The 288,358-nt window shown below is 39.3% G+C and overlaps 2 protein-coding genes across 5 annotated transcripts in view; both read left to right on the forward strand.

Annotated features, from left to right (window-relative positions):
- Nucleotides 1-44,548: 44,548 nt before the first annotated feature.
- Nucleotides 44,549-168,459, forward strand: LOC311607891 (sodium channel protein type 2 subunit alpha). 3 transcript variants are annotated; one of them, XM_084800063.1, is made up of 27 exons: nucleotides 44,549-44,779; nucleotides 82,487-82,805; nucleotides 83,707-83,824; nucleotides 93,729-93,819; nucleotides 94,754-94,882; nucleotides 95,459-95,550; nucleotides 96,480-96,752; nucleotides 99,616-99,679; nucleotides 101,188-101,329; nucleotides 101,477-101,683; nucleotides 102,972-103,259; nucleotides 116,317-116,664; nucleotides 120,943-121,075; nucleotides 125,651-125,889; nucleotides 128,505-128,678; nucleotides 130,610-130,966; nucleotides 132,297-132,776; nucleotides 141,903-142,023; nucleotides 144,958-145,112; nucleotides 146,975-147,148; nucleotides 150,416-150,538; nucleotides 152,665-152,946; nucleotides 153,884-153,937; nucleotides 157,586-157,723; nucleotides 158,065-158,169; nucleotides 161,487-161,757; nucleotides 164,702-168,459. In XM_084800063.1, exons 2-27 carry the CDS (start codon nucleotides 82,539-82,541, stop codon nucleotides 165,895-165,897), a joined length of 6,021 nt encoding a protein of 2,006 aa, XP_084656189.1. In that variant the 5' UTR covers nucleotides 44,549-44,779; nucleotides 82,487-82,538; the 3' UTR covers nucleotides 165,898-168,459. The 3 variants fall into 3 exon arrangements, with proteins under 3 accessions (XP_084656189.1, XP_084656191.1, XP_084656190.1); XM_084800065.1 differs by having other exon boundaries at nucleotides 44,629-44,779; nucleotides 82,595-82,805; XM_084800064.1 differs by lacking the exon at nucleotides 44,549-44,779 and adding an exon at nucleotides 80,607-80,714.
- A 65,233-nt stretch (nucleotides 168,460-233,692) lies between these two features.
- Nucleotides 233,693-288,358, forward strand: part of CSRNP3 (cysteine and serine rich nuclear protein 3) — a 198,815-nt gene continuing 144,149 nt past the window's right edge. Inside the window, exons 1-3 of one of the 2 annotated variants that reach the window (XM_084797670.1) lie at nucleotides 233,694-233,832; nucleotides 248,229-248,390; nucleotides 271,654-271,739. In XM_084797670.1, coding sequence (XP_084653796.1) covers nucleotides 271,727-271,739 — 13 coding nt within the window. In that variant the 5' untranslated portion in view covers nucleotides 233,694-233,832; nucleotides 248,229-248,390; nucleotides 271,654-271,726. Of the gene's footprint in view, nucleotides 233,833-248,228; nucleotides 248,391-271,653; nucleotides 271,740-288,358 lie in introns of both variants that reach the window. The other variant, XM_084797671.1, reaches the window with a different exon arrangement.

A 288,358-nucleotide genomic window follows, 5' to 3' on the forward strand; every position in this document is an offset into this window, starting at 1 on the left:
AATGAGTTTTTTTTTCCTCCAAGGTGGAAAATCTGGCTTCTTAGAGAATAGTGTAACATATATGCAGATATAATCTTTCTACAGTTTTCTTCTTATTTGTTTGTTTGGCTTTGTTTTTATTTTGGTAAAACACAAGAAGTAATATCTGAGTGTAAAAAGAATCTATATCTCAATGAAGTTAGGTAAATTAGACCATTGAATTTTTGTGTGTGTTAAGGACATCTGTGTCAAAAGCTGAGGTGGGCGTAGATCATAGAAGCCCCCTAACTTCAACTGACACACACCCCCTTTCAGGAGTACATGAACACCCCTAACACTAACACACACACACACACACACACACACACACACACACACACACACACACACATGAAATAAATAAAAATGAAGATGATATTGAAATCAGTGGTTATCCATTTGAATTCACATTAAGGGAGTCCTTAAACTGCTGGTTTTCATTTGATTTTTCACATTTAAAGAATGCTCATCTCACTGCACCTGGGATTTGACTCAGCCAGGTCACTTGAGTACAGAGTTCAACTGTACCTCCCCTACTCCACTGCTGGGGTTAAGAGCACCAGCTGTGTGCCAGGCCTTTTCTTGGGTGCTGGGGATTTCTTTTTAACATTTTATTGATTCTTTGTGAGTTTCATGTCACGAACCCCAATCTCACTCTTCTCCCCATCCCTTCATATCTGCACTCTGCCCTTGCAACCAACCACCAAAACAAACCAACAGCAAACAAACAAACAAACAAACAAAAATAAATGGAAAGGAAGCTGTGGTGTCCCGTGGTATAGCCTTTTGTCCACATTTCTTTGCTTGCAAATATTCATAACAATGAGTCATCGGTCTGGTTTGAGGCTACACCATCAATACATGATCCTCACGGGGGCCTCCTCTCAGATATCCTGGTGTCGCCCCTGTCATAGAGACCCTGCCGCTTTGGATCTGCAGGGCAGTCCAGTCACATGCTCCAGCAGTTTATAGATAGGGCAGATGTTGGGGTGAGCCAGATCAAAGCCCTGGATATGGGCGTGGGTGGTTGCTAAGTTGGTCAGCCCGATACCACTTCTGAACCCACGTCACCAAGGCTCACTCACCCACACACCCTCAGGACCAGCTCTCCCATGCTGCCCGGACAGGGGTTGGGACCCAGGGGCTGGGAATGCTATCGGAGGGCCTCATGTTTGCAAGGCTGGTACTTTACTGACTAGCTACCCCAGACAGCCTTGACCCACCTTCTTTAAGACTGATCTTAGCTATTCCTGGTGCCATCCATACACCCAAACAATCTTGTGGTCAAAATAAGCTAGCTTCTGTGAGAGTACATATTGATGTGACGATTGTACATCTACGTGCAACTCTGTGGATGCTGTGTCAGCTTTGAAGCCAAGGCTAGACCATGACTGCCTATCAAGAAGGAGTTTACTCATAACGAACACAGGAAAATATATTTCATACCAAATTTTTAACCCTGTGGTCAAGAAATGTTTGCTTTTAAAAAACATTTTAGCCCTATTTTTAAGAGAGAGAGAGAGAGAGAGAGAGAGAGAGAGAGAGAGAGAGAGAGAGAGAAAGAGAGAGAGTGTCTTAAACTGGTTAACATTTGTCTCTGAGACCTTTTCGGAAAGAGCCATTTCTTTATGTCCTATAGTCAGAGTTCTCCTGAAATTCACGAGGCCAGGGTTTTCCTCTGTGGCAGATACTATTCTGGGATGCTTTAAGGGGGTGTTCAGATCCAGGTTAAATGAGTCATTCAAGGCTTTTCTGTATGATTTCAAGTTTATGCTAAACAAGTGTATTGTATGGTTTTCTCAGACTTCTCTTTCTTATGGAGGGAGAAGCACCAAGAAACATGTGCATGTGGAGAAAGCAGGACAGAACATCGTCCTTGGCCATCCCTTTCTCATATAAGCAGGCTGCCGGACCTGTCTGCCGAAGTCAAACATTATCTCTGGCCCACAGACGTCACCTCTCCACACTTACCCATGGCCCCAATCACCTCTATTTTGCTTATCGAGGCAGCAGCCCGTGCTTATGACCTTTGTTTATCTAGTGTTTTGTCAGCTCTACCGACCAGGTCACATTTGTTTTCCTGTCCTTGGGAAGGGGGACTCGAAATAAGTATAGTCTTTCTTGCATCAGTCTGGACCACAATGGGCTGACATAAGCCAGCCTTTACCCCAAGGACCCATCTGTACCGTAGTGGTTTCAGCACACCTGAGGTCACGAATTCTGTGCTTATTACTAGCCCAGTGAGGCACAATACTGGCACACTAGACTGGTCTAGCTTTTGGTTCTTCATATGTTCAGATAACCCTGCATGGGTTAAGTACATACCAGTCCTTTTCAGAAAGTCCGCTTGTGTAGGCTCGCTTTCTTCCTCATAAACTTCCTCTCTAACCTCACAGACTCCTGCTTGGACCTCTCGCTATGCCACGGTTACCTCATCCATAAGTTTCCCTCTCAATCATTCTGCTTTACACCTGAATGATCCATTTCGAGGACACTATAGCAACATGTCAGGCGGCTTGGACTCCAGCTTTTAACTTGTAGATACCACAACTGAATATTGGGACTGTGAGGATTCTGGCAACCGCAATAGGTTGCTGAGTACACAGTGACAGAATATAAATTCAAGCCCAGTATATGACAGACCTCAGGCATTCCTGACAGGGCTCCTCCACGCTGCATCCTGAGACTTTACTGCAGTCTTGGTTCTGAGTGCACAGCATGTACGCGACCATGAGGCTGTGGTGCTAAGGAATCCTGCCTGCGGCACCTCAGCCCCAACATGAGAGAAATCTCTGCTATGAATTGCAGTGATTTTACTGTATATACAAAGTGATCTGCTTTTATAGGAGCACAGTAACCTAATTATGGGGGGAAAAGACTCTTAGTTTTTTCTCCTACTGTCATTCCTCAGCAGGTAACTATTTAGCACATCAGTGGATTGTTTTGTGCTCAAACATTCAATTTTTAAAACTGCGATATGAGTTGCTGATTTCAGCTTCATTAAAAAATCTTTAGGTGGATAGCCCTAATTAGGGGGATAGTCCTTGGGATTAAGACAGAATGTCCAAAATTTCTGAAATGTCTATAAAAACCCATCTACCAGTTTGACTGCAGATTTAAGTAAGCGGCAGTCTCAGCGTTGATGGCTATAAAGTGTAATCATACACCTACTCCATGAAACATGCAAGAATCTCAATGCCCTGCAGTATAAATCTTCAACTAACCCTCACATTTATATTGAAGCATATTAAAGCTGAACCACAAGTCATTTCCACTTAGGCTATATTTATCTGGGGGTTTTGATCAGAATTTGTGATGAATGTGAAAGAGCTGGGGACAGAGACTATATTCATAATAGAAAGACTAGTAAGAAAATGAATATTTATTGGCATTATATGCCAGACAATGTTCGAAAGGTTTTGCCTGTATTCATTTGATTCTTTTTTTTTTCACAGAAATGGCCTCATACACATTTTATAGACAAGCAATAAACTATAAGAGGAAAACAAAATTTGTCAGTCAGTTTTCCATATATCATTTTGAGCACACAGCCTTCAATGGAGTTGGGTATTTCTGATGCTATGGATGTTTGCCATGTGCTGCGAAATTCAAGTTGAAAACACGTGTTTGTAGATCTAAACCACGGCTGGTCACACTGTGGAGGCTCAAGTGAGACATTTTCACCAATGTATAACATGCTCGAACTCTTGGCCCCAGTTAGGAGGTGAAGTCTTGCTGGAACCCCATCTGTGGGGTCAGGTTTGGGGAGTGTACAGCCCCATCCAACTTCCAGTTGGCATTTTCTGCGTCCATTGTGTGGATGGAATTGTAATTTTGCAGCTTCCTCTACAGCTATTTGCTGCCAAGCCTCCTCTACCAGGTGTCTCACATTGGAGAAGCCAACAATCTGGGATTTGTTCAAGGCATGAGGCTGGATGTCTCAGCAGGCACCAAGCTGGTGCTGAAGGCCTGGAGGAATCCTAGAGAGCTTCAGATCTCCGGTCTGCATTGGCAATCTGAAGGAGATGGTTCTAATACAGTGGTTCTCAGCTTGTGGGATGTAGCCTCATTTGGAGGTCGAACAACCCTTTCACAGGAGTTGCCTGAGACCATCAGAAAACACAGATGTTTGCATTATGATTCTTAACGGTAGCAAAACTACAGTTAGGAAGTATCAACAAGAAATCATCTTATGGTTGTGGGTCACCACAACATGAGGAACTGCATTAAAGAGGTACAGCATTAGGAAGGTTGAGAACCACTGTTCTAATATCAGTGAGGAAATATCCAGCAACAGGATAGATGGACTTCCCAGCAATAGTGAAAGCAAGCAGCCAAAAACCAGTTTCTTTCTTCTGTCTCTCTATAATCCAGCCTGTCTGTCTCCCATCCTGGAATCTTGGCTCCTCAGTTAGGGTGGGTCCTCCTGTTTCAAATAATCTGATCAGGAAAATTCCCCATAGGAATCCTAACAGTATATTGTTTAGTTGATCCCAGAGCCAGAAAAGTGTATATCCAAGGTTAACCATCACACTTGGTAAATGTGTCTTGGGCAAATCAGGGAGATTCTGAGCAGAGTAGACCTGCAACCTCCAGCTACCTTCTTGGGATTCATCTCTGCATCCTTAAGCATCTGCATCCTTAAACATCTGCATCCTTTAGCATCTGCATCCTTAAGCATCTGTATCATCAAGGTCTACAAGAACAATGTGTAAGAGCACTGATTTTGTTTGACTCTGATTTTACAAGCTTCATACCCATATAATAGTTAGTTATAGTGTCTGTAGACTCTGAAAGTATTTTAGGATTTTGGGCCCATTTTGTATTTTCTAGAGCATTATGTCCCCTGAGCAATGTTCAGGAGGAGGCCACTGCTGTGCCAAAATATGATCTCCTGTTAATTATGCACTGGGATGGCTAAAATTCAAAAGGCTAATAGGCTTGTTTATAACTTTCCAGAGACATTGGTGGAAATGGAAATTAGTGCAACCGTTTTCTTTTAAAACAGTGTGGTATTAGCTTTAGCTGAACACAGAGTATACCTTAAGAGATGGCAAATATGTGGTGTAAATATGTGTGGATAAGAACGCTCATGACCTTATGACTACAAATTACACAAATGGGAAGCCACCTAAGGATTCACTAACAGGAGAATGGATGAAAGAGTGGTGGTATATGTCCTTGTCTTGTCATAGCACCATAGATGAAGTAAAGGAATCCAGGTTCCAAGATGGCTTTCCCAAATACACAGCTAAAGAGAAACAAAACAATGTGATTTTCTTATTAAATTTAGACACAGGCTAAATGAATTCTAATACCAGAGTAAAGAACAGTGGTTTGTCTCATGATAAGGCAGCCAAGCATGATCAAGAGGGGCCATTAGGCAGACTGTGTTTCCAAGTACACATAGTGTACACTGATGGTTTGATGGTTGTCACTTCTTGAGAGGGGAGGGGAAATGAAAGAGAGATAGATGGGATTTTCAGTATTTCCTCTTTATGTTTTAGTTAAAGTTCCACATTTATAATTTATTCACAAATAAGTTTCTAGAGCTGGAGTGCTGCTCTGTTATTCAGACTGGATGAAGCTCACAATCCTTTGCTTTAGCCTACCGAGGCATGTAATAGCACACTTCACCTATATCAGCTCCATTTAAAAATTAGATTTAACATGTCAAGATACACTGAAGATACACCTTCATATCCAGTCGACTTCTTTACCCCATGGTCATTAGTCTTTCTGTTAGATAGAAAATGATTCCTTCTGCTATTTTGAGTGTGCCTTGGAATTCTTCATTCAATTCCTCTGCTTCTGTATTGTTTCCTTGAGAACAAAGTTGCCTCCTATGTGTTTTCATTTGTGGGAAATAAACACATGCTAACTTATATCTTGCTGCTTGTGACTTTCCAGGTCTACGGTCAACTTTACATTGCAGGATTCTGATCATAAGTCAGAAGATAAATCTGAGAGTATCACAGTTTAGCTCAAAGCCTGATAGGTAAAATGTCATGATTAAAGGAGGAAATGGTACTCTTTGGGAAAGACAATAAAATATTATCTTACTTATTAACCCATAGGAGAGTACAATCGATTTTCACATCTTTCTGTTAGGAAAATTCATATGGCAAACAAATATTACATGATGGTAAAATTGGTTTAAAAATCTTGACAATTGTCAGTTTAAAATCTAATTACTAGGGGGACTGAGGAGATATCCATATGGTGAAGGGCTTGCAAACAAGCACAGGGCTTTGAGTTCAGACCCCAAAACCCACATAAGAAGCCAGGCATGATGCACTGACTTCTAACTAACTCCACTCTGTGGGTGTGGAAAGTCATGGGTGCCTGGAGCTCATGTGTTGACCATCCAGCCTAGTTAAATCAATGAGCCTTGAGTTCAAGAAAATATATGTATACGTCTTTAAAAAGTAAAATATAGAACATTAGGCAAAACACCCAACATCGACCTTTGGCCCCCGCATACATATGCACACATACCTGTATGCACTTGCGTATACACAGGCACTTATGAATGCTGAGTAAGTGTACAACACCCACCCAGTGCCCCGGAAACAAACAACAAGTAAATACAATTGACCCACTCCATGAAATGATTATCAAGGATTCAAATAGTCCAGATATAATTGCGATTTAGGTATAATATTTTAATTAGTTATATTTTATTCATCAACATTAATACATTTTAACTTTTATTCTAAAAGAGGAAATACAATAAAACATATTCAATCTCCATGTGGTTTCTAACGTAGATTGCCTTCTGCACCATGGCTGTACAGCTCCATGACTGCAGTGTTCTTTTGAATGACTTTCCTATGCAGTTCGGTTCCATCCATCTGAAACTACTTCCTTTTACTGCCATTATTATCACAACCTCCCTTTAATACCTGGGCAACTGCTAATTGCTCCAGAATACTCAGCTAGGGTAATGAACTTGATATCCTGTTGCTCTTCCCATAAATGACTTAGAAAATCTTCTCCTTATTCCCCAGAGCCCACTTTAGTAGCATTTTTTTTTCACTGAACTATAAATGTAGAGTTCCTTCCAGCTGTCATCGTCAACACTTTCCTTCACAAGACTATGGGTTCTTTGAGAATAAACACAGCAGCTTCTTATTTCCTTTTTAAATTGTTTCATGCGGTGCCTAGAACACGGCATGCGTCTAGTGTGCTAGGATAGCACCGTGATACCGCCTACATGTTATTGGGTTACGTGCCTCTCCAAGTTGGAGAAACTGTAACAGAGCTTTGCAACTTAGAACAAGAATGTTCTCGTTTTTCAGTTTGACAAGATAACCCCACCACCAGTCAGGCATGGCAACCTGTCCTTCTCTGTAAAACATCAACTTAACTGCTGCATTTCACGGAGCTGCACACATTAGATGTGGAAATGATTCGTCCACTCACACGGACTAAATATTCTCAGGCACCTGTGAGTGCCCATGACTTATGGTGGGGTTTTATGTGGGAGAGACAGGTGTGCTCCGGGCAGGTACCTGGAGCTGTGCACCTCCGCCGCTCTCTGGAAGGGCTGTTGGATAATCTGTTTACTCACATGCACACACTCTCCACTCTGGGGCTTTGTGGCTAAGCAACAGGGCTTTTCATTTTTCCTACACAAACTTTGTTAGTATGGCACTGTCAGACTGTCAGATCACCCAAGCTAAGGGAGAAGAAAGCCACTGTTGTTTTTTCCATGAGGCCTTAACATCTATTGCTAATAACAACAAGAAAATACATAATACATCATCTAATATTCACTGCGTATAAGTAACTATGTCCAATCTGCATATGATTAAGTCACTAGAAGTATTAAGATTTTAATTCTGTATGCTCTATGTTTTGTTTGCCTTATCACTGGAAGGTCCCTTTATGTTTTTACTGTTTGTTTCATAGTCATTGGATCTATAACAGACTGTAACTCAGCTCATGCTTGTATAAGGCTCCAGACTTGATGCCTATCCCTGACAACTAAGTCTAAAGCAAGAAAGATAGGAAACAACACTGAGATCACAGATCTTCTTAGCCCAGAGCATATACTGTTTTCAGAAGCTTTATTTTATGAAAGGTGTATTTTCTTTGCTTTTTATTTTTATTTTCAAAGATAAGTTTAACAGCTACAACATAAGGAAATTGCTTGGAGTTTTTAAAGCCCACTTTTTGAGTGAAGAGTGTAATTTGAAAAGAGAGAGGTGGGTGCTGGTAGTCTAACCCAGAAATGCGCTGAGTTTTTGTTTTTTTTTTATGTCTGACGCATGCTTTCTGAGTTTCCTTAACATCCTTTGTTTTGCTCTTGTTTTCTTTTGGTTAATGAAATCTGCATCAGGTATTTTTCTTTGACTTCCTTTCCTTAGAGGCCAGAAGAGTCAGTCCAGAGCCCAGGGAGGTTGCTACCTTGGGGTTAATATTGACTGTGGACATGAGCCTAAAGTTCAGCCTGCAACCTATTCATGCAAGAAAGAAGCATTCATTTTTATTACACAAACATGTTTTATTTAAATTTTGATGTCCTACCCCATATTCTCAAGGCTTATCTCCCCTCATTCTTGACTGCCAAAGGTATAAATAATTAATTTGTCATTTTCTTCAAACTACCTCATCTACCTAACTCTTTCTTCAATAATGAAATCTCAGTAGACACCAGTGGAAATGATTCAGTAGACAGCAGCATTCTAACCCTAAGTTTGGTCATGGGTGATCATGGACAAGTCATCTGACTTCTTGAAGATATAATTCTAGTATCATTAAAATAAAGCACTAAAATCTGCTCACATACTTGTGTGGATTAAATAATAACAAATGTATGTGACCTACTTAACATGTGACAGTCATTGTTCCAATAAATGCTAGCATTATATTTTTAGTCATATATGATTATTTTAATTATGGCAGAATAATCCTACAGCAGTGTGAAATGGGAAGACATCTTTGTTTCCTTGTTTGTTTATTTGGTTGGTTTTTCTTTTCTTTTCTTTTCTTTTCTTTCTTTCTTTCTTTGTCAATATCTCATTGCAGAAACCTTCTAGTCATCAGCTTACCATGACTTTCACCTCACTGAGGTCCTCATGCCCCTTCTTTAGAGATCCAGAAATTCTTTTCTGGGTGATGGCCCAGCCCAGATGAAGGCTACTATTGCCAAGGATGCTAGCTGGAATACCATTATCGTCATGCTATTCTGCTCATCAAAACCTTTAAGAAGTTTTCATCTCCCACTTTAATAAGTCATGTCAACCTGAAACCCCTAGGCCAAGACTCTGTGACTGGTAGCTGCTACTTGAGTTTAATCAACCAAATATAAAAAAGCTGTTTTCAACACAAAAAGGAAAATTTTAACATGGACACATTTTGGAGTAAATATAAAATGTTTTATTTTTCTCTGAGTAATTATAACATAGGGTTTTATGGAAAAACTACATATTTGAAATGGACATTCTTACTGACACAGGGAACTAATACCATAACAAACAATTTTGATTAAAAAAAAATCTTGGTAATGATTGTGTGTGGTGACAAAGGCACTAGACGACTTTCTCTGTTTTTGAGTTTTTAGTTTTTATAATAAAATAGGCAATAAAAGATGAATTTGAAAACCCACTGCCTGCCCTACATTTGACATTTTATTAAGAATACTCTTGCTTTTTACCATTGATTGTATGTACACATGATTATTAAATATGTCAAATCATTTTGAAAGCATATAAACACAAGAAAGTTTAAGTATCTTGGTGACCATTGTAATCACTATGTTTCTGAGTGACCACTTGTGTACACAGTACATGGTAAATGATTTTGGAAATGAATATAGCAATCTAGTGAAATCAGTGACAATCACCCAGGAGAGGATTGTTTGTTTCCTTATGAAAGAAGGAATGCTTGCTGTAATCCTGTAACATTTAAAAACCCAGTCCTAGTTAAGAAGAGTGGGTGGGGCAGGCATGAGATGAAATTATGAAACACTGTCAGCGAGTTCTAATTCAAGGAGGACTTAATGGCTGTGAGTAGAGACAATTACTTTTGAAATGGAGAATAAAGAGATTACCGATAATGGTTCTCACAATTTTCCCCCAGCGAAAGGGCAGCAGTCACAGAGCTGCTGAGGGAGCAGGAACCTACAGTGAAATAACGTGTTTTAGTTTGAGGACAGAAGGGACATAGAGGTGACTGTACACATACAAAATCTGGCTCTTTGGAGAATAACTAGCAATTTACCATAGATCTTTTCCACTTGGATAGGTCCAAATAATTCTTCTTTCGCCCTTGGTAATTGGTATCAAATGGATTTAAAAATATTTTAGGGCACAAGGGCATATTTATATTTTGTAGTAAGTGATATCTAGCAACACAAATGATTTTTTAAAAATATCTATTAAGTTTATCCAGGTCACATCTAGCTCAATTTCACCAAATCTTAAGTTGAAGTGTACGGTATCTTTAGCAATAGGGATTACCTTCAAATTCCGGGAGCCAATGGAGGACGATGGTCACGGCCTACAGTGGTTTGTTTGTTTGGGGTTTTGCAGGAGGGTGTCTCTTGGCCTCTCTGAACAAAAACTCAAAAGGAGGAAGTTCCTTATGTCAGAAATGGGGGTTTTGATAAAAGTCCATGGCTCTTGGTCGCACTGTCAATCAAAGCCGTGTTACTGTATATATGTGTGTGGAGGGGTTGTATGTATGTAATGTAAGCTTAGGTTAACAATAATATATTTTCTATGACTTCTTCAAACATCTTTGGTGTTATTTATCTCTGTCCACCCTTACCAACCAATCCCTGCCTTTCTCCACTCCCCCCCCCCTTATCATACCTATATTTGTACCATAACCCTACCCTCCACCCCTGGTCCTATGCCATGGTCCCCTTTCACTATTCTAGTTTCCATGGTTACTCCATGTGATATACACACATCTAAGAAGTTGGAACTAGGAACTGCGGATGAGAAAAAAACATGTGGTGTGTGTCTTTCTGGGTCTAGGTTACCTCACTCACTAGATCCATCCATGTGCATGAAATGCCATGATTTTATTTCCTTATAGTTGAGTGGATCTCCATCACATATGTAGCACACTTTGATTATATATTCATCACTTGGAAGACATTAAATTGCTTCCGTATCCTAGCCATCGCGAATAAAGCAGCAATGAAGATGAGTGAGCAAGTATCTGTGGAGTAGGATGTCAAGACTTTTAGTCATATGCCAAAGAGTGATATTAATGGGTTATGAGGAAGATCTCTTTTTAGCTTTTTTATTCTCCACATTGATGTCTTTCAGAGTGTCTGCTCCATTTTGCAACTCCACCAACAGTAAATAAGGCTTTCCTTTTCCCACATCCTCACAAACATGTATTGTCAGTTGTTTCTAATCTTAGACATTCTGATGAAGTAAGCCTTAAGTTTAGTTTGCCTAGCTGTGGTCCACAGGCTATTTTTAATTGGGTCATTTTTCTTTTGTGTTTCTTTTTGAGTCCTTTGCATATTCTAGATATTATTTCCCTATCAGATGTATATCTGGTGAAGAGTCTCTGCTCCCTCCCTGAGGATGAGGACCTTATAGTCCTGGAAGGTGCTGTGCAAACTGCCGAGGTAGAAAAGCAATAGTTCTAACCTAGCTGTGATGCTTATGAACGGCAACAATAACCATAAATGTAAGATATCCCTAGTGTTGCAGTAATGCCATTTATATCCTCAGGATAACAAACAGTCATCTATAAGGCCTACTTCATGGGAGGGAATTCATGACTATATCGTAAATCCAGACATCTATCCTATACCAGTATAATTTTTGACTGCACTGTGCACATGTATCCTTATGCTCATAACTAGTGTGGATCTCTATCCTCATCCAAGAAGCTCTGTTTTGTAGCAAAGACAGTTACAGAAATCCACACCTGGTGAAAATATAGAGAACCATTAACCCTGGTATGCCAAACCCTAACTGATACATCTACAATACAATTTCTACACCCCAGGCTCAGAAAACAAAGAGAGGAAGACAGAGAAGAAAACTTGTAAGATCCAGAGGCCCAAGACATCTGCTCTAAGATTGTGTCTTCTGTATATGACATGAAAGCTGCACTCATGAGATCTCAACAGTGTACTTGCCTAAACAAGACCTGAACAATGACACCACCCGTTGGCATGCCAGTGTAGATGAGGGACATCTTACAAGGCTCTGCCCCAGATGAAACACTACATGCAATTAATGAGTGCAGTGAGAGGGAAGATCAGTCTACCCTCCTAATTAAGCATCAACACCAAGTGGTCAGCTGTAATATTTTTCTAAGGGCAGCACTAAACAAAACCAGCACGTTGTGTATGTGTGTGTGTGTATGTGTGTGTGCATATGTGTGCATGTGTGCATATGTACATGTAACCATAATCAACAAAAAGAGGCCATGAAGTTGAGAGCACAAGTGGGATTCAGGACACTGGCACTGGAGTATTTGAAGGGAGGAGATGAAGAAAGGGAATAATATAAATACAATACTCACATATGAAATTCTCAGAAACAAATTTTTAAATCTATTTGGAAAAAAACAAACAGTGCCTTTATCTTTCCTTCCCCAAGCTATGGACAGATTCACACCAAATTGGCAATGTTTTGCCTTCTAGAAAAAAATCTTTCCCTCTGTCACCTAAGAAGACAGGTGGCCTGGCTTTGGTCCTTGTGAGTCTGTGTCTCTGCACACCTGGTCTCAATTGTTGAGCCTCAGGTGGGGTGAGTGGGAGGAGACTGATCTGTCATGCAGGAACTAAATGGACTCTGAGCTGTGGTTTGCTCCAGTCCCAGGCAGTCTGACTGAGTGGGTGGGCGGGCAAAGACTAAAGGAGGCTCAGGAGGGAGCCAAACAGAAGCACAGAGCATACAAACACAGACTTTGATTCTAGAATAATTCCTGAATTAAGACCTGGTAGTTAAATGCTGGTTAGCATCAAGGCAGGTGCTCCATCTTGGCTGGACAATTGTAAGGCACTTGGATAAACATTGGTTGTTCATTTATTCTCCCTGTTTTTACAGTGTCAGTTCCAGCCTTCATGTAGAGTTCACTAATTTACTCTGTCCAGCCCCTTATGTATTCATTCATTCATTCATTCCTTCACTCATTCATTTGTAAGATTATGGCTGAGAAAGTAGCCGCCAAGATTAAAGGAAGATTTTTTGGTTCACATTACTTGTGTATAGCTGGAAACACCAGTAAAGGGGTAGCCTGATCAGCTCCATATCTTAGGTAGGGGAAATGAGAAGAATTGACATTCATCTCTGAGGTTTGATTATTGAGAGAAGTCGAAAAGGTACTTCTAGTTTGTTTTGTTTGCAAACATGATCATATATAAAATCAACGGGAAAGGATATATACCAAGTCAAAAAGTTTCTTAAATGCCAGAAGATAATTTCCAACAATGATGTGGATGCGTTGAAAATAATTTTGAGGTGTTCAGTCACTCAAACAAATATTGAATAAAGTGCTCCAGTCATTGTGCAAGGTGATGGCATATGAGGGAGAGAAGAATGCTCCCTGGCCACCGGGAGCTTGTAGCACATGGAAGGCGGTTGTCAACACAGCCAGCCAGCCTTTCAACATGCTGTGTGTGGGAAGGTGACGGTATGCACAGGTGCTTTGGGGCCCCAGATTGGGACTGCTCCCATTTGGGTGCTACAGAGACAGCCTCAAAAATGGGATGGCAGACTTAGAAAATGTAAATGTCCTGAAGTCAGAGACACTGCGCAGAACGGTGTCTGTAAATCATAACACTGTGCACATCTAAAAGCAATGTAAAGAAGATTCATAAAGATATTTTAGTATCAGTTGTATTTGGTGGCTTTGTGGGCTGTAACTGGCTGAACCTCAGTTCAACTGGAATAAAAACAAAGAGGTTTTAAAGAGCTTGTATAATTTAAAAAGGCCGGAACTAGATGTGCTTTGGACACATCCATGTCTAAATCCTCAATTGCTGACATCAAGAGTTCACAGTGGCACATGCCTTTAACCTCAGATCTTGGAAGGCACACACTAGTGAATCTTTATAAGTTCAAGGCAAGCCTGGTCTACTTGTCTACAAAATAAGTTCCAGACCCTGTTACAAAAACATATATTCATTTCTCTCCATGTCTGTCTCCATTTTCTCCCTTCCTTCCTTCCTTCCTTCCTTCCTTCCTTCCTTCCTTCCTTCTTTCCTTCCTTACTTAGATAGGATTTCTGTCCATGGACTACTCTGAAAATCATGGCTGACATCCAGCAATAATGAAAATGAGAACGAACGCACCTTACTTACTCCATGTGCCAATTAAAATCTCAGCAAACACTGCAACTGAAGAGTCAGGCCCAGAGGCTGATATAATGTGAGGCTGCCTTTAGATGGCCAGACCTGGGTCACATGGCCATTTCAGAGAAGGGAACAGGATCTGCCCACCCAAACAAGTGACCTGCATGCAGGTAGAAGGAACTGGGGCACTCTTCTTATGTGAGGGTATTTATTGGATATTGCCCTATGTGTTTATCTTAAACAACACCTTTTATTTGAGATTGTTATATACCAATATGACTATTTTAAATGTCAAATCCTTTTCTCTGATTTCTAAGAAAAAGAAACGTCAAACTTCCTCAGCTTCTGTTAGAAACTATTGATTTAGTGATTTGCTAGAAGAGATTTGCAATGCATATTTGAAGTCAACTTCTCTGTGTGAGAGCACAGAGAAATTTTACCTGCATCAGGGACAGACAGACATACAGACAGATAGAGAGAGAAGAAAATAGATCAAAAGGTACAAAAATAGATGGGTGGGAGAACATATTATATACTTATTATCAGGAACTGGCTTGAGCAGTTATGGAGACTGAGGCTCCAAAGAGACAGCAGTCAACAACCTGGAAACTCAGAAAGCCCAGAACTACATCTAGTCCAGAAACAGGAAAAGAACACCATACCTTTACTCAGTGATGAAATATTCAAGCAGGGATGGAATCTTTCTTTCCCAGTTTCTCTTATGCTTGGTCCTTAATAAGAGGATGCCCATCCACAAAGGACAGAAAAGTCTGCTTTATTCTCCTGGTTCAAATGTTAATGTCACTTAGAGCCATCCTCACAGACACACTCATAAATAATGTTCATGCTGACACTGGCACATCCTGTGCCCCATCAGGTGAACCTGTGTGCTTAGCCAAACAGATCCTGGGGTTCAATACTAGAGTTGCTATTAAACCCTAAATGTGAAGGGAAAACATGGTGTGCAGAACACATATTTCTACAATGTCTCTCTCATACATTAAAGGCATTGCAATTAGGTACCACATTATACTCCCAGAATGCTTTCATGCCTTTGTAAATATACAAAACAATTTCAAATAGAATTGAAGACATTTTCCTAAAAGCCCAGCTCATCTGATATGGTGTGTCCTATGCATTAGCAGAAACAAAGCCCCATGTGGATTTAAAAAAAATGAGACGTGATTAATAAGCTTTATTTGTAATTAAAAAGAATCTCAAGTGCTAAGATTAAAACTGCTTTCTAACTGTTATCAATTATCTGCTACTGTTTTCCTGAGCACTTGGCAAATAAAAGGTTTGTGTGTGTGTGTGTGTGTCTGCGTTTAATATTGCACTGTTGGATTTATATGGTTTCCTCAAAGTCTGATCAATTTCATTAATAATCAACATCATTTGGAAAGAAAAGACATTTGTTAAGCCAACCTCATCTTATGATTTATTAATATTACATGGCACTGTAGCTGCCTACCAAAAAGTTTGCTCAGTCTTTTTCTGGTTGCCAAGAAGCATATATCGTAGGAAGAATGATGTAGAATTAATTAGGATCCCATCTAGATCTTGGCATTTGGCTCCTGACATTGGCAAGCCAGGGCTATACTCTCTGTTCTCCTTCCTTTCTTTACTTACTGTTGATAGCACTCCTAGGCATGCTCTCCTCTCTGATTCAAGATGGCCTCCAGGAGCTCCACGTTCAAGTCTTTATAACCCTAGGCCAATGGGAAGGGAAGCACACCTATTTTGAGCTGTGCCAAATGATCTGCCTTTCCAATCCTTTGCCTTGTGTTGGGATTTATGTCCAATCTTGAACCAGTCTTGGTGACAAAGGAAAATAGATGCTGACCAAGGGGAAGCTGCACATTAGCTGCCTGAAACTAAGGGCAGTGCAAACATCACTCATGCTGTAGGAACTAAGAACCTGACAAAATTCTTTGAAGAAATACTACGGAATGGACATTAGAAGGCGAGGGGATGAGCACAGGGCTTCAAAGTTATCAAATGCCACTGGACAATTCCAGTAGGGGACAGTGGTAAAGGCAGCACGTCCTTTGATGGTATTCAAAGTCCTCAAAAAAAATTCCCTTTCTAGAAATGGCTTCCTTGAAGGACTATGCCTAAAATAAAAAATGCCCATGGAAGTTAAGCATGCAGGGAAGTGTAAATGCCTCTCTCTGTCCCAAATTCAGACAATGTTAATAAATGTGATGCCACAGTCTGTATTTCCCTGTATCTTCTACTACTTATGTTTACATTTTCAGTAAAAGCTTATAGAATCTATACTTTTAATTTTGTAGATTTTTTTTATTGCATGTGTGTTGTGGGTGGTGGTTGTACATACTATGGTGTGCATATGGAGGTCAGAGAACAGCTGTGGAGTCTGTTGTTTTCCAATGAAGAGGGATTTGGGGATCAAATTCAGGGCATTAGGCTCGGGAGCAAACCTTTTCACACTCTGAGGCATCTTGCCAGAACTTGTAGTTTTTGTGATGTTTTCTGTTTATTCTTCTATCTGGAATATTTCCCAAGAACTTTCATCTCATTAGCTAAAGGAAGTTCACTTTGCATGAACAGTGACCAATGAGGGAATGGTCTCTAAAAAGTATTTAGCTGAGATTTATTCTAACTGTCTCTGACTATATATTTTATTTTTTGCATACAATTTTAGAATACCTAATTCATTTTAATTTGAATATTACATTTTATATCCATAGCCAGAGACCTATGTCTAAACCATTGTGTTTATCTCTTAAATTTTTCAATATTTGACTCCCTTTTCCCCACGGACTGAAATATTTTGAAGTCTGATCTGTTATGAAAGCATCTCCTTTTAAGTCCATATCTCTCTCTACTGAATATTGAATGGTCTAGGGTTAAAGCAAAAACTCAAAGAATTCCTCATCCTTGGTCATATTCTCTGCCCAAAGGCCTCTGAAGCAAATATCTAGCCAGACTTTGAGGGACTAGATCCTATGAGTCTCCCATATGTTTCCTGCTTTTAATAGTTTCTATGAATGAGAAGAAGTGGGTATTATTTATAGCACACCTCTGTCTTTGAACTTCTGAAGTCATGGGGGAAATGTGTGTGAAGTAGCTCCTTTGTTGGCTGTATGCAGAGGCAACTCCCTGGACCATCTACCTAAATGATCTGCCTCCCATGAATCTCAAAATGCTATCAAGAAAGAAAATAAATGCCTTATTTTTTTTTGTCAATGCAGTGTTAAAAAGGCAAACATTCACAAACATTCCCTGAGATTGGTGAGGTGGCTCAGCATTTAAAACATTGCTATGAAAGTCTGACAGATTCAGTTCAACCCCCAGAAACCACATAAAGATGAAAGAAAAAACCAATTCTACAAAGTTACCCTCTGATCTACACACACACACACACACACACACACACACACACACACACGCATGCACACGCACACGCACACACACACACCCCATACACATGCAAAAATAATGAATACAAAAAGAAAAAAATCTCCAAGGCTCTTATGTTTCCACCAAAACTTTAAAAATTTTAACTAATTAAATTAGCATCCCAATCACAGGCTCCTCCCTCCTCTCCTCCCAGCTGCACTCCCTCCCTCTTCCTCATCTTTCCTCCCCTACCCCTCAGAAAAGGAGAGCCCCTGGCCACCAACCCATGCCAGTATATAAAGTCACATCAGGAATGAGCACATCCTCTTCCTCAGTGGCCTGGCAAGGCAACCCTGCCAGGGGGACATGACTGAAAAGCATTCAACAGAGTCCTTGTCAGAGACAGCCCCTGCTCTCCTACTAAGGGACTAACATGAATACCAAGCTGTCCATCAGTTATAAATGTGTAGGAGGCCTAGGTCCAGTTCATGCATGGTCCCTGGTTGGTGCTTCTGTCTTGTTCAACCCCCACTGTTCTCAGGTTAGTTGGCTCTGTTCCTCTTCTTGTGGAGTTTTTGTCCCCTTCCCTTTCCCAACTCTTCCACAAGGCTTCCCATATTCGACCCAATGTTTGTTTGTAAGTCTCAGCATTTGTTTCAGTCCATTGCTGGGAAGAGCCTCTCAGAGGACAGCCGATGCTAGACTCCCGTCTGCAAACATAGCAGAGTGTCATTAATAGTGTCAGTCCTGGCTCTCTCTTGGTGTGGGTTTCAGGTTAGACCAGGCATTGGTTGGATAGTCCCACAATTTCTGCTCTATCTTTATTTCTGCACATCTTGTAGGCAGTGTAAATTTGGGGGGTCGAAGGTTTTGTGGGTGGGTTGGTGTCCCCTCCTTCCACCAGGAGTCCTGTCTGGTTAGAGAATGTCCTCTTCCATCTCCATGACCCCCACTACTAGGGGTCTCAGCTAGAGTCACCCTCATATCCTCCTAGGAGTCTATCCTGTCACAGCTCTCCAAGTTCTCTCAGAGGTACCTCCACCCTGACGTGGTGGTTTCTCTTCTCTCTGCCCTCTGCCCTCCCACTCTTGCTGCCCCGACATCTGCTCGCCATCTTCATTCTCCTCAGCGCTCCCTCTCTTATCATGCTCCCTCTCTTCAACTACTTCCAATGTCTATTCTACTTTCTCTTCTAAGAGACATTTAAACATCCTGCCTTGCCCAGATCTAGCCAAGGGACAGAACATTCTCCACAGCTAAGTGGAGACTGGGGACTGACTTTCACAGGCTCTCTGGTGCCCCATATTTGGCCATGTCCCTTTGTGGGGGAGGCCCAATGGCACTCGGAGGAAGGATAGCGGACTACCAAGAAAAGACTTGATACCCTAGCACCATATTCAGGGGGAGGAGGTCCCCCACAGCCACAGTCATAGGGAAGGGGGATTGGGGTGAAAGTGGGAGGGAGGGAGGAATGGGAGGATGCATGGGATGGGATAGAAAATGAGATGTAATAGGAATTATTTTTAATTTTCAATAAAAATGTGAAAGAAAAAAAAAGAAATAACATAAAAAAAAGAAATTCTACAGAATTTAAAAATAAAATTATCACATGATCCTGTAATATTAATTCTAGTAGTTAACTTTGGGACTGTTGAGATAAACTAAAGCCCGCTTTCCCATGTTGTTTTAAATTAAAATTTACTACTATAAAAAAAAAAAAACATCCTGCCTTGGACCTTTCTTGTTACTTAGCTTCTTTGAGTCTGTGAATTGTAGTTTAGTTATGCTGTACTATATGGCTAATACCCGCTTATAAGTGAGTACATACTGTGTGTGTGTCTTTCCGGGTCTGGCTTGCCTCACTCAGAATGATCTCTTATATTTCCATCCCTTTGCCTACAAATTTTGTGATTTCCTTGTTTTTAATAGCTGAATAGTGTTCTATTTTGCAAATGTACCACAGTTTCTTTATTCATTTGTTGAAGAATGTGTGAGTTGTTTCCAGTTTCTGGCTATTACAAATAAAGCTGCTAAGAACATACTTAAGCAAATGTCTTGTTGTATGGTGGAGCATCTTTTAGGTATATGCCCAGGAGTGGTATAGCTGAGTCTTGAGGTAGAACTATTCCCAGTTTTCTGAGAAAACACCAAAGTAGTAGTTCAACTCTGCACCCCCAGCAATGGAGGAGTGTTCCTCTTTCTCCACATGCTTTCCAGTATGTGCCTTCACTTGAATTTTTAGTCTTAGCCATTCTGGCAGGTGTAAGATGGAACCTCAGAGTCATTTTGACTTGCATTTCTCTGATAACTAATGACATTGAACATTTCTTAAAGTGCTTTTCAGCCATTCAATATTCTTCTGTTGAGAATTCTCTGTTAGCTCTGTTCCCCATTTTTTTTCCAATGGATTATTTGGTTAGTTGGTGTTTAGTTACTTGAGTTCTTCATGTGTTTTGGATATTAGCCCTTAGTCAAGTATAGGGTTGGTGAAGATCTTTTCCCAATCGGTAGGCTGCCGTTTTGTTCTGCTGACAGTGTCCCTTGCTTTACAGAAGATTTTCAGTTTCATGAAGTCCTATTTAATAATTGTTGGTCTCTGAGGCTAAGCTGTTCATTTTATGTTCAGTAAGCTGACTCCCAGGATCGTGAATTCAATGTCCCACTTTCTCTTCTAATAGATTTAGTGTTTCTGGTTTTATGTTGAGGTCTTTGATCCACTTGGACTTTAGTTTTGGGCAGGGTTATAAATATGGATATATTTGCATTTTTCTACATGTAGACATCCAGTTAAACCAGAAACATTTGTTGAAGATGCTTTCTTTTTCTATTATATGGTTTTGGTTTCTTTGTCAAAAATCAAGTGTCTGTAGGTGTGTGGGTTTATCTCTGGATCTTTGATTTGATTCCATTGATCAGTGAATCTGTTTCTATGCCAATAACATGCTGTTTTTATAGTCTTGCTCTGTAGTACAGTTTGAAGTCAGTGATGTAGATACCTCCAGGAAATCTTTTATTTCATAGGGTTGTTTTAGCTATTCTGGTTTTTTCCCTATGAAGCTGTTCTTTCAAGGTCTGTAAAGAATTGTGATGGGTTCCAGGCTCTTCCCCACTTTTTCTTCTAACTGATTTAGTGTCTCTGGTTTTATGTTGAGGTCTTTGATTCACTTGGACTTGAGTTTTGAGTATGTTTTTAACAACAAAAATATTTAAAATCTTAATGAATTCTTAAGTAACAGTTTTGGTTATACCTCAAACAGTAAAAATAAAACTGCACACTATAAATGTACTTATGTTTACATTGCCCACAGTTGCATACATTTTCTTTTTTAAAAAATATGTTCATTCCATATAGTACAATAATAATGATTCTGTGCATGATAAAAAAAAAGAATTGTGATGGGAATTGCATTTATCTCTAGATTACTTTTGGTAAGATGGCCACTTTTACTACGTTAATCCTACCAATTCATGAGTATGGGAGAACTTTCCATCTTCTGATATCTTCTTCAATTTATTTTTTCAGAGACTTCAAGTTCTTCCCATACAGGGCATTCACTTGCCTAATTTAGAGTTACACCAAGATACTTTATATTATTTGTGGCTATTGTGAATGATGTTGTTTCCTTAACTTGCTTTCAGCCCATTTGTCATTTGTATAAAAGACGGCTACTTATTTATTTTTTTAAGTTAATTTTTTATTCAGCCACTTTGCTGAAGCTGTAGGGCTTCTCTGGTAGAATTTCTGTGATCACTTATCATCTGCAAATAGGGATAGTAAACTTACTCCTTTCTAATCTATATCCTCTTGATCTCCTTTATTTGTCTTATTCCTCCAGCTAGAACTTCAAGTACTATATGGAAGAGATATGGATAGAGTGGGCAACCTTATCTTGTCCCTGATTTTAGTGGAATTGTTTTCAGTTACTCTCCATTTAATTTGTGGTTGGTTATTGGCTATCTATAAACTGCCTTTGTTATACTTAGGTATGGGCCTTATATCCCTGATCTCTCCAAGACTTTTTATCATGAAGGGGTGTTGGATTTTGTCAAAGGCATTTTTGGTATCTAATGAGATGAAAACGTGATTTTTTTTTCTTTCAGTTTGTTTATATGGTGGATTACATTGATGAACTTTCCTATGTTGAACCACCCTTGCATGCCTGGTATGAAACCTACTTCATCATGATGGATGATGTAATTGATGTGTTCTTGGATTCAGTTTGCGAGTATTATATTGAGTATTTTTGCGTCAAGGCTCATGAGTGAAATTGATCTGAAATTCTCTTTCTTTGTTGAGTCTTTGTATAGTTTAGGTATCAGAGTAACAGTGACCTCCTAGAGTGAATTTGGCAATGTATCTTCTGTTTCTATTTTGTGGAATAATTTGAGGAGTATTAGTATTAATCCTTATTTGAAAGGTTGGTAGAATTATGTGCTAAAACCATCTGGCCCTGTTCCTTTTTTATTTGTTTGTTTGTTTGTTAGGTGACTTTTGATTTTCTTAGACGTTATAGGACTATTTAAACTGGTCTTGATTTAATTTTGGTAATTGAAATATATCAAGAAAACCACCCATTTCCTTTAGATTTTCCAATTTGTGTGAAATACAGGCTTTTGAAATAAGACGTAATGATTCTTTTTTGTTTGTTTGTTTGTTTTTGTTTTTTGAGACAGGGTCTCTCTGAGTTAGCCTTGGCTTCTCTGGACTCACTTTGTAGACTAGGCTGGCCTTGAACTCACAGAGATCCACCTGCCTCTGCTTTCCCAGTGCTGGGATTAAAGGCATGTGCTACAATGCCCAGCCCAACATAATGATTCTTTGGATTTCTTCAGTGTCTGCTGTTATGTCCGTCTTTTTATTTCTGATTTTGTCAATTTGGATACTATCTCTCTGCCTTTTAGTTAGGTTGTCTATCTTGTTGATTTTTTAATGAACTTGTTCTTGTTTTCATTGATTCCCTGTATTGTTCTCTTTGTTTCTAAGTTGTTTATTTCCACCCTGAGTTTGGTTATTTCCTGAAGTCTACTCCTCTTGGGTGTGTTTGCTTCTTTTCTCTAGAGCATTTAAGTGTGCTTTTAAATTGCTACTATGATAACTATCCAACTTCTGTATGAGTGTTCCTAGTGCTATGAACTTTCCCTTTAGCACTGCTTTCATTATGTCTCATAAATTTGGCTATGTTGTGCCTCCATTTTCAGTGAATTCTAGAAAGTCTCTTATTTCCTTCTTTATTTCTTCCCTGATCCAGTGGTCATTAAGTAGGGAGTTGTTCAGTTTCCATGAGTTTATAGGCTTTCTGAGTTGTTTCTGCTACTAAAGTCCAGCTTTAATCCATGTGGCCTGATAAGATACAAGGGTTTACTTCAAATTTTTTTAGTTTGTTGATGCTTGCTTTGTGACCAAGTATATAGTTAATTTTGGAGAACATTCTGTAATGTGCTGAGAGGAATCTATATTCTTTTGTGTTTGGGTGAAATGTTCTGTAGATATGTTAGGTCCATTTGATTGATGACATCTGCTGGTTTTATTATCTCTCTGTTTAGTTTCTGTTCTGATGATATGTTCATTGGTGAGAATGGGGTATTGAAGTTTCCCACTATTAATGTTGTTTGGGATTTGACATGTGATTTCAGGTTTTGTAATGTTTCTTTTATGAATGTGGGTGCTCTTGCATTTGGGGCATAGATATTTATAATTGAGATTTCATCTTGGTGGATTTTTTACTTTGATGAGTATGAAGTATCCTTCCCCATCTCTTTTTTTGTTTAATTTTTGTTGACAGTCTATCTTATTAGATACTAGAATGGCTACTCTGGCTTGCCTCTTTGGTCTGTTAGCTTGAACATCCTTTCTCCATCCCTTTACTCTGAGATAATGTCTATATTTGTTGCTGAGGTGTGTTTCTTGTATGTAGCAGAATGATGATTCCTATTTTCACATCCATTCTGTTGGCCTGTATCTTTCTATTGGGGGAATTGAGTCCATTGATGTTGAGAGATACTAATGACCAATGGTTGTTAATTCCTGTTATTTTGATGTTGTTGGTGGTAGAGTGTATGTGATATATGTGTGTGTGTGTGCATGTGTGTGTGTGCGTGCGTGTGTGCATGCGTGCGTGCGTGTGCATCCATTCTTTTGGTTTGCTGATGTGGGATTATGTATTTCCTGTGTTTTCCTAGGTGTAGTTGTCCTCTTTGGGTTAGAGTTTTCCTTCTAATATCTTCTGTAGGGATGGATTTGTAGATAGATATTGTTTATTTTTGTTATGGAATATCTTGTATTCTCCATCTATGGTGATTAAAAGTTTTTTTTTCTGGGTATAGTAGTCAGTTGTGACACTTGTGGTCTCTTTGTGTCTGTAAGATCTCTGCCCAGGCCTTTCTGGCTTTTAGAGTCTTCTGATAGATCTGCCTTTATATATGACTTGGCCTTTTCCCCTTGAAGCTTTTAATATTCTTTCTTTGTTCTATACATTTATTGCTTTGATTATTATGTGGCAGGAGGATTTTCTTTTCTGGTCCAATCTATTTTGTGTTCTGTAAGCTTCTTGTATATTTATAGGCATCTTTTTCTTTAGGTTGGGGAAGCTTCCTTCTATGATTTTGTTGAAAATATTTTCTGGGCCTTGGAGCTTAAAATCTTCTCCTTCTTATATCTGTATTATTCTTATGTTTGGTCTTTTCATAGTGTCTGAGAATCTTGGGTGTTTTCTGCCAAGAACTTTTTAGATTTAACATTTCCTTTGAATGATGTATCAATTTCTTCAATTGTATTTTCTACATCTCAGATTCTTTCTTTCATCTCTTATATTCTGTTGGTGATGCTTGCATCTATATTTCTTGTTCTAATCCCTAGGTTTTCTATCTGCAAGACTGCCTCAGTTTGTTTTTTGCTTTTATTTTTATTTCCATATCTTGGACAGTTTTATTCATGTAATTCACTTGTTTAATTGTATTTACCTGTATTTCATTAAGGAAATGATTTATTAATTTCATCACTTATTTGGTTGAATTTTCTTTTATTTATTTAAGGGATTTATTTTTCCTGAGGATGGCAGACCTCCTTCAAAGGGAAGGTTACAGAGCACTCCTATCAAACCTTTTAAGCAAATCTTGTTTGCTTCTTTTAGAAAATATTCATTTTTCTTCCTTTAAGACGTCTATCATCTTTATAAGGTTAGATTTCAGGTAACCTTCTTTTGCTTCAACTGTATCAGGGTGTCCAGGGCTTGTTGTAGTAAGATATTTGGTTTCTGGTGATGCCATATTGTCCTGGATCTTGTTTATTAGGTTCCTAAGCTGGCCTTTAGCCAGCTGGTTGTCCCTGGTGTTGGCTGGATAGTCCTGATGCTGACAGGACTCCTTGGGGAGGCAGGCAGAGCCTTGGGCCTGATTGTGGAGATCAGGGAATAGCAGACTGCTCACTTCTGCTAGCTGCATGTTCCTGGCAACCTGCAGGCCTAGATGTTTCTCTGCTGGCTAGGTCCTAGGCAGGCAGGAGAAAGGCTGGGTGGGCTCTAACATGGCTGTCCCTGGATATCTTACAGGCCTAGGTGATCCTGGGGCTAGCAGGCCTCCTCCAGAGGGAAGGTTATGGAGCTCTGCTGGCTGTGTCTCCTGACAGGCAGGAGAAAACCTGTGTGGCTTCTTACCTGGCCCTTCCTGGGGCTGGCAAACCTCCTCTAGAGAGAATGTTACAGAGTTCTCTCATCAAAACTTTTAAGCAAGACTTGTTGGCTTCTCTTATAAAATATAAATCTTAATTAAAGTATTGACTTTTCCTATTTTCAAAATTAACGAGTAACCTATAGTAGTTAGGTCAGTATGGAATCTGGAACAAGAAAAAAATGAACATGTCAATAGAATACAATTTTTATCCCAGAAATATACCCATATGTTTGAGGCCAATTGATTAACACAACACCTTCTTCCCTTTATTTCAAGTAAAACAAACAAAAAAATGAATAGCAATTATTGGATGTTTTATGGTCCATTGACAAATAAACAGGTCTATTTCCCATCGAAAGTATACATAATTGTGATACACAAAATCTATGTGTTTTCCTTACCAGAATTTGATAGTATTTAGTATAGTAACTCTCTTAGGTATAATGTTAAAACTGTAAAACATGGACCCATTTCACAGCCATGATATAAGATCATCCAATTTGAGAATGGTAAAATAGAAACTGGGTGCTAACACAGTAAAGAATCCTTTGAATTCCTGCTATTTGGGGACCATGTTGTAGCAGAAGAGGATAATACTATTAAGCTTAGGTAAGATGGGAAGAAAATTAAGTATTGTCCACATTCATAGGTGTGTTCAACCTGCAGCACAATGGTTGCACGTACTTCAGGATACATAAAAATGTGGTTCCACACAAAAATCAACTTTTAAAAAGACACCATGAGAAATTTTTTGCACTTTTTTGTAATTTTGAAAATATCTAGAACATGAATGTTGAATGTAATAAGGGCATGTCCCAATGTCAAAACATCAGACCTTTCAGACAGGTTGTCCTTTGCCTGTGTACATGCCTATATGAATTGTCAGAAAAGAAAAGCAAAAAGTCATTGATACATCTGTCACTCTATTCTTGATTATTGCAATTTAACTTCATCTCTTCTAGTCTCTCAAAACCAATTTCCCTCAGGCTACCAATGTGCTACAATTACCAAGCCCAAGGTCATATTATTACCTTTATGTTACATGATGTTTCTGTATTATTTTGTACCCTTGACTCACCTTTCTATGAAATTCTACTCCCTGATGACTGCAGTGACTCCATTCACTTTAATGACTGTGCTGGCTAGTTATGTCACCTTGACACGAGGTAGGATTATCCAATAGGAGAGAATTTCAATTAAGAAAATGCTTCCATAAGACTGGGCTCTAGGAAAACCTGTAGGGCATCTTATTAGTTATTGATGTGGAAAGCCAACACGTTTATAGTTAGTGCCACCTCTGGGCTAGTGAGCAGCACTCTTTCATTTCTTCTGCTTCAGTTCCTGATTCCAGGTACCTCAGCTGAAATCCTGCCATGGCTTCCGTCAGTGATGGAGAAGCATGGCAACAGGGAGAAATGGTGACTGGAGCAGGAATCTGGGAGCTGAAAGCTCACATCGGGAACCACCAACATGAAGCAGACAGATCAAATTGGGGATGGCAGGAAGCTTTGAAGCCTCAAACCTACTCTCCATGACACACTTCCTCTAGAAAAGTCATACTACCAAAGCCTCCCCAAACAGCATCACCAGCTAGGGCCCAAGTGTTCAAATGCTCTTGAATATGGAGGGTGCCTCACTCAAACACCCACATCTATTAATTAGTATCATACTCTTTTCTGCATTTAATGCCCACCATATATTTTCTTTAGAGAAATATATATTGCAACAGTTTAAATAGTTAGGTTATTTTAACTATACATATGTAAAACCTCTTTATATGTTCTATACACAAATCTGTCATCACTTCTTTGGTTTATGAAGGACTTTTTTGGATGACTTTCGTTTTTTGTTTAATTTGTGATTGCATTTGAAGGATAAAGGAACTGTTTGGGCGTGTTCCTTTAAGTAGGCATCTCATATACACAGCAGCCTCTCTTGAAAAGAATGCTGAAATTTTAGCAACTATTATCTCTAACTGTGCTTACATAGAGTGTGTTGCAACAGTAATGGTATGTATTATGTACATATCAGTTCCTGACACCTGAACACTGAAAGTCCAAGATTAAGGAGTGAGGAAAATCAATTTAGTGCAGGTCCACTTTCTAGTTCACAGATGGCCATCCTCTTGTCTAACTTTCCATGGCAGAAGTGGCATGTGAGCTCTCTGGGTTCTCTTTCATAAGGGTGTCAATGAATGCGTTGTCCTCAAAGATCCTGCATCCAGAATTAGAATTTCACAATAAAAATTGAGGCAGATAGGTAGAAACCATCTGTCTGCAGAACATTTACTCCAAAGTTTGCTTTTATGTTGGTGTGAGCCATACCTCCATGTGTTTCCTGCATGGTGCCTTGAAACTTCTTTTCGTGAAAAAGATGACCTTTTCCATAGATATTTAGAAGTTTTAAAGGCAATTCATTGCTTCCTCATAAATTAAATTCCTAGAAACCATTTTCTTGCTCTAGTATTTAGGAAGCAAATGCTGAGAACAGGACAGAGTAACTGAAATGTGGAAATCTAACGAATGCAGAGGTGCGTGCTAAATCCTAGCACTAGGGGGCAGAGGCCATAATATCAAGAGTCCAAGACTGACGTGTGTTACATGGAACCTTGCCTCAAAAATGCCAAGACTCTTAAATAAATACAAATTGGCACTAGAGAGGTCACTCAGTGACTGAGCACACTGGCTGCTCTTCCAGAGTAGCAGGGTTGACTCCCAGCACTCACATGGCGGTACCCACCCATTTGTAACTCCAGATCCAGGGGATCCAATACTCTTTTCTGACCTGCACAGGCATTAGAGTATCCATGGTACACAGAAAAACACGCATTCAAAACACAATAAAAATAAGTATTTTAAACAAAATAAGTGGATTTTTAAGTGGAAAGAGATTCTATGAAAGTATGGGAAACACTAAGGCATATGACAACTAAGACATGTTATGTAATATGAAGAATTCGGAGAATTTTGATTTGTTTGTACTTGGGAGGAATTCAAGCACTAACTTGTTTTTAAGAGACAAAATTTAATATTTTGATGATATTTCAGAAGGGCTTTAAGGGCTATATGGAAAACTACCTAAAATGAATTGATTATGAACCCCATCTATTTCTAAACACTCATTTCTTTCACTAGCCAAAAAGATACTGTGTAGGAATGAACTGTTTTCATAATGAAGGGTATCATTTGTAGACACCTCATGCCATGATTAATCAATGTCTGTCTGCTCTAGGCACTCTGCTTCATCCTTCACTTGCCTGTCACAAATGAGGATTATCACGTGTCCCTGAATCATCACCTGACACTAGTAATATTAATCAAAGCTTTCAGGGTAAAGAACTAATAAATATTTGGGCTCAGGTTTCACCTGCTCCAACTCCCACACTCTTCTAGTCTACAGGCATTTAAAAAAAAAGCTGACCTATTATGTATGTGTCAGAATCACGGCCAAAAAATGCATTGTTTAGCTAATAAAAGCAGTACACAGCAAGTTAGTCAAGAATAGGTAAGAGCAGAAAAAGGAGAGGACAAGACGTAAGCGAGAAAGAGGAGGCATCTTACCACGGAGACTCATGTGGCACAGGAATATAATCTCTAAGAATACTCAGCTGGGCCTACAAAGAAATTGCTTTTTTGCTTCATCTCTTTGGGACAAATGTTCCTGCCTGACTTGATAGAAATGGTATTTTCTCTGCAGATACCTCTGAGCCATACCCTGCGACGCAGAGATATTACTTGCTGGAACCAGCTCCATTGCTATGCTTGAATAAGCAGACTTATTCCTCTAAGCTATCTGAAATGGAGCTGACTTTCCAATAAGCAAGTCATAATGCACAAGAATGGAAAAGACAGACATTCACTCCCCCCAACTAGTGCTTACGTTAATCTAATTAATTAAAGCATGAATGAAAACTATTTACTTGTGCCTGTTGTGAAAGAGCAGCATTGGATTACTTCTTCACCCTGGGAGACATACTGTGATTCTTGGCTCTCTTTCTGCTTTTAGCCTCCTTGCTTTCTCAGGTTTCCCACTAGTTGAAGCTGGGCCAGTGCATACACACTCAAGAGGGCTGTGCAGTTTTGTTGGTGGCTGAGTTTAAAGAAAATCAGAGGTTTTAAGTCAAAATGAATCATAGTGCTTTTGCCAGAAAGGCTCATGAGGGTGTCCCCAAAACATGATCCAAAAGGAAACAAGACAATGAGAGTCATTTTTACTTTTTTGAGGACTTTTCTAGGTCTTAGTTCTCCACACAGTTTTGTCTTAGCTAAGTCAAGTTTTTTTCTAAAATGTGTTTGTAAGCAGCAAGTTTAGTTCCAATGTCCTATCTGCTCCTTCTCTATGAGGCTCCTTCTGTGTCCCAGGGGATGAGCTGCATCTGTTGAATCTGCTTCAAGAAAGGATGCGCCTGTGGCCAGTTGTGGTAGCACATGCTTATAACTCAAGCAATGGAGAGGACAGGCTTTCTCATAATGAGATCTTGCTTCATAAAAAGAAAAAAAAAAGAAAGATGAAGAGAAGAAGGAATAGATGGAAAGAGAGGAGGACGGAAGTTTTTAAAAAGTCGTTGAAATACAGGAACTTTATGGAATCTGGCCAAAATTATTTTATAAGTGGTTCTTTTATTGGTTTCAGGATGTCTTTAGAATCTACCTGTAACCTGGAAATGTGTATTCATAAAAGCCATGCTAAATATGGGAATGAGGCTTAAAGTCATCTCTTATCTTAATTTTAAAAATATTTATTTTTCAATTGACCGTAAAGAGTTATTAGGGACCAGAGGCGGTGGCGCACGCCTATAATTCCAGAACTCAGGGAGGCAGAGGCAGGTGGATCTCTGCAATTTCAAGGCCAGCCTGGTTTACAAAGGACATTCAGGATAGCCAGGACTACACAGAGAAACCCTGTCTCTGAAAGAAAAGAAAGTTTAAACACGGAAATGAAAATAATGGCATAGGAGGTAAATCCCAGTTAGAATAAATTTAACTCATAATTAATTATGTATGACACTGAATGCCATAGAATGGAAACTATTAGAGTTTCAAATTTCTTGGCAAGAAAAGCAATATGCAAACTCATACTTAAACATACCATCAAGGTTTATTTTCCTGAACATCAAACTTATTTAAGATTTAGGCAAGGGATTGAGAGATGGTTCAGCTATTAAAGGCACCCAACCAAAACATCAAGATTTAGACAAGACAAAAGGAAGGAAAGAAAAATATTAATTTAGTAACTTACGATATGTTGTTGCATCTTCCCAAAATTATAAGCTATTTAGTCAAGTGGTAAATTCCTCAAACATATGTGGGGAAGGAATCTATACCACAAGAAGTTTGCATTGAACATTTCTAAAGTTTTCTTCTTCTTCTTCTTAGGGAAGGTTCTGGTCTGTTCTTTTCTGGTAACCCTGGAAGCTTACTAGTCATGTCATGTGCCATGCATGCTCCCACATGTTGTGACTTACGTCCTATTTAGCTATTGGTTGTATTGCCTTCTCATCTACTCCAAGGTGCCTTGCCTCCCCCTCTCAGAGCCTACATAGAGCCCACTGCTGTGGAAAAGCTCGGGCACTTAATGAGACAGGAACAGTTAGAAAGGGTTTGCTTCTGTGACTTTGGGTTCACACACAAAAATACTGGAGAGGCAAAGTAAGAAAGAGAGAGTCTATAAGCTATATCTAGGGAGAAAATGTCGCTCTGATCTTTTGCTTCTGCCTGCAGTGTTAATAATATTTTGTTCAGCACTCACACTTGCACTCACATCCCAGCTGAGACTCCTCAGATTTGCAGTTTGCCTTTTGCTTTCACGGAGATTGAGTAAATGGAGGGGGTGCTGTGATGGCAGAATTAAATAAATAGTCATAACTCGATGTGACAGAGCCTTCCATCCATGCCAGAGGGAAAAATGGCAAGTGAGCTCTGTCCATGGACTCTGTTATCCGGCTCTAACTGGCAATAACTGCAACACAGTCTGACTGTAGTTGATGATTTCAGAAATATCCTCACAGGCGCACTTTTATGTGATGGATCTTTGTCGCAACCTTGTGCACTTAGGTAAGAGATCAACAATACTGCATGTTACGAGGCTTGGCCTTTAGGCGATTGGGGGACATCTTCAGAGTTTCAGTGTTCAACAACCAGTGGCTGGCCAGATGGATGATGGACAAGGGAAAAGAAAGAAGAGAAAAGTGTTTCCAAGAGACATGGTACTCTGAGAGAGAGAGAGAGAGAGAGAGAGAGAGAGAGAGAGAGAGAGAGAGAGACAGAGACAGAGACAGAGACAGAGAGACAGAGACAGAGACAGAGACAGAGACAGAGACAGAGACGTGGGAATCCTTATTTATAACTGAGTATTCACCAACCTTTAAGCCAAGGGAACGTCATGGAGATGAGGTAGTGGTCTCTCAGCAAAGAGCAAAAGACCAAGAATTGTATCACAAAGTACATTGCTAAGCCCATATCCTTGGGCATAACTGAGTCTTGTTGTGACTAGCTATGGCTAGTTCTTTGCTTAGTAAAAATTATTCAGAGGATTCTAGGACCCTCTGGATCCTTCTACTTTGCCATTCTTCCATGATTCTCTCATCTAGAGTCCCACTAGAATGTCCTCCCCTCTGTCTCAGTTTCCTGGTAAGTGAAGGCTTTCGTCGGACATGCCTCTTGGGCTAATATGCAGATATAAGTGAGTATATACCATTTGAGTCTTTCTGCTTCTGGGTTAACTCACTCATTATGATCATTTCTAGCTCAATCCATTTAGCCACAAATTTCGGGAATTCCTTGTTTTTAATAGCTGGTACATAGTGTATATGTACCACAGTTTCTTTATCCATTCTTCTATTGAGGGACACTTAGGCTGTTTTCATGTTCTGGCTATTTTGAATAAGGCTGCTATGAACATGGTTGAGCAAATTTTCTTGTTGTGTGCTGGAGCATCTTCTGGGTATATTCCAAGGAGTGGAATAGCTGGGTCTTGAGGAAGCCCAGTTCCCATTTTTCTGAGATAGCACCAGATAGATTTCCAAAGTGGTTGTACTAGTTTGCATTCCCACCAGCAATGAAGGAGTGTTCCTCTCTCCCCACATCCTCGCCAGCATGTGGTGTCACTTGAATTTTTGATCTTAGCCATTCTGATGGGTATAAGATGGAATCTCAGAGTTGTTTTGATTTGCATTTCCCTGATGATTAAGGAGGTTGAGCATTTCTTTAAGTGTTTCTCAGCCATTTGCTATTCCTCTGTTGAGAATTCTCTGTTTAGTTCCAAGCCCCATTTCTCAATTGGGTTATTTGGTTTGGTGGTGTTTAATTTCATGATAGGCAGATTTGGGCACAGGGGTCCCACTCAAACTAAGGCACCAGCTAAGGACAATACAGGGGGTATACCTTAAACCCCTACCCAGATCTAGACAATGGACAGAACACTCTCCACAGTAGAGTGGAGAGTAGGATATTACTTTCTCACATATTCTGGTGCCTCACCTTTGACCATGTCCCCTGGAGGGGGAGACCTGGTGGCACTCAGAGGAAGGACAGCAGGTTACCAAGAAGAGACTTGATACCCTATGAACATATACAGGGGGAGGTAATCCCCCTCAGGAACAGTCATAGGGGAGGGGAATAAGGGGAAAATGGGAGGGAGGGAAGAATGGGAGGATACAAGGGATGGGATAACCATTGAGATGTAACAAGAATAAATTAATAAAGGAGAAAAAAGTAAAAAAAAATCAGTTATGAAGTTGAAAAAAATTATTCAGAGGAATGGAGAGATGGCTCCAAAGTTAAGCACTGGCTGCTTTTCCAAGGACCCATGTTTGAGTCCCAGCACCTAATTGGTGGCCCTCACACCCAGGGGGTCTAACACCCTCTTCTGACCTCCAAAGGCACCTGGCATGCACACGGTACACAGGGATACATACAAGCAAAACACCCATATACAAATCAAATAAGATAAGGTAAAGTAAAATATCCTGAGTGTAGTTGGTAATGACTAGCACACCATACATGTTTCTGCTTCAAAATGAGTTGCTTGCAGTTGAGAACTGATTCCATCATCCTACCCAAAGTGTAGTTTCCAACTTGCCAAATGTAAATATTTCCCACCCACCCCCCCACCTCTTAAAAAAAAAAAAGCTACTCTGTAGGAAAGTGAGTGGGATTTGTGCTAGTATAGGAGAGATTTTTAAAATATGCTTTAAGCTATATTAAAGATGAGAGTGTGTTTAACTATTAGCCCGTTAGATGTATCCAAATTCAACATTGGCTTGAATTAAACATGATGTTCTTTACATTTAAGAGACCCATATCAGATGGAAAGAATGTGAGGAGGGAGGGAGAGCAGCAGTCAGAAAAGAGGAGCAGGAGGGCCTGGGCACAGGCACATGGCGGGGAAACCTGAGCTTTGTTGCTTTGAGCAGTACAATTGCCTTTCTGTTTGTCCCAGCGGCAGAACTCCCACTCGTATATTTTAAGCTCTCACTGCTGGTACTCTGTTCTAAACTTACAAGGCTAGATGACTCCTAACTAACAAGTGTTAAAAATACTGATCGTAGCTTGGGGATTTTTTTTTTTTAATGTGTGGGTGAAGAATTTTCCTTCTTCTCAAAGTTCAATTGAAGAAGGCTTTTTAATGTTTATTTTCAAACACACAAATTTGGAGGCGATGAGATCAGGTCTCTGAAGTTATATGGATTGCCTTTGCTTCCCCTTGGGAACCCGTGGATATAAACGCATGTGAGGTTGCACTTCACTAGGCATATTCTGACCACACTTGAAGAGATGATCACAGCCAGAGATCCCTCCATTCTTTTCAGGGCAGTGGGCTATATGTACCTCTCCCTTTATAACTAGACCAACAGGACTGACCAATGTTTCTGATAGTACATGCTATGGAACATTAGCCAAAGGGGTTGAACACTGGTTCAGAGGAGAAAAGTGGCTTCTTATAGAAGAGTCTTTGCTAAAGAATTATCATAGTTCATGGTCATCCTTTGAAGACCTGAAACATATTTCAGGAACAAACATATTTTCAGTTTATTACTTGATTCCCATAGGCAAGCATGTAGGAGTGAATGCCAGGTAACTCCAAACACAAGGAGGGGAAAGAGGTAGAAAACATGTACCTGACAACCTTGTGACACTGGGCCCACTTTCATGGCTTATTCTCTCCAGGGAAAGAAAGTATTTTATCCTTTTGAGCTTAGATGTTTTCCAGTTTCCATTGATATACTATGCTGTTTGCATACATTTGTTATACTCAATAATCTTTAGCTATTTTATTTTTTTTTCTCATTTTGATTGATATTTAATACTTATACTGATAAGTATAATGTGTTATGTCAAAACATGCATACAATGCACCAAATGCACAATGGTTAATCCATCACCTCATATTTATCTCTTTTTTTTTTTTTTGTGCTGGGAGCATTAAAAAAATCTCTTAGCTATTTGAAATATAAAGGTAAAGACTATTTATCAATCACGGTCACCTTACTGTGCTTTGAGTATTAGAAATAAAACATCCTGTTCAAATATACTCAGATGTTTTGTACTACGTTGCCTTCTAAGAAATATGTGTAGGACAACTCTGAGGCTGCCAAAAGATTCTTTGTTTCTGATTTACTGACTATAACCCGGGCCCTGAAGTGCCTCGTTCCATGCTTTGTTGAAGATAACTTGGGGTAGGGGCATCTGTGCTGGGAGGATGCTCTACTTTTTCTTAATGTTGGTAATCAGTCAGTTGCATGTTCCTGTAACCTGCCCCAGGAAGAGGGAACTGTATTCTCCTCATGTGTTGGGCAGAGGAATAGAAGGTTTGGTGAGCATAGAACATTATTTCTGCTACTCAAGAGCTTGGGCTGATGTTGTGGACTGCAATTCTTCCTACTTGCAATCTGTTTTGAAGACCATACTAAATACTCTCATGTGGAATTAGACCAAAAAAGTGCAGTCTTCACAGAGACCTGCTCGTTCTTTCCAGTCAGACATCGGCTGGTTTGGTGGTTCACTTGGAGAGCCTGTGGGCAGGTTGCTAGTTCTCTGTCTGGAAGTGATGCTCCTATCAAGTCATGGTTTTAGTCAAAGTTCTCCAGAGAGGCATAATCAGCAGGAGACAGAAAAGGAGTTAGGAAAGGGGGGATGAAGGGATGAAAGAGGAATAGATGATAGATGATAGATAATAGATAGCTATAGATTATAAATAGAGGCTGGCTTCATGATAAAGAGATGATAGATACAAGATAGATAATGAATAGCCTGGCTCATGAAATGATGGAAGCAGAGGAGGGCCTGAGCAAGCCATGTTCAAACTAGAACACCAAGGAAGGTGGTAGCAGTTAGAGCCATGAACTACGATTTATGGACTAGAGAAGGTAATGATGTAAGATCTTATCTTGAGGACTGATAACAAGGTAGAACACCAAACCAAGTCTGAAAGTCCAAAAGCCATGGAGTCTATAAAAAGAGACATCTAAGGGAAGAAAAAAGTGTATCTCAGCTTCTGGAAGAAGAGAAAATAATTTCCCTTCTGTGTTTTTGTTCTATATGGGTACCTACCATTTGGGTGGTACCCTCCCACACTGGGTAAATACAGATGTTCCTTACCCATTCTCTAGATTCAAATTCCAGTCTCTTCCAGAGACATCCTCAGAGACAACATTGTACTGGTACCGTTGTCCCTTAAAATAGTCACATTGAAACCTAAAACAATAACTACAGACATGTTTGCTGAGGAGCAGTTTCCTTATTTGTGAAACAAAAAAAATATTTATATCTTTATCTGAACACAGTATCTAGTTAGGTAAGAGCTAAAATGGATAGAGGAGCCATGTAGGTCTTATTTGGAAGTCATTTTAGCACGCCTCTGACTAGGATTTAAGTTCTTACAGATCCTGGGAGATTTCTGTCTTCCAAGGCAGCTATCCATTCACAAAATTATAAATGCACAGAAAGTAATAGTGACAATCGACCTTCATATTTGAGTCTTTCTTGATCCCCTAGAGCAGTGGTTCTCAACCTTTTAAATGTTGTGTGATTTAATACAGTTCCTCCTGTTGTGGTGATCCTGCAACCATAAAATTACTTCTCTTGCTATTTCATAACTGATTTTGCTACTCTTATGAATCATAATGTAAATTTATGTGTTCTCTAATAATCTTAGGTGATACTGTGAAAGGATTTTTGACCCCAACCCCCAAAGGAGATGCAACCTGTACATTGAGCACCACTGCCACAGAACCACTGTGAATCAGGAAGACCCTTTCTGTCTCTCTTACCTTCCCACTGTCTAAGTATATATCTGCGTAAGTGTTTATATATTACCCTTCATCATTTGGTATTTCCATACACATGTGTTTCTTGTGCGTGCCACTCCTCCAACACTCAATTTCATCATTAGAACTACGTTTCTCAGTGTGAGTTCAATTTGAATCTCAAAATTGGTATCTTATTCTTGAATCCCCACCCTCATATGCTTCATTTATATTTGATAAGGTGTGGGTTTGCTGACATCCTGTTGACTATGCCAGGAGAATCACTCCTAGGAACTGATATACTTAAGGTTTCATTATTATGTTCTTTAAAATCCTTTCCCTATTGTTTGGGTTAATCAGGTTGTAAGGGAGGTAGGCTTGCTTAATAAGTTCATAATAAAATATAATTGTTTAAAAAATTGAGCCTACAGCAACCTTATTCTTGGATTTGCTTTTGATTTCCCCTGTTCTGTGCTGGACTTTTGTCACCAGCCTTGGTACCTTGCAATTGTGCAATAAACAGTAGAGGTTATGTCTGATTTGTAGGACTCTGTCTCCTCTTTACAGTTCACATCTGCACATCATATCCATTGGTATAAGGACTTTGCCTACTGCAGCCCTTGGAGAACTAATCACCTGGGCCTTCATCTACTCACCCCATAGGAAGGATTCCAAATGTCTTTGTTGGGTAAGATCAATAAGAAACAGGATTGCTCTACCTTGTGTTCTCTAGGCCCCTGGGAGCTGGAATTGCCAGAAATCTAAAGTAGAGATTTACCTAAAGCAGTTGATCATGTGAACTCTTTTTAAAAAGCTGATAATGACTATTGTCAGCAATAACAAAGATGCTATGCTTAGAAAAAAACTAAACACTATACAATGTGACCACAAAATTATTGTCAGAGATAGACTTGGCAATCAGTTCTCTTCTGGCCAAAGGGATTTTTGTGAAGCTTTGTTGTGGGATAGGGGTCAGCGAATGTGAGTTTGTATAAGTGGTTCTTATATGCCAGATTTAGGGTTTTTTTTGCTCCGGGAGAAAACACACCTCCAAATTAGCAGTGTCAGGACAACCTAAACGTACTCACTTACCCACAGCAGGGAGCTGCCAGCCAGCAGAACTGTATTTCTGGAGCCACTGAACAGGAGCTGGAGATGATTAGGGCAACTGTAAAAAATCCCTGTTACAAGCTGGGTTCTGGAATGCCTCTCTTTTTTAAGGAAGTGAACGTCTGGAAAGGGAAGGAACTGGAGGGGAAGGTCTAAAGTATCAGTATCCCACTCGCCAGTATCTCACGAGTCTATAGTCTCTCTTTGCCCTCATTCCTTCTCTTCCTTTTTCTGTAAATCTTTTCATCATTGGCAAACCTGTTCTTAAAGCCCCTAGCAAAGAGAGATGCTCCTGCCTTCCTAAAACTTTTTATGGAATCTTGGTTCATTTCACATCATGCACCCCAATCTACTCACCTCCCTGCCCCCCACTTCCACCCTTTGCTTTTTGCATCCCCCCAAATAGAAAACAACACAAAACAGGACAAATCTCTCGGTGGAAGCTGCTTGTGTCACCCAAACAGCTTTTGCCCAAACAGCTTGCAAACATTCACTGAAGTGCTGAAGTGAGTTATTGGTCTGCTTTGAGGCCACTGTCTTCTGCTGCACTATCAGTAGTGGATCCTGACCTGGACTTCTCTAAGACATCCTGTTGTTGCCATATATCACGGAGAGTCTGAGGCCTTAGAGATGCAGAGCTTGCCCCTTCATGTGCTCCAACACAGACACGGGGTTGATGTTGAGGTGGCCCAATTCCAAGCCCTGGATCTGGGTCTTAGTGGTAGCTGTGATGGTCATTCCAGCAGCTCTCCTGTGCTCATGACATCTGGGCCAGCTCTCCAGCACCCACAGCACCAAGGCCAGCTCTACCATGCTGTCCAGGAGAGGTACAGAACCCACTCGCCCAATTCAGCCAAGCCAGGGGTGGGGCCAGCTTTCTCAGCTGCCAAAGAGAGCAGGGGTGGGAGGTGTTGGTGGTGGGGTGGGATGGGTGGTTGCGGGAGGGGAGTGCTGGGGGGAGGGGTCATATCCCTGGAGTTCATGCCACAGCAACAACCAAGGCTCCCGTCTCAGCTAATCCCTGACAATCTAGCATTGTCAGGTGACTGCACAAGTGTTGATGTCCTTGAGCCCTCTAAAGAACAGGGCTACTGTGCAGAGGTATGGCCATGGAGAGAGACCTTTCTATGCAAGTTGCTTCTCAGTAGTTTTAGCAAAAGTCTGGAGTTTCTGGGAGTGTTAATCCTGTCTGTTCATTGTCCAATAATAATAAAAGGCATTGGATTTGGGGGAGGGGTTCCCAAAGAGAAACTTCCATTCCCATCTCACCCTACTGACTCATAATACTAATGAATAACTTGGGTAGACAGCAAAAATACTAAAGGTCAGTGGAATTATTTCCTCAGTTCCCATCTCCTTTTCAAGTAGTTCCCAGAAAGAAAGTGCCAAGGACTAGAGTCTGAGTTAAGTTTAGCCTGTGACATTTTGTAAAAGTAACCTTTATCCGCATGATGTAATTGTCCTCTCTAAGGCTTACTGCCTCTGTCTGCTAAACTAGACCTAGTCCTGGAAGCTTCTAGCTTCCATACTATCTAATCTAGGCCTAGAATGTTTTCAGCCTCTGAGACTTACTGCTGAATAAGCTTACCCTTCCTAGTTCTTTTTGAACTCTTGCTGGCTGGTTTAACTCAGTTGTCTGGCTCAAAACTCCTCTCCAAGCTGACTGATTCAAACTGGTTTCTCTTCTGACTGAATTGTTCTGCTTGGTCTTATACTAACTTTGGCAATATGTCCTAACTTTCTGGCTCCTTCTCATTTTCTGGTTTGTTCTGCTTTCATCTGTGTTCTCTCTGCAACCTGTCTGTATCTCTCTCTCTCTCTCTCTCTCTCTCTCTCTCTCTCTCTCTCTCTCTCTCTCTCTCTCTCCTGCTGCTGCTGCTCTCTGAAGTAGCTTCTCTTTCCTTTCTATTCCTGTGAAAGTAGGATGCTAGACATCACTTTCAAACATGGCTACTTCCCTCTACAAATTAACTTTACCTTTATTGTTTGGGATTAAAGGGAAAAATGCAGACTAAGGGCATGTCTGCATTCCAGCCAGATCACACAGAGCTAGGCCTTTGGATAAGATCAGAGCAGGCATGATGCTGGATTAAAACTCCTCTGCTTCATTTTCTAGCTTATTTTTTCAATTTTTAAAAGAGAAATTAATCATAATAAAAATTATCTCACAGACCTCTTTGGAATTTAGAGAGATAATTTGTGCAAAGTGCTTACTTATTACACTGGCACGCCAAAAATATTCGATAAAGGTTGCATTTTAATATTCCCTCTTTCAAAGACTAGAAGACTTCTGCATGTAAAAATTTGTTTATGGGAATTAGAATATCTTGCCAGCACATCTTTTGCCACATTTTTTTCTTTCTTCATCTCTTCAAACATAATATGATGTGCTGGTTATGTTTTTTTTTTTTTAAGACAAACCTAAGTCACTTGGAAGGAGAGATTCTCAGATGGAGAATTGCCTCCATCAGAGTGGCCTGTGGACATGCCTGTGGGGTGTTTCCTTGACTGATGATTAATGAGAGAGGGGCAAGCACATTGTGGGCAGTGCCATCTCTAGGCCAGTGGTTCTGGGTTGTATGAGAACACAGGCTGAACAAGTCATAAGAGCAAGTAAGCAGTGTTTCCCTGTGGTCTCTACTTCTGTTCCCTTTTCCAGATTCCTGCTTTGTGTTCCTGCCCTGACTTCCCTTCATGATGGACTGTAAACTATAATATGAAATAAGCCCTTCCTCCCCAGGTTGCTTTTGGTCACAGCATCTTTCACAGAGATCGAGACTACACTAAGAGACTTATGTCAGTAACTTATGCTAATTGGAACTAGTGTGACAAGGTTATTTTCTCATCAATATTAGCAGACTTTGAACATAACATGAAAAGGTTCTCCTTAGGGCCTGGAAAAGTGGTTTAGAAGTTAAGAGCGCTTGGTACTTTTACAAAGAATCTATGTTTGGTTAATAGTAGCCACATTAGTCAGCTTCCAACCTCCTGTAATTACCACTCCATAGGATCAAATGCTCTTTTCTGACCAATCTGGGGACTCACATTCAATTGTACATAGATATTGAGGCACCTTCCCACACACTAAGTTCCGGCTTTACAGGCCAACTACAGTCCACAGGTGGGTTCGATTCCAGCATCTAGAAAGTGGGTTCAGGACCTTCGTGGGCTGTTGCTTGACCTGGGGCCAGGCCTGCCTGTGGTCTTCACTATGCAGGACCCCACTCACCTAGTGTCCTCTAGTTCTAGCACTCTGTGGCTCTAGTCAGGTCCGTTATCTCCACGCAGTAGATCAGATATAGTGCGTAATAGGTACCACCATCTTGGAATTCTCGTTAGTTAGCATGTGACTAAATCTGTACAAATTATATTATGGTTTGGAATTTTGCATTCATTTTTACTTTCTTGATGCATCATTTTACATATGAAAAAAGTAAACACTGTGGAATATAAACAAGACTTTGAGTTTCATTATTTCTTGAACCAGATGACTGGTACAATTAGGTGACGAGAAATGGCAAAAAAAAAAAAAAAAAAAGAAAGAAAGAAAGAAAGAAAGAAAGTCCTGACCAAGAATCAAAATTTACTTGAAGTAAAATAAAACTAATTTTCTTGCTAAAATGAAAATAACTTTAAATTAAAGATATTAAAGTGTTTGGCTTTCATAGTAAAATCAAAGCAAAATGAATCGCTAGATCAATCTGATTTAAGAAAAAAAGTGTTCTGTACATATGAATATGTGGATATATACACAGTTGTTCTGCATAAATATACAAAACCTAGAGCAGGAAATAATGTTGATATTTTATAAATTTTATTAAAGCAGATAAAATGTTCTAAATGAAAATAAAGATTTTTACATAAAAATAAATGTGTAACCATCACCTCAAAGTGTGCTTCCCCACCTCAGAAAGTACTGGCAGGAAGTAAGGGTTGCTTAATGCTAAGTTACCCAGATCTAGGCAGAAGGGCACTGAAAACAACTCAGGAATGTAGAGCTCCAGTTTCAAGACAGAAATTATTAAACCAGTAAATTTAACATATATAGTCTATGTATGTGTGAGGGGTGTGTCTAAGATTTAAACATGTTTTAGATAGCTTAATGAAAGTGCATGATATTCATTAATTTCACACTTTATGGCAGGCATATTAAGGAGAACATAGGAATTAAATGACAAAAATAAAAGCATCTGTGCAATGAAATTACAACAATGATGCTGAAAATTATTTTCTATCACATTCATTCATTCCTTGTTTCAGCATAATTCATGTCTCAGGTATGTGTCAAAGACCCAGTAACTAAATAGAAGTGAGTATAAAGAAATCAGAAGAGATAGAGTGAAGATAAAGCCAAACTCAGATAAAAGACAAGAGTATGGATAATATTCTGAGTATATGGATAGACTTCGCTTTTGATGTGGAGGCCATGACAAGCCGTTAGAATGTTTTCAAGAGCATGTATCATAAACCTCATAACTCACATAATATCATTGCTATAGAACAGGGATGTTGCCTTTTAGGAGCTTATGAAGTCATGTCTAAAGAAACACACAATTCCATGACAAGCTAGGCATGTAGCCTTAAAGAGTAAAATTTGCTCTAAAATATTAGGAAAACACTTACATGTTAAGAAAATATTTAAACAATTACTTAGATTATTGTCAAATTCTCATAAGGTTAAAAATTAACTGATATGTTTTAATGCTATTTTATGTTTATGGCAGCTCAGCATTTGATCATATCAGATAGAAGACAGTTTTGTGAGAAAAAAACTTAACTGATGACAGTATAAACTATGTAGTAGAACTGCAGCACATAGATAATTAAATATAAAGTCATTCATATTAGAGTCATTAACTATTATGCCTTCTTATTTACATGCATGCACATTGTATGAATAAAACCTGATACAGCTAATTGTGTATCAGATAATGTTACTAATTGTACTGAGATAGGACGTTTTTACTTTAGTTTATGAAGTGTGTGTGTGTGTGTGTGTGTGTGTGTGTGTGTGTGTAGTGTAGAAGAGCATGTCAGATCCTCCGGCAATTGTGAGTCACCTGACATGGGTGCTGGGAATCAAACTCAGGCCTCTGCAAGAGCAGTGAATGGTCCTCTTAGTGTCTGAGATATCGCCCTAGCTTTTGAAACTAAAGTATCTCTCACACTTCATCAAGATTTTATGGCAGCTAGCATAAAACCTAAGACTCAAGGAGAGCCTACACTTGGGTTTCAGCACCACGGATAGCACCAGACAGCAACTTGGTTCCTGACCCTGCTCCATGAAGTTGGTATTCAGAAAAAACAGACGACCTACTTTAAAATTTTTTTCAAGTCGTTTATGACTCAGGGTTTCATAAACAATTGTATAAAAATAAGTAAATAAACTAATATATTGAACAGATCATATACTCAGCAAAAATTTGCTTTTCTGACTTAATAAGTTAAAATTTTTACTTCTGCTTCTACTCTCTTAATGAGACCTAGATTCACTGCACTACCGTATAGCACAATTATCACATTTCTAATTGCCTATATACTTTGACTGTTTCAGAAAGTTTGAATTGACTGAGATTTTTGTGTTTGCATCACTTCATTATTTCTGTTAAGAAAACATACTTCGGGCTAGAGAGATGGCTCAGAGGTTAAGAGCACTGCTTGCTCTTCCAAAGGTCCTGAGTTCAATTCCCAGCAACCACATGGTGGCTCACAACCATCTATAATGTAATCTGATACCTTTCTTCTGGCCTGCAGGTATAAACATAGACAGAACACTGTATTTATAATAATAAATAAATAAATCTTTTAAAAAAAGAAAACATACTTCTCCACAAAGAGATACCAGTAATAAAATTAATTACAATTCTTTTCTTTTTTGTTTTTTATTAATTAAACATTTTTTATTTTTCACATATACATTTATGTTATTACACATATATACAATAGACTACCTAGAGCAAAAAGAACCATGACACAATCAGGAATTATATAAATGTTACATTCTTAGTGTTTTGGCTATTTGTGTTTGACAGCCTTGAAGATAACATCTTGGTGCTTCTAAAATTCTGAATGTAACTCAATCTCCATCACATCTTGTCATTATCAACTTAAAACATCTATCTAGACTTAAAAACATCTTAACTCCTAAACAACTAAGCTTCATTATAAAACTAAGCTACCTGGTCTTCAACTCAATCAGAGACTTGAGAAGGAATAAACTTGATTACCTGAGTGTGCTGGGAGTGTTAGTAGTTTTCAAAATGAGAAGATGACAGAGACATTTTGCTGCCTGAACAGTCACCCAAAACTCTATATAACGTTGAAGCATCTTCAACCTTCTGGCCCAATATATCTGACAGACATTTTTGTGAGGCAGGAACTATTCAGGACTTGCTTACCCTGCTTGACAGAGTTTGGCTGTCGACTCTGCCTGCATCCAAGCTTGCCCCTTTTTAGGCAGAAATCTGTCTGTGGTAGAAATCAGGACATTTTGCCCAGTGGCTTCGTTGCCACATTTGAAGCCATCTAATTATTTTCACATAGCAATTTTTAGTAAAGTTTTGAAAAAATAGATTTCATTTAAACATAACAAAAAACAAATCAAGCTTCAAAAGTTGTACTATAATTGTTTAAGTTCAAAGTATAATGATTTTAAAATGTTAATTCGTAACTAATTAAGGTAGTTGAATATGAATACGTTAGAGTTCTGAACTATACCCCATGTCATCTTATATTTTGAATGTTGCTTTGCTAAAGAAACTTGAATCTCAGTGATTCCATTTGTGGCCAGAAGATGGAGCTGTCATGCAAGATGCTCCCTTCTTATATTTATTTATTTATTTATTTTAATTTAGCATGCTGTTTTCTAACAGACAGTGGGTACCATCGAGCGAGTGAGTGTCAGAACAGAGAGCTAAGGCAGAAGCAGAGAGGATGCAGTGATTGCCCTGCCTTTTCTTTTCATTTTTCATAAGGATATCGCACTTGAGAGGTTTTACTTTGTGCTGTAGGCTGAATTCTAGAGCCCTGCCTTGGAGACTGTTATATGCAACACGCACATGGATTCTGTGCTATGATTACCGTTCCCTTTATTTCAGGTAAGCAAGCATGATTCTATTTTTGTCGCATCTGTGAATAGCTATTCTGCCAAATGATGGAATTTAAAATAAGATGTGTTTTGTAATGTTGTATTCAGACCCAAAAGGTTCAAAGACTCTAATCCTGTCTGTTCTGCATTTAAAAACCTTCCTATGCTAAAATGACCACTGGCTGTGCCATGTTGTATTTTAATGTTTCTTCGGCTTGTCAGCCTTTCACGCCTGTGCCTGTATCTGTTTAACTTTGAGAGATAAAGCTTTCAGAGTGAGAGATGGGCCTTCTTCTTCTCACAAGGGAAATATTGATGCCTAATGCGTTGAACAAATCGTAGAGATGTAATGAAGCAGATTAACATGGCAGTGGCTCTGACAGAGCCCACGGCTGAGCCTTCTCATCACAGCCTCAGAGGCACAACATCATCCTGAGGCCCAAGGCATTTTGAACAATTGCTGCTGCTATGATGTTGGGATTCTTTGTGTTTGATTTTAACCATTTAGAATGGTATGTATGTCACTTCTATCCCAGAAGTGAAGATTGATGTAATGTCTTTAATAGACTCCGAGTGACAGTATTGAACTCCCCCTTCCCTCTGTATGAGGACAACTACGAAAACTAATTAATTGCTGGGGAAAATAGATTATCTTTATTTGTGAAAAAAGGAGGGTGAGCATGTAGAATAGTTCATATTGTGGAAAGTGTTCACATTTTAAACGAATTTTAGGTCATGTGATGTTAGCTGTGCTAAAGAGTGGAATGACTCAGGAGGTGGAAATGCCATGCAAAAACCTTCTTTTTTTTTTTCTCCTGATTCTTACGATCTCCCATAAAGGTTCTTCTCGTGAGTGTCAGTATAATCAGAAAACAAAATATAGAAATGTCATATTAAAAAAAGTAATCATTAGTTATAATTTGGCTCAATGTTTGGCTTGATTTAAATAAATATTTAAAATATATAAAAATATTTTTGTAAGATTGTCAATTGCTTCACTCTCTCTTGAGGAAAAACGTGGTGTGTGTGTGTGTGTGTGTGTGTGTGTGTGTGTGTCAGTGGGGGTGCATGCGTTCGGGATGTTTCTATCTCAGTCATCATTCTCCTATAAAAAGGTAGTTGTGCTATGTCTGAGGTTGTGAGAGCTGTGGCTTTTCTTGGATGTTTAAGAATACTGAAAAAAATGAATATGTAGAATCTATGAAGAGTTTTCAGTTGCACATAGTTCAATACATAGGATGATTTTTAGAGCCACAGATTTTTGCTTGGCATGTATCCATCTTCCATTTAGAGAAGAGCAACAGTGACTGCGAGGTTACATGGGTTTTACATAAGGTGGGTTGTTTCCCTCAGAGTCTATGTCAAATTAAAAACAGCAGGTAAGACTACTTTCCAGTATCTCCTACAGTAATTACCTCCACTGTGAACATATTCAAGTGGCATATTCCAGGTGTGCTGATGTTGACTCTGGGGAATATTAACTTGGTAAATTCTGTACATAGTTCCTTACATTGTGCACTGCTCTGTGGATTGTCATACACGGGGCTAAATTTTCTCAGGGGTCTTTACAAAAAAAAGCCACAAGAAAACAGATAAAGTAAACAGTTATGGTAACTGGATGCCTGAATTTTGTGTTTTCACTTTAGATTAGGGATACTGTCTACCTTGTGCTCATGAATGACATGGGCAGCCTTATAGATGCTCGTTATTTGATTTCTTCTATCCTGTCAAATAGCCTGTAACTGTGAATAATTAGATGGTACTGGGTCCCGATTTTATACTACTTCTTTGGTATCTGGAGAAAAGAAGGGATCTAGCACGTGTTGTTTCTACATTAATATTTGTGGGATACCATGTCTTTACCCAAGAATGGCTTGTGGTATGGGTTGAAAAATCACTACAGGGACTGAGGAGATGTCTCAGTGGCTAACAGTGAGTACTGTTCTTGCAGAGGGACTTGTGTTCAGTTCTTAGCACCCACTCTGGGAGGCTAACAGTCTTCTACAACTGCAGCTCCAGAAGATCCAACACCCTCTTCAGACCCCACTGGATACTAAATTCACATGGCATACTCATACATGTAATTTAAAACTAAAACAAATCTTTGAAGAAAGAAAAGAAATTTGCTCCAGAGGATATGACACTTTCCCTCTGTGGGACACCCACCTACCCACCCACACATCATACCATCACACAAACCCTTACCCACACACTGATACACACATACACATAAAAAAGCTTAAAAATTATTAAGTGGAGATATAAATGTGCAGATACTGTCCTTGCTTAAAATATTATAAACAACAAAATATGGGAAAGCGGATGGGACTAGAATGCGATGGCCCATTTTATGCTAGGCACCATGTAACAGCTTGGATTCAGAGCTTATGATGACAGAAATCTCAGGAAAAAAATAAATTTAAAGGAGATATAAAAATTAGAAGTTTGAGAAAGAAGATGAATATAAATTAACAACAATATAGATTTGGTCATTTTAGGCACAGAGGTAAGGTAAGCATATGGAAGGGAATTAAATACTGATTTAACAGGAAAACAAACAATAATCCAATATGATTATAGCATTCTGTTTGCTTATTTATTTTTGCAGCCATTTTCCTCTGGGCTACTAACACTAAAGTGAGAAATTTGGTTTTCAGTGTTAAGCAGTCAACATACTTAAGCATGCTCACTTGATGTCTAGCCAATGATTACATGCTATGGCTGAACTTATGAGTCTGTGTGATGTCACACGGATCATGGAACTCTCACCTAAATGCAAATTCACAGGCAACAGAAATGCAGCTAACTAAATGGGTTGTGACCCTCAGGTTTGGAGAGTAAAGGAAATCCAGAAAGGGCATCATTATAGGGAGTGATGAGAGAGCTTAGACGATTATCAGTATGGTAAGGGTCAAAGTACATAAACTGTATTTCTGAACAAGAATCAGAAACAGCGGGGAACCCTGAGAGTAGCTGATTGGCAAGGCAGAAGTACGGACACAGTGGACTTGGTTCTGACTAGTAAGTCTTAGGTGGACTTTAGGACATTAGTAAACTGACAGTGACAAGTGGCTTGGTGCTCTGGGGTCTAACGGACGAATGGGACCCTTGAGAAGTCTGCTTAAGTATCAAGAAACTGACAAGGCAAACTTAAGGTGTTGTTCTACGGCATGCAGAGGAAGGTATCCTTGAGGAAATTTTCTTTTCAGTTAGGATCAGAGAAAGTCAAGTCTCTAAATCATTAGAGAAGAATTGGGGATAGAAACCACTATTATGGTGTTAGAAGAGACAGGAAGAGATAGGTTCAATATCTGTTTAGAACATGGGGCCAAAAGGCTAGAGAAACTGTTCAGCATTTAGGGGCATTGGCTGTTCTTCCCGAGGACCTAGGTTATACTCCCAGAACCCACATGGCAACTCAAAACAATCTCTAAGTCCAGTTCCAGGAGATCAACCACATTCTTCTGGTCTCGGTGGGCACTGAGCACACATGATGTTCAGACAAACATACAGGCAAAACTACTCATATACATAAAATAAAAAGAAACATTTTTTTTAAAAAACCTACAAAAGCAGAACAGATGGGAGACACTTCAAAAGGATGCTGTGCAAGTCATTGAGTAGCTTGTTCTTAGATACAAGTTGAGTCCTTGTACGTAAGATAAAATATGCGTTATCTTTAAATTTATTTAACTCCTTAGAAAGGACCATATGTAGCATATGGACTTTCTTGAAGGAGTAATTAATCCTCAGCAGCAAAACACTTCCCTGCAGAGCACAGTTTGGTCACATTAATCCTTTAATGAACGATTAATAACACTGCTTTAGAGCAAGCCCGTCACACACATTTCCATCATCATACTCTCAAAACAAACACCACATAAAACTTGCTTTTGATTGCTCCTTTACGTTAACATGTACACAGGTAGTGGTTTGAATTGGTTATCTGCCATAGGCTCAGAGGTTTGAACATGTGTTCCCCAGTTGGTGCTGTTACTTGTGGAAGTTTACGAGGTACAGCCTTGTTGGAGGAAATGTGTTCCTGGGGGCAGGCTTTAAGAATTTAAGACTCGCCTCTCCAGTTCACCCTCTCTTTTTCATATGTGCAGTTAAAGGTGTGAGCTTGTAGCTTTTGGCACTGCTGCCATGCTTACCTCTTGATGTCATGATTGACTCTTATCCCTTTAGAGCCATAAACCCAATAAAAATATTCCTTTTTATAAGTTTCTTTGGCCATGATGTTTTATCACAGCAAAAGAAAAGTTATCAACACAACGTATCAGCACTCTGGGATACTTTTCCAGCTTCTGAGTGGGTTGTTCAAGTTCTTTCTCTTTTTTTGTTGTTGTTGGTTTTTGTTTTTGTCTTGTTTTGTTTTTATTTAATTAATTTATTCAGATTACAACTCAGTTGTTATCCCTTCACTTTTATCCTCCCGTGTTCCTCCCTCCCTCCCACTTTCGCCCTATTCTCTTCCCCTAGATCTAAATGCTCTCATTTCATTGGCACTTTCACCAGGAGGTGTGTAAAGAGAAAAGAGAGTTTGCATATTCCCAAATTTCCTTTACTAACATCTATGAAGCTTCCTGTCAGAGCTCCTCTGTTCTTTCTGTTGGCATTGGCCAGAATTCTCTGTGCTCCTTCTTAGAGAGCTGATCTCATGTCAGTCACAGAATGGAAAAGTAATGCCTTGAAGATGTTGATAAAGAATTTCATCCTTCATATTGGAGCTGTTCTCCCAGTTCAGCCAAACTTGGTTTAATTTAGTACTGGATGGATAAAGTCATGGCATCTGGACACCAGATCTCACTGTATTCTTTGTGTTCCAAGCAAAGAGGTCAGAAGGTGGCAGGTATGATCAGTCTGGTAATTGATGGCTTTCCTTCCCTCAGGGCTCATCCTGGGCAGCACAGTAGAGGCAGAGGGTTCGTCAGTGTCTCATTGTTCTCTATTCTCCCTCTTGTCTTATTCTCCTGAGGATATCCTAGACATCTTCACAAGTACCTCACTTACATATACATATTTTTATATAACTCTTCCTACTAACAGTATCTTGATCTCTGTTACCTAGTTAATAAAAATAAGTATAATTCAAGTTGCGTATGTGGTTTCTAAACTATTTCTTAATAAATTTAGGCTTTTATAGCCGTCTACACAGTTTATATCCCTGTAATAATCTCAAGTTTGATAGGACTGACTGTCTTCTTACAAGAATAGCATGGGAAGTTTTGAATGCACGGATGGACACCTCACTGTTAGAAACAGACAGACTAACTGAGATTTTATCCCACTAACATCTGTCAAATACAGGTAGTTGATTATTTGAAATGCTTGTACCTGGAAGCTCTGACATAAGCATTAGTCACAGAGCCAACCTCAATGATCATTTCACAGCTTGATGGGCCTTTAAAGGGTCCAGTTGTTTGCTTTTGTTGTTATTCACCTGCGTCAAAATCTATTTTATAAACTTATAACTTTAAGATAGGTCATCTCAAAATAACAGTCTCCAACTTGTTCCAAGAAAACCTACTAAAAGTCATCTGCAGTTTGAGCGGGACCCTGGGCCCAAATCTGAGGACAATACAGGCGGTAAACTTTAAACCCCTACCCAGCTCTAGCCAATGGTCAGAACATTCTCCACAGTTGAGTGGAGAGTGGGATATGACTTTCTCACGTACTCTGGTGTCTCACATTTGACCATGTCCCCTGGAGGGGGAGACCTGGTGGCACTCAGAGGAAGGACAGCAGGTTACCAAGAAGAGACTTGATACCCTATGAGCATATACAGGGGGAAGTTATCCCCCTCAGGAATAGTCATAGGGGAGGGGAATAGGGGGAAAATGGGAGAGAGGGAAGAATGGGAGGATACAAGGGATGGGATAACCATTGAGATGTAACAAGAATAAATTAATTTTAAAAAAAAGGAAAGAAGTCATCTGCAATTAATCTAAAATTCCCATTGAAAACCCTCTGTAAAAAAGGCTTCAGCACCTTCTCTATCAACCGCTGACCATGTTCATATTCTACCAGCTGAAAATCAAAAGGCCTGTTACTTTTCCTGATGGTCATCACGTTGTTGCATCAATCATAAGTATTTTTTATTCGATGTGCTTTAAATATCAACAATACTTTCAGGTGAGTTTTTTCAAAGGAATGTACACACACACACACATATATATTTCAGAGGAAAGTAATTTTACATATATGTATTTGTATGTGTGTATATACATATTTCAAAGGAAAGCAATTGTGTATATGTGTATATATATACTCATTTATATATACATACACATATATATATACATATATGTATACCAACTCCCAAAAGTTTTATATACAGACCCTGTATTTAAATGCTGTCAATATAAATTTGCAAATGCCTTTTCCACATGCATGCCTATTATCTCTAAAATACATGTTTGTGTTTTCTTCTCCAAATTTTAATACAATAAAAGTAGAATTTATGAAAAAATATTTGCTGATTTTGGCCTAGTGATGAATCCTGATATTTAAGAATTCATAAATGAAAGTCACTCATAATGCCGATGAAGGAAAATTAAATCCTTAATAATGTAACTGCATATTATTTTGACCTCAGAATCTCAAAGTTTTATTTACATTTTGCGGATAAAACTGATTCTCATTGACAATAGAGTGGTGCTTACTGAAATATTGTTCTAATGTAGGAAAAGGTCACTTGAATTAAGAGCATCGGATAAAATATTATTAAGATGGAAAAGTAGATGCGTTTTCTTTGCTCTCTGTAACAGGAATACAACAATGTTATCCTTCCTTACAACTCAAAGGTGAAATATCTCAGTATAATTCTATTAATACTTTCATTAAGATCTTTGTTGTGAAGATAATATTATTATTGATTGCCAATAATATGGCAATTTGTAAATTTAATTTCTTAAACTTACAGAGAATTTAAGAGGCAAGGATATCTCTAATTTTTAAATCTTGTTTTGATTATTTTTGAAACAGAGCCAAATGTTTGGGGTCAAATTTAAGTACTCTGCCTTGTGCATTTTACTCTCCAACCTCAGAAAATTTAACACTTTCCATATAAACATATACTTCAAAGTGTCCATTGAATATATTTCTGTACCTTATAAACCTCAAAGTGTCCATGTGAAGTTTTTGTAACAGAAAGTATAAATAAACTAATCTCTTAATTATATGAAACTCAAACACAACTTTCTTTATAAGGTTCTCTGTTATGAGCAAAATAAGCATCCATCACCCTCACCTAACTCTGTACTTATTATAATATGGATTAGACATCTGCGCACCTGGGTTACCATCTCTCAAATGATCATTTGAACATTAGTGTGGCAGATAATGTGCTTCATGTTTCTAACTAACGTACCAAGAACCGAGACACACACCGCTGTGTCAGTTGGCATTCGGATGGCTGTGAAGAACACCTAACATAAACAACTTAAAAGCAGGAAAGAGTTCTTCCAACTTAGAGTGTCGAGGTTTCTGCCTATGGCAACAGGGGAGTTGTGGTAGAGCCATATCCAATCCATAGCCACCAGGGACCAGAGCAGTACAGGAGCATGCTAGCAGTGGGACAAGATCTAACTGCCAAAGACACTCCCCAGGGACACTCCCCAGGAAGCCGGGCCTTCCCTTTGAAAAGACTAGTCCTTTCAAATCTTTAATTCATCAGTGGATTAAATAACTCATTAGGTCAGACCCCCCCATTATCTGTTTGACTCTGGCAGCACTCTCACAGACACAGTGAGGTATGCTTCACTGGCCTCATAGGTATTGCTCAGTTAGGTCAAGATGACAATAAAGATTAACATCGCAGCTGACTTCCACGGGAGAGCATCTGTGTGTGGCTGTGGAGCTGCATCTTTAGGAGCCTCGGTCCAGATACCATTTGAAACGTCCTGTTTGTACAATGTAAATATGTCCTGCTTCTAGTAGCTTACCAAAATAAGTCATAGTTTCTTATAATGGATATGCTTTTAATAGTTTAATAGCCTTTCAATTTGATTTTATTTTCAGTTTATTTCTGTTCATTTGTACAGTGAAACAAGTATACTACATATAAAATAGTCAGAGGAAAAACTATTCTAATTTTCATATTCTATGTCTGTATCTTGAGTGTGCATATGCTTCCAGGAATTTTCTGAGTCCGTAACAGAGTGATTTTTATACTCAGTGTCTTAGTTCAGTTTCTATTGTTTTGAGTGATTAAAAAAAAGGCAATTATCAAAAGCAATTTGGGAAGAAAAGGGTTTGTTTGGCTTTACATATGCTGGGTTAGAGTCCACTGAGGGTAAAGTCCAGGCAGGAACTCAAAGGGGGAGCATGAGGACAAGAAGTAAAGTGGAAACCATGGAGGAATGCGGTTTACTGCCTCGCTCCCCATGCCTTGCTCAGCCTGCTTTTTTATACAATCCAGGATCATCTGCCCAAGCGTGTTACCACTCATGTGTGCTGTAACACATCAAACTTTAATCATAAAAATGCCTCATGGAGTTGCCTACATTCAGTCTGATGGAAAGATTTTCTCACTTGGGATTCCTTCTTAGTAAAGGTTCTAGTTTGTGTACAATTAAAAACAAACAAAACAAAACAAAAAACAAAGCAAGTGCATTAAGTAATAGAATTAACCACACACACACACACACACACACACACACACACGTACCATATACATATACTACCCATATCTTCTTCCATCAAAATAGCAACCTAAACTTCCATAGGAGGAATGAAATGTAGATTGCAATATTCTTTTGGCATATTGTCTGCAAAGACTGTGGATTTTGGCATTATTTTGAATCTTTAATTGCAGAGTTTAGACCACACCTCACTTATCTAGTCAGTGGCCTCTTCCACCACTCTGCTTTCTCTAATTTTTTTACATTTGATGGCTCTGTCAAAGATTTCCTCTCAGTGTTCAAAACCACAGAAAAAAAGTTGTAAAAGACACAAAACGTGCTTTTAAAACTAAACAAAATACATTGTACTATTATGACCATTCCATAACAAAATACATTGTATTACTATGACCATTCCATAACATATGAGTAGTTTATCAAGTTCTAGGACATGTTGTGTTAGTTTCAGTGACAATGTTTCTTGAAATCAGGGAAAATGTTCAGGACCCAGTGTTCTTTACAAGTGACAAATAGATTCTTGACCACTGAATGCAAAATCAAATGAAACAAACAGAAGCAATGCACTAGCTGCTAAGGTTTGAATCATAAATGATCTGTAAACAGGAGAATATTTGAAATATTCCAATATACTTGTGGTAAGAACCAATGGAACATGGTGGAGGATAGTGCATTTTGGTGAAGATCTCTTGTACCTTGAACAGGAAAGCTGTCCTTTCTAGAGCCAAACTAGGGCAACCCTCTCCCTGATCTCTGTCACTTGAGTGTGTCAGTGGAGCACAGAGTCCATAGTTCTGCCAAGTGGCAGGACTGGCTTCTTCTGGATTCTAGTAACTACTCCTTCCTCTTGTTCCTATGGTGGTAGCCAGGTTGCCCCGTACTTTACACATTGTCCTTTATGCTAGTACATGGCAAGCAAGAATCTTTTTTATCATTGCTTTAATCCTTTTGATTAAATTCTCCCTTTTAGACATGTCATATAGTTTCTGCCAGTAATTATATTGGTCAAATAGCTAACAGTTTATGAAGCATTTACTGATAGATAGTCCTGTATTTAAAACTCTGCAATTATTTGGTTGTCACAATGATCCTGGTAGTTAGGTATTACAACGGCCACAGTTAAGATTAAAAGATACAAAGAAATTAGAAGTTATATAACTGAGTAGTCTTTCAGATTAGAAAGACTGTTTTCTAGGCAAAACAGAGGAGAGAGAGAGAGAGAGAGAGAGAGAGAGAGAGAGAGAGAGAGAGAGAGAGAGAGAGAGAGAGACTGGGCTTAGACTTTGTTAGACTTTGTAGCAAATGAATCATCATTTTTCTAAAGATGAACACAAAGGAGTAACAAGAAAAGTACCATGGACCCAGCTACAGTTTTCCTGTGTCTATACCTGAAGTATCTAAGTCAGTAACCCACAGAGATTCTTACACATCCACGTTTATTTCAACACTATTCACAACATCTAAGATATGCTGGGGCTGGAGAGATGGCTGAGTGGTTAAGAACATTGACTGTGCTTCCAATGGATACAAGTTCAATTCCCAGCACCCAACGACAACTTACAACTGTGTATAATGGCAGTTCCAGGGGATCTGACACCCTCACACAGACATACATGGAGGCAAAACACTAATCAATCACAATAAAAAGGAACAACACGTAAGGTATGAAGTAGCCCAGAAGTCATCAAAAGATGAATGGCTAAAAAAAAAATGTGGCATCCTCCTATCCTAGAAATCATAAAAGGCATAACATTTCCTCTGAATCCTGACACTTGGAAATATAGCGCCAGCATTCAAAATGAGCAACAAAAAGAAAGAGCATTTACTCTACGTTTCAGACATGTCTGTCTTGGAGATTTACTTTTGCTTTCCTTTATCGTTCTCTCTGAAAAAGTGCAGTAGCAGTTCCTCCAAAATAAAACAAAAATATGGATTAAAAATTAATGAAACTATATCATTCACTGGGAAAAGGGTGAAACCTGGCTCATTATGATAGTTGGAACATGCTAGAGTCATAAAGACAAACAATGCACGTTTTATCTCTTATTTTATGCTCTATGATGCAAGAGAAGAAAAACTGAGAGTGTGGAGGAGAGAGGGAGTCTACAGAGGATAAAGAGGAGGAGGAAGAAGATGAATAGGAGAGGAAAGAAAGAATAAAAGGGCAAAAAGTGTGTCACAGTGGTGCCCAGTGTTTTGTATGCTACCAAAAAATTACTTTTAAAAGTCCTACCCCAGGAAGAATCGTGTTTTGATGCCTGTATAATCTCTGCAAACAAAATCTAAGGAAAAATTCTAAGTGATGAATAAAAGCAAGGCAAGGCCATGAAGCTCACAGAAAATAAAACACAAAAATCTTGATTTAGAAATAGTCTGTGCACAACTTCTGCATTACCTAGACACTTCAGGGTATTATTAAGTGTTGCGATAAATAGAAAGAGGCAGGATAGCATTTTCTTCAAAATGTAAACATTTAGTGATTTAAATATATCATAAATATTAGCTGAAAAGTGCATTTATTCTTTGTGATCATTTCCATTGGTCAAAATGTATGACATACTGAGGATCAAAAGCTATATATCATTTAAAAATTACAAATTGATTAAAGCTAATCAATTCATTTTATTCATCAATTATTTCCATGAAAATGCATACTGTTCTTATAGAATTTGATTTTTTAATCTTAAAAACCCATTAATTATGCAATTAAGATAAAATTACTGATGCCGGGCAGTGGTGGCGCACGCCTTTAATCCCAGCACTCGGGAGGTAGAGGTAGGCGGATCGCTGTGAGTTCGAGGCCAGCCTGGTCTACAAAGGGAGTCCAGGACAGCCAAGGATACACAGAGAAACCCTGTCTCGAAAAAACAAAAACAAAAACCAAAAAAAAAAAAAAAACCAAAGAAAAAAGATAAAATTACTGACAATTTTTGTATTTGAATGCTTTATTTTAGAATATTATTTTTAAATAGATTCTGATTACCATTTCCTCTTCCCCAACTCCTTCCAAAAATCCTCTCCAGACCCCCACTCACTCAAATCCTTTCATTAGAAAATAAACATGCACTTAAAAAAATAATAAGATAAAATAAAACGTACAAACCAAAATAGGACAAAGAAAACAGGAAAAAGGGAGCCAACAAAAAAGCAGAAGAAATGTACACAGATGCAAATGCAAACAGATTAATACACATAGAAAATTCATTAAACCAAAATCAGAAATCGTCATATATAAACAAAAGACCTGTAAGGTTAAAAAAAAAAAAAAAGGTCTAATCAAATCAGAGAAAGACTTGACAGAATGAGTCAAAGGTAGGATATGCCCACCTGTCTCAAGTACAGATAGGAAGAAAAGCTACTAAAGATCTGTGCAAGGCAAATTAGAGAGTAGAGCACACAGCAGGAGTACGTGGAGACAGTACAGTAGGGTTCGGGAGGAAAGTTCAGTTGATGGCAGTTGAGTTTGGTTCGGTCCAGTTCGTGCATTCAGTGCAGTTCAGCTCATGGAGTTCAGAAGCAGTTTTTCCAAGCACAGCAATTCAGTCAAAAGCTGAGAGAAGTCAGATTGAATCAGTCAGCTTGAAGAAGAGTTTGAGCCAAAATGGCTGAGTTGAACCAGCCAGCCAGAGTTTAGAAAGAGCTGGAACTCTGGTTCCCCATATTTGACCACGTCCCCTGGATGGGGAGGCCTGGTAGCACTCAGAGGAAGGATAGCAGGCTAGCAGGATAGCATATACAGGGGGGAGGAAATCCCCCTCAGGAACAGATAGATGAGGGGAGTAAGGGGGAAATGGGAGGGAAGGAGGAATGGGAGGATATAAGGGATGGGATAACCATTGAGATATAATATGAATAAATTAATAAAACATAAAAAATGGGAAAAATTTAAAAAAAAAGAAAGAGCTGGAAAGGAAGCATCTACAGGCATGCATACCTTTATCTCAGAAAATTTTTAAAAATCTTTTTAAAGAGAGGGGAAGAGATGTAATCTGTAGGTCTTGGATTTTTATTGTCTTGTTTTTTGTAACTGATCAGTTTGATAAATTAATTATAAAATAATGTTTACTGTATAGTACTGTTTGATTCATTCTCATGTAGTCATATCTCTAATACTTGCAGCCCGCTTGTAGAATGTATCTCTCAAAAACTGAAAAAGAGGAAGTCATACATCTTACAATTGTATATAATTTCTAGTAGTTTTGTATAATGAACTGCTGCTACTAATTTTGTGAATTTGTGGATACTTTTATCCAAATTTATCATTATGATATAAAATTATGCATACATGAAACTTTCTTATTCCTTGATACAGATTTTGTCTCAAATACTTTGAAAAACCTACATTTTTTGTTTATATTTGCCTGAAATAGTTTTGCTCTCATATTATTTTTAACTTTGGCAACTTGTTCCATGCTTCTTTTAAATAAACAGCATCTGTTCATCTCTTACATTATGATCTAATTTGGTGCTTTTTCTTAGTTAATGTGAATCAAACAATTCACAATTTATTATAACTGGTTGGTATATTTGGTTTCTTGTCTGGTAATTTTTTTATTGTTTCTACTTTTAGTCCTGATTTTTTTCTCATTTTTTGATTAGTCTTATGGCTTTTAATAACCACTCTTTTTCTTCCCTCTGTTTTTTTCCTAGTTATTTATAATGCATACACATACATTATTTTGTGCTTGTTATTTTATCTTTAAAAATTATGAGGACCATGAATAAAACAATATTTATTAGCTACCACTATGTAAGATAAAATAATAATTATTTACATACCCAACATTTTCTCAAATATATATATGTATATTAACATATATATATAAAACTGGAGGTGTATTTCAGTGTTTAGTTGGTATGCCCAAAGCCTTGTGTATGATGTCCTGCAGTGCAAACCGCAATGAATCGATTAATCAACGTACCTTTATTGTATACAAAGTTTGGAGAAACATTTTCCTGTTATTATTTAGTTACATTGGCAAAGATTTGGCTTTAGCCCTGTAGTTTAGCAGTCTCTTTGATAAATATATATTTGACCTTTTCCATTATGACTTAACTATTGAAAATAACACAATTTTGGTTTGGGGGGTTTTTTGTTTGTTTGGGGTTTTTTTTTTTTTTTTGAGATAGGGTTTCTCTGTGTACCCTTGACTGTCTGGACTCACTTTGTAGACCAGGCTGGCCTCGAACTCACATCAATCCACCTGCCTCTGCCTCCAGAGCGCTGGGATTAAAGGCGTGCGCCACAACACCCGGCTTGCAAATAACATATTTTAAATACATGGGTTTATTTTATTCTCTAAGAATTTCATTCACATTTGTGATTTATTTTGATCATATTCAGCCCCAGTCCAGGTCCTCTCCCCTATAGCCCCTCCTCAACTTCACATACATTCTTTATTTTTATAACCCTCTGAGTCTATTACCTCTCTTACTTCTCTCTCTCTCTCTCTGTCTCTCTCTCTCTCTGTCTCTCTCTCTGTCTCTTTCTCTCTCTCTCTCTCTCTCTCTCTCTCTCTCTCTTCTCTCCTCTCTCTCTCTCTCTCTCTCTCTCTCTCTCTCTGTCTCTCTCTCTCTCTCTGTCTCTCTCTCTGTCTCTCTCTCTCTCTCTGTCTCTCTGTCTCTCTCTCTCTCTCTCTCTCTCTCTCTCTCTCTCTCTCTCTCTCTCCATCCATTGAGGCATTGTCATCTTACTAGAGACGACACCTCCGAGGGACTGAACCTCCGCTAGCAATTGTCAACCATCCATAGTTCCTAAGCAAGGTGTAGGAGCTGGTGAACTTCTTCCACTCAAGGCTAAAGTGCTGAAGGCTCGACTTTGTGTAGTCAACCACAACTGCTGTGAATCCATGATTTATATGAGCATGTTCTGTACATGAATTCTGTCATGTGTAGTAGATGCTGCTCTAGCCCAGTCCTCCCAAACTTTTTTTTTTTGTCCCCTTTTCCATAATGTTTGTTGAGCCTTGATGGGAAGGTGTGAGACTTCTTTCTTTCTTGATACTATTTCTGTTTTGTTTTGTTTTGTGTGGGGTGTGTGGTCGTGTGTGTGTGTGTGTGTGTGTGTGTGTGTGTGTGTGTGTGTGTGTGTAAGAGAGAGAGCACACATTCAAACAGACTTACTAATTTTAAATGAAGAAATGTGTAATGAGGTGAGGAATGTCAGGGAAAGTTTCTGTTTTATTCAGTCCCCGAGCATAAGAATCTTGGAGTCATCTTCAGTTTCTTCAGCAACTTCCACAACAAACACTTTAGTTTTTATTCAAGAGTGCTATATACCATCTCTCCATAATCTCTATTGCTTCTGCCTGCATTTAGACCATTATTTCTGCCTATATTATGGCATGTGAAGCAAGAACAAGAACAACAACAACAACAACAACAACACACACACACACACACACACACACACACCACTGTATTTGAGTAATATCTAAATATAAGTTTTACTGTGCTGCTGGCTTGAATCATGCTCTGAAGAGTTGCATGCCTAGCAGAACATCTGTTCTATTTATTTATTTATTTATTTATTTATTTATTTATTTATGTTTTTGCACACAGGGTCTCTCTGTGTAGCCTTGGCTGTCCTGGACTCACTTTGTAGATCAGGCTGCCTTCAGACTCACAGAGATCCACTTGCCTCTGCCTCCTGAGTGCTGGAATTACAGGCATGTGCTACCACACCCAACCTTAACATTTGTTTTACTAAACTTCCCAGTGAGGCACCTCTACCCCAAGGACACACTACATCAGCAGTTCTACCTCAAGGACATACTATGTCAGCTTGATGGTCACTGGATAGAAAATCTAGGGAGGTGACAACAATTCATATTTGATTTGATATTCTACATGTAAAACAAAACATTTTAATTGGGAAAGAGGAGACAAGGTTTCCCATGTGTATAATTTCTACTCAGTACAGTACTAGGAGTCCTAGCCAAATTCATTGGACAAGAAAAAAATGGAAGTTATCAACTGTCTCTGTGAATTATACAATTTTATGTGTAGAAAATTCTTCAGATGACATTTACATAACAACTATAGAATTAATAATGAACAAATTAGAATATGAAAATAAGCAATTATTATGTATGAACAATGGTTTATCTGACAAAGATAAAATCACCTGACAACGATATTTTAAGATCACGTAAAATATTTAGGAACAAAGATGAAGAGGGAGATGAAATATTACTACCATGGAAATTATAAACATGGATAAGATATATTGAAGACACACATATGTAGGAAGATATGCCTGGTTCATAGATTTGAAAAATTAACATGTTTAAATATCCAACCTTCAAGAAGCAATATAAATATTCAGTGCAATCTATATTACTATTTCAATGATATTTTATATAAAAAAGTTTTAAATTTTAGAATTATATGGAATCACTAAACCAAAATAACCAAAGCAATCATGAACAGAAATAGCAAAGCTAGAACCATTATTGTATGAATATATTTCATATACTATATAAAATACAGTGTATGAAAAATATATTTTCAATAAAAGAAAAAATCAAATAAAGTATAAAACTGCAGTAACCAAAGCATCATGATACTGATATAAACTCAGATACATTGACTAATGGAACAGAACAGAGAGACCAGAAGTAAGTCCACATGTTTATTGTAACTAATTTTGGTAAAAGTGCCACAAAATAGAAAAGGACAATCCATTCAACAAACCACAGTTAAAAAACAGGTTATCTACATGCAGTGGGATGAAAGGGACCCTAAATATATTAAAACAGATTTACTTGAACAGTAAAATTACTAAAATACATCATACAGGAGAGCCTGCAAGGGACCTGACTGAGTAAGGATCCACTTGGCTATGATGGCTAAGCACAGCAGGAAAGAAGTTTAAAACAGATGAACAGGATTACAAATGACCAAAAAGCTTCTGCATGGTAAGGCCAATGGTCCACCGAGTGAAAAGACAACCTGTAGAAAAAGAAAGCCTTTGCCAACCAGGCATCCATAAGGGGTTAATTCTGCAAATATGTACAGAATTCAAACAATGTGACAGTAAGAAAATCAATGACCCAATGACACAATGAATAAAGATACAAACATGTATGAATAGCTACCTAAATTGATGTTTATTAAAATAATGCCCTATTTTTGAATTAACAGTATTATTGTTGTTGTTTCTTTTTTTGAAAAAAAATTATTATGTTTCTTTTATAACATATATATTTAATCTATTACACATAAGTAAAATAAACTGCATACAGCAGGAAGAACCATGAGACAATCAGGAATTATATAAGTGTTATATTCATAGTGATTTGGCCATTTTATATTTGGCAAACTTGAAGTAAACATCTTTCCTATCTTGTTGGGTCTAAATTTCTGAATGGAAATTAATATCTATCATATTTCATCTCTATTAAATTAAAACAGCTATCTTGATCTAAAAACATCTTAACCCCTAACCTACTAAGCTTAAACTATCTGGTCTTCAAGCCCATCAGAGACTTGAGAAGGGATAAAATTTAAATACCTGAGTGATCCCAGAGTGCCGGTTAGCAGCTTCCAAAATGAAAGAAAGGACTGAAGGAGTTTACTGCCCCAACACTCTCTATAAAGTTGGAGCATCATCTTCAGCCTTCTGGCCCAATATATCTGACAGACATATTTGTGAGGCAGGAACTATTGAGAAGTTGCTTACCCTGTCTTGACAGAGTTTGGCCGTTGACTCTGCCTGTATCTAAACTTGTCCATTTTTAGGCAGAGTTCTGTCTGTGGCAGAAACAAGGACATTTTTCCCAGTGGCTTGTTTGTCACGTTTGAAGCCAGTTCCATAAAGAGGTTCTTTGATGCTCATCATTTTGTTTGATGCAGGTTGGATGTTGCCAGGAGTTAACTTGTCTTGTTGTCAGACAATCTTTAGAATAACAAAACACATCTTTAAGTGTCATATTCTGTAGATCCTATGACTTTACTGAGCTAACTGGAGAGCTAGCTCAGCCATTAAAGGCACCCTCTTATCTTTCAAAGGACACAATTTCAGTTCTCAAGTGGCCTTTTTATTCTTTTCAGAATTTGTAATTCTATCTTGTTTCTTTTATCTTATTTATTCAGGGTCCTGCACATCACGTTATTGAAAAGGTCAGGATGCATGCAGATGCCATCTTTGTATTCACCTTCGGTCAGCCTCCTTTGACTTTTCAACCCCCTTGGCATTCCCCCTCATGCACAAAAGTTAGCCTTCTTGCTTTCTATGCTTAAGGATTGTCTTTTCTCTTGAGCTCGTTCAACCCTCCTTATTTTGACAAAAATTCCTCTTAAACACTTTTCTACATGGATTGTTTATTCTCATTAAGTCCTTGATTTCTGTCTTTAATAAAGCATGGCTCTCTTACACTGAGAAATGTGCACTTTGGCTGAGTTTTGCTTTCCATCCTTAGTGGAAAACCTTCTGAACACGTTTGTTTCACATTATCCCTTTACCACTTTGTAGCCCATTCACTACTTATCCATTTTTTATCATAATCATAAATACACTTTGATATTAATGTTATAATATTTCATGTGTTCTGTAGTTCATGCTTCTTATTATTTCATTTTCTAAAAGCTTCAGCAAATTGTCAGTAACCTTCCGTATCCTATTTGGCATCTTTCCACTATGCTATACTCTTTCCTGACTAAATCTACGATTTGCACCACTATCCCAATCCAATTAATATGCATCTTGTCTCCATATGCCTCCAGAGCCAGACTCTGCTGAAAGCTGTGTTTGCTTATAATTTTTCTTTCAATGTCAATGTTCTCTCACCTAGGCCAGCTTTGACAGCCCAGTATAAGTGCCAACTCAGCCAAGAAACCATGGGAATCCCTTTGTATTAATTTCCTTTCGTATTGGTGGGGGTAGGGGGTGGATATGACTAATGTAACTTAAAGAAAGGAGGATTTATTCTGGCTCATGATCTATCAGTGCAGGGTGGGCATGGCAACAGGACTTTGAAGCAGCTGGTCCCATTGCATCCATATTCAGGAGGCAAACATAACTGAGGATGCTTAGCTGCCCTCTGTCTCTTTGTTAAGTCTAGGACCTTAGCCTACGGGTAGTATCACCCTCATTTATTATCACTCTTCCCACGCAATTAACCCAACAGAAGCTCCCTCACAGCCATGCCCAGTGGTTTGTCTCCTAGTCCATCTAGATCCTATCAAGTTTGTGATCAACATAAATTATCACATCCCTCAGTGCCTGTAATCTTTTTTAAAGCAGAAAGCAATATAGCTATAAGTCTTTCGTGTTGTTGTGGAGAGGGACAAACTATAAGAGCTCGTCTTGCTGTGGCCATGACATGTTTGGCAAAAATATCAGGTTCTTAATCTAAAAAAAAAATGAGTTATATATCCCTCAGGACTAAAGTAAATGATAAATAAAATAGTGTATACAAAATCAGGCAGATACATAAAATAATTTACATATTGAAGATCTCAATTTTGTAAAAATTTTGAAAATTATTAAGCCTTATTGATTCTGTCACTAAAAAAATTGTAGGCGGCCTTGTTTTGTGTTTCTTTATGCCATCAATGGATTCGGTATTACTGTACATTTTATATGATTTTGCGGCTACCTAGTTCACTAGATGGGTTAGTATTTGGCTCTTTTTTTAACTTCTATTTTAACTAGGAGATCAAACGTAGGATCAGGCACATGTAAGGCAGGAATTCTACCACTGAGACACCCTAACGCTAATTATCTAGGTTTTGAGTTCTTTGGAGGCAGATGGTATGTTGGAGTCTATTTGAAAGCTAATTATTTTCAAGACACGACTGAGTGCTATTTCCTGTTGAAGTATGAATCTGTATCAGAGAAGCTTGCTGAATTCCTACTGGTCACATGGATACAGCAACCTGAAGGTACCTGAGAGGTGCCCTGTGCCAGTAGAAAGGGGACCAGCAGGAGACTGAAACAGATGGCCGTCTGCTCAACCACAGTACTGGGCTCTGACACTGACGCATATTTTTCCTGCTTAAAACCTTCACATGAATGGTACCATGACACACTCTTTTTTCTTGGTTTCTTTGCACTCAGTGTAATACTGTTTTAACTTTTTTTTTTCATATATAACTAGTTCATGACTTTTCATTATCAAGTAGTGCCAAACTTTTTTTTTTCACTTCCCTCCATCTACTTCGGATGTCTGTTTTATTTCCCCTTCTGCATGTGAGACCCAAGCATCCCTCCTTGGGCCCTCCTTGCTACTTAGCTTCTTTGGATAAGTGGATTGTAGCATGGTTATCCTGTATTTTGTGGCTAATATCCACTTATAAGTGAGTACTTAGTATGTGTGTCTTTCTGGGTCAGGGTTACTCTACTCAGGATGATATTTTCCAGTCCCATCCATTTGCCTGCAATTTCATGATGTCCTTGTTTTTAATAGCTGAGTAGTATGCCATTGTGTATATGTGTCACATTTTCTTTATCCATTTTTTGGCTGTGGGACATATAGATTTTTTTCCTGTTTCTGGCTATTACAAATAAAGCTGCTGTGATCAAAGTTGAGTAAGTGTCTTTGTGGTACGGTGGAACATCTTTTGTCAGCCTACAGAATGGCAAAAGGTCTTCACCAACCCTCCATTTTCACCAAACCTACATCTTCACCAACCCTACATCTGAGAAATATCCAATATCCAATATATATATATAAAGAACTCAAATTAAATGGCAACAAACCAATTAACCCAATTTTTAAAATGGGATACAGAGCTAAACAGAGAATTCTCAACAGAAGAATTTCTAACGGCTGAGAAGCACCTAAAGAAATGTTTAATGTCCTTAGTCATCAGCAATATGCAAATCAAAATGACTCTGAGATTCCATCCTACACGTGTCAGAATGTCTAAGATCAAAAGTTCAAGGGGCAATACGTGCTGGTGAGGATGTGGAATAAGGGGAACACTCTTCCACTGCTGGTGGGAGTGCAAACTTGTACAAGCACTGTGAAAATCAATCTGGAGCTTTCTCAGAAAATTGGGAATAGCTCTACCTCAAGACTCAGATATATACCACACCTGGGCATATACCCAGATGTCCCATTTTTTTAATAGCTATCAGTTATCATTAGTGGTGGGACTTCATGCCCATCTCCTCTCTCCATGCTGAGATTTGGTCTGGCTTAAGCATGTACAGGTCTTGTGTATGCTACCATAAATGCTTTGAATTCATAGATATAGCTGCCCTGATGTGTCCAAAAGATGCTGTTTCCTTGTAGTCACCCATTACAGATGGCTCTTACACTCTTTCCATTTCTCTTCAACAAAGATCACTGAGCCTTGGGAGGGGGAGTTGCAATGTAAATAGCTCATTTAGGGCTAAGCATTCTTCAGTGTCTTTTCTCTGCACTTTGTTCAGCTATGGGTCTCTATGTCAGTCAGTCACCACCTACTTCAAATTGCAGTTTTTCTATAAAAGACTGAGATGTATTAATTTATGGGTATAATGATAGGTCCTTAGGAGTCAGGGTAATACTATGTACCCTTAAAAATAATTTTTAGTACGTTTTTTGCTAGAAGGCCAAATGCTCTATCTAGCCATAGGTTCTAGGCCCAATAATGATCCTAGCTATGGATTCTGTCTGATGGGCTGTAACTTAAAACTAATCAGAAAATGGTTGGTTGTTCCAACAATGTTTATGCTATTTTAATTTTTATGTTTAGAAAATTTCATGCATGAATACTATATATAGCTTCCAGTCTTCTCCCTGCCTCTAATGTTTTCTGGGCCCTCCTAACACCTTCTCAAAATCATCACCTCTTTTTGTTTCATTGCTATTGCTAATATATGGTTTTATATGCATATATCTATATCTATATAGCCTACTGAGTCTACTTAGTGTACCTACATGTATATGTGTTTGGGATGACTATTTGGGATTGGATAACCTATTAGAGGACCTGAGCCTGGAGAAGACCAATTCTCTTTCCTCTCCCAGAAGCCATTAGTTGTCTGTAGCTCTTCATCTAGGAGTTGGGCTTTGTGAGAATTCCCCCAACAACACTGGCATGTCAACTGATGTTGTCATTAAGTATGTCTTGGTTAGACAAAACTTGGTTGAGATTTATTGGGTACAGCTTCTCCTTCTTATATTGGAGACACTAGACCATAGATCTTGGTCCTCTGGCTCTTGCAATCTTTCCATTCCTCTTTCTCAATGTTCCCTGAGCCTTAGCTGTTAGGGGTTGCATTGGGGATCTCTTGGGGTTAAGCTCCCATAATATTTGCTTTCTGTATTTTGATTTGTTGTAGGTTTCTGTAATGGTCTTCTACTACCAAAAGCAGTTTCTTTGATGAGGAGTGAGAGCCACACTTTCTGTGAAGAAAATGATAAACATACAGAATGCATTTAGGAATTACACAGGATTGGGGAAGTGGACTTAGTAAATTGAGTGACATCACAAGCCATCATTCATTGGCTCAGTTCCTGCAGTAGATTCCCTCCTTCCTGAGTGGGCATTGAGTCCAATTATGTGGCTATGATTATCCCAAATAAGCAAAGGCCACTGTTGTAACTTTGGAGATATCATATCATTGTTGGCCATTGTGTTTTATAGGCTTTATAACTTGGTAGGACAACTGATTGCTTTTTTTCCCCTTTTAGTAGCTTGCATATCACCAGATTGCATGAGAGCTAGTCCTTAGGCAGGAGGCTTTCAGGTCAGTTTCAGCTTGATTCCTCCAAGTTCTGTGCCCAAAGGGTGTTATGCCTTCAGTAATAGTGTCTTACTTTCAAATTCTAGGAAGCAACCAATGGCTACAGCCGTAACCTATTGGACTCCCTTGACCAACAAACAACTCAAAAGAAAAATTCTCATGGCTGATGCTGAGATTTTGCTAATCTAAGGCTCCTGCAGGGATAATTATCACCCTAAGTGAAGCAATGTCATCGTGTGTGTGTGTGTGTGTGTGTGTGTGTGTGTGTGTGTGTGTGAGATGTGTGTATGTGTATCTAAGAAAATATAAAATAGCATGTTTTCCTATAGCTTTTCCAAATATCCCTTATGTTATTTATTCCTCCTCTCTGATCCTCAGTATTGTCCTCCCTACCTCTTCCCTTCTCACTTAAACTCTCTTCGTCATTTTTTATACTTCTTCCTTCATAGCACCTGTGTCCTACTAACTGCTTCTCCAGAATTCTTCCTCCCTGCCTCACAACGATATCTTTTTACTTTCCTAGTTTCTATGGTTACTCCAGTTCATATACTCACATCTGAAGACTTGGAGCTAGGGTCCACAAATAAGAGAGAACATGTGGCATTTATTTTTCTAAATCTGAATTGCTTCTTGGAACCTAATATTTTCTATTTCCATCCATTTACCTGAAAATCACATTTTTTCCTTTGTAGAGCTGAATATGCTTCCACTGTGTATATGTACCACATATTCATTATCCATTCAAATTATTTTTAATAGAACCTTTACTACAGATCAAAACCTACCTATAAAATAAGTCTTGATCTATTTTAAAGATTATTTGACTACAATAGATTAAATTAGAGGCCAAGTACAAGAATATACATAGAAAAGGCTGGTTTTTAAAACTAACCAATACATGTTAAAAATAAACAATTGACAGATTAAATAAGAAATAGTAAAATTTAGAAAACATGCTGTACTGAATGAGAATTAAAACAGTTTGTTAAAAATCTATGTCGAAGCCTTTAGTCAACACTGTCTCAGAAAGCATTTAAACAAGTTTTATTCTCTTTAGAAGGTAATAGGAAAAGATAGGCATAAAAAGCTTACAGGATACTGAAAAATACAGGAGTGATGCCCACATCAGCTCATGTCTCCATCTTCTAGCACATATAATGAAGTCAGGAGGCCTTGACTAAACCAATAGATGAATGCAAGCAAACATGTTTTAAAAATAAAATATAGAGCAGGATTTCCCTGGAATTCCCCATAGCACAGTGCACAATGCCATCATTTTCATCTACTGAAGTGTTTGTGCTAATTATCTAATAAGTTTTAGTACTGACAGAGATCATGGTAAAAGAAAACGTGAGATGGTGATTACAGAGGTGAGTAGGAAGCCTAAGAGAACTCTGGGATCTGTTATGAGAGATGAGACAAAGCCATCTGCTTCTAGTTTAATCCGTAATGACCATGTGAAACCTGACTAAGTGATCTGATGGGGTCTCATCAAACGCAGCAACAGCAACAGGAAAGCCATTGTTTTCATTAGCTTTGACTGGTGCCAACAGAAGAAAAGCTGTGCAAGGTCATAAAGAGAGGCATGGCTCTAATTCCAAATCTGTTGTACATTCTAACTTACAAAGTCTTCCGTTTGAAAAAATATTTTCTTTATGGAACTCCATCCATTTCCCTCCCTGGCTCTCTTTTATGAGAAACCAGAAGGAAATTGGTTTGCAGTTTGTGATCATGACTTGAACTTTTCAAAAAAAGGTGTGAGTCATCCCTTGCTCTTTGATAATTTCCAAATGACAAGGCTTTGCTTTTATGGATCGGTTCTAGCTTTTAGTTATTTCAGTATATTTTGCTCGGATGGGAGTAGAAAAAATTAAAAAGGAAATGTCATTTATGAGTATGAGCCTGTTAAGAAATTTGGAGAAGGGCAAAGGTCACCTTTTGGGGACAGAACGATGTTTTTTTCTGAGGCTTAAGCCATTTTTTATTCTCCAACATGTTTTTTTTCCCTTTCTTCCTTTTAAAGATATCTGCTATACATTTAGATGGGACTCCCATAAATCTAACAAGGGCTTGCTGTATCTGTGAACCTAGGTAAAGATGGTATTCAAAAACTAGTAATTGTGTGAATTCTAACTATGTTTTAAGAATTGGTATATGTGGAATTGCATCTGAAAATTTTAAATATGGACTGCAGAAGATGACTTTTGTTTTTAGGTACCCACCCTCCATTCATTGCTATGGGCAAAAACCTGACTAATAATGTTAAAGGAAAAAGGAGAAAAAAATGAATTCTCAAATGCTTTGCTCTTCCAAAAAAAATTGTTCTTCTTCTAATAGTCTGAATTTACTCTGGCAGCAGCCTTATGGCACTAGCCAAGACCAATGTTAACTCTCTTTTTTTTATATAAATTTGTTCACTTTATATCCTGATTGTAGCCCCTCCCCCATTGCCTCTGATCCCATGCTTCCCTTCCCTTACACCTCCTTCCTTCCTCCCACACACTGATCACTTGTCCCTGGCAGGGGAGGCCTTGCCAGGCCACAGAAAAAGAGGATACAGGCAGTCCAATGTTAATTCTTATTAAAGGAGAAGCAGAAGAAACAAAATGTAACCATGGCAAGCATGACGAGCTATTCCTGTCATCCTATTTGAGGAGGTGAGGCAGGAGGATTACAATAAGTTTTAGGTCAACCTACCTTATGGAGTTGAATTCCAGGCTAGAGTGTGTAGCAGACCTTTGAAGAAAGGTGCCGGGTACCTGCCAGCACATAGAATAGTAGTCCCAACCATGTCCTGACATGGTCAACATTCTTTTTATTCCAGAAAGCAGGCAAAAAAAATTGTGTGTTAGTACCTGTTTTGCAGCTAGAGTTTTTGTTGCTTCTGTCATCTATTCTGAAAGCTGCATCATGGATAAAAATAATATCCCTTCTCCCTTTAAGATGTTGACAGTTTTAGGGAAAGACAACGCTTTGTCTGTGTTTCCAATGTGTGCTATTTCTAAGCTAAATTTGGCTGCTGTGTTTCCCATATCTGTAAAGCTGGTCCTGGATGCTGGCCCAGGCAGCCATACAGGTTTGATTTTTCCCCTGTAGTCCTGGGCAAGGATATCCTGCACCAGCATCTCCTGTGCTTAACTTGAAGCTGAGGCTTCTGAACGCCAGTGATTTTTCCTTTATTTCTGGCTTGATTGCTGGTTTTCAGGGTCTGGCTTGTGCTCTGATCTTGACATTTATGTCACAGGTGTCACTGGTGAAAGTGCTGTGAAACCAGATGGCGGGCCTTCCCGAGGTTGGCAGCATCTGCTATTGTCCTTGCTGTCACTGCTACCTGTTCTACTTTCTGCTTCCTGCTCTTGTGTTACTGCCTTGTGTTGTCATTCCATTTGTTCAGGGCTATTTTCCTTCCTTTAGGCCTTTCTAACCACGAAGAGTTTTTTTTTTTCAATAAGTTCACAGTACATTCACTCTGCCTAGAACGCTCTCATCCAGGAAGACTCCCAGCAAGGCTGGCTTCCTCACCTTTCTCCTTAAGACACAATTCTTCAGCAAGAAGCTTCCTGACTACCCTACTTAAAATTGGAACTTGTCCTCTTCATCTTCACTGTAAGATTGTTCTCTTATCCTACATTATTTTTTCTAAGGCAACTATCAATTGCTGCCTTCTATATTTAATTTATATATATGTTACCTATATATCTTAATTTAGTTATATAGGATATAAGCCCCACAAAGGCAGGATTTTGAGTGATTAGCTCAATGTTCAGTGCTGAGCCAAAGTAGGTGGGAGAATGATAATCCTGTGTAGATGGTTGAAATGTTTATTGCCTGGCTCACAGGAAACCTGTTTTTACAAATTGCCCTGACTTAACATTATGAGATAAGGAAACTCCAAAGATGCCATTTAGTTTATTTTGTGTTGGCTATCCACTGCTGGGTATGGTGCATACTCTTATGAGTGGTATGCTATATTTATTAAAAAATAAACCAAAAAAATAACACAATTTTAGGGTTTGTGCAAACATCAATTCTTCAATCAGATAACTTCTAAAGTAGAGGTGATTTGGGGACTTTGTAAGAGAGCTTGAGAGCAAATCCAAGGAAATATTTCTTCAAATGCAGCTGTTGGGCCATGATAGACAATCCATCTTACTTAATTGCAATGCTTGGTGCTTCTGATTGGTTACCAGTGGGCTTCATTTTCAACTAACAAAAGCAATTAGAAGGAAGGGTTGCAGTTGTACTTTGTGTTTTCAAATCAAGGTGGATACTATCACTTGTAAGAACCAATGGGCTTTGATCTATTTTAGGGTAATGAGTAATTTTTTTCCAGTCAATATTAAGCTTCCATCTGCCCACATAGTCACAACTGGCTGTTGCACCCAAAATCCCTTACAAAGTGTTGATAGCAGTGTTTCTGAGACCTCTTGCTATTTGATTATTCCTTTGAGTGTTCATTGTGTGCAAGCCATTGATTTATATACTAGAAGAGCTACAAGGCAGGCTATAGAAGGGGCTCCCTTCTCAGCTCTGTAACTTGAGTATGACTGAAGAGATATCAGGAATGGAAAGGAGAGCTAAGATGAATTTTAAAAAGAGAATAAAGTTGAGGTTTTAATTACACTTAAACATCCAAGTTATGTATTCTTTATTTTTTTTGTCTGGTTGTTGGTTTCTTTTGAGATAGACTCTGTAGCCCAAACTGGCCAGAGTCTCAGTGTGTAACCCAAACCAGCCTTGAGCGTGTGACGATCTTCCTACCTCAGCCTTCCAAGTACTGAGATGAAAAGCATAGGCCACCTCCCCCTGTGCATAGTCTTGTTTTAAAATAGATTCCACTAGAGCTGGATATAAAGTGGATGGAGGAGGAACAGACTGGTGGATGGTGACCAACTGTTTACTCTGCAGTACTGGTAACTGATATTATGTCTCTAAGCTTGGTGTTCCAAGGAAGAAGAGAGGAGATTGGTGGAGGCACGATGTCAGACATCCGGTTGACATAATGCAGTGGAGCAGTGCAAAGAGGTGGGAGATAGAGAATGTTGACACCATAAACCCAAACACAAGGGATGTTGCTTCTAAGAGAAATAGGAAAAATAATCTGCTTTGATGAAAATATACCTCTATGTCTGCTGAGCACTCAGAGTATTATAGAACCTGTACCCTGGAAGGTACCCATTACAGCTACTTATCTATGTACTTGGTTCCCACTAGGGGCTAAAGATGGTCATAAGACTATGTGATGTAGAAACAAAAGAAAATGAAAAACAGTCCTCTTCTCATTTTGACATCACATTGCTCTACTCAATTCAGGACCACCATGATCCTTTCTATTTCTTCTTTTGATCTCCTGCCTCTCTATGGGATACTGGTTTTTGTGAATGCCGTAGCTGTGTCTCTTTTTGGTGGACCGCCTTTTGATTATTTGAATTTCTGCTCTTACTCCATCGGGATGCTGAAAGTACCTGCGGGTTTCTATTTCTTACATAGTTAACAAATGGCTGGCTGTGACAGTTTCCTGAACGGTTCTAGCAGGGTTTGTAAGTCCCATGTTTGGTTGGCTTCCTCTTCATCCAGCTCTGCACCTCCATGTCATACCTTACTGTCTCATCTCTGGGAGACTTTCTTAACCTAGCTCAGTATCTGTTTCTGGTGTAATTGGCTGTTGATGTCAACTTTGCAATAGAATTGACAGATACAGATACTATAAGTAATTCAACTACATATTTAATAGTAACAGATGAAAGAATAGAAGAAAATAAGGAAGAAGATGCTGTCGTGGTATACATTTGAATGTTTACAGAAGGTTTGCAATTTTAGACAGTATGGTTGGAGAAAAATAACTCAAGGAAAATTTAAGCAAAGATTATGACATATGAGGAAAGCACGCAAGTGATTATGTGTGTGTGTATGTGTGTGTGTATGTGCGCGCGCGCGCGCATGTGCACACAGGCACACACAGGGAAAAAGAAAAGCAGCTTATGTGTATAAACTGAGGTCATGTCTTGAGTACTTGAGAGCAGTGACCATGTAGGACAGTACAGGGGAAGGGAAAAAAAAAGATCATAGAAGATGATAATGATAGTGAGCAGACTAGCACAGGTTCTATACCTACTTTGGTTTTCCCTAAGAAAATGGAACTTCACTTCAGAAATTTTAGCAAACAATGACTCCGTTTGTCTTGCATTTTAAAGTAAGCTGGCTTCTACACTGATGAGGCAAAGGGAGAAGAGTTGGCTGAGAGATCTATCAGGGCTGGATTGGCCGGGAGTCTTACAGATCTCCATGTCACAATCCATACCCCTGTCCCTGGTATCCCAAACTGCTCAGCCTCCTTGTTCCCAACTTCTTCCCGATGACTACTGTCACCCTCCATGAAGAACACCAAGTTGCAGATAGGATGAAATTTACATTCTGTCACTAACTTTGGTGGGACTCTAGGGAGGGGAGGTGCACAATGGTAGGGCAAGGTGTGCAAATTTAACTTTTATTCACCTGACTGTGATTGTTGTGTTGGAGGCTTAGTGACTCAGTTGGCTAACCAAGGTCTAGTCCTGAAAGCTTCTAGCCTCCCTACAATCTACTTTAGGTCTAGAATGCTTTCAGCCTCTGAGACTTACTGTCGAAGAAGTTCACCCTTTCTAACCTTTCTGAACTCTGGATGGCCTGTCTTTCCTCTCTGTTCTCCTGAAAGTTGGTCGTATCCTATTTTGTCAAATCTTTCTCTGATTGGTCACTCTGTCCACCTCTCAATTGGACATCCAACATGGGTACTTCCTTCTACAAACTAACTTTACCTTTATTGCTTAGGATTAAAGGTACGTACTAAGAGGTGTGTCTGTATTACAGCCGGAGGGATTAAAAGTGTGTGCTAAGGGCATGTCTGTATTCCAGCCAGAGTAGCCATGTTACTGGGTTAAAATCCCTGTACAAAGATGCAATCAGGAGGGCACTCCAATGGCAAGGCAAGCAAGACACATCAGGTGTGCTCAGATGTAGAGGCTGCAATCTACTAGACGGCCCATTCTACCACAACAGTAGTTAGAGGCCTCACAGGGAGAGTAAATTGAATTCTTTGAGAGACAAAAGATACAGAAGCCAATGTGAAACAGGATCCTGTGTAGCTCAATCCTTGCTCTGTATCTTCATCCTTTAATTACTTTAGCCTTAAACAGCAAATAAAAACGAGAAGATCAAGAGAGATCATGTGTGTGTGTGTGTGTGTGTGTGTGTGTGTGTGTGTGTTGTATGAGTATGTGTGTACACATGTAGGAGTTGCTATCACCTCTGTGTGCGTTTGTGGAAGTCAGGAATAAACTTTAGGCATCTTCCTCTATTGCCCTCTACTTTATTTTGGAGAGCAGGGTCTCTCAGTGAACCTGGATCATTGAATTTTTGCTGGATTGCCTCTCTTACACATCTTCTAAATACACTGATCTCAGCCTCCCAATGTTGGGTTTACAGAAGGTACCACAATGACCCACTTTTACGTGGGTTCTGAGAATCTGAACCGAGCACTTTACTCACTAATGTATCTCTCCAGCCTGGAATATCTCCCTTTATAATTTACTTTTTCAGGAAAATTGTGAATAAAGTGATATTTTTACAAATTGGCTTGTATTTCTCTGAATTCATCAGATAAACAACTGATAAATAGTTCTGTTAAGTAAAAACAAAATATATGCAAAATATAAAAATAATAAAAATGAATGCTTACCTTTAATAAAACACAGTCATGTAATGTGAACACAAAGAACTGAAAATGAATTTGTTTGATATCAGAATACATCTAGTATTAAGAAGAAAAAAATGACAATTTTTCTAGTGGTACATACTGTACTTTGGTTTTTCCTATTGTATTATACTCTCTTCCCAACCTAGCACAGAAAACATGAAAGTCTGCTTGTCCAGAACTTTCCCCTCCTGGGGGGAAATTGTTAGTTACAGCAATGGGCTGGATTAAGGCTGAATAAAGAGAAGGAAAACACAAAACCTCAGCAGGAAACCACTAAAAAGCACAGGACAGGCTCAAGCCTCATGACTGACTAAAGACCTTAAGGAAAAAAAAACTTCAAATAAGATTTAACAAATGTTATCTAAGTTTATGTATATATTATTCAAATATACTGAAGAAAGCTAAGTCACTGTTTTAAAACATGACTTAAAAGGCACTATGAGAAATCCATGTTTCTCAGACTTTCTTAACTTTCTTCACCCTGGCAAGCCAAAGTCTCTAGGATTGTAAGTTATCCCAAACTACTAATTATAAATTACTACATGATTACATCCTTATCTACAGAAAATAATAACAGTCATTTTCTTACTGTGTGTTTATCTTTACAGTACTTGTATTATATAAGTCAATCCTCATGCAGAGAAATTAATTTTGCAATAGTTATTACACAGCCTTGTTTTTTTATAATTGTTGGTTTATGTAAGTAATAAAGAATCATTTATATTTATATTATTATATATAACAACATAGCTTAATTTACATTTTATTGAATCATTGTTCTCTTGTATGTGTGTGTCTGTGTGTTTATATGCATATAGATAATGTTTGTGTGTGTGCAGATGCACGTTGTGTGCAGATTCATGTGCACTTGTGTGTGGAGAGAAGAGGACTTTGGCTGTTGAGCCCCAAGTGCCTTTCATTTTGTTTTCTTTCTGAGACCTGGTCTCTGAATGACCCGGAGCTTGATTAATAAGCTCTGCTGGCTTTCCAGGAAGCCCTGCCTTTACCTTCCCAGCAGGGAGATAGCAAGCAAGCAGTACTGTGCCTAGACCATCTCACCAGCCTTTCATGTCCTTCTTCTTCTTCTTTTTTCTTTTTCTCTTTTTTAAATAATTTAGAACCTCAAATAAAAGAAATCATTGAAAGAGAAGCAATATAGCATTGACACCAGAATTTAAAAATACAATGTCTAATGATTTTCTTCTTTCTCTAACTTCTTCATATATTATCTCTCCTGTTTTTATGAGCCTTTCAAAAATAATGTGTTGCCTTTAAAGTTATTATAAAGTCTTCTGCATGAACAATGATACAAATGAATATAGTTTTAAATCTTCAGGCAACTGAGTATATATTCTGATATTGATATTATGACTTGCTAAATATTCAGGCATTGAAATTTGACTGCTAATATACTAAAGTACATATTTATATTACTATAGCATTATCATACTAATCAAAATTCTGTTTTTTAAAGATTTGTTTTATCTTTATTTGTGTGTGTATGTGCATTGTTGCATTGTTGTTGTTGTTTCTTATTACACTGGAGTTTGTGAGGTTGGCAGTCTAGACTTTGTGTAAGACCTATCACAAAAAGAACCTCTAAAAGTTGCCACTCACTATGGAACTCAGAGCTAAAGGATACAGTGTAACTCTAAGCTGATGACATCAGTGGAGGTCCTGACTCATCCTACACTTAAAGTTAGCTTTAGAAAATAAACTACAAACCAACCAATTCCTTTCTTTTCTTTTTTAAATTTCCTTTTGCTACAACCAGTTTGAGTCACTTTCTCGGTGAGTAAAATACTGTTTCTGGCTAGCTTTTCCCCTTCTTCATTTCAAAACGTATAATCTCTACAAAAAACAAGACCAGAGATGCACCAATCTGTACCTTGGTAGATTAGCTGCTTCTCAATGAGGTTACACAATGCCTGGTTTAACAAGGAGCACCATCCATCAGAGTGGAGAAGGTGTGATGGCAGGAGCATGAGGCAACAGGGGACACGGTGACTGCAGTCAGAAAGCAGAAAAATCTGCTTCTTAACCGGCTTTCTCCTTTGTTTATTTGTTTGATTGATTGGTTGGTTGGTTTTTTTCCATTCTGTTCAATCTCGGACTCTACCCCATGGAACAGGACCTGCAGTATCCAAAATGCCTTCTCCTTGGTTTGAACCTCCCTGGAAACACCCTCCAAGAACATGCCCAAAAGTTTGTCTCCTCTGTGGTTCCAAATGCAGTCAATCAAGTTGCCAATAAGGACAAGCTTGTACCACTATCTAATCTTCCTTCCTTTCTTCCTCCTTTCTTTCTTTTCTTTCTTTCTTTCTTTCTTTCTTTCTTTCTTCATGATTTGTTCATTTAACACCCCAATTGCAACCCACTCCTTCCTTGCCTCCCAGTCCCACCCTCCCACCCACTTCCACTATACTCCACCCCCAGGTACCATCCCACCCTGGCACATCAAGTCCCATCAGGACTAAGTGCTTCCTCTTTCACTGAGGCAAGACAAGGCAGATCTGCTAGGGAAGTGAGATCCAAAGGGAGGCAACAGAGTCCAAGACAGAGACAGCCCCTGCTTCAATTGTTAGGGGACCCACTTAAGGACCAAGCAGCCCATCACTTCATTTGTGTTGGGGATGTAGGACCGGTCCATGCATGTTCTTTGGTTGGTAGTTCAGTCTCTGTGAGCCCCTCAGGGGCCTGGGATAGTTGGCTATGTAGGTTTTTCTTCTTGTGGTGTCCTTGACCCTTCCAGCTCCCTCAATCCTTCCCCCCAACACTTCCACAAGAACCTTGAGTTCTGCCTAGTTGTTTGGCTGTGAGCTTCTGCTCTGTTTCTATTTTCAGCTGGATGAAGCCTCTTAGATGACAGTTATGCTAGCTTCCTGTCTGCAGGATAGCAGAATATCATTAATAGTGTCAAGGGTTGGCCCTCTCCCGTGGGTTGGGTCTCGAATTTGGCCAGTCATTGGTAGGGCATTCCCTTGATCTGCACATCTTGTGGGCAGGGCAAATTTTGGGTTGAGGGTTTTGTGGATGGGTTGATGTTCCCCTACCTCCACCAGAGGTCCTGCCTGGATGTGGCCACTCCAGTCTCAGTATCTCTTGCTGCTTAGAGTCTCTGCTATGGTCACCCCCATCCCAGGTCTCCAGCTTGTCCCTGAGATGCCCCCAAACCAATATCCCTTCTCAACCCCAGCCCCGTCACTCCCCAGCCCTACACTCCCCATACCTGATCCCCTCATTGCTTTTCCACCTCTTTTCTCACCCAGCTGCCCTCCTCTCTCCACTTCTGATGTCTATTTTATTTCCCTTTCTTAGTGGGATTCAAATATCCCCCCTTGAATCCTTCTTGTTACTTAGCCTCTGTGGGTTGTTGCATGGTTATCCTGTACTTTATGGATAATAACTTCTTATAAGTGAGTATATACCATGTGTGTCTTTCTGGGTCTAGGTTACCTTATTCAGGACAATCTTTTCTAGTTCCATCCATTTGCTTACAAATTTCGTGATGTCCTTGTTTTTTAATAGCTGAGTAGTATTCCATTGTGTAAATGTACCACCGTTTCTTTATCCAGACATTGAAGGACATATGGGTTGTTTCCAGTTTCTGGCTCTGCTACCTGGGTCTTCAGAAGGCAGGAGATATCTGGGGGAGGGTCTAACCTCCCACTCCTTAATTTTAGCTAATGTTTACTTTTGGCTTATGTTTCATGAGTGTTTCTTTTCAGGACTATGTAAAGGTTTCAGATTTTTGTTGTCAGTCTTTGAGTCTGAATTGTGTTTATGTGACATCAGGTGACACTTTCCAATCTCAGTATGCCTACTCTCTTTTCAACAAGTCAGGAAAGGGTTATTTGATAGGGTTCTGGGGGAAAAGGATAGAACAGCATTCATGTATCCCAGTGACTGGCACACAGTTATTATGTTATTAGTGTTGAGAACAAGCAAAATAAACTTTTTCTAAGTACTGCCATTTTGTTTTCAGATTCCAGTTAATCATGCAGAAAATCTAAGTTCAAGGTTCTGAGCCCTAGAGGAGCTGGGGACTTCTCAATATCTGAACAGCTTCTGTTGTGAAGAAACAATTGTATGAGTTCAGACATCTCAAGGACAACTAGTAAGAAGTTAGTTATCTGAGTCCATCCACTTCAAGAACAATTTCTCTATCTTGCTGGCAGGGTCAACTAAGTTCATGTTTTCAGGTCCGGGAACATACTCCTATCCCAATTGATGGAAAGTCCCTTGCTCAACCTCTTACGTCAGAATATGATTGGAGAATGCCACAGCACAGCCCATTTCCTCTTGATTTATGCTTTCATCCTTTAAATACACTGTACAGCATCACTTCAAGGTTGCAGTTCAGCTCCCGAGTCTGTTCTGGAGCCCTAATAAATCAGTAGCAGTTTGATTAAATTTTTTCCCATCTGCATTGACCTGGCATTTGAGATATGTTGGATTTAAGCAGATCCCACAACAATTAGTTGAGAGTGCTAGCTACCGTCTAAATTGCCCATCAGAAATATTTCTTTTCTGGTAGCTTTTCTTTTCTCTATATATATTTTTTCTTTTGGGCTTGTGTATGTGTATAATACAGTGATTCTCAACCTGTGGCTTGTGACTCACTTGGGGGTCTTATATCTGATATTCTACATATCAGATATTTACATTGTGAGTCATAAGAGTAGCAAAATGATATTTATCAAGTAGCAATGAAATAATTTTATGATTAGGGGTTACTACAACATGAGGAACTGTATGAAAGGGATGAAAGGGTCACAGCGTTAGGAGGGTTGAGAACCACTGGTATAGAGTATTTCAGAGTGTGCGTGTGCGTGTGCATGTGTGTGTGTGTGTGTGTGTCTGTGCATGTGTGTGCATGCAAGCGTGTGTGTACATGTTTGTATGTTGGTGGAAAATGTATGTGGATGCATGTGCATGTGTGTAGAGGCTAGTGAATGATGCCTGGTGTCTTCCTTGACTGTTGTATGCTGTACTTATTTATCTGGGTCTCTCAGTTGGATCTGGAGGGAAGTATTTTGGCAAGTCTACCCAGCATGGCCTGGAGATTCACTATCTCTGCTTTTGTTAGCCCTGGGATTGAAGGTGGGCCATGACATCAGCCTGTCCTTTTTATGAGCTGCTATGGATCCAAACTGGAGTCCCCATTTCTGTGTGGCAAGTGGCTTATCACGAGTCATCTCTCCAGACCCTCCGTTTCTTTTTAATGACCTAGTCCGATTTAAAAAAAAGAAAGAAAGAAAGAAAGAAAGAGAAAAAAGCTTTCTCTTTAGGTTAAACATTCTTTTGTAGAAAGTTAACTTGCATTACTTACAACAGAGAGGAACGCTAAAGCTGCCTGTATCCATTAATGCAATTTCATTAATAGAATCAGTAATTTACTACAGAGGTTTAAATTTTTTAACCCTTGGCTATTTGCTTCTTTTTAACTTCTGAATTATTTATTTTGATTAAATGGCTTTCTGGCTTGGAAAATAAAAGGGATAAAAGGAAGCGTTGCCAGTCAGCAGAACGCGACGCTGCAGCCAAACGTCTGAGTTCCTGACAGCTTGCAGACCCTCCGGGCTCCACCCCTGAATGCTTAAGGGCGCCTGCTGCGTACTCAGTGTTTTTCTAGGAAGGTGTTTTTCTTCACAGTTCCCAGCCCTCTAGTGGCAGTTATAAAAATGTCACTTTGTAGTCCCCACACAGGAAATGCCCGTTCTTACTTCAGTTACCAGAATCCTCTTACAGGAAGTTAGGTGTGGTCTTTAAAGGAGAATTTGAAAAAAAAAAATTTTTTTTTTTAAAGCATGATGGAATTTTAGCTGCAGTCTTCTTGCTTCCAGCCTGTCAACTCAGAACTCTGAGTGTAAAAGCTTCTGCAGGGGTAATGTGTTCCTGTTCTTAACTATGCTTGCTCTCAATGAGGCTTCTCTACCTGTGCAGTAGAATCCTTGGGGGAAAGCTACAGGGGACCACTTTGATTTTGAAGCTGCTGGCTGCATGTTTTAGCATGTCTGTTCCCCTAGAACACCAGGCATGGGTATGGCAGTTTCCTCCCTTGAATTGTGAGGGCTATCTTGATGCCTGTGCCTACCGCTAGGCATGAGAGCCTCTGGGGAGGAGTGAGGAAGATGAGGGATGCTTTGGAGAGCCTGTGATGCTGACATGCTGACAGGGCATTCTGACAGCTGGTGCCTCAGAGGTTCTGGTCAACTGCATATATATATATATATATATATATATATATATATATATATATATATATATATATATATATATATACACATACACACAGCAGCTTATGTTGTTCAGCTTTGCTTGCATTTTTATCAGGTGTGGACTGCAGAAATGAATTGGTAGCTTGTTCTCCATATATCACAGTAGCAACTCATCTCTGTTGTGTACAGGTTAAAATGGATTTATTTATTTTTTCTAAGAAAAAAAAGGAAAAAATAGATTAAGTGATTTTTGAAGAGATGACTCTGGCGTCAACATTTTTGCTGTATTCTTTGAGTAGCACAGAAACTCCTGTAACTGGCTGAGGTCACATTTGCAGCCACAACTGTCAAGTTATCTACTTCAATAAAATATGGTTTGAACATCAGTTAAAGTCCACTTGTATGTCACCACAAAACACACATCATAGGGACTGGGCTTAATAGAGAAACTGTGCTAGATTTACAGTTTTTTCAAGTCCAAATTCTGCAATGGATGTTGGCACCACTCTGTTAGATTTTTGTGAGATGGAACTCTCACTTGGAAACATGGTATCTCTCTGTGATGTTTCTTCTGGTCCTGCAAATTTGTTAATTTAAGAAGCAATTATACTAGTTGGCAGCAGGTTGCTAAGCCAGGAGGCCCAATCTCCAGACCTCTGATGTGAGTGACTTCCTGCCTGTGCTGGCAGGTGCCTGGTCCCTTCCTGTGCAGCCTGCCAGCAGTTCCAAAGGCATCCTCAGCCGGGCACCTCCTGTTCCTTCTCACCCGCCTTGCTGCCTTGCTCATTACCTGTTTCCACAGCCTGGCCTTGCAGGAGGTCCTGAGCTCTTTCCCAGGTGATACGATTTTGAATAAACTCTTAAAGGTGCTAAATTTGGGCCAACGGAAAACTAGAAAAAGAAAATGGAGAGAGAAGGAGGGAGGGAAGAGAGAGAGAGAGAGAGAGAGAGAGAGAGAGAGAGAGAGAGAGAGAGAGAGAGAGAGAGAGAGAAGCAAGATTCCGGCATAGCCCCGCTTCAACAATTTTGTGTGATTTTTCCTTCTTCTGTTTTGAATGATATATTTTCAGAAAGAATGCAGGGCGAATAAAAATGGCTCCCAAAATATTCACACGAGTGAAACAGCAAGCATATAGCAATATACGCGGCATCTTTCTTTTGCAAGCTCTGACTAGGGTGTTTTCCCGCAAGTAGCACGATCCCTTAAAACATTTCAGGAGTGGGAGAACAGATTACCTCATACACACCTACTGGATGTGAGAGAAAGCTCTCCATGCAGGCAAATGAATGCGTGGAGGAGAGCTCACAGTACTGGATGCAGCTGCCTGTCTGAAGTTGTCTAGCTGTTTTTGCTTTATGCTCAGTGTCCTGTGATTGCCAGCCCTCACCTTTTATCTTAATGGTCATTGCTTTTTCCCCCTCCCTCCTGTTTCTTTAGCACTTTCTTATGCGAGGAGCTAAACAGTGATTAAAAGAAGCAGGATGAAAAGATGGCACAATCAGTGCTGGTACCGCCAGGACCTGACAGCTTCCGCTTCTTTACCAGGGAATCCCTTGCTGCTATTGAACAACGCATTGCAGAAGAGAAAGCTAAGAGACCCAAACAGGAACGCAAGGATGAAGATGATGAAAATGGCCCAAAGCCAAATAGTGACTTGGAAGCAGGAAAATCCCTTCCTTTTATCTATGGAGACATTCCTCCAGAGATGGTGTCAGAGCCTCTGGAGGATCTGGACCCCTACTATATCAATAAGAAAGTGAGTTTTTTAGTCCACTTGTTTTTATTTTCTGTATTTCCTTAGGATGATGAAGAATGTACCTCCTTCCATCAAATAAAATATCTCTAGGATGTTGGGTAAGCCTGGTCAAGCAATGGAGCTATTACTTTAGAAGTGTCTTGAAAGCACTTGGCTGAGCCTGTGTTCTTGGGACAGGCATATACTGAAGAGGCATCCTGCAAGAGGGCAAGGGAGTAAGACAAAGCCAAATTATTGTTCTGAATATTAATTATATCATAGATTGAATGCAGATTCACCTTGATGTTATAGCATTGTAATGAAGTGGAAAGTGGACAGTAGGAGCATATGGTTTTAAGAGCAGTATCTAAGATGCCCTTTTATTGTCTGGAACTTGATCTAAGGCTTTGGATCCTTAACCAGGCTTAATGATGCCTTTATACCACAGACTCATTTCGCTGGGCTTCCCCCACACACACCCCAGAAGGAATAACACTGGAGCACATGTAAGTGCCCAAAACAAAACTTCTAGTGAAGAACATATTTGGAAAAAATCCAAAGTTCTCATGAGAAAAGTTACCTAAATGAAGAAGTTATTGCAACCTCATTTTCATGCCACGTAAGAATTATAGATATAGCTAAAAATATGAGTAAAACCCTTGGCAAAGATGCCAAGGATTACTGTGAAAATAACCTCAAAATTGTCTTTGTATTCCATACTTCCTCAAGTCCCTTATCAATTTTTGAATTGTTTCCAAGGCTAAAAAAAAAAAAAAAAAAAAAAAAAAAAGGACTATGGTCCTGTCACTTGTTTGTTGGTAATTGTTACAACACTTGTTGTTTTAGAAGGCTCTCTTACTCTCTTAAAAATATCCTTGGTGCATTCTGTAAACTCTGTCTCACATGTTGTTTTCTTTTTCAGACCTTTATAGTACTGAATAAAGGGAAAGCAATCTCTCGGTTCAGTGCCACCTCCGCCCTGTACATTTTAACTCCCTTCAACCCCATTAGAAAATTAGCTATTAAGATTTTGGTACATTCATATCCTTTTAATAATGGTCATTTAAAATGGTAACTTCTTCTTTGGCTAAAGTGTAAAGCAGAACATACTCAAAATATGTGCCGCTGTCAGTATGGCTTGATGGCCCTTCCCTGACAGGATGCCTGTGTCAAGGTGGGGCATCAGGTGGGTAAAGCACTTTTACATTCTGGGTCGTGACCTTCTCTCTGACTCACTTCTTTCTTTTTCTCTTCTGTCCCCCTTCCCAATCATTTGCTACCTCCAAGATTTCCTTCATTTTTAACTAGCCCCCCAGGTAGCGTTTCATGTTTGTGAGTTTTATAGTGCTATGTTGGAGCAGTTTCCATGCATTAATTCTACTCAGTGGTTTAATCAGTTAAAGCACAAACAAGCACAGAATCTATTCTGTTCATTTTGTGGAGTTTTTTTTTTTTTTTTTTGGAGGGGGGGGGAATCAGAATTGTACAAATTTCCTTCATTATGTTTGTGCTTGTAAACTTTGTGTTCATGAATATTTACAAGTGTGTCTATACATACGCTGGACTTTCCAAATGTTTGTCCAGGTTCTTTCCCCAATGGCATTTGTGCTGAATTTCTCCCCAACTCTCTCTTTTGATTACTTGCTCCTATGTTTTAGTCACAGGCGTAAGCCTGCCTGTCTCTATATACTCAACTGTAATCTCTCTTCTCTTTTTTTTTATTTTTATTTTTATTTTTATTTTTATTTATTTTTATTTTTTTTATTTTTTTTGGTTTTTCGAGACTGAGTCTCTCTGTATAACCTTGGCTGTCCTGGACTCACTTTGTAGACCAGGCTGGCCTCAAACTCACAGCGATCCGCCCGCCTCTGCCTCCCGAGTGCTGGGATTAAAGGCGTACGCCACCACGCCCGGCTAATCTCTCTTCTCTTTACAGAAGGATATAATTCCTAAAGTCAGGATAGGGGAGAACTTGGCGAGTAACAGTGATCTGACGTAGTCATTGGGGAACAGTGATTCAATGTTGATGTTGAATACAGTCCTTAGAATGAGAGGTTTTATTCTAGGCAAAAGCAGCAGTCTTGCTGAGAGTCAGTCCTGGAGAAGCCAAAGAAGTAGAGACCAGAGCTAAGCTGGGGAGAGGAACAGACAGAAATGCATAGAAGCCTCAAGATGAAGAGTTGTGTTTCAGGAACCCAAGTCAAAGTGTTAGAAACTTAGGACAAACTCTCTTGTCTTGTTTCCTTGGATTTTGGCTTTTGAGTCTGGGTATCTCTATGTAGTTCCAGTTGTTCTGAAACTCACTATGGATAGCAGGCTGGCCTTGAACTCACAGAGATTCTCCTGCCTCTCCTTCCTGAGGGCTAGGATCAAAGGAGAGTGCCATCGTGCTCAGCCCAAGACAAAGTGTTAAACGTTTCACTACTTTTATTTATTCATCCCATGTGTTGTGGGTGTCTCTTTCTGTGTGTGTGTGTGTGTGCATGTATGTTTGTGCACATGTACATGCCATTGCATAATATAGAAATCAGAGGACAACTTGTGGGAGTCAGTTCTCTCTACCCTGTGCTCCTGAAAATCAAACTATGTCATCAGGCTTGTTGGCAAGTATCTTTACTCACTAAAGCATCTGTGACTGTGAAAGTGTGTGTGTGTGTGTGTGTGTGTGTGTGTGTGTGTGTGCGTGTGCGTGTGCGCGTGCGCGCGCGCGCGCGGTGCTGTGTGTAAGGTGTGAAGGTACATATGTGGAGGTCAGAGGACACCTTTGTGACGTCAGCACTCTTCTTCCACTCTTCTGTGAGTTCCAGGGATCTCGTTCAGGTTGGCAGTCTTCCACAGTGAGCACTTAACTCGTGCAACAGTTCACAGGCACACTGTTGTGTGCAACACTACACAACGCCCATACATACAAGACAAATTTTAAGTTAGAGGGAGTCATGGCTTGAAATTTTGTGACATAGTCACGCAAGGACCTGGATTTGAGACTTATACCATAAATCTCGCCACCAATAGCAGATGTAAGAAACAGTTTGAGTTAGATAAAGGAATTTGGAAATGGGATAAAGCCTGGTACAGGTTACCTGGCTCATGTCCTCCAAGTTTTCCTGGCCGTATGACAAGCTATGTGTTTAGAAATGCATCACTGTGAATGTCTTTCTCTTTTTTGTACCACGGGTGGATTCCTTTCCCCATGGCCTACATAGATATCATCAACATATTTTCCTTCAGTCTTTATATCTAAGGTTTTAAATTTTACTACGCATTATCTTAAGGGGACAAAATTTCCTTACATCTGCTACAACAAGAGAACCCAGTTACATACAGAAAAGGTCTGAGTTAGCATTAAAAACAAATCATAAATTTGGGATCTTTATCCTGGTTCCCAAGTTTAATATTATTCTCCAGTATGTTTTAAACCTATATGTACTATATAAATAGCTCTATAAGTTATTCATTATATTTCAATACCATATTTAATTATGTTAATGTAGCTTATTTATGAAATCATGTCCCATCAGAGACTGAGAGAATGTGCACTGAAAGAATATGACAAAAAAAGGTTAGAAAATTTGACATAGAACAGGGTGAAAAGAAGAGCTGAATGGAAGAGAAAAATCAATTCTGTCCTTCCTCTGCTGGAAGAAATAGTCGACCCTACATAAAAGAACGACGGAGACTTTTGTTTTGAAATGTATGGAGATCATGTCTTCTATGGAATATTTTGTAAAAGCTAGCACCCTCACTTTATGAAAGTCCTTGAAAGTTACTAATCCCAGGGGACAGTTCCAGTGATGACACTCTCACTTGCAGAAGGCTCAGGAAGTTTCAAAAGTTTTGACAGAGAATCTGGGTGTCGGAGACATGGCTTCTATTAGGTGCTCTCTGGAGATTTAGATACTACTTGTTTTTGTCTTTTATTGTAAGATGCACAGGTAGAAATGGGCCAACGGCCTTCTAAATTTAAGCCAGAGCAAATAAATCTATTAATGTATGCTAAAAATGAACTCATAATTCAATTTAAATTTTGTTCACATTTACTTATTGGTGGGAGAGAGATTTCTACATGTATGAAGGGTGTGGAAGTCAGTTGACAACAAGGGAGTCATTTATTTCCTTCCACCGGGTGAATCAGGTTAGGTGACAAGCACTGTCCCCCACTGAGCCACCTAGCCAACCTCAAGATAAACTCCTTGGTCACCCAGAGCATTTTAAAGAATGCAGACTTACCGATTTCCCCAAGGAAAGTAAATTAGACAAGTTTACTCTCCAGGTTCCTGAACAAAAATGTTATATTTCAAATGCACCAACTTGGAATTAGAGATATAAGATGAGAAGAGGCCAGTGGGCTTATAAGAAATGCAGGTAAGCTCTTCTATCTTTTGCTGCTACTGTAAGAACTGAGTGGAGACGCCACACAATAAGGTGTACATGGCAAGACAGTTTCTACCTGGCTTTCACGGTGACTTTGTGCTTCACTCCGCTCCACACAATACAAATTCTAGGCTCGGCTCTTGGTTTTGTGATTCCCACTGCAGTACCTTTAGTGTACATTGAAATGCATCGGAGCGGCCACAGGATGGTAGCTGACTGTGACGTAGAGAATCAGAGAGCCATCAAATTGAGATGTACGTTGCAGTAGGCCTGACAGTTTCTAGAGCAACAGAGTGTGGGCCACAGTGTAGTAAGAGGAGCTAGAGATAGCAGTAAGTATTTAGTCTAGCGGGGGGGGGGGGGGGGGGGGGGACCAAAAACCAAAAAAACCTGGAGGTACTGCAACCTCCTGGAGCAGCAACCTGTAGACAAACCAAGGTGCTTGTTTTCCAGCATCCCTACGCTAGACATCTGCTAGATATTAGGGGAGGAGCTAAGGAGTCAGGTGCTTATGCAGATGTGAAGTCTACAAAAGGTCAGGCTAGGGAAGCAACTGTGGGAGATGTCATTGTACGAGTCTGCACATATTCACTACACCAGAATAAAGCTCTAAAGCCCTGAGAAACTGTACCACTAACACCACACTTTCTGTCATTCACAAAGCATAGGAGAGTGAAAAGTATGATGCTAAGGGCCAAAAGACAAGATTGCAGTATGTGGTGTTGACCACATTATAGTTTTGTTTTGTTTTGTTTTGTTTTGTTTTGTTTTTTTAATTTCAGTTTCTCCATTTGGAAAACTGTAGCCATAGTATGTTAAGTCATAATAGTGAATGCACTGTTGGCTCTGCTGATGCACACCTGTACCCTAAGTTTTCAAAGGAAGATGCACATAGCTCAGAAGTTCAAGGCTATAGTCAGGTACACTGTGAGTTCAAGGCCAGACTGAGCCGCATGATATCCTGTTACAAGAAAAGCAAACAAAATGTATGGCCAAGTACCTAGCTCCAGGATGCATGAGCAGGCACTTAGGAAGTACTTGGGAAAGACTACTTAGGAGAGCTGCTGTTGGTAGGAGGGACAAGTCTAGTTGCCATGGCTACAACATCTACACAAAGAAATCTTCCCATCACTTAAGTATTTCTGAAAGAACTCTAAATGTATTTCTACTCTGCCCTAACTTTGTACTTGGAAAGAAAGGTTCATATTCCATAAGCATTTGAAGCTTGAAATAACCAAAACACAAGTAATCCCTCCCAACATTCCACTGTTCAGATGAGAAATGAAGTTGAGAGATTTTTCAATGCTTAGTCCTTATCTAAGACCATTTTTTCCTCTCTGTCTCTCTGTGTGTCTCTCTATCTCTGTTTCTGTCTCTGTCGCTTTCACTCTCTCTCAAATGGGTCTCACTGTGTAGTCCCTGAGCCTTGCAGGTACTTCAATTATAGGTGTGAGCCAATAGGCCCAGATGTCTGAACTGGGGACCCCATACTGTCCATGTCCGGGGCTAAAAGTTGAAATAAGTCATCTGTTCTCAGCCAAATGATGTTGCATTTTTCTTTCAATGGAAAGTAACCAGTTTTGAAGCCCAGATATAATATATTCTGGGTATTAGCAATACCCATTGCTATATTTTTAAATGTCCTTTTTACTGATTCCAATTATTATACTTATGTGATATTTATGCAGACTTTAAAAAGAATGTGTTCAAAATAAAGAATGATACAGATCTTGAGAGAAGAGAGTGATTCAACCCAAGCCGTTTCCCTTTCTCTTTTCTTTAATAATCAAAGGTTATTGTCTATATTATATATGAAGAAATAGGAGTCTCACATATACAAGAGTAATATATATGGCATTAATCAGTATTTTTTCTGCCTCAGAAATAAGCTTGTACATTGAAAAAGACCTATCCTTCTGTCTTATCTCTACATTGAAGTCAGAAAACTAATAACATATATATATATATATATATATATATATATATATATATATAGAGAGAGAGAGAGAGAGAGAGAGAGAGAGAGAGAGAGAGAGAGAGATTATATGTGAGTTTCTTTTTTAATCCTCTAACTTTTCTGGATAGACATAAGACTACAGCCTTTTAAAACAGAACAGTCTTCACTTCCTTGGAACAACAACAATAAAAACAATCCACATTTTATATCTAAAAACCCAAATGATTAGTGGTAACAAAAATAGCTGATGTTTATCTTAGCAGATAATGACTAATCTTTGTTTGTTGGTTGGTTGGTTGGTTGGCTTTTCGAGACAGGGTCTCTCTATGTAGCCTTGGCTGTCCTGGACTTGCTTTGTAGAACATGCTAGCCTTGAACTCATAGCGATCTGCCTGCCTCTGCCTCCCACGTGCTTGGATTAAAGGCATGTGCCACCATTCCCAGCCTGACTAATCTTAAGAGAAATGTGTTGGTGCGATTATCAACATTAGTATAACAAAACTAATCTTGTTGCTACATTTTGTTACCAGCCTACATGGCTGGTAAAGATGGGGTCTAACCCTTGGGTGCTGTGCTTAAAGCTGGGCCTGTCCTAGTGGGAATAGAGGTAGGCCTGCTAATGCTCCTTGTCAAAAGCTATGCAACTGTCTTCAATATAAGCTTTAAAAGAGCTTTTCCTCACCGTATCCACATAGAAAGTATTTTAAATTTGCCAACTGGTGCACTAATATTTATCAGTAGCTCAAGCTACTTTTATTACTACTTAGTTAAAAAAAACAATAAATCAAAAGACTGGTTTTTTCTGATATGGTATAGTATAGTCTGCTTGTATTTTATTTTATATACTCAAGCAGTTATGGAAGTACTGTTTCAAGATAAGTTGGACTTTTAAAAAATATATTTTAATTTTTCTCTTGGTCTTTATATTTAGGAAATAATGAAGGATGTGTGTATTTTGCTCCTACCTTTACCCCTTAAAAATGTACATTGATGTGCAGTTTTATAGTTTTCAATATGTGGCTTAACCAATATAATGTTCTTATTATTACATTTTTATGTGGTTTAAAATTTTCTGACTCCCCACTATTTCATCCAATCAATAAAATTGAGAAATTTGAAAACTAGATAACTGATGAAATAAATTGACAATGAGTTATGAAGTTAGTAAAATTCAGAATTTTATATTTTCAAAAATATACTCTGCCAGAAATATATGAAGCTGACGCTAGCTCTCTCTTGTTTAAAAGAAAATTATTTATATTTTTGAGTTTTCATAAGTTTCTTTAACTAAAGTATATATTTCACTATTAAAATGATAACCATCCAATATGAACAACAGCTGTTTTGAGAAAGCTTTATGATCTGAAAATTATGAAAAGTTAGTTATTGTTTCTATTGTTTATCTTGAAATGTATTTTATTTTGTTATATATAATTAATTTCCCTGTTGTAAATAGTGTCTTATAAGAATTACAGAGCATGGCTCAGTTCATTATGTGACATAAATTTCATGAGGTTTTGATTTTCACCTTGGTTTATTCTATATGTTCTACCCTTTAACAGTGTAGAAATGTGTACACAACGTGTATATAGACTTTGACATTAGGGAGCTATTGTAAAGTTACACATATGGACCTGGCCAGATAAAGGACTGCTGTGAATATAAAACAGTATGCACATAAGATACTCATAACATCCCATGACTTTTAAAAAATTAAAATTATTAGGATGGAGATAGTACAGTAAAGAGCAAACGAGCTGAAGAAGACATCTTAGGATCCTGACCCTATGTAAAGACATCATACAGTGATGGGCTATAGAGAGCAGTGGGAAGCTGCCAGAATGATTTCAGCTACATTTACAAAGTCCATTTTGGTGCAGTGTGTAGAATGCATTAACTGTGAAAGACAGACTACTTCAGAGGAAAGCGCCATAATATGCAAATTTTATTACATATAATGGTGATCTTGACAAACACTTGAACAATTCAATAATGTGGGAGTGGGAAGGCAATGGACTGAATCCAGACATAGGCAGCAAACTTGGAAGTATTCTCTGCAAGTTAGATATTGAAGTATAGGAAGAAAGAGAAATCCAAGGTATCTCCTAGGCTCCTGGCTAAATCATGAGACTACAGAGGTTGGAAAAGAGTTGTATTCCACTGTAGCAGAGGGATAGGAAGGCTATTAGTTCAGTTTGGGAACTCAAAATCTTTCAAAGGGCTTCGAAGGGCCAATGGGATATCTAAGTGTAGATGTCATATGCACAACTGAGTGTGTAGCCCTAGAGCAAAGTCACACCTGGAGAGAAGAGTTTGCTATCTGTATAGATGCAGATGATACCTGCAGCTTGCTGCTGCATTCTGATAGGTTGCTGATAGCAGGGGATGGGATAGTGGCTTATATTTTGTTTGTTTTTTTAAAAGAAAAAAACTTAAGATGACAAGTGGTACAGAGACACAGTTGCTCCTCAGGCATGAACAAGCAGGCAGCTGGGGCCTCAGAGAGAGGAAAGAGGTGGGGCGGGGGGGGGGGGGGGGGAATGGCGTAAAGGGAAGGGGAAATCTTTGTTGGGCTCAGTTGAACTATACCAAAGCAGAGGATTAGTCTTTTGTTTTAAATGAAACAACACTGAAGTTTTTGGCCTTTAGGCAGAATAGCTGGAGGGCTGAAGATGAGATGGGCTTGTAATAACTAGAAAGATAAACATCTTTTCTCAAGAACTTTGGGGGGTAGAGAAAAGAAGTAAAGCTACAAGTTGAGGGTCACTGGGGTAGAGACCCACCCGCTCCCTCAAAAAAGGAAAAATGTATGTATGCAAGTTTGTGTTGATGGGAAGAGGTTAGGAGACACAAAAGGCAAGAGAGGGAAGGGCTAAGCTATTCCTATGGCATTCTGTATTCCAGAACACAGATGAGAAAACAGAAAATGGCCCCACTGTCACAGGGGAAAGTGGACAGGTCCCAACAGAGAAAGCTTTGCCAATTCGGGATGGGGAGCAGAGTCTGATGTTATCATTATCTCTCATGAAGGAAAAAATGAGGTCATCAACTTGCAATGGAAAGGGAGGGGGGAAATGGGATTGGAAATTGAAGGACAGTAGAGAATGTTTGGAATTATCTTTGTGGGAGGCCGAAAGTGAAGGCAAATAGGGAACACAGCGCTGTATTTAGAACCCCTGTGGTTAAGGGGCCATGAGTTTTGAAAGTTGCCCATCTGCCATGAAATTCTGCATCTTCTCAGGGCCCAGGCACAGAGGGGGGCTTCTACTTTCTTATACTAATGGTAAGCTGTCTTATATTTTGTCCTTTTTGTTTTGTTTTGCATTCAACAATAAAGGAAAAGTGGGTGTTTCCTCTTTAAAGTCATGTTTTCTAGATTGTGCTGCCCTCACGTGGCTGATCCCTGTCACTCATTTAGAGCTGTCCTCAGCTGCACTTGAACAACCTTAGAGTTAAGCAGGAGCCAGAGAGCACTGTTACTAAAACCCAAAGTGTCAGTCAGCTATTGCTTTGACTAATGCCTGTTACAGGCAAAAGCTATTTTCTTGATTAATGTCACACTACCCATTCCCTGGCCTTGAACAGGACCTTTTGTTTCATAAAAGAAATGATATGGCTTATGACAAAAAAAAGCAACAAAAAGAAATATGAATACCATTATCCCATCTCTGAGATTATTATGATCCTGTGTAAATTCATAAGAAATGAATTATAATTTAACTGTGATTTATGTTAAATGCGAACATCAATCATTTCAATTATTTGACTTCTAACCCTTTTTTTAAGAAGCTATTTTTTCTGTCTGTTTTTGGTATTCCAAAGGAATGCGAGATGAGTATAAGCTGTGCATCCAAGGACAATGTAGGAAATAAATCAGACAATTATTATAATCAGTGTTTTCTCAGGTTCTGGGCAGTAAAGAGAACTGTTTGCTGAGTATCTGTATCAGGTATAGTGAATTACAGGATATTTAAAATAGTTTCACTAGTTTGTTATTCACAGAAGTTCTGTAATATGTTTTTTTCCTACTGTTAAAACCAAGGTGATCAATACGGAAAGAACCTAGTAAGCGAATTAACTTAGTTACAAACCCAAGACATGTCACTATCAACAGTAGCCATCTTTTCTTACCTTTCAGGATCCTTTGAACAATTATTATCAGTTTGTCTTCTATTTAGAAAGGGATTTTGTGTACAACATTCTTCCAGGGCAACCCTTAGAATAAAGTCATTATGTATTTCATTAATTCTTTGAATTTTTGTAACTGCACTTTTATCACCCTAGCTTATTTATAAACTGAGCTTGCGATTTTATTGTTTGGTTGAGTCTATCATGAAGAAAACTTACATCGATAAATCATTCCCCAGTCAACTCGTTTCTTTGTACTTTTCTCCTCTTAATTATTACACTTTTTGCTAATCTAAAGATAGTTGGTATTTTAACATACATTTTACATGTGGAGTTGAAGTACAGAAAGAAGCAGAAGAAAGTTGATAATAAAATAATATGTAGCATAAAATAAGCATGTGAGTTTTCAAGTTGGTGGGAGTGAAGACGGGTATGCATGAAAAAGGGGTTCTCCTGTTGACTCTGTTTTCCTTGACAATATATCTCTACTTTGTTCAATGTGCTCATTATGTGCACGATTCTTACCAACTGTGTATTTATGACCATGAGTAATCCTCCAGACTGGACAAAGAATGTGGAGTAAGTAGATAATTTGTGTCTAAAATGATTCATTTAGTATTTCAAAGCACTTTCAGTTTCCTTTGTACTTTTTTCTTGCCATCCTTTTCCATATGATTCGAATTCATGACCACCACTGACTTCCTCTAGAACAGTGGTTCTCAACCTTCCTAATGCTGCCACCTTTTAGTACAGTTCCTCATGCTGTGGTGACCCCCCAACCATAAAATTACTTTATTGATACTTCTTAACTGTAATTTTGCTACCATTATGAATTGTAGTGTAAATATCTGATATGGATATCTGATATGAGATCCCTGTGGAAGGGTCGTCTGACGTCCCCCACCCCACCCCACCCCACTTCCCGCCAAGGGGTCATGACTTATAAATGAAGAACTACTACTCTAGGGCAAAGTTTTCAGTAGCTCAAGTAGCTGCATTGATTTTCCTGTTGCTACTTGTGGACCGTCATCTTCCATTTGAAGTTTATACCCTGGAGATTCCTAATGTTTACTGATATCTGCTACATTGCTCATTTAGGGCTTAACACCTTTACGTGTAAATCATACTGAAACTCAGCCTGTGTTGTTTATATACTATCACCATATAAAGTGGTGTTTTTTTTAACATACCTTATGTAGAGTAATATGGAAAGTAAAATATCAATTTATTTACAGGGCATCATTTGTAATTTAATGGTGCTTTTGGCCTTAAGCTCTACCGAGCTCTCTATATCAGAAACCAACATGGAGTCCCTATTCATGTGTGTCATCAGAGACATCTTTGGGATATGTACACCTGGGGCATGTGTGTAATTTCAGTGATAGAGTACTTGCTTATGATGTGCAAAGCTCTGGTGTCAAGCCTGGCACCAAGACAGTTTTCGAAAAAAATTTAATATACATATGCTAATCACCTACAAAATCTTTAATGTCTACTCGGCTATTTTTCTCAGGTATACTTTTACAGGAATTTATACATTTGAATCACTTATTAAGATACTTGCAAGGGGCTTTTGTCTAGAAGATTTCACATTTCTACGGGATCCTTGGAACTGGCTGGATTTCACAGTCATTACATTTGCGTAAGTATTTTGATAATACTCTCTACCCTCGTAGAGTAAATACAGTGGGAGCCCTCTCATAGTTCTTGGTGTTGGCTTCCTTTGACTCATAAAGCATTTTTATTTGTTATAATGTGAATTTAGAATACTTTTTCCAGTCAAATTATTCAGTTTGGAGAAGTTAGGAATGCTCCTAATAAATTATGTGGCTTCGGTCTCAGTTAACTGTAAAGTCATAACAATTCTCAGATAATAGCTCACAGTATGACGTATGTCACAGAATGACAATGCCATTCTCCTCTTAATTGGGAAGTCTGACAACACTCGCTGAAGTTGAAATGGTCTTGATTCAAGACCAACATAGACTTAGATTTCCCCAAATTCTGAATAACTCTGATTTAATCCTACAGGTATGTAACAGAATTTGTAAACCTAGGCAATGTTTCAGCTCTTCGAACTTTCAGAGTCTTGAGAGCTTTGAAAACTATTTCTGTAATCCCAGGTAAGAAGAAACTGGTATAAGGTAGTAGGCTCCTTATATCTCCAATTGTTTCTTGTGTTTTGTTATCGTGTTTGTGTGTGAACTCCCTATTACAGATATGTGACAGAGTTTGTGGACCTGGGCAATGTCTCAGCGTTGAGAACGTTCAGAGTTCTCCGAGCATTGAAAACAATTTCGGTCATTCCAGGTGAGAGCTAGGTTAAACACCGAGGCTGACTTTAGCTGCACTGGTGTTCCGCGCACAGCTTTTTTTTTTTTTTTTTTTTAATTTTTATTTTATCTTTTTTTTTTTCGGGCAAAAGCCTGTTTGCTTGTTGCTTACTGCAAGATAATAATCAAAAGCAGGAACTGACCCATCCTAGCTTGGGAGAGGTCTGGTTCTTTGTTTTTTGAGTGGTTGCTTTCTCTCAGTTTGTTCTAAGTCAGCCTTCGAGTTTAACGAGTCTTGCATGAGGCATTTACAGTCACAGGCTACCTGGTGTGCATCCTACAGCATCAAGCCTTCCGCATAGGAGCTGAAATGTGAGACACGTGGGCCGATGCGAATTTGGTCAAGTAGTTCGAACACTGGCTATCTCTTTAACTGGAAATAAGTGGAGGAGCAAGACAAAGCATGAGCACTGCATGGGGCTCAGCTTGCAGATGTCTTTCTTGTTTTGGCTCTTTCTCAAGCTTTCAAAGCTCACACAAATCTACTCCCTTCTAAGTCAATGGTTTCAAGATTTCTCCCTACTCCTCTACTCATATAGACTTTTCTTAAAAATAAAAAAATCAAGATGGGGTTAGAGAGTAAGACATCTGCAAATGAAAGCAAACAATTTACCCAAGGTTGATCTTCAAGCATGAGTAACACAACCGCATCTTTTGCTCCAAGAAGTGTGTGAAAACATATTTGGTTCGTTTCCATTTGGTTTTTCGAATGTAAGTTCGGCTTTCATTCATTTCCACCAGCTAGCAGGCTTTTCATGAAAGTTTTATTCAGCCACGAACATTAAACTAATATTGTTGGCATTCTGCATGATACTTATATTTTTCAGGAAAAGCTCATGATAATTTTGTTGGTAAATTCTTTGTTGAATTGGAAGTGACAATTCTTCCTTATGGCTTTCTTTGTAGGCCTGAAGACCATCGTGGGGGCCCTGATCCAGTCGGTGAAGAAGCTCTCTGACGTCATGATCCTCACTGTGTTCTGTCTCAGTGTGTTTGCTCTAATTGGGCTGCAGCTGTTCATGGGCAACCTGAGAAATAAGTGCTTGCAGTGGCCCCCAGACAATTCGACCTTTGAAATAAATATCACTTCCTTCTTTAATAACTCATTGGATTGGAATGGTACTGCCTTCAATAGAACGGTGAACATGTTTAACTGGGATGAGTACATTGAAGATAAAAGTAAGATATATTCTTGTAGCTATTAAGTTGTTTGGTTCTGAAAATACTAAAAGTTGTATATGGTAGAAAGTATAAGCTGGGCATGGTGGTGCACGGCTTTAATCCCAGCACTCGGGAGGCAGAGGCAGGCAGATCGCTGTGAGTTCGAGGCCAGCCTAGTCTACAAAGTGATTCCAGGACAGCCAAGGCTACACAGAGAAACCCTGTCTCGAAAAACCAAAAAAAAAAAAAAAAAGAAGAAGTATATAAAATTTGCTATGTACCAATAGTCTTAGACTAATTTGCTATAACTTTCATACATGTACTAAGAATACAAAATTTTATCATTCTCTTTTCCTTACTCAACAAGTGACATGATGGAAATAGCCATTTCAAAGTGTGTAATCTTTTCCTAAACCAGAGTTGACAGAGGTCCCACATCACACACACACACACACACACACACACATACACACACACACACATACATATATATATATATACACATACATACATATACATATATATTTGTTCACTTTGCAGGCTTGGGCAGGAGTTTTCAACATATTGATAAGACCGTGGTTAGAGCCATTCAGAGCGTTATGGCGCAGTGTCACATTAGGAAGATCAGGAGAAGGGCTGGAAAAACAGCCTAGTGAATAAAGTGCTTGCCTACCATGCAGGACTACCGTGTTCAGATCCCTAGAACAGAATTAAACAGAACACGGTAAAAATATTACACCTGTAATACCAGCATTGGAAAGATGGATGCAAGGTCAGAAGTTCATCCTCAGGCACATAAAATGAGTCCAAGACTAGCCTGGGGTACATATGATGAAACAATATCAACCTTTTTCATTGAATCGGTCCCTGTGATCTATCTGGATAAAGAAAATATTTATTTTCTGAGGTGAAATCCAAATTTGTGCACTTTTCTAGAAGTACATGAAATTTTCTAGAAGCATATCACAGTTCACTTGATACTATGCTTACACAGTTTCCATTCTTATGAAGGTTTTAATTGAAAAGGTTCATTAGAAAAAAAATGAGAAATTTATCAGCCCAAATAATTATGAGGTTTTCTCCTTACTAATAATATAATAGATGATGAAGAGCTGTGCCCATAAGTCTTTGCTCTGCCTCTGTGCTGCTACAGATGGGTTACTATTTATAGCGCCTCAGTGGGAGGGGCTGATTGTGGTTGAGACTGCAGAGACATAGTGTCCAATTGCTCTCCTGAGAGGCAACACCACTTCAGAGATCCCCACAGTGGCTCAGCTCACTGAACTTTGAAGAATATTGATTTTTTTTTTTTAGCTTATTTCAAAATCTTTTGCTAGAGGAAAACAAAAACCAGTGCTTTATTGTTCTTTTTCTGTTTTCCTTAATTGGTAATGTGGAGAATTTAAAAATATATTTTCAAGCATCAGTGACACATTATATATTTCCCACCACATGAATTATCTGTAGGTGTTTTTACTCATTGTTTTATCAGATGGTGACATTTTGAAGGAAGACATATGGACTCTTTATTAGCAATTGTCTTTTATCCTGACAGGTTTACTTTCCAGTTTATTTTTCATCTTACTGCTTGTTTTGGGACCTCAACAACTTCAATTTTTCAGGCAACCCAAATCACCAATATTGCTTTCACATTTTTCTGTTTTGTGCTCATACAATGCTTCTTAACAAGAGATAAAAAAGAACATCTAAATATTCAACCTGTACAACAGCCACTTGTGGTTTTGGGAGAATGCTAGTAGGCTTACCTATGGATTCATAACAATCTAAACTGTTTGCAAACATTTGCTGTAAAGACCTAAAATTATTTTGTAAAATTATGACCTAGGTTTTTCTACGTAATCTATTTATGTCATCCTTTAATGCAGGGCTTAAGTATTTTTAAGTATCAACGCAGTAAATATTAAGGGGTGTGTGTGTGAGAGAGAGAGAGAGAGAGAGTATGTGTGTGTGTGAGTGTGCATCTGTATGTTTGTGTGTGTGTGTGTGGATTTGAGTGTGTGGTGGGTGTGTTTGTGTGTGAGGTGAGTGTGTGTGAGTGTGTGTGGGTGGAGTGTTTGTGTGTGTGAGTTCCTAAGAACATTTTTGCAACTTCTTAAATTATATATGCTATATCTTAAAAATAACATGTTGTGTGTGTGTATATATATGTATATATATCTTACATTTTTTCCAAGCTAAAAGTTTATTCTGTTCATTTCAAAGAGAGAAACCAATCAAGCAAACAAGCAAAAAACAAAAGCAAAAAAAACAACCAAACAACAACAAATAAAACCCCAACCAAACAACCAAACAAAAAACAACAATAACAACAAAAAACCAACAAATCAAGCATTAGAAGGAAAAAATTGGCAATTTAGCCCAGTTTGCATAAGGAATTAAAAAAATTGATGAGAAAAATGTATATATACATATATATGTATATATATATATATATACATATATATATTTGAGTCCAGGCAAAACATATTTGCATGCACCCCTGAGGAGCAAGAAGCCTGCCCTTGCTCTCGTTCTGTGCCAGGCAAGCTGCCTCAATACCACAGTTTTCTCTTGAAGCGGCCCCTAAGCAGTTTGAGTTTGTGTTTGTAATAAATGCTGATCTGAAAATGCTATTATTATTACTGCTTCTGGAGAGGTTTCTTTCTAAAGTAATTTTGCCAGACGTTACTTAATCAAAATACCATTTATAGTTGTTAGGTAGTCAGTCCCTATGAAAAAAATTTTTCATTTAGCCATGACTTTCAATTATTTTTTAATCTATATTTATTACAACTGAACACATTATAAGCTTCCTTACCTGAACACAATAATTCAGTATCTGAAGGCCTTCTAATGAGTCTGTCTTTTGCTTTTTAAATAGGTCACTTTTATTTTTTGGAAGGGCAAAATGATGCTCTGCTTTGTGGGAACAGCTCTGACGCAGGGTAAGTTGTGCTTCTTATTGATACTCAGCTGACCTCAATAATTTGCCCCCTCTCAAACACCTGACCCATATTTACTCTTCATCCAAAGCCCTCCGTAAATTCTACTTCATGCTGACTCAGTGAACAGCCAAGATGAGAGTGGCTTCTCACCTTCTTCACACACTCAGAAGTAGCAATTATTTTTTTCCCGTAGGTCACATCTAATCTTCCAAATTAGCACAGTGGAAAATTATCACTCAGAGCAAGTGCATTAGAATTCATAACCACATACTAGTATTCATGATCATTTATTTAAGCTAATCTGATCGCCATGGTTTAAAATTTAAAATCCCTGAAAATTGTGTCACAGTCTAAGACACATGATGACAATATGCCTACCATATTTCAGCAAAGCAAAGTACATAAAATAGACTGCAGCATCCTCATAGACTCAAATTCTGACTCTACCATATTCTGTCATTTCTGCTTCCCATGTGTAAATGGGCATTGTGATAATTTCATTGATTAAATGTATTACTGGATGTATGACTATGATACAGAATTTTTATTTATGCTTAAAATAGTGGGGATGTTTGTATCTAAGAGACGTTATATATGAAAACAAAGCCAGGGAAGTATCATGGAAATAGTTATCTTTCCCTTTTTGGACAGATGTCAGAAAAAAGAGGCAAAAATAAAATGTGTTTTCTGGGACAATGTTGTAGACAATGCAAGCGATACCTTTACCAAAGTTCTCATTGATGACATGGTTACATTTGGCTCCCATGATTAAAAAAAATCTACACATTTTGTCTACAATTAGATCTGTAATAGGCAAGACAAACAGGGAAATCCCCCCATCTGCACGGTACTAAATGCTTTCCACATAGTATCTTATGGAATGTTTGCATGTTGTTTTGTTTTGTTTTGAAGCAGGTTCATTAATTAGTTCATTCTGAGCTGTGAGGTTCCTAGGGCCTAGCATGGTTGGGAAATCAGCTCCAGATCACTTAACCCAGAAATGTCAGGCACAATAGTGGAGGTAACGCTGCTTAATCAGTAGGGAGATTCTATGACATTTCCCACTGCTCAGTGTCATTCTGTCCTTCCAGGATGCTCACATCATGCTCACACACTTCTGCTCTCCTCTCTGCCCTAGTGTCAGATGCATCACACACACACACATGCACACTCCTCAGTGAAAATCAATTATATCTCTATGGATTTATTTGTCTGATCATGTCCGGCGTCCCAAAAGAAATTGTTGAAGGTATGATTATCTTATATGGAAGTGCAGCAAATATAATATTACAATTAGAAATTAGAGGAACCCACAAAGTAGACTTGGTAAATTCTGTTGCTTACATAGGAAAGCCCACCTTGTACAGGGTAAATGCTAGGTAAGGCAGAAGATACAGGATTTCCCTAAAGCCTGGACAATAATAATTCACATCAAATAAAATAGAAAAACAGACCAGGAAATTCATAGAAACTGAATTTCTCTCCCCCCCCCTCTAATGTAATTACAGCCAATGTCCGGAAGGATACATCTGCGTGAAGGCTGGGAGAAACCCCAACTACGGCTACACGAGCTTTGACACATTTAGCTGGGCCTTCTTGTCTTTATTTCGTCTCATGACTCAAGACTTCTGGGAAAACCTTTATCAGCTGGTGAGAACTGACATAATGACTCTTCTAGGAAGGGATGAGATGCAGTGGCCAAGGAAACTGCTGAAGATTCTTTTATGGCTTAGAGAGGGAGCTTGTAACAGCCAATGCGATGTGAGATTTATGAACATGTTCCTTCCGTTTCTACAGACCTTGCGTGCTGCTGGGAAAACGTATATGATATTCTTTGTGCTTGTGATTTTCTTGGGCTCGTTCTACCTGATAAACTTGATCCTGGCTGTGGTGGCCATGGCCTATGAGGAGCAGAATCAGGCCACGCTGGAGGAGGCGGAACAGAAAGAGGCGGAGTTTCAGCAGATGCTGGAGCAGTTGAAGAAGCAGCAGGAGGAGGCTCAGGTAGAGTTGGCTGGCAGAGAGACTGCTGTGTTCCTCCTCACTCTCTGACCTGTAGGTTGCTGTTGACACTGGAGAGACAAAGGTGTGTGTGGTGTCAGGGAGCTGTTTGGCTGTAAGCAGAACGTGACATGATGGGGTGATTACGGTATATAAGGGCATCAAAAACACAGCCAGTTACAATTGCCTCATTGACACTTTTCCCTTGTAACACCTTGAGAATATTGGCCATCAGCCCTATCATTCACTGAAGCTTATACAGTAGGCATTGAGAGCTATATGCTATCAATGGAAGAGTTTCCTTAATACTCCAGCAAACAGGAATTGAGTTAGAGTGGCTTCCTCAATACAGCATCACTAGAGGTGAAGGATGTCAGAAAATGTAAGTCACGCGGCAATAATTTCACACATTGTGGAAACACAAAGCCCTATCTAATATGAAGTCCTGACAACACTAATATTCTCAGCTTCTTATACTGAAAACTCTTAATGTAGACTTGGCGAGTCTTCAAAATAGGCAAGTATTTTTCTAAATATATTTGTTTGACTTAATGGTACTCACTAATTCAATTGCCTGACTTTTTGTTTTTTACTGTCTGTTGAATGCACGGCCTTTATGTCACCATCACTCAGTCTATTATAAAGGCCAAAATAAAGGAGACTACTGAGATAGTAGCAACAACATTAAACATTTATTTCTTTTAAAGTCATTTGGTTATCATTTGCAGACTCATACTGGCATCTTGGGATACCATAATATACGATCTGTGACATCCTCACCTGTTCCTAATTAAATAATTAAAGTAAGAGATGAAAAGGTTTAATCAATAAAGACTTGACTGGGTTTAATTGGATAACTCAGTTTTGTAGTCATTGTTGAGTGTGACAAAGAGCAAAGGCCTTTGAGGTATAAATAGCAAACTTTAATTCTTGAAGTCCTCTTTAAGCCTTGTTTAGATCACAAGGGAAATGTTATGTTAGTTATGCTGGTAAATAATTAGAGTGCCACGTGAGGTCAGGATTCGATTTTTTTTTATCGTGCACGTGTGTCTACTTTCATGTTGATTTTTATTCTTTGGTTAATGAAAACGTCCTGTTTTCCAAAGTATGGAACAGAATAGAGAGCTGGATTTCAAGGTCACGTCATAGATAAAAGAAGCAGGAAATGTGTGACATAAGCATACAACCTAAGCTTTCGTCCCAGTCACTGTACTCTAGATAAATGAAGCAGTAAATGTGTGACGAACATTGAAGGCTGTGTACAACCTATGCTTACGTTGTGCTCTTCTAGGCGGCAGCCGCAGCAGCATCTGCAGAATCCAGAGACTTCAGCGGAGCAGGTGGGATAGGAGTTTTCTCGGAGAGTTCCTCAGTAGCATCAAAGTTGAGTTCCAAGAGTGAAAAGGAACTGAAAAACAGAAGAAAGAAAAAGAAACAGAAAGAGCAGGCTGGAGAGGAAGAGAAGGAAGACGCGGTGCGGAAATCTGCCTCTGAAGACAGCATAAGAAAGAAAGGCTTCCGGTTTTCCCTAGAAGGAAGCAGGCTGACCTACGAGAAGAGGTTTTCCTCCCCACACCAGGTTAAAAGCAATAGATGAAATAGATTGCATTTTCGTAACAATAGTTTCTTTTAAAGTCTGTGGCAGCATTTGGTGGGGCTGAAGCTGCCTTCTTGAACTTTGTGACACTTTTCACCTTGGTGATGAGCATCAAGGGCTGGATCCCCATCTCAGAGATCCAGCGAAGTTTCCTAACTTTTTTGGAAGCACAAGAAGGCATTTTTCATACCGCACTGAGCTTGGGGAAGGTTTGCGGCTTTGAGGTTTTGTTAAAGACGTGAGACTCTCTGGGCAGTGTTCCACATGGGGAATGATCACAGATGGTCCCCTTCCCTTCTTAGCTACTGTGCCTGGACCCAGTAAGCTGTAGGTTTTCTGAGTGGCTTGTGCCCAGAAGTGGACCAGGGATGCTTCTGGGCCATCTGTGCAGTGAGTGTTCTCATCCATGTGAAAGCTCACATGAACAGTGAGTTATTCATTGTTTCAAAGGGAGAGGAAGCAAAAATCTTTTCTAAAGTGTAGCCAAAAGTTACAGGTGGACATGCACTAAGAAAGATTCATGCCGCTAACTGGCAATGGTGTTTGATTGTGCCTCACGTTAAAGCAGGACAAGAATGCAAACAATGTCCTGATTTACATATTGCAAGAAAATGTTTTCTGTGTGCCTCTAGCTTATGGACCCAGCCATCCCAATGAAATTTCACTATTTAGGTTCCTCAGTTCTTCAAATTACCAAGAGAATTCCCAGAAATGCATGGTTCCTTGGAGGATAAGTTCACTGTGAGTGAAAATACAGTATGTGTATAGTACCAGTAGTGATGACAACATACTATTTGATTTGACAGTCGTGATTTGAGTTCTTTAAGCACCTCATTACAGACCTACAAAGCTACTAATTTAATTATTATAGCAAACTTTCAGATAGGCAGAGGAGAGGCTCTGTGCTTTACTGGGTGTCTATGTACACAATATTTATATAGTTTTGAAACCTACTTTATTAGCTTCTGCTAATTGTACAAAAATAAAGGGTTTCATTGTGGCAATTTTTTCATAAATGCATATAGCAGATCTTGACCATATTCATACCCCTATTCCATTTACCCTCTTTGCCTCTTTGAGTTTCCCTCCTTCTCTCTCTGATCTCTTTCCTCTTCCTAAACAAAAACTTTCATATGTATTTTCATATCTGTATATATTTACATATATACATACATTTTCATATATTGAACCTAGATAAGCATTTTTTGAGTCCAGCTCTTTTCTGTTAACATGATGAAACATTATGTTATTTGTGGCTAATTATCATATTCTGTTACCACCTTCTCTTTATGTGTTGTTGACGGACACCTGGGCTGGTCTCATAGCTTCCTTATTATGTATAGTGCTGTCATAACACGGATATACAGGTATCTCTATGGTATGTTGATTTAAGATCCTTTGAGTACATACCCAGGTGAGGTAGTATATAGCCCGGTGAGGTATGGTTGGATTACAGGGCAGCTCTATTTTTAGGTTTTGGAGGAGCCTATTTACTGATTTCCAGAGTTTCTGGACTCACATATATCCTTGCCCACATTCTATAAGGCTCAATTTTCCTATTATCCTCGCCAGCATATGAAGGTGTCTTGTTTGTTGTTGTTGTCTAATGAACACTTTTAACTGAGTTGAGATGGAATCTCAATGTAATTTTGACTCAAATTTCCCTGAAGGCTAAAGATATTAAACACTTCGTTTTCATGCATTTCTTAGCTAGTTGTACTTCTTATTTTGAGAACTGTCTGTTCAGTTCATTTGCCCACTTACTCAGTTGGTTGTTCTTCCAATATTTAACTTTTTTGAGTTCTTGGTATGCTTTAGATACCAATCTCCCATTTCAGTCACCAATCTCCCTTTCTTTAGCCACGTCATCACTAAGGGATTTTTCTGCAGTGCCAAAGCTTTTCAATTTGATCCAATTCCATTTATTCAAGTTTTTTTTCAGAAAATAGGTTTTTTTCTATGTCCCAATCCTAAAGCATTTCTCTAGTAGTTTTAGAGTTTCCAGTCTTACTTTATGATCTTTGATTCATTCTTAGAAAATATGAAAGGAGCTTATGTATTCAAAAAATGTGTCAGGGAAGCATCTATTCAATGGGAAGACAACTAAGATGAATATTTGTATCTGAATGCAAAGTTAAGGTAACAAGTCTCATGATTTATTCAATTTAGCTGCCTGGACCACTCCATGAGCACTGTAAGATCATCACCCATCATTGTTGTTGTTTTTCAGTTTCTAAAAAGGAAGTCTCATGTTTCCCAGGCTGGCCTCCCACTAGCTGTGGAGCAGAGGATAACCTTGTAAAATTCCTGATCTTAATGCCTCTACCTCCCAAGTGCTGGGATTACAGTCATTTGTCACCATGTGTGACTACAAACATTGTATCTTCTTGTTGTAGTCTTCCCTTTAGTAATATGTAGTAACTTTCTTCTATCTCTTTCATCAGAGCTGTGCATACTTGCTTTCAGATTCTATTTCATTGAGATGGTCTTTTTGCATCTTTCCACTTTCCATCTGTTTATGTCTTATATTTTATTCCTTTTAGCCAACATACATGGTCTAATTGAATAATTAAGATAACTTACATTTAGGATAATTAATGAAAGGTATGTGTTAGTTTATCCATGACTTATTTTTGCTGCTTTACTGAGGTTTAATGATTATTCCTTTTCAATACTAATAACTTTTAACACTGTTATCATTGTAAATATCTTTATTCCTCTTCTGCATGTAATAATGTTTCTAGTTTCTGCTTCATGTCTGGCTTGTGAACATGAATTTCTATAGTTTATGCATGGCATGTCAAGTTCTTTTTCTCATTCCATTGTAAAAGACAGTTTTGTTGGATGCTGTAATCTTGTTTGGAAGCTATTTTAATTCATAGCTTGATATATGTTAGTCCTTGCTCTCAAGGCCCCCCAATGTCTTCAGCAAGGTCTTCTGTTCTGAGTGGCTTAACTTTGAAAGGATCTTAGCCTTTCCTTCCCACAAATCTCCAGACTCTATCTTCACTTAGTTGTGTGAGCATTGTGACTATAATATGATGTGCAGCTCTTATTTTTTGGGCATGCCTCCTTGGTGTTCTACTTTGGTCACTCCCCAGTCATTTTTTATTCCAGAAGGTCTAGTCTATTGCTGATGCTTTCTATTGAGTATTTTATTTGATTCATGGAGATTTTTTATTCTTACATCTCCTATTTAATCTCTACCTCTTTACTGGGGGGTCTCATCAAAGTGGCTGAATTTTATGTGCAAATCTTGAGTTGATTTCTTTATTTCAGTTGTCTCTTTCTCTAAATTTCTTTGTTCAATTTTAAAACAAGACTGTTGAATGGTCTGGTATGTAAGTCATTCACTGTCTTTGGTTGAGGTTATTGTGAAAAGTGAAGAACTTTTTGAGGGAGCTGGAAATACAGTTGAGTTTCTCAAGTGCTTTCATAGTATTCATGAAGCCCTGGGTCAATGCCAGGAGTGCAGAAATTGTGGTAGCACAGGCCTGTAGTCATAGAACTTGGGAGGAGAAGATAGGAAGATTGGAAGGTCAAGATCATTCTCAGTTACAAACGATGTTTTAGGCCAGCCTAATCCATGTGAAAGTCTGTCACCAAAACAATAGCAACAATAAAATATGGAGAAGTCATGTTGCTGCCTTGCCTGGCCATAGTTCTTGTCTATCTTTTGATTCATGCCTCTGTGGGAATGGACTTGTGTTGAGGTTTTAATTGTTGGTCTTCTTCGCGAGATGCATTCTTCTGAAGTTTGGGTCACAATAATGATTAGAAAGAAGCAAATAAAATGCCAGGTATATGGAATAGTACCTGGCATATAGAATAAGGCAGGTATATAGAAATATACCTAGATGATGAAGATAATGGTAATGATATTATATACCTATAATTGGTATAAAAACTATAGAAATTATTTTAAAAAGAAAAAAATAAACTGATTAAAAACAAAAAAGTATAAAGTATGAAGATAAAAAAGATTAAAAGTAAATTAATAACAATAAAAATGAAGTTAGAGTAAGGAAATGGAAATGTAAAAAAAAAAAAACAACAAAAAAACAAAAAAAAAAACCCAACAAGGTTTCTGAACTTGAGAGAGAAACCCTGGAGATTGTGTACCCAAGGACTGCAAAGGTCCAACCCTAGCTATGTCCCGCTGATGCTTTGAAAAGTAGGAAACACAAGCACAGCTCTTCCATAGAGGTTCTACAGAGGGAAGGATCTAGGGTGCCAGGCGCTCTGCCTATTCATCTCAGTGCTTTAAATATCTTCTTGCTACTAAATCATCTTCAGTAGGGAAGAATCTTTAGAAGCCAAGTCACCTATTTGACCTGAGCTCAGAGCTTTTTTTCCCTTGGACAACAGACAACCCTGCCTAGCACGAGGCAGCTGCAGAAGCAGGTAAGCCCCCCACCCACAGGCCACCAACTCAGAATCCTTAATCTCTACAGCATCAGTTCTCAACCTGTTAACGTGGATGCTGGAGCCACACTCTGGTCCATATGATTACACAGCAAGTGCTCATGACTCAGTGGTCCTCAACCTGTGCGTTGCAACCCCTTTGGGGTTGAAAGACCCTTTCACAGGGCTTGCCTGAGACCGTCAGAAAACACAGACATTTGTATTATGATTTATAACAGTTAGAAAAATTACAGTTATGAAGCAGCAACTATTATAAGTTTAGGGTTGGGGATCAGCATAACATGAGGAACTGTATTAAAGGGCCACAGCATGAAGAAAGTTGAGAACCACTACTCTAAATTAACCCAGAAAAGAGAGGTGTTGTTCCTTACCACAGAGAAGAAGGTAGCATCCACCACACTCTCCACAGCCCATCCTCCCTGTAGCTTAAACCTCTTAGGTCTGTGTCTAATTCTCCAGCCCTCCATGAGTGTCCCTTGTGACTATCCCCCACCCAGACAGTGTGACAGGATGTTGGCAGTCTCAGACAATATTCCCTCTGTCAAGATGTACTCAGTGAAGTATGAGGAACAAAAAAAAAGACGCTCTTCTACAGTGTTGCCTGTCTGACAGGAGGAACCACTGCCAGCAGAGCCCTCCAATAGATTTAGGGCTTTCAGGAGCTGTAAGTTTCTCCTGAAGCTACAACTGTCAGCTTGCTCTCAAAGGGGCTGACAGCATGCTCCAGACTTACCATGTGGCTGGCTTACGTCATAGGCATTCATAGTTGCCCCCTCATAATTGGTCTTAACAATTGACAGCAAAGTATTGCTCTCACTATAGAATTGATTTTTAAAAAATCATCCAATAACAGACTTATAAGGTTAAGATAGTGTTTAAACTTAATCTGAAATCCAAAGACTTGCTGTTTTTTCAGGTCACCTGAAAAGCATCTTGTAAAACTGATGATGAAATATATAAATCTTAAACTTTTATTTATCTATCTTACATCTTGATCGTGGCCCCTTTCCTCTTCTCCTCCTGGTCCCACCTTCCCTTTCCCCCCTTTCTCTCTTCCCCTTTTCTTCAGAAATAGGAAGCCCCCTCTCCCTTGTACCAAGCTACCCAGATACATCAAGTCATATCAGGACTAAGTGCACCCTCTTCTGCTGAGGCAAGATGAGGCAGCCCAGCTAGAGGAAAGTGATGCAAAAGCAGGCAACAGAGTCCATGTCAGAGATAGTCCAGATTCCTCTTGTTAGGGGACCTTCATGAAGACCAAGCTGCCCATCAGTTACATATGTGTCCAGGGCCTAGGTCCAGTCCATGCATACTCTATGGTAAGTGCTTTAGTCTCTGTAAGCCCCCATGGGCCTATGTTAGTTGACTCTGTTGGTCTGTTTGTGGAGTTCTTGTTTCCTCCAGGTCCCTCTATTCTTCCTCCCACTCTTCTACAAGACTCCCTGAGCTCCGCCTAATATTTGGCTGTGAGTCTCAGCATCTTATTTGATCTGCTGCTGGGTGGAGCCTCTCAGAGGACAGCTATGCTAGGCTCCTGCCTCCAAGCAGAGCAGAGTATCCTTAATGGTGTCAGGAGTTGGCTCTCTCCCTTGGGGTGGGCCTCTCAGGTGGGGCCAGTCATTGGTTGGCCATTCCCTTAATCTCTGCTTCATCTTTATCCAATACATCTTGTAGGCAGGGTAAGTTTGGAGTTGAACGTTCTATGGGCGGGTTGGTGTTCCTCTCCCTCTACTGGATGTCCTGCCAGGCTAGGGGGTGGCCACTTCTGTCTCCATGTCCTCCACTGTTAGCAGTCTCAGCTAGAGGCACCCTCATAATCCTCCCAGGAGCATACCCTGTCACAGATCTTGAGTTTGTCTCAGAAATGCCCCCTATCAGTTGCCTTGCTCTCTCCCTGCTCTCTCATCTCTCATTCCCGCTCTTCCCACACCTGATCTACACCCACATTCTCCTTTTCACACCGTCTCCCAATCAGTCCCCTCTTTTCATCCACTTCTGGTGCCTATTCTATTTCCCTTCTGAGTGAGATCCAAGAATCCTCCCTTGGGTCCTTTCTTCTTACCTATTTTCTTTCGGTCTGTGGATTACAGTATGTTTATCCTGTCCTGTATGGCTAAAATCCACTTATAAGTGAGGGCATACCATGTGTGTCTTTCTGGGTCTGGGTGACCTCACTCAGGATGATCTTTTTTCGTTCTATCGAATTGCCTGAAAATTTAATTATTTCCTTGTTTGTTTGGTTTTGGTTTTTGGTTTTTCGAGACGGGATTTCTCTGTGTAGCCTTGACTCTCCTAGATTTGCTTTATAGACCAAGACCAGGCTGGACTCGATCTTACAATGATCTGCCTGCCTCTACCTCCCTGAGTGATGGCATTAAAGCATGTACCACCATGCCTGGCTCTGTTTCCTTGTTTTCAGTAGCTGAATATGCACCCTATCTTGTCTGATCTTGGAAGCTAAGCAAGGTCAGGCCTGGTTTGTACTTGGATAGGACATGTATAATTTAATCCTCTTTAAAATACATATGTTTTTTCTTCTTCTTTATATCTTATCAGATAAAGAATTTCACGTGACCTAATAGTTAACATATACACATTTTGGCTGGCCCATTCTACAGCTAAATACCATTGTTAATTAACATAAACCATGACAAATTCAAATCAAATAAAAATTTTGTTACCAAAGGAAAATAACTTTTTGTTATCACAATCCTTATGGTTCCATTTGTATAATGTTAATTAGTAATTATGAGTCCCTTAAATTTTGGGCTCTCTTAAAAGCATGATTATTTGAAAAAATAAAAAATGAGGAGGAAAGAAAGAAAGGGAGTTAAGAAGAGACAAAGGGCAAGAAGAAAAGAAGGAAGATTATTTTACCTACTTCTGAGCCTAATTTTGCTTAAATTATATACTAACTTTTCCTAAATTTGAAACTTCATATCCACTGGCCCTGCAGACAGTTTCTTCAATTCACCTTATTCCCATTCTGAGAGGATTCATTCTAGTCTGTGCATCATGCTTGGGTAATCTGAAGATGTCCTTGCCTTTTCTGTATTCTCTCACGGATACAGAGTTTCCGTTGTAGTATCTGTATACCTTTCCTTGTGTCTGTTTCCAAGCTGGTTGGACACTGAAAGAAGTCACTGCCATAAATGACCTACCATGTTTCACTCAATGTCATACATGTTTCATAAGAAATCTCTATAAATACAATGAGCTGCTTTAAAAATATTTGCCTGTCAGAGGTCTAGGGGAGGGGAATAAGGCAGAAGAAGGAGGGAGGATAGGAAAAGAAAGATAAAAACAAGGGGATCACAATCAGCATGTAATGTGAATAAATTATAATAAAAATACTTATGTGATTAAAAGGATAGTCAACAGGTTGCAAAGATGATGGAGAGGTGTTTACTGCTCTAGAAGGTGTTAGACTTGGGAGAATGGTTCTGAAAACCAAGGCAGACTGAAGCCTCATGCAATAGTCAACTTTATTTAGTGCAAAAACAGCTTATACTCTGAGGGTGAAGAGGAGTCACATGAGTGAAATGTCCAATCACCAGGGTAAGCTACAAGTGGTGCACAAGTGCCCCCAGAGGAACCTCTTTTCCACAGAGGCATATGAACAAATAGCAGTAGCCAGTCATGATGAATAAGCTGAAGTGAACTGCTAAACCTGGGAGAGACACAAAAACACAATCCAAGAACAATACTGTGGTTGTCTCACAAGCACGCAAAAATCTCACACATTTCCATTCTTGGACATTGTTCTGACAGGTAGGGAACAAGACGAGGAGAAGGGATGGAGGGAGGGAGGCAGGGAGGCAGAGGCAGATAGTAGCACCCACATGTTACACTAACCCTACTTTTTTTTTTTTTTTTTTTGGTCGTGGTGTTTTATCACAGCGATACAAAGCAAACTGGGTGGCAGTCACTAATTCAGAACAGAATTAACATGCGAAGCAACACATAAATACACAAGGTGGAATATGAAGTAGATTCTGTTAATTTTCACCTTATAAATATTATGCTATTTAGACATCTAAAAGCTTCACTCAATATAACATTCTGGATGGTCACCTTTTACGCTAAGGAGACTACCAAAGTCCCATGTGTTTTCTTTTTTTTTTTTTTTTTTTTTTTTGGTTATTTACATCCTTGGATTGTTTTTATTTTTTTAATACATTTTTATTAATTTATACATATTACATCTCAGTTGTTAGCCCATCCCATGTATCCTCCCATTCCTCCCTTCCTCCCACTTCCCCCCTACTCCCCTCCCTTCCCCTAAGTCTGTGTCTGAGGGGGACCTCCTCCCCCTGAATATGCTCATACAGTATCAAGTCTCTCCTTGGTGACCTATTATCTTTCCTCTGAGTGCCACCAGGCATCTCCGTCCAAGGGACATGTTCAAATATGGGGCACCAGAGTTTGTGTGAAAGTTAGATCTCCTTCTCCACTCAACAGTGGAGAATGTCCATCGGCTAGTCCGGGTAGGGGTTCAAGGTTTTTACTGCCTATTTTTTCCTTTAACCCTACTTTAAAAGTCCTGGAAGTAATGCTGAAAATATCACACCAAGTAAAGAGATTTTTACCTTGGTACTGCGGTAGGAGCCTATTAGCTTTTTGAGATATTGTCAAAGGTCAAGGATCATAAGAAACTGTGCTTTATAATGATATAATAGTGAGGAGATTATATTGATAACCACCTCTGCTTTCATACCAAAAAATATATAATACAATCTTTTCCTGCAAAAATTATAATTTTCACAGCCGAGTAGGTGGAAATGTGAAATATTTCTTAGACATCTTTGACTTATAAGTGTGGGAGAGGGAAGGGAAGAAAGTCAAGAGCATATCTCTAATCAAGTCTCATGATAATCTGGATATGTTCTTTTGAAACTTCTCTAATAACCAGGTCATCTCTTCATATCATGATTGCTGTCCATATTTATGATAAGTCAGGAGTTATATTTTGGGAGATATTATATTCCTTAATACCACTAACTATTCTTTCAGTTTTCTTTTTAGATAATCATCTTTTCTTCAATGATGTTTGTAATAGTTATACCACATCTATATGTGTTAAATAATCTCTTGAGTGGGGAAGATATGTATTCTTGGCTATCTTTCATTTGCATCATGACAATAGGTTTATGATGTTGTTGTAACCATGCCTCTAGTATGAGCAATGGTTCAAAGAGAAGCATGGAATTCTGGTTGGCCCATTGAGAGCCTGTTTCTTTTTTTCCAACTGTGGGGAAAAAGAGGTACCTTTATGATTGGGTTACTGAGATTGCTGGCTCTAAGAGCTATGGTGGGCATCTTGCCACATATGAGGAAACAACCTGAGCTGACATATGGAGAAAGGCATGGTTTGGTTATTTGTAATGTTGCTAGTTGTCATATATAAACTCTGTTCTTAATGCACCTTTTAATCATGAGACACATGTGTGCACTTTTATTAAAATATCTCTATCATCCACCCATCTATTTACTTATCTATCCATCTATGATGTACTTTAACTTAACATATAAACTCTACTAAAAGTGTTACATATGCATGAATTTTACTATCTTTCTTTTAAATCACTTGTATATCTTTCTTTTTGAGCTAGTGATAAACAATAGGCTGTTAGTTATGGTAGGTAGCATTGTTGTAGTGGCTCGAATGAAAACGGTGCCCATAAGGGCTTGTGTTTGAATACTTGTGTCCCCATTGGGTGGAACCTGTTGGGAAGGATTACAAAGTGTGGCCTTGTTGAAGGAGGTGTGTTACTGGGGATGGGCACTGAGGTTTCAGAAGCCTCTCTCTATCCCCAGTGTGCCTTCTGCTTCCCATTTGCAGATGCAGATGTGAGCTTTCAGGCACTGGTTCTTCTGCCTATCGTTTGTTACCTCCATTCTGCCACCAGAAACTCTAATTCTACCCATTTCTACTAGTGCGATAAAATACCATGACCAAAGCAACTTACAGAAACAACTAAGACACTTTGGTAAGAGGTAGGGGTAGGAAGAAATGATTTCTTTAGAGGGACAGGTATGTCTTCTTAAATGTTCTTTGTTTTGTGAATAATGAACAGACACATAACACAAGAGATTATTTAGCACTTATAGATGTGGTATAAATATTACAAACATCATTGAAGAAAAGATGGTCATCTAAAAAGAAAACTGAAAGAATAGGTAGTGGTATTAAGGAATATAATAATGTCATAGGTAAAAAAAAATTATTTGGCTTTAAGTCAAAGATGAAAAATATCAAACTCATATTAAATTATAGAATTTGTGTTATTTCTGTTAATAGTTATAGATATACAATGCAGGATAGCTTAAGGAAAGAACAGAACTGTTAGATTATATAAATAATGCCTATAAGTGGCATGAGCAAGTATTGAGGTTTGATTTTACAGGGGTTACAGTTACAGTCAAGGAAGAGATTTTGAATATTAAGCAGTCTTGAAACTGTGACAGACTCTGGGGAATTTTGAAGTTAAACTAAGTGCTGCAGTACATTATTTTAAAATCTATTTTATTGGGTTCCTTATGTTTCCACCTCCCTTCTCCATCCCAATCCCTTCCAACACCCCAATACCAGGTAGAAGAGAAAAGCTTGGCAGGGAGGAAAGGGAGTGTAGTTCTCCTTAGCTACATCCTGCTGGTTAAGGATGTAGTTTCTTGGGGCAAGTCCAATCTTTGTTTCAGAATATCTCCAACTTCTTGTCAAATGGCATCCAAGCAAGCAGGAGCAATGGATGGTGGAGGGGGGGGGCATCGTTCCTCTTTCTTGGAGCCCACCAACACTCTCTGAGGTCTGGCATTTATTCCCTCTCCAGAGTCCTCAGAATTAAGCTATCTCCAGCTGGCAAAGAATCCCTCTCAGAGCCCACATGAGGCAAATCATTAGCTGCTGTGAACAATCTGAATCAGCCCCATATCCCACATCTGGGATTAAAACAAAAAAAAACATGTTTACATAACATAATTGAGTTTTTATAGACACTAAAACTTTCCACTGCAAAATGCATTTTGTGTTTTGATATGGCAATAAACCTAGGAGCACCAGAAAGTGGAATGTGGTTGTTTGGATAAAAATGGCCCTTGCAGGTTCATATATGTGAATGAATGCATAGTCACCAGGAAGTGAAACTATTTGAAAGAATTACAAGGATTAGGAGGTATGGCTTTATTGGAGTAGATGTAGCCTTGTTGGAGAAAGTCTGTCACTGCAGGTGGGCTTTGAGGTTTCAAAAGCCCATACCTGACCCAGGCTCTCACTGCCTATGAATTGGGATGTGGCTTTCAGCTACTGTTCCAGTATTCACAGGCACGCTGCCATGCTCATTGCCATGGTGATTATGAGCTAAGTCTCTGAAACTGTAAGCAATCCCTCAACTAAATGCTTTCTTGCATAAGAGTTGCCTTGGTCAGGGTGTCTCTTCACAGCACTAGAACAGTGATGAAGGCAGGGACCCAGACTTAACCATGTCTTTATTCACATGCCAGTGCATGTTTCTCCCATGTGTGTATCATGATGTCCACTGTAGCTCTTAGAACCAATAATCTCAAAGACCCTAGTTGAAAAAAAAAAAAGCACCTCTTTTTCACAACAGTTGGGAATGCAAGTATTGGTTCTCAGTGGGCCAAGCAATGCCCCACGTCTCTCTCTAAACTATTCCATGCGTTATAGGTCTGAAGGACTCTAGTTGGCTGGACTTAAGACGTTGCCCTGATTCTAGAACTGGAGATTGTATTAGTGCATCAGAGATTAAATGATTCAACAACTGAAGAGCTATCCCTAAGGAACAGGGTGCTATGAACAACAGAGAAATAGATATTAGCAAAATGAAAATGTGCGTAGCAGAGGTTATAAACATGGACTAATAGGGTAGGGGAGGCAGTTCATTCTGTTGGTCTATGATGGCCACGGAAAGAGCTTGATGTAGAGACGGGCCATCATTTAGAAACCACTAAGTGCCTGTGATCAGATTCTTATTTGAAAATGGGTTTTCACTAATAATCGTGTTGTTCAGATTTCTCGAGGCAGAAGAGTAGAAATCAGGAAGCGAATCATGCAGTTATTTCAGCTTGACTTGTTTAATTTATTCATGAAGGCCATCATAAAATATGCAAAGGGAGGGAGGGAAGACGCTCCTGCACTATAATTATGCGGGTCTACCAAGCGAGCCCACTTTGATTTTCCTCTAGGGAGGATCTGCCTCAGGGTGTGGTCACTTGTGAGCTCTTTCTGCATCTATTTTGAGCTTCAAAAGGCCTCGATGTAGGTGTGTGTTTAATTACTTTCCACTGAATTGTTAAGTGAAATTCAGTTCTGAGAGAACGGTCTAGCAAATACCGCTGTTCCAGGCCTCAGTAATGATACTAGACAGTGTTGTGGGAGTGCTTCTAACTAAGCAAAGAAAATGACAGAACAGGAGGAAAATCAAGGAAGAAAGTAAATAGAAGGGGTGAGCTCCTGGTGTAGGAAAGGAGCCGAAGGCTTTTCCCAGTGACTTATCCTGATCTAGGCAGCAGGTGTGAACCAAATTGCCACACCATTTCCTTCTGGTACAGGTTGTTAATTCCCTTCATCTCTTTTGTCTCTTTTGGTTATTTCTAGTCTTTATTGAGCATCCGAGGCTCCCTTTTCTCTCCAAGACGCAACAGCAGAGCAAGCCTTTTCAGCTTCAAAGGTCGAATGAAGGACATTGGTTCTGAAAATGACTTTGCTGACGATGAACACAGCACATTTGAGGACAATGACAGCAGGAGAGATTCCCTGTTTGTGCCACACAGACATGGAGAAAGGCGTCCCAGCAATGTCAGCCAGGCCAGCCGTGCCTCCCGGGGGATACCCACTCTGCCCATGAATGGGAAGATGCACAGTGCAGTAGACTGCAATGGTGTCGTCTCCTTGGTTGGAGGCCCTTCTGCGCTTACATCTCCTGTAGGGCAGCTACTACCAGAGGTGAGGCCCGTTAAGACTGAAGCTGAGGGCACAGAAGGAGAAGGGACACTGGTGCAATCAGAAATGTGGGCTTTGATTTTGACAGATGATAAATTTGCTGCATCTATTATTCGGAGGCCAGGAGTTGGTTGGTATTATCAAGGCATGAACTTATGTTGTCAAAACCGTCTACACATTTCTACAGGTTAAGATCACAAAATGAGTTTCATAGAGTTATTTGTTCATTATAATTATATAAGTTTGAAATTTAACAAAAAAGCCAAATTTGGTGCATTTTTGTGCATTTTGCTGTACAAACATGTAACTAGTATAATTATGATTGTTATAATTATTGATTATTATGATTATTGTTAGATTTTTTGAGGCAAGGTTTCTCTGTGTACTCCTGGCTATCCTGAAACTCTCTTTGTAGACCAGGCTGGCTTTGAACTCAAAAATCTGCCTGCCTCTCCCTCCCAAGCTCTGGGATTCTAAAGGCCTGCATCACCGTCACCATGGCCAGCAATATGATTAAATGTTAAGAAATTCATGTACATTATATATATATATATATATGTGTGTGTGTGTGTGTGTGTGTGTGTGTGTGTGTGTGTGTATATGCATTCCAAATGTTTTTCTATCCTGTTTCTTTAAAGCAACTTCACACTTCCTCTTGCTGTAATGATGACAGTAATTATTTCTAAATCCCTTAGTTCACAATTCTCTTCACATTTACATAATGTAAATGTGTATTCCCCCAGCAACAACCCAAATGACCCAGCCACCCTACATCTGTAAAGAGACTGCTTAAATAGCACTGGCTAGAGTCACATGTTATATTCTTTCTAATAGATTTCAACTTTCATATTACCACCACGAATTCTTGTTATAGGCAAAGTTGCCCCAAATCAAGTATATGGAAAAGATGTTCAGCTTAATAATATATATCAGGATGCGTTATTGATTTATCCTTTATAAAACACGACACTCTTCATGTTGGCAGTGAATGAAATATTATTTGGCCTTTATAAAAAAACTTCAGCCATGTTGTCTGATCTCATTATATACTCTGGTCTGGGTTAAAATCTCCTTTGTGTAATTACTTTTATGTCACTTTGTTTTTTAAGTGTACAAGACCATTAGGGACACATTATAATGGTCCAGTTAGTCTTCAGTGCCTTCTTAGAGGAGCATCTTGTCTTGGAATATGATAAAAGCTGTTGTGCATCACTGGTTTGCCATGGCCTCTCCTCAACTTTTCCTCCTAGGGACGTTTCCAAGTCTCCTGGAAAAATGGCAAGGCACAAAATGGTAGAACTTTGCTGTGGAGTAGACAAGAAGAATTATAAGGAGTCACATGTCTTTAGAAAAATAATTTTAGCCAGCTATGTATAGCACATTGCCTAGAACACTGTGGGGTTAATTCATCGAACCCTCACAACTACCCATTATAATACTTACTAAGTTATCTCCATTTTACAGAGGGGAAAACAGGCCTGTGCATCCTAGAGCTAAGATATGACCCCAGATATGCTGTCTGTAAGCCCTACTACATTCCATTCATAATGAAATATAATATTCTATTGAATTTTCTTAAATGAGAACATATGAGTAAGAAAAAATACTTTATTTTAACTCAGTGTTTCTTTCTTTCTTTCTTTCTTTCTTTCTTTCTTTCTTTTTTTCTTTTCTTCCTCCCCCTCTCCCTTTGTTTCTTGTTTTTTGCTTTGTTTTTTGAGTCAGGGTTTCTCTGGGTAGCCTGGCTGTCCTGGTGATCATTCTGTAGACCAGACAGGCCTCAAACATACAGAGATCCATCTGCCTCTGCCTCTAGTATGCCAGGATTAAAGGTGTGTGCACCTGTCTAAACCAGTGTTTGTTTTTAATTCTCAAAATGAAAACACAGTTTAGTCAAACTACCAGAGACTCATAAAACAAACAAATAAGAAATCATATGCATTAGCATAACCTTAACCTAGGATATGAATAAGTGTTATGATGAAACAGGAACACTGATAAAGGAAGGTAGGGAAGACACTAGAAGACAGAGAAAGTTCTGTAAGCGCTGTTCCAGTAAAGCTACCACAAACCCAGTTCCAGTATATCTGTGTGATACTGCAATGTTACTCTTGATGAGTAGATTAAAAAACGAAACCAAAACAAACAGCAATAACAAAAAAAAAACCTGTGTTTTTAAAACTACCTTTCAAACTCTCTTAGGCGATTCACAGAAATGGAAATTCCAATTTTTCTGGCTATACTCAGAGCTGCTCAGAGTGAGGCTTTGATGAAGGGCCCTAAAAAAATCTTTTTCTTATGAAAATCTCACATAGTTCCTGAATCCAGAAGTAGGCTCATCACAGATCTTAATGGCAGCAGGGAAAAAAAAATCCCAATTTCATTGCATACGTATAAGTACGAATCCATATTTGAGAACTGCCCTGGCATTAATCAGGAGTCATCACACATTTATCCAATCAGAACATGAAGACAACATCACAAAGGTCAGCTGAGCCTAGCTGAAAGCCAAGCCTATTGTAACCTGGTAACCTGTGCACATCCGCACCTTCACCGTGGAGTCAATGCTTTGGGAAGGACACTGTCCTGTGGAAGAAGCTGGAGGGACACACAATTGGCAAGCTTTGAGCTCCTGGAGTGGGGACATGCAAACAGAAAACAAACAGGGGCAAGCAAATGGCATGTCCCAAAGCACACTATTCCCTGTTGTTTACACATACATTTCGTCAGGACAATTTAATTTCAGAAGAATCATCCGAGCAGTATTTTAGAGATTTTTGGAACCTATCATCAAAACTTACCTAGATCTGGAACTTTGGAAATGTTTTTGCCTGAAGTGAAGAGATGGAATAACATTTATGTGACCTCAGCTTTTTCCTTAAAGGACCCATCCTTAAGGAAGTGCAATATTGACATTCTGGGAGCCCATCATTCCTTTAATATAGTTTTATTCAAAGCAAGGGATTTGGCTCAGCTTGTTCTTTACCTTGAAGCTAATCTGAGGTGACTACGTGGCTCTTTATCACCATTCATGATAACATCAGTTGAGCCGAAATCAGTTTTGAAATACATAATTATGCAAATCAATAAACACAGAGGTTATGCTCATTGCCCATATGCCAGTGAGGTCCAGATTAATAAGCGAGCACTTATCTTGCTGTTTAGCCAAGCATGGCTTATTTATTACCAACTCACTCAGACCTGCATATGAAATGCTTGAGATTTTTCCTTGGTTCTATGACTGTTAATCCTTGTTGTTCTGAAGTAGGAGCATGTTTCTACCGATCGCCAATCCTGAGGAGCTTATTTTAGAGTAGGGAAGAATTGAATCATTGTGTTATTGCTAACACCCAAACACCTCCACCTGGCATGTCCTGAGAATTGCAATGTCTACATAGCTCATCTGTCAGTAGAAGGATTTTATCATTATACGATGAAAATATAGGTTAGCTAAGATATATATTTTTTAAACATGGATATTGGCAAATGATAACTGCCTCAAAAAATACCCACCCAGAAGTATTTTACATACAGAGTTCACATTTCAAGGGAACTATTATGGAAGCGTATTGGATAATGACTTTTTTCCACACCTGTCTGTAACAATCTCAAGGAAAAAACATTTCAGTTCGAAGCTGGAGGTCGCAATGGGTGAGATGCTCAGAGTTTACCCAGTGGCTATTAATTTTCCTCCTTCCAACTCAAATCTCTAGCATGGAGAGAGCTCACTCTGGCAAACTCAGCCATCACAGAAGACTGAGGGTCTGATGGACTTTCAAGAACAATCCTAATGTGATAATCCTAGGAATGAGCTATTGTGGTCTACGTATGAAATGTACACAGGCTCCCATGTTTCCATCATTGGTCTCTAGCTGGGTAAAACACAGAGTGGGGTGGTGGGTCGTTGAGAGTGGGATTTGAGGTTTTGTAGCCTGGCCCCACTATCTGCTCACTGCCTGCTTCCTGATTGTAGATGCAGTGTGGTGAGCTAACCCCCTAATGCTACTGCTCAGCCTCCTCTGACTGCTGCTGTGTCTTCCATGCCATGGTAGGCTGTACCCACTAGAAATTTCTGTGAATCAACAAAAGAAAAGAGTTTCTCTCTTGAGCTGCTATTGTTTGATATTTTACCACTGCATCGAGGAAGTGAAGCACTGCTTACACCCGAGAAAGCATGGTGAACTGTTGGTTATGTAGTATCTACAACCAGAGTACTTTGAGGCTTGTCACCACCAAGGATAGTGATTATTTCATTGTCTGGAATTTTTTTTTGTATTTCAGGGCACAACTACTGAAACAGAAATAAGGAAGAGAAGGTCCAGTTCTTACCATGTTTCTATGGACTTGTTGGAAGACCCTACATCAAGGCAAAGAGCAATGAGTATGGCCAGCATTTTGACCAACACTATGGAAGGTATGCCAAACGTTTCCACACCACGGCTGTTTGACAGTAGGGTGGTAATGATGCAACAACCCTTGGCTAATTTTATAACAGTATTTCCCAACCTAGCTCCACATCACCACTTCTTTTAAAAGGTGAAGTCAACTCAGTGTATAGCACACGGATTCTCCTCTTTTGTGTAGATTTTAAAACCAGCCTCTAGGAGGCTGCTACAAATTCTAGGTATATTTGGAATACAACTTCCAGAGCTTAAATTCTAAACTCTTGAAGTTTGATGGTGGCACTAGTAACAGTGTAATGATTTCTGCTGATCACTAGGGCGCTAACACATTTGACGTTATAAAATATAGCAAGCTAACGCAAGTTAAAAAATTTACTGACTCAGTAAGAATTTTAAATAGAAGTGTGAATTAGGGTGTCATGCTTCATTGAAGTTGTATTCAACATTTTATGATTCTACTATTGTTCTCTTCTTTCTCCCTTCTCCGTCCTGCTCCCTCCTCTCTCTTTGTCTCTCTCTGTCTGTCTCTCTGTGTCTCTGTCTCTGTCTCTCTCTCTCTCTCTCTCTCTCTCTCTCTCTCTCTGTGTGTGTGTGTGTGTGTGTGTGTGTGTGTGTGTGTGAGTGTGTCTGTCTGTCTCCATCTCTATATCCCTGATGAAATATTATATGATATCAGGCTTTACTGTGTTTCAAGATTATAACTGAATAGTTAAATATAGCATTTCTAAGGTTGGATTTCATACTACCAAAATAAAAGTTTGAAGAACAGATGAATCTTTGATCTCTTCCAGGCTCTGCCACAGGTGAAATGTACTATTGTATTTTTTGAATTTCATCTTTTCAGCTAAAATGAGGACTGTAATATTTAGTTGTCATAAGGATTAAATAAGGAGAAACTCAAAGCCCTTCTGTACTTTGCATGCTGAACACTGCCAGCGGATGCAATGGTTATTAATTGTTCTTTTGTGCTACATTTGTAAATTTATGTGGATTTTTTTTTCTTCTCATAATAAGTGAAATCAACAACAACTGTCAACTTCCATAAGTGGAAAATATATTCTTGGAAAATATATTCATGAATAATCGCCTCCCCATCACCCCGTTACCCATATCTTCCTTATTTTTCCTTCTTACTTCATAGAAGATGTATTCCACCTCTCTGATCCGTATTCCCACATGTGTGAAAGTATGTTGGAACATGTAAGTCCAAAGGGAAAGCTTAGAAAGAGGAAAATAAGGGTGAGAGAAAATGAGTGTGTGCATGACTTTATTTTTTTTTTAACTCCTTATATACAGCGTATCTTAACCGTATCTCCACTCCCCGCTCTCCTTCCCTGGCCTCCTCCCAGGATATCTTCCTTCCCAATTATAGATTCTTCAGAGACTGCGTAGATTCTTGGAAGGAGTATTTTTAGACGTAATGCAAAAATCTTATGATCTCAGTATCAACAACCCTGAAAGTCATAACCAGGAAACAATTACCATAATAGATGACTCTGTCCTATTAGACAAGACACTGGTGCAAGGCCCAGTTTTGTTAGAGTCCTTATCTTTACACTGACTTCAATGGAATATTAAACTCTAGTCCATTCTTCCCTGCCCTTGCCTGCCTAGCTCACACTCCTTCTTCCCCCAGCTGCCAGTAGCTTGCTCCTCCCTATCCCTCCAGGTAAATCTTTTGAAGAGTCTCTGGTCTTCAGCTCCTTTGCCAGAGCAAAACCACTGAGAGGAAGGGGCCAGTGGTGCTGCTTCCGATGTCAGCAGCAGGGCTGCTCCCCAAAGCAGGAAGTAGAGAAGGAGCCAGGGTAAGTCTAAACCGACAGTCACACTTTGCACTCCTCTTAGTGTTAAGTTCAAACTAATGTAAGGGATAATGGAAGGAGAAAAATATCCATCAAGCCATTACAAACTGGGCTTGTCAACAAATTGGCATCCAGCACACCCAACTTCCTCCGTGGAAACTTGTTTCCTGGAGTTGGCTAGGCTGAAAGGGCTATTGTAGATGAGGAACAACAGACAACAATGCATTTTGTTTGTAATGTCTCCTTTGCTTTTGCGTGGATGAAGTTCATTTTTATGATATAATTGGTTAAACTTCATTCTTTTTTCCCATTGGTGATATATAGGATGAAAGCCTGATATTTCTTTACTTAGCTACATCTGAACAATTTGGATGCGACACTGGCCAGAGTTAGTTGGCAGCAACCTTCTGTGCATAACAGGAATAGTAAAGTTCACTTTGACAGCCTTCTGTTGGTTCCCACTAATGCTGGGGCAGTGTCTTGGTTGTTATTATCTGTTTATTTAAATGTGGTTTCTTCTAAAATTTGGTTCACCTTCCCTCTCATGAAGCAGGCTTGTTAATGCGGCTGGCAACTTTGGCTTTCCTTCTTTTCAACTGCAGCCAACTCTTCATTATCCAGCTTAATGCATAATTCTACTTAGCGATGAGCAAAAGTTATTTAAAGATTCAAAACTGCATAGAAATGTTTCATGGAGACACTTTGGATGTTATGCATGTTAAAAGTACTGGAGGGATTAAGAGCCAAGAGAAGATATAAACTTAGCTGCCGCTACTGTGAAGGCAGGAAACCCCCCACAGGAATAATGGAGAAGTGGCTGTTGTCCTGTCTTGGGCACTTTGCTTGTTCCAAAGTGGGAGATCCTCCTCTGGGGAATTAATAATTGAATGGTTTTGTTTTAGAATTTAAGGCAACTTTGCTCCAGCTTTTTCTAGTGTCAAGACCACCAGCGCCTGCTAAATTTTCTCTTTGAATGTTTCTCTTCTTTTATTTTCCTGTGCTAGGCTATTTGCTTTTCTTTTCCTACTAAGTCATAGCTTGTATAAATTTTAAAACATGGAACGTGTTCTGATAGTAGATAGAAATTTTGCTGCTTCTCTTCTAGTATTTGTTGCAAGTTATGTAATCTTTTTTAAATTTCCTGTATAATCATGATCTTGTTTGGGAGTATTGAAAGCATCTATAAAGTAATAATGCATATATAAAACAAATAAATAAAAATGGATATTAATTTTATTTGCGGAATTTTCTTCTCTGACATAACTAAAATATTCGTTATTGTATACCAAATTACAATGTTCACTTGAAGAATTTTGGTATCCAAAGAGAAACTTGAAATGTCTCGCTTTAATAGAATTCCACTAAAACAGTAAAGAATAAATTGATTTAAGGAAGTGATTAACTTTATATCATAACCAAGTAGCAAATGTTTTTTAGCAGAACAAATATCTAGCAAGATGCTTCTCTATTTTCTATGCTGTCTCCTCCTTTATAAATTTTACTTCACTGTAAATTGTATCAGTGGTAGAGAAATACCCTGGTTGCTAAAATAACACTGCTAAAGTCACTGGTCAGAGACCACATGCCATAGAATGAACAAAAAGAAAAGCCTCTTTCTGTTGAGTGCAGGATAGGATGGTCATATGTTTGTCAGAGCAAGGAATTTTCTGCAATGGTACTGACAGAAACCAGCAAATTTGGCATCCTTTCCCACTGAAGACTCTGCTAAGTGATCAGTTTACCAAAAAAAAGATGGAAATGATAATTTTCTATTTTGTAGTTTCCCAGAAGTCATTGTCAATGTTTACCAAACAGGCATCATCTAGACAGTCTCTGAATTGCTTAATTTTATAGGAAATAATCAAAACCCTTGTAATCAACTGTCAAAAAATTTAATACTAATAGGCATTTAGCTTAAACCTTCTTAAAAGCATTGCATGTTTTTCTAACTTTTTTGGGAAGTTGGCTTTTTTTATTCTTTTGTTTTATTCAAGACAGGATTTCTCTGTGTAGCCTTGGCTGTTGTGAATTCACTCTATAGAGCAGGTTGGCCTCCAACTCACAGAGATCTGCCTGCCTTTGCCTCCTGAGTGCTGGAATCACAGGCGAGTGCCATCACAACCAAGCTTCTTAACATTTTTAGCATAACATTTTGTGCCATGTTTTTAATACAATAGTTACAGATTTCTATACATTAAAATAAATAGAATGGAAATATATGAATGTTCTCATTTAAATCTTGTATATTTTTAATAGTACCTGAATCTCCTTTTGTAAAGTGTTGGTATACTAGCAATGAGGACCCTAGTTTATTCAGTTAATAATTTCCTCTTTTTTTTTTTTTTTTGTATTTTCTTGTTAAATTGGTGTATGGAGAGAACAAGAAATTTGTTGAATTTAATATAGATGCCCATGTAACTCAAACTTATTATTAATGTGAGTATTTTTAAATCAGAGTCCATTAGATATGTCTCATTAGAATTCCTCCAATGACATGTAATCCAAGAAACCATGGTTCCTCATGGTGACTCATTGAGGTTATTATGCTGTCTCTGGAGGAGCCTTTCATAATACACAACAGCCCTTGCTCTATCTGCAATATAGATTACCCTTTCTGTGACTGCAAATCTCTAGGTTTTTTTTCCTGGCTCTTTCATGAGATTATCTTATCTTTTAAAAATGCCTTTAAATTATTTTTAATGAATTACTCTCAACTTAAACCAAAGACTGACTAACAGAAAGTAAAAATATTTAATGAGTATATATATATTTTTTCCTCCCCAGAACTTGAAGAATCCAGACAGAAATGCCCACCCTGCTGGTATAAATTTGCTAATGTGTGCCTGATTTGGGATTGTTGTAAGCCATGGCTAAAGGTAAAGCACGTTGTTAACCTGGTAGTGATGGATCCATTTGTTGACCTGGCCATCACCATCTGCATTGTATTAAATACCCTTTTCATGGCCATGGAGCACTACCCCATGACGGAGCAGTTCAGCAATGTGCTGTCTGTTGGGAATTTGGTAAGATTCCTTGACGGTTCATCTTCTAATGGGTCCTACTGGGTTTTTATTAAATTTTTGTGTGTCGCTGCCAAATAAGATATCATCAACTAAATTGACCCTGTTAACCAAAGACATCAAAATTGTTTGCATCTGTACTTAAGCATAAAAATGGGCTGCTACACTTAAACACAGAACAAAGGATTCAGAGGTTTTATGTGTAATTTAATTTAGAAATGAATTTAAATAGCTTCTGGATTATAATGATAATTGCAACCAGGCATAATGGCATATATCTGTAATCCAGCAGTTGAGAGGCAAAGGCAGGAAGATCACAGAGTCTAGGCCATCTGTGCTACATAGGGAGACCTTACCTCAAAGCAAACAAGGAATGAAACACAGCAAGATTAGGGCCATCCAGATGGCTCAGCAAGAAAAGGAGCTCTTCACCAAGCTTAATGACCTAAATTGTATACTTGACCTCAAAAGGTGGAAGAGAACCAACTTCTGTAAGTTATCCACTGACCTTTACAAACATCCATTCTACACATGTGTTCCTCCAAACACACAAGAAAATAATATATATATATATATATATATATATATATATATATATATATATATATATATATATATATTGTGAAATGCTTATTAAATTCTCATGAGCATTATAAAAATAGCTTAAAGTATAATATACTTCTTAGACTTGAATTGAATATGATATATATTGTTTATTTTATTTCTGAAAGATCTCAAGTGAGTCAAATAATAATGTATGTGCAATGATCACATATTTTATGTCAAGTTCTGCATTAAATATCATGTACACTTTATCTCTTTCCTTCCCTCCCCCTTCTTAGTGAACACCATTTTGATTTAACAGTTCACTTGAGAAAAAAAATTGCAGAACAAGAAGTGTTCCTGAAGGAACCTTGTTCAATGTTTGCTGGCCCATTGGGTAACTACCTTTAAGTAGCCTGAGGAAAGGAAATTTCACACAGAAACAACCTGCTTGAGTTATAATTGGCCTTTACCTTGGACTTGAACTGTCTTATATCACAATGCTATCAAAAATTATGATGAAGGTTTCTAGCACATCTAAGCTTTTGATTGGTTTAATAGATATGCAGCTACTACAATTCACTGAGATACAGACAAAACTTTCCTATAAGGCTACAGTGTAATTTAGTTGACCATTTATTTACAAATCAAGCTAAATTACAGTTCACTATATATGGTGGCAACTTTGGGTCATACTTGTTCTCAAATAAAGAGACTCCCTTAGGACAAATTAATTTTATATCAGTATAGTAACTTGAAGGCCAGACCTAGTGAATTTCAATAGTACACACAATCTTAAAATATGCTGGAGCTTAAGAAAGCAATAATGGTAGCAGCCGAAGGGAAACGAAAATGCTGGAAGAGTTGATTGGTTGATAGAGGTGGTATTTTTAATAGAAGAATGGTGACTGTTGTTTCTATACTGCAGACAGTAGTAGTGTAGTTTCAGCAGATTGAAACTATAGGTCACTTAAGAAAACAAATACCTCATGAAGTTCAAGAAAGTTAGCTCCGAACAGGGTACAGCCTCAATTTACCAAGAAGTAGTATATCAACTATAGATATAAACATAATAGGATGGGTAATGAAGACAAAAGAAAAATCAAGTTGGCTAAATTCAATCACCAGCGAGATGTAGTGAGAATGAAGGGCAAGAAAACATAGAGTAGATAGAGGATAAAGAAGGTTTGATGTAGTTGTATAAAAATGGAAATGGAGAGCTGGAGAGATGGCTCTGAGGTTAAGAGCACTGACTGCTCTTCTAGAGGTCCTGAGTTCAATTCCTGACAACCACAAGGTAGCTCACAGCCATCTGTAATGTGATCTGATGCCCTCTTCTGGCCTGCAGCACTCTATCTATAATAAGTAAATCTTTTCTAAAAATTGGAAATGGAAAGCAGTGATTTTATTTTCCAAAATTAACAACTGAATAGCTGGGTGCGGTGGCACACACCTTTATTCCCAGCACTCAGGAGGCAGAGGCAGGTGAATCGCTGTGAGTTCAAGGCCAGCCTGGTCTACAAGGTGATTCCAGGACAGCCAAAGCTACACAAAGAAAAACTGTCTCAAAAAAAAACAAAAACAAAAACAAAAACAAAAAAAACCAACCAAACAAACAAACAATTGAAAAAAATCTTCACTGTCCATTAGGCCACTAGTGACTATGTTTATTATAGTCTCTGTGAAGTCTCCTTAGGTCCAGTGTCATCTGCAGAGGCATGAAAGGAGACCAACCTATTATACTTGGCAACTGAACTCTGTGCTTCTAGGCAAACACTTGGTGAAGTTTTGTAGGACAAAACAAATCAACCGCAGCTGAGCACAGTGTGTCTGGTGCAACTTTTGTATCAAAATCAGGGTGTTCATTTTATTATCTGAATGTACACTTTATCACTTGATAAACCTTAAATGTTATGAACACTTAAATATTGGGTTTAGTATAAACATGCAGAGGCATCCATTTGTTGAATGCAAACCAATCTTTAAAGTCCAGAATCTGCGTGTGATTTACTGTTAGCTACAATGCATCTTTTGGAGAGCAGGCATTCCTGTAATCAACTGCATTTTTCATTTAGGTCTTCACTGGGATCTTCACAGCAGAAATGTTTCTCAAGATAATAGCTATGGACCCATATTATTATTTCCAAGAAGGCTGGAATATCTTTGATGGCTTTATAGTGAGCCTTAGTTTAATGGAACTCGGCTTGGCGAATGTGGAAGGATTGTCAGTTCTCCGATCATTTCGACTGGTAACTAATTAGCAGTATTTATACTTACTTTTGTAATTAATTAGACTTCTTTCCTTATAACAGGTGTGACATATTTCACAAACATAATATTATTTGAAAATGCAGTACCCTTCTTCTGAGATGTAGTTCTTCCTTCATGATAGCTTTGATAAATATACTGTTTAATTTCAATGAACAGCCAAACGGCAGGTTTAATGGAGAATGAAGAAAGGGGAGTCACACAGCAATCCAGATTGCAATCACCACAGGCAACACAGTTATCTGATTTGTGTAACCATGTGTGAGGCTCTATTGGGACCTTTGGTTGCCTAGTTTATCCCCTGGGGAGCTCATACTTGGAATATGGTGTGTGGAGGAGGAGAATTAAAAGACAGCTCTCCTTGAATATTTTTTCTTTGCCCATATCAGAAAGTTATCAAACCTTCTCTTTGAGAAGCACCACCTATAATGTGTTGTGATATCTTGAACTTAATTATCTTTCACTTGATCTTTGTACTTCATAACTATTGACGTTTTAAAATTGAAAGACTACTTACCATTTGATTTTTTTCCAATTGTTTGGTTGGTTGGTTGGTTTTGGTTTTTTCCAGATAGTGTTTCTCTGTGTAGCTTTGGCTGTCCTGGACTCACTTTGTAGACCATTCTCTTGAGGATTTGGTGTGTTTTATTGTCTGTGTTCTGGTTGTGGTTTGGTTCTATTCTCAACTAACAAAGGTTGCATATAGTTACCAGAGAAAGTTTCTTGTAGGTGATTTGTTGTGCAGCTGATTAATCCTGAGACTCTGATTTGATGTCTCTTTGAGACGTCCCTTATGAATTCTAAAGTTCAAATTTAAGCTGAGATTCTTAGAACCATAGTATTTCTCCCCAGGCTCCAACAAGAGTCATGGATCTAATTTGAAGCTATAAGTATGCAAGAATTACAGGAAACAATTATAAATAATTATATGACAGGTTGTATGGACAATGAGTTGGTAAGAACAATGTTTAGTAAACCTTTGTGATAATTAACACAATGTAGGGAACAAGGGATCGCAGTATCATTACCATCGTGCATAATGTACCAGGCTCATTTTCACAAATTCTCTCTTGGAATGAATTAAACAGTCTGGTGCTTCAGCTCACTCCTTTGAGTCACTTAGGTGTCATTAAATACTGCACTGCTGTCTGTCTGACATTTACTTAAGCATCACAAATAAAATGCTGCTGCCATTTAACTGACAATGGAGCATTAGGGGCCTCTGTAAACCAATACCACTGATTTGTCAGGTACAGTGGCAAGGGGATATGGACACTCTGTGATGACTTCATTCTTAAGTTACTGAAGACATCAAAGTTTTAAAAGTGCTCCTTTTAGCTTAAGCCTCCTTCTAACGTAAATCCTAATATGTACTATATATATATATATATATATATATATATATATATATATATTAGACTATAAATAAATAAATGATAGATAGATAGGATGGATAGATAGATAGATAGATAGATATTCAGACAGACAGACAGATAGACGATAGATCTAAATAATGAAAAGCTTCCAAGAAATGAGTTCACCATTCTCTTTTAATTTATGCAGTGTGTGGCCTACATCATGACCCTTTAACTACACTGAAAAGCATTTCCACTCTGGGCTTTTAAATAATATCTCCACTTATTTGAAAATGAGTCTCTGTAAATTAAGCTACATGAACTTTAAATGCTTAATTCAAAACAAACAAACAAACAACAATTTAAAAGAACAATTTCTGAAGCTTCAGGTGTGTGTGTGTGTATGTGTGTGTGTGTAGTATTTGTTATATTTGTTAGATAATTCTTCAGCACATGAATAACCCATCATTCTATGATTGAGACAGATTTGTTATATATTTCTGTTGATGCCTCTGTAATGCAAGGCATTAACAATATCTTTACCTTATTTTTTCTAGCTTAGAGTCTTCAAGTTGGCAAAATCTTGGCCCACACTGAACATGCTCATTAAGATCATCGGCAATTCTGTGGGCGCCCTGGGAAACCTGACCCTGGTGTTGGCCATCATCGTCTTCATTTTTGCCGTGGTTGGGATGCAGCTATTTGGAAAGAGCTACAAGGAGTGTGTCTGCAAAATCTCCAATGATTGTGAGCTCCCCCGCTGGCACATGCACGACTTCTTCCACTCCTTCCTCATCGTGTTCCGTGTGCTATGTGGGGAGTGGATAGAGACCATGTGGGACTGCATGGAGGTCGCTGGCCAGACCATGTGTCTTACGGTCTTCATGATGGTCATGGTGATTGGGAACCTCGTCGTAAGTAGTAAAAACATTTTTCTCTCGTTCAGTGATGGATAATCTGGTTTTTTAAAAATGTTTGAAGAACATTTTAGGTTTTAGGGAGAGTTATTTTGTATTGAGTTCGTTTTCAGTTGCCTGCTACATGAGATTTCAGGAGCCACATGTGAATTGGACTTCTGTAATTTGCACAGCCTCCAAATGTCTCCTGAGCCAAAGTTGTTCTACGTAATTCATACATGAATCAAAATGTTATGATGTTGCTGTACAAATATATATCAACATTATATGTTGATCAAAATTAAAATAAAACAAGAAAACAAAGCCCAATATGGGACATTGTATAGGATATAGATGAAAAATTTTCATAATTGACAAAGACATTTTACATTAATAATCCTTAAGAAATTAAATCCAGAAAAATAACTGTGGTACTATAATTTAGTTTTCTCACAGCTAAAAATTCAAAGCATTTAAATCTAATTTTTCTTAGTTTTCATCCAAGTAAGAAATTCAAAGATGGAGTCAGAGTAAAACTTAACTGTATTAGTAAATGTCTGAAGTAGAGGGACCAGTAGGTCCTGGTATGACTGTCAGGGTTCCACTTTTATACGAATAACCTTTGTATTTGGTCCCTGCTGTGTTTTATTTTGATTCTATGCTTGAATAATCAAGGGCTGTGTCAGTCAAACCCTGATAAAACACCACAACAGTCATGTTCCCAACAATGCCTTGATTCCTAAGTAGCCTGCCTCGTCGACAGACATAGAGATCCATGGTGTCGGCACAACCTTCATTTTTAATTTAACATTAACAACACTGTTCTTGTATAAATACAACACTTCCCTATATGTTTATACTCTTGCATAAACTATTAGCAAATACAAGTTTTAATCAAATTCAGAACGTTGCTCTAGCAATGAATACATTTTTCTTGAACTTAGCAAGTTACCAAGGTGAGAAGGGTTGCAATGGCTGCGGGAGCCAAATCACATTAAGTATACAGGAGTTCTATTCGGTTCTAGGAATAAAATTATAGTAAGTGTTCAGAGCCCTAAGAAATACAAATTATATGTTCAAAATAATAAGAGTCCAAAATAACATGTTTCTTTTACTTCAGAGCTTTCTAGATTTTTCTAAACGTAAAGTTAGTATTGACATTTCGTGCATGGTAGCATGGGAATTTTAAAATGAACCTAAAATAAAGACTGTGACTAGTATTTGCTACCAGGTATTCGTGTGTTTCAGGAGAGTTTGTCTTTAACAGGTTATATGAAGACAATTCCACTCCTTCCAACTGAAGGAAGAGAAACGGGCTTCTGATCTCTCTCCCTCCAATCTCTCTTAGGTTCTGAACCTCTTCTTAGCCTTGCTCCTCAGCTCTTTCAGCTCTGACAACCTTGCCGCCACAGATGACGATAACGAAATGAATAACCTCCAGATAGCCGTGGGGAGGATGCAGAAGGGAATCGATTTTGTTAAAAGGAAGATTCGTGAGTTCATTCAGAAAGCCTTTGTCAAAAAGCAGAAAGCTTTAGATGAAATCAAACCCCTTGAAGATATGAATAACAAGAAAGACAGTTGTATCTCCAACCACACGACCATAGAAATTGGCAAAGACCTCAATTACCTCAAAGATGGGAATGGCACGACCAGTGGCATAGGCAGCAGTGTGGAGAAGTATGTGGTGGATGAGAGTGATTATATGTCGTTCATAAACAACCCAAGCCTCACTGTCACTGTTCCCATTGCCGTTGGAGAGTCTGACTTTGAGAACTTAAACACGGAAGAGTTCAGCAGCGAGTCGGATATGGAGGAAAGCAAAGAGGTAGGAAGCCTAAAATAAATAGGATGTTCTGGTCTGCATTTCTGTGGCTTTCACAACTGTTAGCTATTTTATATTGTATGTTGCTTCCCCACAGGAAAATAGGAAATATCTACTGTAACATTTATATAGTAAAGATGGTTGATAATATTAGATTATTGTGGTTAGGCAAATGTTTTCATGGCTTAATTCAAATAGTCACTTGCCAAACTCATAACATTAATATGCATTTTTCTAAGCATTTAAAAAGTAAGTTTAGCTAATACCTCCACGCGTATACTTTCTTCTTTATATTTCACCACAATAATGGTTTCAGTATGCACTAAAAGATAACTAATAGGAAAACGGTTCTTATTCTTATTTTGTTATATTCTTGTTTGATAGTATTTAGTTCTGCCAAACCTATTAATTTGTGCTAAAGTTGACTTGGACCTTGGGTTGGTGGTATTTAGTTTTGTGTTTCCTAAAGTTGTTTTCTTTCTTTCTTTCTTTCTTTCTTTCTTTCTTTCTTTCTTTCTTTAAGAAAGAGAAGCTGGTGATAGGGAATAGGGCTAAATATTTGTCCAACCCACTTGAATATGGTCAGCCTGCCAAGACAGAAAAGCCTCCGTTTGTTATTGAATGCAGATGCTGAACTGGCCCACTCAGTGTCTTCGTCACATGCTCTTTGACCTTTGAGATGACTATGAACACCAATGAATGCTTATGTTGTATTTTGCAACTAACTGAGTTAAAGGGGACAACGAGGCACCGTCTGTTTTTCAATGTCTAAATCACTTTCTTCTTGAAGCGTAGATAATTGGATAGACTCAGCGGTTGTGCAGTTGTTAGAATTAAGTGCTCTTTTGTGTCTTCTCCAAATTCACTTGGTTCTTTATCAGCTTCCTGGAGTGCCTTGAATATATTATTTAAAAGTCATGCCCTAATTCTGGGGGGGGGGGGGGCTTTAACGTCTCTGCTGTTTTGATTATATTTAATGCAATTTCTGTGATGAGTTGTGAATGCCTGTTCCTCTTCTAAACTTTTTGAATAATGTTGAATCCATGCTAGATCAATAACCTTTCACAGAGAAATTCTGTAGTATAATATACAGTGACCTTCACTACTGACCGCTCTTACTTCTCACAGGGGTGAGACCAAGCTGGCGCCATCAAGAATGCCGCCCTGGTGTTTTTTAAGCAGCCAGAGGCTCGAGCCACCACTTTTACCCAGGTTACCCAAGCAAGTTGTGCATATAATAAATATAATCCGTGTCTAAACGACTTGACTGGCCTGCATGTTACTCAGCTACGTCCCTTGCCCATCCATTGGCAGTACAGTAAGAACGTGCACAGCTGCTCCTAGGTTGGGTCATGTAAAGCATGGTCAGGCAAGGCTGACAACCCCAACTTTTTTTTTTCTTTTGTTTTAAGGGAAATTAATTTAGTTGCGAAGTTTATTTATGTAGAGTTGAATAGAAAGTATATACTCATTTAAGACTGAAAGTGCATGCCTTTGCAGATTTTATAACTTCCACTTAGTGTCACAAATTTGGAACATGCTAATGGCCCAGAAGAGGATAGGTGCTTTCTAAAATGCACTGAAGAAAAGCTTCTGTCCTCTGCCTCTTTGTTTTTGTATTTGTTTTCTCCTAGTACTTTTAAAATACATCCCCAGTAAATGTGCTTTGTTGGTAATATATTTTGCTCAGTGTCTGAAGGGTAATATGCAAATTAAAGCAATCCCTCATCCACATGCAAACTTCCCAACCGATTTACAATGTGATAATAATGTAAATGAATGGAGTGTTTGCATTTTGCTGCCGGCAGCAAGGGTATAATTTTCATCCACTTCATTTAGGGAAAAGGGCAATGCTTTATATAGCAATTGACCAAAAGCCTTTGCATTTAGAATGATTCTCTTGGAGATTCTGTTTATATTTACTCTTAAAATTCCTAGAAGGAAAGAAAAGGAAATAAGTGTACTCGTACTCCAAAAGTAAAAATAAAAAGGAAAGGGACTTCTACCTATTTTTATATGATGTGCTCATTCAAAAAATAGTTCACAGTCCTCATCTTCTTTACTCACAGTGGCTTTATTTTTTGTCCTCCCTTCTCCATAGCACCTGTCAGTCTTCACTCATGACATAGTATTTACAAACATCCTGCTCCTAAACACCTTCATAGAAAAATCACAGAAAAAAAAAAGAACAAATCACAGCAAGAACTTGTCTCTTTGTTGATTTTTAAATGAAAGAGCCCCCATATTGTGTGTAACTATTCTGTGTGCTCTTTTTATTTTCACTATCTAACGCTGAATTCACAATTCTGTGCACAAATATTTAAACCAAATCACTTCTTCCAGTCTTATCACTTCTATAGACATGTTAATAAAATACTTTATCCCTTAGAATTAGTGACAAGAAAACTATCAAATAAGTCATATTAAAAGCATGTTAAGCTTTTTTTTTTTTTTTTTTTTTTTTTTTTTTTTTTTTTTTGGTTTTTTGAGACAAGGTTTCTCTGTGTAGCCTTGGCTATCCTAGACTCGCTTTGTAGACCAGGCTGGCCTCGAACTCACAGCGATCCGCCTGCCTCTGCCTCCCGAGTGCTGGGATTAAAGGCGTGCGCCACCACGCCCGGCCTAGCATGTTAAGCTTTTTTGAAGGAAGGAAATATCATAGCACTATTAAAACATTCTTTAGTATGTTGGAAGAAATTTCCATTGCTAATATCTCTTATTCTTGAGAAGTGAGAACTTACATATCAGAAGAATAGTGTATAAAATATCTATGACACAGGTTCCTCTCTTCTCATATACTAATTCTTCATTATTGTTAGGGTCCCTTGGTCTCTGAATATTCCGTTTTCCAGTTCCTTTAGGGAAAGGCGCTTGGGAGAAATGACAGTCAGGCACACAACCTTTTGAAGCAGTGAGGCAGCATCTCAAGAGTAAACATGTTGAAATACAGATCAAGCAACAACTGATTCTTATCATTTTCAATTTATTTTTGAAAAGTCTTTTACAGTTGCTTTTAGAAATATAACTCAACCCTAATAGAACGTACTATATTCCAATATGGAAAGCACAAAGGGGCCAAAAGTATGTAGGTCAGATCTGAGCACGCATTGGTGGGGATGATATCACTTGTGATTTTTGTAATGAAACAAGTAGGTCTCATGGAAAAGATTTTCAGTAGGGTAGTGAAAAAGCAAAAGAAACATTCTACATATCTTCAATATCAGACCAAAATGGGTCAGACACATTGATAACCTGCTGAGAGTAGGGCATCACAATGTAAATCCTTTTTCTAAGGCCAAGAAAGATATTTAAGTATGTTATCTATGGTTTGAAGTTTGTAATAAAATATCTACCATAAATAATAAAATGGCTTTCTGGGTAAATCACCATAATGAATTTTTTGTTTGTTTTTGTCACCTTTCTAGTTGAAAAGGTTAATATCAACACTTGCTTTTGTATGTTAATGTGTCCCCGTGGATGAGAGCCCATCACCAAACCAGACTATATCATCTGATGTTGCAGAAAATAACCTTCAGCATATACTTTCAGTGCTAGCATAAGGCTCCAGGAATAAACACTTGCCATTTTTTGAGACCAAAGCAATACAACATAGGATACTTGATTTAGTCTACATTTGAAGCAATTAATTGTGTTTTTGAAATCTTATTGCGTTGTTATTAGTAATAAATTAAGTTAGAACATATTTTATTATAAAATTTTGAAAAACACTAATTACATTTTTTAAGAAGCTAAAATTCATGATAATGAACAAATGTTCACATGAAAAACAATGTGAAATACAGTTTTCCAAATTTTTCTCCAATCAGGACTTAATCATATTTAACATTAATTATATTCTGGGGGGGGGGAAGAAAAAATATTATTTATATTATAAAGGGTTATTAGTTTAATACACAACAGTTTTATAATAATTTATTGTTAATATAGAAAATAAAAGTTGAAAATATAATCTTTACAATTAAAACATGAAATACTAGGGCCTGGAGCAATAGCTCAACTGGTAAAATGCCTGCTGTGCAGGCAGAAGGATGTGCGTTTGGATCTCCAGAGCTCATGTGAAAGCCAGGGACAGAGTGAGCATCTGTAACCCTGGATATGGGGTGAGATAAAGATGACAAGACTTTTGGTGCTTTCCTGTTCCTCAGCCTCCCCAAATTATTGAGTCCCAGGTCAAGTCAGAGACCCTGACTCAAAAAATAAGTGGAGAGCAATGGAAGAATGTAAATATCAACCCCTCGCCTTTACATGCACACACATACGAACACTAACACACACATGCACACACACTAACATGTACATATGCACATGTCTACATAAACATGTACGTACAACACACATATACACCCCCCAAAACAGGAAGTAGAGCAGTAGAGCATTTTGGTATTTATTAAATCCTAAGTGAGACATGACTCTTTCCTGCTCAGCTTATACAATTTTTGGATACCTACTGAACAATAACATCATTTATATGAAGAGTTCATCAAATGTGGTTTTTTCCCAAACATGTTTTATATTTCTGATTATGATTGATACTGGTTTATATAGCACCCCTCCAATGACTACTCTTATATAATCTTTCTATTATCCCAACCTGTGTATTATTACATAACCTTTTCATGCACCTGTATCTTATTCATGTTTAATGAAGCAAATGCTGTCTAACAGTGTCATTCTATCAATTTATTCCCCTCATAAGGGAATTTAAACATTTCAATATTCCCAAAGGGAAATACAGAACTCACCAGACTGTGTCTATGCGCAGCCCATTCATAATTTGCGTTCTTACTTTGCAGCACTTTGCAGTGTGTAATGATCAGACAGGGGCCCTCCCAGATAGCTTGTAATGGACACTTCTCCATGAGTTATGCACTATAATATACACGTGACAGCTCTAAGTGGAAACTTTGCATTGTGGTCAGGTGCATCATAACTAGGAATGCCTCTGAAGCGGATTGTTTTTATCTTCTTAATTTATTTTATTTTCTGGGACTTTTAATATATTTTAACCCACATATTTTATTAAAATGATGACATTGAACCCTTATACAACAAAATCATTGACTTGATATGAAGAAAGTTTTTAATATTCATTATTTTTGTTGTATATCTTGAATATGATTTATATAAGGTTTTTATTCATGAAATATTACAATGGATTTTTCTCCTACACCATTAACACATATAGAAGTTGTGAATATGACTTAAATTGACATTGTGGTTCTTATGATCATAGAAATCAGCTGTATCATAAACTCTATCTTAAACCTATAGTGTTGAATCATATATTCAGTGTACTAAACGTTTCAAATTAATTAAGGTTGAGTTTACTTGTGAGTCAACGGGAAAATTTCCCAGAACACTGTAGAAGAATAGAGTACAAAAAGTCTAGGGCTAGCCACTCATTAACTCTGACACTGACAAGGTGAGTAAGCCCACTGGTAGTGGTGTGATGCCTCATCTCGCAGTGTGGTCTTTCTTGTAGTAAATTAAAATGGCAAATGTAAGTACACACATCGATGCACGTGGAAGACACTAAGCTTGAGGAAGCTGAGAGTACACCTGCTCCTTCAGGGGTCCCATTCACCCTGGAACAGCAGATCTACGTACTTAGTATAAAAAAAAGGGAAATAAATTTAAAACAACACAGTATAAAAACTGATTCAATAGTCAATTTCCTTATAGCTGACCTTGCAAAGTCTTCTTAATTATCAATTCTTGGCAGCCTGGTTTTCAGACAGCACTCCCAATTTCAAGACTTGCTGATCATCATTCTAACACCCCTGGGTCTCTGAGGCATCTTGGTAGTCTGCAATTGATTATATCCCTTTGAATATGGAAGAAGCAGAAGTCCTTAGATGCTGAAGTCCATAAACAGAGCTCAAGGTCGCATCTGTAATCAGTGGACGGAATATGCTAATGACAACAGCACAGTCTCCTGCCCCGCCCCACTCCATACCCAAAGTTAAAACTAGTGATGGGTATATTCTAGGAACAAAAATACATTTTAAGTTTCACTTTGTGTAAAATTAATAACCTGACTGTTGAAGTTCATTGAAAAATTCTACAGGTACTAAGGTGCCTCCTTATAATGAGAAGGAGTTGTGTATCCTCTATTTCACAATGATTTGAAAAAGAGAAAACACAGAAGGGCCTTGAATAAATTTTCCACAGCTAAGTCCTGTAAATATTTTCCAAAAGGATAAAAAGCACATCAAGAGAATTTGCCTTTAGATTGGGACCCTTTGAGCTCTGAATAGAGCAAAAAGTCACTTTTTCTAATATTCCTTTAGTTTCAACAAGTGATTGAAGGCAAGTGATTGTTTTCATGACTTGTTCATTCAGTGAAAAGCAGATGGAGACTTCAGAGTGAGCTCCGAGGGCGGAATGGTATTGGTTGTTGCCACATCCGTACTGTGTGCGACCCCAAGAGTGTTGACAAGACTTCCATTTCTCTTTCTGAAATATTTTAGGCCTGTGCTTCACTGAAGGTCAAAACTGAATGATAAATCACGCAGAGTTATGAATACATGAGCCAAAGAAATGGTGGAACGGAAGAAATTAGGAACTGGGGGGGGGGGTGACTCATACAAGGGAGGAAAGACAAAGGTGGTAAAATTGTGAAAAACTGAATGGGCATTGGTGACACAGGTCTTTATGACATCTGTTAATGTACTGGGAGCCTAGATGTGTGGCAGCTGGCATGGTAGCCGGTGTCTCATGGATCCTCTGAAAAAGTTTGATAATTTTGAACCAAGATTTCCTATGACATTTTATGTGGTGATTGCTCCTAATCATAGAATATTCAGACTTCACTCTTGTTATGACGCCCTTCATTTCTATATCCACCCATCCATTCATCGTTAAATAATATTTACTACCCACTACACATCTGCTACAAATTGTACTAGTTAATTTTCCTATTGATGTGACAAAATACTCACAAGGAAGTGTGGATGTATTGTGGCTCAGAGTTTGAGGACAGAGTCCATTGGAAGGAGGAGGTACAATAGTGGGAATATGTGAAGCATCTGGCCATATAGCTTCTATGGCCAAAAAACACAGAACAATGACTCCTGCCTCTCAGCTCACCTTCTTCTTGTATTTACGTAAATACAAGACCACCATGGGTCGGTGCTGCTTACCTTTGAGGTGGATCTTCCCATCTCAGTTAATTCAGTCTAGAAATGTATTCACAGATAAGCTCAGAGGTGTTTCTCCTATGTGACTAGAGAACCTGTCAAGTTGACAGGCAAATCAACCTTCACACTAATGTATATGCTGATATAGCCATTGACCAGTGCCAGACTGAGCACATGAACATAGGAGGGACCCACAATTATACAATGGGAGGTCCATTCTGCGTTTCCAGTGTTTTTCTCATTATTAAAAGGAGTATTTTCCATTTTTACTGTGTATAGTGAAATCAGACGTCAATGAAGTTAAGTGTGTCTGATTACCTGTGCTGTGTTTGTTTCAAATCTTATGGCTAATAAAGCCTGGACTGCAGACAGATCTCTCCAAGTGATGAGAGAAAGCTTTAGGAGTCAATTACAAGATGACAAATCCAAGCAAACATATGTAAGAAAGAGTCAGACTTAAAAGTAAGGTTATAAAATTAGAAAAAGAGTAAAAATGTTTTTAAAATATTTTATTTTAATGTTTCATCAAAGAACAAAATATATTTAAATTGTAATGGCAAAAATATTACTACCTGCCCAATGTCATAAAAATTTAAGTAAAAAAAAAATCAACTTATAGCTTTTAGCCATTTTTTAGGTAAAATTTAAATTAATCCCAAACCTAATTTGTAGAAAGCAGAAGTATATATTTTTTGCATGTATTATTGTTAAAGTAGAAGACATTAATTTCATACATACTTACATAATATTTTCTTCATATGAACTAAAAACATGCTAAGTCAACACTTAATTAAAAACGGTTATTTTCATAATATAAAGGAATCATCTTATTAGAGAAAAAATCCATAAAGTTCTTATCCAAACTATGAGTAGAATCTTTCCAGTACAAATCCTAGCATCCATTGATTCCAGTGTTCCATGTGTCAGTGATCATTTTATCATGTGCTTCCTTCATCCTCTTGGTAAAGAAGCTCTTTAAGCTCAGCCATCTTCTAATGTTATGCACTAATGGTAATAACATTGTAACAGGTTCGAGAATGCTGTGGCCTAAACTACTCTGGTTCCATGTGGCACTCACACCTGGCTCCACACCATACCTGTGGAATTTTAAGATAAGGTTTAAAACTGGGACTTCAACCTTTATGCCTGTCCCAAGAATAGACTGACCAGAATAAAAGTGTATGCATGTAAACATTTGAGACAACTTCTTTCTGCTATAGTTTTCTTTGGATGATTTTGATTTAACCCAAAGGAAACAAAAATGACATGCAATGATCTATTTCTGCCGTTTCTAAGAGGACAGGCAAGAGTGCCAAGTGACAGGTAGTTTCCAAATGCACAATGAAACCCAGGAGTGCATTGGCCAAAGAGAATGCGAGATACCTGCTCTTGCTGCCTAGCTAACAATGGGCTGCTCTTTTCCAAAAATAGAAAGTTATAGAATGTCTTTAATAATAACCAGTAGTCTATGTTTTCATGTCAAGGAAAAGTGGATAAATTTAGATTGTTGCTGTTTGTGTGCATTTGACCAAACCTTTTCTACATTTGACATGAAAATACACTTGTGCAGCTTTTGTTGGTCGGGTCACAATTTTAGAATAAAACAAGCTATAGCATTTACAAATGAATTTACTCAAGTGAGATCCCAGTGACCAGATGGCTGGCAGCTTGCATAAGCCTTCTGTAGAATAGAATTCTATTTCAGAAACCCTAGAGATGGGCCAAAGCAAAGCCATTGAAGTTGCAAGCACTCTAAAGAGAAAAAGAGAGAGATTCCACAATCCTATATCTAATCTTGTGACCCCCCCACCTCTCCCAAAGCAGATTGGCATTACATTTAAGTTATTCTTAAATTACAGATCAAGAGAATGTATACAGAAGACTGGGGGAGGAGGGAGCACACCTTAGGAATCTTTATGCTTAGATTGGAGAATGTGTTTAAAAGCTTTTCTGTTGGATTGGTTTTCAGAAACTGAATGCAACTAGTTCGTCTGAAGGCAGTACAGTTGATATAGGCGCTCCGGCGGAGGGAGAGCAGCCAGAGGCTGAACCGGAAGAATCCCTTGAGCCAGAAGCCTGTTTCACAGAAGGTCAGCAAATGGTGGGGTTGTGTCAGCAGCCTTCTTCTCTTGTGCATCCATCTTTCTTGTCACCTCTCTCTGTCTCTCTACCTACCGTCTAACCATCTCTGACCACCAATACCTATTTATCTAACAACTTTTGTTTTATTTGCTTTGTTTTAAATCTCAAAACAAAGGCAACCTTTCTGTCTATAGGTTTTATTTATGCAACCATATCCTTTGCTTTTGAAGTACTGATCACCTCTAAGATATGCTGCTAGTTGGTATATTAGTTCGCTTTTGGGTGCTGTGATAAAACATTCAGACCAAAAGGGAACTGGGGAGGAAAAGGTTCATTGAGCTTACATTTCTATGTCACAGTCCACTTTGAAAGAGGTCAGGGCAGGAAGTCAAGACAGGAACCTAGAGGCAAGGACTAAAGCAGAGGTCACGGGGAAATACAGCTTACTCGCTTGCTCTCCTTGTTTTCTTAGCCATTTGATATTCCTCTGTTGAGAATTCTCTGTTTAATTCCAAGCCCCATTTCTCAATTGGGTTATTTGGTTTGATGGTGTTTAATTCCTTGAGTTCTTCATATATTTTGGATATTAGACCTTTGTCAGATGTAGGGTTGGCACAAAGCTCAAATCCAAGTGGATCAAAGACCTCAACATAAAACCAGAGACACTAAGTCAGTTAGAAGAAAAAGTGGGGAAGAGCCTGGAACACATTGGCACAAGAGACAACTTCCTGAACAGAACACCAACAGCTCAGGCCTTAGTGTCAACAGTTAATAAATGGGACCTCATGAGGCTGAGAAGCTTCTGTAAGGCAGGAGACACTGTCAAGAGAACAAAGAGACAGCCTACAGACTGGAAAAGATCTCCTTGCTTTCTTAAACAACACATGACCATTACCAAAAGGTAGCACCATGTTTGCGGACTGAGATCCCTCTCACCAATCATTAATCTAGAAAATGCCCCACAGATTTGTGTATACACCAATCAGATAGAAACATTTTCACACTTGTGGTTTCCTCTTCCCAGATGACCTGAATTTGTGTTGACAAAATCCTAACCCTCACAATGGACTCTTCTTGCCATCCAATACATGTTAAGGTTTTAAAGTGTAAAGGAAAAGATAAGCAACTAAAAAGAGCAAGGAAACAACCTGTCACTTACTGAGTGGCTATACTTTGTGTACTAACTGATAAATGTACATTTCAATCTGACCTTGAATAATAATTTCCTGAATCACTCAAGGTCAATATTTTTATAAAGTTTGAACAAAGATGAAAGATATAAGAAAGCTGAAATATAGATACTTTTGTATAGGGCCTTTGCCATCATATACTCTTAAAAAGATTTTCCAAAGAAAACTGAAATTATGTCATTTCAGACGAGGGTTAGTTATATCCTGTAACAATAGTGATGAATACCAAACCATATGAAACCCTCAGCTCTAAGCTGCTCCCCTGGGCTTGGCTAACAACCTTGAGCTAATGCCTTGAGCAAAATGCTCAGACTTTCTTGTCATTAATTTTTATTTGTGTTTGTTAGCTGGTTCTCATAACTTCAAGTTATTAGTAGGACTCGTTTTTTTCTTTTTTATTTCTGTTTTACATATACATTTGTATTATTACATATATATAAAATAAACTACATACAGCAAGAAGAACCAGAGAACAATCAGGAATTATATTCACGTTACATTCATAGTGTTTTGGCTGTTTGTATTTGGCAACCTTGAAGAAAACATTTTTCCTATCTTGGTGAGTCTAAAATTCTGAATGTAACTCAATATCTATCATATGTCATCACTATCAACTTAAAACATCCATGTAGACCTAAAAATGTCTTAACCCCTAAACAACTAAGCTTAATTGTGAAACTAAACTATTTGGTCTTCAACCCCATCAGAGACCTGAGAAGGAGTAAAATTAAGTACCTGAGTAAACAGGAAGTGCAGGGTAGCAACTTCCAAATTAAGGGGGGGGGAGGGAGAGAGAGAGAGAGAGAGGCAGACAGACAGACAGACAGACAGAGAGAGACAGAGACAGAGAGAGACAGAGAGAGAAATAGAGAGGAGAGTGAGGTCCTGGAGAGTCATGCATACTCTATAACCTTGGAACATCATCTTCAGCCTTCTGGCCCAGTATATCTGACTGGCATATTTCTGAGGCAGGAACTATTGAGGACTCTTACACAGCTCGCAAGACCTAGCCACAAATTCACCTTTACTGATGAGACTTTATAAGACTTTGCCTTATGATAACTGGTGGTTTCTAGGAATGTAAAACTTGTTGAAAATTCATTCCCTCAAAAATGTGCATTCCCCAAGGATAAGACTGTTTTACATACATAATCTTATTATGGTTTTCCAAGTATAAATTTCGAATACAACAGCTATTCAATAAATATTTACTGAGAAGCCTTCTACCTAGTACCTCACAAAGTACATACAGGTGCTCATTGCATTGTTGCTGATAATGATCAGAAAAAAAACCCCAATATTTCAGTAATAGTGAACATTTATGTAAATTCCCATAATCTCATGGCGAGAAGCATAGTGAAACCTTATGGTGAAATGGTTAAGTTATATTATGCCATGAAGAGACTAGTCGGAATTCAAACATATGTCATATTTACATAGAGTATTAGGTTTTACCCATGGGATAAGTGCAGAACAGAAACATAAGCTGTGGCTTTTGCTTTGTTTTTCTTTATGTGTGTGGTTTATGACACATTATGTTATAGCTCTACATACATAAAAATAAACGATCATTTAACAAATTATTTTTAAAAACTGTGCTGTTGGTATTAATTTATGCAAGTAGAGCCATCTTTAAAATGAAGTTGTTTACACTGCACTATGAGGTAATGATGTGGGTGCATGTCCCACCTTCACAACGATGCACGGAGACTAACTGGTGACCTTTTCTTCATCCGCTCTCACGTATTTTAGACTGTGTGAGAAAGTTCAAGTGCTGTCAGATAAGCATAGAAGAAGGCAAAGGCAAACTCTGGTGGAACTTGAGGAAAACGTGCTACAAGATAGTGGAGCACAACTGGTTTGAAACCTTCATAGTCTTCATGATTCTACTCAGCAGCGGTGCTCTGGTAGGTGGCGCTGCGCATCCTTTCCTCCTGGTGCTCTGGTAGGGGGCGCTGCGCATGCTTTCCCGCTAGTGCTCTGATAGGTGGCGCTGAGCATCCTTTCCTCCTGGTGCTCTGGTAGGTGGCGCTGCGCATCCTTTCCTCCTGGTGCTCTGGTAGGGGGCGCTGAGCATCCTTTCCTCCTGGTGCTCTGGTAGGTGGCGCTGAGCATCCTTTCCTCCTGGTGCTCTGGTAGGTGGCGCTGCGCATCCTTTCCTCCTGGTGCTCTGGTAGGGGGCGCTGAGCATCCTTTCCTCCTGGTGCTCTGGTAGGGGGCGCTGAGCAACCTTTCCTCCTGGTGCTCTGGTAGGTGACGCTTTCCCGCTTTCCTCTGCCGAACTTCACTTTATCAATTTGGCAAGTAGCCTGTTGGGAAAAGTGAAGGATGTGTGTGGAAGGGACCTCAAGAGCGCTATATCTGCAGGAGCCAGATAGGACCTCACACAGACAGTGTGTGTTCTCATAATATTTCAAAGAGATCTCTGACTTTTAGTCACCAGTGGCAGCTCTTTATTTTTGTATAGTGAACTTTATTCTCTTATTCTCAGGTCGGTTATTATATTTCCCAGCAACAACTAAATTTTATCCATACAGTACAATATAAGTGCAATTGTCTTCTTATTTAAGAAATAGATTTTAGTTTCTGTGCAATGCACCTGCTGGCAGTGAGAAAGATAAGTGGCGCTTCTTGAGAATGACTAAGCAAATAGGATATGGGTTGCCAGTAGAAGCCTCTTCCTGCAAGAAGTCACCTGACTCCCTCGCACCAATCGCTTGCCAGCCACACTGAGCGATGAGTAGTCAGCTAACTCAATTTTTAAAAGCATTGCAAACCTAGTTTGCATCTGATTTCTTTTAAAGAAATAAGTAATTTAATCAAATACTCATTAACGGAAAGAGGGAGACCGATTTTTTTTCCCCATTCTGTGATGTGAAGGTAGTTGTGTTTCCTTTACTTTTAATTTGCCGAAAGGGCTTATGAGTAAATTTCATTAGGACAATGAGTACATTGCTTCTGGAGGCCAGTGGTAAGTCCGCTTCTGATTTCACTGAGTCCTGCATCCTGCCATCGACTAGGAACTGAGTCCTCGCCAGGGTGTGACCTTGCTATATTAGCTCTTGGTTCCCTGGTACACTCAGTCACGGCTCACCTAAACACAAGTGCATGCTCACACAGAAGCTGGTTTCTGGGGCATCCTCCTTCAGCGGCATGCTAAGCTCCGAAGCACTTGTGCTGAGCCCAGTCATAAACCGGGATTCCCTCGTTCTTGAAAAGGAAAACTTCCTTCGTTCCTTTATCTAGGCCACCAGACACAGTTATTGTTTCCTGTACAAAAAAAAAAATTTGTCTTAAATGGTCTTTTCATCCCAGAAGGCCCAGGGGCTCTTGGGGAAATAACCACACCCTTTTTTCTAAGAGCTGCAGAATGGCACACCCAAAAGTGCTGTGCAAAGTGAGGGGATGATGTTTTTTCCCTTTCCCAGGCTCAGGAGCCCCCCTTGTCCCACATCCCTGAGAGTGACTCTGGATTCTAAGCTACACCTAAATGACACTTCACCTCTTGCTTGAGTAAGAAACATCTCACCTTCTCTCACACATCTTAAGCTCATTTGCGATAGTCTCAATCGCCAGATTTTAATATTGCGTGAGTCTCTTGGTAGGCTACAGCACCCAGGTGCTCCTCACATGTGCAGATAACTGTGAAGGCAGGGCAGCGTGATGACCCTCCTGTCCCTGACTGAAGAAGGCTTGCATCATCTCTTCCCAATACATAAAGTAGAAATGTTCATGACAACGAAATTCAATACCATGTTTTCACATATAGGCCTTTGAAGACATATATATCGAGCAGCGAAAGACCATCAAGACCATGTTAGAATATGCCGACAAGGTTTTCACTTACATATTCATCCTGGAGATGCTTCTAAAGTGGGTCGCATATGGCTTCCAAATGTATTTCACCAATGCCTGGTGCTGGTTGGACTTCCTGATCGTGGATGTGAGTACCCTGCAGTTTTACTCTTTTAGGCCTTAACAAGTGATGGTTACCACTGGTCCTGGCTGTGGCCAACGACACAAAGCAGGCACATGGGGAAGCATTGCTTTAGTCCAACTACAAATGCTGTTTTCTTCTTCTCCAGTGGAAGTATACCTGAGACTTGTTTTGTCGATTTCAGTGCTGCCTTTTGTTTAATGACTTAGTTTGAAAATAATATTCAAGTCAGTATATGAAATTCTGAGCTTTGCTGAAGTTAAGATTGTTTTCCAACTTTGTTTTTAATTCTCATATTTCATAAAGCCACAGTTGTTATGATTCTTCATAAGCATCTTTGGCAGTAGTAATGTGTCAGCACTTGAGGCTGCATAGAAATATTTGTCCCATACACAGAATATTACCTGCATGTAGATTTGAAAGGTCCACTGGATTTATCTGTGGTTAAAAACAAATTGGCTAAGCTAACTTTTAAGGATTTATCGAGTTGTACTTGTGTTTAAAATATTAAGATGGAATATCAGAATATAGAAGCGTTTAACATAATTGAATATGGTAAATTACTCCGAAATGTAGCACGCAAAGGGGACATGTAGAATTGCATTGAAAACCTTGAAATGCAGAAAGACATTAAACAAAAATCAAAGCCACATGTTTATCTGTTTGACCATTACAAACAACAAAACAAATGTGTCTAATATGCCATCACTCTTTCTTTTCTATAATAGCTTGTATAAGACACCATTTTTGATGGGCAGTAGTGGTGCATGCCTTTAATCCCACCCCTTAAGAGGCAGAGACAGGTGTATTTCTGATATTTCTGAGTTGGAGGTCAGCCCAGTCTACATAGTGAGTTCCGGAGATTACAAAGAGAAGCCCTGTCTAGAAAAACCAAAAAACAAACAAACAAACAAACAAACAAAAGACACCATGCTCCGTGCTCCTCACTTTTTATGTAGTTGTAAAATTGCGACACAACAGTAGCTTGGTGAAAGCATACCTAATAGTATATAAACAAGTATAAGTTCTTAATCCATATTAGTTAAACATAAAGAAAATAAAAAATAAAATTTTCTTGCCACCTGAATTCACATTATCTAATATGATCTGATACCTGCTATTTTGGATTTGTGAATACACTCATGGTTGTATGTTGAGCTGGTTGATATTTTGTTTTCTCATCATCTGTTTTCTTATGGAGCTATAAGTAGAAGCGCCACTTCTCTGGTCCCAGAGAAGCTTAATTGCTTCCCTTAAGGAAATGTTTCTTTCTTTCTTTTTTTTTTTTTTCTTTTTTTTTTTTTTGTCAATCTTTATTAATTACCCATAATGACATAAACTCAGAATTAGTAAGGAGGCACTACAATTTCTGTTGGGTCTGTTCCTGACAGTTGATACAATCTTATTCTTTCCTTTGTAATAAATTCAGAATTTTTTATGTATGTCTTCAATTTTTACTTTATTTATTTGTTAAGAATATCCGTTCTGTGATCCTATCTTCCTTTTGCATAAGGAGTCCAGTAGGAGAATGTTTTGAAGGCCAAATAACCAGAATATAACCAAGTTTAGGATCAATTCTATCCACATAGGCTTTTTTTTTTGTAGTTTTCGTTCTGCCAAAATTGATATATACTCACCTAAAGGAAAGGTTTCTTGAGAGTAGAGTGGACCAGAGTTTGAGTGATGAGAATGCCAGTAGGCGCCAAGCAGAGATGGATGCTCACATGTGTCAACTCTGAAGCCAAGCCAAGAAGTAGGATGAGCACAGAGTGCGTGGAATAGGAGGCAGAAGTCTCTAAATGGAGGACAAAGGAGGAAAGACAAGTTACACAACCATTTAAGGAACCCATGATATCATCCAAAGAAATATGAATGGATGGGTTTAATGGAGAGGAAGACACTGAAGAATTATGTACAAGGAAGATACGAGACAAGCTAACTGTGTTACTGAGAGAAGCTGGTGAGGGCGTAAATGCTGAAACAGAAAGGGGTTTATTGAAAATGCAAAATAACAAAAACACAGAAAATTATGGTGTCCAAGGGAGACCCAAAATGTATCTCCTTTTCACCTATAGCAAAACAACCTACTGACAGTGTTACGGCTTACCACTTCTTTAACTCTTTTGATAGCTAATGGTTTATCTGCTCCAGTTCAGAGCATTTTTTCATTCGTCTAACTTTTTTCCATCCTTTAATGTACACCTCTCCTTTGGGTTCTGTCTTCAGAGAGTGCAAACACTGTAGGTCCTCCTTGTTTACATTCAGACAACCTTCACAGTTCATGATAATTCAGACAGTTTGTTCCTCAGTTATCTAGGAAGAGAAGACTTATAAAGTCCAAAACTGCCTACGTGAATTTTGTACCTCATTTCCCCCCTTAAATTCAGAATACACATGCAAAATTATTTTTTAAAAAATCAAGATTTTGTTAAAGAAATTTTATTTATTTCTGTTATTTTTTTCTGAGAAACATTTTCAAATACTTATTATCACCATCATTTAAACCACATTATGTATTTATTTCTGTTTATCTAATTTTCAAATTTTGGTGTGCTTTAGAACAAGATATAATTTCTGAGTTCATGTTGTATGTACTGTTTCCCAAAGGTAGTCATGTATGTTAATGATGCCTACAACAGATTTTTTTCCAACTGAAATTTTACAATTTTTACCAATAGCACTAGAGATCTGTATAAAAAATAAAGAGAATAATAACCTTAAAATTCTTTAGTTATACTAAAATTTCTACTTTTCTTTTATATTCACTAATTTTATTTTCTCTAATTAATATAATTCTCAAAATGTGACTCATGAATCAACAATGTTGCTTTTTCCAGAAAACTTAGAAAAATGTAAATTCTCACGTCTTTCCCCAAACTTACTAAATCAAACTCTGCCAGATTTCAATGTCTTTTTTTTTTTTTTTTTAGTTAAAAATAGACTTGACCTTACTATGTATAATACTCTGATCACAGTTTCCCTCCTCCAACTCCTCTCAGGTTCTTCCCACCTCTTCACCCACCAAATCCACATCTTTTCTTCCTCTCATTAGAAAACAAACAGACATCTAAATGGGGATGGGAGGCTGGATGTAGAGGGGAAAAAAAACCAGAGAATGACAGTGTTCTCAACAGTTCCTGGGTGATACGGAAACTCAGCCAAGTTTGGGAACCTCTTGTTTGTTGCATTTTGCAAGGTTGAATTGTGTAGACTCTTATCTATAACTTTTAATCAGTTGTATGCTCTTTTTTTTTTTTTTTTTTTTTTGTATAGGTCTCACTGGTTAGCTTAACTGCAAATGCTCTGGGCTACTCAGAACTTGGTGCCATCAAATCCCTCAGAACATTAAGAGCTCTGAGACCACTAAGAGCCTTATCCCGGTTTGAAGGAATGAGGGTAAGACCAAACATCTTAGAATTTGCTGTGGTTATAGTTTAAAATAAACTAAAAATTTCTAGAGTAGACAGGGCAAATTCATGTCGAGTTTGTGTCTTCATATTTTCATAAGCAACCAATCAGTAATATGTATCCAACATCCATAATGCAGAGTATCATTAGACTCAAAGAACACCATGCCTGATGCTCATATTTCCCTTCATTTTCATTAGGGAATTCTTGGTCATATCTCATAGATTGCCAATAGGAATCAATATTACTTACCCTCTCTCTATTTCCAAATGTTTAGGACTTATAACTTGATGTAATTTAAAGCTACCCAGTCATGACTCGCCATGTCTTCGCTGCACTGTATTAGTTCCTTTGTGCCTTTTGAAGTCTGAGTTTGACCTTTTGGTTTGTAAACACAGACTTAGATGTCTAAAAAGTAGGTCAGCTGTGGAAACCTAATACTCCCTTAGAAAGGTAGTACAAAGGACCAGGAGGAATTCATGCTGACCTTTGTCATTCCCTGGGACAAAAGCTTAAAAGCTCATATTGTCACCACCTAGAAAATGATTGTACCCTGACTCTATGGTATTGCATATTTAAAACAAAAACAAAACCGTGTAGCTTGTAGAAATGGGTGCTTTTTGTGATACTTAAAACAGTTTCCTGTAATCGTAGCACTCAGAAGTTTGAGGCCCTGGGATGGGAATGCCATCCTACATAGTCAGTTCCAGGCCTGCTTGAGCCACAAAGCAGCACCCTGTCTCAAAAACAAAACAAACAAGACAAAAACAAAAATGGAAATAAAATAGTTACTTTGACTTTATCAAAGTTTACAAGCACAACCACAGATTAACGTTATTGTGGGTGTATAGGCATGTTTGTGTATGTTTTTCTATGTATGGTAGCATAGAAAGAAATAGTAGGCTAGCTGTTTAATTTTTTTTAATAAGTGATTTTTAAAATCCCATTTTTGCAGTTGCAGGCTAAATAACAACAATAATAACAAAGTGTGTTCAATTTTTTTACTAGAACGTATTTCACATTTTCTATGTCAAATTCATCTCTCATATACCCCTACTTCCTCTCTCTTGACTTTGGGACCAAATCTCAGGCTGTGCATGTGACTGACATTCCACTTTATACTGCACCCTCAAATGTCCTCAATTTGGTATTTTATACTTTTCATTTGGGGTATTCTTCTTAGGATTATCTCATAAATTTATGCCATTACTTGTGGTCTTAATTACTTGTTGATTTTGATTATCTCTGTTTCTTTTTGAAAAAAATGTTAAGTATGTGTTCACCCCCTAAGAGAACACCCCATAATATAAAATTTATTTCATATTCTTCTGAATTTTAGAATTTAAAATTCTGTGCTGGGTGATGGTGTCACATGCCTTTAATCTCTGCCCTTGGGAGCCAGAGGCAAATAAATTTCTAAATTTGAGGCCAACCTGGTCTTCAAATTGAGTTCCAGGATAGCCAGGGATACACAGAGAAACCCTGTCTCAGAAAGCAAATGAACAAACAAAAATTCTTATGTTTAGTTATTGGACATTTCTACGCAATATTCAACTTTGAGGATAAGCATATTTTTCTATCATTTGATTCTTATTTTCTCTGTTACATAAAGATTTATATTTTATGTTATGTGTGTGTATATTTTTCTGCTTATATATACATGTGCACTACATGTATGTGTGGTGGCCTTAGAAACCAGAACAGTGCAGCAGAGTCTCTGCAACTGGAGCAGCAGATAGTCCTGAGCCTCTGTGTGGGCGCTGGGAATCAAACCTAGATCATCCTGAGCAGGAAATACCATTAGTCATTGATCTACAGCTCCTAACCATTATTTTGTTTTTAAAGATGTATTTATTTATATTCTGTGTATGTTTGTATGTCTGTGTATATGTATAGGCAACACATGCGTTTAGATGCCCTTAGAGGCTACAGAGAAACGTTCGCTACCTGATATGGGTGCTGGAAACCCAGCATAGATACTCTAGAAGAGCAAGAGTGCTTATAACAGCAGGGCCATTTCCCAAGCCAGATCGTTGTTTTCTAGTAATACTTGAAAGTAAGTGAACATAAAGCCTTGTCTTCTCACGAGTTCCTTCCTTCTCCTCCTGTGCCAGGTGGTTGTAAATGCTCTCCTAGGCGCCATTCCATCCATAATGAACGTGCTTCTGGTCTGCCTGATCTTTTGGCTCATATTTAGTATCATGGGAGTGAATCTCTTTGCCGGCAAGTTCTATCATTGCATCAACTACACCACTGGGGAAATGTTTGATGTGAGTGTGGTCAACAACTACAGTGAATGCCAAGCTCTCATAGAGAGCAATCAGACGGCCCGGTGGAAAAATGTCAAAGTCAACTTCGATAACGTGGGACTTGGATATCTTTCTCTGCTTCAAGTGGTAAGCGACCACTTTGCAGTTGCTTGTGATGTGCCTAAGGCTGTCTTTTTTTCCAGGATGAGCTGTGCCCCCTCGCAGCTGTGAGAATGACTATCATCAAAGAGAAGAAAGATAATGAGTTTGTGGTAACTTTGACATGCTGTTTGTGAAAACATTACTTAGTAAGCCATATGTGGAACAATACAGAAATTCTTCAAAAAATTATAAAATAACTACCATATGATCTGGTGATTCCCGCCCTGGACAGGTGCCCAGTGGAAACACAAGCTCCATGTGTGAAAACATATGTGCGATCTCATCTCTTTCACATACTGATTTCATATTACAACCATTATCTATGATATCAGTCTAAATTTATCAGTGGGTGAATGTCTAAAGAAAGCGTGGTATATACACACATGGAATGATATTCAATCTTGTCTCGTGCCAACACCCTGACTCTGACATGCTTTCCTAGGTTCGTTACAATAATTACTCTTATAAACTTATCACCATCAAAGGCTGTTGATGTGACTCTTATGACCATATATTGTGACGGTAAATCAGGATTTCATTATAGGTGCTAAAGTTCATGCCAAGATTTTATAAGATAAGGTAGTGAATAATGTATCCAGTACCAAGCATGTCCACAGTGTGTAAATAATAGCCACAAACCATGTTACACAAATGCATGTGACTGAATCTCAGTTAACTACATAAACATTTTTAATTGTTTGTATTTGTGGGTGCTAGGGGAAGTGTTGACACGTGTAGACACTTGTGATGTGCACCCAGGTGAAGTTTGTCTATTACCTCAAATATCTGTCATTTCTTTGTGGTGAAGATACCCAGGATGCTTTCTGCCAAGGTTTCATTTCTTCGTTTGTACTTTTGCTCTGATAGTTTCTTTTCTAAACGTCAATAAAGAGGAAACATAAATGTTTTGATTATTTTACAGGCCACATTTAAAGGATGGATGGACATCATGTATGCAGCTGTTGATTCAAGAAATGTAAGTCTATTTAGGGAAAATTGCTTACTTGAATCAAATGGGTATATCCACATTATTATAAATTATTGATGGCAAAAAAAACCCCATATAACTGTAGATCAATTCGTAGAACACAACTATTTTACCAAAATAAAGTATTTATATTACATTATTTATTTTAAAAGATTTCATTGGGGATCCCAGTCTTTAGTTACAGAGTTAAAATTACTTAACATATAAAACAGTGTAATAGTACTCTTCTTAAAAATAGTCAAAGCTGGCCAATTTTTTTACATTTTTAATTAGAAAGTTTTTCTTGACTCGCTGTATACTTTTAAATATTTTTTTTACGTAAGTGAGTATTTTGCCTATTTGTGTGTGTGTGCATCGTATGTATTCCTGGTGCCCACAAAGGCTAGAAGAAGTCTTCAAATCCCCTGGAACCGGAGTCACAGACAAGTGTGAGCCAACAAGTGAGTGCTGGGGATTGAACGCTAGTCCATTCAAACAGAGCAACAAATACTCAACAGCTGAGCCTTCTCTACAGCCCTTCATTGTGATTTGTTGTTGTTGTTGTTGTTGCTGCTGCTGTTGTTGCTGTTGCTGTTGTTGTCGTGGTCTTTTCTAGTAGGCTTGGGTCCTGGTGTTTAAATTTTTATGAACTGTATTTTCAAAAGAGGATGTTTTGGTTTTGTGAACAGAAATCCTCAGGGTAATTTTTATTCATCTACCATAAGTTTCCTTTGGCATTGGATCTTCTGTGAGGACGGATATGACTAATAATGACTAATGGTGAGGAACACAGAAAACAGAACAAATAAGCCAGACCTAATGGTGTCTCCAGCCAAGAGGTGGAAGTGTGTAAGAGAAGGCAGGGATTTGCAAGATCTACCTTATGAGCACAGAGATTTTGCTTCAGTTTGTATTAAGTTCATACAGTTTACTGAAAGAAAGTGGCATTTAAGAAAGAAGTTGGTTTCTGGATGGCTAGACCTCCCACCCCCGACCTCCCAAATTACTCTCAAAATAGCTTGTCTCTATACCAGCAATTAGTTATCTGTATTAAAAATCTCTGAATTTTTTTTTTTGTTGTTGTTCATAAAAAGGAAGAATCAGATAGAAGATCAATGGAGGCAGAAAATGCTAAGGGAAAACAAACAAACAAACAAACACCAAAAAAAAAACAAAAAACAAAAAAAAACCCACAAAATCTCCACAAACAAAAAACCTGTATGGCATCAGCAATCCCAGCTTGGGTGATTTCTGCATCATGATAGTAATGTTTTACTCTTCACTGCTCAGGATACCAAGCGTTACGTCATATAATCTCATCGAATTTACACAGGAGCCTTGTGTGCTTTGGTGGGAACTCGTTTCACCATTGAGGTAGAGAGGCTCAACGTATTCAGTGGCGGAACACTTTTGAGCTCTGACTGGAAACTGTGTTGTAACTGTGCAGGAGCTCTCTCTACCTCTTGATTTGTTCACTCACAGCTCTTTCTGTCTTTAGCACCAGCCTACATGGCACACAGCTTACTTTCCTTCTCTCCCTTAGAAACAAGCTAATTGGGCCACTCAAATTATGAGAAAGAGTTTGTGGCTTTTATTTTTTTTATTTTTTACTTTCATTTTTACTTAATGTAATTTACTTATTTGAGACAAGACTATGGAACCTTGGCTGACCTGCAACTCCCTGTGTAGATCAGCTTGGCTTGACTCAGATATCACACCTGCTTCTGCCTCCTGACTGATGGGACTAAAGGCCTGCCACCATGCCAGGATCTGACTTTTACTTTCATTAGTCATCATTAAAATGCAAATTTAAATCAAAATGAAACATTACCTATATACCTACTAAATTGACAATACTAAAGTCTGATAATTTCTAGTATTCCCAAGCATAAAAAGTAATAAGGACTCTATATCATGCTAATGGTGGAAAAATGAGTAAGTATTCTTTGCAATATAGTTGGAGGCTGGAGAGGTGGCTCAGTGAGTAAAGGTGCCTGCTGCCAAGCCTGGTGATCAGAGTTCAATTCCCACTCCCCACATTCATGTACAGAATGAGAAAACTGACTCCTGAAAGTTGTCCTCTAATACTCACATGTGCATGTGCATGCATGCACCACTGCTAGATAAATAAGACAAAATAGATGGATACTAGTACATTATTTAATAAAGTTCAAGATATGATTTGCTATTTGCTTTTTGTAATATAGTCTTTAGAAATTTATACCTGTATAAAATGTATAGGACAGTCAATTTATAAACAAACATTTTAAAGTGACAAGAACTGGAGTTAACTGAAAAACAATAGCAAAAATCAATATTATATAGTGGGAAAAGTGAATGTGGACACAATAAGGCAAAGAAACTGTAGACACACAATGACTTTTCTATCAATTCAAAATTGCTACAAAATAAACATACTGTTAAAGAATATCGAGGTGTCCACTGGGCATGGTGGCGAAGGCCTTTAATCCCAGCACTTGAGAAGCAGAGGCAGGGAAATGGCTGTGAGTTCTAGACCAGCCTGGTCTACAGAAAAAAAAAAAAGAATATCAAGGTGTCAACTCAAAAAAAAAATGGAGAATGAGTAGTACAATAAAGAGGGCTAATCATGTTGCTACCAGTGATGGTAGTGTCTCGGATACAGAATAGAATACAGAAGAATAAACACACAAGGATTTGTAAGGTACTTAAGTTGTAGTGTTTCTCTTATAAAAGGTATTTTATTTAAGCTTATATGTTAGACAAGTTAATCTAGTATGTTGTATTTAATTTTAAAAGTGTTGAAATACAAAGTTATGTATACATACACACAGATAAGTCAAGTTATTTAAAACTAAATAACATTTAGTTTTAAAATAGATTTGTTGTTTTTTATTTTATTATGTTTTATGTAAAGACATGTTGGTCATGACACTCAAAGTTATTATTATGGTACAGTAGGCTTCAGTTGGCATTGCTTATCATCCATGATTGATTAACTGAATTATCAAATGTGCCCTGTGTTAGCCTTTTGATTACAGCTGAGGCTTTCTATACAATTTGCTTTCCTCTAAGGTCTCGACAAGACAGAGGGTCCTTGTAATACAAAAAGCACCTACTGGAGATGCTGAGTCAGTACACTCACTATCAGGAAGGACAGACCCTACCAACCTACCCATGTGCACACGCACAGTGTGGTTTTTAGACTACCTGGGAAGTGTATACTATTAAGCCTTACACACTTTTATACTTTTATACATACTTAACTTTCACAAGCTACACTTAGGTTCTAGTGTTTCCATTTCACAGGCAGAGAGGACTATTATTAACTATTTTAACTATTATTAACTAGTGTGGTGAGGCTCTGACTTCTCTTCTGTGGGAAGAGGTAATCCTATTTGCAAGTTGTGTTGAGATCTTTGCTTACTGAGGAAAAGAACATTCACAATCTAGGGGTTTATTTGGTGAGGTTATTATAGTTATTTAAACTTTGGCATGAACGCCTTTCATTTCCTCAAGTCAGAGGATAGCCTTGCACCATTCGAAAGGTACACTAGACCTGGTTGTTCCTAAAATCTGTCCAATGTTTGTCCATTTATTTCATGTTTAGAAATTTCAATGATGCACTTTTTTTTATCAAACTATTGAATCTAATTGTTACCATACTTCATATTTTAGGTAGAATTGCAACCCAAATATGAAGACAATCTGTACATGTACCTTTACTTTGTCATCTTCATTATTTTTGGCTCATTCTTCACACTGAACCTTTTCATTGGTGTCATCATAGATAACTTCAACCAACAGAAAAAAAAGATAAGTATTTCCAGATCTCCTTTTTGCTGTACAGTATGAGCCAAGTCCATCACACCACTTCCTTTGTGCTCCAAAATGCAGAAAAACAATACAAAGTTGAGAAGTGATTTTGGCATTTAATGACCTTTAAGAGTTTAAATCATTCATAGTCCATACACAATGCTTTGAAACCTCCAGCGTGTGGCTGTGCCTGCTATGATATAACTAATATGTTGACTGAGTACATCTTTCTTAATGCAAAATGGCACATTAGGAACATCAACCTTCATACAAGCATTCAGGTGGATTTTACAGCTAGGAAAGAACTTGGTTTTAACAATACTTTGCTTTTCTTCCTTTACTTCGGAGGTCAAGACATTTTTATGACAGAAGAACAGAAGAAATACTATAATGCCATGAAGAAGCTGGGGTCCAAGAAGCCGCAAAAACCCATACCTCGACCTGCTGTAAGAACAGACTTCTTTCTTATCAGTGAGCACTATGATACATGTCACTCACACAGCCAAACTCCCAGAAAGAAGTACTTTTCTGAATTTTGAGTCCCATCTTTATATTCTGACTCATTAGCATGCATATATGCCATACATATACATATGCCAAAATTATTTAATATATCATATATTATACATAATCATATAAAATAAATGTAAATGCTTTTTGTCACAAAATATAGTACATCACAAAAATAATGATATTGAAGACATTCTTATAATATAGAGATGATATTAAAAATATTTACATCTGTCATGTGGAAACAGTGGATTCCCTTTACTGCCTTGTGGCTTGACTGGTACAGCTAGGCAGTCCCAGTGCCTGCTTAGCTCATCAGTTGAATGAATCATGAATGAAATACAACCATGGGTTGTTTCCTTATGCCTTTAAATACAACTAATTTTTGTGTTTTCCCAGCTCCCCTGACCTGAAGTGGGACTATGACTTTCATAGCTATTCTAGATGTCCATTTTTCAATGACTGCTAGTTCTTTTTGAAGAGTCAGGAGAGGCCTTCAGTTCTTCCATTCTTTCTAAGGAATACATGAGATATTACTTCTTGGTGCTCTTCCAACTCGGTACCCAGAGTTTAAGACCAATTAGTATTCTCCAAGATTCTTGATTTTATGAATTTGTTGGCAACAATAAATGACTAGGTTCAACCAAATGTTCAGTATGGAAATCTTCCAATAGCTCAGAGACAGAGGGATACTACATGAGAGGAAAGATAAGTGAAACTTGAGCCCAATCTTTGTGAAATAACACACCAGAGGGAAAGTGAATGGGTTTGGAGACTGTTGTTGAAGTGAAATTAAAAGGTGTCTTTTAACGAAAACTAAGTCAAGAACAGGAATGGTGGACTGTTGCTGTGACAATGGGAGGCTCAAAGCCCTGAGGGGGGTGTGTGAAGTGAGAACCATGGGCTCCGGTTTGTAGAATTTAGCAGCCAAAGTGGGTAGAGATGGGAGAGAAAGACCACAGTGGAATAGAAGCTTTTTGTGATTTAGATATTAAATTTAAAGCATAGAAAAGACCTTCAGGAAAGGAGAGAACTGCTACGTACAACAAAAGTTGCACAGGATGTGATCCAGGAATGGACAGTTCAGGCTAGAGAGGAAAAGGAACAAAGTTCTTCAGGGGATGTTGAGTGACATAAGAATGGAGGATGGGAACCAAAAATGATGAAATGAAGAAAAGTGCTTAGGGCTTTCTTTACACTAACTATGATAGCCCACAACAACTAACAGGAAAGAAGTAGATAAAAGAGTGGTCAATTTCTCTGAGTTTGGAATTGTCCTCAGATCAAAGGATGGACAGAGGGTTGCTAATTAGTGTTTAGGACTCAGATTAATTTACACAACATGTGCCATGGTAGGCCAAGCCTTCAGGGTTATACAGTTTCTTTCACAGCACCCAATGCCCTAAGATTTAAATTGGCAGGGATTCAGGATTGGTATTAGACATTGAAGAATCCCATTAAGATGCTACATAGGCAATAAATATAAGGAGGTTTGTCTAGTCCTTCTCACAAGAAAGAAAGACCAGTTGTGCTTCTAAGAAAGTCTGGATTAACTAACACCTGGAGGCTGTGTCTCTGAGGAAAGTGGTACAGCTTTGTTTCAAGGATCCTCCAAACCAGATGAAGAAGAAGAAACTAAAACAGCAAACAAAGGCACACCATCTGCGATGCAGCGCCAGGAAATCTCAGGATGAGTGAATAAACAACGTATTCTGAGAGCACAGAACAGTTGCAACTTAAAGCAGTGTTGATGGATAAGAGAGAGATGAGCAAGCTAAAATGATAGGATAGAATTTGTGTGCTGTACTAAGTGTGGAATCAATAAAGGGAATAGAGAAAGCATACAAAGACAAACCATGGTGACTAGAAACTAAGGCAGGAAGTTGGAATTGGCACTAGTCAATGGAAGGAGGTCTGGGAGGGAAAGAAAACCATAAGAAGTAGAGGTCCAGCCCAGCCAGCCAAGGTGCATTCAGAGGAAAGGACCAAACAGAACAGTTGTTATTTGGTGTCCAAAATTTCTACTGAAAAGGAGAGAGAAGAACACTGAGATGGAGAGTACAGGCCCACAAGTATCAAATTATGGGAACACAACTATTAATGTGTAGGTAGCAGAGTTCCACCATTTGAGTTGAAAAGAGAAAACCTACAAAAATTCCAAGAAGGCCTGAGCTGTAGAGGTTCAGAATTTCTTAACAGATACAGGCAAAAAGAGCCTTTACACTATCTCTTGATGACAACTCTTTACAAGTGAGGACTTATTTTCACAAGCAAGAGGTAAGGCCAATAAAGTTTTGAAAATGATGTTCAAGCCAGACATGGTAGCACATGTGTTTACTATCAGGACTCAAGGTACAGAAAAAGGCAGACTTCCCTTAATTCAAGGTTGGGGATGGACTAAACAGTGAGTTCCAAAGCAGCTAGAACTACAAAGTGAGACTTTGTATCAAAAAGGAAGAAAGAAAAGAGAAATGAGGCTCAAATCAAGTAGAACGAACACAGTTGACCAAGTTGTGAATCATAACTTGTTAACAAGAGATTCACTCCATGTAATCTTTATGTGAAGAGAATCCATCTTATATAACCACAAAAAATGTTATCATAGCTAAGAAATTAACCTTGGTAGAATATCACAAGATATAGAATTTGATCCAGTTTCCTCAGCTTTCTTATCCACATTCTTACTTATTATATGTAGGTATACCTATTGTATAATATACCTATTATATATAATATAATATACCTATTATAAAGTTGACCTTGGATGGAAGCTTTGAGAAGAGAACATGGTTGATGGAGGCTGGGGAAAATATAAGAGGAAATAAATATCTGGGACAAGTATTTATTCAGTCTTAAAAGGCTGTTTTAATGTTCACGTCACAGCACATGGAATAAAAATATTTATTATAACTGCAAATACCTGCTGACTGTCTATCACAACCACATCCTGTTGCTTGGGATATTGAGGCCACCAGCTCTTCTTACCATTCTTTTCATAGAGTTGCAGTATGAATAGTATTCATGAAACAAATACAATTAAGAAAAGTTGGGTTTTTAGAAATTCTTTTTATAAAATTTACAGTGTGGATAATATTCATAAAATTGAATTGAGAAAAACTGACAAAGGACAACACAAGAATGGCATATTTTCACAGAAGAAAAAATTTCATGTTACTATAATTGAAACCAGATAAGTTGAATGAGATCTTCATAAAGTATGTATGAGTGTACTTGTCTGTGTTATTTATTCCAGAACAAATTTCAAGGGATGGTCTTTGATTTTGTAACCAAACAAGTCTTTGACATCAGCATCATGATCCTCATCTGTCTCAACATGGTCACCATGATGGTGGAAACTGACGACCAGAGTCAAGAGATGACCAACATCTTGTACTGGATCAACCTGGTGTTCATCGTCTTGTTTACAGGAGAGTGTGTGCTCAAGCTCATCTCCCTCCGCTACTACTATTTCACCATTGGGTGGAATATTTTTGATTTTGTGGTGGTTATTCTCTCCATTGTAGGTAAGAAAGAGAGCTTTACCCAACAACTTCATGGGATCAGGTGTAGGGGTGAACGCAAGTAATCCCTGTATTTGAGATGTTAGAGAAGATACCAATTCTGGGACTACATAGTGAGACCCTGTCTCAAAAAAACCAACCAATCAACAAAGAAACAAAGTGAAAAGTATTTCATAGTAATAGTCTAACATTAAAAATGCTTCTTACCATTTAAAATTTCAGATAAAGCCTAATAGCCCATTCCTTTTGGTTTTCCTTATTTGCTATTTCATCTGTTCATAAAATTATGTGGATTTTTTCTTTTTTTTACTTTCTTGCCTCAATTTACAAGACAATAACTTCAATTTAGATTCTCTCCTATGCTCAGGCACATTCCTATGCTATAGACAACTACTGCTTTGAATGAATAACTAACACTCATATATGCATAAATCCCTAAGAGGAGTCAGATGATACATAGATATGATCTTTTGATGATGGAAATAGTGTGTATGTGCATTTGTTTACATATAACACACACAGGCTTCATGATTTTCCTGAGTTCAGATAGCTCTCCATAGTTCACAATGTTTCTTTTTACAAGTATACGTTGTATTAAAAAATACAAAATGGATTATTGTCAAAATATACTAAGTTTTCATTAACAAGATACCAAACAAGAAGCTAAAAGTAAATATAATATGATTTAAGGAAAGGCTTGGTTTATCATCATCATCATCATCATTTTGCTTTATACTAAGATGAAACCTAAAGGCCCTGAACATATAAGGCAAATGCTTTACCCCTGAATGAATGAAGTCCCAATCACTAGATTGGGCCTATTTGAAGAAAAGAAAAATATACTGAGAAGGAAAAAAATATGTCAAGGCATACCTCATGTTTTTGCACATTTCAGATAATGTGTTCAGTATAAACTGAAAGTCATGAGAGCTCCACATTTGGCAAGTCAGATTGCACTGTTTTTTCAACAGCTTAGATGATAATAGCATTTTTAGCAAAAAGGTATTTTTAATTAAGAATGACAGTTTTGGGGTATAATGCTATTCTATATTTAGACAAGTATAGCCCAGCCTGGTTTACAAAGTGAGTCCAGGGAAGCCAGAGCTAGATAATGAAACCCTGTCCCGAAAAACCACTACATACATACGTACATACATACATACATACATAGCATACATACATAGCATACATACATTTATATTCACTGAGAAACTAACCAGAAGTATCATATAATATAATTTCTTTTTTAAATTATGTGTGTAGATATTTTGCCTGAATGTATGTCTGTGTGCCACATGCAAGTAAGGCCCATTGAGGTCAGAAGAAGACACTGGATCCCCTGGAAGTTAGAGACAGTTGTGAGCTGCCATGTGGGTGCTGGAAACTGAACCTGGGCCCTGGAGGAACTGCAAGTGAGCCATCCCATGGCTCCAGACCTGTGACTTGTTTTCCTGTGTCTGACTTTATTTTGGTTACCTGGACACAGACCACAATAATCCAGAGCAACATCTGCATCTAGATTTTTTACTACTGACCAATACGGCACCACTCTGCCTGATTTCTGTGGGAAGGACTGATGGGGGATATGAACGTCTCACCTCCTAGGAGGTGAGAATGGCTGGTTGGTGAGCCAAGGCTGGGAAGTATCAAGAGAGAGAGGCTGAATGATGGGAAGGGAATTATAGTTTTAGAAAAGCAAAGTTCTGGGCTACAGCTGCACAGTAGGATCTCTACAGATAACAGCAATACCCTGCAGACTCTAAAAGGGCGAGAAAGGGTTTTGAATCTTTTCTTTTTTTTAATTTTTATTAATTTATTCTTGTTACATCTCAATGGTTATCCCATCCCTTGTATCCTCCCATTCTTCCCTCCCTCCCATTTTCCCCTTATTCCCCTCCCCTAAGACTGTGACTGAGAGGGATCTCCTCCCCCTGTATATGTTCATAGGGTATCAAGTCTCTTCTTGGTAGCCTGCTATCCTTCCTCTGAGTGCCACCAGGTCTCCCCCTCCAGGGGACATGGTCAAATATGAGGCACCAGAGTTCGTGTGAAACTCATACCCCACTCTCCACTCAACTGTGGAGAATCTTGAATCTTTTCACTATGAAGATAAAGGTCTTAGGATAAAGATGTTAAAACATTAGACAGTGCATACTTCTTTGGAAACACCACCTGACACCCCTCCAATTATGCAGTTTTTTGTGTTTTATGTATTAATTTAAAGATTTTCTTTAATTTTTAAAGAAAGATTTAGGGCAAAGAAGACATGCCGTGAGGCTTCCCTTTCTCCACTACTTCTCAGTTCTCTCACTAAAGTGAGTGAGGGCACTGCCCCAATGACTGGTTCTCCAGTGAATAAAGTACTATTGTAGTGTCAAATTGTTCGCATACATTCACTTGGGTCTGTGTCTATTATGAAAACTCTGACAATGCTTAACAAAAACACAAGCTGACATTTTGGTCATATAATGTTGTATTAACACAAGATTCAGAGGTCATGTCCAAGTGAACCTGCCTCCCACTCTTGTGTGTTATACGATACATGTGTTCGTATTTAAGAAAGAAACTATTTAAGAAAGAAACAATCTCATCATGAATTCTCATTTGGGATATATGGTTGAAAATTGCATGCTTTATCATACAGTTCTTACATGAACAATAGCACTAGTGTTTTAGAATTATAAATCCATTCTGTGCTTAGCCACTTTAGATATATATATAGATATAGATAGATAGATAGATAGATAGATAGATAGATATAGATAGATAGATATGCACACATACATCTATCTCTGTAAAACTGTATTAGGTAAAATTATTAATAAATATATAGGTATTTATGTTATTCCTGTATGCACAGTTTATAAACTAGATAGTACTTGCCTTAATGATATAAAAATTTTCTTCGTTGTAGTTACTAACATTATTGGCTATTGTTTTTTCACAGGAATGTTTCTCGCAGAGCTGATCGAGAAGTATTTTGTGTCCCCTACCCTGTTCCGAGTCATCCGCCTGGCCAGGATTGGCCGAATTCTACGCCTGATCAAAGGCGCCAAGGGCATCCGCACGCTGCTCTTTGCTCTGATGATGTCCCTTCCTGCACTGTTCAACATCGGCCTCCTGCTTTTCCTGGTCATGTTCATCTACGCCATCTTTGGGATGTCCAACTTTGCCTACGTCAAGAGGGAAGTTGGGATTGATGACATGTTCAACTTTGAGACTTTCGGCAACAGCATGATCTGCCTGTTTCAAATCACCACCTCCGCGGGCTGGGATGGACTGCTGGCCCCTATACTAAATAGTGGACCTCCGGACTGTGACCCTGAGAAAGACCACCCTGGAAGCTCAGTGAAGGGGGACTGTGGGAACCCATCTGTGGGGATTTTCTTTTTTGTCAGCTACATCATCATCTCCTTCCTGGTTGTGGTGAACATGTACATCGCGGTCATCCTGGAGAACTTCAGCGTTGCCACTGAAGAAAGTGCAGAGCCCCTGAGTGAGGACGACTTTGAGATGTTCTACGAGGTCTGGGAGAAGTTCGACCCTGACGCCACTCAGTTCATAGAGTTCTGTAAGCTCTCTGACTTCGCAGCTGCCCTGGATCCGCCCCTCCTCATCGCAAAGCCAAACAAAGTCCAGCTCATCGCCATGGACCTGCCCATGGTGAGTGGAGACCGCATCCACTGCCTGGACATCCTATTCGCTTTTACAAAGCGGGTCTTGGGTGAGAGTGGAGAGATGGACGCCCTTCGAATCCAGATGGAAGAGCGGTTCATGGCTTCCAACCCCTCCAAGGTCTCTTATGAGCCCATTACCACCACTCTGAAACGCAAACAAGAGGAAGTGTCTGCTATTGTCATCCAGCGAGCATACAGGCGCTACCTCCTGAAGCAGAAAGTAAAGAAAGTTTCATCTATATATAAAAAGGACAAGGGCAAAGAAGATGAGGGGACGCCAATCAAAGAAGACATTATCACTGATAAACTAAATGAGAATTCAACGCCAGAGAAAACTGATGTGACACCTTCTACCACTTCTCCACCTTCCTATGATAGCGTGACAAAACCAGAGAAGGAAAAATTTGAAAAGGACAAATCAGAAAAAGAGGACAAAGGGAAAGATATGAGGGAAAGTAAAAAATAAAAAAAAAAGTAAAAAAAAAAAAAAGAATATTTCATTTTGTGATCAACTGTTTACAGCCTGTGTTGGTGATGTATCTGTGACTCCCTTAGGAGGTTTATGCCAAACTGACTGTTTCTACAAGTGTATACTTAAGGTCAGTGCCTATAACAAGCCAGGACCTCGGGTCAGCAAACTGGGACTCACCAAACCAGACAAACAACACCAACAGGAGGTTCCTGTTTTCACAACCAGCTGACACTGCTGAAGAGCAGAGAGCAATGGCTACTCAGACTATAGGAACAATGGAAACAGGGGAGGAAAGTTAAATTTTTATGTAAATTTAACACATGACACTTGATAGCAGTAACTGTCACCACTGTTTGTGTTTTAACTGCCACACCTGCCATATTTTTACAAAATGTGTGCTGTGACTTTATCACCATTTTTTTTTTTAATCCACGGGTTGTTTACTCTTCTATGTGACTATTTTTGTAAATGGGTTTCTGTTTGGGGAGAGGGATGAAGGAGGGGATTCCACATTTCTCTATGTGTAACGAGATCTATTTTCAATGAAGGCATGCTGCAGTTCTTACTTACATGTGAAAATATCCCATCAGACAAGGAAGGAGTTTACTTCTTATTTCAGGATGTTTTTAGATTTTTGAGGTGCTTAAATAGCTATTCATATTTTTAAAGCGTTTCATCCAGAAGAATTTTAATGTGCCTGTAAATGTTCCATAGAAATCACAACCATCAAAGAGTTGTTTTATTTTTACATAATTCATTACATGTACATGTATATATGTATATATGTATATGGCCGTGTATATACATATATATGTATACACACATGCACACACAGACCATCACATGCTCAGAGTCCTGGCAGCATGACTAATAACATTTTTTGATAAGTGTCCTTTGGCAAAAAAAAAAATCCTATCAATCCTTTCTAAGAAACCCAAAATGACCAAAAACCATCCCCACTGCCACTTTCTGAAGTTGATTCTGCTTTTTCCTGCAGTATTGTTTAGCCATTTTCTGCTCTTGGTAAGGTTGACATAGTGTATGTCAATTAAAAAAAAAAGTCTGCTTTGTAAATAGTAATTTTACACAGTGGTGCATGTTTGAGCAAACAAAAATGACTTAAGCACAGTATTTATTGCATCAAATATGTACCACAGTTAAGTATAGTTTGCAAGCTTTCAACAGGTGACATGGTGTCATTGGTTCCCTTAGAGTTTGAAGCTGTCACTGCTGCATGTCTCTCTTGCTGATGCTGCTGTATCGTAACCCTTCCGCTGTCCAGAAGTCTAATAGGGAAGCCATAGGTCAGTGGTGAAGTGAAGCGAACCGTTCCACCAGGAACTCATTCTTCATGACACTGAGCAATGGGCTGCAGTAAACAAGAAGGGATGCCCTGTTCTTTCTTCTCCCAACCTTAATTGAACACTCTGGCAAGAAGTCTGGCCACGTAAACAAATGGCAAGCTGCTTAGATCTGTTGAAAGTATACGGTTAAGAGTTTTCTAAAAAAATATATAAATATTGTAAAAAAAAAAAGGGGGGGGATTCGTTTTATTTTATTTTTCAGCCTTTTGTACATTAAACGGGAAATTCAAAGTATCTTCAGGTCGATGTTACAGTCATATCGTTAGTTTCTGTCCCCAGCACTTTTTAATTAAGGCCCTTCCCACAGTAAGAGATAAAGACTCTGAGGCAGGGTAGGGTTCTGCTATCATTGTTGGTACTGCGGGCCTGTTCATACTTCCACTGGAAACAATTCTCACTCCAAGTCTAATGTTCATTTGCTTTCTATAGTAATGCCTTATCATTGACAAGAGGCTTCAAAGCGAGCAGATGATGCTCTTGGCATTGCTTGAATGGGATGCCCTCACCCAGCATTTCCCTAGTACTCACTCATCTTTCCTAATGTTTGTTTACACAGATAGATAGACAAAATAGATAGAATCTTACTGATCCACATGGCACTAGAGCTGTATCAGATATGATGTGGAAACCAAGCTTTATTTCTCTCTCTCTCTCTCTCTCTCTCTCTCTCTCTCTCTCTTCTTGTTTCTTTTTTTTCTTCTCTCTTTCTCTCCTCCTTCTCTACAAAACCAGTTAGTGAAATGGCATTGCCAATTACAGCAAAAGATTTTATTTCACAAACAACACTCAATGTAGATTCCTTATACTAAAGCTATTGACTTGTAGTGTGTTGGTGAATGCATGCAGGAAAAATGCTATTACCGTAAAGAGCTACCGGTAAGCCACATTACAACCAAGCCAAAAGAATAAAGATTTTGCTTTTGTTTCTATATTTATTGTTTTGTCCGTGTTTCTATCTTCAAGATGCCATTTAGAAGTAAATTTCTATCATGTAAAAAAAATGATCTATCTGAAAATTTAAATGTAAAAAGTACACATTAAGTATAGTAATTCATCTTTAAATTTTTCATGGAATGGAAACTAAAAAGAGTGTATTGGATATCTAGTTTTAATATTGGCCAAAAAGAAAAAAGCTATGGTACCAGGTACAGTAGTGGAAAGTTACAAAAATTAATAAAAAAATTGACTAACATTTCAAGTTGTTCATCCTTTCTCTTCTCCTTCTGCCTTTTGTTTGATATTCTTTTTTACTTTCATTCCTTTTCTTATATATTCACAACAAATTGTCCTATGCTCTTTTTATTCCTATCTTAGACATTGGCCTTTTCCGGAAGACTATTTTCCTCGGTTCTTTTCCATTCACCAAACTTTGGTTTAGCCTTGTACACAGGGACACTATTAATATTCTGCCACTTTGAAGAGGAAGCACGCTATCTGTAAATTCATTTTTTATAATTTCCTAAGTAAAATTTCTAAGAAACGGTAGGTATATTCATGCTACAAAATACATAATAAAAATCCACAAGCTCCCTTTTCCCATTTAATTATGAGCAGTCTGAGAAGTGCCTCTCAACTTCGATTGCATCTTAGAATTACTTCTGAGCTTCTACAAAAATGCCCGTGTTGGATGAGAACAGGTCAACTGAGTTCCTCTCTCTGTAGGTGAGACCTAGTCATCTAGCCTCTTGAAGAGTCCCCACTGCTGATGAATCATAGTAAGATTGGGAATCAATGTCTAATAGGAAGCACTGCACATAAAAAAGCATCTGTCCCTTTCAGAGCCGATTATTTAGTTCAGTAAGGAGAGAGGGTGCTGCCATGATTCTGAAGTGTTTATCTTCCAGTATAAGGAGTATGAGGTATTGCTATGGATCTACTTATACCCCTGTAGTACTCTATTTGATGGAAATAATTAGAATATTAGAATGATCTGGAGACCATCACATCACAAATATGTCTTCTGTACGGCACCCAGCCAGTCATCATGTATACTAGGTGATTTGAATGTGAGAGTAGTTTAAGCAGCGTTTGGAATCCATAAAGAGCCCCTAGGGAATTGTAATCTGCCCTGTAGCGTGAGAACCACCACTGATCTGGACTGAGGAGATTTCCCTATGATTAGGGAATCGTCATTAACACTAGATGCTAGGCAGGAAGGGATGGGAAGATGGCTCAGTAGTTGAGATCACTTGCTGCTTTTTCAGCGGCCAAGTGTTTGGTTCTCAGCACCTATGGAGTGGCTCTGTTGGAGCTAGATCTGATGTATTTTCACGCCAATTAGTAAAAAGCCATCCCACCTGGGCAGGGCAGATGAGATAGGTGTGGCTAAGGTTCCCAGGCTTAGAGAGACAGAGAGAGGAATTCTACAAAGAAGGAGAGGAGGAAAAACCTGAGGGTCCTGAGAGAAGAGGACAGGAAGGCCGCCATGGGTTAGATGGAAGAGAAGCACATGGCTGGTGTGGATGGAGATTCGGGCCAGATGAAGAACATTAGCAAGTATTTGGGATTATGGATGGGAGGTAGCTTGACAGGAATTATTAGAAGTAGATGGCATGGGATTGGGACAGGGATCCCATACCTGCCCCACTGTGGGAAGTAGTTTAAAGGATTAACGTCTGCCCTGCCCCAGGTTAACTAAGGCTAGTTTAGAACATAACAGTTCTCTGTGTCTTGATTGGTTGCTAGCTGGGCATACTGTGTCTCCAGTTCCAGGAAACCCAACACCTTCTTTTGGCTGCGACAAGCACAAGGCGTGCGCATGTGCACAGGCACACACAGATAGACAAGAGATCCGTACATATTTTTTTTTTTTTAAAGACTGAATTGGAATGACCTCAATATTCAACTACCTAGGTTCTTGGCTCTCCTCATAAAAGTTGTTTTTCTGAGCTCTGTGGAGTATAGAGCAATTTACAAACAGCAGGAAAGCCAGAGGAGAGAATGAGGAAGAACATTAAGAAGGTGAGGGAAGGAAGATGAGAGGCTACTTCCTAAATGACCTTGTAGAAACGACTGCTGTTAAGTACCAGCAGCCGTAGTGAGGAAAGGGCAAAGCAAAGTGAGAAATGCAAGTCTTTCCTGCTTGTCAATTCCCAGAATCTGTAAAGTAGATTTGTTTTCCCCATCTCTTTCTATGTGAAAGGTAAAGCGGAAACAGTGCAACTCAATGTTACAGTGACCCCACGGACCCACAAATAGTGTGTGGATTTTTTTTCTTCTTCTTTCTGGCTTTTATCCCATTCATGATTACCAAAGAAAAGTCAAAACTTCTATTACATTCAGCCTCATAACCGGAGCCGAGGGACCCAGACAAGCATGAGCCACCAGACTCTAACTGTGTGGTTCTTGCTAGCATGCCCAGCACTATGAAGAAAAACAAAAACAGAAATTCATCTTTAAAAAAAAAAAAAGCTGAAGGAAAAGCACCATTTGGAGGCAAGGCCCCTGGAAAGTCATGATCGATAGAGCCTGCAGGCAGAGAGGGGGTGACCGAAAACTACTGCTCAACAGAATGTAGCCATGCAATCTAACTGTCGCCACTGTGTTGTGGTGTCACCCCTGATCCTGGCTGTTTTTATAGGCAGCTGACTTTCTCATTTATGTATTTCACTATTCATTCTTTCCTTCATTCTGCTTATCCATATGATTCTTTTCTCGAGTTTCCATTTATTTGGTATTTCCAAGTGTAAAATATGTGTGTGTGTGTGTGTCTGTATGTATGTGTGTGTGGTGTGTATATGTGTGTGTTTGTAAATGTGTGTGTGTGTGTGTGTGTGTGTGTGTGTGTGTGTGTGTGTGTGTGTGTAGAGGGGGTTCTTGTGGGGGGCAGAAGAGAGTGTTGTGTGCCCTGGAGCAGGAAGTGTGGCAGATGTGAGCCACCTTTTCGTGGTCCTGGGAATCAAACTCAGGTCCTTGGAAACGAAGGAGTGGTTTTTTATCAAGCTGAGCCATCTCTTCAGCCACTTAAAATCTTGATGGGAGTAACCCATCCATAGGACATGTTGCTTTACTACAGGAGGTGGCCATTTCAGGCCCTGTATCCCCTGCTGTTGGAGTTTTGTCTAGGGTCACCTTCATCCTAGAGCACCCTTCCACCTATGGCTCATTTCACTTCTGTCTCTCTTTCTCTCTGTCCTCTCTCCCTTAGTCCTCCCTATACTTGATCCCTCCACTTTATCCCTCTTGTTCCCCTCCCTACCCACTCTCCCACCTATGATGTCTATCTTTTATTTCCCCTTCTGAGTGAGATTCAAGCATCCTCCCTTGAACCCTTCTTGTTACTTAGCTTCCTTTGGTCTGTGTATTGTAGCGTGGTTATCCTGGACTTTATGGTTATTATCCAATTATAAGTGAGTATATATATACCATGTGTGTCTTTCTGGGGCTGGGGGTACCTCACTCAGGATGAAATTTTCTAGTTCCATCCATTTTCCTGCAAATTTCATGATGTCCTTTCTAAAAATATCTGAGTAGTATTCCATTGTGTAAATATATCACATTTTCTTTATCCATTCTTTGGTTGAGGAACATCTAGGTTGTTTCTCGTTTGTGGCTATTATGAATAAAGCTGCTATCAACATAGTTGAGCGTGTATCCTTGTAGTATGGGTTTGCTAGTGTGGACTATTTATTTCCTATATTTTCTTGGGTGTAGTTAGCCTCCTTGGGTTGGAGTTCTCCTTCCAGTATCTTTTGTAGGGCTGGATTTGTGAATATATATTGTTTAAATTTGGTTTTGTCATGGTATATCTTGTTTTCTCCATCTATGGTGATTGAAAGTTTTGCTGGGTAGAGTAATCTGCACTGATGTCTGTGGTCTTTTCGGGTCTGCAAGATGTCTTGCCAGGACCTTCTGGATTTTAGAGTCTCTTTTTAAAAGCTGGGTGTAATTTTGATGGGTTTGCTTTTATATATTACTTGGCCTTTTCCCCCTTGCTTTTAGTAGTCTTTGTTCTGTACATTTAGTGTTTTGATTATTATGTGGCAGGGCAATTTTCTTTTCTACTTTAATCTATTTGATGTTCTGTAAGCTTCTGGTATGTTTGTAGTCATATCTTTCTGAAGGTTGGGAAAATTTTCCTCAATTATATTATTTTAAATCTGTTTTGAACCTTGGAGCTGGGAATTTTCTCCTTCTTTTCCTATTATTCTTCAATTTGATCTTTCCATGGTGTCCCTCATTTCTTGGATGTTTTGTGTTAGGAACTTCTCAGATTCAATATTTTCTTTGACTGATGTATCAATTTTTTCTATCATATTTTCTATGCCTGAGATGCTCTCTTGTATCTCTTGTATTATGTTGGTGATGCTTGAGTCTGTAGCTTCTGTTCTCTTTCCTAGGTTTTCCAGGAGTCTCTCAGTTCATGGTTTTTTTGGTTAGTTTGTTTTGTTTTGGGTTTTGTTTCTATTTTCAGGTCTTGAACCATTTTATTCGTTTATTTCACCTGTTTGATTGTATTTCCCTATATTTCTTTAAGGGATTTTTTTCCCATTTTCTCTTTAAAGGCATCTATCATCTTTATAAGATTGGATTTATGGTCATTTTCTCGTGTTTCAGCTGTGTTAGGATATCCAGGGCTTGTTGTAGTAGGATAGGAGGGCTCTGGCTCTTGTTGATTGTGTTCTTAAGCTGGCCTTTAGCCATCTGGTTGTTCCTGGTGCTGGTTGGCCACCTGAATATCCTAGGTGCTGGCAGGACTCCTGGGTGTTTCTAGGGCTAGCAGACTTTCTCGGGAAGGCAGACAGATCCGTGTCCTGAATGATGGAGCTCAAGGGACAAAGTGCAGCTCCCAGATGCTGGCTGTGCCTTTTGGCTGGGTTCTCTGGGGAGGTTCCCAGTGTCTGGAATTGCCTCCTCCCCCAACTCCTCACTATATTGATTCATTGTGCTGAGTCTTATCTAATGTATATTTGGGAGCTCTTCTGATACACCAATACACTGGCTCAGACACATAGCAAGATTCCTGTAACTTTTCTAAGTTGAACTAAAAGATGAACTAAAAGAGTCTACACGAGTAGGAACTAAATGCCTGCTATGAAAGATAGGGTCCAGTGCCTCCTGATTATTTGTGGTTCTCAAATGAACTCTAAATGCACCTCATACTAATAATGGAATGCGATGATTTACTTCATACACCCTATAATAAATGAAGTATGTAAGCATATAATTCAGAGACATTTCAGAAATTACCAAGGGGGAAAAAAAGCCATTGACAATTGATGGAAAGTGTCAATTTGCAGTATTTTAAGTTCTTTTCCAGGCCAATGAGAAGGCTTAACAAAGTAGGGTATGTGCCACCAAACCTGGGAGGACTTATTTCAATCTCCAAGACACACCTGGTAGAGAGAACCGACTACCAAAATGTCTTTCTCTAGCCTCCATATGTGTGCTATAGCATGTGGTCATGTTCCCATGTACATGTATGTATGTATACACACACACACACACACACACACACACACACACACACACACTGAATAAATACAATTCAAAGCATTTCTAAACCAAAACAAATAACACAAGATTCATAATCTCTTGTGGTGGTTTGAATGGAATGTACCCCATGTTTGGTTCCCAGTGGAACTGTTTGGAAAGGATTAGTATGGATGGCCTTGTCAGAGGAAATATGTCACTAGGGGCAGGGGGCTTTGATGGTTCAAAAGCCCACACCAGGCCCACCCCCCCCCCCCGAAATGCTGCCTGCAGATCAGGATGCAGAGCTCTCAGCTACTGCTTTGGTGCTATGCCTGTCTGTCTCTTGCCATGATAATCACAGCTTAACGCTCTGGAGCTGTAAGCAAGCTCCCTAATAACACTTTCCTTTATTAAAGTTTCTAAAACACCTGTGTATAAATAAAGACATGAAAGTTCTGATTGCTCATATTTGATTATGCTATGAAGTTCAGAAGGAAATATTGATCAACTTTATCTACTTAACTCATTGCTGTGATAGCATTCACTTATGAACTGGTTTGTATTTGGCTTGACTGTAATCATGGCACAGGCTCCCATTTTCAAAGATGTACTATTCTCTGTAAGGGTGAGGGGTTAGATTTAGCCACAATTATGTTTTGAAGAGTTGACAACGTATGAAACAAATGTTTTATTACACTATTTCGGCCTTATACTTCCAGTTGAAATATTTCAAAACCTACCTACTTAAAACAAAATGACACAGTACTTTAGTCTCCCCCATCCAACATCCTGTATCCTTCATGTATGATTTCTTTGGCAGGAAAACAGAGATGCTTAGTACTTTGCATGAGATGCCTGACTTTAAAATATATGTATAATTTTATTACATTCCAGATCACAAAAACAATTTTAATATGATATACTTTAAATATATCCAGCTTATGTTCTGTTCCCCACTCCTTTTCTCTTGCCCTCTTTGTTCCCTAGATAATTTTATGCTTCTGTCATCTATACATAGATGATTTTAGATATCTGTATAAAACCTAGGCCTGACAAATGAGAGAACATCTGTGACATTATTTACCCTCCTGGGATCAACTTCACTTAATATTATTGTCTCTAGTTTCAGCCATTCTCCTGAAACCAATGTGACTTTATTCTACTTTCCATTGCATATATACACTACAGTTTTTATATTCATTCCTCTATTGATAGACTCCTAGCTTTGATGCACAGCTTAGCTATCATGGATGGCACTGCTTCAGCCTCTCAAGTGCTGAGGTTACAGGAATGAGACACCATACTCAGCCTCTTGTATTTATCCTCAAGATTTCTGTATACACAGCTTTTAGAATAGTATATATATATATATTAAAAATAATATGACTATATTTTTAAAAATATTTGATCAGATAGTTTTAATTAATGTTTAATCTTAATTACTACCTTTGTTGAATTTTGAATTTATTTTGTTTCTATGGCCTTAGTTATAATTTCTTATTTTCAAAAAAAAATCTCTTTGTTTCCTGACCTGTTTTACATTGTATCTTCCTTATTTTGCCTTACAACATACCTCCTAGTTAGGAAATTTCTCATGGTCCCACCTCCCATCTTTCTTTTTCTTTTTCTCATTTCTATATGATTATTCTTACATTTTAGTCATTTGCTTGATATGAAATGTGACCACTCCTTTTTCTCTCATCTGAACCAATTAAGCTTTTTAAAATAGTAATAATGTATTACTGCCAGAGTCTTCTTTCTCTGTGTGTGTGTGTGCATGCACATATGTGGGCATGTGTTTGTGTGGGTCCACATCTGAGTGCAAGTGCGTGTCTACATAGAGGCCAGATTTCAACCTTGGGTGTCAATTTTCAGCAGTTATTTATTTTTGTTATTGTTTGCTTGCCTGTTTGTCTTGAGATGAAGCTTCCCATTGGCAGAGAGGCATCAGTTGGTGTAGATAGACCGGCCAATGAGCCACAGGACCCCCCTTCTCTCTGTCTCAAATGCTGCATTATAAGCAATTGCCAACACACCTACATTTTTTTTCAAGGATGCTGGAATCAAATTCACATCTTTAGTCTTGCATGGTAAGTGTTTACCAACCAACTGATCTGTCTCTCTAGCCCCTACAGACCTTGTCCTTAAATGCAATATCATCTAGTGTTACAGCTTTAGCTTGTCTGAGTCCTAGCAGTTGGTATTTTGAAATCCCATGGAGATTCTATCAGTAAAGACTACAGTGATAAACCTTACTGAAACGGGTCTTATTTCAGTAACACTTTTAAAGTATTAGTTTAGTCAGGTGTGGTGGCTCATGCCTTTGATCCCAGTACTCAGGAGGCAGATACAGGTGAATTGCTGTGAGTTCAAGGCCACCCTGGTCTACAATGTGAGTCCAGGACAGCAAAGGCTACACAGAGAAACCATGTTATAAAAATAAATTCTACCAGTAAAGTATTAGTTTAACTTAAAATTACCTTTATTTTATTTTATTTTATTTTGCATTCTAACCACATTTTAATAAATTGGAATTAGAATTTATTCTGCCATAATTTGAGCATCTGCAAATTTATTAGTATATTTAATTTAGAACGTGTCAGGAAAAATATCAGCTTTTAGCACTCACCATTTCACATCCTTTGTTTGTTTTCCACCTGGAGCTGCTGAGTGCTACGTGTTAAATTTTTTTAAATCTTCCTCCCATGTCTTAATGCCCATTCCTTGATTTTCAGTGCTCCTGCTGAGCATTTTTGGCAATACTCATTCCTGGGATAATTTTTATAAGCGTGGGTTTGTTCCCACTTGAATACTGGTAATAGAAACAGCTGGCAGTAAGGGTATTGGTACCATGCAGCTGCGTGGAACTTGAACTTTGGGGACATTTTTAAACTAGATATATAAAATTCTTTAACAAACATTGGTTTAAGTTTTTTTTTCTCTAAGCTTAAATGAGATGTAATCTTGTAAGAATGTGTTCATCTAAGTAAGTGAAATTGTTTATTCATCTGATTAAAAAAAAGGGGGCGGGGTCTGTTAGCCTTCCTCTTGATTAACTTCTCTAGAAGTCTTCTATTTTACAAGCATGCCAAAAAGCATCCCTCCGGGCTAGGGGTTTGTGGTCCCCGAAATTTTAGACACCTACCTCAATACTCTTTGCTCTCCTCAACCCACTCACACCAGCTTCGTTTTCTCCTTTTATTGCTCTGAATGGCTGTTTAGTACACTCCCAGAGAACAGTTGAAGGTGTTGGCTGTGTTTTGTTTCTGACCATAATGTGAGGATGTACTTATAATTCATCCTGGAGCATGCTGCTTGGTGTTTTACTGTTGACATTGCTTTCGGTGTACATCCTTTAGGGGATGTATCCGTTCCACATGTTCTCACAGGCTTACATCCTGAATGAACACTGTGTTCTGTTGCCATGTCCCTGAATCTCGCTGATTCATACTGTTTGTCTCCTGTGTTCCAACTGTTAATTCTGGTTAATTCTAGAGTATTAGACCTGGTTACATTCCTGGAAATGATTACCAATGTCAAATAGTTCTGATTTTGGTTTTTCAGAATTTTGTTTCATATTCTCTTTACAAATGATTTGTTTTTATTTTATGTGCGTTTGTGTTTTGCCTGCGCTGCACATGTATCTGTGTGAGGGAGTCAGATCACCAAGAACTGGAGTTAGAGGCAGCTGTGAATTGCTATGTGGGTCCTGGAGATTGAACCCTAGTCCTCTGGAAGGGCAGCCAGTACTCTTAACCACTGAGCCATCTCTTCATCCCCTTGTTTTATATTCTTACATATTTGGCTTTTAACACTTTTAAAACTAGTGTATAAATGGGTTTTGTTGGCAAATATACATGTATATATATATATATATATACATGTATATATATATATATATATATATATATATATATATAAAGGATATGCAAATCTCTAAAATATATTGAGAGATTTTCATTTTGTCCTCTCTAGTAGAGATTAAGGATGCTGTTCATTTTCCTTTGTTGGATGATAATTAAATAGTGAATGTTTCTATAAATTTTTTTCATAGATGTGGTGGCTTAAATGGAAATGTTTCTCATAGGCTCTGGCATTTGAGTACTTGGCTCCACATTGGTGTTGCTATTTGTGGAGGCTTAGGGGGTGTGGCCTTTCTTGAGGAAGTATGTGTGTCTATATTATAGGAATAAAACACCATGACCAAAAGCAACTTGGGGTGAAATACTCATTTCAAATTACAGTTGAAATGCATCACTGAGGAAAGCCAGGGAAGGACCTCGAGGGAGGAACCTGGAGGCAGGAAGTGACGCAGAGGCCATGGAGGAATCATATTTACTGCCTTGTGCCTCATTGTTTTATTTTTTCTCCTTAATTTATTTATTCATTTTACATCCCAATAAAGACCTTCCCTCCTTTCCGCCCAGTCCCACCCTCCTTCCTCATTCCCTCTCAACCTTCTTCTCAAAAAAGGGGAGTTTCTCCACCGTGTACCAACCCGCCCCAACGCATCAAGATACATCAGGACTAAGCACATCCTCTTCCTCTGAGGCCAGACAAAGCAGCTAAGCTAGGGGAAAGTGATTCAAAGGCAGGCAACAGAGTCTATGTCAGAGATAGGCCCTGCTGCAATTGCTAGGGGACACACATGAAGACCATACTACATATGTGTAGGGTGTCTAGGTCCAGACCATGTATGCTCTTTGGTTGCTAAGAGGAAAGTTCATAACACTAAGAACTTTCACAGAGAAATTGGAGAGATGGCATACTAGCAACTTAACCGCACATCTGAAAGCTCTAGGAGAAAAAAGAAAAAACAAACACACCTAAGAGGACTAGATGGCAGGAAATAATTAAAATCAGGGCTGAAATCAATAGCTTAGAAACAAAGAGAACAATAAAAAAGAATCAACAAAACTAAAAGCTGTTTCTTTGAGAAAATCAACAAGATAAACATACTCTTAGCCAAACTAACTAAAAAGCAGAGAGGTAATATCCAAATTAACAAAATCAGAAATGAAAAGGGGGACATAACAACAGATGCTGAGAAAATCCTAAGAATCATTAGTCCTTACTTCAAAACCCCACAAAATTGGACAATCTAAATAAAATGGGCAATTATCCTGATAGATCCTATTTACCAAAGTTATATCAAGATAAGGTTAACTATCTAAATCATCCTATAACCCCTGAGGAAATAGAAGCAGTCATTAAAAGTCTCCCAACCAACTCAGCTTACTTTCTTATAGCTACCAGGACCAACAGGCCTGGGATTGTGTCACCCACAATGAGCTGGGCCCTCCCATGTCAATCATTAATCAAGAATTGCCTGACAGACTTGCCTATAGCCCAGTCTTATGGAGGTATTTTTCTCTGTTGAGATCCCCTTCTCTCAAATGACTCCGGTTTGTGTCAAGTTAACAAGAAAGCAAAACTAAGCCAACCAACCAACCAAACAATGAAATAAAATAAAATAAAATAAAAAACAACAACAAAATAGCCAACAATGCTGAGGATATTTTTTGAGAGTTTAAAAAGCCTCGCGTCATTCCCACTTTGCTCTCTCTGCTTCCTCTTGTGGTTCAAGACGTGAGCCCTAAGTACCCTGGCCTGTGTTTCTACTTCATCTAGGCTTCTCATCCTCTCAAACGATAGCCCAAACAAACTCCTTGCTGTATAAACTGATCATGGTGTCAGAAAAGTAACTAATGCAACAGGGGACCATCCACATTTGCTGCTTCTTTTTCACCTACTTTACAAAATATCAAACTTGTTCAGCAGAGTTGTTTATCACACAGTGACTGATGACACTCATATTCTATGCCATCTCCTTGGTCTCCTACTTGGTCTTTCATGAGAGCCAGTTTCTGACTGTTTAGGACTCTGGCATAGGTTTTCTTCTCAATTCATTACTTAACTCATTTATATATTTATCATTTTTCTCATAATTATTTTATTTGAATTTGCACTTATTGTATAGATTTTTAAAATAGCTGACTAATTGAATTTAAGTTTCATTTGGTTTTTTGAAAAAATTTAAAATTAAATTTCAAGCCTCATACATTTCTCTAAGCATGGCTTTAATAATATCACACAATTTTTCATATATTTTGCTTTCTTAAACATTGTCAAATTTCCATTTTGATTTCTGTTTATTAGACACCTACACACATGCAGCTTAATTTTCAAATATTTGAAAATTTCCTAGATATGTTTGTCTTATTTTTACTTTAACCTCTTGATTCAGGCAATGTATTCTACATAATTTTAATCATTTCCCATTTTGAGGGATTACTTTGTAACTCAGCATCTATCAAATGTGTTATGTGCTTAGTGAGGAGTTAAAAATCAAGCACACTCTTCAGCTGGTAAGTGTGATGTTTGATATGATAAAGAGATTAAGTTTGAGCCAGGTGCAGTGGCCCACCTATAATCCCAGCACTCAAGAGGCTGAGGCAGGCAGATCTCTGTGATTTCAAGGCTAGCCTAGTCTACAAAGTGAGTTCCAGAACATGGCTATGCAAAGAAACCTTGTCTAAGAAAAAAAAAAGTGTGTTAATCATTCTCTGTTGCTGTAGTAAAATACCCTGATAAAAGCAACATGGGGCGCGGAGACTTATTTTGGGCCTTCGTTTGAGATTACAGTGCCTGGCGACAGGAAATTTATACTAGCAGAAGCTTGAAGTATCACCAGCTAGTGCCGTGTGTGTGTGTGTGTGTGTGTGTGTGTGTGTGTCTGTGTGTCTGTGTGTGTGTCTGTGTGTGTATCCTGCCCATGTGTGCCCCCAACCAACTTGACACAACTGAGCAATCCCTCCATAAGACCACCTATAGACAGACCTATAGGGCATTTTCTTAGTGATTGGTGTGGAGCAGCCAGTATATGTGGTTAGTACCACCCCTGGGCAGGTATTAGCAAGCTGGCCGAGCAAGCCATGAGGGACAAGTCAGTAAGCAGCAATCCTCCATGACTTCTATCTCAACTCTTGCCTCCAGATTCCTTTCTTGAGTTCCTGCCCTAGCTTTCCTCAGTGATGGAGTGTGCCCTGAGGGTGGTAAGCTGAAATAAACCATTTCCTCTCCAAGTTGCAAATTAGGTCATGATGTTGTATCACGGCACTAGAAACTCTGAGTCACCTAACTTCCTTTAAAGACCTAGGGGAGGGGAATAGGGTGAAAGTGGGAGGGAGGGAAGAATGGGAGGATACAAGTGAGGGGATAACAATTGAGTTGTAGTCTGAATAATTTAATTTAAAAACCAAAACGTTTTATTGATTCTTTGTGAGTTTCCCATCATGCACCCCAGTGCCACTCACCTCCTCATCCCTCCCACATCTGCCCTTTGCCCTTGCAGCTCCCCCCAAATAAAACACACACACAAACAAAAAAAGCGTGGAAAACATCTCACTGTGGAAGCTGTAGTGTGTCACAATGTGTCCCACGCTATATCCCTCTGTTCACACATCTTCGCTTGCAAATGTTCATTACAGTGAGTTATTGGTCTGGTTCCAGATCTCTGGCTTCTGTGACACCGTCAATACTGGATCCTCACTGGGACTCCTCCTGGCTGTCCTGCCATTGCTCTGTGTCATGGAGATCTTGCAGCTTCGGAACAGCAAGACTGACCCTTTCATGCCTTTCAATCTTTCTCCGATGATACAGATTTGGGGATGGACCAATTGAGAGCCCTATATCTGGGCCTGGGTGGCAGCGGAGCTGGTCATCCCATCAGCTCTCCCTTATCCACACCAACAAGGCAGACTCTTCAGCACTGTTCAAACTAGGTCACGAAATGCCACCATCAGCAGGAGGCAGGGCTGGCTTAGCTCTCCCACTTTCATTGCCCAAGGCCCAGGTGTCCCAGGTATTGTAGGTGGCAAGGGCTGAAGGAGGAGGGCATTCCCCCTGCACCCACCCCACCCCACAGCAGATTAGTGCTGGCACCTGAGCTCCCGGGCTTTTGCCCTCAGAGATGATTCACTTGCAGCCTCTCCACCCAGGCAAGCTCGTTTGTGCTGCCCAGAGCAGATGCAGGGCCTGCTCTCCCAAGTGCTGCAGCCATAGAGAGACAGGGACAGTTCACCAGCTCTCATGACCTCAGGACCACTTCTCCAGGTTGCCACAGATGGGGAGGGGGGGACGAGAGAGTAGAGGGCATCACCCTGCACCCATGCCACCTTATGCCAAATGAATGGCGAGGTCAGTTTTACTTTATTCTGTCTTCATGGTGCGCATGCGCTCCTCCCTGGACAAGGACCAGCATTATTTTGCTAGCCAGGTGAGGTCAGCCGGTGAGGCGAAGGGGGGAGGGCCAGATCTCTTTCTCTCATGACCCCAAGGCCAGCTTTCCAGACGCCACAAGTGGTGAGGATCAAGTGGGAGGGAGGAGGCATCACCCCACGCTCATGCTATCTCACCGCTAGCTGGTGGGACCAGCTTTCCAATGCTCTCACCCTCCAGGCTGGCTCACCTGTGCCTCTACCACAACCACGACCAGAACTCTGTTGTGCTTTCCAGGCAAGGTGCAGGGCCCACTCCCCCCTAGTGCTGCCGCTGATGAGGGATATTGCTAGCTCTCCTGAGCTCATGACCCCGTGGGCAGCTTTCCGGACTGCCGGAGGTGGCGAGATGGGAGAGATCACTTCTGCGCCTGTGCCACCCCACAGCCAATGAGTGCCAAGGTCAGCTCTCCCACCCTCACACCCTCTGTGCTCGCTCACCCACATCCTCCTACCAGGACTAGCTCCACTCTGCTGCCTAGGTGAGGCACAGAGCCTGCTCTCCCGAAGTTCTACCTCCAGTGAGAGGTGGGGTCAGCTCGCTAGAGCACCACATGCAGTGAGGGGCGGGGCCCGTTATTGCACAGCCGCCTGGACATCCAAGTGGTCCCTGGCAGCTGCCCTGACCAGGGACATCTTCATGTTCGCTAGTGGTAATACGAGCCACAAACATTGATACCGACCTCTGCCATTGCATAGCCACACATGGTCCTTAGAGGAGGCTCCGACTGGGACCTCACCATGGTCCCAGGCAGTAGGGCGGGCCAGCAATGACAGGCTGCTTCTCTCCACCCTCGAGTCTCCTGTTCCATTTCTTTCATAATGTTCAAGCTCCTCCAGTTCTCTTTCTCTCCCATTTGACCACCATATACTTGCTGGCCGCTGTTCTGCTTCTGGCCTGGGCGTATCCAGGCACCATTGCGCACTGAGCTAGACTTGAAAGAATGAAGCTTAACTGTGCAAGTGGGTTAGCAGGATCTCAATGCAGTGGTGCATGCAGGGGTGGGGCTAGGGAGTATAAAGCCTTCTTTGAAATGGCTTTCAGTAAGATAGCTTTTTTTTTTTTTAATCAGGGGTCATAAGGGTTATATAAACCTTGGGGAGTGGGTAGGGGTTTTCAGAGTGAGTGTGTACATCATTGGCTGCGGCTGAGGCTCTGGGAATGCCTCATTTGCATGAAGAGGAATTCCAAGTGCTAACTGGACCTGTCCTTATAAGGATATAGGCAGTTTTAACCTGAAACCTGGCCACTAGGCTACAGGACTACATCAACGGTGACAGAAGTGGGGGCTCAAGGCTATGCGCACCAGGGCATACAGACCCAAAACAGGAAGGAAGTGATCCTTACTCCTGCTGGTCTCAAGATGAGATTTTGGGGGTCTGGACACATCTTGACCTCACTGGCCCACACATGCTGTGGTGGTTCCTGCTGCAGGCTGAATGACACTCTCCACCAGTTCCCCGTGGTGTGGTGGCAAGCCGGTGTCTACGGCCTACCTGGGCCATGCTCACAGGTCTATGGGTGGCATGGCAGTTTGCAGGTTGTAGTCTGTCTTCCTCCTGCTATACTGCCTGGATTTGATTTGATTTTTATGTGTCCTAGGCATAATACAGCTTTGGCCATCAAGCCAGACATCAAGAGAGGAAGAACAAAGGACTGATTCGGCTCTGCACCTCACTGATATACAAAGGACTGGTATCTGCTCTGCGCCTGTTATAAGAACACCAACAAGGTATCTTTTTGCCCATTTCCAGGGGCCTCACCTTCCTATATAGTCCGGGATCCAAGTCCCCAAACAAAGGTATTGCCAGCTTCTAGTGTGGGTCTTCTCACTGCAGCCTTATCAACCTAACCCTTCACTAACATGGGCACAGCTGTGCCTGGAGTCTGCTTCTAGGAGACTCCAGGTCTTTTCAAGTTGACAGTCAGCACTATCACAGTCATCATCCAAAGTACATCTGCAATGAACTACCCTGTCTACACTTTGTATCATTCTACAAAATGCCTACATGAACACCTACCAGTGACAGCACCTGTTTTATTTGTCTTGTTTGTTACATGTTTGCTACATGTTTTTATTTTCATCTGATTATTTAGCACTTACTGGGTGTCTAAAGTTTATAAATGTTACACATTATAATAATATTGTAACTGCTGCTGCTGCTGGTGGTGGTGGTGCTACTGGGATGCTACTATAAAGTAGTCTTATTTTCTGCTAATGATTTTCTTAAACTTATTTGATCTGATACAATAGCTACAATGGCTTAATCTTCTATTTGCCTCACTTTCTTTCTTTCTATTACTCGTAAAGTTCTGTAATCTCCTGTTTAAATATTCAATATTGGTGCATTCTGGATTTATGTTTATGCTGAGCTTGACACATGCATACCACTCAGATTTATATTTGTGACCTCTTTAGGATTATTAGTATAATTCAACCTTACACATTTATTATTCTAGTGTTTATAGTTATACGCCAATTAATGCATACTCCTGAATTCTGCTGAAATTCCACAATGAGTCAGCACTCCATCTTTCTCTGCATTCTGCGAACATGGGGACAGTTTCACTCTACTTCTCTTTCATTAATTAATATCAGGTATTTTCATTTGAGAAATAGTTTAGAATCCCAAAAACATTATAGTTATTGCTCTCTGTGCACAGTCAGTACTCAACTGAATTCACTTAAATGTTTTCTTTTTATTCTTTTTGCATTTTCTTCATTATGGAATTTTTCTTTAGCTGAAAGTCAAACATACAAAGCTCTTTAGCATATCCTTTTATGTAAGTCTGTTTTTCAGAACTCTTTAAGTTTAGCTTCTAAAGAGTAGATTTCCCTTATATTTTCAGTGTGAAGGCTGCTTTCCATAGACAGAGTTCTACCCTTTTTTAGTTTAGTGTTTCAGATGAGGACATCCATTATCTTCCATAAAACGACTGGTGTAAACAACAACATTCCCTGAGAACTATGATTCATGTGCATAATGAGCACCCACCAGAGATTTCCTTCTGCTTACAAATTACTGAGAAATTCTATGAAAAGCAAGAGTAGGATGCAATGAGCATCCGCGCTCCCTCACAGCCATTTGCTTTGTGCTGACCAAGAAATCAACTGTGGTCCACAGCTGGGCTTCACAAAAGGAGAACCTCTGTGCCTCTCAATGTTAATTCTTTTTTAAATGGTTGTTTCAAGATCTGTCTGGCCAATGGGTCATTTTCTCATTTTCATATACTGCTTTGCAGCCCTCTCATGCCACGGTTACCAAGTCTATCTCCCCCCACCCCCACCCCACCCGGATAGTGGCGGGGCCTGTATCCTCTCTCCATTCCTTCTGCACCTTCAGGACAGGCCCTTCAGGTTTTCTAGGCCCAAAATAAGTAGCAGCCTTAACCTTTGCTTTTTCTTGGTCTGTGTCTGAAAATGTAACCTCTCAGGGTTCCTATGTTCTTCTCTGTGTGCCAGCTGCCAGGAGTCCAGACTTACTCCCCACTGGGGATGAAAGAGTGCAGTTCCCACTAACCTGATCTGTCTGTTTGTTCTTCCTATTCTTCCCTTCTATTTGCCTTCCTTCCTTCCTTCCTTCCTTCTTTCCTTCCTTTTGTCATTTTGTTATCTTTTTACTGTCTAAGATTTTGAAGTTTCTTAAGTATTATATATTTTGATCATATTATTTCCCTTCCCCAACTTATCCCAGATTCCCCACCATCTCTCAACTGCATGTTGTCTCTGTCTTTCTATCTCTGTCTCTGTCTGTCTGTCTGTCTGTCTGTCTGTCTCTCTCTCTCCCTCTCTCTCTCTCTCTCTCTCTCTCTCTCTCTCTCTCTCTCTCAAGAAAAAGAAACAAAATACAAAAAATGAAAATAAAATTTTACAAAGATACCAAAAAAGAAAGGACACACACAAAATTAAATACATTTTGTGTTGGCCAACTATTCCTGGGCATGAGAGTTTTCCTAGAGTGTGATTGATATACTCAGTAATGTTCTAGTGGAGAAAACTTATTTTTCCCTTTCCTAGTAGGTGTAAATTGTGAATAGCTTCTTGGTGGGACTTTGTGTTAATTTACCCTTCTCGCTACTGGGATTTTGTCTGGTTTGAGCTTGTGCAGGTCTTGTGTATGTTGACACAGTCTCTGTGAGTTCATATATGGATTGTCCTATTATGTCTGGAAGACACTGTTTCTTTGAAGTTACCCACCATCTCTGGCTCTTACAATCATGTATAGCCCCTTCTACATGGCTTCTAGAGCCTTGACAGGAGGGAGGGGTTTATTCAAGGCATCCCATTGAGGAATGAACATTCCAAAGTCTTTACCTCTGTGCACGTTGTCCACTTGTGGGTCTCTGTTTTAATTACCATCTGCAGCAAAAAGAAGCATCTCTATTAATGGCTGAATGGTGCACCGATCTATAGGAATAGCAATATGTCATCAGGAGTCATTTTAATATTGTGTTCATTTAGCAGAATAGTAGTATTAGGTTTTTCACGCGGGCCCATGATTTAGTCTTGGGTTCTTAGTTGCTTAAGCAGTGTTGGACTTCATTTCCTGGGTTTGGCCTTAAACCCAATTCTTAAAAGTGCTTGGTTACACCCATAACCTTTGTACCACGATTGCAGTGAGCATATGTTGCAAACAGGTCATTGTTGTTGATTCCAGGATTTGTAGCTGGGTGACATTGATGATTAGAGGACAGCAGCAGAAACTGCCTTCCCTTTCCTGTGAGATGAGAAGCTCCTTTATACAATCCTTTTCCTGTACTGGCATCTGTTCATTAAGGTCTCTGAAATTTGGATCTTCACATGCAAACCCCAAATATTAGTTACAGACATATATATATACCAGATACGAAGCTGAGATTATTTTTTTACATTTTCTGGAGTAATTGGTTTTTGTTATTTCAAACAGTATGCCTCATACTCTTGGTAATGCAAGGGGTTTGGGGAAAATGAGAAAAACTTACTGAGAAGGTGAGATGCAAGGGAACACAGGGCAAAACTTTCCGTAATAAGCACAAATGCATGTAGCCATGTTTTCAATTTGACAAATCTCATATTGAAAACTGTATTAGAATGTTAAGAGATTATGTTCCTTAGCCTATCTAGAAGCATATCTAATGAAAAATAGATTAGATTTATAGGAAGAAAAAGATCCACTGAAGACTGCCACTATTCTCCCAAACTAAAAATAATTTTTCAAGAAAACTTCTCAATATTCTAGAAAATTATTTTCTGCTGTTTGTTAGCTGGATTTTTGTTTTTTGTTCCACTCCTCAAATAATTAACCCCAGAATTAATATGTGACCCAGCAAATCTACCTCTACATACATATAAGAGAAAAAGGTACATATGTCCTTACAGAAATTTTTACATAGCTACATAAAGAAGCATTGCTTATAACATAAAAAAAGTGGAAACAATCCACATGCCCATATGTGGATAGCTAAATCTGAACATATAAATACAGTGGGCTACTGTTCAGTCATTGACAAGAGTGACAAGTATTGATACATATTAATTCTAGATGAGGCTCAAGCACATCATAAGAAAAGGAATAAAGAGACCAAATGTCGTGGGATGGATAATCCACTTGATATGATATATCAAAAATATGTAGGTTAAAAGAAAGCATAGGAGGGCAGGAAATAAAGTGACTGGTGATTGGTGTGTATGCAGTGACAAAAAGTGAGTTATAGAGATACTGGCTAAATAACACCAAAAATATATGAATAACTTCCAACTAATTACTTCCACTTTTGGACTTCAAAAGCTCAGTGAAATTTTATTTTAAAAAACAAAACAAGAAAAAAAAATTTGGTAATCATTATGCATCATTCTCCACTAGGGGGTGCTGTTTCCATTATGAAATGTGCAAAGTTTATTATTTGGGGTGGAATTGATTTTATCCTTGCAACCCCCTCCCACACCTGCTGGTTCCTTTTGCATCTATTTTAGGTATAAACAATGGAAGCAAACATACATTTTAATAATGGCTAAAAGAAAGTGTGTTACATTTGAGTGTGTCTCTTAAAAAGGAGTTTGTGAAGTGACTATCTAGTCGATATTTTTCTCCTTGAACACAAATCTTATGGCTGCATAATTAAGCCAGCATAAACAAACCACAAAATTAAAGAAATGGTTAATGGAAGCAGTTGAAAGTCTGAAGTGAGACAGAATAACAGAGCCCTCCATGTGTTCACATCTTTGGGGAATTTCAAGTATTTCTTCATGACCACTGTAATTGATGGAACCTTGAAAGTGTATTTTTCAAAGTGGCATAAATCATCTGTACAAATTAAAATGACTTTGTTAAAGTTCTTTTTTCATTTTTTTTATTAAAGTTCTCTACAAATGATACTTTTTATAGTTTTATCAGGAATAAAATAATATGACCGTCCTATCCTTGAATGCCTATGACCATTGGCTTAAGAAGAATAACGTAGCGCCTGCCATGTACCCCTACAGGGTGGATTTCTTCCCAGCTCCAAACCCACAAAACACATGACTCTTCATGCAATGAGGATGCCCTCTCTCCACCAGCCAAAACAAAATAAAAAAGCAGGAGTGAAAGTCAGGCAGGGAAACACAAGCTCCAGAGTGAATCTCCATCAAAACACTCCACTTAAAGCTTGCAATTACAGAGCAGTAAAACAAGGCTGGCTCCTGTAGAAAGCCAGAAGTCCCCATCTTCCATAAAATGGGACTGAGTGGAAAAGGAACACGCTGTTGGATTGCAAAGACCACACTGTGAAGAAAACCAGAAAGTGCTGGCTGCCAGGTCCTCTTGGAATCAGGAGGCAGCATTTCAACAGAGAAGAACGGTTTGGACATACTTAAGAAGCTACTCTCTTAGTAAACAGTGTACATGGTATGTCACGCTCCTAAGTCCCTTCAGTTCCTCCTTTGTAAAAATAAACCACTACCGTCAAGGCTGGAATATATTGTCGCCCACAGGCTCAAGTATTCGAGGCTGTTTGACCTTGGGGGATGAGGCCTAGCTGGAAAAAAGTAGTTCACCCGAAGAAAGGCCTGGAAAGATGTCTCATATATGCAGATCACCCGCCTTCTCCAGCCACTTCATGGTGCTGCTACTGCATTGTTTTTCTGCCTCATCTCAGGCTCAGTGTAATGGGTTCAGTTAACCCATTGAAATGTCTGGAACTGGGATGCAAAACGGATGCTCAGCCCTCTAAATGGTTACTCTAACCATTGGTCTTTGTCATGCCATTGCAATAAGGACTAATGTAGAAAAGCAGTACCAGACTCTGAGGTCTCATTACCTGACACAGTGGCTCATAAGCTTTTAGAACTGGCTTGTGGGAGACATCTAGAAAAAGATCAGAGGTTCAGGCATCCTGGAGTGTCATAAACAAAGCTTAACTGGGCAAATTGGACTAGAGCAGTGGATCTCAACCTTTTGGGGGGCCACAACGCCTTTGGGGGGATTCATTACGATATCAGGTACCCTGCATATCAGCTATTTATATTACAATCTGCAATAGTAGTAATATTACAGTTATGAAGAAGCAGTGAAATAATTTTATAGTTGGGGGCGGTCGCCACAATATGGGGAGCTGCATTAAAGTGTTGCAGCATTAGGAAGGTTGCGAACCACTGGATTGGGGGATATTGTCTAGATTTTGTCGTATCTTGAGAGGTTGTGCCAGGCACAAAACTTGTGCTTTTGTAAGAGGAGGAACACTGTTGAAGCTGAGGCTAAAGAAGGGATGCTTTCCCAAGGCTGAGCAAGGATAGAATGAGGATGTTTCAGGTAGCAAAGAGATGCCAAGCATCTAAATTTTACACCTTTAGGGTACCAAAGTGTAAATCCATTTAGGACTTTGCTTTAGGAGTGTAATACTGCCTTCGGGCAGGCACTATGCTCACATAGGGTGGCCTAGGAAGTTGTTGAACCTAAGATTTATCTCATCCAGTCTAGGCCACCCAGGTAGTCATTTCATCATGCTCAGCATCAGAGCCTATATGACAGGATGAGGAGCTCCAGAGTCGCATGGAGTGGAAGAGGACAGTGGGGGAGGAGAGGGCACTATTGAGGGAGGGGGAATGTGGTCCTCTGCATGATGACTGACTGACAAATCCCTAGCCACCTTCCTTTTGTTCTCCTTAATAAGTAGAATGAATATACACATAGGACGGGCCTATAGATGACCTCTTAGCCACGTGGGAGTTCTGTGTGTATGACAATGGTGATAAATGTACATTTATAATGGCCATTAGTTGATTTTAACCTGGACACTTTGTACCCCAAAGCACAGGTAATATAGATGAACCTGATATGTTCACTTCACATGGTTTTCAGAACTAAGGTTGCAGAATTCAAGGTCTACAGCTTATCAGCTTTTATCTGTAGCCCATGTTGGCATGGTAGAGTGGGTGTGCATCCCAGAAGGAGTATGGAGAAGGAAAGGACAGCTATGGTTATTAAGAAAGGAATGATGGGCTAGGCATAAGGGTGCACACTGTTAATCCCAGCACTCAGTCAGCAAAGGCAGACAGATTTCCATGGGTTCTAGGCCAGCCTGATCCACACCTGTCTCAAAAGAAGAAGAAGAAGAAGAAGAAGAAGAAGAAGAAGAAGAAGAAGAAGAAGAAGAAGAAGAAGAAGAAAGAAAAAAGAAAAAGAAAAGTATTTTCTCCTTATAAGTGATAACAACAACAACAACAAAAACAGATAAACAAAGACTAAAACAATAGAGAGAGATAAAAATCTCTCTATATTGAGGCCATGACTATTTATAAAAGATAATAGAAGAGTTTAGAGAGATGGAGAGATGGCTCCGCTGTTAAGAGTGTTCACTGCTGTTGCAGTATTCTTGCTCTTGTTTGCCTTTCAGCAGCTACCAGGCAGCTCGCAACTGTTTATAAATCCAGTTCCAGTGGAGCCAGCGCCCTCTTTTGGTCTCTAGATGCACTACACACATGCTGTACACACATACATGCAAACAATCATACACGTACAGTAAAAATAAGTAATTTTGTTTAAAATGGTAGGAGTAAAAATTTAGGACTCAAAAGCTTTAGAACTTTAAAAGCTGATTGTGCTTGTTTGAAAGCATCTTCTTAGATGTCTATAAAACTATTTCAGTGGAAACTGGATACTCCATCTTTGTCATTCCTGAAGACTCCTTTCATAACTTTTAACTGACTACTTGTGGGCAAGCTTGGTCAGGCCATGTGATCTTTCTTAGTGAACTGAAGCTACCTATTGCCAATGAAAGGGTGCCACCTTCAGAGCAGCAACCATGAAAATGTACCCTTTGGGACCGCATCTGCTTACACCATGCTTAACTAAATTGAGCAGTAAGATTAATTAACACAAATAATAATGAATTGATTTTCCATTTCAGTCAAACTAGTCTCTTAGATAAAATTCTCTCTTTCCAGGATTTTTTTTTTTTAAGTTTCAGGAAACATGAAAAAAAAAAAAAAAAAGGATTTCTCCATCATTTAACTCTTTGAAAATGGAACATTACATTGTTGGAGACTGGCTTTAATGATTAGACTGGAGACCCAACAAATAAACAGACATAATTAAACGACCTTAGTATGCAATTAGCATTAGGAAAAAGCTTTTTATAGTTTTTAGAATGTTGCCCTGAGGCTGTTTCTTCTTCGGGAGGACTTTCCGCTCTACCCAACTGTGAGTGAACATTCTCGGTAGCTATAGGAGAGAGAATTATCTATCACACACTTGTGCTCCTGTGAAACACATAGACGTGAGTGTGTGTACATCTGGAGAGAAATCTTTTAGAAGCTAGAGACCATGTAGAAGTCAACATAGAGGACCTAGAAATATTTGGGTACTTGAAGTTGGTCAGCTAATGTAATCAACGTCAATTTTCTGATAACATTAAAGTTACACACCCTGGGATTGCCATTGTTCTCAGGAAAAAGGTTTGTCACCCAAATTACGACTGCAGCGTAATGCTGTCTCACACTTTGAACGAGGAAAAATTTTTAAATAATATACCTTTGAATTACACATACTTGAACAGCTCTTACTTGGAATTTCAGAAAAAGAAACCTAATGAAGGTATGAAAAAAAATCCCATTTTCTGGGCCAAGCAGCCATATCTGAGCAAAGCCACATAATTTTTTTTCCAAGTTAAAAGTTCTAGAATATAACTGGGCTGTATTTTACATGTATTCCCAAATTAGACATTGAAATTATACAACTCAGAAGTATGCATATAATTATATCTATTCAATTCCACAATTAGGCTTTTAAAATATGGTGTATATATAGGTGTAATGTATGCATATATATATAACATAAATATATCAAAAAAACAATTAGTTCCTTGATGTTTGCTTCTGGCTTTCCAGATGGTTATTCTGGAGAAGGAGACTGCAATTCCTTCTTCAAAAGAATAAATTCTAGACTCTCAAAAATTCAATTATTAAAAAAATATTTTGAGCATAAAGAAACATATATACAATTCTTATTCTTTTGTTTATATTGATATTTGTTTATTGCAAAGTAATTTTTCCAGACATATAAGGAAATTAAAGGATAAACAGAAAACATACAAAAAAGTACTGCTTCAAGAGCTGCGACTTAGACATACCGTATACAAGCTCAACATTCAGGGAACAGGGTGGAGACTCATCCCAATGGGATAGACAGCAATCCAATCAACGGTGCCAGTAAAAACTCTGGAAATAAGGCCAGGTGGACGCCTTTAATCCCAGCACTTGGGAGGCAGAGGCAGGTGGCTCTCAGTAAGTTGGAGGCCAGCCTGGTCTACAGAGTGAGTTCCAGGGCAGCAAGAGCTACACAGAAAAACCCTGTCTTGAAAAACCAAACCAAAAAAAAAAAAAAAAAAAAAAAACCCAAAAGCAAAACTCTGGAAATCAAAGGTTGGTAAATCTCCAGGCAGCAACGTGTTTGTATTTTGTCACACATCACAGTGCTGGCAAGATGACTTACTGTAACTGCAGGGAGGCTGCTGCATGGAACAGACGCTTTCATGCTTCGCCGTCTACATCGCTGCCTTGAGGTAGTTCTATTGGCATCATCTTTGCTGTAGTAGGACTGTATATGACAGTAAGCATGGCAGGTCCCTGGGGTTTTGATGAATAACCGCGCAGGGAAAAGGTTCGTCAAAAACGATACTCAGCGTTTCAGAAGTGATGAGGTCAGGGGACAACTCACAGCAGCCACCTAATGTGACAGCACCTTTGAGGGAAACGCATTCATATTCTGCGAAATTTGGCTCAGCTACGGCTGGAATCGCTTAAGCCAACCCAGTGGCTACTAACGTTCCCTTCTCTCACTTAGTCACACAGGGTGGATGCTTCCTGTGCTTGTTACCAGAAGCATCGGCGGGTTGAAGGAACATGGTAAAGATACGAATTAGATCTCTAGTTCTACCTCAGAGGTAGTGAATCAGAGATTGGGAGAAGGGTCACAGTGTGTGTTCAGTAGAGTGAACTGACGACATTTTACATACCTTCACACCCAATCACATTTCTCTTTCTCCAGTAAAGATTTCCTAGGCCTAGAAACATGATACTATTGGTTTTAAATTACCAGTTTTATTAGTATTATTGGCTAGCTATCAATTAAGACACTGAACACTTGTTATGTTTTAAAGTAGCCTTAGTTAACCTAGGGCAGGGCAGATATCAATCCTCTAATCTATTTTCCATAGTGGGGCAGGTATGGGATCCCTGCCCCAATCCTATACCATCTGGTTCAAATAACTTCTATCAAGCTATCTCCCATCCATAATCCCAAATACTTGCGAATGTTCTTCATCTGGGTCGAATCTCCATCCATGCCTTTCATGTGCTTCTCTTCCATCTAACCCATGGTGGCCTTCTCCTCCTCCTCTCGGGACCCTCTCCTCCTCATGGTGTTCTTTCCTCTTCTTCCCAGAATTCCTCTCTCTCTCTCTCTCTCTCTCTCTCTCTCTCTCTCTCTCTCTCTCTCTCTCACCTTAACCACACCTCTATCTCCTCCACCCTGCGCAGGTGGGATGGCTTTTTATTAATCAAAAGGTGGGTCACAGAGACAGCAAGAAGTAATTAGCATCAAAATACATTAGACCATCCCCTAGCATGATACTCCGTCTGTGACTTCCCAGATCATATGTATTGTAACTCAAAAATTTAATATTTTTTTTGGGGGGGGAGGCTGGAGCTCTCTTGAAATCCAAGGTATTTTAAATCTCTTGAAATCTTCAAAAAGATCTTTTTGTACACAGAACATATTTAGTATGTTATAAATTACAAGAGGGATAATTTAATTTTGTTATTTTAAAATAAACACAGAATATGTTGGCATAAATGATTTTTTTATGAAAGTTGAAAGTTACTGCCTTCGACGCAAGTGAGAAAGATGGCATTGGTTTAATTTCTGCCTGATAGGAGACAGCTGAGTTCTTGTGTTTGTTTTTGTGCTTAAGCTGTTGAAATATGTTGTTTTGGTTGAAGTAAATGAAGAAATTTGTCCTCACACAGACCTTTAGTTGCAGACAGAAACATGTTAATAGTCTGTACAGAACACATTGGTTGCTCCTGGCTGCTACTAAAAACTTACCAAGCACTGTGTTTGAAAGTTGAGTTGCAGTTGCAGGCATGGTGGTGCACGCCTTTAATCCCAGCACTCAGGGAGCAAGGCAGAGGCAGGTGGATCAATGTGAGTTCTAGGCCAGCCTGGTCTACAAAGCTAGTCTAGGAGAGCCAAGGCTACACAGGGAAACCCTGTCTCAACAAAACAAAACAAAACACACACAACAAACAAGCAAAAAAAGGGAAGTTGAGTGCAATGTGAAAATCAGCATGGCATCACTGTCATCTTTGTACTCTGCCACAAAGAAATCCTTTGGTCTCTCCTAAAAATGCACGGCTCACCACTGCATTCCTCCTCTTCTTCCTCCTCCTCCTCTTCCTCCTCCTCCTCCTCCTCCTCTTCTTGTTTTATGTATTTTTTGTAACACTGTCTTAGTTATTTACTGCTAAAGTGCTGTGAAGAGATACCACGATCAAGGCAACTTATAAAAGAAAGCATGTAACTGGGGATTGCTTTCATTTTGGAGGGTGAGTCCATAACCACTATGTCAGGGAGCATGGCCTCAGGCAGGCAGGCAGGCATGGATCTGGAGCAGTAGTTGAGAGCTTGTATCTGATCCACAGTTTTGAGGTAGAGAGAAAGAGACGGAGCCTGGCAAGGGCTTTTGAAACCTCAAAGCCCACCCCTCCGTGACACACCTCCTCAACAAGGCCTCACCTCCTAATGCTTCCCAAACAGTGTACTAGCTGGGAGTCAAACATCTAAATATGTGAGCCTGTGGGGGGAGGGTGGGCATTCTCATTCAAACACCTCATAACAGCTACTTACTCCCTTGAGTTATGAAGAACACCAAGAGCTGTCACATAGTCTAAGATTAATATAGAAATAATCTTGTTGGTTAATGTCCCCATCTATCTTAAAAAATACCCCATTACATTGAAAAGATCTCAGGTTAGCAGTGATAGAAAACACATTAGAATTCCTGTCTTTGCTGGGAAGCTCAAAATTTACAACTGGCAACAAACACAGTTAGTATTTTTTGAATCGACGAATTAATTTCCTTCATATTAAAAAAACTGACTGCAGAATTCCCCAATCTAAAGAGCATGGCATGTTTGTCAATCATTATTTCAGTGAAAATGGCTACACACACACACACACACACACACACACACACACACACCTGCTTGTTTAGTTCCTGGCTGACACAACACCTCATGCATTTTTCCGTAAGCAATCATCCTGCTAAGGTATCATCCTGCTAGAGGAAGTGATTTACCCATATTTCCCATTTAATCAGAGTATTGGAAAGACAGCCACTCAAAGGGTAAGACTTGGTAAATTCATTTTTACTGCTTTGTTAAAGACAAAGTGAAGCTCATTTTATTCCTACACCACCCCCCCACACACACCCCTGCAGTAAGAACACACTAATCAAAGAGCAGAGCCCTTTGGTTCCCTCCAGTATTCTTTGCTGGAACACTCCCACCTCACCATTCCCACCTCAGCACTCCCACCTCAGCACTCCCACCTCAGCACTCCCACCTCAGCACTCCCACCTCAACACTCCCACCTCAGCACTCCCACCTCAGCACTCCCACCTCTCCACTCCCACCTCTCCACTCCCACCTCAACACTCCCACCTCAGCACTCCCACCTCAGCACTCCCACCTCAGCACTCCCACCTCAGCACTCCCACCTCAACACTCCCACCTCTCCACTCCCACCTCAGCACTCCCACCTCAGCACTCCCACCTCTCCACTCCCACCTCAACACTCCCACCTCAACACTCCCACCTCAGCACTCCCACCTCTCCACTCCCACCTCAACACTCCCACCTCAGCACTCCCACCTCAGCACTCCCACCTCAGCACTCCCACCTCTCCACTCCCACCTCAGCACTCCCACCTCTCCACTCCCACCTCAACACTCCCACCTCAGCACTCCCACCTCAGCACTCCCACCTCTCTACTCCCACCTCAGCACTCCCACCTCAGCACTCCCACCTCAGCACTCCCACCTCAACACTCCCACCTCAGCACTCCCACCTCAGCACTCCCACCTCAACACTCCCACCTCAGCACTCCCACCTCAGCACTCCCACCTCTCCACTCCCACCTGAACACTCCCACCTCAGCACTCCCACCTCAGCACTCCCACCTCTCCACTCCCACCTCAACACTCCCACCTCAGCACTCCCACCTCACCATTCCCACCTCAGCACTCCCACCTCAGCACTCCCACCTCTCCACTCCCACCTCTCCACTCCCACCTCAACACTCCCACCTCAGCACTCCCACCTCAGCACTCCCACCTCAGCACTCCCACCTCAACACTCCCACCTCAGCACTCCCACCTCAGCACTCCCACCTCAACACTCCCACCTCAGCACTCCCACCTCTCCACTCCCACCTCAACACTCCCACCTCAGCACTCCCACCTCTCCACTCCCACCTCAGCACTCCCACCTCAACACTCCCACCTCAGCACTCCCACCTCAGCACTCCCACCTCACCACTCCCACCTCACCACTCCCACCTCACCATTCCCACCTCAGCACTCCCACCTCAGCACTCCCACCTCAGCACTCCCACCTCTCCACTCCCACCTCAACACTCCCACCTCAGCACTCCCACCTCACCATTCCCACCTCAGCACTCCCACCTCAGCACTCCCACCTCTCCACTCCCACCTCTCCACTCCCACCTCAACACTCCCACCTCAGCACTCCCACCTCAGCACTCCCACCTCAGCACTCCCACCTCAACACTCCCACCTCAGCACTCCCACCTCAGCACTCCCACCTCAACACTCCCACCTCAACACTCCCACCTCAGCACTCCCACCTCTCCACTCCCACCTCAACACTCCCACCTCAGCACTCCCACCTCTCCACTCCCACCTCAGCACTCCCACCTCAACACTCCCACCTCAGCACTCCCACCTCAGCACTCCCACCTCACCACTCCCACCTCACCACTCCCACCTCACCATTCCCACCTCAGCACTCCCACCTCAGCACTCCCACCTCAGCACTCCCACCTCTCCACTCCCACCTCTCCACTCCCACCTCTCCACTCCCACCTCTCCACTCCCACCTCAGCACTCCCACCTCTCACCTCTCACCTCTCTCACCTCAGCACTCCCACCTCAGCACTCCCACCCTCACCATCCTAGTTCCTGTGCCACTTCTGCAAATGTCAGCACAGGGGGAAAGGCAAGCAGTATCTTTTATGTATTTATGAAAAATATTTTTATTCCATGAACCCTCAGAAAAGTTCTTGGGAACCTCCCCCCAAAGGAAGTTCCCTCTGAGAACATTGCTACAGCTGATCTGCCTGGTGCCCACAATACAGCAGGCACCTCTCAGGGGCAGAGGGCCTGTCTTCTTTCGCATTTCATTTATAAAGCCACGAAAAGTGCAAGCAGCACAAAATAAATAGATTTAGAACAAACAAATGACTTGATTGCCAGCTACATTGGAAGCTTGTTGTTTGTTCTGTTTTACTTTTAGTGTTTATATAATAAATGTCTACCAGCCACTGTAGGCTGGAAGGAAAAACTCACAATTTTTTTTAAAAAAAAGTAAGAAGTCAAGTCATACAACTCATGTCTTACAATGCTCTCCCCTGAGTGTGAAGGATCTAAATACAACATAGTCATAGGAGATGGTGTTCAATTTCATTACAGAAAGAATCTGGTGTTTGAAAGCAAGGGGTGGGGTTCCTGGGGTACTATAGTGTATTCTCCATCAGAGAGCCAGCTTTTCCATGGCAACCTCTTCAACAAATACTACAAAACAGAGTCTTTACTTTGGCTTACATTTACAAAAAAAAAAATAGTCTTCTCAAAAAAGATAGTGAGGAAAATAATTAATTATACAACATTTAATGTCCACTTATACTTCTGAGTAGTTTATTTTTTTTGAATGCCTATGGCTTACTTCAAAGCTTTTTGTCATCACAGAAATCATTGCGTTTCTCACAGTAACACTGTTTTGTGTAGTTGTTTTCCTATAGTAAATTTGCCAAGTTTTAAAACCACCAATCAAAAGCAAGTGCTAATGCCTCCAGACCTGCAGTATGCTCTCTTCTCTGTGTGGAAAGGTCTCTCTCTCTTTCCAGACAAGTAAGACCTATTATCGAAGCACTGTATTAGTCAGCGTCGAGTCCCTATAACAAACACTAGACACAACCGATTTATAAAGAGAATGCGTCATAATGGGAATAAATTAAAATAATAAAGAGAATGTGTCAGCCATCAGTGGGCTTTATTACTTGCGTTGGTGTCCAGACAGCACACAATGGTGGCAGCATACAGAGAATGGAGCAAAATACCCATCTCATGGCCAGGGAGCTTAAGGAGGAATGTTCTGGGTTTGCACCAGCCTTTTCAGAGACACAAGTGTGGCCCCTACTACTCCCTACCTGCTCCATTGTCCACTGCCTCCCAATGTTGCAAAAATGAAATCACATCTTCAATGCATGGACCCAAACTACAGCAAGCCTTGACTGAAAAGTGATCTCACTTCGATGTTATTTAACAGGGATCTTGTGATTTCTAAACTTAGGGTTTCCAAGATCTGACATGGGTGTTTAGAAAGCAGCCCCCCAAGACTCAGTTATATAGTGAATCCAGGTGAACCTGAATGCAAACATGGGACTCTGTCTGGAAAGAAAGACAGAGAAAGAAAGAAAGAAAGAAAGAAAGAAAGAAAGAAAGAAAGAAAGAAAGGAGGAAAGAAAGAAAGAGAAAGAGGGAGGGAGGGAAGGAGGGAGGGAGGAAGGAAGGGAGGGAGGGAGAGATGAGCAAGAGGGAAAGTGAGAGGAGGGAGAAGATGGGTGGAGAAGGAACAGAGCTTTTTGGTGTTTAGAAAGGCGACACAATTTCCCCACCCAATGCTGGTGATGTCACCTCATCGTCCATGGTAGGGATGATGCATCATGGCACATGCCTTGCCACACAAATCCTGCCAGGATAAATGCAAACAAACAAAGCAGCAAGAAATAGAAAGAAAAACTCTACATATCCGTCATGTGCATTCAGGAACAGAACAGTGACCCTGCAGCTCAGTGTCACTGGCCTTGGACCACCCTGTCCCATCACTGCCAGCTTTTAGAAATGCAAAATGACACATCTTACTTCAAAGTCCATATTTTAACAAGATTTCCGGAAGACTTAGATACCTTACGAAAGACTCTGCCAAACTTGGTAAAAATCACTCTACCCATCTCTTTCTTTAAAAAGCTCACTAGCTGGCTATCCCGATGAAACCTGATAGGCTGTGGTCAGAGAGTGGAGGAGGTGTCCAGCGGCCTGTCAGAGGTCTAGGGGAATGGAGTGGGGCAGAAGAGGGAGGGAAGGTGGGAATGTGAAGAAGGGATAACAATTGGGATGTAATATGAATACATTATAATAAATATTTTTTTAAAGCAAGAATTCACAGAACAATTCAAAACAAAACAAAATTCACTAGCAAGCTAGCAGGGTGGTGTATGCCTTTAACCTCAGCACTTGGAAGCAGAGGCAAGCAAATCTCTATGAGTTTGAGGCCAGCCTGGCCCACAAAGGGAGTCCACGACAGCCAAGGCTACACAGAGAAACCATGACTCAAAAAAAAATTAGGAAAGAAAAAGAAAATAAGAAAGAAAGAAAGAAAGAAAGAAAGAAAGAAAGAAAGAAAGAAAGCTCATCAGTGCAGCTCCTTGACACTGCCGTTCAGATCATAATGTTCTGACATTGCAGCATTTCCTGAAAGGAAAACAAATACCTCACCCCTACTCTCCAGAAAAGGAGGCAGGACAGCAAAGGTGGAACATAAAGCATCCTGGGAAGTATGTGGAAAGATAACAACTTCAGAGAGAGGCTTCATGAATCTGAGTGGTTTGTTCTGGTACCTCTGTCGTGTGTGTGTGTGTGTGTGTGTGTGTGTGTGTGTGTGTGTGTGTGTGTGTGTGTTTGGTTTTTCGAGACAGGCTTTCCCTATGTAGCCTAAGGTTGTCCTGGATGTACTTTGTAGACCAGGCTGATCTCAAACTCACAGAAATATGCTTGCCTCTTCCTATCATTTATTATATGGCCAATAAAAATAGAATAAATTGTATTTTTTTTCCTAGCTATACACTCTTGACAAAGACTGTACTTACTTTGTCATAATATGGATTACTTGGAGCGAGGGTGTTAGAAAAAGTATTAATTAAAGAAGGAAATCACTGTTGGAAGTAAAATCATGTGAGTTCAGAGAAACACTTCAGCCTTTGAAGAACAGTCGGATGAACTACTGATTCCCTGTAAGTCTTTCATTTCCCTTCACCTGCGTATGGTAAGATTTAGGAACTCAAAAGAGCACATTTAAGGGAGGGTATTTTTCTCTAGATGTAATACTATGCCATTTGTTTCTACTTCTAACACAATCCACATAGAAAAAGATGATCCACAGAAAGAGGGAAGTACAGATGAGTGGAGAAAACTCAGATGTAGACTTTTCACAGTTGTAGCTAAGCTAATTTTATTTATTTTAAATGTTTCTTCCTCTCTCTCTCTCTCTCTCTCTCTCTCTCTCTCTCTCTCTCTCTGTGTGTGTGTGTGTGTGTGTGTGTGTGTGTGTGTGTGTGTGTGTTTGGAGTGAGGTATTTACACACTTGCAGCACTCCTCTGGAGATCAGAGACAGAAAACATTCTGTCTTTTAGTTCCTTCCTCGACAGTAGAATCAGTCAAACTCAGCTCATCAAGCTTGGTGGCAAGCACCCTCACCTCTGAGCCATTTCCTTGGGTCCTTATATCTATTAATTTATTTATATTAGGTAGAGTCTCACTATGTGGCCCTGGCTTAACTGGAACTCATAGAGATCCGCCTGCCTCTGCCTCTTCAATGCTTGGATTAAAGGCATGAGCAAAGACACTTTTATTTCTTTTTAGATATTGTGTGTGTGTATATGTGTGTGTGTACACATGCATGTGTTATCATCACAGCGTATTGCTTTAATATTTGGCCGTGAAACTAAATCTGAGATAATTCTTGCACAAACAAGAATTTTCAAATTGGCAAATCCTAATGCACTTAAGACCCCTATGTGGTTTCACCAAGTCCGAGATCAGACACAGCTACAAACTAAGCAAAAGCATTATCAGGCACGCAGTAAGGTCAGACACTTCCTTAAGTTAGTGCAGAATGCTAGGAAAGGAAGACGTGTGGGGGTGATTTTAAAACTGACACTGAGGTCTCAGGAACTAACAGCCCCAGGATCTAGTTCTTACTAAAATGCAGCCAGGGCTCCATCCTGGCAGATATTCAGAACTAGAAAGAAGTCCGAACATTCACGTAAAGGCAGCCCAGTGCAGCACTCTTATATTAACACTAGCAGGAAGGAGTAGGGGTCAGCCTCTCCCCAAGGTGACGACACACACTTCCATCCCGTGAGCACCTGACTGCTCTCAATCGTGAACATGATGTAAGAACCAGACAATAAAATGCTTTTCTACGTTTTCAGAAAACTGTGTTTGGTGTGTGTGTGTGTGTGTGTGTGTGTGTGTGTGTGTGTGCGCGCGCGCGCGTGTGTGCATATGTGGTGTATGTGTATAGTGTATGTATGTATAGTATGTATATCACATATGTGTACAGTGTGTGTATATATATAGTATATAGCATGTGCATATGTGCATATATAATGTGCGTGAAGAGTATGAGTGTTTGGTGTGTGTGTGCACGCGTGCATATGTGGTGTATGTTATAGTGTATGTATGTATAGTATGTATATCACATATGTGTTCAGTGTATGTATATATAGTGTGTGTAGCATGTGCATATGTGCATATAGTGTGTGTAGAGTATGAGTGTGGTTGGTGTGTGTGTGTGTGTGTGTGTGTGTGTGTATGTGTGTGTAGTGTGTTCTTTGTTTCTTTTGATTTGCATGTTGAGGCCAGAGCTTTTTAAAGATTTATTTATTTATTATGTATACAATGTTCTGCCTGTAGGTGTGCCTGCCCACCAGAAGAGAGCACCAGATCTCATAGTAGATGGTTGTGAGCCACCGTGTGGTTGCTGGGAATTGAACTCAGGACCTTTAGCAGAGCAGCCAGTGCTCTTAACCTTTAAGCCATCTGTCTAGCCCATCCTACTATATAGGATATACGTACTCTACATACACACACTCCAGCTTTATTTTTTCAGACAGAGTCTCTCACTGAAGCTGAAGCTCATCTGTGAGTCTAAACTGCCTAACCAATGAGCTTCAGGGATCTTCCTGTCTCTGCTGCTCCTCCAACATACAACATTCCTTTGCGCCCCACCCCCAAGCCCTCCTCCACAGCTTTTTTTGGGGGGGAGGGGATTCAGTTTTTTGAGACAGGATCTCTCTATGTTAGTGTTGGTTGTCCTGGCCTCACTTTGTAGACCAGGCTGGCCTCGAACTCACAGCAATCCATCTGCCTCTGCCTCCCGAGTGCTGGGAGTAAAGGCATGCACCACCATGCCCGGCTTTTTGTGTGGGTTCTGTGGATCTCAACTCAGGTCTCCACGCTTATGCAGCAGGCAGTTTGTTGACTAAGCCATCTCCGTTATTCAATTCTGGAATTTCTTTTCCTCTCCCTCCATCTTCTTAAGATGTCTTAAGCATCCCACTATGAAAACTGATATTTGTGGTCACCTTTGTCAAGTTCTAGTAGTTCTTGACACAATTCTGGATTCTCCCACCCCATCCAGACCCACCAAAGCTGAGTGCTCGGGTCAAAAGGTGCACTTTCAAGGCAAACTCAGCAAATGGCGACCATACAGCAGGAAATGACGTCATGCCTCAAATCAGTTGTTCCCACTGCAGAGGAAGAGGCTGGCTTAGGAACCAACTTCACTTGATGACAAAACTAACCAGATACTCGGTTCTGTCCAACGCCATCAAAAACCAGTCTCTAGGCTCAGAACCTGAAATGCTTTATGTTAAGGTGATTTTTGCGAGGAAGGCTGGTGGTTTATAACCCACTGCGGTCTATGTGGTTGAAATGAGTCTGCAAGAAGAATTTTGTTTTACTCCTCTCAAGATGCTGTTGTTAGCAAACCTTCAGAGTCCTTTCAGGTTCGTGGTTTACATGTGTTTCTTAAATTGTGTTTCCTGGGTCTGCACCCAGCAGTTACGCAGCAGCTTTGGAAAGACAGATTCTTAGACCCCAGCCTTAGAGACTGAACCGGAAACTAGCGAGTGGGGACCAGTGGCTGTGCTTTAACAAGCTCTGCATGGAATGCTGATCCGAGAGTACACGGGAGACCACTGATTTGGGTCAAAGAATAGAAAAATGACTTCACTGGGCTTTTGTCATCTTTGATCTGGAAGAGGTTTTATTTTCCAGAAACTGTATATTTAAGAGCAAACTTAATGCCTCACAAGATGTATTCTTGGCAGCGAACAAAGCAACCCATTTCCCCTCCGCGTTTCCCTTTTGTGTGCTGCAGATGTTGGCAGCAGTGGCAACAGTATAAACATACGCAGCAGCGGGAGAGCCCAAGACCAGAACTGAGGAAATCGGTTCAGGTTAAATTCTCTTGAATACTTCCTCTCGAAGACCTTGTGCCAGTTCGTGCTTTCCAGGCAGATGTTTTCCATTATGCTGCTACTGGGTCATGACAGACACTGCCACAGTTTGCAGTTGCCGTGGCAACCACGGGTTTTGGTCTGCAGAGACTAGTGTACAGCTCAGAGGTATACATTTTCTTTTAGTAATGGAAATGTTGATCCGTTGAAGGGATGAATTAGGCTGACAACTGTACATATGGTCAATCGACAGTAAATTGGAAAGATCCCACTTATGCACATGCGCTGTTAGTGGGCAGTCACCTGTTTCCACTGTTAATTTTTAGACAAATAAAGATCTGTTGCTTCAGAGCAGCTTTTTCTTTTCTTTCCTCTTTTTTTTTATAAAGCCTATTTTTCATGTGGATTCTAGAAAAACTCAGAAATTTTTGTGATTTCTGCTTACTGTTTTCCATTTATTTGTCTCCTATTTTCCCTTGGGCCATTTATACAGGAATGAAAGCAAGTATTAATCTGCAAGGCAATGATAATCTAATAAGACCGTAGACTGGAGAACCGTATATGAAGCATCTAATTGTGATTTCACTGGGGAACTTGTTACCTAGGGAGTCGTTAGATTCTACAAACACACACACACACACACAATGGTTACAGCAAAAAACATTGTCAGAATTAAGGTCCTTTGGAAAAAATAAGCCAATTATCATTTTTAAATTAAATCAGGAGAAAAAAATTTTTTCTCCTTTTCTACCAATGTATGTTTATCGTTGGGTAACTTTTCTTTCAAGTATTACCCACAAACTGCTAAAAATCATGTTGTGGCTGGTTTATATCCTATGAGGAGAATGGAAATCTCTCTGAGAGGTATTTTAAATTACAGTAATTACTTGCAATACCAGGTCTCATGAAGGCTGACTCAAAGTCCTGTGCTCTCGTGCTACTCTGGGAACCAGAACTCCGTATCTTTTACTACAACAGTGTTTACAAAGAGGCTCTGCTGTAAGTTCATTTTCACAATGCTTGAGTATTTTCTGTCTTTAATAAACATTTCAGTCAAGTACTCAGTCGTGTTGCATGCACCTCATTTGCATAGAATTTTCTTCTTCAGTTAGGTCACTATGTTCTAAATTGCAATATTAATAATTATCACTCCAAAACTGCTTTAATTATTTCATTGGAAACTGTGACATTATTTGCCTGCTTTCTTGGCAAGATGGCTTTGAGTCACAGACTTTGACATTAATGTATATGGTGTTTTGAGCACGTCTGTTTTCTGGTTTGGTATTGATGACATTTTGATTTACTTTATTTCTTCATTGTAGACTGCGTATTTCTTGAAATTCACTATTGGCTCTATGGTTTATTTTGCATTCCTTGTAGTATCTACTGCACACAGAGATGCTCAATAAATCCCTGTCATAATCACTTGGAATAAATGATCTCACCCCTATACATTTATACGCTAATGCTGTAAGTATAGGCCTAATGTGTAAAGCATCCATACAGAGGTTTAAGAAACAGAAATAACATAATGGATGTTAGTGTAGTGCAACTTTGCTTACACCTAACATTTTAAATGACATGTGTTCTTTTATGATCTGGAAAGAAACGCACCTAAGACTTAAGAATAACAATGAAATGAAATTCCTCAACTACCCTTGTGCCTTGTCACTCACCCCACCATACCACCTGGAAAATGTGCTGTCCTATTGCTTCTCTCACTTTACTTGCCCGGAAATGGAGAGTTGCATCTGTAAAGGATCAAGGCTTCTTCTCCAAGGGGGACTTTTGACAGCTGAACAACGTGCGACTCTCTTCATCCTGCAGCATTATGGAGTCTACCAATAATACTCTTTCTTAATCTCTGTGAATCTTTGGGGAACAGGGAATCAGAATTTTACAACCAGAAGGGAGGCCCTAAGAGTGTGTTAGACTACAGACACCCAAGTGTCTGGTGTTTCTAGTGTTGGGCAAATCTGAGGAATATTGGTACTGACTGGAGACCAAAGCCATGAAGAGCACAACGCCTGCCAGCGAAGGCCATGAAGATGGCGCTGCTTGTTATTATCCAGAGAGAATATAGTCTGGCTCTGCCAACTGTGTCTAGAGAATCCTCGAGTAGGTTTTTAAATAAGGTGCCAGAATTTTAAATATTGGGGACTTACATATACAGAAAATGGTGCGTCAGTTGAGGCATGTCTTCTGACCAAAGTTAGCTAAAGAGCTTCCAGGTTTTAAAAAAAAACAGGAAACTATTCAAACTGACACAAAAACATGTCCAAGGTCATTCTTGGCCTTAAACTAACGTAGATGGTGGCCCCCTGAATTTCCTATTTTCTTAGCAAGGCAGAGGGACACTTGAAAGCCTGTCCTCCATAAGAATAGTGTTGGCAGGATCTGAAACACACCTGTGACAGTGGAATGAAAAGGGTAGGTTTGTGGGTCAAGAAGTAGCAAGCTGAGCTTGGACTCCTAAGGGTAACAGAGAGTAGCAATCTCCACTGTGTGCTCACTTAGCTTCCTTGACAACTCCCTGGTTTTCTGTGACCTGTTAGAACACATAGTCTCCACACAAGAACATTAGAGATAGATCTGAAGTTTCTACATGGCAGGGATGTACACAACCTTGTGATAGAACTTTGAAACCTATCCTAATGCAATGTTTTCATAGCAAAATACTACTTGTCTCTAAATGAGATGCCCTTTGGCAATACAATAAAATTACAGTGTGACAAAATGCTGCCTATGTCTGGGACAGCCTAGAAAACCCACTTCTTGCAAAAGTGATGCTTCAAACACCAGGTCGGACTGAGGAAAAGAGGGTGAATCTTCTAACATTGCCACTGCCACAGACTTCAAAATGATGCCTTTGTAGAAAAACATGAGGCCCCTCTGTTATTTTGGTAATTCTTCCCTGACTAGACCTGATCCTAGAAGCACTGTTCTCAGTTTGTTGCTTTGAGACACACAGCACCACAGCTACCACCACCAAAATGCTGCATCAGAATTGGGTCTACGAGTACAATCTCCTAGTAGCAGCATCCCTACTGCTTGGTGCCCCTCCTTATTCACTCTAAAAACTAATTCCTGAGCCTTCCAAACAGTAGACTGCTTCCTTATCTGCAGAATAACTTGTCATGCCCTTCTCTTGCAAGGAAGATCAACTTTAGGATTTCATTGTAAGTTTCTGTTCTAATATTAAAAGATTTGTCATTTATCTCTGTGGGTGGGGGAAATTATGGGGTATGCACATTTGCCTATATTTCATCTCTAAGCAGTTCCATAAGTTACATTTACTACTCGGCATGTCTTCAGATAGAGTTTTATAAGCACAAATAAGTCTTATAAATGTAGGTATTTTAACACCTGAGCTCAATTATGTTTGTCTAGCGAGCAGCACAACTTTACATTAATGTTTGCCAAACTGCTCTGGAGAACTAGCTTTCTATGGTTTAATCATCACATAGACACGTGTGCACACATAAACACATAAACACGATGACTTGCTGGCTCAGAATATGCTGTCCTAGAACAAAACTAAATGGGACTATTTATTCTAAATGTATGAAAGTCAGTGACTATTAACATAAAGGAGAAACATTGAAATAGTCAATCCGTTTTGCTGGATCATGCAAAAAGCTTCAGAAAATGTGATCTTCATGTCAACTGGATAGTCAGGAGCTTTATATCCCATACAGATTCTGAATTCTATCCTATTCACTAAGGCAGTTAGGTGACTATAGGCAAGGCACCTGATTTAGAAAGTAGATAAACAGTATCTGTTTTATGAGCTAGCTCTTAGACTAAAGGAGATGGGTTCCATGAAGACACTGGGACATACACATTCTTTGTGCATCAAGTGTGCATTCACTCCCTCCTCTCACACAATAGCCTCCTGGCTGCCCTCTAGGGATTATGGGTAAGCATTCATAGGAGTCTTACGAGGCTTTACACACGTGTCTTTTTCTTACCTCACTCTTTCATGTATTATCTACGTAGCGCTGTGTTGACATAGTCCATACCACTTTGTTGTTTGTTTTGTTCAAGGTTTCTCTGTGTAGCCCTGACTGTCCTGGACTCACTTCATAGACCAGGCTGGCCTTGAACTCACAAAGTTTTGCCTGTCTCTGCATCCTGAGTGCTGGGATTATAGGTGTTTGCCACCACGCCTGGCAGTCCATACCATTTAATAGGGCAGCTATTAAGCTATTACTGGGGCAGTATCAACCGATAGCATCATTGAACACATCTTGTTGGTGCTCATTTTCCCCTTCATACATGGCTTTGTGCAAATGCTTGAAAGAAATCACTTGTTTGCTTTTAGGTTATTTTTTAAGTAGATTATTATCCAAAGTGAAGTTATTAAATCAAAAGGTAGAATTCATTAAATATGTCTTTGTCACATGCAGCAAGAAAGAATATTTGAACCAATTTATAATGTCATATAAAATACATTACCGTCTCTCTACCTTAACATCAGTGGGTATTTATTGCACAGAATTTATTTCCTGTTGCCTAGTCCACTTAGGCAGTCTCTACTCTGATTTATTGATGTAACACAGGGATAATTGCCTGTTTGCCAAAATGGAAACTTGTTAGGGAGAGAGGATGTGTTCTTTGACCTGTTGAATAGCTATGACATTAACTTCCTAATGTTTGTCCTAGGCATTAGCAACCTAATATCATTTTATAAGTTACTAATGGATGAAAAGCTAGGTGATCACAATAAAATCTTACAAATGCTACCATTCCATAGAAATGAGCGTATGTTAGATGCACAACAAGCTGAAAAGCTTTCTTTGCCAAAATAAAATAAGGACTCACTTATATGCTCACACATGACTCAAATATTGACCTCTCTATGCTGGAAAATATGCATGCTTTGTAAAATAATAGTTTGTTTAGGACTGTGTACTTAAAAGAGAAGCGGGGAAGGGAACTCTGGAAATGGTAACTGGCCATCGTCTGCAGAATGAGTTCGTTAGGTGTCACCCTGAACTTAAATCAGATTAATGTTTTCATTGCAACACATTGGTTGGAAAGGTATATCTAGTTTCCTGCTAAATAGCTCATATTACCCAGGCTGAGGTTGGTAGAGTACAGTGATAGAAAATAATTCCAAATTATAAACTAACTTTAGGCTTTAGGCAATGGAATTTAGAGCCCGTAAGTTTTGACACTGCAGAAGTGATGTCATTATGCTAAATGATTATGGAATTTCATAATGCATCGTGGTAATAGAAAAATTTGAAAACCACAAGCCAATCAAACAACCAAACAGAAAGTAAAGAAAACTTTATTACCTTAGTTCCAAGGAAGGAAGTATAAGGCTTTGACACATTGTTTTAGAATTCTTTACACATGCGCTTGCACACACACACACACACACACACACACACACACACACACACACACACACCCCAAGACATTAGCTCATAAAGCATACATTATGAGCTTTCATAATATTAACACATTTTTCTATGGGCATACAATACCAGCATGGTGATGGTCTATGTTTGAGACCCTAATATAAATATATGCATTAATACTGCAGGGGAAAAATAATTATCAATATCATACATCTACAAATCCTGTGAACTACAGCAGCTACCTGCCCACAAGATATGCTGGTGCAATAATAGTACAGATGCTATGGGAGTAATTACCACTTTCTAAAGTTGAATTTAAGGCCTACTCTCTGAGATAAAAACCCATGGTGAGCATTGCTAAAGTAGCCAAGAACTTGACATTAATCAGGTCATGGGCCCTAGAGGAAAAATCTACTGTTCTTATTCTACTAAAGTAACATAGCAGTAAAGTTATTCCTAATGGCATGTAGCTAAACCCATATATCAGTGCACAACTCAGCCCTGACCACATAAGTTGTTTCTTACTGTTTATAGATAATATTTAACACAGAGATCCACAGCTGGACAACGGGCAGAGAGGGAGAGACGTGGAACACTCAGCCTTCGTGGATTGTCTTTAGCAAACCACTTCCCTCAAGGCTCGGAGATCTATGCAGAACAGGTAGAAGAAAGATTGTAAAATCCAGAGGTGGTGGATGACCCCCATGACAGAGCATCAAGTGGACACAACAGTAATGGTACACATATGGGTGGACTCACAGAGAGCATGACAGCACTCACGAGACCTACACAGGTTCAAACCATACACATTCTAGCACAGAGAAACAGCCCCAACCAGGAAGCTGTTGGCAGTTGATACCTGCTAGGAAAGGGAAAATCAGGTTTCTCCATCAGGGACATTGCAATCCCACTCTAGGGCAGATCTCCTGGCCGGGAATAATAGAAAAATACAAAATGAACTCTTTTTAAAAGTACTGTTTGTTCTGTTTTAGGTTTTTTGTTTGTTTGTTTGTTTTGTTTTTGTTTTTTTGTAGTTTGGTGTTGTTTTTTAGAGGAAGAGAGAAGTTGGGTAGGTGAGGACAATCTGCCAAGGGTTAGGGGAGGAAAAAGAACATAATCAAAGTCTATTGTAAATATTTTAATAAGAAACAATAATAACAAACTTTTAAGCTTTAATGTACTTTACTTGTTTCTTGGTATGCATGTGCCATCAGTAACCCTACTTAAATTTATTTTTAACATTTGCATAGAATTTTTGAGCTTATTGTTTAGAATTTAAAAATATGATACTAAGCCAAATACTTGATATAAAAAAACTACTTATTGCTAAGATTTCAATAATCAACTTCTTTTATTCATTGAAGAAATTCTTAAGGTCCTAGAAATTGAAATAAGCTGAAAGGAACAAATTATGTTTTGTCTTTGTTAATTGATATGACATAGTTTATGTAATTATATCCTGGGATAATTTTAAGCACTCCCTCTGTTTCCCTCTCTCCTTTCTCTCTCTCTCTCTCTCTCTCTCTCTCTCTCTCTCTCTCTCTCTCTCTCTCCCCCCCCACCCCCGTGTGTGTGTGTGTGTGTGTGTGTGTGTGTGTGTGTGTGTGTGTGTGTGTGTTGTGTTAGGAATTGAAAGCAGTACTTGTGAATGCTGAATAAATGCTCTACCAAGCTGGTCGGTGGTGGCTCATGCCTTTAATCTCAGCACTCGGGGAGGCAGTGGCAGGTGGCTCTCTGTGAGTTCGAGGCCAGCCTGGTCTACAAAGCGTGTCAGGACAGCCAAGGCTACACAGAGAAACCCTGTCTCAAAAAACAAACAAACAAACAAACAAAACAAACAAACAAACAAAAAGCCAAATAAATGCTCTACCTCTAAGCTCCTCTGCCCGACCTGGAACATTGCTAAACAAAATGACCCAGTGAGGAATATGAGTTGTTCCCTCATGCTGCTTCAGTCGCTACGATACACACCAAGCTATCTCCATTCATTCTGGTGAAAGAGCGATAGTGCTGTGAGCTTTTTCTTGCACACCCATACACGATCAAAGTCTAGATATTCACAGGATAACTGCAGTGTGCGCCTAAATTATACTAAATAATCTGTGTCAGCGCTTATGACTTATTCTTTCATCAAATATTTATTTTAAAGTCTCTGACATTTATTTAAAATTGTAAACTGCAAGTCTTGTACAGAATGTGTGCCCAGAAGCCAACATACATAGTATAAGTACTTCTCTAAAATGGCTCTGCAATGTGGGTATTAGTGTTAATCTCACTGTGGTAAAACAAAGAGTGAGGGGTAGCAAGATTACATGGCAGAGCCAGGTCTAGAATCAAGGCTCCGCAGCTGGAATATGGGATTACAAAAAAGAAAGAAAAAAAAGAAAAGAAAAAAAAAAAAAAAAAAGAACTACCAGAGAGTGAAGATTGAACGATGAACATAGTCAGGTTTTTCAGGCATTCATGGAGTGGAGTATGGCTAGAGAGATTTTAATTTAAATCACTACCTACATTAAAAAGAAAAACTAGTAGTAATATGTTCTTGAAAATGGAAATACAGAATATTACAATAAAACAAAAATAGATTAAGAAATAATATCATTAGATATTACCATATTTTATATTTACATAAAAACTTATATAAATGTATACATAAATATATACATATATTTATGTACTATAAATTTGCAACCTTTAAACAAATAGCATTCATTTCTCACAGGCTGAGAAATGATCAAGGGCCCAAAGAGATTGTGTCTGGTGAGTTTGCTCTTCCCTGAATCAAGGATCTTCTTGTGCCGTTCTTTCAAAGGCACACAATGGCCATCCAGAGTGCTCCAGCCTTCATGGCCTAACCTTCTCCAAAGACACGACATTTAATCCAGATTCGAAGAGGACACATTCAAGCTAGAGTACTGGGAAAAAGAGAACAATACAAGACAAAACACATGATTTGAGATGTATTCTGAGCATTGACAAGCTTTAGGCAGATGTTGGCAATGGAAAAGACATTGGTGGCTAAGGAGCACTTACAGATTGAAAGCTCTGAGGCAAGCGAGCACATGGTAGGGGGAAAAACAATGTGGGCCTTCTTGAAAGAAACAGGAAAACTCTTCAGAACAGCCAGTGTCTGGTCGGAGATTGTGTATATTATGCAGAGTTTCCCAAGGTTTTGATAGTGGTAAGAAAAATGTGTAGATATGTGGGAATGAGAGCGTGTCACATAATTGCAAATGTGTAAGTTTAGCTTTCAGCAAACACACTGAGTCACGGGGAGAGGGCAGGGCAGGCATGTAGATTTTGATGCAGCCAGGCAGAATTCACTGAAAAGGAGTCTCATTCTCACAGGGAAAAATCCCATGACCCACAACAGTCAACAGAAGAAACAGTCTGTGTCAAACCACTGAACCATTTCTGAAGAATACAACTTCACATTTCTTTCATGTGAGAAGTTACATTAAAATACCATGATTGATATTGTTATAAAGAAAGGCACACAGAGACCAAGCACTGAGAATTTCTATTTTTATGGAAATCTGTAGTCAGGGAAAAGACAGAAAAAGAGAGATGATTAATATGTATGTACAACAATTTGGCTCCTGATAAGCAATATGATAACATCAGGTCTACTCAGTACATTAGTGCAACTTGGCAGGATTTGTGACTTGCCTTAGCATCCTCCCCAGGAAGTGAAGTCTGGCTGAGGCAAAAACCATCTTAGGAAAGGCCAGATCTGCATATTATTAACATTCGTGTTGGTGGGTTCCCAGAAACGGGTGTAGTCTAACCCGAAATGAGTGCTATAATGGAAAAACTGTGCTTGTTCTCAGAGTGTGAAACCGTCTGAGGGAAAGGGAAAAAAAAATTAGACATTCTTCAGCACAAACGGCTGCTGTCAAAACGAGCTACAGGCGTGCTCGCCTCAGCAGCTGCACATGCATGGTAAGCAGGGAACTATCTGGCTAGGAATGTTTGTTTCTCACGTCAGAATTCCAAACGGAGGAAGGAACACACCATAGTGGCTCCCGGAAGTGAAATGGGCTTTCCTCCATAGCTTCAGCCTGAAGCCTGAGGCAAAAGAAGTCAAGATGCAATGACGTTTTCATTTTTTATTTTTAGTTTGGTTTTTATTTTTGTTGTTGTTGTTTGTTTGCTTGCTTTAAAAAAAAAAGGTGTTGGAGTCAGGTGAGATGATTCAGTAGGTAAAGAAAGGCACGTTGCTTCTTAAATCTGGTGACTTGGGTTCAATTCCCAGAGCCCATACAAAAAGTAGGAGGAGAAAATTAGCTCCACAAAGCTGCCCTTTCACTTCCATCTATATGTCGTGGCAACACACACACACACACACACACACACACACACACACACACACACACACAGTAATAATAAACTTTTTAACGAAGTGCTTTTCTCTGCTAAGAGTGAAATGTTATTTAGTTTTTTTGACCATTCCATGCCACAGACATCTTAGCTTTTCTCCTTTAAGCCATCATTTTTAGAAACCCAGAATTGGCCTGAGACTAATTTATTTACTCTATGGAAAATTTAGGAGTTTTTTGTTGTTGTTGTTTGGTTGGTTGATTTTTAGAGTCAGGGTTTGTTTGTTTAGCCTTCACTATCCTGGACTAGCTCAAACTTACAGATATTGATTGGCCTCTGCCTCCCCAAATGCTGGGATTACACATGTGTGCCACCAACAACGACAGGAAAACTTTTTTTTTTAAACTCAGTTATCTGGAAAGTTCATGAAATATGTGCCTCAGAAGGAAGAAAATAGACTTTTAAATCCAGTCTGTTTTTACATCAAATATTTCTATTTAAGACTGTTTTCTTTTACTTGGAGGAGAACATAGATTAAAATAGTAATAAAGAAATATATTTTTTAAAAATATTGTCTGTGTTTCGACACCAGGTACATTTGCTCTATGGGCTGCCTTGGAGGAACTGGAGAGGACATTGAAAAGATGCATCTAGAATAAGGTTCTCACCAAGTGCCTTACTCAACATGACCGTAGTTATTTGGGAATCATAAGAAAAAAACCTAAAACTATAGACACACATCTTCTGTAGCATCTTTTAAGAAATCTTTTAAAAATGCTTTAATAAAAATCTCGTGTGGGCAAACTTGTTTCATCTATATGAAAACAACAAGTCCACGGAGTCAAGTCAAGTCAAGTAAAAGCAACTATGCTTGGTGATCAAGGTGGGCCTATTACCAAAAGTCTTCACATGAAACACATCCACAGCGTGGCAAAGGAAAAGTTTGCCTCTCATACTGTGTAGTAATGGTGCAGGTCTGTAATCCCAGCTAATAGGAGATGGTGTCTGGAGGCTCTGTGGCTGCACTACAGAGTAGCCTTACCCCAAGCCATGACAATTTACTGATGCTGCCCTGTTTTAAATAAATAATAAATATATGTGCTGAAGAGATAAATCAGTGGTACAACATCTGCATACCATGTGAAAGTCCGTATTTAATCCCCTAGCACTGAAAATAAAAAGACAAAACAAATTATTTTATTTGCCAGGTTTAAATGACTACTCATGCAATTGTACTTTTTTGTTTGTTTGTTTGGGTTTTTCAAGACAGAGTTTCTCTGTGTAACAGCCCCAGATATTCTGGAATCTTCTTTGTAGATCAGGCTGGCCTCAGACTCACAGAGATTCACCTGCCTCTCCCTCCTGACTGCTGGTATTAAAAGCGTGTGCCACCATGCCCAGCTTGCAATTGTACTTTTGAGCTCTGTGGTGGTTTGAATGACAACGGCCCTGTTGGCTCATATGCTTTAGTGCTTAATTCCCAGTTAGTTTAGCTGTTTGGAGAGGATTAAAAGGAGATGTGTCACAGGAGGTGTGTTTTGAGGTTTCAAAAGGCAACACCAGGCCCAGTGCCTCTCTGCTTCCTGTTGTGACATTCCTGTAAAACTGTAAGTGCACCTCCAATAAAGTTCTTTCTTTCATTAGAGTTGCCTTGGTGTCTCTTCACAGCAATAGAACAGTAACTCACATAGGCTCGTGGATAAGTTGACATCTCTGGATCATCTAGAGGTTAGGGACACAGGGAGGCTGCATTTACCATGACCTTTCAGAATCAGATCTAAAATACCAAAGAGAAAGAAATTACATAAAATCACAATATTTACATTGAAAAGAATGGAGAAGACAAAATGTTAAATGTCATATAGCATATGAAAGATAAAATAACTCGTAGTTCTTTTTAACAGAATAAAGAACACGTTTGAGGAGATTAAATAAGCGTGTATCCTATAGTATCCTAGGAAGTTTAAGGACATACTTCATAACTCCTTGTGGAAAGAATATATTCTATTGGATGCTTCAGAAAATAAATTTAAATCATATGTTGAGATGCAAGACACAGGGTAAAGGGACTTCAGAATTTCTATCATTTGGAGAAAAAAAATGTCCAAATAAACTCATCAGTTTTTATCAATGTATTCCTTAGGAAGAATGTTTCCATGCATTCTTTTGCTTGTTTGTTTGTTTGTTTTGTTTTTGGAGATGGAGCTTCTTTGTGTACCCTTGGTTGTCCTGGACTTGTAGACCAGGCTGGCCACGAACTCACAGAGATCCACCCACCTCTGCCTCCCAAATGCTAGGATTAAAGGTGTGCACCACTATGCCCAACTGTCCATGCATTCGTGACTGCTTTTGTTGTTGTTGTTGTTGTTGTTGTTGTTGTTGTTGTTGTTTTTCAAGACAAAGTTTCTCTGTGTAGCCTTCATTGTCCTGGGCTCACTTTGTAGACCAGGCTGGCCTTGAACTCACAGAGAACCACCTGCCTCAGCCTCCCAACTTCTGGGATTAAAGGTGTGCGCCACCACAGTCTGGGCCTGACCGCTCCTGTTTATTTCTAGTCAAATTTGTCCTCTAACATTGACATTCTCCTTAAAATGAAAGTAATTGTAACTTCTAGGTAAAAATTTTTTTCATTTAAATAAACTATTGCAAATAGTGAAGGTAGCTAACGTCTACTTGAAAACCAAGTAGTCGCTACAAGACAGTAACTAGTAATAAATTCAAAACACAATAATAAGGATTTGGGCTTTGAGAAATAGATGCAGGTTCATTACTACTTAGTATAAAATACAGTGTAAATGGCTTATAGTATGAGCATCTGGAAGAGAAAAGAAAAACAATGTTTAAACAGCATTTTACCTTTTCATGTAATTTTATTAATTTCATAATCAGTTATATCTTATATCTATTCTTTTAAAAATCTCTCTCTCTCTCTCTCTCTCTCTCTCTCTCTCTCTGTGTGTGTGTGTGTGTGTGTGTATGTGTGTGTGTGTGTGTGTGTGTGTGTGTATGTGTGTGTGTGTGTATGCTGGTTGCACAGGAGTCTGTGGAAGCCAGAAGAGGATATTAGATCTCCTATAGAAGTTGCAGGAGTTTTTCAAGCAACAACAAGACTACGATATCATGTAATAATATAAAAAGAAAAGAGAGAAATATAATTAACACATATGTAGATGCCTCCAAGTCGGTATATACTATTTAAGATGATAATGCCCTGTGATATTCTAATGGCTACAGTGAAAACTCATGACAATATCTCAAAGCCTGGAGAGAGGCAAGTAGTTCTAGTATTTTGGACATAATATATAAAAGAGTTAATTAATATTAGACACTAAATAAGTGTAATCTATAGAATAATCATTATTTAATGAGTTGAAAATGTGGGCCAGGCACGGTGGTGGACACCTTTAATCCCAGCATTCAAGAGGCAAAAGCAGGCGGATCATTATGAGCTCGATGACAGCCTGGCCTACAAACTGAGTCCAGGACAGCCATGGCTAACATAGAGAGACCCTGTCTTGAAAAAACAAAAACAAACAAACAAACAAAAAAAAGTGAAAACAAAACCAAATAGAAAATTGGATAATAAAAAAGACTTGGGCAATCTAGAACACAAAAACAGGGAGAAAAAGAAACAAAAATGAGCAAATTAAAACTGAGAGGTTAGATACAAACTCATTATTTGTTTTGGGTTTTTTTTTGTTTTGTTGTTGTTGTTGTTGTTGTTGTTGTTGTTTTGATTGTTTTGGTTTTTTGAGACTGAGTTTTTCTGTATAACCTTGGCTGTCCTGGAATTCTCTTTGTGGACATGGCCTCCAACTCACAGAGACCAACTTATTTTATGTCTCTCTAGAGCTCAGTAATAAATCACTATTATGCCACTGTATAATAATGGCACATTGGTTTCCTGTGGTCTTGAGATATATTTTTTACCTTCTCCACTAAATAATAAATGACCTTATATTTTTGTTTTCCCTATTATTTAAGATTTTATTTATTTTATATGTATGAATGGATGCTCTATCTGTGCATACACCTGCATGTCAGAAAAGGGCATCAGATTTCATTGTAGATGGTTGTAAGCTACCAAGTGGTTGCTGGGAATTGAACTCAGGACCTCTGGAAGAGCAGACAGTGCTCTCAACCTCTGAGCTGTGGGAAGGACTGTAAGCTTTGTCACAGGTGAAAGCAGTCTTGGCGGGCTTTACCCTTGGACACACCATGGATACTTTAAGATAGACTGGGTGGAGCCATCCTGGGCCTGGAATTCAGGAAGTGGACCTGGGGACTCCACCTGGACTATTGTTCTTCTAATCAACCCTCACTGGGGCGGGCTGGAAAAGCAGAAGGCACCTTTGGTTAAAAAGGGTGAAGCCTACACTGAGCCATCTCTCCAGACCTTCCCTAGCATTTTCTAAGATCATACCTTTATCATAAGCCTTGAAATATATTGACATTTTATTTCATTTAAAGAAGTATGTATCGAGGGGCTGGAGAGATGGCTCAGAGGTTAGGAGCTCCGCCTGCTCTTCCAAAGGTCCTGAGTTCAATTCCCAGCAACCACATGGTGGTTCACAACCATCTATAATGTGATCTGATGCTCTCTTCTGGTGTGCAGGTATACATGGAGGCAGAACACTGTATAATAATAATAAATAAATAAATCTTAAAAAAAAAAAAAAGAAGTATGTATCCTTAGCTCATGTCTTAGGGTTTTATTGCTGTGAAGAAAGATCATGACCAAGGCAACCCTTACTTTTTAAAAAATTAATTAGGGCTGGCTTACAGCTTTAGAGGTCTTGTCTATTATCACCATGGTGGGAAGCATGTGGCATGGTGGGTGACATGTAGCCGACTTGGTGCTGGAGTAGCCAAGAGTTCTGCATCTGCATCTGATGGCAGCAGAAGGAGACTGTGCACCGCAAGCAGCCAGGAGGAGACTGCTTCCCCGCTGGGTAGAGCTTGAGCATTTATAACCTCAAAGCTCCACTTCCACAATGACACACTTCCTCTAACAAGGCCACACCTCCTAACAGTGTCACTCCCTACAGCCAAGCATTCAAATACATGGATCTATGGGGACCATACCTATTCAAACACCATATTCTACTCCCTGGCCCCCATAAACTTGTAGCCATATCATAATGCAAAATGAATTTAGTCCAATTTCAAAAGTCCCCAAAGCTCCAGGACAGCCAAGCTTACACAGTGAAGGAAAACATGGGAAACAGAAAACTGGAGAAGATGTAATTGAATGAGGGGACTGCATCCCAGTAACAGCAAGCAGACAAAGCAGCAAGCTTTGGCCAAGTGGCTCTCACTTTAGAATTAAGGATGGAATTTCCTTCTGTAACTCAGGAAAACTGCTGAGGCCAAGAACATGTCATGATGTCACTATGTGGAGGCCCAGAGAGGCTATTGTATGAAAATGGTTATAGAATCTCCCTCCCAACTAAGGAAATGTCAATGTAAACATCATTTTTATTTTCTCAGATGAAGGCATGAGATGAGAGCCATACATAAGCTTTACACATACACAGCTTGGGCTGAAGCCCAGAGAATTTCTATATAACTATCCCTAGGCCTAGGCCTGGAAGCATCCAGCCTTCATACAATCTAATCTTGTATGGCAGAAGCAGATGAATTGCTATGAGTTCAAGGCCAGTCTGGTCTACAAAGTAAGTTCCAGGACATCTAGGACTCTTACACAGAGCGATCCTGTCTCAAAAAACAAAACTAAACTAAACAAAAAAAAAGGCTGTGTACTAAGGGTGTAGAAATACTCAGTATTCACTCCATACATATCGCACAGACCTAGGTCCACGGATGTGATGCATCCCCAGAGCAGCCAAGTTGCTGGATTAAAATTCCTCTACAGTACAGTTTAATCTAAATCTCTTCCCTTCAGCCTCAGGCAGACTCTTCAGACAAGGGCAAAAAGCAGCCACATTCTTCACAGAAATATCACAAGAATGATTTCTAGTCAACACACTAATGTTCTTCTCTTCTTAAAGCTCTTGGACCAGGCCCCCAGACTTCAAACCACCCTCAGCACCGATGGCATCATTGTTCCTACTAAGATGGCCCATTAATCCCTATTGCTTAAAGCATTCCACTGTTTTCCTAATCCAAAATCCCCAAACCCACATTCCTCCAAACAAAAGCATAGTCAGGCCTATCACTGCAGTGCCCCAGTCCCTGGTATCAACCTGTGTCTTAGTCAGGGTTTCATCGCTGTGAAGAAACATCGTGACCAAGGCAACTCTTACATAGGAAAACATTTAATTAGGGCTGGCAGCAGAAGGAGACTGGGTTCCACAGGCAGCCAGGATGAGATTACTTTCTCAGTGGGTGGAGCTTGAGCATATACGACCTCAAAGACCCACCTCTCCAGTGACATACTTCCTTCAGCAAGGCGACACTTTCTCCAATAGGACCACCTCTCCTAGTAGTGTCTCTCCCTATGGCCTAGCAGCTTATTTATTTATTTTTAAAGTGTACACAAGATTTAAAAAAAAAAAAGACTTATTTATTTATTATGTACACAGTGTTTACTGTGTTTTGCCTGCATGTACACCTGCATGCCAGGAGAGGGCACCAGATCTCATTATAGATGGTTGTGAGCTACTATGTGGTTGCTGGGAATTGAACTGAGGATTGGACCTTTGGAAGAGCAGGCAGTGCTCTTAACCTCTGAGCCATCTTTCCAGCCCCCCCCCCCAACCCCATTTTCCTGAATTTAAAAAAAACACAAAACTAAACTATGACACTAAGACATTTTATTTTTTATTATTTTCTTTTTTACATATACATTCATATTATATATATAAACTACATACAGCAAGAAGAACCACAAAACAATCAGGAATGATATAAATGTTACATTCATAGTTTTGGCTATGTGTATTTGGCAGCCTTAGAGAAAAGGTCTTTCCTATCTTGGTGAGTCTAACATTTTGAATGTAAATCATTATCTATCTTATTTCATCTCTATCAACTTAAAACATCTATCTAGACCTAAAAACATCTTAATTCCTAAACAACTAAGTTTAATTACAAAACTGAACTATTGGGTCTTCAACCCCATCCTAGATTTGAGAAGGAATAAAAGTTAATTACCTGAGTAAACCAGAAGTGTTGGTTGGCAGCTTCCAAAATGAAAAAAATGACAGAGACAGTTTACTGCCTGAAGTCACCCAAACTCTCTATAACGTTGGAGCATCATCTTCAGCCTTCTGGCCCAGTATATCTGGCAGACACGTTTGTGATGCAGGAACTATTGAGGACTGGCTTGCCCTGTCATGGCAGAGAGAAAATGAGTTTGGAATTAGGGATATCTCTCTTTTCCTTTTTCTTTCTTTCTTAGGTTTGGAGATAGAGGTTGAAAAGAAAGCAGGAGCATTTTAAAGCTAACTCAATATACTTCTTCAGAGCTTAATTGCAATCATTTTGTTTTGTTTAAAGATTTATTTATTTATTTTATGTACAGTTTTCTGCCTGCATGTGTGCCTGCACACCAGAAGAGGGCACCAGATCTCATTATACATGGTTGTGAGCCATCATGTGGTTACTGGGAATTGAACTCAGGACCTTTTGGAAGAGCAGACAGTGATCTTAACCTCTAAGCCATCTCTCCAGCCCCCTGCATTTTTTTTTTTTTTACTTATGAGAAATATATCACAGAACATCCATATTCACTTTATAATCTACGGTTGGTTTTCACTTCTTGCTTTAAATGTGCTCACTAGTACAAATGATCATAGCCATTAAACAGTTGGTAATAATGAGTTAGGTACGACGGCACAAGCCTGTGATCCCAGAACATGGCAGGTGGAGTCAGCAGGGCCAAGGATTCAAGATTTTCTTTGGCTGTGTTGTAAGTTTAAGCCTAGCCTGGTCCAGAGGAGATCACATGGCAAAAAGAGATGTAATAATGATAACACAGGGATGCTAAGCAGCTCCTGCTATCTGTTTTGACAAGTTGAGAACTTGAAGTGATCTACTGAGAGGATGGGAAGATGGCGTGGCGGATAACACATTTGGCTCGCAGACATGACACCTGCACAGTGGGGATCCAGGCCTCTACACCACTGTTAGGTGAGTCCAAGCCACCCTGCAGGACTGGACAGTCTACTGCTCCACAGAGGTAAGTTTCACAGGAAGCTGTAGATAAGCCACATGTCATCATGCAATCTAGGGACTATATCTTCAAGTTTGGTTTATTATTTCGGGAGGAAAACTCTTGTACTTGCAAAGTACAGTTGTGGATATCATTTATGACCTTCAGGACTTAGTAGGGGGAAAAAAAAAACCAAGTACATTTAACTATTTCATTTATGAGGGAGAATTCTTAATTATGTTACTGCTTGTTCCATTTTCCTTCCAGAAAATCCATATTTAAAGAATATAATTTTAGAAACTCTTAAAAGAAATGTATTTGGCCTCATTTTTTTTCTTGAAAAAAATATATTCATATTTATATATATGCCTGAAGGGCTATAATTTCTTGTTATGATCGACCTAAATTTGTAAGAAGTATTTATTGACTGAAAAAGCAATAGTGCTTGCCTACAGCTGTCGGGAAGAAATTCCTCTTTGGGGGTTATAGCTGAGCTATGCAGAGGCAGAAATGGCGGAAGGTCTTTATTTCCTGTCACTCATTCTGGGTTGGCTACAGGAGAACAGAGTGTACAGCCCCCCTAGAACCACTGTAAGGATTTACACCAATTGTTCCTTTCTTTCAGATTGCTGTTACTTTCCTCGGTGTTACATACTGTCATTAAATTCTCCACCCTCGCGATTACAGCTTCCATTACCACCCACATGGCGCTGCGGCTTTATCCATGGGTGGCAGATGTTATCACCATATGTCATGCGATCAATTTTCCATTCAAGGGTAATGCAATGTTTGGGGGAAAGCCAACTCACACTTTAGCAAGGGCTGTCTCTGTAGTCTTCACCAGCCGTAAATGCAAGCATCCTTTCAACTTCTTGGCTCAGATACTTAACCAAAAATTCAGCAGGGACCTTAGAGGCACTTTGCATGCTTCCATGTTAGCTGGGCACTCTTTCTCCCTGTCACCTGCCAAATTGCTTCCTATTAAGAAGGTTGGTGTTATTTTGTCTTTTTTTTTTTTTTTTAACGTTTATTCATCTCGGAACATTCTGGGCTGAAAATCATGAGGTAGATGAGACATGGTGGAAAGCACTGCTCTCAGATCTGGCTCTCAAGGCTCTTCACTCCTACTTATTCCAAGATCTCACGTCATTGCTCACATAGACCTCCCTCAGACTTCAAAATTTTTTATTCAGACTGATTAAAGAGAGCAGCAGGGGCTATTTATCTGCATGGTTTCAATCCTCTCCCTCCCTTTTTCCCTCCCTCCCTCCCTTTCCACCAACCCCCACCGCCCACCTCAGTTTCTCTTACCTCATTTCTGTGCAGTTGGCTCACTGCCATCCTTACGACCGATCTGTAACTCTGAACATTAATAAACATCTATTATTTGTGACTCGTCATGTTATATTTTGCATATTTAAACATTATATGTAATTCTTCCAAGATTTCCAAAAGCTGATGATAAACCTGAAATCACTTTGAAACTAATCCAGCCTGCACCAAGGTGCTCCTAACTCCCTGTGCCCATGTGCCCATGCCGGGAAAGGCAATGTGGACTGTTTCCGGGGGGGGGGGGGGGGAGGAGAGGGGACTACTCGCTGTTACTGCTCATGCAATTATCTTTCCGTCAAGTACACCGATTGCCTGACATTTGATAATTGACTTGGCTTACACTATCTGTCTGCATTAATATTTAGAGAACTAAAATCATGACCTTTCCCATTTTTATCTTATCAAGTAAAGCAAATTTATGGTCAAATATATTCTAAACTCCCTAATTCCAGAGATCACTTGATTTGACTTTACTCAGGTATAGTGTAGTTATCAATACTGTTCTTGACTTTCGAGTACCAATAGTTTCTATGGTAATTCAAGTAGAAACGATCTAAATAAACTTTATTTACTTATTTATTTATTTTTATTTGGTGTGTGTGTGTGTGTTGTATCACATATTTGCCATATTTTTAAATTAATTTATTCATATTACATCTCAATTGTTAGCCCATCCCTTGTATCCTCTTATTCCTCCCTCCCTCCCACTTCCCCCCCTTTCTCCCCTCCCCTATGACTGTGACTGAGGGGGACCTCCTCCCCCTATATATGCTCTTAGGGTATCGAGTCTCTTCTTGGTAACTTGCTATCCTTCCTCTGAGTGCCACCAGGCCTCCCCATCCAGGGGATATGGTCAGAAATGGGGCACCAGAGTTCGTGTGAAAGTCAGATCTTCTCCAGTCAACGGTGGAGAATGTCCTGTTCATCGGCTAGGTCTGGGTAGGGGTTCGAAGTTTACTGCCTATGTTTTCCTTGGCTGGTGCCATAGTTTGATCAGGACCACAGGACCCAGATCTGCCTGTCATAAAGTTCCTCTTATAGGTTTCCAGGACCCTCTGGATCCTTCTATTTCCTCATTCTCCCATGCTTCTCTCACCTAAAGTCTCAATAGGATGTCCTCCCCTCTGACCCATTTTCCTGGTAAGTAAAGTTTTTCATGGGACGTACCCCTTGGACTAGTGTCTCGATATAAGTGAGTATATACCATTTAACTCCTTTTGCTTCTGGGTGAACTCATTCATTATGATCATTTCTAGTTCAATCCATTTGTCCACAAATTTCGGGAATTCCTTGTTTTTAATAGCTGAGTAGTATTCCATAGTGTAAATGTACCACAGTTTCTTTATCCATTCTTCTACTGAGGGACACTTAGGCTGTTTCCAAGTTCTGGCTATTATGAATAAGGCAGCCATGAACATGGTTGAGCATATGTCCCTGTTGTGTGGTAGAGCATTTTCTGGGTATATTCCAAGGAGTGGAATAGCTGGGTCTTGAGGGAGCCCTATTCCCATTTTTCTGAGAAAGCGCCAGATAGATTTCCAAAGTGGTTGTACACTAGTATTGCATTCCCACCAGCAATGAAGGAGTGTTCCTCTCTCTCCACATCCTCACCAGCATGTGGTGTCACTTTTGATCCTAGCCATTCTGATGGGTGTAAGATGGAATCTCAGTGTTGTTTTGATTTGCATTTCTCTGATGATTAATGAGGACGAGCATTTCTTTAAGTGTTTCTCAGCCATTTGATATTCCTCTGGTGAGAATTCTCTGTTTAGTTCTGAGCCCCATTTCTCTATTAGGTTATTTGGTTTGGTGGCGTTTAATTTCTTGAGTTCTTTATATGTTTTGGATATTAGACCTTTGTCAGATGAAGGGTTGGTGAAGATTTTTTTGCAAGATGATTATAAGTAACTCTGTGAAACAAAGTCATGATTGCCATTCCTGGAATAGACAGTACAGAACCATTTCAGTTCAGGTTACAGGTGAGGCATAGGCCAGTTCTTGAGAAACAGAGATTTAGTCATAAACAGGAATAAGCCCAGTTTGTGTTTACCACAAGATGGTTTTAAAGCCTAATATGGAGGCAGGCTGGGTCTTCACTCTAAGCAGTAGCTCACACTGCATCCATGATCAGGAAGAGGAGACTGCTGAACACATGTGCTCAGCTCACTTCCTCTTTTTTATATAGCGCAGAATCCTAGCCAAGGGAATGGGGCCACCCACAGTGGGCATGTCTTCTCACCCCAATAAATCTTAGATATTCAATCAAGATAATAAATCTCCCATAAGTATGCTCAGAGGCTCATCTCTCATCAAGTCATAACTGATTGATAATCACTCAACCTTATTTGTGTTAATTTGGGCTTCTAGTCTGTACTAGTCTACGATACTAGTCTACGATCTTCCTTCTTGTTATGTAATAAACTAGGATTAATCTGCAGGGTAGCAAGCATAACTTCTAGGATCTAACTATATTTTAATACGCAGTACTACCCACAAGCTACTCAATATACTATAAGTTTATTAGGTAGATACAGAATGTGTTTTTATTATTATTTTCATTATTATTTAAATATAATTTTCCTTCATTCGAACATAAAATTGATGAAATCAGAGACTTGGCTGTGATTATTGTAGTATGTTAGTACCCAGATCATTTTCTTCATGTAAAAATGCCACAGATATATTTGAATTTATACTTTTAGAAGAACATTGTAGTTTTTCATAGGCTACCGATAAGTAGATTCTTATGAATTTGTGTCAGTATCTAAGAGGTTTTGTGACCCATCTATGCCTGTTATGGTCTTCACACAGGGCCATGGGCCTTATAGGAGTCCTGGGAATTTACAGCAACACAAAAAATGTCTTGGTCAGTTGTATCAAATTTGACCCTTGGCTTCTTAAAATGTAAATACTGAATGGAGTTTTGCTGGTCTAATTTATCCAGTGTATTGGTTTTGCTGATAGCCTTTCCAGTTTTTGCTTTGGAATGTCCAGGAATCTTAACTCAAGGCCCCTCCCATCGAGCAGAGCAGTTCAACACAGGAAGCTAACCAGTTAATGCATGCAATCTATATCCGGTTCCTATGACAGACAAGCTACCTGACTTTGGATTTCATTGAATGTTGGCAATTCTCTTACTTTTTCATCATTTAAACCATGAGAGGTTTTATATGTCCTATCACTAGAGATTTTTTTTTAATCACTCAGACATGTTTCAGGGCAGTTACCTTCACTTCAGCTAATTTGGGTGATGTGTAGGCAGACCTTCATGGTCATCTCCAAGTCCAGCTGTCACTGCTCCTCAGGAAGCCATCTCCCATTAACAAGGCAGCCCCACCATTCCCATCTTTTTATTTTATTTTATTTTATTTCCTTTATTAATTTGTTCTTGTTATATCTCAATGGTTATCCCATCCCTTGTATCCTCCCATTCTTCCCTCCCTCCTCTTTTCCCCTTATTCCCCTCCCCTATGACTGTTCCTGAGGGGGATTACCTCCCCCTCTTATTAGCATTGTCTAAGGAGACCCACAGCAGCAAAGGCAGCCGCCGTTGTCTGCAAACTGAAGAGATGGTCTGGTACTATGCGCTATTTGTGCTAAGTGTATAGAGCGCATGCAGCTTCCCTCCGTGTATTTTCTCTCCTTCCTTTTTACAGCTGCTGCACTCTGTCTGTGTAGTCAAGCCACTTACCTCCAGTTACTGCTCACCTTCAGTTGGCAAAGCATCTTGTCAAAATGCCATGTGCTGGGACTCTGGTTAATGCCGAGGACTACGTTAGAACTGGCTTCCAGAGGGTTTACGAAACAGTGTCAAGATCTGCACTTTGATGAAAGGCTATTTTGGTGGATGACCTTTTATATTTCTCTACTCCTCTGTGGTTAACCTCCCACCCTACTGGCTCCCCCTCTATAAGCTGTTGTGAGCCTTCACTTGACTATTTTCCTTACAGTTTTATTCTCAAACCACACCTTTTGTTCTCAAGGGTGAGTTTCAAAGTTGAGTGTACCAGGAAAGGTCAGCTGGGAAATGTATGTAAAATTGTATTCCTTGGTCTGGAGAGATGGCTCAAAGCACAGGTTGCTCTTCCAGAGGTACTGAGTTCAATTCCCAGCAACCACAGTGTGGCTCACAACTACCTATAATGAGATCTGGTGCCCTCTTCTGGCCTGCAGTTGTACGTGCAGACACAACGTTGTATACATAATACATAAATAAATCTTTTAAAAAATTGTGCTTCAGAGATTTGATGCAGTGTGTATGGCATGAACTCACCCCATTTTACTGTGGATTTCTAATTTGTATATCTATTCTTTTAAAAAATCAATTGCATCTATACATTTAAGATATAAAGATGATTTTGTGGTTACAAAAAGGTAGTTAGAAGGTTGCTAGCATGACTTAATTCACACTTTTACCATTTCACCTATAAGGATCCCATCCACACTCTGTCTCTGCCTTTAATTTCCAGCATCCATGAAGTAAACAACTTCCTCTATCCTGTACTTGGGCCATGACGCAGTGCCTCCCAAAAGGCCCCAGATCCGTGGGGGACCATGCAACCATGAACCAAAGCCTCCCAAACCATGAAACAAAAATAAATGTAGACACAAGAAACACACATCTCTACTTAAAAGGGATATAAATTTATTTTGGAGCCAAATATTACTGACCACAACCCAGGGATACAAATTTGGATTACCCTAAATTCTGTGTTTTGACATGATAGCAGTTTTACGGTGTTTTTAAAGTAACAAAACAAAGAGATTTGTAAATCAAGACACTTTCTGAAAACATCCGTGGAAACACAAGGTAGACAGGTGTCGAAAAAGTAGATAACAGTCTCACCTTTGGAATGGTGTAACTAGTAATCTAAGTTAATGTGTACCAGCAGTTTCATATGCTAGTCAGAAGGATGCATACTCAGACACAGAGCTGGGCAAGGGATGACTATTAAGAAGACGAAAGGTAGCCTGAAATAAATGAAATCAGACTTTGTACTTGCAACACTCCAACGTCTACAATCATTGACATTCTCTTGGCTAAAGAACCTTTTACAAGGTTGAACAGTAAGTATAACTTCCACTTAGGAAATTTGATTCTCATGGATTCTTTCTCCTCCTCCTTCTTCTTCCTCTTCCTCCTTCCTCCTTCCTCTTCCTCTTCCTCATCCTCTTCTTCTTCCTCCTCCTCCTCTTCTTCCTCTTCCTCTCCTCCTTTTCTTTCTTTCTTTTTGTCTTCCTTTCTTTTCTTTTCTCTTCTTTTTTGGGGGGGGTGTTTCGAGACAGGGTTTATCTATGTACCCTTGGCTGTCCTGGACTTGCTTCTCAGACCTGGTTGGCCTTGACCTCACAGAGATCCACCTGTCTCTGCCTTTTGAGTGCTCAGATTAAAGGCAAGTACCACCACACCCAGCCTGGATTTTCCTTTTCTTAAATTGATTTATCTCAGGCATTTTGTCACAGTATGGAAAGTTGACTAAAACATCCTACTGGATATGAGGTGAATCTCATAAGCATCTGAATGCCTTTCCCTGACTTAGTGATGCTGAATAGTTTTGTTTTCTTTTCAAATATTGTGGCCATTTTTTATGCCTTCTTAGAAGAAATGTCTATTTAGGCCTTTGCCATTTTTTTTTTTAGAGTGGGTTGATTTTTCCATTGATGGTTGATAGTTTTACATTTTAACCCTGAAGGATCCTCATCCTCTTTCAGTGCTGTAATCACTTCTTTCTTTCTTTTATTTTGTTTTTTTGTTTGTTTGTTTGTTTGCTTGTTTGTTTTCTTTTGAGACAGAGTTTCTCTGTGTAGCCTTGGCTGTCCTTGACTCACTTTGTAGACCAGGCTGGACTCCAACTCAGCAATCCACCTGCCTCTGCCTCCCGAGCGCTGGGATTAAAGGTGTGGGCCACCACACTTGGCCTGCTGTAATCGCTTCTTACATGTCGACAATTTCCAAAATGACATTTATCCTCAGACCTGGCCCTGAGTTCAACTGTAAAGGAGCCATCCTCTGATGAGAGTTTGTATCCAGGGAGCAAACGCTTATCAGAATCACCAAGGCAGCTTGCTGAAAGTGGTGAGCCACAGCCCTTCAAATGCAGATTTATTAAGTCTGGGTGAGGTGCTTGGAAAACCCTGTTTCAAAACTTCCCGCAGTGACTGTGATGCTGAGGTACCAGCCCCCATTTTAGGAAATGCTGCCTATCCTAAGGATTTCAATAGATTTTCCTGGCAACTGTACCACAGTGTTTGTGAAAACATAGAGAGTTTACGGAATAAAATAAAGGATAGTAAAACATTCCTCATTGTAAACATTACCCAATAAGGCAAATATTTTTTGTAGTCAAGCGAGTAGAATCACGGGGCTGGGCCCCAGGGGTGGAGAACAAACAAAGGACCGCACCTCCCCACATGCCCATACACACACAGCCCTGAAGGTGGATTCTCCATAAGTCAAACTAAAGAGATGGGCGGAGCTGGATGGCTCAAGCCTGGAATCCCAGCACTTTGGGAGGCAGAGGCAGGCTTATCTCTGTGAATTCCAGGTCAGCCTGATCTATGAGGGAGCAAGTCCAGGGCAGCCAGGGCTACACAGAGAAACCCTGTCTCAAAAATAAACAAATAAACAAACAGAGATAGGTGGAATGCTTAGACCTTTAATGAAAGACTGTGTTTTCCTTTCCTGCATTTTCACCCCTGGTGCTATCTCTCACAGAGGCCCAGCCCTGCAGCTCACTCCTCTGAATTACTCTGAAAGGCATAACATTTCCTTTTTTTCTATCTCTTTTCTAACAATTATTTTCCTAAACATTTTTGGGCTTCTCTAACACTGTGGGCCTCTCCTTCCCTAAAATAAGCCACCCTTCCTCCCTCCTTTCCCCCACTCTCCCTCCCTTCTTCCATCTCTCCCTCTGTCCCTCCATCCCTCCCTCCATCCCTCCCTCCATCTCTCCCTCTGTCCCTCCATCCCTCCCTCCCTCCCTCCCTCCCTCTATGTCTCCACCCACCCCTCCCTTCATCCCTCCCTCCACCCATCCCTCTCTCCGTCCCTCCCTCCTTCCCTCCACCCATCACTCCATCATCCCTCCCTCCCTCCATCCATCCCTCCCTCCACCCATCCCTTCCTCCCTCCCTCCATCCTTCCTTCCCTCCATCCCTCACCGTGTGGCTGCTTGCTATTAGCCACACAACTGACCTCTCTCAGCCTGCTCAACCCAACCAGCATGCCTTTCCCTCTCCTCTCTGCCATTCTCTCCTGAGCAGCTGCTGAGAGGGACAGCTTTCCTGGCTGTCGTTTCTCTTTCTTCCTTTTAAACTCTAATAAAATTGTCCTCCAGCTTCCATTTGTGTCCATTTAATTTTTTTTTTTAAACTAGAACTCCAAGGGTAGGGGGTTCCCAGTTTTCCTAGTATCATCTGGGGACCACAAAGATATCCCTCAAAGTTTCAGTAACACAATCTCAAGAAAAACCTCACAAATCTACTTCAGATAATCATAAATCAAAGTAAAATCAGTGTATTTTTCGATACTTAAACTCCAGATACTGTTCATATATTTATTTTTTTTAATTTATTTTATTAATTTATTCATATTACATCTAAATGGTTACATATATTTATTATCGAAAGAAATAGTTCTTACCTCTCAGGCATACACAGGATGGTATATTTAGGAGTAAAGTATGAGTGCCCATGTCCGAAGAAGACAGATTCAGGTTTTAGCCAAATATTATGTTTCAATGATGTAGTAAATCCACAAGCTTTTTTTTAAAAAAAAAATAAGAAACAGAACAAAAGACTATAAAATAATACACTTTTCAGGTACATGAGTGGATGCATCAAATAAGTAGGTTTCAGCAAAGTGGGGGAAACAGTGGTTTATAACCTTCCTAATACAGCAACCTTTTAAAACAGTGATGACCCTCAGCCATAAAATTATCTTGTTGCTACTTCATAACTGTAATTTTCTGTTTTTCTTTTTCTTTTTCTTTCTTTCTTTTTTTTTTTTTTTTTTTTTTTTTTTGGTTTTTAGAGATAGGGTTTCTCTGTGTATCCTTGGCTGTCCTGGACTCCCTTTGTAGACCAGGCTGGCCTTGAAGTCACAGCGATCCGCCTGCCTCTGCCTCCCAAGTGCTGAGATTAAAGGCGTGCACCACCATGCCCAGCCATAACTGTAATTTTTCTACTGCTATGAAATGTAATAGAAATATCTGGTACACAGAATATCTAATATTTGGCCCCTGTGAATGGGGTCTCGACCCGACCCATAGCTGCCTTAGATACTATCTACAGCATTCTGAGTCCTTGGTTTGGTGGAAACCAGAAGACTGCTTGTGCAGTCCAAAAGATTTACCTGATGGTTCAATAGACATTAACTTATATATAAAGAAGGGCAGTAGATGGGATTTAAGGGGCTAAAGATGGGCTGTAATAACTTGGCTCTGAACCCACACTCTCTATGCTTGAAGTTCTAGTCAGCCAATTAGACTTTGCAGACATAGCTTCTTTCCAAGAATTCTATTCATGCTCCTGTACACTGAACTAATTAATACCCAGCCCCAGAGCAGTTCTATGTAAAGTTGGCTTCAGGTTATGTCCTCAGACCAGTGACTTCCAGAAATTAAGGACACTGCCCGTTGCTTTCCTTTTCCCTTTGGTCCTATTCCCATAAAGACACGGAACAAAGAAACTGCAGAACACGGCCCATAGATATTTCCATACCTCCGTGATTGGCATAGCTGCCCCTGACCGAGAGAAAACCAATTAGGTTGAGGGTTAGGAAGATGGCTCAGTGGTTAAGAGTTTTCTGTTCCACAGGATCAGGGTTTAGCTCTCATCACCCACATTAGGTTGTTCACATGTCAGCCCAACTCCAGTAGACTGCACACACACACACACACACACACACACACACACACAAATAAAATGAATCTGTGAACAAAGCAACCACTAATGCATGTCTTCTCAAGGAAGCTTTCTTAGAATATCTCATCAAATGACTCCAATCAGCATTGAGCTTTAAAATTTATATAAATTCTGAAAGAGAGAGAGAGAGAGAGAGAGAGAGAGAGAGAGAGAGAGAGAGAGTGAGTGTGTGTGTTTCCATGGCACAGCGCAGCACTGGTGCAAAGGTCAGACTTCAACTCTCAGGAGCCTTTTCTCTCTTTCCATCATGTGGGACCAAGGGATTGAATTCAGATTATCACGCTTCGTGGCTAAGGCCTTGGCCCACTGAACTATCTCCTTGATCTAATTAGAGAAAATTTAAATATAGAGAATACTAGTTTGAAGCCCGTTATAGTGGTGTACACCCATAATCCCAGCACTCGGGAGGCAGAGGCAGGTGGATCTCTGAGTTTGAGGCAAGCCTAGTCTACAGAGAGAGAGTTCCAGGACAACCATGGTTTATTACACAGAGAAACCCTTGTCCTGAAAAACCAAAAACCAACCAGCCAAACCAAACCAAACCAAACAAAACCAAAAACAAACAAAGACCAAACCAAAAAAAAAAACAAAAAACCTTAGTTTGATTTATTGTAGTTTGTTGTTGTTTATTCATTTGATTAGTTTTCCTGGCTATTTGTGATATAATATGCCTTAAATCACAACACTTAGAGGGCTGAGAAGACAGTCTCATAAAGGTTGAGGCCAGCCTGGTGTACTTAGGCTGGTGTTTCAGGCTATCCATGGCTGCATTGTGAGACTTTGTTTAAAGCAATTTTCCCCCTTGATGCTTCATATGAGTTTGCTTTGCTGTCTTAAATAAATCTAATTTGATGTTTTCCTCAATTGTTCTTTTATTCATGTTATGTCTTTCAGTTCAGAAGTGAAATGATTTTGCCCAGGGTTATTAGAGCAAAATTAGAGTCCAATTAGTCACTTTGAGTCTTCCCAACCAAGTGGCTGATTCCTCTTTAATCTTTAACAAGCTCCATTATTCACAAATTGATGCTAGTATCTAAGGAATCTGAAGTCGTGCAAACTCTAAAATATGTGAATGTTCTTCTACTCTGCGTCAAAAAAAATGTGTATTTTGCTGATCTGGCCCCAAAACTATGACTAGAAATGCTGCCAAGCAGACATTGTGATGCCAAAATAAGAGATGTCATGTTTGATTCATTTTGACTGGATCCCTTTGAAAAGGTAATATTGATGGTCAGTCTTCCTCCTCTACCTATATTTCAAAATGTACAATAAAGAGGTGTACATTTTTTTCCACTGAAGGAAAAAAATCAATGGGGTGAGGGGAAACTGGCAGTTTACCTAGGCTTTCCTCAGTGTTTGCTTTGATTTATGGTGGACAAGGCCCAGCTTAACCCCGATTTCCTACATCCAAAACAAGACTTTTGACTTCAGCTGGCTGCCCTTTGAAATATTTTTCTTTTCTGTTCGTCTCTCCATATTTCTTTTTCTTTTTTTTTCTTTCCTTCTTTCTTTTTTTTTTTTCCACTGCCTTTCCTCCCCCCCCCCTCCCCCGTCTGCTGCAGGGATTTGTCCTCTAAAAGCTCGGGGTGGGAGGGAGCAAGGACTGGGAGCAGGCAGGCTACAAGAGCGGGAGGACGCCGGAATCTGGCTTTTGTTATTGGTTGGCTGCGGCCTGATGGATGGTCCAGGGCGGAGTGAGCTCTTCTCAGTGTGTTCCGCCGGAGCCCAAGTACAGAGACCATATTTACAGGTAAGAGGGAGGCGGGGTGGAGAGAGAATTTCTTTTCTTTTCTTTTCTTTCTTTCTTTAAAAAGGGAAATGCTTAGTTCTGATAGAAGCGTCTTTGGAGTGTGGGAATCCTGCCGACCCTTCCGGAAAGCGGTCCCTCGCTTGACTCCGGGAAGCCTTGATGAGCCTTGTGTTTGCAAAAAACCCTTCTTTGATTTAAACACAAAACCGCACAAAACCACCAGAGGCATGCCTTCTCCTGGACTGCCGTCTAAACAAACGTTATTGAGCAAAACCGAACCATAAAATCGTGTGTCTTTGTGTGGGTTTATCAAGGCTTCTGTTCATGGATACCAAAGGAGGCATGAGAAAAGCTTGAGAGATTCCACAGGTCCTGAGAAAATGGAGCCTTCTCTGAACATATTGGATTCAGTGTGGGGTCTTTATATCTACCGCCCAGCAAGGAGCTTATGAATTTTTTTTTTTAAGTTTGCGGTTTCTTTTCGCCTTATATTTGAATGCATGGTCTGTGTGCATGCAAGCCCTCCTGTCTCGCTGCATCTCTTGCCCTGAGTAGCTGCAGCGATTTTAGTCAGCAAATTTGAAGCTTACGTGTGCTGGTGAAGGAAAGATCTATTGATAGCTGTCAACTTGCACCGGATGGTTCTCACTTTAAAAGCACCGAAGTCTAATTGGGAAGGATGAGACCTCGCTGTGAAAAGTAGTGTTTGACTGACAAGTTTTATTTATGAGTCAGATACATCAAGGTTAAGAAATTCCTCCACACATTGTTAGCAAAAGCCTCGCGGCGGTAATTTTGTAATATTCGTGAAGTTTTGACTTTACTAGTTGTTTATGATGCCTGACACTTTGTTTTATTTTTCTTTTAAGAGACCCAGGGAAGGTCTTTAACAGCGTGGAGTAAATGATATATTTGTAGTAATAAAGACGGGTAAATAATTTTATTCCACAACACTAACTCCTCTGTTGGTTATAATTTATAAGATCACTTAGGTCTGAGAGGACATTAAATCTGAGCTCTTATGAAACAGTACAGTTGTGGACATTTTGGCATCCAATTAATACCTGTTGGCTAGAATGAAACAAAGCACAGCACAATAGTGTTGTAAATTATTCATTTATGTGTTTTTATGCCTTTCATTGAATTAAAACTTCCTAAGTGGGTGTAATTTCTATGAAAATTTGGTCTTGTTTTTGCTATGATTCGGAATATGGGTGGTACAAGCCTTTGAATAAGGTGATACAAACATAACACTTCTTATTAAGTGTCAAACAGACACTGCTGGATACGGATACGGTCTAAAGATTATTCAAGTTAACAGACACATCCTTTGAACTTCCTAAACATACTGAATATACTTAATATCTTTATGTGAGTTGATGCTATGTTGGTCTCTCCTATGGTTTGCTTGAACCATTTCTGGATCTCAAAAATAATGACATAATGATAAAAATTTTTTTCTCTGTTTTTAATTGTTGGTTTTTAAAAGTAACTTTTGTTTTTTCAAACAAAATAATGATGACGAATTAATTCCAGTTTCCCACACCCATGGAACTTAAGGTGGTATATGTGAGACTAAATAAATATTCAGCTGATGGAATGTGTTACAGACAATAAATCAATGCAGCTACATTTTTTTTAAAAACAGGAATTATAAATTCTGAACAAAGCTACCTCTAGGAATGAAAAGGGATTGATGAAAATTAGAGAGCAGAGTTCCACATGGTTTTAAATTATTCGGTTTCCTTGGAAACCAGCTGCTGCAGATGCATTTTGCTTTCTTTAGCTAAAAATATCATCCTTTTAATAATCACTAAGGGAAAGGTTCTGAATAAAAGCAGAGTATATTGTTGTGGCTTTTTATAATTTCCTTAATGGCTCACATATTTTGGATGGGAAGTAGATAAACCCTTTCTTCATCAGCATTTCCTATCAGGCACTGGCAGACGTCTGCAAGGCTTATAAAAAAGGAGACAACTGTGGCAGCTTCTACAGCAGTCTATGGTGTTTGTGTGTGTGTGTGGTGTCTGTATGTGTGTGTATGTGTCTGTATGTGTCTGTATGTGTATGTGTCTGTATGTGTATGTGTCTGTATGTGTGTGTGTGTGTGTGTGTGTGTGTGTGTGTGTGTGTGTGTCACTGGAGGCAAAGGAGAGGAAAAAGGCATGAAAGATGATACAGGAGAATGAAAACCTCCCCAAGCTCTTCAGGAAGACATGGCAAAGCCACTTTTAACATGTAAATATAGGTTTGTTGGGCAGACAAGTTGTATTGTTTTGTCTTCTGCGGCACAGTGTTTGGTTTCATTTTTTTTCTCCCCATGTTGCAGTGGTTAGTAATGTATTGAGTAAGATGAAAAGTGAAAAAAGATTTAATGTATTGGTAACTTAAAAAAGCTGGAAACGCAAGCATAGGCTGTGAGTAGTGAGCATATAAATCATACTGGACACAGTGGTATAAGGACCGTCTTAACTCTGTGGCCAGACCACTGTTTACTGCTTCAGTCATTTTCTTACCCTGATAATCTACCTAATGAATAAAAGACTGTGCATTCTAGCAAGCTAAAAAGTTACTTGATTTAATATTAATGTAGTTCATTTTAAATTTAATAATTTCCTTAATATATTGTAAATATATATTTGAAGTGGTTTTCTTTGTTTCAAATGAAACATTTGTTTTATATGGCTTTTCTTTATCAGAAAAAGCCCATCACAATTACCATCCAATTTGGCTCTAGGCGATTTCTCAAATTAAAATATTTCCATTAAGTATGCTTTGAAGACTGCACTGTCATCCCAAACACCGTTTCCTTTATCAGTTGTTAAGAAGGAGAGCCACCATAATGTTTTAGTTTTACTTATTGTTATAATGCAGATGAGATTCTCAGTTCTTTTATCTCTTTACTGCTTGTTTAAATAACTTTGATATGAAAAACTTTATTTTTGTAATCGTAATCTTAGCAGGTTAGATTTAACATTAACAGTGTAGCAGTTACTGCACTACCCATGCTTAAATCATGTGCTAAAATGTTTAATATCTAACCAATACATTATATTCAGTTAAATTTACTGAGTGCATTACCACTTTGCTTTTCAGAGGGCCTTCAGATAGTAGGGAGTATTTAGTTTTTCTCAATTAACTTGATCAACTTCAGAGATAACACTTTCAGGGTAAATGATGATAACATTGAAAAGCACACTAGCAAGAAGACAGAAGGCCCAAGAAATGGTCATGTGACCTATGTACATAACCTCACTCTCAGGCACAGTCAGACTTTTCAAGTATACGTCAACTTTCTTAAGATTACGTACCAAATACATAGTACCAAATTCTCAATGTTAGATTACTTAAAAAAAAAAGAGTTTATTACTTACATCTATAAACTTTTATGTTTTTTTATTTTCTAAAAATGGCTAGCTCTCCTTTTAGATGCTTTTGTACAGGCCTCTCAAGTCTCATAAAGTGTACTAAGGAAATTAATATTTAATAACTTCCTCCATAACATAGGTAGGCTGCTTTATGTCTAGAGTGGAAATATGCTGGTTTGGCACATGACCCCACATTTCTGGAAATGAAGTGCTGGGATTTACAAGAAAGGGTAATAGCATCAGGGTGAGAAAGCTTGGGCCAGATTTCCCCGGTTTCACATATGCCACACACTTAGAGGGGTCCAGGCAAATGAACACTCACATTAACATCTGTACTACCTGGTGTCATAACGCAAGAATATTACCACTCAGGTGCTATTCTTGCTTTCTTCTCCTTAGTACCTGATGTTTAATGTAGGGGTTACACAGGAGTGAAAAGGGAAGCTATGCAAAGCGGTTGTTGCTGTTCAGTTACAGTTTCATGTATCAAGGAGCAAGGCCTGGAATTCGTTATCAGGCTCAGGATAGCATTTGGATGATTCACAAACATCAGTCAGTGGTAGAGCACTGTATTTCCTAGCCGGTGGCTTTAGAGTTCAAGTATAATACGCTAATGAATGTGACTTGAAACAAAAGCCATTGGATGTACAAACTGTGAAAGCACCGTCTGAGCCTAAGACCTCAAACAGTTTTATTCAAGGTATGATTATCCTGATGCATATCAGTGATGTGCATCAGCAAGGATGTTATGAACAGGAGAGCTACTCGAATATTAATCTCATTTAAAAGCATAGATACGATGAATTTGGGGAGATGGCTCCGCGCTTGAAGTGTCCTCTGTGAAAGCAAGACTACTAGAGTTTGGAGCCCCAGAGCCCATGCAAATATTGGGTGGGCACAGCGTTAGCTAAGTTCCCGTACTTCTGTTCCAGGAATGCCAAAACTGGGGATCCAGCTGCCTATGGACACTAGTCCCATCTTCAATGTCCTGGTTTGACTGAGAGAAACGGCCTCAAAGAACAAAGGGAGGAGTGATAGTGAAAGAATCCCTATGCCAGCATGAGGCTGGCAACACACATGTACATACACATGCATACATGTCTTTACAATGAGTGCCTACACATGTGAACCTGCATCTACATGCGTGCGTAGCATACAAAGTGTGCACATGAAATAAAAAGGACAGAGTAACCCTGTCACATATTAAAGATAATCCAGTTTAACATAATAGTTCAAAGCACTCAAGAAGCATGGCACACACAGCAGATTTCTCTGTTTTTTTTTTCCCCCTGGATTCATTTGCACATTAGTTAAAAAGGAAATCACCTTCAAAGAAAAACAACAAATGCTTTTTGCAAAATTTTGTATCTTTAATCAATATTTATCACAAAATCTTTTTATAAATATTCATATTTCCCCATATTCTAGATTTTAGGCTCCATGCACTAGGAGAGTGGTACTTACCCTAGAGATATCTTCCTGAAGTTGTAGTTGCAATTGTGGGGAAAGGCTCCATCTTGAGGGACAGAGAGAAAGTAAGTCTTTGCCTGTACAAAATTATGATAGCTGAAGACTACGTGTTTCTATTAAATACAGGACATGTTGTATTAAGGGCTGTAAAGAGAGTTGGGGTAGAGGAGAGCCTTGGAAGAATGTGGAAATGCACAGCTAGCCAGATGATCTCCAGGGTGTAACAGCATTTTAGAATTGCCTGGCATACTGCACTTGGTCCTTCTCCGGCTCTCAGTGAGACTGGTGGGCTTGACTTCCTTACAGGTTCTCAGTTTGACAACAGGGTCAGAAATATATTTAGTTTGTTTTCTACCAAGTGCCTGAACAGTTGCTTGCTGTCATGTTATGGATCCACCATAAATATTTAATAAATGAAACAGTTTCCTAAGCAGAAGGAGGCATGAATATCTTTACAAATGCCTTCCTTCCTCCCTCCCTTCCTTCCTCTGTCCCTTCCTTCCTTCATTCCTTTGTTCCTCCCTCTTTCTCTCCCTCCTTCCCTCCCTCCCTCCCTCCCCACCTCCCTCCCTCCCTCCCTTCTTTCTTTCCTTCCCTAGGCTAGCCATTAAAAGTCATCAGGTCCCAGGAAGTTCTGGTTTTGATGGGATCACCTTAGTTGGACAAAGAGATTCTTGGAAAAGTTTGTCTTCATTGTTTTCTTTCTCTCACTTTGTAGTAATTCTTGTTTTACTTAACCAGTGGGTAACTACTGTGGTTCTCAAACCTTCTAGGGGACCCACATAGGCCATGTAGTCCTGGGTATCAAAGGAGAAGCTGATCTTGGAGACTCTTATAATTTTCTGTCTCTTGAGATTATCACATAATACGCAAGCGAGGCCATGGGGAGAGAAGCCCCCTTTTTGTGCTGCTTGGGCTGTTTCTTAGTGTGGTCATTGCGTCTATTCTTTACCTTTCCTTGCTTTCTCAAGACCATCTGAGCTGTGATTGCCTGTAGCAGGGGGTTCTCCTGTCTCCACACCAGTGCCTTGCACAATGTCTGATAGGTACTTTGTGTTCCAAATTGTGCTGCTGACTAAATAATGAAGTGACTGATGGTCTTGCCAGCTACGGAGGCCTCCCTAACCTCAGTGACAGATGTGTTGACATTCTCCAATAGTCCTTTCCCTTCATGTACAACTCCAGGGATGCTCTTGAATGTGACAGCATCCTTGTCATAGAAAGGTCATGAAGCCAGGCAAATTTTCACATTGCAGGATTTTTTTTTTAATTGTCTAAACTCCACTTGAGTTTTTCCGTTTTAATGGGGGATTTCATCTGCATATATTCCTTGTGTCCTGCCTCTCTGCTTTGTTTTGTTATGATGCAGCAGTCAGTCCTCCATATTAGCTGGTATCACAGTTACAGATTCAACCAAATATTGGTTGAAATATTCAAGTAAAATGGCATGTATTCCTCAAGCAAGATAGTCTAATAGCTATGAGAATCATGTTTTCATGGCATTTGGCATTACACAGAATGCAGAGGCCATTCATCATAAACTCTGGGGCAGCACTAGTGTGCTACATGGACTCCTGTGTGTTTCCACAGACACGGACATTTGTGGGTTTTAGGATGAAGAGGCTTTATTGGAACCAATTCTTCACAATACTGAGGTGTGACTTTTATTTTGTGTATACATTCATTAAGAACATCCTATGTTCAACCAATTGATTAGTTGCAAATTAATATAATTGAGTCTTTTGCTAATATGTAAATACTAATATTAATGTATAAAAGATAGCAGTATATATTTAAGCCATCTCATTCATATATATTGGGGGATCAATGAGTCCCACTTGGTTATGCTAATGATGTCTAGTAACATGTGACTAAAGCTAAAATTGTAGGTGCTTTGGGTGGAGCTCAGTGAAAGAGTGCATTCTTAGCTTGAAGGAGGCCCTGGGTTTCATCCCAGCACGGAAAAAGCAAAAACAAACAAAACAAGCAAACAGAAACCCACACACTATTCAGAAACCTTCTTATTCCAACCCTGGTTTTCTGTCGATTATGTAAGACCAGTGTGCCGTTTTACTGACTCTTAATATAGCTCACGGTAAAGGTGAGCAGACAGTGCAGGAGAGGAGAAGCCTTCTGAAAGAATTATCACCACAACCGGATAGAAAGGATAGAAGGAAGAACAATGAAGAAAGGGTAGCAGGGAGGGAGGGAAGGAAAGGCAAGGGAGGAAGAGGAGGGAAGAAAGGAGGGAGGGGGAGAGTGGGGGAAGGGGGGAGGAAGGGAGGAAGGGAAGGAAGGGAAAATGTGATATGTGTCAAGACTATGTCTTGGAAAACTGGAAAAGAAAGGGAAGGGGAAAAAAAAAGAAACGTGAAGGGAAAGGGTGGCAGACTGCGAGGGAAAAAAGAAAACCAATTCTAAGCAGTGAGAGAGTAAGAAAGAGCATGGTGCCGTGGTGCATGATTTCAAATGTGCAGACCTCTGAGTTTGAATTCTGACTCTATGATCTGCCTCTATGACCTCGGCTTTGATATTAATAGCAACAATAGCTAAATGGATTGGCTTGTTCTGTCAGTTTTCTGTTGTGTGAGAAATTATCGTAATCATAACATCGTAAGTCACTCACATATGTTAGCTCAGGACACTAAGGGACAGAAGTCCTGGCCAGCGTAGCACGGCTGTATTCACGGTTCAGGGTCCCACAGGCTGGAATCCAAGTGTCAGTTCATCTGAGCTCTTGTCAGCCTGCTGTGGTGGCTCATCTTGTGGATGGTAGACTGCAGCTCCTCAGATCAATATTAGCGCATGCTCCTGGAGGCTGTGTGCCTTCCGTGCCGTGCATTCTTCCTAGCTCCACACAGGGAATCTTTCTCACACCGAACCCCTCTCTTAATATATAACCAGCGGTTCTCAACCTGGGGGACCCCTTTAGAAGCTGAACAACCACTGGAAAAGACAGATATTTACATTGCAATTCATACCGGTAGCAAAATCACAGTTGCAAAGTAGCAATGAAAATAATCCTATGGCTGAGAGTCACCACATGAGAAACTGCATTAAAGGGTCGAAGCTTGGGAAGGTTGAAAACCACTGCTCTTTGCCCAGTTTGAAAGTCTCCTGTGATTAGGTCATATGCCTGCCCATCAGGTCACTGGCTCATATGCAAATCTGTTTTTGCCACATTCCATATGCCTGTGAGTGTGGTCACCACATTGGCTTCTCATAATTTTCATAACCATGGGCTCAAATAAGCACATATACTAGGACCAGAGAATGTCAAGGACTGTTCCAGAATCTTGTCGGTCACTTGCCTGAAACACAGATTGCACAATAGGTGATGTATGTATGTTAACAATAATTATTATTTTAAATAGCTGACAAATTTATTAAAAAAATTAAAAAGCAAGCTGCATCACTGGCAAAGGCATGGTAAAATCATGTCTCAGAGCACCATCAAAGAGACATAAGTTGGGAGTGCCGCTCTGGTGGTCAAACTGGCAGAATGTTTGGAAATGTCACTACTTCTGCCTTCAGGAATTCAGCCTAAAGTTGTGTTCAACAATATAAATTATGGTAAAAATGGCACTGTACTTTACATGCGTTTCCTCTGAATATGATTCCTTGAAAGGAGCCTAGCTATGTGTGGTGGTCCATACCTTTAATCTCAGCACTCAGGAGGCAGAGGCAGGCAGATCTCTGTGAGTTCAAGGCCACCCTGGTTAGTCTACAAATGAGTCCAAGACAACCAAAGTTACAAAGGGAAACTGTGTCTAAAAAAAAAAAAAAAAAAAAAAAAAACCAAAAAGAAAAAAGAAGGCAAAGAAAATGAAGGAGCATCCTCTTTGAGAAATTTACTTAAATATTTATAGCACAATTAGTCAGTGGAATACGATGCAGCCCTGAACACAAAACCAAAATCAAATTAAACACCTAGTTATGGAAGGAGATGTTTTGTGACATAATTGGTAAAATTACAGTTTGTAAAATCATGTACAGCATGCTAATCCACTCACAGCCTTTCCTGGAGTATGGGCTAGCCTTTCAGTAAACATCTGATGACTTGATGAACAAACATGCTCTGACAATTTCCCTCAAATTGTTGTCAAAAAGGGTGAGAGACTTCTTTGAGAGTGCAAGGTGAGCTCTTCGCAGGACGTGGTCCCTGAACAAGGGAAAGACCCTGACACAGCTGTGCCCACCATGAAGGAGGAGGGTGCGTGCCCTCAATGAGGACATCCATCCTGGACCCGACAGCTCTTTGCAGTACTCATTCATGTAATGGCCCCTAACACAACACAGCTTGGCCCCTCACCCTTAACTTATCATCCTGCTTCGTGTTAACAATCTGGTAATTTCACTCTCAGAAAAAAAAAATATTTGTAGAAAAATTTAAACTTATAAAGAGGTCAGTTCCATAGGGTTCTGCAAGTGGATGAGCCAAGATCAAGGACTGCGGCTACTGAGGGATTTCTTGATGCCTGTGACATAATGAAGGGAAAGCAGCTACAGAGCTCAGCAGGCTGAGGCTCCTGCCACCAAATAGGATTGCCTGAGTCTGATTCCAGAACCCACGTGAATGGAGACAATCAACTCCTCCAAGTTGCTGTACTCTGTTCTTTATATACATACTATGGCAGGAGTGTATCACACAATATATATATATATATATATATATATATATATATATATATAGAGAGAGAGAGAGAGAGAGAGAGAGAGAGAGAGAGCAAGCAAGCAAACAAGCAAACAAACAAACAAACCACCACCTCCAAGTGAAAAGGCACAGGAGAAGAGGGCAGGGCACAGGGATCAGCTGTCAAGGCTTAGATTGTGGCTTTTGTTTGGCCTCAGCTCTGTGATGCATCCTAGCATAGACAACACTCCAGAATGGCAGAAGGCGAAGACATTATCAGTCTTTAGAGCACCTGGGATGCATGGCCTAACGTTAAATAATCTAGCTACTGATTAGTCCTATTTTATAGGTGAGAAACTCAAGAAAATTAGGCCAGCCACCCACAGAACTTAAGTAAGTCATGGTAAAAACCATGTTTGAAGCAGTGGGCTCCCCCTACCCCATCAAACCACTAATTTCTGGTGAGTCTTGGGACTACATACTGAGAGGACTGTTTAACAATAGGCCTGAGGTACAGCCCACTGCAATGTGCACTGTGCCTGCTGCTGTACCACATCCTCTCTAGGGAGTCTTTTCCTCTTAAGATTTTATTTTTCATTTTTATCCCTAAGATCTTAACGTTTAAATCTCACAGATGTGCTTTTAATTGGGGGATCTGGATGTCATCAGAGATGTGGGTAAAAATTGTTCTTCCCAGCTGCCACCCAGAGCTCTGTCACTTGTGGGACTAGGCACCTGCCTCAGACCTTACAACTAGCCTCTTTTCTTCTGCCTCTTTTGCTTTCATGACTAAATCCTTGATAAAAATCAATGCCAAAACCTTTTAAGTTCCTCAATTGTTCTTTTTCTCATTTAGAGATTTCCCTGGCTTCAGAATCTCTCACCCATATTTCACCTGCCTTGATACATGTCCCCAGAATTGTTCAATCTACCTTCATTTTTATACCTCCCCCCCCCCCTCTCTCTCTCTCTCTCTCTCTCATCTTTCTCTCCCTCTCATTACCTTTCTTGTTAATTTGTGGTGGTGGCAGTTTCAAGGTAAACACTCTACCACTAAACACCATTTGCAAGATCTTTTCCCTACTAGCTACTGCCAACTACCCTCTGATAAGTGACCCAAGCCCATGATAATACCCTGGCTATATGGTAAGCAGTGCTCCAATGACAGGGCGTAAAAGATGTGAAAACAACACACTAAGGTGATAATGGCTTACTGGTCAGTGTACTTGGTGTATGTATGGTTGTTCATGTGTCTTAGCCCATAATATAAATCTTAAACATGAGCTGTTTTCTCTATAACACTTGCCTTATTACTCAAAACTTGAAGTCTGTGGAGGCATGCTTCTAAGCTCTATACGTCACTAACTTTAGAAAATTAACTTTCATTTGTAAGAAGGTCATCATATACAACATTCTTCATAGTTTGTCCCTCACAATGGCAAATTAGGTTGGGTTTTTTTTTTTTTTTTTGCCTGTTTATTCTTTAAGTGATCTTTTCTGAGTCAGTAGCTAATTCAGTTATTTCCCATTTATACCATCATAAATTTGGCATATCAGTTAATGACTTGGAATTTTTTACTCTTAGCTTCAGCAATCTGCTGTTTGTTTTTGACTCATTGGGCACATGTACAATTACTATACTGTCGATTTAAATTTTTGGTGTTGTTTTTACAGACAAGGTTTCTCTATGTAGCCTTGGCTGTCCAGGACTCACTTTGTAGATTAGGCTGGCCTCAAACTCACCGAGATCCACTTGTCCCTGCCTCCCTGAGTGCTGGGATTACAGGTGTGTACCACCACACCAGGATCAAACTACCATGGATTGGGTGGATTACTAACAAGAGGAAGAATGCTTGTCAGTATTCTGGAGGATGGAAGCCCAGGATTAAGATCCCATTATATTCTGTATGTGGAGAGACTTGCTTTCTAGCTCTTGTTCACTGTGAGCTCAAGGCAGAGTAGGAGGGAGTTTGGGTGGGGGGTCAGGGGATCTTAGAAGGGAAGCACTTGTTAACCTCTATGACATGACTATCCCCCACAGCTCCACCTCTTGATACTGTCACCTTGGATAAAGTTAGGATTGCTACATTTGTAACGTTGTAACAACATAGGAACAAAAGCATCCAGACCACAATCCTCTGATTACAGTACAAATTGTAACAATTTTTACATCAGGACTAATACAGTATTCCCAGTAGGTAGATTTTAAAAAAACGATGTAGGCCCCATGGTTTTTGCATGTAGGAAAGATAAGAACTTGTTATGGAACCCTGAAGTAGAACTCAGACATATATGATTTACAGCAGTTACATAGAAAACACAACACTCGGTGCTTAGGGTCTTCAGCACCTCTAGATGTCGAAGTATAAACATGGCCAATTATGCTCATTATATCCCTTGAGTGTTGTTTTCTCCCTAATACTTACCTCCATATGACATATATATTTATATTCATTTGCATGTTTATTGTTAGCTTGCCTCCCTCTACATCGGTAGCTCCCAGTAGATGAACACCATCATATGATAGTACAGAAATTATATATATATATATCTCTTCTTTGTTATTCTCTAGTATCTAAAGTAATAACAATGGACCTAGAGACATATTTTAGCAGTTAAGAGAGCTTGATGTTCTTGCAGAGGACCTGAATTCAGATCTCAGTTCCCGCTTCACATAAATTGTGGCTTCAGGGAATCTAACACCCTCTTCTGGCCTCTGCAGGTACTTGCACTCACATGTATGTCCCCACACACAATCATGTATACAGTTAAAAAGCAAAGTAAATCTTAGGAACATGACCCCAAAATATGAGAAAAGACTGCAACTGTTTACTGAGTAAATAACAAACACCTTCAAAATAGGGAGAGACACAAATGGCCATTGAAGACACTCAAGACCAAGGGGAAAAACAAATAAATAAAAACCAAAAATGAGATTTGGGTGACCAGTATTGATGGTGGCAGGAGATGATGAGGTGAGAGAAAATCTTTTGAAGCTCAGAGCCATGTGCCAGCCAGGAGTTTGGGCAACCAGAGACTACAAACACAGAGAAGTAGTCTCTTACCCAAGGGACAGGGAGCAAAAAAAGTCCCACTGGATTGTAGTCACCAAAATTAAGGGACAGCATTAGGTCACTGATGATAGAAAAAGGAAAGCCAGAACTCCCCCCCCCCCACAAGTATACCTTTTAAAGATAAATCACTGAAATCAGATTTCTTCCACACTAGCAGAAGCCACGTCTTGATTTGCCACGTTGAGGTTTGACTTAAAAGATCACCTTCCCTTTGTAGCTCATGCTATCAGGGTCTCTCATGATGTTGGTTCGCTCTGATGGTTCAGGGCATTTGTAAGATTGTTGGTGAGAAAGACAAGGTTTTGATGCCCTAGTCAGTTAGCCCTCCAAGTCACTGATGCTAACTGTTTTTGTTTGTTCACTTGTTTTCTGTTTTTTGAGACAGGGTTTCTCAGTGTGATAGCTCTGGCTGTCTTGGACTCACTTTGTAGACCAGGCTGGCCTCGAGCTCCAGTGATTCGCCTGCCTCTGCCTCCTGAGTGCTGGGAGTGAAACTTAGCACCGCTACTGCCCAGCCCGACACTGACCGTTCTTGTTCGTATTGTTGAATCAGTCCAATTTAGGCTGCAAATTAAAATTGAAATGTAAAATTAAAATCGAAAAGGACTTCCTTAGCTTTGTAAACAAAATCAGTAAGTGATAAACAGACACGGAGTATGAAGTCTAGTACAGTCAAGGACTGCTTCTGGATCTGCAAACAGAACACTGGCCAGGTTATAGTAGGTTAAACTGTGAAAGCACTTAGCCGAAATGACTTAGCCCCAAGTAGGTGTCTCTTACATAGAACTGGGAAATTGGCCCCTTGTCTTCCATATCACAGAACCCATCACCTACTGCCTGCTTGACTGGAGGCTACTGATATTTGTAGTTATGTATCATTTCCCATTAGAAAGGGCATATTTCTTGGTAGCATTGTTACAAATAGCACATGAAAGAGACAACGAAGACTGCATGATTTTATCACAGGTGACCCTATTCCCTTCTGAAGGTCTGCCACTGTAGGCATTTGTGTTTATAACCACTCATTACCTTCAGTGTTTCTCTATAGATGCAGAGAAATTGTTACTATCAGTGGTTTAATGATTCATCAAACTGAAGTTAACAATTTTTTTAAAAAAAAATATTGCGAATCCACCGGCCTCTGAATGGCTCTCCCTGCCCATGCTGCCACAAAGAGTGAAGAAGCTTAAATTAATGTTTTATCTGGCAAAAAGATTTAGGTACTATAGTCTGTCATGTGTAAAATCTATTCAGCTCTCCTTGGCGCAGGCCTTGAGCATTCCCTGTGGCTCTGCTGAATTGACTGGAAACAAGATAAGGCATCTAAATTCTGCAGGTATTGCCATTCCTAGCAACCAATTTGATTTTTGATGGACAGAGAGCCCCAGGAAAGTAGATGCCTTTGTACCTGAGGGAAAAAAAAAAAAAGAAAAAAGAAATCCCCAACAAGATAGACATACCCTCATCAGTATGCTCCCGGGATGACAGCGTGCAAGCGAGTGATCCATTCTGTTCTGAACTCTGGCTCTGTCAGTGACAGCACACGACTGACTAGAACACACCAAATGAGTGCATTTGACTTGTTGTTTTGGCATTTGAAAACAAGAAGCCGTGTTTCCATATGCAGCATTCTTATTCCACGTTCTTAATTTCCACGCTTTTCTTACAGACATCATTGCCAGGATGAGAACTAGGAGTGAAGTCAGGGTGCAGTTGTTTGCCGTGCTTTCCAGTGTTACAGGAAGTGCAGCCTGTGTGGTTCAAAGCACTAGGTCCTAAGATGACTCTACGTCCTTGACTATGCAGCCAGCGGGCACAGATTTCAATGCTCGGCTCCCGTTCCTTCTGCAGGTCCATGTGACAGCTATGAGTGGAATTTTAAAGGGGACGTTTGAAGAAGCTGACAGAGCCTCACTCCGCTCTTCTGTGCGGGAATCAAATGATGACGTTTTTAGCTGTGACAGTGTTGAGAGTCTTGATAGTGTCAATCTGTCCGCACCTGATCGTTTGCCCGTGAGTATCTGAAGCTGTGTTTCATGTTTTCCACTAAATTACATCTGGATGGTTGATTTTGGGGGGGGGGGCTTCAGCTTAGCTCACTGCCTTGTATCTGCTTCCAAGTTCTTTGTCATACAAGTGTATTTGGGAGTACCGTTTGGTTTAATTAGTCTTCTCGGTGTGCTTCTGCCCATATCTCTAATGCAATGGGTCTAGGGGAGGCTGAATTTAGTCTCATGAGAGGTAAGCAGATGGCAACTGAAAATCGTTTCATCTTCAGCTTTCTGAAACAGGTCTTTGTTGGAGAAATCCTATCAGCGGACCATTTGTAGCATCTAGTACTGTGATGTGATCATGGCCAGTGGGGTGGGAAGTATTTGCTGTCTAAGTGCAATGCACTCACCTAGACTAGAGTTTTGTTTTTGTTTTTTTGTTTTTGAGAATGAAACCCAGAATCTTGCAAATGCTAGACACAAACATTGCCGCCACTGTGGCACATCCCCAGGACCTCAGGACAGGGGAGTTGGGGGAGAGGAGGGGAGGGAAAGGGAAGGGAGTGGTGGGGGGAGGAGGTGAGGCAGGAGGGGAGGAGAAAAGGCTGGTTAGATGGCTCAGTAGTTAGGGTCAAGCATGATGAACTCAGTCAGATTCCTGGAAGCCACATGATGGAAGGAGAGAAACAGTGCCTGAAAATTGCCCTTTGACCCCACACACATATATGCATATACGTATAAATACATAAACATATGCGAGTAATAAAAATGGATGTTTTAAAAAAATATAAGATGCTGGAAAACTTAGACTCTGAGAGACAAAGGAAAAACTCAGATGTAAGCCTAGGTGCATGCACTAGTGTAAAGATGGCTTCCTTCACATATGCTAAGGAGATGAATGTGAGCAAAAATGTAGAGTATAATATGATATGTTTGGATTTATTATCCCACCAGATTTCTTTTTTTTTTTTTTATGATTTTGTGGCTTTTTATTGCTCAAAAGGCAAAATATACAACAACATTTAAACATTAAGCAAAGCCTAACATTTAAGTCAAGTTTTAAAATTATGTCGAAAGTGAGTAGAGAGCTTGCCTAGTGTATATGACATCCTGGGTTCTAGTCACCATGTCCCTGGGTGTGGGGGCACACGCCTGTGATCTCAGAACTTTGGAAGTAGAGGCAGGGGGATTAGCTCACAATGAGCCTGTGGTACACAATACCCACCATGTCTTAAACGCTTTAAGGAAAAAACATATGAGCTGACTTACGTTAAAAACATTATTTTTCATGTGTGTGGTGTGTGTGTGTGTGTGTGTGTGTGTGTGTGTGTGTGTGTGTGTGTGTGTGTGTATGTGGGCATCTGCAAATGTGGCAAGGTGTGCATGCGGAAGTCAGAAGACACCTTCGAGAGTTGTTTCTTTTCCTCATCCCACTCATTTTCTAATTCTATTCATTGTAAAAAAAAAAAAGATGCATGTAAGTGAAGTTTTGATGCAGTTCTGCCTGTGAAAACGTAATCATTAAGGGGATGGGAGACGTGAGAACATATTATTATTGTTGCTTTGTTTTGTTTTATTTTCATGGCATCAGTGCTTGAACCCAGAGCCCTGTACATGTTGAACAGCTGTACTCCCACTGAGCCACATCATAATTCTTTCTTTAAAATTTTTATTTCATTTATTTATTTGTGGTGTGTGTGTCTGTGTGTGTGTGTGTGTGTGTGCGTGCACACGTGCGTGTGTACAGCACATATATGGAGGTCAAATAACAAGTTTCAAGATCTCTTTTTCCGTTCTAGGAGTCCCAGGAATTGAATTTGGGTCATTAGACTTGGTGGCGAATGCCTTTACCTGCAGACCCCCATAACTATTTCTTAAACGTCTATGAGATCTATGAGATCTGGAGGTCTGGTGCCCTCTTCTGGCATGCAGGCACGTGTGGAGGCAGAATACTGTAAAATAAATAAATACATAAATAAAATCTTTTTTTTAAAATTGGTACATGGGCATACTCCATCATTATCAAAATAATTTAGAATTCAAAACGACCAAATCTTGTAAGAAATTTTAGGATTTGTATTATTTATCTCTTGATTAGTGCCGATTTTTTTTTTAAGTGAACTTGTAACAAGTTTAAAAAGTGATGCCAGCCTGGTCTACAAAGCGAGTTGAGGACAGCCAAGGCTACACAGAGAAACCCTGTCTTGAAAATCCAAAAATAAATAAATAAACCCTAAAAAGAGAGTAAAAGATGCAAGAACACTTGCCAAGAGAGAAGATAGCCACAATTTGAAATTAAGATTGACTAATGACACAAAACTATTTCCAGACAGAGTGTTCTGTGATAATAGGCTTTGGAGCCTGCACACTGCCTTTTCACGCCTTCCTCTAAGCTGCTGTACCCTTGAAAACGCCAGGACATGGCTTTATTAGTCTAGCCATGACCTTTGATGCCCAGAATGGCATAGACCATTTGATGATGTTTCACTTTCTATATTGAGAAAACAAATTAGCTCTGATAGTTCTTCCATTCTTTTTCGATGTAATACTGGAGTTTGATCTTGGGTTTTATATGTACATACTTCACAAGTGCTCTACGGTTGAATTACAATCCCCACCACAATTCAGAATTCTCAAGTGCCTTAAGAATGAGTCAAAAATTCATTGTGTGGAATATTTGAAGAATTAATACAAGTTTTTTTTTTAAATTTATGTGCATGTGTTGGTGAAGGGGTGTCAGATCTTGGAGTTACAGACAGTTGTGAGCTGCCATGTGGGTGCTGGGAATTGAACCAGGGTCCTTTGGAAGAGCAGGCAGTGATCTTAACCACTGAGCCATCTCTCCAGCCCTGTTTTTATTTTTACAAGGCAGGGTTTCTCAGTCGGGAGTGGTGGCACATGCCTTTAATTCCAACACTCAAGAGGCAGATCTCTGTGAGTTCAAGGCCAGCCTAGTCTCCAAAGTGAGTCTAGGACAGCCAAGGCTACACAGAGAAAAAAATTCTATCTCTAGGAAAAAAAAAAAAAGACAGGATTTCTCTGTGTCATAGCCCTGACTGTCCTGAATCTGACTTTGTAGAGCAGGCTGCCCTTAACCTCACAAAAATCAACCTGCCTCTGCCTCCCAGAGTGCTGGGATCAATGGCATGTGCCATCACACCAGACTTAGTTTTTGTCGTAAAAGCATTTGCCCACATTTAAACACAAGACTGTGACAGCACCCTCTCTCTATGCTCCTTTACAAGCTGGGACCACTGGAGAAGCTGTTGAGCATTTCTCAATCATTTTCCTTTTTATCCATTCCTGTAAAGCATCATTATTTAAGATGTTGCTTCCCTGAGGTAGCTTCTAACCTAATACTGCAGACTACTAATCTAGTATTACTGAAGAACAAGTTCCACACCTCTGTGATTTTTTTCCCTTAAGCTCCAATATTTTTTCAACATCCTTAATATCTGTGCATTTCTTAAAGTCACAAATCGGTTCTTTCCTGGAAAGATCAATCTCAAGAATTCTCTATGCAAGTTGTCAATTGATTTCTGCGGCTAACGCATTCACAAAGCACTGTAGTGTTCATTTAAGCATCATTGAGTCTTACACAGGTGGTTCAAGAGCTTTTTGCTTCTTTATGGCACTTTAGGGAAAGGCTAGAGAGAGTAGAGATAGAGCAGTTGATCAGGACATTTGAACAGTTTCCTGGAAGAAGAAAGGTCGCAGGTTGCAGTGGAGAGGGTCTCTTTTAAAAAAATACTTTGATATGTGATCACAACAACTCCATTACCTCTCCATCACTGCAGCCTGGAGAGACACTTGAGCCCACGGCAGTTAGAGAAGTCTCCGGTTGGAAATCTTGCTGAGGTTTTGTTTTGTTTTGTTTTTCTTTTTTTCTTTTCTTCTCTTTTAGGGCGATGGCGGTTTTGGTGTTTTTGTTTTTTTGTTTTGATTTTTCCTATCATTAGCCCAGTTGATGGTCGTGTCTTGGTGACTCTTCTAGGGTCGAAGGGAAGTATTTGCGGGTTCTCCTTTGTGAGAGAATGTTGATATTCGTCACTTGGTAACTTGGGACTGAGAACTGTGAGGGGCGGGGCCACACCAGAAGGATGAAGAAGAGCGAGCAGACACGATATCCTGAGAGCACTTTCTGTCACCGTGCACTACTCCCAGTCTAGTCACAAAGGCAAAACCTTGTTCGTTTCTGAAGCTGAGAAAGAGAAGAAAACCCATAAACCTACTCTCCTGTCTTTTAAGAGGGCTTGATGCTTGGTGCTGGCAATGGCAAAAGACAACAGTAGTGCTGGATCTCATTTTTAACTCAGAGGACTTTAATAGTGACTTTGAAAACAGCTAGTTTGACTCTCAGCCTATAGCTATGGAGTCCAAGACCACAGAGGAGGTCCTTGAGAAGAATAAACAAGTGAGCCGCGGCAGAGGACTTATGCCCACCCATAGACTCTGCCTTTCCACCCAGCCCTGAAGTTCCTGACAGTCTAGTGCAAAGCACAGTGAACCAACTCATCACATCAATGACATGGCTGCATCTTTTCTGCCAACTTCCCTTAGATGTAGAATGAATGTCTTTTGGCGAAAGTAAGTGAGTCAAAAGAACAGTAGGCCAAAAATTCAAGCTGAGTGGGAAATGACAGTTTGTTTCCGCCTTGCTTGTAGGAAAGCGACAGGGCGGTCTTCCCTCATGTGTCCCTGGCACGGATGGTAATATCTCAAAGCAAACATGTTTTACATTTCCATGCACGGAATGGGTTTATCTTTGTGACATAATGCTGCTTGAGGTAATGAGGGAAATGCTGCCATGAAAAAGTGGGTGAGCTGAAATAGGCAGAGGGCATCTCAAACAGTAGCTAGCAAGTCTGGAGTTACGGCATTGCCTCCAGAGATAACCCGTCTTCTCAGATTTTGCTTTTGGGAAGATGGAACTTGGGCATGTTGGCCCCCCCGAGAGCAGATACTATCTGTCTATCTCTCACCTCCTGGATACAGCCTTACTCATCTCACAACTCAGGGCGTCAAGCCCACACCCCTCAGATACAAGTTGAGCTCATTTACACACAACTTCCCGTTACATGGAATAATCACATTCTTGCCATGGAGAGGCACAAAGTTCGCTTCTTTTTGCCGATCTGTTCTAAACCTTGGCAAATCACTGGAACCTAACATTGACTTACAAGCACAGCTAGGGCCAAATCTCAAATAGAACTTGATGTACCTGTGGCAGGGAATCTAGACTAACAACGTTGTGGTTTTAATTCTGTAAGCAGCCACGAAAGAGTAGACATAAGGGCGGTTCTGTGGTTTGGATGGCACTGCCCCTCGTCTGAATGGAAGGGTAAGGCTTTATTAGCATGAGATCTGAGATACAGAATAGAAGTAATTCCTAACTTCCTGCATCTATTATTTACTCAGGATGTTTATAGGCAGATTGATTTTGTAACTGTATTTCATTCAGAGAAGAATTAAAGTCGTTATTAAATATTAATAATACCATCTTCACATTAGTGATCGAAACGTTTTTCTCTGACAGGAAGTTAATCTATTCACAAATAAATCTTAGAATGTTTACATTTTATAAGCCTCTCAGCACAGAGTCATATCTGCCATTGGTGAGGGGACAGAGACAGCATGCTGTCACTGTCAGTGGCCTCAGGAGTTCCCTTCATTTTTTTATTTTTTTTATTTTTAGGGACTTCTAGCCAAAACCAAATTTAAATTTGTACCTTTGGGGCAGAAAAGAATTTCAGGAAAGAATCATTGAAATCGTTAGAATTCTGATTATTAGAATTGTTAGAAGTTTTGGAAACAGGAGTATTTTATTTTATTTATTTTGGGGGGCTCAAGACAGAGTTTATCTGTGTAGCCCTGGCTGTCCTGGAACTCACTCACTCACTCTGTACACCAAGCTAGCCTGGAACTCAGAGATCTACCTGCCTCTGCCTCTCTCCCAAATGCTGGGATTAAAGGTTTGTGCCACCACCATCCAGTTTAGGAGGTTTCTTTTGTTTTTGTTTTAAAAGATAATTTGAATGCAGACTTCGAGCAGAAGTGTTAAAAGAAAGATACTCAGACACAAAGACAGACACCCCCAAGTGTGGGCATTGGCTTCTGCAGGAAGAGTGATAATGAACTGTCTTAAGTTAGCATAAATACATATAAATGGTGTGTGTGTGTGTGTGTGTGTGTGTGTGTGTGTGTGTGTGTGTGTCTAACGTCCTGTCTCAAAAAGTAGCTAAGAAACTGTTCTTCCTCTTTCTCTTTAATTAACGGGATCATAAGGGCTTTAGAGATGTGTTGGGTGGAATTACAATTTCATAAAGTAAAGACAGAAGCAGGAAGATTACAAAGAGTGTGAGCACGTGTCTTTTCCTGTAAGTGCCATTTCTGGTGAGATTCCCAGGAAACTACAGGTGCCCACTTGGGGATGGGGAGAGATTTCAGTAGCTGATACACATGCTAGACTTCTTGTTTTTCTCCTGGTGAGAGGTTTCAGCTGATTCCTGGGTGAAGGGCTCTTTCCCACTCCACGTCCCCAAAGTTTCCCCATTTTTCTTTCTGTTCAATGTTAATATAGTTCCTTTAAACTCATCTAGGAGTAGCCACAAGCACCAAATGACTGATCGCCCAATTGAAAAATACTGTGGCTTGTAAATGGATTCAACTAAAGCGAGGTGACTAAAATTCTAGTACCCACCTTCCCAATGCCATAGTCTTCTGGGTTTGGTTTGAAAACCAGAAACACCCCAGCTTCACACTGGCTGCTTATGACATTGTCGCTGGTGGCATCAGTGCCTGCGGCAAACGTCCTGACGATTCGCTAAAGGTTTTACAAATTGTTGCACAGATCAGGCTTTCTCATTCTCTTGACAGCTCAAGGGAGTTACGTCTGTGAGAGGTGAATGCAGAAAAGAATTGCATAGAAAAGTAAAGAGCCATCTGTGGCAATTTCTGTATAGGAAATAATATGTAATGCTTTAATTTTAGAAAGTACTTGATTTTTTCTTTTTGGTTGTCCCAGTCTCTCTCCCTCCCTCCCTCCCTCCCTCCCTCCCTCCCTCCCTCCCTCCCTCCCTCTCTCTCTCTCTCTCTCTCTCTCTCTCTCTCTCTCTCTCTGTTTGTGTGTATGTGTGTGTGTGTGTGTGTGTGTGTGTGTGTGTGTGTGTGCTTATGTGGGAATAGTTTGAGAATATTCTCTAAGACTATTTGAAGGCTTCATACTTATTGTCTTAAAGGTTGTACATGTTCACTTACAACAGTCTGTCACAGACTAGACTTATGTCTTAGACTTGCTAAGTTCCACGTCTAGTTGGAGTCAAGTTAAAAGTGTAGTTTGCAAAATAACAAAGAAAGATCAATCATTATAAATATAGTGAAAGCTAAAGCAAAGACCAAATGTAAAAACATGTAAAGTCATTCATTTCCTTTTAGTAAAATTTAATTTTCAAGTAGGAAAGTGTTTCAAGTGAGCTAAAATGGCAGTGAACCCAGCTGTATTTGATTTTGTTTTATGTTCCAAATGTAGTAAACATTCATCTATATATTTGGCAGTTTTAAGAATCTGAATGAAAGTCTTTTTGTTTGTTTGTTTGTTTCGAGACAAGGTTTCTCTGTGTAGCCTTGGCTATCCTAGACTCCCTTTTTTAGACTAGGCTGGCCTCGAACTCACAGTGATCCGCCTGCCTCTGCCTCCAGAGTGCTGGGATTAAAGGCGTGCACCACCATGCCCGGCCGAAAGTCTTATTCAATGATTCAAATAGCCAACTGTTAAGTCACAAGGAGAAGAAGAAGAAGAAGAAGAAGAAGAAGAAGAAGAAGAGGAGGAGGAGGAGGAGGAGGAGGAGGAGGAGGAGGAGGAGGAGGAGAAAGAAGACTTTCATTATTATTATAATTGGAGACCTTAGTGAATATCACTAAATATTAACAGTACCCAAAATACTTCTCTTCAAAACAGAAAGTAGCAAATTAGAAAAAAACAAAAACAAAAAAACAAAAAAGACAAAACCCAAAGCAAACAACAAGAATAAAACACTAAATTCTAACTGGCCAGAGGCCAGAAACATCCGTGATTACGAGGTGATGTTCCTAGAAATAGTACAAGGTAAAAGTGTTTTCATTTCAAATCATTCTTATAAAGTTATCCTTATATAAAGCAATGTTTATATTTCATTTAGAATTTAGTATCTACAATTCCTACATCTTAAAAGGCATATGTACAGTAAGCTTTGATTTAGAATTTGGCATTAATTCATAATTTAAGACTCTTGGTTTGCAACAAATAATGAAAGTAAAATTTAAATATGGGTCATCTTCCTGATGAAATTAGGCCTGATTTCTACAAATAACCTGGTCCATTAACTTTTTTCTCTTTCCTTCCTTCTCTTTTTGATGCTGTGTCAGACCTGACTTTCTGCCATTTGCTGTTTCTATAGCAACTCTTACTTTGGCTTGTAGAGTAGTAGAGATTTCAGATTATTTGCATTTTCACATATATATATATGTGTGTATATTTCAAGAATACTTACCGAATTTCATATTGGTTTTCTTAAAAATAGAGATGTGAAATCAATTTTAGCTTCATAAATTATTTTTGAAATATTTTTGTGACAAAAATTGCATATAACCTAGATGCCTTGCAATTGGTTAAATAATTTCTGGGAAACGATAAAATTGATTGCCATGTAGGTGACAAAACCAGTTGGATAAATATATCAATTAGTACAAAATATATTCATATTGCTAAACATTTTTGTTAAGTTATATGCTTCCACCAGTTTTGGTGTGTGTACGTGTGTGTGTGTGAATTTTGTGTTTGGAATAGGAAAAAAGTAGACTTATTTTCTCTAGGTTTTGGAATTATGAGTGATTTATGTTATCTATCTATCTATCTATCTTTTATACTTCATCTATTTATCTCTTCTTAGTCATTACAGTTTTTTCCTAACATTGTCTGTGGCCATGTGCTGTAACCTTGTTTTTGGATTTATTTTGCTTTATGTGTGTGTATTTTGCCTGCATGTGTGAATGTGCTTCACATGCATGGCTGGTGCCTGTGGAGGCCCAAAGAGGGTGTTGAATGCCCTGGAAATGAAGTTACAGATGGTTGTAAACCATGTGGGAACTTAAATCAAATACGGGTCCTGTGAAAGAGCAGCAAGTCTTCTTAACCATTGCACCGTATTTCCTACCCTTGTAACCTCTTTCTAGAATGCATCACTCATCACTGTTATCTTATGTTCATATTCAAATCTTAGGGAAAACCTGTAATAATTGATATAAAACTTGACCAACTTATATACCCACTTTTGACATTTGATGTTTTTTTTTAACCCGATATCTTGCCCAAACTGACTTGATATATAGACATTCATATGTATACGTGTTTGTGGCAGGTTAATCTTATGCTGTGTTTCCATTCCCCAAAATTTGATACTGTATGTATCTATTACTTTATACAGAGTGGGATTTCATACTCTTATTTATAGTTTTTTATTAAGATTTAAAAGTATTTTGTTTTTATTTTGAGGTGGACTTTCTGACGTGTAATTTTACTATAAGGAAAGATATGTTATTTCATTTATTTTTTTTTTTACTTAAAGTGAATTCCACAGAACACCCTTCAGTTTAGACATTGTTTGCTTTGTTCTGTATTAAAGATATATTCTTGTGTTCAGAGTTTTAGGTTAGTAAAGAATATGAAACCTCATCAAATAACCTATCACTGCATCTGATTATCTTATCTTACCTATTAATATGATGGACTTACATAATTTTCCAACATAAACTTGTTGCTGCCTTATATTCTTTTTATCTAAAATAATATTTTAACCTCACATAAGTCTAATTTGACATAGCAATGTATGCGCATTTAAGCTTCTTTTGAAAATGTTCAATTTCTTTAAAAATTTTAAATTACACATTAGCTTATATTGTCTGCTATATTACATATGGTAGAGAGCAAGTTAGTTCTGTAGCTAAGAAACTACCGCACAGAGAGACCGCAGCAATAAACAATAACAGGTTTTGAAGATCTGGAGATAGTGAGTTCACTCCCCAAACAAAATGAGTACATTCTGACCCTCAGTGAAAACTAACAAAAATAACTCCTCAACTTTGGTTTCCAAGAATTCCTAATGCTATGTAGCAAAATTTATTTGTATTTTCCCATGTGACTTCTACTTGTCAGCAGTGGTGAAAAGAAAGCTCAGCGTTGCAGGAAGAGCAGAGAGGCAGCGTTTGGACGGTAGAGGGATGCAATGTTCACTCGGCCATCTTATGTGCTTTTGCAAGTGGGTTAGATGACACTTCATCTGTTCGGCTCATTTTCCTATACTGTCTCATCGTTTGACCTGGAGGTAGGGTGAGGCAGGAGAGCATAGCCTGGCTCTGCTGAGCATCTCTCCCTCTGGAGCTGCAGATTAGCTTTAGCTGCACTTCTGTGTTTTTTTGTGGTGATTTTCTTTTGATGTCTCCATCGGGTGTGTGTATGGGTTCTTTTTGAAGTCTGATTAGCAGACACAAATCAGAGAATTCAAGTAGATCTCCTGTAGAAAAGACAGGGAGAAATTATTTTTCTAGATTCTCTTTTTCCTTCCTTCCTTCCTTCCTTCCTTCCTTTCTTCCTTCCTTCCTTCCTTCCCTTCTTCCTTTTTTCCTTCCTTCCTTCCTTCCTTCCTTCCTTCCTTCCTTCCTTCCTTCCTTCCTTCCTTCTTTTTTTAAGCTTAAACAACCTAGTTAAGATAAAAAGAGATAGCATTATGGTCAGGAACAACCTGCCAACATAACCACGTTAACTTACCTTCGCTTGTTCACATTATATAACTAAATCCATTTAGTTTCATTTCTTCTAATAGTCGTCCCAGCACCTCTTTATTCAGACCTAATAGTTAGGATTATACTGAATTTACACTGAAAGTGGCAAAAGCCCTGTACAATCTAACTTTAAAATAAGAGAGATTGACAGTGATAAGATCCCAGCAGGCAAGAGTCAACTTGGAATTCGTGCTTCCTTCTCCACTATAGCATGGCACTCTTCTGTATGGGGAGACCAGGTTTTCTTCAAAGGTATATGGGGCCATAGGCTTCTGAGCTGACCTGTGGAAGATTCTGCCCACGCATACACATACACTTACTGTTTGGCAATTTATGCATGTACATAATGTGTTTTGATAAAATCCATCTCCAATTCCCTCCCTTCTATCTCCTCCCAACCACTCCACACACATTTTCCTCCCAACTTTATCAGCTATTTTCAAAACACAGTGAGTTCACTCAGTGCTACGTGCATGTGCATGGGTGAAGGGCAAGCTACTGGAAGCGTGATTAGCCTCTCAGGGGCCTCTTTCCTGCTGGGAACAGACTCCCCATCCAAAGTTCTTCAGTTGGGATGGGACTTCATGGGACCACCAGCATCCATGGGCGTTCTTGGGCAGGCTTGATCTTATGCAGGCTTTGTGCATGCTGTCACGGCTGCTGTGGGTTCACTGTAGTACCAAGTTCTCATGCCCTCGGCCCTAGCTGTTTAGATCTTGGAGATGTTGCAATGTGTCATCAGAGTTCCTCTATTATGTTCACAGCTAAACTTTGATCTTTCTCTGTGATTTACATCTGCATCCTTCTGAGCCTACCAGCTTCCTAGACGACCTTGCCTACTGGGCTCAGCAAACAAGAGGTACTTGTGGAGCAGTGAGTGCAGGGGGAAGGAAAGAATCACAGCGGCCCTAAGCTCCTCACAGGAACTTTTGCACAGGTCTGGTTCCTACCCCACAGTACCAGGCCACTTGGATGACCCACTTCCTTCTTTGTGGCCCAGCACAAAGGGAGATGACCTCTTCCCTCTGTTGCTAACCTGTGGGTTTCTTAACTTTTCTTGTGTTTCCAGCATCTCAACCCTGTCAAAACCCTGTAAGCAGATCAATGTATGTAGTACTTTCTATTAGGTTATTTCCTGGACTCTGTTTTCTGAACTGAACCTGAAAGAAGACCTTAATATAGGCTATGAATCCTTCACTGACTCACTCATTGCGAAAAAAGAATGAATAAAAGCATGGCCACCATGACAGTAATTCCTTTTGATCTCATAGTAAAAACCATGATGAACTAAACATTTATAATATGCTCTGTCCTTTTTAAAGAACCTTTTCTTTTTAATAAAGGATGTAGTATATGAAGATCTGGCTATGAGTCACATGGTTTAAATGTATTTTTAGCTTCACTACAGAGTGTAAAAATAGGAGGTCATATATGCATTCAACACATGGAGAAACTGATGTCAAGTAATCTGTCTACAGTCATGGAGGTGAGAAATAGAGACATCTTTGCAGTTCTTTTGTTACTCAAGGGCTAAAGACTGTGTATTACATTAGCATGACAATATTGGATTCTTTTAAAAATACATTTTATTAGTTTATTCATATTACATCTCAGTTGTTAGCCCATCCCTTGTATCCCCCCATTCCTCCCTCCCTCCCACTTTCCCCCTACTCCCCTCCCGTATGACTGTTACTGAGGGGGACCTCCTCCCCCGTATATGCTCATAGGGTATCAAGTCTCTTCCTGGTAGCCTGCTATCCTTCCTCTGAGTGTCACCAGGCCTCCCCATCCAGGGGACGTGGTCAAATATGGGACACCAGAGTTTGTGTGAAAGTCAGTCCCCACTCTCCACTCAACTGTGGAGAATGTCCTGTCCATTGGCTAGATCTGGGTAGGGGTTCGAAGTTTACTACACATGTTGTCCTTGGCTGGTGCCATAGTTTGAGCAGGACCCCAGGGCCCAGATCCGCCAGTCATAATGTTCCTCTTGTAGGTTTCTAGGACTCTCTGGATCCTTTTATTTCCCCCATTCTCCCATGCTTCTCTTACCTAGAGTCCCAATAGGATGTCCTCCCCTCACAAGAGCATTTGCTAAACCATATTCATAGCAGCCTTATTCATAATAGCCAGAACGTGGAAACAGCCTAAGTGTCCCTCAGTAGAAGAATGGATAAAGAAACTATGGTATCTTTACACTATGGAATACTACTCAGCTATCAAAAACAAGGAATTCCTGAAATTTTTGGACAAATGGATTGAACCAGAAATGATCATAATGAGTGAGTTAACACAGAAGCAGAAAGACTCGCATGGTATATACTCACTTATATCTGGACACTAGCCCAAGGGGCATGTCCCATGAAAATATTTGATTCTTAAATCTGTGTTTTTATAATTCTCTTTTTAAAAATTTATTCAAGATTTATTAAGTGTTTACATCATGACAAAAACCATTTTATTATGATGTCTCCTTACAATCAGGCTTCTGCACTGAAAATCCTTACTTGATACACAGATTGGTTCATTCTTTGTGCTTGACGTGGGTTCCATGATGTCTCACATATAAATCTGAAGCCAGACCGGCTGTCTGATAGTATATACCTCTTCTGTCTCCCACAGCATGCAATGTTCCTGAAGTTAAAACTCAGTGTTTAAACCTTTGTCAGGTGCTGGACATTTTCTATAGAGGGATATTTGACCCAAAAAGATAAGAACAGTCTGGATTTTCTTTTTTTGTTTGTTTGGTTTTTGTTTGATTTCTGTCTTTTTGTTTTGTTTTTTGACACAGGGGCTCACTATATAGCTCTGGCTGTCCTCAAATTCACCATGTAGACCTGTCTACTATGTAGACTCCTTATGTATGGTGTCCATCAAACTTGGAGAGTTTTGCTTTGAGTGCTGGGATTAAAGATGTGTGTTACCATAACTGGCTTAATACTTTTAAAAACTATTTTGTTCTTTTTTTTCTATTTTTTTTTTATTGAAAATGTTTTTTCCACAGCTGGGTAGGGGTGGCACATACCTTTAATCTCAGCACTGAGGGAGGCAGAGGAAGGCCCATTTCTGTGAGTTCAATGGCAGCCTGGTCTACAGAGTGAGTTCCAGGATAGCCAGTACTACACAGAGAAACCCTCTACTTTTTGTCCTATCATCCCTATATATGTCTATATTCTCCTCTTTTTTTCAATACCTATCTCCAAACCTGGGAAAGAAAGATAAAGGAAAAGAGAAGCATCCTTGAGTCTAACCTTGTTTTCTCTCTGAATAAGACCAATAGTAGCTTATAACCAACCCCAAATAAAAATAAACATCTATAGCCCAAGAAAGCAAGCAAAAACTTACTCAAACCCCTTTAAGGGAAATAAGGTGTTGTTCTCTTAACGTGTATTCTGGCTGATGTGGGATGAATAATAGCTTTGTAGGAGCCCAAATGAAATTTGGGAAAATGGTTAAACAAGCTAGGAATAACATTTGTGGTCTAGTTACTAAATGTTGAGAAATTCCAGGCTTAATAGAAGCCCTCTCTGGGACAGTCTGAAATGCTGGACAAATTGGGATCAGAAGCTTTCTTCGAAGCTGGACTATTCTGATGAGACACAACAACTGAAACACTTGGTGCTGGAACATGAAGTATGCAGGATGTCAGGGCTGACATCCTGTCAGACCTGATCCAGCATCAGTGTCCAGTTCTTTTGTTCTGAAAACATATAATTTCTCACAAGCATTAGCAAGTCCACAATAATTCCTGCCTCACAATGTGTCTGTCAGATACACTGGGCCAGAAGGTTGAAGATGATTCTACAATGTTACAGAGAGTTTGGGTGGCTGCTCAGGCAGCAGTCTGTCATTTTTTTTCACTAGGAAGCTGCTAACCTGCACTTCCTGTTTACTCAGGTAATTGACTTCATTCCTTCTCAAGTCTTTGATGGGTTTGAAGACCAGATAGTTTAGTGTTACAATTCTCTACAAAGCTTAGTTCTTTAAGGGTTAAAATGTTTTTAAGTCTAGATAGATGTTTTAAGTTGATAGACACTCATGTTAGATATTGATTTACATTCAGAATTATAGACTCACCAAGATAAGAAAGATGTTTTTTCAAGGTTGCCAAATACAAATAGCAAAACACTATAAATGTAACATTAATATAATTCTTGATTGTTTTGTGGTTCTTCTTGCTGTATGTAGTTTATTATATATGTGTTTAATAATATAAATATATGTGCAAGAAAATAAAAAACAGAGAAAAAAAGAATGAAAGAAAATGCTTTTTCAATACAATATATTTTGACTACATTTTCTCCTCTCCTAATTTCTCACAGATCCTTCCCACAACCCGTTCCACCTAAATCTGCACCCTTTCTTTCTTTCTCCTACAAAATGGCATCTAAAAAATAATGATAAAATAAAATAAAACAAAAAAAAAATAAGACAAAGCAAACAGAAGAAAAAGAGGTAAAGAAAAAGCATAAGAAATACACAAAGACACAGAGACATGTACATTTGCACATGCAGAAATCTAATAAAAATGAAACACCTGGAAACCATATATATACACATACATACATATACATACACATACGTGTACATATACATTATACATATACATGACCTGTAAGCTGAGAAAAAGTGCCCTGTAAAGCATTATGAGACAAAGAACCTCCACTGAGGTACATTTTGTGTTGCTTGTGTACTTCTGGGCCTCAGGCCTGCCTTTAATAGTGCTTTGTATACCCAGTGTGACCCTATTGTAGAAAACCAGCTTTTCCTTTGCTATTGGTTATCAATTGGAGATCGCTTCTGCATTAGGAGTGAGGATTTGTTCACTTCCCGGTCTGAATGCCGCATCTCAAATAGCTTAGAGCTGTGAAGGCCCTGTGCATGGTGTCACAGTCTCTGTAAGTTTGTATGTGCATCAATTCTAAAGTGTTTAGAAGACCTTGAACCCTTGACATCTTCATTTTTAAGTCTGTTTATGTATCAAGTTCACTTAGTGCAATGCCTGTGGAAACCAGAAGAGGGCGTCAGAACCCCTGGCTCTGTAGATATAGAGATAATATGAAATAATTATGAGCTGTTGGATATTGGTGCTGGGACCTGAGCTCAGGTTCTCTTAGCTGCTAAGACACACCTCCAGTCTTTAGCCCTCATTTTTAAAAGAATAGAAGATATCAAGGAAGCCCTAGCCACCAGTTAAGACATTATTTGGGCATTCATACCCACTAGATTGAAGTATGCATGAGAGAAAATGTCTGTCATTTGTCATTTGTCACGCATCTTAGGCTGCTGAATTAATCAGAAGTTGAGCCAGCAAACACTAAAGAGCTCTGAATTTAAACTCATGTCAATGGTCAGTACTTTTTTATTTCTTAGGGTTTATTTCTATTTTCTCTGCTTGATCATGAAAATATACTGATGCATGGGTGAATTTAAACGTTTTCCTTAAGATCATCTCTAAGAACTTTCCATTTCCTGAGAATCCAGTCAATTTTAGCATCTCTCTCTCTCTCTCTCTCTCTCTCTCTCTCTCTCTCTCTGTTTAAAGAATCTTAATATCAACTTTAAAAATGGTGGATTCTGTGCTGTAGTCATTTATTTATTGGCTTGTTTTAAGTAGCTCTATACTGTAAAATTGATTGATAAAATAATCATTTATACAGTCACATATTCTTATTTATCTTCATATCATAGAAACTGCTTAGTGTCGCTTCTTTTCTAATCTAATTTTGCTCTTTTCCCCCTGTAGGTAACTCTTCCACAGTCTGCTTTATAACCTTTCATGTTTTAATCTAAATATACATACTCCCATGAAAGCATTTTGTGAAAACATGAATCATATACATTATTCTGAAAACTGGCTCTCTCACTCTATAGCTCTCCGTGGATATTCTCAAAGTTATTTATTATAGTTTTATTCTATTTTACTTTTCTAATGATTACACAACATTCCAAAATATGTGCATGAAAAATTTAGCCAACCATTTCCCATGAACGGGTTTTCCCTTTATTGTTTTTTATCCAACTGTGAACGTGGCCCAACACATATTTTAAAAGTGTCCTTATATATCATGCTCCAATTTTGTAGACAGATGTATCAAGTGGAGACAACTAACATGATAGATATTGACATGTCGCTTTTTTTTTTTAAGAAATGAGGCAAAATGCACACTTTATGTATGAGAGTACAATTACAATGCTTTGCATCATCCCTGGCAACAATTTTATTAATTCAATAAAGTAATCTCTCTGTGCTAATAATATTTATATTAGTAGTCAAGGTTGATCATAAGCAAGTAAATCAAAGAGCATAGCAAGGTCCTCATGTAGACAAAGGATGTGGAGTTAGAACATATGAATAAGTGGTGTTTATAATAAATCGTTGCCCAAACAGTGCTTTAAGGGCTTGGTAAGTCCAGGGAGTGGACCACCAATGCCTGGGGCAAGGTGGGGTACGTCAAGAGAGAAACAGAAGATGGCAGGCATGAGTCTGACACTTGTAGGAAAAAGCAACAGAAGAATCAAGAAGACTAGGTTGTGTGTGGGGGGGGGGCATGCAGACATAGAGCAGAGTGGGAACAGGGTGAACAAAGTGAGAAGTGGCCATGTTCAAGACATCTCGAAAGCAAGTCTTAAGTCCTAGGCTTTTTTCTTTTAAATAAAGTGCTATCTATTGGCTTTAGGTTACCCCCGCCCCCACCAGAGCTTTGTGTATGTTTTGCTCAAATGTATTAAAACCACACCAGAGCCAACCCCAAAGAGCTCTTGGTGCTTAAATTTGGCACAGTCTAGATGGCACAATTTAAAGGGTGTTTGTCTTTTTAATTGGCTTATATTGTATATATGTAGTGATTGGTCTCATCAGACACTTTCACTCAAGCATGGCATGTGCTTTGCCCACATTCCTACACACGTCATTCCATAGCTTTCCAGTCCCTCTCTGCCACCTATTTTCACTTCTACTTTTGCATATATTTTCAACAATATATGATTTTTTATTTATCTATATACAATCCAGGATTCACAAATGTGAGAAACAGGTGATATTTGTCTTTCTAAGTATGGCTTATTTTGCTTTATAGGTCATCTCCAATTGCATCTATTTACCAAGAAATACCATAATTTTATTCATTTTTAAAGGATGAACAAAACTCAATTGTCTATACACACCACATTTTCTTTATATTTCATTTTTTGACAGATACCTGATTCCATAATTTGGCTATGGTGAGTAGTTTCTCTGTGTGGACACTAACAGAGTCCTTTGTGTAGACACCAGGGTTTCTTCTCTCCTCCTCCTCTTCCTCCTCCTCCTCTTCTTCTTCCTCCTCCTCTTTCTTTTTCTTCTTTCTCTTTGTATTTTTCTCTATCTTTCTTTTTTTGTTTTGTTTTGTTTTCCAGACAAGGTTTCTCTGTGTAGCTCTGACTGTCCTAAAATTCACTCTATAGACCAGGCTGGCCTCTAAATCAAAGATCTATCTACTGGTGCCTCCCAAGTGCTGGGATTAAGGTCATGTGCCACCATGCCCAATGTTCTTTTCTCTTTTAAAAACTGAACCCAATACCTCATACATGCTAAGCAAACACTCTACTACTGAGCTGTATTCTTACCGATGAAATAACCATTTTATTTTAAAAATAGCTTTAGATTCATGGAGAATTTGCAAAAAGCAGAGAGAATCACAAGCAATCCGTTGAATGTCTTACCCAGATCCCCAGTGTTAACTTCATATATAACCTTGACATGCTTGTCAAAACCAAGAAAATATAACCAAGACAATAAGGGTAAATAAGCCCCACCAGATTTTTATAGTTTATGAATATCCTTTTTCTGATCAAGGGTCCAATTGAGATAATATACCAAGTTAGATGCTGTTGCTTTACCAGCGTCCTTCATCTCTGGCAGTTCTGTGGCATCATATTTTACAAAGTCCAGCTCACCTTCTGGTCAGGAGTGGGGATCAAGCTGTATGTCTCTATGTATTATTTGGAAATCTTTGTAAGAAAGCTTTTCTTCTCTGGCATTTTCCAGTTATTCATTTCACTACAGAATCATCTATTTTGGCCTTCTTCCTTGGGTTATGAGTGCACGGTATAGTCACTCAATTCTTATTACCTACATTGCTCCAACTTTGACAGATCTTCCTGGTAATTGCTGAGTATTTCTTCATTTTTCCTGGTGTGAGGGATTAAGCTCTGGCCTTCAAGAAAGGTAGGCAGATAATCTACCACGAAGCAATAACCTCAGCCTGACTATGAACATATTTAAAAATATTTTCTGTTCTGTTCTTTCAGTACTATATGATGTTTCAGGTTCATCTTGGAGTTCTGCTGTCTCTATCCTAGACGTCATCATTTTTTAAGATATTACGTTTTTAATATGACCAATCATTGGACTGAATTGGATGTTAGGGCACCAACTAGCTATTCAACATTAAATTGTCCTTCCTGAAAACATACATACAAATCATACAAATAACATTTTACAGACCGAGCAAGTTTTATTTATGTATTTAGAAGTGTGTGTGTGTGTGTGTGTGTGTGTGTGTGTGTGTGTGTGTGTATAAAACAACAGTTAAAGAAAAAGAAGTCATGAATTTGAAAGAGAACAAGGTAAGGTACAGGGAATGGATTGGAGGGAAGAAAATGAAAGAGGAAATGATATATTTATATTACAATTTCCAAAATACTTTAAAAAATAATCCTTCCTATTCTTCCAGGGGACCTGAGCGCCTAAGACTCCTCCACCTTTTTCTTTCTTTTGTAGGCATCTGCACACATGTGTCAGACACTATCACTCACACACATAAACACACATTAAAAAAATACAAATTTAAATTGTGATGCTAAATTAAATGGGGGAAAACCCCAGAAAAACTGAAGGAGACAAGCCATGGTGTCCTTCTTCCTTCCCTCTTTCCTTTTATTTTAATTGTGGACATTTCAGATATGAGAAGGTTGTTGGCTTCTATTCAAGTAAAACTATGAAATCGAGTGTGAACTACGTGCTGCTCTCAAGCTTACAGTAGAAGCTTGGTTTAGAACTCTGAGATTTTTAGGTTTATTTATAAATGGCACTATTTGAAGACACGGTGCTGGGTGTTAGAATAAGAAAACAATTCATAACTGAATTTGTCAGAAGGGAAGAAACTAAGCAAAGAAGTTGAAAAAAGATGGTAGGAGAGAAGCCAGGAGAATGAAGTCTCACTTCAAAGCCAAGTGATAAAATAATTCAAGAAATGGACAGCCATCATCTTAGGCAAACTCTGCTGGGCACTGGGGGTGTAAAGAACTGAGAAGTCTCCGGTGGTTTGGTAATGCTCAGGTTGACCGCTGACCCAAGGAAGTCTTTATGGCTCTGTGGATGAGTTCGGTGTAGAATTTTTGCTGAGAAATGGAGACTGTTCTTCTTTTCAAAGTTTTCTTATATACAGTGGAAGACGGAAATATGGTGAGAGCGAGAGGAGGAGATCCTGGAAGAGAAAATGTGTGTTTTGAAGTTGGGATGTCTCTAGCACATTTACGTGTGGCTGTTAATAACTAAGGAAAATGGATAAAACCTATCAGTGAGAAGAGTGGGATTGGAGACTTCAGAGAGAAATGGTTCTTAGGTAGCGGAGAGAACTGCCTCTGTTAGGACAGGATTGAAGGGTGACAACACAGAGACACCACGAAGTGGGCAGGGGCGATGGTGCTAGAAGATGGAGTAATCTGAATTGTGGTGTATTAATTTTTCTAGAGGTGACAACATAAACCAAGAATAAACAGGTAGAAAGGAGCTTGGAGGAAAAATCAAAGGTAATATGTGTGTGTGTGTGTGTGTGTGTGTGTGTGTGTGTGTGTGTGTGTGTGTGCGCGCGCGCCTCCACACACAATGGTACAGATAAATATATAGATATAGGTATTTGTATCAGAATGCAAGCATGGACTAACAAGGGCATTATTGAGAATCTATTTGCGGTCTGAGATTCTAGTTTTAAAGTTATACCAGTAACTCAAGGACGTTTGCTATATTTAGACCCAGTCTTCTCTTCAGCTACTGAGTGTAGGAAGAAAGCTGACTTCAGCTAAGGCTGCAGTTGCTGCTACTACTCCGAGATATGGGAGGTGAGGCAGGAGAGGCCCAAAGCTCACAGATCTGCTAGCCTGGTGTATGCTGTAGCAATCAATCAGGGACCCTGTCTGAAACAAGATGGAAGGCAAATACTGATACTTGAGGTTGCCTGCTGATTTCCATAGGCACACCATGGCACCTGCAAGCTGTGGCAGCCATGTACCCACACTCACATGTGAACACACACATACATTTAAAAGATAGACAATGTACACAGTGCCTAAAGAGATTGACCTGACTGCTACAAGCTCCTACACACACACACACACACATACACACACACCTCCTCACACACCCCTCTGTTAGCATACACACACACACACACACATACACACACACACACACACACATACCTCCTCACACATCCCTCTGTTGGAACACACACACACACACACACACACACCTCCTCATATACCCCTCTGTTGGCACACACACACACACACACACACACACACACACACACAACACATAAAAAAAAATACAAGGCTTATTCAAGATTTTTTTTCTTCCTGATCTTTAATCTGCTATCATTTGAGTCTGTAATGTTTTCAATGGAATTTTAAGATATTTAAAATTTCCTGAAAAATAAATTTTGAATCAGTCTTTTTAGTTCTAATGGATGCAACATTCCTTGGAAACAAACTGGACCCTCAACTTCTGTTGATTTCAATTCTAACTGCAACTTGATATTTCTGTGTTATTGTATTATAGATAATCAAGTTTGTTCCAAATCTCTATTCTTGCCTCTCTCAGTACTTAGTAATAATAAAGGAGCATCTCCCTGGAGACACAATATTCATGAGACAATTGTTTTCTTCAAGATATTTGTCCTTTGAGGTTTGTTCAGATGGCCCATGTCAGTTGCCTATTTTCTCATTCAGGTAACACAAGTGCAGTGTTTCCTCGCTAGTGATTACCTTTGGTAACTACTGCAATACAGCAAAAGGAAAGCCATGCAAGGCTCTTCTATGTTGTTACTAAGTGATCAATTGTTTTGTTGGTTTGGTCTTGTTTGGGACATCATCTCAGTATGTTGCCCAGGCTTCTCTGTTTCCTGGATTCAGGTGATCATCCAGCTTGATGTTTCTCCAGAGGTAGCACCATCCTGGCTAATTCTTACTCTTTAATGCATTATATTTTCCTAATTATTTGTGAATATAAAATTTGTTAATGATCTAGAGAAAATGGTTATATACACCTTAGTTTGATTAAATGAAATACATCATTACTGCAAAGATTTCATCATCTCTTTAAACCTGTTAAATCTATCATTTAAAATGTATAAAAAATATTAGTTTAAAAAGATTGAAATTTTGTTAACAGGTGTTTATTCTTTAAAAAGAATTTATATTTATGTGGTACTAGGGATCGGATTGAACCCAGAGCCTTGCCATGCTGACTACACACTCCAGCACTGAGCTACACCCATGGCCCTTGTTTGTTTCTGGGAAGCCCATGTCATCCTAAAACCTGGGAATATAAATGAGTTAATTTCCTAATTAAACAGTTTGGTTTAAGCAAAAATTTTAAAAAAGACAGCCATTGTAATTTTCAACCATCAAGTGGTGCATTTTAGTTAAGAATTTGTCTTTATTACATGATATATGAATCTTTTAGTAACTAGAAATTAAAATCTAATGTAAGATGAATTACTAAATTGGATATATCATTACTCTCTTTTTCATTACACATTAATAAATGAGTCAAAGTAGTCATTAGAAATTTACTATATTCTTCTAGAATATTCTTCCTCCGCTAAATGACATGCAATGTGCTGTCCTTTTCTGTGCCCAATGCCTTGTGTAGAGTTCAAGACTTCCATTGTTTCCCTGTGTATAACAAATACGTTTGTATCTTGTAGTCAGTTTTACTATTTGAAAATAGAATCTATTTTTAAACATTTTAAAAGATTTATTTATTTATTACGTATAGAGTGTTCTGCATGTTGTGTGTGTTTGCACACCAGAAGAGGGCACCAGATCTCATGATAGATGGTTATGAACCACCATGTGGTTGCTGGGGATTGAACTCAAGATCTTTGGAAGCGGGGCTGGAGAGATGGCTCAGCGGTTAAGAGCACTGACTGCTCTTCCAGAGGTTCTGAGTTCAATTCCCAGCAACCACATGGTGGCTCACAACCATCTATAATGAGATCTAGTGCCGTCTTCTGTCACGCAGACATATATGCATGCAGAGCACTGTCTATATAATAATACATAAATATTTTTTTAAAAAAAGATTTTTGGAAGAGCAGACAGTGCTCTTAACCGCTGAGCCATCTCTCCAGCTCTAAAAATGGAATCTTATGTAACACTGAAATGTGATTACTTTCTTTCTTTCTTTCTTTCTTTCTTTTTTTTAGGAAAAAATAAGAGGATATCAGCCGACTGAAAAAGTGTTTTCAGAAGCATAGACTTGAGAGGATACTGAAGTTGATGAGGTCTCAAGGTGCGGTGCCTCTGTTATTATTATTATGCTTTCAAGAATCGCATGTAACTGGTTATGACTGCTAAAGTATAGTTGGGGAGGCAAAAATGTTCTTAGTTAAAATGCCTGAATATACGTCTTTGTAGCAGTGTCAGAAACCCTGGTACTGAAGGTTTTTCAGACAGGTGTGAGTGAGCTGCCATGTGAGTGTTGGGAATTGAACCTGGAACTCTGGAAACGTATCCATTCTCTGAACCACTGAGACATCTCTGCTGCTCCTTAAATACATATTTTTTTAAATATATCTTTGGGATCTTTGAATGTTTATTCATGTTCAAATTGTAGTATTGAGTTCCATTGGGGTGATTTTTAAAAAAAAATTTGCTAGGGAATATTGCTTCTTACAATTTCTCTCCTTTATAGAGGATGGCACCATCTGCATGAAAAGGAATACTAGGTGTGTCTATATACTTTGTTGACTCTGTGTTAAAGACTTACACTGACATCTAGGCATGGTGGTGTATGCATTCAAACCCAGCACTTGGGAGGTAGAATCAGGTGGCTGTCTGAGTCCAGCCTGGTCTCTACAGGCATGCCGGGCTTGCCAGGGCTGCATAGTGAGAGCTAGTTTCACAAACCCTGTACTTCAAACTCTACAAAAGAGAAGGTGGAAATATCAGAAAGAGAAGTATGGCATCTGCTGTGAAATAGTGTCTTCGGAATAAAAGAAAAGAAAAGAGGAAGTACAAGGGGAGTGACACACACACACACACACACACACACACACACACACACACACACATACACACACACAGAATGAATTCGTTCATTCTCTGGCTTTCTTAAAAGTCTAATAATTACTTTTGTTGGAAACTTTTGACATCTATGAAATGACAATTCCTCTGAATGGCTTAGAGTATCTTAGGGATCACTTCTAATATGTAAGCCTGGTAAAGAAAACAAGCTAAGCCATTGTTGAATAGCATGTTATAATAATAACTGATGTAAAGGATGGGTTTAAAGGTTATAATTACAGTGTGGGCTAAAGTTCATAGCCAATGGGATACTTTTCCAAAGCAGATGATTTCTTCCTTGTTGATATTGTGAGGACCAATTGTCACAGATCATAATTTTAAATAAAAAGTACTGATGGGCTTTTCTTTTGATTTGTCTAGGCTTGTATTCAGTCTGTTTTTTCTTGCTCATCTAACAGTTGATTTGCTTATTTAGGATTTACCATATATACATGAATGAATTAAATGCTTTAGTTATTTGAAAATAAGTACTGTATGGTCTCTCTTGTCAATGGTTGTCCAATGAATAAGTTACCCAGAGTTAATTTCACTATTAATTCAATACATGATTTGAAGGAAAAGCTAGATTATAAGAGGGCCTGTAATGAATTCCAAAGCCAAGTGGGAATTATCTGGACATTACTTGTGTTTTGACATCATGTCTTATATTAGCCTAGAAAACCAAGAGTTTGTACCAATATGAACCCTGCTTGATTTCAACACACACTCGGCGATTGTTTTACCAGATGTAAGTAGCCCTGTAAGCAGGTGGCTCCATCAACTTGCTTTGGTACCTTATTTGCATCAACCTTATTAGCCTCACTAGAGACCCAAATCATTCCTGGTGACTGCAAGAGGCAAATAGGGTTGACTGAGTTGGATTCTATGAGTGCCTAAGGGATCTTACACAGACCACAGCTGAGTGACTAGTACCAGGACCTGGAATATCTCAAGGAAGTTTTTTGTTTGCTTGCTTTTAAGTTAAAGCAATCAGATAGCCGAAAACATTGCACTTTGCAAAGGTGAAGGGAGACCTTGTGTGGTAGTGCACTAAGCCTAAGCACTAAGCACTAAGCACTAAGCACTAAGCACTAAGCCTAGCACTTCAGGATGCAGGTGCAGCTGGATCTCTGTAGGTTTGAAGCCAATTTGTTCTACATCACAAGTTCCAGGCCAGCCAGAGCAACATAGAGTGACCTTGTTCCAATAAACAAAACACACACACACACACACACACACACACACACACACACACACACACAGCAATGAAAATATCTCATACCTGGTTTGGCATTAGAAAAGTAGTTCAATTCATTGATAGAACAACTGTGTTTGTGCCCAGAAGTAGAGAAATCACAGTGAACAGTATGGACCAATATATCTGCCATGGTAGAAATGACATGCCAGTGACAGATAATATAGGTAATAAGTGGTGCAGTTATGTGTTATGTTTGATTGTATGACTGCTTTGGAGAGAAATCATAGGACACTATGGAGTAGAAGTTCAAGTGGCCTTCTTTAAGAAACCCCTGTGACTCAGCACTGCATGATTTACACAAGAGATGGACACATTGATACTTTTGCTCACATTGAACAATTGTGATGAGCTCCATAAGTTGCTGGTACATTCCTCAAGTATTACCCATTGAGATGAACTTGTTAACGTGTACCACATGAGCATCTTCCTCAATTTTACCAGAAAGATAATAGATTTTTAAAAAGATAATGTATTTCTTTACACGTATTCAAAATGGTTTTCAATGATTGCAACCAAATACAGATTTTCCTACTTAGTTATTAAAAATGTAAAGATTATAATTATTTGCTTTTGCCTAAATGGTCATTTGTGGATACCAACAATTAAGTCACCAGGTTCTTCTTGATCACCTGGGTGGAATTTTCCTACATAATGTTTGGTTTTGAAAGCATGAGTGAAGATGTTTAAGGCCCAGATGTCCCTTCCCATTTTTCATATCCTACTTTAACTAGAAATGAGTATTCCACAGTAATTGACATCCTAAAAGTCATTCAGTCTTGATAGAACTGGACACCAAAGGAAAGCCTGGCTCTTTTGTTGCTGTTGTTTTGTTTTTTAATGTAAAAAGATTATGACAATTTTAACCTCACTTCAAGTCAATACATAGGGAGTATCTGACTATTCAAATAAATAAAAATACATATTGGATTACGAAGTCTCAAAACTGCCAGTGTGGCACACATTTGGCCTACTTACTTCCTAGTAACTGAAAGCAGTAAAGTTTGCAAAGTCTGGAAAGCTAGGTGTGGTGATGAGTCATAAGGAGGACAAATTCCAGGATAGCCTCATCTATTCGTGAATTCTAGGCCATCCTGGACTATTACACAGAGGTAGCTTGGGTCAAAATAAGAAAAACAACAGCAACAACAACAACAAGCAAAAACCCAAACAGCCTTGTACAATTCCTTAAGTCTTCCAAAAGACGATATACTAACTGGCATCTCAACTGAGGGAATGAAGATCCCAGCCCTGCAGTAGTAAAAGGAAAGGACCACAGAGCGTGACAGTGCTTGCGTAGTTGCAATCTGAACTGGACTATAGCAATTAGTGTTTGTTCCATGATGTAGAGAGAATTTATGGCTGGGTCCAGGAGCTGACCACATAGGCAACCTCTATCTATTTTGAGAAAACCAAAATAATAATAATAATCATCATCATCATCATCATCATCATCATAGTGGTTCAAGGCAGAGGACTTGATTCAAAACATCCCATAATGCATAAAATTCTATCAATAGTTAACAGTGCTGAGGATAAGAACCATAGACTGGGTCAAATGTTTATTAGAGTCACTGAAGAATAAGGCCAGAAATCATTTGGATAATCACAGAGAACAGAAGCGAATAGAGAAGAGATGTGATAGAGAATAGAGACGATTTTAGAAACTTACAAAAAGACCAAAGATTTCTCATGCAATATCAGTGTGTTGGATCATAGATTTATTTCAAACCAATGCTGACCTTTTCCCACATTCATATGAAAATGTCTATCTCAGTGCATCTAAGGCATGGCTTTGCCAAAGCAAATGTGTTCTCTTTCTTTTGATTTCATCTTCCCAAAATTTGCTTTGCAAATTTTCTATCCTAGGAATCTTTCAACCATGCAGCTTGTATCTAATTCCCTGCAGCTTCTTGCTTCCTCTCACAACCCAACCACTGCAGTCGTGCAGTTCTCCTGGCCTGCTCCTGCTCTGCGCTCTTTCTCTTCTCTGTCCACACCTGTCCTCTGTGATTATCCAAATGACATCTGGACATATTCCTCAGTGACTCTAATACACATTTGACCTAATCTATGGTTCTTACCCTCGGCACTGTCCACATTGTTGATGAGTTCTATGCATTGTGGGGTGTTTACCATCATTTCTCTACCACCTGCCACTACTACCTGATGCTAAAATGTCTTTGAACATTGCCTCTTGTCTCATTGAATGAAAATAACCCATATCTGAGAACCACTAATCAAGCTTTAATGTCTAGAACCTCTAAGATGTATCCACATCAAATAGAAAGCCTCTCACTTCTAAGGTATCACTCTTGGTCACAATGTCTTATGTCTGTTTCAGCGAACAGCACTGCTCTTTGACCACTTGTATTTTTTAAATTTCTCCTTATTGGCTATTTCCTGATTTTATTTTCTTAATATGTTTTGTAAAATAGGAAGCCTGAACATAAAATGGGTAGGAAAATTAAGATAAAGAAGAACTCAGGTAATGCTTTTATTCAACCCCATTTTTTATAGACTTAGTGAACATTCCGGTGCCTTTGATCTCTCTGTATTCTTTCCCAGTCGGGTTGAGATTTTTTGCATGTGCATGGACCCCTTGCTCTGTATTGTTCTCCATCTTGCTCTTTTTAGACAGAACATGCGACCTTGAAGCCTCACTACCATGACTCCTCTCTACCCGTCGGACCCTCTTGTCAGAGCTACAGAAGTAAACCACACCACTGTGCTGACTCTGCCTTTTAATCAGAGCTAGTCCCTTGAGCAGCACTCCTTAAGCCCTCCCTGCTGACTGCAGCCAGACACTAAAGGGTTCTCACTGCACTCCAGGTACAGAATCCCCCACTCTTCACTCTTAGCGCACCTCTTATTTTAACAGGAAAATTGAGGTCATTGTGTAGAAATGGCTTGTGAATCCTTTCGATTTCTTCTCTGTAAACACCCTTATTTTCCTCCAATCTCAAAGCAGGATCAGTTTTCCCAGCTACTCAGGCAGTCCCTGTGTTCGCTTTTATCCCTTTTCCTCGGGCTGAGACCTTCTGCCATCCATTTATCTGCCATTTGCCCTTTGGCTTCGACCTTGTCTTCATTTCTGACTCGTCTCTCTTGCCTGCTCGGCCCTGTAGAGTTCTATCCAAAACCAAACAAAACCAGACTGATCCCTCTCTCATTCACCGCCTCCACATTCAGTCTCCCTCCTTGCCAGACTCCGGTCTTTTCCCCTCATCTCTGAGACTGACCTGGTCCTCAGCAGGGGGGGCATCAGATTCCTAACCCCATTTAGCAGAGCATGCCCCCTCTAAAGGCACACATGACCTGAAGCCTTTATCTTGGCCAGCTCTCTCAGGGGTATTTGACAGTGTTAACTACGTTTTTTTTTTCTTTCTTTCATCCTCTAGGCTGTTATTTCTCTGCCTTTGTTTCTCTTGCTTTTTATGGACCTTTTGTAAAGGACTGTCTTCTAGCTTCCTATTTGTGAAGTCTTCCTCTGAGAAAGTTATGAATCACAAACCCGAACACCAGGACTACAAGGACTAAGTGAGTCAAGTTGGCTGACTGAAAACAAAAAACACTAATCGGGGTCAAAAGTGCCCGCCCACCAAAATTCTTAATATTTATTCCTGATTTGAATGATCATGCTCCTGAGAGATTGATTCTTTCTCAGCCATAGCCTTTCTGTCCCCACATGTTCCCTGACTGAACTAAGCTGTTCTTGAGACTGTTACTTCACCGATGCCCCCAATCTTCTTCAGTAAAGCTACGGAATTACGTTGCATGTATGTATCTGTAGGCTATCGTTGACCTGAGTAACAGAGTACGCTACAATCACAAATAGCCCCCCAATCCCACTCTCTGTCTCTCTCATGTTTGTAAATATATAATATATTTTTTCAAGACAGGGTTTCTCTGTGTAGCCTTGGCTGTCCTGGACTCACTTTGTAGACCAGGCTGGCCTCGAACTCACAGAGATCCACCTGCCTCTGCTTCCCGAGTGCTGGGATTAAACGCATGCACCACCACTGTCTGGCATGAATATATAATCTGAAGATACAACAAAAAGGTAATCATAAGTCACTGAAAAGGGTTTTACAATTTGTTGATGAATCTGAGTATTCATAGTGAAATAGTATTCAACAAAGACATTAGTTAAGGTTTCTATTGCTGTGATAAAACACTGTAACCAAAGAGCAAGTTGGGGAGGAAAGGGTTCATTTGGCTTACACTTCTGGATTGCTGTTCATCATTGAAGAAGTCAGGACAAGAATGCAAACAGGGCCAGGACCTGGAGGCAGGAGCTGATGCAGAGACCATGAGGGGTGCTACTTCCTGGCTTGCTTCCTTTGGCTTGCTCAGCCTGCTTTCTTATAGAACCCAAAATCACCAGCCCAGGCATGGCAGTGCCCACAATGTGCTGGGCCCTCGCCATTGATCATTAATTGAGAAAATGTCTTCTGGCTGGATCTCATGGAGCCACTTCCTTATTTGCGGCTGCTTCCTCTTTTGATGACTCTAGCTTGTGTTAAGTTGGTGTAAAAGCAGCCAGGGTACTCCACTTGCTTGATGGGCTGTTGATACACCTAGTCTTGTGTTTTCCCAGTGCTGGTAGTATGGCTGATGTGTTAATTAATATGGTTAATGACTATAATAGTTGTATCAAATCTCAGGAATGAGATTCATATCTCTTCATCCTGTCTTTTAGCTCCTACATACTACTGGCTTCCTCTTCTGCAAAGTTCCCTGAACCTTAAAGGGCGTAGTATAAGAGATTTGGTTAGTGAATTACTCACACCCTTCACTTACGGGAACCCATAAGTCTCTGTATTCACTAGTTCTCATTAGAAGAAGGTGTTTCTTGGATGAAGGCTGGAGGACATTTTGTCTATAGGTATAAACAGAGGTGTTTAGAAGGCACGTTAGTTCTATGTTAATTTGGTTAAGTATCAGAAATATGTTCCCCATATGGGCCAGCTACCTCTGCATACCTGGGTTATTAACGAGGCATTCATTTTTAAATGCTATTGAGTATTCAGTAAATCCATACAGCTTGCAAGCATCCAGATGACTTTTCCGAGCAAAAATGTTTAAGCAGTGCAAGAAAGCAAAGGAGAAATAGAGTCTGCTATTTGTTTTAAAATTTAAAACCAATACAATTTTCCCTTGGTGTACAGTCCTATTTGATGTGATGATTACCTACATCTCAAAATTATTTTGAGTTGTTCCTGGACAGCTTCTTTCAACCTCAATCCCAGGCAACTAATTCGATCTAGGCTGTTGTAGTTTTCCCCTTCCCAGAATGTGGTTATCAGTCGAAAGCAAAGACTGCACTCCTTTGCTTTTGTCCCCATCATTAACATGTGACGTTCAGGGACTCATCAATGCTATTTTATGTGTCACGTTTATCACTTATTATTGCTAAGTTGCAGTCTACTTTATAAACATGTCATAGTTTGTCTATACTCTTGCCCACTGAGGAATATTTGGATCGTTTAGTTTTAGATGAAGTTGTTATAAACATGAGCTTAGGAAATTTTTTTCTTTTTGTTTTTTAATGAGAACTTGGTATGATTTGAAAATAAAATGTTGTCTATGGGCTGTTTATGTCAACACTTGATGTGATGGCAGTGGTTTGAATGGAGATGGAACCTTTAGGAGGTGGGGCTATGCTAGAGGAAGTGGATTACCAGGGGCAGGCATTAAGGCTGTACAACCTGCCTCTACTTCCTGTCTGCTTGTTACTTCCAGACTGTTGACACAATGGCCAGTTTCTCCCCATGCTGTCCCCACTGTCATGAACTGTAGCCTTTCATAATCTGTAAACACAATAGAAGAGATAACACCTTCATCTCTTAAATTGCTTCTTCTTAGGCATTAGGTATGACAGCAAGTAACTATTATAAAAAATTCACACGAGGAAGTAGGGTCATTGCAGTGGTAAGCCTCACTTGATAGTCTTTGACCTTAGGCACTGGTTTGTGGAGGGGATTTGGGATACTTTGGAACTTTGGGCTTGGAACATCCTAGAACATAGTAAATAGAACTTAATGGGCCATTCTGGGCTGAGTTTGGAATATCAGAACACAGGCAGTGAAGACCCACGACATAGGGCTTCAGGATAGGAATAAGGCTTCTGTTGGGATTTGGATTCTGTAACATACTGGCAAACAGCCTGGCTGCCTCTGCTCTAAGCAAAAGCTTAAGTGAGACTGCATTAAAAAGCAATGAAGCAAGTTTCTTGGCAGAGAAACTTTCAGGGCAGCATAGTGATTAGGCTGTGCCATGGTTACTGCTCACTTCTTTTACCTGGCTCTACAGCGAGAAAAAGATGTGAAAGTGTGCAGTGTGTGTGGAAAGCACCATGGGCTGCCTAAAAATGTAGGTTCAGTTCGCTTCAACGTCTGTAATTGTTAAGGAGATAGTGCCAGTAGAGAGTGATCCAGTGCAGTGCACTGGGACAGTATGAACAATACCTTAGTCTTCTTCTTTTTTTAATTTTTTTTTTTTATTTTAGATACCTGATTCTTGACCTCAGGTAAGATCCAATCTCTAAAAGCTCCAACCTATGAAAATTCATATCCAAAACATGGGTTCTGATACCAATATCTTTGAGCGGTCCCCAGCTTGAGAACGACTGCTTAGGCAAGTGTTTCAGCTTCATAGGCATGCAGAGGCCACTGGACCTATGGTCCAAGGGACACAGGCCACATTTTGAGCTGCAGGACTTGGCAGCATTTGTATTTGTTACTGGTTTTTCAAGCATAAAGAGTATAAGTAAGAGGGGACATGGAAGCTTATACAGAGGTCCTGAAAAGTTGCTCTGGTGGTACAGTATGTGTAAAGACAGGACTCCCAGCCAAAGTACCCTAAGAAACCACTGCACAAAGCCATTAAATTAAAGCCTAAGTTGCAGAGAAGACACTTCATGTTGCTGTGCATTAAATTAAATCAGTTAGTATGGCTTTATTTCAGCCTGATTCACTCAGCATGGTTCTGTGAGAAGCATCCATGGTGTTAACAAGTCTGTTTTCTTCAGAGAGTAGTGTTCTGTTATATGAGGATGCAGTTATCCTATTGGTGTGGCCCTCAGCTGTTTTTAGTTTGGGATATTACAAATAAAATGGCTATGAACATTAAAAAAAAGCCTAAGTTGCAATTGAGACCCCAGGATGTTGGAAATGCCAGAACCAAGAAACGTTCCAGGCATAGAGAAGAGAGAGTTCAAGAGAGATGCTTTTGGTCCTGTAGGCAGCAGAGCAGGAAGGGGAAGATGGTCCAACTCCTTTGGAGGCCGGATAGCCCTATCATGAGCGAGAGATTCAGACACAGAATTGTATGAGCTGTTGTCTTCCCTACTGGCTTTCAGACTTGCCTTGGTTCTGTCTTTCCCTGCTATGCCCCCATACTACACTTTGGGATAGGAACTCTGTGCCATTGTACAATGGAATTTATATATAATTTGCCTTGTGATTTTATAGGGACTCACAGTTAACTTTGAGTGTCTGAATAGATTTTGGATTGGGCTTTTGAAGAATGTTAGAACTGTTAAAACAAAACAAAACGAACTGTAGGGAACTTTGGAAGTTGGAATATATGCAGTGGCATTGTGAAATGGCTGTGCACCTACACAAAATGTTAGGGCTTGAATGTGGATTGTCCCCTGAGGGCCTATCTGTTTGAACTCAAGATGATGCTCTTTTGGAAGATTGTGGAAGCTGTAGGCATTGGAACCTCACTAGAGGAAGTGGATCAAGAGAAGTGTAACTTAAGTTTTTGGTTATTTGAGAGCTTTTTAAATGATTTGAATTTTATATGTCTGAGTGTTTATCCTGAATTATGTATGTACATCACTTGTGTGCAGTGCCCACAGCAGGCAGAAGAGAATGGTTGGACCCTTGGGAGTAGGGTTACAGATTGTTGGGAGCTTCCATCTAGGTGCTGGGAACTGAACCCAGGTCCCCTGTAAGAACAATGGCTCTTAACCACTGAGCCATCTCTCCAGCCCTAGATCTTGGAGTTTTAGTCCAATTCCAGTCTGTTCTCTGCTTCCTGAGAACAAACATGATGTGGCCGGCTCCCTCACACCCTATAAGCCAAAGTGACCCTCCGTCCCTTAAGTTGCCTCTTGACAAGCATATTTGGTTACAACCATAAGAAAGACAACCAATAACACAAAACATGAAATTTCATTGCATAGGAAAGCTTGTTTAAGTGACAGGAAAACGTAGAAAGCAACTCATTTCATCCTGTATTTCCAATAGCAATATATGAACTTCGTATTGCTTTAGGCCTTCATCAGCGATTGGTACTCTTGTCTTTTCATTTATTTTATTTTAGCCACTCAATTTGACCCTAGGATTTCATTTGTCTATGCTTAATAAAGAGCAATATTGAAATATTTTCTTATGTTTATTCAATATCTGCATGTGTCCTTTGTAAAGTATCAAATATTCTGTCCAATTTTTATTAGATTGTTTTCTGTTGAGGTCTGAGGTAGGCAATTTGCAATTGTTATCCAGTCCACAGTAATTTTATGTGTTTCCTGATTATTATTTAGAGTAAGAATTCTTTTTTTTCTTTCTTTTTTTAAAAAATTTTTTATTAATTTATTCTTGTTACATCTCAATGGTTATCCCATCCCTTGGATCTTCCCATTCTTCCCTCCCTCCCATTTTCCCCTTATTCCTCTCCCCTATGACTGTTCCTGAGGGGGATTTCCTCCCCCTGTATATGCTCATAGAGTATCAAGTCTCTTCCTGGTAACCTGCTATCCTTCCTCTGAGTGCCACCAGGTCTCCCCCTCCAGGGGACATGGTCAAATATGAGGCACCAGGGTACCTGTGAAAGTCAGTCCCCACTCTCCACTAAACTGTGGAGAATGTCGTGTCCATTGGCTAGATCTGGGTAGGGGTTTGAAGTTTACGGCCTGTATTGTCCTTGGCTGGTGCCTTAATTTGCGTGGGACCCCTGCGCCCAAATCTGCCTATCATAATGTTCTACTTGTAGGTTTCTAGGACCCTCTGGATCCTTCTACTTTGCTATTCTCCCATGCTTCTCTCATCTAGAGTCCCAATAGGATGTCCTCCCCTCTGTCCCAGTTTCCTGGTAAGTGAAGGCTTTCGTAGGACATGCCCCTTGGCCTAGTATGCAGATATAAGTGAGTATATAAGATTTCTTAATAATGTATCTATATCTTTATTTCTTTTACAACCTATGGTTTCAGTGCAGTAGCTACAAGTTTTTTGACTAATTCAAGTTCACAAATATTTTCAAGTGTATTTCTTTTATAAATTTTGGTTTGTACTTAAGTGTGGGTATATGTTGAAGTTGTTTTCTATATAATTTCAAAAAGTGAAATTTAATACTTTCTGTGAAAATGTTCAAAGGTTTCATCATTTGTGAAAATAATTATCCTTTCTTCATTAAATTTCTGTTACATGCTTGTTGTAAAAAGATTAGTTAATGATATATATGTCTGGATGAGTTTCTAGATTATTTTTCTTCTCTTCCGTGTGTGTGTGTGTGTGTGTGTGTGTGTGTGTGTGTGTGTGTGTGTGTGTGTGTTTTGTTTTGTTTTTTGTTTTTTGAGACAGGGTTTCTCTACGGCCCTGGATGTCCTGGACTCTAGACCCCACTAGCCTAGAACTCACAGAGCTCCACCTGCCTCTGCCTCCTGAGTGCTGGGAGTACAGGTTTGTGCCACCACACCTAGCTTCTAGCTTCTTGATTTAGCTTCTTGATTTAGCCTCTCTTCTCATTAGCAACCTATTGTGATTATAGTATTTTTTTTAATTAAACCTTTAGACACCATAGGATTTCCTCATTTACAGATAGATAGCTTTTGTATTATAATGCCTTGTACATTTGGAGGCATCTTATTGATGTCTATTAAAATATTGACATATTTGATTAACATATTTGGTTATACATATATTAGAAAATGAACATTTGAGAAACTCCTCACTACATATATAAGATAAAAATCACAAATCATTAAATATTATAGTAAATCTTTGTTTGGTTTTGTTTTTTTGTTTGTTATTGTTTCGTTTTGTTTTGCTGTTGTTCGTTTGTTTTTTGTTTGAGACAGGGTTTCTCTGTGTAGCCTTGGCTCTTCTAGACTCACTTTGTAGACCAGACTGTTGTCTGCCTGTCTGGCCTGCCTCTGCCTACCCAGTGCTGGAATTAAAAGCCTATTGCACCATGCCTGGATCCATACTAAATCTTACCAAGTTAATTGATAATGTCTTTTTAACTATTTCTTTTTTTAATTTAAATTTATTTTTGAAAGTTTATTCACTTTACATGCCAAATGTAGGCCCTCCCTTGTCTCCTCCTGGTCCCACCCTCCCTCCCTGTAAACCCCCATGGCCCTCCCCCAGTCAACAGAGAAGAGGAGCCCTTCTCCCTTGTCAACTGGCCCCAACCTACCAAGTTTCATCAGGATGCAGGATTGTGTGCATCATCTTCCTCTGTGACCTAGTAAAGCAGCCCACCAGGGGGAAGTGTTGGTAATGCCTTTTATAAATTGCCAATCAACTAGGAACCAGTAATCTAAAGAAAAGGTCACAAGCCTAACTAGAGGCAATTTCATTCAAATAATTTGGCTGATTATGTATTGACTAATGCCAACGTATACAACATTATAATTCTGGGTATCTATACTTCCAGACAAGAATTTCAAGAAAAATATAAGGAAAAATCATCATAGTGTCTGGGTAAGGGAAAATGAATACACAAAGGGATAATAAAATGTCTATAATCTACAAATCTTCGTGCTGTTTTGGAGTAAATTCAAATCATATATCTTAATAAAAGATGATTGAATGGTAATGATTTAGTGTATTTTAAAAGAACTTTAAGAATATGGTGAATTTAAAGTCTTTCTTGGATTCTTTTTCTTTGATTAATATGCTAGAACCATCTTCTTATGTTTTTCTTTATTTTTAAAAGGGATGAATTCATTCCTGTAGTTTATTTAGGTATTTAACATCAAGACAAAATAAAATATCTTAAAATCTGTGTTACTCTAAGGTGTGCATTCTCTGAAAAAAAATGTTATTTTTATATCAGCTATGCCTAACCTTTAAGACCAAAGACCTGGATATATAATGTGAGGAGTTCCTTATTAATAGTATTTTAATTAAGATGTTTTTAGTAGGTGGAACTTCATTTTGGAGCACCTGAAAGATAATCTCTTAAATTTGAAGTTCTTGTTTTTCCCTTTAAGATGCTTTTGCAAAAGGGATCGTATAATGGTATATAAGAATTTAATTTTTCCACCAGCATGATTTTGACTTATTATCAGTGTCATAAAACCATTTCTGTTAGACAGAGTAGAGCTGTGTAGGTGTTTTATTTTTTGAGATATTCTGATTTCAAAGTAGCACAAGTAACAGCTATCAATACAGAAATACGATTAGAATATTGTAACAGGGAGATGGGGAGGTGGCTCAGTAGTTAAGAGCAGAAGTCCAAGATTTGTTCCCAGTCTCCAAGAGCACATGGTAAAAACCATGTAGGCAAGCACTAAGACACATAAAAATTTAAAAGACAAATACCTTTAAAAGAATATCTTAGTAGACTTAGATGCATCCTCTCTTTCCTAAATGTCATCACACCCACCCTAGAATACATGAAGAACTATATTGCTTTGAAATCTCTCAGTCCTGTTGTCATAATGGTGATTTCTTACTAAGCCATGTCTCTTTGATGACCTCAGAGGGCAAAAGGGCACACCAAGGTGCTGAAAGAGGGCAAGCTCCTTGAGGCTCATATTCCATGACTCTGTTGAGACCTTCAGAGGCTTATTTATGGCAGGGGGGGGGGCACTCAGAGAATGAGAGCGGAAGCAATTCTCTCCATGGCCTTACACTCTTTCTAAGAGACTACAAGATAACCCCACTTTCAAAGAGGCATGGCAATTTTCCGTTTCTATTTTTTTTTTTTTTTTGGCCAACTTAACATAATGAATTTTCTCTTCTTATTAGGTAAGGTTTCTACAGTTAATATAAGTCTTGTTAAGATATTTATGCTTTGGAGAGGAAAATAGAATATTCGTATTTTATTTGCTCTATCATTCAATGTCAACAATAAGACTATTAATATGAGGCTGTATTTAAGTTTGAAATCTTCATATCAAGTTGATGAGAGTCAGACAAGATCAATATACAATGCATACATATATGGAACTATCCTATAAAATCCGGTTAACTTACATATATTTATGAACATGAATAAATAGTATAAGACATATAAAACATGTATAAAACAGTCTTATACTGTTTTCAGTTTGTGTTAATTTTGGTGTTTGTAAAGCAAATGTATACTAATCCTTATGTACAAGGGGATAAACCTTACTTATAGTTGTAAACTTTGTACAAAAGAGGTAAAGAAAATGTGGTAACAATAGCATATACTATTAAAATTAGCTATCTCATCAAAACTTGTCCCTCTTTCTTTAGTAAGCAGACTTCTGAGTTTATGATTTTAAAACTAGGGCCTGGGAAAGTAGCACTTGCCTAGCTTGTCCAAGGACCTGGGTTAGGTTCCCAGCATTGATGAAAACAAGCAAATCAAAAAATCCTGAAAACTACATATATTCCATGAAGATCAGAGCTCATAACTGGAAGCCTCAGAACAGGAAACTGAAATCATGTTTTGTTTAGCTATTGTGGTGTTCTTACATGAAATTGGCTGAATCTCTCCTACTCCCCATCGCCTTGCTCCATATATCTTGTCTATATGGCCTAAAACATTCCCCGAATTTGTAATCTCTGATTTAGAAAGTTATTAAGATAAGACTTAAAAGCATGGAAAATTATGTTGCACTGGTCCTTTTATACACTAAAGATAGATGTGCTTATTTCCTTTCAAATATTTAATGTCTCTGTCTGTCTGTCTGTCTGTCTGTCTGTCTGTCCGTCCATATCTCTCTCTCTCTCTCTCTCTCTCTCTCTCTCTCTCTCTCTCTCTCTCTCTCTCTCTCTCTGTGTGTGTGTGTGTGTGTGTGTGTGTGTGTGATATGGGAATATATAGGGAAGTGCTCATGTCCCTGTATACATGGGATGACAGAGTAAGACGCTGACTGTCCTATCCCATCATTCTTTGATTTATTCCCTTGAAACAGTGTTTCCCGTTAAACCTGGAATGAGGCTGGTGGATAGCAGGCCCATGATCCTCCTACTTCTGCCTATGTACTGCTGTGGTTATAGGAGAGTGAGGTCATCCCTGGCTTTTCACATGCGTTATTGGACGTTGAACTCAGGCTTTCATGCTTGTATAGCCAGTGCTCTTCTGAGCTAAGCCATCTCTCTAGCCTGAGCAAATGCTTTACAGTAGTTTTAGGAAATATGTTTCTAAAACATTAATGCCTTTGAATCTTCCATTACTCTAATTTATGTACAGATACAGTCATATGTATATGAAGGATGCTCACTGAAACATTGTTCACATGAGTGAAAAGTGTAAAACCTTCTAAATATACCTGTCCATTATATCAGCTTACACAATGGGAGAATGTGTATATAATTAATAGAAGGATAAAGGATCTCTAATATCTAGATGATAAGAGAGCAGTAACAATTTAAAGGTTACAAGACATTTTGTCTCTCTAAGAATAATAATCTCATTAATAAAATAATACATTGGTGTATTAATCTGTACACCAGATTAATAATGGCAGTTATTTTTGAGAGATGGTGATTATGCCAAGTTTCTGGAATCCTAAACTGAAATTTCCATAACATTTAAATTTTTAGGGAAATTACACATAAGTACAATAAAAACTTTAAACACACATCCAAAACACTGAAATGTTATATTAAATACTATCAGATAAGAAACCATTGCTTATATTGAGGTGTAAGACTTGATCAACACAGTTAAATGTGTGGTGCCTATTACAAATGAAATTATAAGTATTCAGAATGTATTGATCAGCATTTGGCTGCTGTTTGTAGTCTTACTTAAATGAAAATATTTTGTATGGACCTTTAGATCCTGTGGAAAGGTTGTGTGCTGGAAGACCAGGTACATAATCAAAATGCTTTAGCAAGCTGTTCTTTTGGCCCAAACTTTAACATTTCATAATTACTTATTTTGGAAGAAGAAAAAAATATTTCTCCTACTGCCAAGAAGAAAATCCTGTCATCTTAATCTTAATCATGAAGTAGTCCTGGGCTGCAAAATGATTTTGGCAAAATTTACATGTCCTGTCCTTGTAGACCATTTGGTCCCCAAATGGACAGATGATATACAAAATGTCCTTCCTGTCATCATGGACAGGACCAGGAATGAGGCAAGCCTACATGCAAGGAAGCGAGGGCAGAGAAGAGAATTGCTAACCTTGGCAGTTTTTATGCCTAGTCGGATCACAGTGACAGGTTTATTGCCACGATGAGAGAAAAATAAAACCTTGCTGGCCTAGAGAGGGACTTGAAAATGAAGAAGGGATCACTGTCTGGGAAATGAGACCATGGCTTGGACCACTGTCACCATTATCAACAGCAAGCATATACTGAACGCTGCGAGATGAAAGCACCAAATTAAGTGCACCGTGGCTGTGCTTATAAACCCCACATGAGACGCTGACA

The sequence above is a fragment of the Acomys minous genome (genome assembly GCF_964271855.1).
Source record: "Acomys minous genome assembly, chromosome: 10".
NCBI lineage: Eukaryota > Metazoa > Chordata > Mammalia > Rodentia > Muridae > Acomys > Acomys minous.

Excerpts from the sequence above, each read along its gene's own strand:
- LOC311607891 (XM_084800063.1), top strand. The coding sequence starts at position 82,539 with ATGGCACAATCAGTGCTGGTACCGCCAGGACCTGACAGCTTCCGCTTC. Across the intron at positions 82,806-83,706 it reads CCTACTATATCAATAAGAAA|ACCTTTATAGTACTGAATAA; the intron begins GTGAGTTTTTTA and ends TTTCTTTTTCAG. Across the intron at positions 130,967-132,296 it reads TGGTGATTGGGAACCTCGTC|GTTCTGAACCTCTTCTTAGC; the intron begins GTAAGTAGTAAA and ends AATCTCTCTTAG.